This window comes from Bubalus bubalis, chromosome 13, assembly GCF_019923935.1.
Source record: "Bubalus bubalis isolate 160015118507 breed Murrah chromosome 13, NDDB_SH_1, whole genome shotgun sequence".
Taxonomy (NCBI): domain Eukaryota; kingdom Metazoa; phylum Chordata; class Mammalia; order Artiodactyla; family Bovidae; genus Bubalus; species Bubalus bubalis.
This window is the reverse complement of record NC_059169.1, coordinates 69,897,167-70,140,959: the sequence shown is the minus strand read 5'-3', so window position 1 is coordinate 70,140,959 and position 243,793 is coordinate 69,897,167. Positions and strand designations below refer to the sequence as shown.

The following is a 243,793-nucleotide window of genomic DNA, read 5'->3' as shown; positions in this document are numbered from 1 at the left end:
ATATAGGGAGGGGAGACTTACTGGGACCACCTGCTGACCTTCCATCAGTTGAGGCCCCTCTGAATTCTCCCCTGGGATTCAGTGAGACTCTGCTTATCTTACAACAACTGTCTCCCTCCTTTTCACTGGAGATGACAAGTACATTTCTATATCCTTGCAACAAATCAGTCCTAAGAAAGCAATGAAGAGCGGAAAATGACATATTATTTGTCCCATCACCTCTTGTCAAATGAAGGGGTCCCTGAGGTCTTGGGCTTCCAGGGCCCTTCTTGGTAGCCGCTGTCTCTTTCTGGTGTGCGACACTCCAGCCTAGCTCCTACTCATTTACGCAATATGAGTGACTGTCAGGCCCTGGGATTCGGCCACACACAAAACAGAAAAAGACCCCATGCCCTGGAGCTGAGATTCCAGTGTGGGGAGACAGACAGTAAAGAAACAGAGAACATAGCTGGCAGAGATAAACATTATAAAAATAATTAAAATGTGTGTGTGAGAGAGATTTTATAAAGGGTGGCTGAGCAAAGACCTAAGTGAAGAGAGCGAGTGAGCCATGAGAACGTAGCAGGAAAGGGAATCTGAGCGATTTGCTGGGAAGCTAAGAGGTGGGCGGTAGGAGCAGGATGTGGGATCAAGGGATGAGAACATGTCCAGTAGCCAAGGAGTGGGCTTCCCAGGCGGCACTAGTGGTAAAGAGCCTGCCTGCCAAAGCAGGAGATGTAAGAGATGCAGGTTCCATCCCTGGGTCGGGAAGATCCCCTGGAGGAGGAAATGGCAACCCATTCCAGTATTCTTGCCTGGAGAATCCCATGGACAGAAGAACATGGCGGGCTACAGTCCACAGGGTCGCAAAGAGCTGGACATGACTGAAGTGACATAGCACACGCATCTCATGATTCAGGGATGCAGGAGAGAAAGGGATGAAATCTGGAGGCCACCCGACCCAGCGATCGAACCCGGGTCTCCCGCTTTGTAGACAGATGCTTTACCATCTGAACCACCAGGGAAGTCCCCCTACAGAGCTGGGACCCTACAGATGGAAGCAGGTTGAGGATGTGATGGACAGCTGAATTCATACGACTGTGTCCAGCATTCTCAGTGGACTTCGAGCTGAGTGATGGGCCACAGGGGTTCAGGAGGTTTGAGGAGAAAGAGAAAGATGATGAATGAATTTCAGAAAACAAACCACCAGGGCAGTGCTTCTGAACATCTGATGCAGAAATGAATCACCTGGGGACATTGTTGAAGTGCTGCTGCTGCTGCTAAGTCGCTTCGGTTGTGTCCGACTCTGTGCGACCCCATAGATGACAGCCCACCAGGCTCCCCCGTCCCTGGGATTCTCCAGGCAAGAACACTAGAGTGGGTTGCCATTTCCTTCTCCAATGCATGAAACTGAAAAGTGAAAGTGAAGTCACTCAGTCGTGTCCGACTCCCAGCGACCCCATGGACTGCAGCCTACCAGGCTCCTCCGTCCGTGGGATTTTCCAGGCAAGAGTACTGGAGTGGGGTGCCATTGCCTTCTCCTGTTAAAGTGCAGATCATCCTAATTCAGGAGGTCTGGGTGGGGCCTGAGCTTCTGCATGTGTAAAAGTGACATCTGTGCCGTTGGTCCAGGAAGGGAAATAGATTGGACTTGTGGGCAGTGTGATGGGACCTTTAGGGTCTGTGGCCAGCAATTAAAGTGAGAACACTCACCCCAGCTAGTGTTCTTTTCTGGCTGCTTGGGTACAAGGATAGAGCAGGGGATAGCTGAGCGTTAGTGGTATTTATGAGGAAGTGTTCTTAAAAAATATGCCATTTACCCTAAGCTGAGTCAGGAAGGATGTGAAAAACTAAGCTCTGATGGGGATGAAAAAATGATAAGGCCAGTGTCAGGGGCCTTGATGATGTCAGAGAATTGCTGGGATGGGAGCATTAGAACCAATAAGCGAGAAGGAGAGGAAGAGGTGCTCAAGAAGGGGGGCTTCAAATCGAGACTTACATTTGACGACAAGGTCCACCAGGGTGGAAAGTTATAGACCACTCAAGGTGAGGAGGTCAGGAACATAGAGGCCAAAGCTCCCTAAATAGTGACGGAAGGGGTTGGTGAAGATGAAGATGGTGAGTTCAGTACTCAAGTTCTTAAGGAACAAGGAGGCTGAACGTGAAGGCAACTGGAGGGCGCCAGGGGTTTAGTCTGGTGGCATGGACTCTGAAGGAACTTGTGCCAGCAGCTGGCCAGGGACACAAGACAGACATAGTTCCCTCTCCTAAGTGTGATGAGAACCATGAAGGGTTTTAGACCAGTTTGTTGTTGTTTGGTGGCCAACTTGTGTTTGACTCTTTGTGACCCCATAGGCTGCAGTGTACCAGGCTTTCTGTCCTTCACTATCTCCCAGAGTTTGCTCAAACTCGTGTCCATCGAATCAGTGATGCCATCCAACTCTCTCATCCTCTGTTGCCCCCTTCTCCTCCTGCTCTCAATCTTTCCCAGCATCAAGGTCTTTTCCATTGAGTCAGCTCTTCACATCAGGCAGCCAAAGTACTGGAGTTTCAACTGCTATATAGACCAAATGTTTGTGTCCCACCTAGATTCATATGTGGAAGTCCTAACCCTTAATGTGGCAGTATTCAGGGCTGGGGCCCTCAGAAGGTGATGAGGCTTCACCCTCATGAATGGGATTGTTGTTGTTGTTTAGTTGCCAAGTCGTGTCTGACTTTTTGTGATCCCATGGACTGTAGCCCGCCAGATTCCTCTGTCCATGAGATTTCCCAGGCAAGAATACTGGAACAGGTCGCCATTCCATTCTCCATGGGATCTTCCTGACCCAGGTATTGAACCCAAATTTCCTGCAATGGCAGGCAGGTTCTTTACCACTGAGTCACCTGAAACATCCTGAATGGGATTGGAGCCCTTATAAAAGAGCTCCCTTGGCCTTTTCACACATGAGGGTAAGAGAAAAGACAGAGGGTAAGAGAAAAGGGAGTGGGCCTTTACTAGACACAGAATCTGTGCCTAGGCACCTTGTTCTTGAATTTCTCAGTCTTGAGAACTGTCAGAAATAATTTTTTTGTTTATAAGTGACCCAGTCTATGGTATTTTGTTACAGTGGCCTGACCAGGCTAACAGAGCAAAGAAAGTGACATGCTCCAAATGAGATTTTGCATAGCTCAGTTTTTAAAGAATCCACCTGCAATGCAGGAGACCCCAGTTCGAGTCCTGGGTTGGGAAGATCCACTGGAGAAGGGATAGGCTACCCACTCCAGTATTCTTGGGTTTTCCTTGTGGCTCAGCTGGTAAAGAATCTGCCCACAATGTGGGAGACCTGGGTTCAATCCCTGGGTTGTGGGAAGATCCCCTGGAGAATGGAAAGGCTACACACACTCCAGTATTCTGGCCTGGAGAATTCCATGGACAGTATACTCCATGGGGTCTCAAAGAGTCGGACACGACTGAGTGATTTTCACACAAAGACTTCTCGGACTGCTATACAGAGAAAGGACTGGAAGGAGGTTCCGTTTGTCAAAGAGTGGACTCCAGGAGCTTCAGCTTCACCAAAAACTTGTGAAAATGCACATTCTTGGGCCCCTGAATCAGAAACTCTAGGGTTGGGAACCCTGCAACCTGAGTTTTAATGTAAACTCTCCCAGTGATTAGATGTCAGTTGAAATCAGACTAAAGAACACAGTGATTTGATTAGGGCAGTGGAGAGAGAGAGGATGGAGCCATATTTTGGTAGAGGAAGGACCAGGACAGAGTATGGGATGTGTGTGTGAGGGGGCAGGTTTCTGGGAGAAGGCAAAGCATAGATGGAGTCTTATGCAGAAGAAAGGCAAGGGTGGAGAAGCCAATTTGCCAGTAAGATCAAAAGTTCAGGTCTGTCCGTAGTACAGGGTAAATGTGTTCTGGAGAAGTTCTGGTGGGAAGTGAAGTTATGGGTAAAAACCACAGCAGTTCTCAGCAGGAAGTTGGAGATGCCTTCATGCAGGATTGCTGCACAGGGCCCCATGGGACGGGAGTCATGTGACGTGTCATCCGTGGCTCTCTAACAGTCTGACCGCTGCTGCTGCAGCTGCTTAGTTGCTTCAGTCGTGTCCAACTCTTTGCAACTCCATGGACTGCAACCCGCCAGGCTCTTCTGTCCATGGGGGTCCTCCAGGCAAGAATACTGGGGTGGGTTGCCATGCCCTCCTCCAGGGGATCTTTCTGACCCAGGGATCAAACTGGGGTCTCCTGCATTGCAAGCAGATTCTTTACCACTGAGCCACCAGGGAAGCTCCAACGGTCTGGCTAAGTGTCAGTATTTTACACTCGTAGTTGGTGGCCTGATAGAGCACTGAGTTTGGAATCCAGAGGAGTTAGGTCCCTGGGTTCTAGTCGCTTTTCAGCAAGTTACCTCACCTCTGTGAGCTCCAGCCTCTACCTCCCTTCAATCGACATTTTGGTATCTATATGTCAAGATTCCAAGGCACCAGGATTGTTCTGAAGACTTTCTGCTCTTCTGTTATGACCTTCAAGCACCTTCTAAGTGTCTTTGCTCTCCATGACACCCAATCACTTTTACTTAGATATTGTTGGTGGCGTGTTTGAACAAGAGCCTGGGGAGGGCCTCCGAGGCAGGTTGGCCTCCCTGAGTCCACTAACCTACAGAATAAATGCATAGCAAAGAATGGGGGGCAGGCAGGCTGTCTTGGCCCAGGAGTCTGTTTTCCAGGGGTTCACTGAGATGCAGTTCATCTTGCACACAGATAGCATTAGGCTTGTGAACTCTGCTGTGGGCAGAAGAGACACTAAAGTTGTTTGGAGGCTGCGGCAGTTGATGATGCCAGTTTGTGACATGAGAGTCTAGCAGAGTTAGAAAGGAGCCTGTGTTCCTTGCTTTACAAACACAAAAAGCCAGGGCTTTGTCCACAGGACCACACTGGGACTGGTGAGTGTAACAGAGAGAAACAGAATTCCAGCCTCCCAGCTGCTCCTCTCTTCACTCTTATACTTTTTAAAAAAATATTTGTTTATTTATTTGACTGTATTGGGTCTTGGTTGCATCACTCGGGATCTTCCTTGCTTCATGCTAGATCTTTCTTTGCAGCCCACAGACTCTCTATTTACGGTGCATGGGCTTAGTTGCTCCCAAGGCACGTGGGACGTGGGATCTTAGTTCCACAACCAGGGATTGAACCTCCGTCCCCTGCACTGTAAGACCGATTCTTAACCACCGAACCACCAGGGAAGTCCCACTCCTATACTCTTAAAGAACTGACACAAGACCAGACAACAAAAAGTCCAGAAAGAACTGACATCTTTTGCATGAGCATGGCCTTCATTAAAGAGTGTTTCCTGAATATGGGCTTGGTGTCAGTTCTCCCATGACACTGCTCTGCTGGATCACAATGGTCCTGTAGGCAGATACCATCAAGGTTCAGGGCTCCGTGGTGTGCGTGCTTTGGGCTCCCAACTGTTGGCAGGATGGATGGGTGGGTAGGTGAACAAACAACTGCCCGCAGGAGCTGGAGAATATCACCTGGACAGACTCGGAGTACAAATTCAGTGTCAAGGAACATCATGTTACACTGGTTATTTTTTCTGGCGCGGGAGACTATGTCTCGGAGGAAAAACCCTGCTGTTGCCCAGCAGTGTAGACATCAGCCATCAATTACATGCAGTCACTACTGCTGTTTTTTAATGTGTCCTGACTCCTTCAGTGGAGGCAATAAACAGTTAAAACATTTGCTCTTACACTGTCCTGAACACTCGTTTGGAGTGGCTATGAAAATCAACCATCTGAGGAGAAGAGAAGGAAAAGGAATTAACCTCCAATGACTTCACTTTCAGAATGAGTCAGGGCAGCTTAAAAAAATAAAAAATAAAAAAATCACCACTGGATGCAAAGAGAGGCAGAGACACAGGGCTGCAGAAGCAACAGCAAGTTCCAAGGAGAAAAGGACAGTGTTAATAAAGGCTGTTTTGGTTCTCTTGTCCCTGGGATCTTTTGGTGGGCTCATGATTAGGTCTGCAAGTCACCTGACTCCCTTTGGAGAACTGAACACTTGGCGCTTCTTGGGCCACAAAGATGTTTTGCTGCTTTTGGAGTCGGGAAGAGATGGGTTCTAGTCCGCTGGCTGCGTGACTTTCGGCCAGTTACTTAACCTCTCTGAGCCTTAGTTGTGAGAAAGGTTTGTCCAGAGTAAGTGATATAGCACACGGGGCTTCAGTGCGTGCTCATCGAAGGGCTGGAAAGTGAGGGGGTTCCGGTTCCCGGAGTTACTGCGAGCAAACTGCGCGGGTAAGGAGGGGGACAGCTGGGGGCGCGCCCTCCGCGAGGCCTCAGAGCCGCCTTGCTTCGCTCGAGGGGCGAGTCCAGGCTCGAGCTCTGAAGACAGCGCGCCCCCTAGAGGCCGTCTTCCGGAACAGATTTCTTCCTACACAGGGGGGAATAGAAACCTTAGAGGCACCCCTGGCCAAAGGCACAGGGTGAAGAGGGGCCGCCCAAAGCTATCAAAACCTTTTTCTGTGTTTTCCGAAGGCTTCGTGCGGATTCTGTCGACTGTACCAGGCTGCATCCCCAGGCTGCCGAGCTGACCACAGTCGGGTAAACTGAAAGAAATACTTGGTTTTTTCAAGCAGGAGAGGCTCAAGTAATATTTACCCAGCATTCACTCTGTTCCAGTGTGGGAACTGGGTGCTCTTCACTTAACCTTATCTTGTTTAAACTTCTCAGCAGCCCTGCGAGGGAAGGTTTATCCTCTGTTTTTCGGGTGAGGTAATTGAAGCACCTTAAAAGAAGGTATTTGCACAGTTGAAACATGCCAAAATTGAGATTTGTGTTAATCTGCTTGTTGTTGTTGAGTTGCTCAGTCATGTCCAACTCTTTATGAAACCATGGACAGTAGTAGCCTACCAGGCTTCTCTGTCCATGGAATTCCCCAGACAAGAATACTGGAGTGGGTTGCCATTTCCTCCTCCAGGGGATCTTCCCAGGGATCGAACGTGTCTCCTGCCTTGGCAGGTGGATTCTTTACCACTGAGCCACCAGGGAGGCCATTTGTTAAGACTCCTATAACAAAAAACCCCAGACTGGGTGGTTTAAACAACAGAATTTATCATCTCACAATTCTGGAGGACAGAAGTCTGAAATAAGATGGAGCTGGTTCTTCCTGAGAGGGCCCTGAGGGAGGGATCTTTTCCAGGCCTTTCTCTTTGGCTTGTAGATGACTGTCTTCACTCAGTATGCATGTCTGTCCCCCAATTTCCTCTTTTTTAAAAACACCAGTCATATTGGATTAGTAGTAGTTGCAGTGTTAGTCTATCAATCATGTCTGACTCTTTGGAACCCCATGGCCTGTAGCCTGCCAGGCTCCTCTGTCCATGGAATTCTCCAGGCAAGAATACTGGAGTGGGTTTTCATTTCATTCTCCAGAGGATCTTCCTGACCCAGGGATCAAACCTGGGTCTTTTGCATTGCAGGCAGATTCTTCACCATCTGAGCTACTGGGGAAGCCATATCCAGCAAAACTGTCCTTCAAAAAAGATAAAAGAATATATGGCAATATAAACAAAAACAAGAAAACAAACATAAGAAATCTTAGATGTGAAAAATATATCAATAATAGTTGAAAAGAACATATCAGGTGGATGAATAACAGAATGGATAGGGCTGCAGAACAGATTAGCAACTTGGAAGACGAGGTGAAGGAAATCTTTCAGAAGGAAGGAGGAAAGAGATATAAAATATAAACTATTTTAAATTTTATTTTACAAAGAGATATAAAATATTTTTTAAAAGCTAGGTTATTTGGAAGATGGAAGTAGACGTATTGAATACTATCATGTGACTGATAAGAGTCCTAGAAAGAGAGGAAAAAGAAAATGAAGAGGAAGAAGTGTTCGAGGAGAAATTGAGATAATTTTTTGTAACTTATAAATGATGAAAGATTGAAAGAGTAATAGAGGAGAAATAATGAAAAAATTCCACACCAGGATATTTTACAGTAAAATTAAGAATTTCAAAGCAGCAGAGAAAATTCTAAAGTACGGCAGAGGGAAAGAGAATATCTCAAAAAGAGAAGTCAGATGGCATCAAATTCTTCAATAGCAACAACTGATTAAGAAAATAGTGGAGGGAATTCCCTGGTAGTCCAGTGGTGAGGACTCTGCGCTTCCACTGCAGGGGGCATGGTTTCAATCCCTGGTCAGGGAAAAATCCCACATGCCAAAAAAAAAAAAAAGAGAGAAAAAAAAATAGTGGAGTGGTATTTTCAAAATATTGAGGGGACAGAAATTAGAACCAGCCTCTTTCCTTTGTCCAATCTGCCACCAAAAGCAGTGCATAATTAAAAAATATTCTCAGGCATTGAAGTCCCCAGAAAATTTATCACACAAAGACTACACTGGAAACTGTTTTGGACAAAGAGCTTAAAATAAGTGGGGAGAAAATCTTGTAGGTGCTGCAAGAGATACGAGTAAAATTTGTTTGACTTAAAAGAATAACTGCTGCTGCTGCTGCTAAGTCGCTTCAGTCGTGTCCGATTCTGTGTGACCCCAGAGACAGCAGCCCACCAGGCTCCACCGTCCCTGGGATTCTCCAGGCAAGAACGCTGGAGTGGGTTTGCCATTACCTTCTCCAATGCATGAAAGTGAAAAGTGAAAGTGAAGTCACTCAGTCGTGTCTGACTCTTCGTGACCCCATGGACTGCAGCCTACCAGGCTCCTCCATCCATGGGATTTTCCAGGCAAGAGTACTGGAGTGGGTTGCCATTGCCTTCTCCGAAAAAAAGAATATATATTTCTCATAAACTGGCATTAAAGTGTAGGTAGTAACACTATGTAGATTTCCCAGGTGTGCTAGTGGTAAAGAACCCTCCTGCCAATGTATCAGTGTAACCTGCAGGAGACACAAGTTCGGTCCCTGGGTGGGGAAGATCCCCTGGAGAAGGAAATGGCAACTCAATCCAATATTCTTGCCTGGGAAATCCCATGGACAGAGGAGCCTGGTGGGCTACAGTCCACAAGGTCACAAAAGAGTCCAACACGACTGAAGCAAATTAGCACACACACAGAGTAAGGTAATGTAGGTCTGGGGTTAGAAATGAAGAGAGATGAGTGTATAGTAAAGCCTTACTCTTATTAGGGGTGTGAAAGTGTTAGTCGCTCAGTTGTGTCCAACTCTTTGCATTCCCATGGACTGTAGCCTGCTAGGATCCTCTGTCCATGGGATTCTGTAGGCAAGAATTCTGGAATGGGTTGCCATTCCCTTTTCCAGGGGATTTCCCTGATCCAGAGATGGATCCTGGGTCTCCTACATGGCAGGCAGATTCTCTACCATCTGAGTCACCGGGGGGAATATATACTTATTAAAGAAAGGGTTAACAGGAAGTACAGAAAAAGTGAGTCAGACTGAAATAAAATACTAAGATCACAGAAACAGGTCCAAATATATAAATAATTACAGCAAATATACATGAACTAAATTAATCAGTTTAAGAAAAAGACTGACTGACCATTCGATTTTTTAAAAAATCCAAGTATGTGCTGTTAACAAGAGATGAACCTAAAGCATAAGGAAAATGCAAAGGCTGTATGTAAATGAATGCAAAAGGATATACCAGCAAAATACTAATCAAAATAAAGATGGTTTATCTACAGGAATGTCTAACTCACTTTGATTTTCATAAAGGTCTGGAAGTTAGAACAGTATTTCCAAGTTAACTCTATGACTAGCATGCAGGTTGGCTTGCTTAGGAATTAGTGTGCCAATTTGGTTGGAAGCTCCACTGATTGAAACAAAGGAATCCAGGGACTGAAAGACCAATGAGTTAAAGCGCAGTTAACTTAAGTCACAGTTGTTCAGTCGTGTCTGACTCTTTGCAATTCCAAAGACTGTGGCCCACCAGGCTCCTCTATGAAATTCTCCAGGCAGGAATACTGGAGTGGGTTGCTATTTCCTTCTCCAGGGAATCTTTGGGACCAAGGGATTGATTCTGGGTCACCTGCATTGCAGGTAGATTCTTTACCATCTGAGCCATTTAGTAGATGGGAAAAGGAAAAAAGGAAGGGCATAAGTTGCTGGGATTCTCTTAGAGATGCAGGGATAGCAAGTCACTTGGGAAGAGGTGACATCCAAAAGCCACGAAACCACAACCCTGAGAAAATAAGTATTAATCAGGGGGTACAACAGGAATAAGGCCCAAAATCCAAGTGGAAGAGAACAGGCAAATGGAATCTTCACTGCTCATGGATCAAAACGTAATGTTTCAGGTATGTGCTTCTCGGCAAATATTCCTACCATCTGCTTTTGAAATGACGGAGCTGGTTTAAAAATGATATATGCCAGGCACTTCAAGGGCCCCACATTCTGTAGGCAAAAGTGAAGACAGAGTTAACAGAGCACATTTCTGTTTCACCTGACTGCATGGAAGACTACGTTTTTCCTTTAAAGGTGTGGCTGGGACTTCTGTGGTGGTCCAGTGGCTAAGTCCGCCAGTGCAGCGTTCCTGGGTTCCATCCCTGGCCGGAGAGAAGTCTGCCAGTAGAGGAACATCAAACTGTCATGGTATGAATTTGCAAAATCCGACAGCTTTAATGATATGGCCTTGGTCTTGAAATCCAGTGCACAGTAATTTTATGGTAAAGAAAAGGACATGAGAAAAGAAAGGGCAATATGTTTTTCAAATTTCTTCCCTCTTCTATGACTGAGCAAATGTTCTTTAGAAAAATCTGATGTATTCTCATGCTTAGAAATTTTGCTATAGGGATAGCCACTGCTACTGTTTACATGAGACATTCCTTTTCTGATATCTAAACTCTGAAGTATTTACTGTGCTTAGATAAATCACATATTTTTCCTTGTGAGTACAGCCTGTTCAGGTTTATACATACCACTGGGTAATTCCCCAAGCACTGTTCCCAGCTTATTGCATGATGTTGGATGCATTTGTGGAAACTGATGTGAAAGTTCTTTGCTCTTCAAAATACTTGCTAAGCAGGCCAGTTAAAAGCATGCCTTTGAATCTGAAACTGAATTTGGCTTTGGTCAGTGGAGGCTCCAGGAAAACTGATTAAAACAGAAGAGAAACTGGCTTGTTTTTCTAGAATGTGAATGGGGAGACCCAAGACTGAGGATGGGAAACATGGCATAATGATGGCAGAATCTTAAAAAGGAGAGACATGGATGAAGGCAGCTGAAGAATCCAGAAACCTTTGTGGTTTCTGGCCCTCCTGAAGCTTTGATTCAAGAAATATCCTAATATCTTTCTGTAATCTTCTGCCATGCTCTAAAAAGTCTACGACATCTAAACAGCCCATAATATTAGGGAAAAGTTACTCAACTGTGAACAGAGCCCAGAAGATGGTACAAAATATTTCTTCACTGTTCTCATCACATTGCTGTTCAGTCCTGCTCCATGACAAGGCCCAGAGCGCATCCGCTTTGCGAAAGCATTGAATGAATGCTTTCATGAGTGGACCCCTGCCAGCTCTCTCAAAGGAGAGCTCTGTGGTTGCTCCCCTTGCTAAGTCAGGTAAAAGATACCACCACTGATACAGTCTCTCCGATTCTAATGAGGATACTGGATCTCAGAGTGGCAGAAGTAATGGAAGCACTTAATCATCCAAGACAAACAGGATGCCTCTACTGTTAGGGGTGGGCTTCCCAGGTGACTCAGTGGTAAAGTACCTGCCTGCCAACACAGTAGACGCAGGAGACGCGGGTTTGATCTCTGGGTCAGGAAGATCTTCTGGAGTTGGAAATGGCAACCCACTCCAGTATTCTTGCCTGGAGAATTCCATGGACATAGGAGAGTGGAGGGTTATAGTCCATGGGGGTCACAGTTGGACATGACTGACTGAGCAACTGAGCACACAGCAGCACCGCTTTCCAGAATTAACACAGATTTTAATATGACGAATCCTTACATAATCTCTGGAGATTCCGCATCTCCTATTTTCTTGCTTTCAGTTTAACTTGTCTGGAGACTCAGCAATAGTCTGAGTGAATCAGAATCACAGAGTTTTAGAAAGCATCTAGTTTGGTCTCTAACCCAGGAGGAGCCATATTTATGAGGTCTCTGGGATAATCCTCTAGCCTCTGTATTAATTATATTTTCTTATTTCTGTATTCCTGATGCTTTCCTGGAGCCTTACTGTCAGAGGAGGGACTGCTTCACCCACGGTTAGTTAATTCCTGGAGACAGCAAACAACTCACCCCAGGAGTCTGCCTTTGATTTGCAAGCCAACCAATCCAGAGCCCCACTTTCCCAACTGGTTCTTACATTCATGTCAATCAATATTCCCTTGTTCTACTCACCCCAGGGCCAGGTACCAGACAGCTGGGACAGCCCCTATACCCTAGAGCCTGCTGAAATTCTTCACACTAGCCAATCCCCGATGGCTCAGTGGGTAAAGAATCCACCTGCAATGCAAGAGACACAGGAGATGCAGGTTCGATCCTGGGTCAGGAAGATTCTCTGGAGAAGGTAATTGGCAACCCACTCCAGTACTCTTGCCTGGAGAATCCCATGGACAGAGGAGCCTGGAGAGTCACACAGAGTTGGACACGACTGAGCGACTGAGCACACACAGCACACAATCCTGAGTGTGCTTACCCTGCCTTGCCCATGGGAACCACATGGGCTGATGCCCACACCTCCCCATGCTCCTTCTGCCTACCTGTGGGTCCCTGTGTGGCATGGCGTGCCCTCTCCTCTTCGGAACCGTAACAAACTATCTTTTTTCACTGGCAGTAGTCCCCTGCTCACCATACCTGAATAAGGACAAAACTTACATTTTAAAAACACCAGTTAAAACAATTTCAGGGACAAGAAGTTCATTTCTTTGCAAGGCAGCAGTTTCAATAGTCACCTAAATAGGCAAGTTCTTTTCCATCTTAAATGGAAATCTGCTTCCTTCTACCTTCTAATAACTCTGCCTGCAGGACAATAGAAAACAAATCTACCCATAATTAAAGAGATGAACCATCAGATATCTGAAACACATCTATGATTGTCTGCTGAAATACATGTGTGAGAGTCACAGATGTGACTCTGTAGATTTTGGGGGGCTTTATTTCTAGTCTCCTTCAAATGACTAGTATTGCACAAGTCATTTTGGTTTCAATAGCTCAGTGGATTAGAGTCTTCCAGCATTTCCAACATCCTCAATGACCATTCATTCATGGATGCATGGATTAATTAAGCAGCTGCTCAGCAGTCCGGTGGCCTTCACTGGCTTCTCCCTGTCCTTGATTTCAAGTGCAGTGTCTGCTGGAACTGGTCTACTCCGCGTGTGGCTCCCCGCTCACTTATTTCCATGGGCCTGGGGACCTGGTCTATAGTGGTGCCAGGCATGGCATCAACTAAACTTTCTGCATCTTTTAAGATGAATTGTCACGAAACACATTATATCCTGTACTTGAGTTGTGATTTTACTGTAGCCTTTTAGATTTTTTTCAGTGTGAATGTAAAATCCCCTGTTCTCTAGTGCAGAGCTTCCTCCAGAGTCACTTTTCTCTTCTCTTATTTAAAATTATTTTTTTCCCCAAATAATGTTAATTGTAAAAAAAAAAAAATTGTCAGATAAATTTGCAGTGAAAGACTTAGTTCCCTGTAATCTTATTCCCATTTTGGTGTATAGTATATATTTTTTCCTATGCATAAGCCTTTGGGGTTTTGTTTTTTGGCCATGCCACACTTGAGTAATGTATTTTTGTTCCTTGACAGGATTGAACCCCAGGCCCCAGCAGTGCAAGAGCGAGGTCCCACCTACTGGACTGTGGATCATATTATACATACAACTGTAATTCATTCATAAATATGATACAAGAAATGATTCATTCATAAGTATGGCTCTATGGGAAAAATTTTACTAGTATATCTTGGGTATTGTAGAGCCATACTTATGAATGAATTACAATTAGCAGAGTTCCTTGAGGGCACAGAATATTGCCTTTGAGTATTTATGAAACACAACACATAAATGATTCAATTTGAATGACTACATTGTAATGATTCCTATGGACTTACAGATTATGCATTTCAGCCAATACTGGGACAGTTTTTCCTTCAAATTTCTATAGAAATCTTGGATGGTATGTGATTCATTTATATTGCTAATTGTATCTAACATTGCTGTTTATATTGATTATTTCAATAATTTGGTCCTGGTTTTTTTAAAAGAACAAGTTGAAGGATATTCATATCCTGCTGCTGCTGGCTGCTAAGTCGCTTCAGTCATGTCCGACTCTGTGCGACCCCATAGACAGCAGCCCATCAGGCTCCCCCGTCCCTGGGATTCTCCAGGCAAGAACACTGGAGTGGGTTGCCATTTCCTTCTCCAATGCATGAAACTGAAAAGTGAAAGTGAAGTTGCTCAGTCGTGTCCGACTCTTAGCAACCCCATGGACTGCAGCCTACCAGGCTCCTCCGTCCATGGGATTTTCCAGGCAAGAGTACTGGAGTGGGGTGCCATTGCCTTCTCCTATTCATATCCTATTGGATGATAATTGATTGATTCTATTATATTTCCACTCATTCATGAGAACAGCCCATTTAGCTCCAAAGTATTTCTCTATCAGATTGCATAAATATTGCAAATTAATATGTGGTAATTACATTCCACTTATGAGTACTATGCCTCCCTTATGGCTCAGCTGGTAAAGAATCTGCCTGCAATGCGGGAGACCTGGGTTTGATCCCTGGGTTGGGAAGATCCCCTGGAGAAGGGAAAGGCTACCCACTCCAGTATTCTGGCCTGGAAAATTCCATGGACTGTATAGTCTGCTGCTGCTGCTGCTGCGTCACTTCAGTCGAGTCCGACTCTTCGCGACGCCCTGGACCGCAGCCCACCAGGCTCCTCCATCCATGAGATTCTCCAGGGGTTGCAAAGAGTGGGACATGACTGAGCGACTTTCACTTTCACTATGAGTACTATGTACAGGAAAGTTCCCACAGTTTTGACTATAAATTTTCTTCTCACAGTATCTAGTGTTTTTACATCATCAAAAGAAATTATTGATTTAATGTAGCTTATCAAGAATAGTCTAAGATTTCACTTGCATTTTCAGCTATGCTTTTGCTGGTCCATACCTAGACTTACGTTAAGTAAATATGCAGTTAAAAGAAAAAATAAAGATGTGAGCAACACTATCATACATGTTTCTGATTTTGTTAATGATTTTTAAAAGCCTTAAATTATATTTTGTATCATTCTTAAATGATAATAGCTTGTAATCCAAGTGGAAAATATATTCAAATAATCTTAACCAGTGAGCTGACAGCAGTTAAAAGCCAGTATCTTCTTCTGGTTTTTAATAATGTAAACTTATTATTTATGAGATGTTCATTGTTTCACATATATGCCATTACAAGTCCCTTGCAATGTTTAAATCACTGAAAAAATAACATGGATAATAAATCACTAATTTGCAATGTGAGTATAAAAAGCTACATCAGTGTGAACAAGTGGATTTCTGTGAAAAACAGAATCAAGACAATGGACAGTTTCTTCAGCCAGGAACAAATGCAGGTTTTTTTTGTGTGTTAAAATACAAGGATGTTTTATGTCCCATCTATATCTATATTTAGCTATCACCGAATACTTGTGCTATAAGTATATACCATACTAATGTCCTATTGTCTTCAAGAAAGCCTTTAATTTTCTTCTAGCTGAATGTAGGTTTTTAAATACACTTTATTTTTTGGAACAGTTTAGATTCACAGAAAGATTGAGACAATAGTACAGAGTTCCCATATGTCCCCTCTTCCAATTTCCCCCATTAATAACATCTTACATTTTTATGGTTCATCTATTACAATAAACATAGTGATACATTATTAACTAAAGTCCATGATGTATTTAGATTTCCTTAGTTTTTACTTAATATCCTTTTCTGTTCCTGTTGTGCACATTACATTGACTTGTTTTTTTCCCTTGTTTTTGATGACCATGATAGTGCAGACTACTGCTCAAATATTTTGTAGGATGCCCCTTTAGGAATCTGATGTTTTTCTCAAGGTAAGACTGAGGTTATAGGTAATTTTCCTACGAGAAATTAGATAGCTAGAGGTTAAAAGCACATCTAGACTTCATCAAACTGTTGTCATGGATGTAATTCATATACTGATTTTAGTACTGTTATCTATTCAGTGTGATTAGAGGTAGCAAAGATAGTCTTGAGAAAAGAACACGATCATTAAAAAAAAAGGTTAGCTCTTAAAAAAATAATTTAGAGGTAGTTAACATTATAAAGAACGCAAGCAGTAGTTATATTAAATCTCTTTCTGAAATAACCATGTTCTTTACTAATTAAAATTACAAGGTCAGAAAGGCAAAAATACATAAAGTTAGTTCAATTCTGTGTATTTACAGAGTTAAATCTGGGATTTATGTAAATATGTTACTCAAATATATCTATGTTTTAAAAACAATTGTTCTACTTTTATCTATCAAATAAACAATAAATATTGTGCAGTACTCTCTTGTCTATGTGTCAACAATAGCCTTAAATCCTTAGAAAATTTATAGTAGGCAATCGTTCTCGAAGAATTCTCTCCTGAGCAGTGGTTCTCAATCTTTAGCGTGGATCAGAATCACCTCAAGGGCTTGTTCCAACAGATTCCTGCGTGCGTTCCCAGCAGTTTCCGATTCCATGGGTTTGGGGTGGGGCCTGAGTGTCCACGTCTAACAAGTTGTCAGGTAAGGCTGATGCTGCTGGTCTAAGGGCCCCACTATGAAAACCACTGAGCGCAGTCAACAAGGACGCTGCTTCATTACGTGCAGATGATGATGAGGGTGTTTTGCATGTGTAATTTTAACCAGTTACAGAATCTTACCAATATGGTCTGACTATCCCTTTTATAAATGGGGAATCTGCATCCAGAGAAACTGAGGAAACTGCCTGAAGAGCTAATGGGATCCAGTGGCAAAACTACAATTCAGATCTCCTTTGATTTTTAAGCCATGTTTTTCTGGTACGACATACTGCTCCCCATGTGATAAATGAGTGAAATGCATGCATCCTTGGCCTGGCCTATCTGGAAAGGAGACTATCCCAAAGATATGGACAGTGATTTGTTCAGCTTTGTAGGGTATTATTTGAAGGATAGCAATTCTTCCTGAAAACTAAGCAAAGGCTCAGTCAGGGTCATGGAGAGGATTCACTTATTTCTGAACTTCTGAATAATCAAGGCCAAAGTGAATTTACAGTATAATTAAACAAAACAGGAAGAACATGTATTTAATATAGTACTGAATAGACCTTAATTACTATTATTTTATTATTCCTTACAGAAAAATGCACATTTAAATTAAAATCCTTAAAAGAATAACCTCATTTCCATTTAAATTGAAGGCATCATACTATTCTAAATGTCTGCTGTGTACACGGTCAGCAGTCAACCACCACTTACGCAGGTATTGAAGTAACACAGCATGATGGTCTTCAACAAAATGCTCCAATAATTACTACCACATTTATCTCCTTTCACAAAGGAAATTAATAACAACGGCATACAAACAAAACAAGCAATTAACATTTTTTAAATGGTACATTTTACAGTAAATAAATTGCCAAAACTGAAGTTGCCAATAATATAAATATAAATTTGTCACTTTGTTATACTCTATATAAAAAAGACACTGAGACACAAAATTATTGGACTGCAGACTTAAAACAGTTAATGAGGTCTGAACATCAGAATGACCAAAAAACCCACCCAACTCTGTCTCTATCAATACAAATATTTTACACTAAGAAAGACTCCCTTTTAAATATCTATATACATATTTCCACCTAATACTGTTAATTAAACCCACAGTTATACTTATTTAAATAAGAGTTAAATAAACCACCCCAAATGCTGATTTCATATCACAAAACCTAAGTATTTTAAATCACAACTTCAGGGTGGTATAGTGTATACACTGGTTCCTTAGACAATATTAACAAGCATATTTTTAAGAATATATTTTCATTTATATGTCAGGTAAAGCTTTATTAAATGATAAACACTTTTAACAGTGCAGAAATACAAGTTTCAAAAACAAATACATTCAGAAGATCTGCTGTTCAAATAATATCTTTTCAAACCCAGGTGGAGGAGTGTGATAAAATTCACTGAACTGGCAATCCAAAATTGCACTGTCATCAACTGGAGACAGAAAAAGAGAGACAACAGATCAGAAGCAAACACCTAAAGTTGAATGAGTAATACTTATTAACTGTTTCCATAATGCCTAAAATTAACACGCAAGAAGAAGAAACACATCTGCTATCCAGGTTACAAAACATGATCCTACTGGTTAAAAACAGCCACAGTGAAGAATAAAATCTGTCAAGAACACTGAACGGAAATACATCAAAATATTATGATGATTATTTCTGCTGCTGCTACTGCTAAGTCGCTTCAGTCGTGTCCAACTCTGTGTGACCCCCATGCTGCTGCTGCTAAGTCGATTCAGTCGCGTCCGACTCTGTGCGACCCCAAAGACGGCAGCCCACCAGGCTCCCCCGGCCCTGGGATTCTCCAGGCAAGAATACTGGAGTGGGTTGCCATTTCTTTCTCCAATGCATGAAAGTGAAAAGTGAAAGTGAAGTCGCTCTGTCGTGCCCAACTCTTAGCAACCCCATGGACTGCAGCCTTCCAGGCTCCTCCATCCATGGGATTTTCCAGGCAAGAGTACTGGAGTGGGGTGCCAGTGCCTTCTCCTGCGACCCCCACAGACGGCAGCCAATCAGGCTCCCCCGTCCCTGGGATTCTCCAGGCAAGAACACTGGAGTGGGTTGCCATTTCCTTCTCCAATGCATGAAAGTGAAAAGTGAAAGTGAAGTCGCTTCAGTCGTGTCCGACTCTTCGCAACCCCATGGACTGCAGCCTTCCAGGCTCCTCTATCCATGGGATTTTCCAGGCAAGAGTACTGGAGTGGGGTGCCAGTGCCTTCTCCGATGATTACTTCTAGATGATATAAATATAGGTAATTTGAGTTTTTCCTTACTTACCTACCTGTATTTTCTCAATTTTATACATTAAGATAATTTACTTCTTAAAAAATATTTTATTAAAAAAGGATAGATTCACAAAGAGTAGCAAAAACAATACAAAAATTCCTGGGTAACCTTCGTCCAGCTTCCCCCAGTGGTAACATCTCACACAACTACAGTACAATGTCCAAACCAGGAAACTAACACTGATACAATACTGTTAATTAGCCTGCAGGCCTTATTCAGCTTCTATATGTTTTTTTGTTTTCCTTTTTTTTTTTTAAGCAGTACTTATCCAAGAGTGCATATATCTCCACAAAGGCTTATACATGAATATTCACAGCAGCTTTATTTGTAATGGCCAAAAACTAGAAACAACCTAAATATCCAACAATAGGTGAAGGAAAAAATCAATTGTGATGTATCCACACAATGAACTAACTACTTGGTAATAAAAATCAATGAATTCTTGGTACATGTTACAACATGGATGAGTCTTAATTACACTGAGTAAAAGAAGCCAGATTAAAAAAATACAAATTGTATGATTTATACAATACTCTAAAAACATAAGATAATCTGCAGTGACAGAAAGCAGACAGTGACTACAAGGGGATGGGGTGGGGAGAGGGGAGCTGAATGCATGGCAAGGGGGCAGGAGGAAACTTAGGGGTGACGAATACGTTCATTATCTTGACTATAGTGATGATGTGGGTTTCACTTTATAGCTACTTGTTAAGTTGCGTATATATGTTTAATGCACATTACTAAATAATTTATATTTCATTATCAATGCAGGAAAAAAGTTAAGCACTAGATGTGACATTCATGAAATCACTAGTAATTTTTAACAGAGGTGGTTTCAGTGAAGTGGTGTAAGGCAGCCACAGTAGTTGACGATACAATATAAACAGAGACAAAAGCTATTTTATAGGAAATGCAGGCATATAGAGAAGGGTAAACCCAGGCCTGGTGAGGGGTACAAGTTTAAAGGACGGTATTTTGGAATGAGGATGATTTAGAATGTTTACAGGCATTGAAGAACGAGGTTGATGACATGAGATACAGACAAAATAACTGACAATAAAGTCCCAGAATTGGGAAGTTTGAAATCTAGACTGAGTTTTTTAAACATGAAAGGCACCACTTCCTCTAAAATGGTATGGGAAGGAGACAAGATGGGAAGAGAAAACCTTTAAGAGGTGGGGGAGGGAAGCTGGAGTTCACCATGATGGACTGTTTCTCTATAAAGTGGAAGATGGATCTATAGAAAATGAAAAGGGAATTCAAGAACAATGAAAGTCTAGAAGGTGCAGAGATGTAAAAAACACAGAGAACTTAGATGAAGCTGGAAGTCCTAACTATGAACAAACTTTTCTTCACTGTTACTCAGTTTTGTCTCTCCACAGGTTGAATATAAGGACTGACAGTATGAACAACTGGAAAGAATTAGGATTCGGTATAGGATAGAAGGCAAAGGGTAAGGGAATTTGGGACTTCTCTGATGGCTCAGAGGGTAAAGCGTCTGTCTGCAACGCAGGAGACCCAGGTTCGATCCCTGGGTCAGGAAGATCCCCTGGAGAAAGAAATGGCAACCCACTCCAGTACTATTGCCTGGAAAATCCCATGGACGGAGGACCCTGGTAGGCTACAGTCCATGGGGTCGCAAAGAGTTGGACACGACTGAGCGACTTCACTCACTCACTCAAGGGAATTTGAATTTTATTTTTATCTTTGAAAGTATCTGGCTATCAATTTCAATTTATAAAATATATTACTACATAAACTTCACTGCATTAAAAATAATGCCAAATCAAAGAAACAATTTAGAATAAAAATCTCGTTTGCTATCTTCATTTGTGTAACTCAGTCTAAAATTTTACTGATATTTATTTCTCAGACTAAACTGTTTCAAATATTAAGCTACATTTCCATTTATTTAAGTAAATAAAGACATTACTTTTAGGGTTATCAATTATTGCAAGCAAACTAACATACCAAGTTTAAAAATTCACCTTTCATGCAAAGATATGCAAAGATAAAGAAGGTAGAAGGACTGAAAAGTAGTATTTAGGAAAAAAGAAGATAAAGGAAAACTTTAAAGCACAGGCTTTGGTTGTTTTATCAAATTATTAAATATTTATATTTGCTACTGTATACTTTTCTGCCACTCTGAACAAAGTCTGTTACTTTTCTGGTAAGTTACTATAAAAAAGTTACAATTAGTTTTTGTTATGGCTCAAATCCTTAATTATTTAAAGTAATTTAAATGAGAAAATGGTTTGCAATCCACTAATACCACAGGCAGAAAAATCATACACTTGTTGATTTAAAGTTGATAACATGAAAAATGAAGAAGAGAGTGATAAAGGCACTGTACTTATGTACGTTTCCTATAGAGACACACCTTATTTTTTAGGGATACATATAAAATATTTTAGAATAAAATGGTATAATGTCTGGCATTTGCCTCAAAACAATATAAGGAGGGGAGGTGAAGAACAGGACTGACTGTAGGGAGGAGATGAAACCTGTCTGGCTATTAGCTGACAATTGTTTGAAGTTAAGTAATGGAGTAATGAAGACTCTTGAGAGTCCCTTGGTCTGCAAGGAGATCCAACCAGTCCATTCTGAAGGAGATCAGCCCTGCGATTTCTTTGGAAGGAATGATGCTAAAGCTGAAACTCCAGTACTTTGGCCACCTGATGCGAAGAGTTGACTCACTGGAAAAGACTCTGATGCTGGGAGGGATTGGGGACAGGAGGAGAAGGGGACCACAGAGGATGAGATGGCTGGATGGCATCACTGACTTGATGGACGTGAGTCTGAGTGAACTCCGGGAGTTGGGGATGGACAGGGAGGCCTGGCGTGCTGCGATTCATGGGGTCGCAAAGAGTCGGACACGATTGAGCGACTGAACTGAACTGAGCCATGTATGTGTAAGTATAGTTTCTGTACAAGTACACCTCCAAGAACAGGGTTACTTAGAGATGACTCTGTACTCAGTTACTTTTATTACAGAAAATTCCAAACATGTGGAAGTAACCAGAATAGAATAATGAACCCTCATGTATCCATTACTTAACTTCAAACAATTGTCAGCTAATAGCCAGACAGGTTTCATCTCCTCCCTACAGTCAGTCCTCTGTTCTTCACCTCCCCTCCTTATATTGTTTTGAGGCAAATGCCAGACATTATACCATTTTATTCTGAAATATTTTATATGTATCCCTAAAAAATAAGGTGTCTCTTTTTATAGGAAACGTCCCTAAGTATAGTGCCTTTATCACTTTCTTCTTCATTTTTTACTTCTTTTGAAAGTAGACGAGTTTTAACATTTAGGCGATTTTGTAAAGGTAACCAATGTTCAATCTACATGGAATTCCCATCTCTACTTTCAAAATATTCTTTACAATTACATTTTCTGTTTATCTAACCCTTTCTAACAACTGGCAGGAATACCTTTTTGAAAATTCTGTAAAGTTTTTGAAACTTTCTGGAATATAAGACTATATGATCTAAAAGAGAATATGGCTATTGCATATTTAAGAATAATCATTGTATTTAGCAAGTTTATTTTTTTAATACAAAGGAAATAAAAACTTTCCTTAGTCCTGCAAAGAGGGATTGTGATAACCTACTGAGTATACTCCATATACAAAGGTCCTTATTAATTTGTCCAGCTTTCTGAATGATAGTTACAAAGTTAAATGCCAAGCAAAAGTTAACATACATTTAATAATGTTTAGAAATATTTTCACTTACCATAAACAACTGGATACACTGTCCCTCGTATACCTGATGCTGGACAATGCATGTTTTTTCCATTCAAATATACATTTAATTCTACATGGTCATATGTAATACCCTAGGAAGCAAAGTAAATATTAAAAAGAGGGAAAATACATATGTTGCATAAAAACCTGAACAGTCAGAAAGCACTAACTGGGGAGCATGGAAACAAAAAACTAAGCAAAAGATCACAACAGATTTTTTTTTCCATAACAGATTTTATTAAGGGTTTACAATCTGGTAGAAATCTATTTGAATTGAGCTAGAAAAAAAAAGTAGTGGTGATTATGTGGGGGGAGGGGAAAGTAAAATCCCATGAGTCCACATTCGAGGGGTCAAACTAAATCCTAGTATTTTATTCAGATAATCTGGGTTTTATATTTTGAATATTAAGATGATATAAGTACTATATACTGTAAACACAGAGACCTTTTAAACTCATATAGAAAACACTGCTTTATGTAGAATTTGATAACAAAGGGGGGAAACAGTGAAGTTTTCACCATTAGGAATTATTACCCATCATTGTTTTCAGTTGTGATGAACTGTCTTTATACAATTTATTTTCAAAAAGAAATAATGTATTTCTCTATCTCTTTACCTTGGTTTCAAATACGTGAAATGTATTACTAAGGTAAGGTGGGTATTTACAACTGCATATAACTGATAATTAGTATCAAGTGGAAAACAGAAAAACAACAGCTCAAAAGACTTTAAAAAGACAGCAAAATAAAAATATATTACTTTGTATATTATTAATGGTACAAAATTACAATTATTATTATTGACATTCTGGAAAACAACCTGTATTATGTACCAAACCCTAGACACTTCATATTTACTCATTTAATCCTAGGTATTTTTATTATCTCCACTTTACAGATGAGGCAGCTAAAGCATGTTGCTAAGTTGCTTCAGTCATATCCAACTCTGTGCAACCCCATAGACGGCAGCCCACCAGGCTCCCCCGTCCTTGGGATTCTCCAGGCAAGAACACTGGAGTGGGTTGCCATTTCCTTCTCCAATGCATGAAAGTGAAAAGTGAAAGTGAAGTTGCTCAGTCGTGTCCGACTCTTCACGACCCCATGGACTGCAGCCTACCAGGCTCCTCCGTCTATGGGATTTTCCAGGCAAGAGTACTGGAGTGGGGTGCCATTGCCTTCTCCGAGCTAAAGCATAGGAGAGGTTAAATAACTTATTTAAGGTTGCACAGTTAGGAAGTGGCAGAGCTGGAATTTAAACTGACGCAGTATGGCTTTGGAAAACTTATTCTTAATTGCCACGCAATTCAAAGCTTGTAAGACTTTTACACTTTTAAAACTCTTTAAAACTCTGTACAGTATTTACTAGCTGAAGACAGAGAGCTTTCCTTTCAAGAATGACAGCAGAGACCTTTCAATGGAGAAATCATCATAGATTAAGAAGCAACCACTTGAAGGATTTCTGACTGTGGATAAATTATATGAACCTAAAAGCTTTTAGATAGAAAAAGACCTTACAGATGATCTAGTCTTAAATCCTTCACTTTCCAGTTAAGACAGCAAAGGCCCAGATAAGTCAACAGGTTAAGTACTATAAAAGATTCTCCTCAAATCTTAGCAAAGCCAGGGTTAGACTAAACACTGAGAAAGATAAACAAAACTGCTTTTGCTTTATTTCAGTGTATGTATTTAAATATAAATACGTAAATAATACTTTAAATACTTTAAATACCTTAAATAATACTTTAAATACTTTAAATAATAAAGTGATCACCAGGATTCGATTTTTAGTGAAGAAACGTGTTTTCATTGTAAAAACCTGATTACATAAAAAGCAGCATGTAACCCTCTTTACTGGAAATCCAGCAGCTCAGACTAACAGGTTATCATCTGGGCACCTTCCCCACCTGGTGGCAGCATAACCTATTGCAAGTTCTCAACCCCACCCTCCAGCGTCAATACGCCACGAGCGAGTGACTGAGTGAAGCTCTGCCGTGTGCGACCCTTTGTGACCCCAAATGGACTATACAGTCCATGGAATTCTCCAGGCCAGAACACTGGAGTGGGTAGCCTTTCCCTTCTCCAGGGGACAATACCCAATACCCAGTATCAAAGATTCCCTGGAGAAGAAGATCGCAACCTGCTCCTATCTTCTTGCCTGGAAAATCCCATGGACAGAGGAACCTGGCGGGCTATAGTCCATGGGGTCGCAAAGAGTTGGACACGACTGAGCGACTAGACGAAAGCAACTAGACAATACCAAAGAAAGACGTTAGGAAGGATGTGAGAAACCACACCGCGGGATCTTAGTTCTCTGACCAGGGCTGAACCAGTGCCCCTTGCAGTGGAAGCACAGAGTTCTAACCACGGGACTGCCAGGGAATTCCTTTAATCTGCCCTTTTATCTGTTCTAGATGTTAGGTTTGATTCTCTCATAATGATACCAAAAACCCGATGTGTTCTAAGGATTTATCAATATTTCCAGGTTTGGTGAACAGACTCTGAAATTAGACTGTAATCCTGGGGTCACTCTGAATAAGCAATTACTTAACTTCTGGTCTGTAAAATGATAATAATAGTACCACCTATTTCACCTTCTCTGAAATTAAACTGAAAACTGCAATTTTAAAATGTAATCTGTACTTTTCAAAACTATATACAAAAGGTAAAACTAAGCATAAGCTGTCTCAGGTGTGCCTCCTTGGTGCTGCAGTAGGCCCTGCTGATCCTGTGTGGTTATTACAGAAACATCATCATTTGGTTGGATGTTGAAAGCTTATTTTTCTTGATTTTTCCTCAGAGAATGGTTTATGACTGAAATTCTACTCTCATATGAGAATGTTTTTACTGTCATAATTCATTCCAGCTTTCCTATGCTATTGTCAGCAATTTGGTGAAATTTGTTTGCAAGTGTTTGAACTAGGAAGATACAGCCATTAGCGTGGGATACTGCTTTACTTTTCAGGATTCTGCTCATCTTTCATCTTTTTGAACCCTCCTTTTATCAGAATGGGCATAAAAACTCAAAGTCTAATTTAATAACGCTGACAGACTAAAAATGACATTCTTAAGTCTGTCGATATGAAGTACCAATCATCTTAAGGAACGAGATAGGAAAGAAAGAATAACACACAGTACAAGTCAGTACATCAACAAAGAAAAACTTTTGTTACTGATTATCCTTTCTTCTTTTTTTGGTCTCACCATGCGGTACATGGGATCTCAGTTCCCTGACCAAGGATGGAACCCGGGGCCTCTGCAGCGGAAGCACAGAGTCCTAACCACCGGGGAGTTACCCAGATTATCCTTTATGTTTGAATTTCATTTTTTAGTATAAGCAGGCTGACAGCATCAACTTGACTTCAAGATTCTCTTTCATGAAATAACCCCTTGAATAGGGTGTTCCACATTACGGACATCTGGCAATGATCTATATACACAGAACCAACTATTTAAAAGGAAGAACGAGGAAAAGCAGATTTTAAAAATGGTTTATGTCTTTGGTTTCCTTGTTTTCTTTAGTTAATTTGGGGGGGAGAGAAACCACTTTATAATTTACCTATTTAAAAACTGTTCTTCACAAATTTTTTTTTTAACTGAAGAGAAGAAAGATCAGACCATAGTCAAAAGCTTTCATTTCCTCATTATTTTTCACCTTCTTCCAAATAGTGTATACTTCTTTAATTCAGTAACCTGGATTTACCTTGTCTGTTATCTAAGTATTAGAAACTCTCATTCTTTAGATTCCTTTCAACTTGGTACAATAGTAAGGAACCCAAGGCTCTGTGTATAAGGACACTCTTGCTAAAGGAGACCCAAGAACTCAGTTCTCAACAGCTAATGGCCTGAATTCAATGTATAAGGTTCTTGGAAAACACTGTGAGAAGAAGTATCTGAAAAAGACAGAAAGGGATCTCTGTATTACATTTTCAATAGGATGGCTTTGGCAAAGACTTGAATATATCGAGTTGGGAATAAAAACCGAGAAGCCTTCATACTATGTAACTACTTCTATCCCCTGCTTTACAAAAAAAAACTTTTCCACAATCAAGCCTTAGGATTTTGAGCCAGTTCTTGAAAGAGTTCTGAAAGTGAAGGAAGTTTAACCAGGTTAAGTTTAACAAGGACCAACACTCCTGATAAAAATGCGGTAATTCTTTAACAGAAGTTCCTAACAAATTAAGTAATAAATGTCTTCTCTAAGAGATCTCCAGCTGCAAAAATACCTAATCTTTTCTAACGTAAGGGTCAGCGTTCTTTTAAAATTGTGGGCCAAGGTTTCTTTTATGTGAGAGTGGCAGGAGATGTTGACTGGCAGCCAACCAGTCATAAACTCTCCTAAATGGAAATAAGGGTTGGTGGTGATTTTCCTGGCCACTGCAGCTCTAGAAAGAAGGCAGTTACGTAAGACAGCAGCATCGACATCAAGGGCTCTCTTTGGAAAATGAACTACCTCATGAGATCCAATCCCCGTGCTCTGGAATTTGGACCACAAACTCCCAGGCAAAACTCGAAATACTAAAAGCAGTTCAGGTTGAATACTTCACGGTGGAAAACAAGTCCACGAGGAAACTCACCACCACGTCTCCCTCCTGTGGAAGACTGTTTGCTGGCAGCCTGTTTTTCTCCTCGTTGTTGTGGTATAGGGCTCCATCATTTCTCATCACCAGACTGTGTACATCTCGGCCAAGGGGGATCTGATTCAAGTTAACTTTCTGAGTTGCAACACCAATACCCCAGATTCCTGAAAAATATAATAATTTAAATGCTCCCCAAATCTGAAGAATACAAATAAGAAAGTTTTTGTTTTAAAAGAGAGTGTCAATTGTTTATAAAGAAAGTGGCATATTATCACTAAATTATTTTTTGTTAATCTTAACAAAAAAATTTTTTAAAGTAGTTTGCAAATGATGTACTACATCTCTGCAGATGTAGTACAGCCTGGGAGATAAGAGTGGGCCCTGGAGTTGTACCGCCTGGTTTAAATCCTGCTTGTGCTATGTCATCTTGGGCAAGTTACACAAGCTCTCTCTGTTTCCTCACCTGTGAACTATGGAGTCTAACAGTACTTGCCTCTTAAAGTTATCAGAAGATAGAGCAAGATCATCTAAGTAAAATAACTGAACACTGTATTTTTTTTTTAATGGATAAGTATAGCACAGAGGAAATATTTTTTAAAAAGATGCTAGCTATTGTCATTATTATTATTATTATTCCCCCAAAATATTACTAAAAAGCCACACATTGAATTTAAATAGCCTCGGCTTCTATTTCAAGCACCACCTCTGAGAAGCAGGAAATTAATTCTTTAGTTTTTGCATCTGTAATACGTGACCAATAATGTATGACCTGGTCAGTACTATGGAGAGGAGAAAATTAATGATAAAATGTAAAATCATTTTCTTATCCAATACCTTAAATCCATGAGTTTAAAACCGTTTGGTCTAAGTTGACTTTTAAAGAGACCAGCTCTCTTCTTTTCAGTCTAACAGAATATGTAGAGCTCCTGATTATATCTCAAACTGTTTCCTTCTCAGTTTTTATCAAAATCAGGGGAAATTCTAAAGAATGCTTGAAGACCATGTTGTCAATCAATTTTCCTGGATTGAGTGAGGCCATCAGAAAGCTGCATGTCTGGACTTCACTGTCTTGGCCTCCTAAATAATTTGATTATATAATTTATCCTCCAAGGTGAGACAAGAGTGCCAGCAGGGGATGATACTAATTTCACGTGACAACAGCTCTAGACAGGGTTACAGCGTCCTCTTCCTCCTGAGGAACTGTGCACGGTGACACCCTGTGGCACGCTGCCTGTAGCTTTCCTTGAGGGATCAAAGCCTCAAACTCCAACAACACACTATTCTAGAAATATCTTTGAGGACAGAATCCTTTACAGAAAATCCACAAAGAAATCTGTAGTGCATTTAAGGCTCAAGGAAATATTCACTTCTCTTGAGAAAAGGTATGTTATACTTGAGAAAATTACGGTAACCAGAGATATTTTGCAGCCAGTGAGTTAACTTACAAAAGAATGGAATGGAGGACAGATTTATATTTATTTTACACACTTAAGAAAAATTAGTATTTACAACAATTTAAAAAAACAAGTCCCAGAGGGATATTTTATGTCTTTCACGTAAGAGCAGAATTAATTTACTCCACTCTAGTTTCCCTGTTCTGAACCTGTATTACTCATGCCACATTTTACTACAGGTTTCTTTCTAATAAAGCCTTGAAAAAATTTCCCCACACTCAAAACTGCCACAAGTTAACTAATAATAACTATTATAATACTCATGTAGAACTGCCATACAAGTCAAGAAACTTTATAATTAAAATTTTTTAATTTTAATTGAAGCATAGTTGATTTACAGTATTGTGTTAGTTTCAGGTGTACATATTCAAAAAATTTTAAAGAGACTTTAGACTTCTACCAAAATTCTAAATCTGCCAATTGCTTCAGAAGACACTGAATCAGGGAATCTTAACAAGAGTTAAGAGAAAAACTTAGGATCATAAGATTAATTTTATCCTAAGATAAAACAGCAAGAGTCTACACCTTACACACTTGACCAAATGAAATGGTTCGTCTAGCTCCTGCTAATTAACCATATTAGTAATAATGCTTGTGTGTTAAATGGAACCAGTACATACTGCTGTTAAAACACTTTCATGCATACAGTTAGGAGCTGTATGCATGAAAGCAGGAAGGGCGGCTCCTGTAATCCATTTTATAGATGAGAAAACTGAACTTAATATAACTAAATTAACTAATGAAACCAGGATCTCACAAGAAGATGTGAGTGAAAATGGTCTTTAAGTAAGAGTTGTTTTTTTTTTTAATTATCTCATTAATCTTTTCCATATATTGAAGATTCCTCCTCACATTCAGAGTATTAACAGTCAAGTACCATTATACCAACCTGTGGATTGGATTTTGAATTCGAAGTAGCTTTTGTTTTGATGTAAAGGTGCACTGGCTAAACAACCTCCCGTTCCACATATTCGTCTTCCATTTTTTACAATGACAACGTCAGTTCCTAAACAAAAAATACAGACACTGTGTAAAGTTTTGTATTCTCTTACCCAACAATCAAGGTTAAGTTTTAAAAGATATTTATTGATTTACTGTTTACTTATTTGGCTGTGTTGAGTCTTGGCTGTGGCGCAACAGATCTTCATTGCATCATGTGGGATGTTTCACTGCAGCCCACAGACTCTCTAGTTGCAGCCCACGGGCTTAGTTGCTCCATGGCATGTGGGATCTTAGTTCCCTGACCAGGGATGGAACCTGTGTCCCCTGCGTTGCAGGGTGGGCTCCTAACCACTGGACTACTAAGGAAGTCCCTCAAGGTTAATTTCTATTTCACTTTTAACTCTTAGTCTCCAAAAAATAGGAAGGCTATATATACTTTGAAATATGAAATAATGATAAATTATTTAAAATATTTAATTCACTTTCTTCTGGGAGAACATTTATATTTAATATTAATTTGTGGCTATAAATTTTAATTAGTTTCAAATAAACAGTAATTTTGAATTATACTGAATTTTTTTTATATACATACTGAATATTTTAAACACTTTTAAGGTAGAAATAGACTTTATTTTTGTTTTTGGCTGTGCTGTGCGGCTTGTAGGATCTCAGTTCCCTGAACCCTGGGTCCACCTCAGTGAAAGCCCACAGTCCTAACCACTAGGCCACCAGGGAACTCCCTGAAGTAGACTTTCTTCCATTTTAGCCAGTGAATCAATTTGATGACTGCATAAATCTCTTGATTTAAAAAAAAACAGAAACACTTAAAAGAAGCTGGGAAATTAGTACAATTTTCAGTTCAATCCAAACAAAACAACCTGGTAAAAGCTGAATGAATGTATGTACAAGGTCTTATGCAAGTGCATTGGTCAATTAAGAACTGAAGAGTAATGAACCATGGAAAGAAACATACATCTATGTTTTCGAAATAGCTGACATGGAAAAATGCCCAATTTTAGGATCTTAAAAATATCTGTAAAATAGCTGCTGTTAATCACATTGAAAAGATGTAAACAAGGTTTCAACATCATTAAATGCGTTTTATTCTCATGGAAAATCTTAGTTTAGTTCAAATAACATTTGATAGATGAGAGTGAGAAAAACAATCTCTTGATCATGTGACTCCAATACCAATTCTTTTCCAAACACTGATTTAGGAAAGCATATCAGAGAACATGAAGAAATTTAACAAAATGCTTATCTGTAAGAAATATCCCATAACTATCCCGTGACAGACTCCCAAGATCTGTAATCAGTATAACTTTTCTGCTAATAAGTTTACAAACCAAGCAGATCTGGCTAGGGGAACTATAGGGAACTCCTCTTTCCAGAGTGGGTAAAATAAAACTAGAAAATAGTAACAAATGTACTAACAGAGAGGCAGGTCTCTCAACTCACTGTTGAATTGATACTTGAACAAAAATTTATTTGGGACAAATACACATGAGAAATACCACATTTTCAAGACTTTACCACAATTCTAAATGGGCTGATTAAAGACACTCTTATAGAAGGTAAAACAAAGATCCTTTGTATTGCACTAAGTGCGTGCCCAGTCCCAGGGACTGCAGCCCATCAGATTCCTCTGTCCATATAATTTTCTAGACAAGAATAATGGAATGAATGGGTGGCTACTTCCACCTCCAGGGGATCTTCCCGACACAGGGATTGAACCTGCTTGTCCTGGGTTTCCTGCATTGTAATTGGATTCTTTACCCATTGAGCCATCGGGGAAGCCCACAAAATCCTATTATATGATTATTAAAAATTCATTAGCATCCTCTTTTTTTTCCTAATTACAAAATGCTAAACTGCAAATTCTGGGACAGTGTCTTTATACATAATTTACATCTAGCTGCCTCACAGATCTCCAGCAGTTGCTGGTGAGCAACCAGGGCCCAGCTCCTCCTTAATAGCAAAGACCATGGAGTGCTTGGCATCCAGCAGATGCTGGACAAATAACTGATACGGAAATGAATGAATATGCTCTGCTAAGTACTTGTCGTGGACATGTAGCATCTGTTTTCTCTTTCCCAACGAACTTCTCTCTGGAGATCAAAACAGTTCCAAGGAAGCTGACTCAATCTCTGGCTTCAGGGGTACAGCTTTGACCTGGGTTAAGTCAATCAGTGCATTCCACATTTCTTGGCCACAGTGACTGAGTGAAAAATGGTTATGTGACCTAAGCCACTATCATCAGAGATAGTCTCAAGTCTTTTGCAGAGAGAAAAAAGGGATAAAGATTTTCTTGCTTTTGCTGGATTTGCATGAGGAAGCCGATAGTACAGGGAGAGGCTGCAAGTTGTCATGGACGCCAGCCTTCACGAATAAGCAACAGCTGATGGGGGAAAGAGATAAAAGGAGTCCAGTCCTTGGCAGCACTGAGTCTTTTCTGAAGCTAGTGCTGCGTTTTACTTTTTAAATTTACACAAACCAATGAATTTCCTTCATTTTTCAACAATTTTTGAGTTGTAGGTTTTACTGCTTGTAACTGAAAGCACCCTAAGTGAAAAAACACTTCAAGAATTATGAAAATACATGGTATTTTTTAAACCCAGCAATACGCTATGGTTCTTACATGTAACTCTGAGTTGAACCCAAACAACCAAATCTGAATATGCTATTATGTTCTTACTTCAATATCATTTCTTATCTCCAAGGCATTCTGCTAGGTACTGAGATGTTTTATACATAAAGATGGATATATTCAGAGAACATTCTACAGTGCTTGTGAATCATTAGGGAATTATTTCAAGCCTATTCTATTTCTCTTTTTTAAGTACAAAGATATCCTATATTTGGATCTGTGTGATTTGTACAGTTTTATTATCAAGATTGTTTAGAGAGTCAGGGAAAATTTGAGTACAGTCAGAAAATATACAAACATAGCCAAAGAGTATTTTTTAAAAAGCATTAGACATTTCTAAATGAATAACATCCCTTTCAAGGAAGCTACCTTGGAAGACATTCATTTCTAAAAAGTATTAGTCACTCAGTCGTGTCCAACTCTTTGTAACCCCACAGGCTGTACCCCACAATGCTCCTCTGTCCATAGGATTCTCGGGGCCAGAATACTGGAGTGGACTGCCATTCCCTTCTCCAGGGGATCTTCCTGACCCAGGGATCAAACACGGGTCTCCCACACTGCAGGCAGATTCTTTATCACCCAAGCCACCAGGGAAGTTCTATATTTCTAAAAAACCAAATCACAATTAAATATGGAGGTTGTGGTAAAAAAGAAGATATTTATAAAAACTACATCACAGAAAATCCCAAGAGGAATTTCAAATCACTTTAGGTGATGTAGCATTACCAATATAAATGACAACTTTGAAAGAGACAACACTTATTCGCATATGAAACGCAGAGACTTAAAAAAAAAAAAAGGCAATCATGTTAACCTTTCACATATCCAAATACATGCATATTCACTCAGTGGGCTTCTCATATTTCAACTTAAGATCAATTCATGCTTGAAACCTATTCTTAACTTGATAAGCCTCTCCTCTTATTTGTTTTCTAAAATCAGGCTTTTTCTGTGATTGAAGAATTTGAAGTTTTTGGAAGACAGGTTAAGAAAAAGTTTCCATGCAGGAAGAAAATCAGGGGATAATATTACTCTACTGAAAGATGCGGGGCAGCTTTGGAAAAAGGAGAACATAGTGGAACAAGTACCAGTGACCAGCTCTCCGTGGAGAAGAGACCAGAGAAAACAAATACTTAAAAGAGTAATTTGTTCAGTCGTGTCCGACTCTTTCCGACCCCATGAACTGCCGCCCACCAGGCTCCTCTAACCACGGGATTCTCCAGGCAAGAATACTGGAGTGGGTTGCCATTTCCTTCTCCAAGGGATCTTCCCGACCCAGGGATGGAACCCGGGTCTCCTGCATTGTAGGCAGATTCTTTACCAACTGAGCCACCAGGGAAGTCATACTTTAAAGAGTAGATTGTAGTAATTCAGGAGTTTGGCAGTAGAGACAGAAAGAACTAAAGCTGATAATAACCTCCCGAAAGAAACTATGTGTGATTTTTCTTTACTGTGTTCCCAGCATATAAAACCGGAGAAGGCAATGGCACCCCACTCCGGTACTCTTGCCTGGAGAATCCCATGGACGGAGGAGCCTGGTAGGCTGCAGTCCATGGGGTCGCTAAGAGTCGGACAGGACTGAGTGACTTCACTTTCACTTTTCACTTTCATGCATTGGAGAAGGAAACAGCAACCCACTCCAGTGTTCTTGCCTGGAGAATCCCAGGGACGGGGGAGCCTGGTGGGCTGCCGTCTATGGGGTCGCACAGAGTCGGACATGACTGAAGCACCTTAGCAGCAGCAGCAGCAGCATATAAAACAATGCCTGCCATCTGACAGTCACTCAATAAATATCAGTTGAGTGAATGAATACATGAAATGGAAACATTTCCTGAGGGAAATCACAGAATTTGGACCTCTGTCTATAAGTGATGATGAATAAGAAATAATTCAAGGAGATATACGTACACCTACATACGTATTTATGTACTGGGGTTCTATATTACACTTGGGGATCTAAGAATGAAAAGTAAAAACCCACATACAAAGTGGTAAACGATTATCACATTTGTTATTCAGTACATGCTATAGAAAGTGAAAAAAAGAAAAATATCATGAGCAGAGTATTTTCAGAGTATAAAGAATCTGGGCCGGAGAGGGTTTTGCTACAAATATTTAAGAATTCCCTTTGTTATTTCAGTGCACTGTCCTTTAGTCAAAGAGAGATATGGGAAAAACTAAAAGTGAAGATGTATATTTAGAAGAGAATAATTCGGCAAAAAGACAGTACTCTGAAATAATTACAGTGGGAAATGTCACCTCCTAGAACCACACTCCAGGAGCATGGAACTACATGGGACAAGTCTAAAAAAGAAATAATAAGGTGGCGAGAGGCTATAGAGGGGAGGAGGAGAATGTTATAGGAGGAGAAGCTATAGGCTCATTTGAAATTGAAGGGAAAAACCATAGATGGGAAGAAGCAACACGCTATTTCTGCAATAGCCTGACCTGCTAGGAAGAAGCCAGCCAGGTGAAATTACACCACCTCTAAGCATGACTCAGGAGGAGCCGCACAGGGGAGGTTTTTGTTGAAATGACATGTCCTGAGCTAAGCTGTGACTTTAGGCTTTTGCAACTTGCCTTGTCTTGACTTTAGGAGGTGACAGCAAACAACCGATAATTGACGGGCGAATAGAAAGCTGTCAGGGCAGAGGAAGGAGCGAGGACAGCTAAGTGTTCTCAACATGTGCGTATTTGACTGAAGCTCGACGGCGGGATAGGAGAACCGAGTCGCCCCCGCGCCCCTCGCCGGGGACGTCTGACGAGTCTCGGGAGGAGGCGCCCCAGAGGAGATTCCTGTGGGAACGGGAAGGTCCAGACGCCCGTATCTCCCCAAGACAGGAGCGGACCGGGCTGCTTGAACACACCAGGCCAAGGTGCGGTCGGCCAGAGTGCGGAGGAGATCCGCGACGCCGACCCGGGTCTTCGGCAGCGTCGCAGGGCGAGGGGCAGGGGACGACGCCCGGAGCCCGCAGGGGCCCGGCCGCGTGCGGGGCTCCTCGAGACGCCCCCGGCTGCCCCCCACCCGCCGCGCCCGACCCGGGGTGGGCCGTTGGGTCTGGGGAAGGGAGGGCCCTTACCCATGTGCTGCGTGTCCAGCTGCACGGCCGGCATCTCCTTCAGAGGGATGTGGCCCGTCCCGCCATCTCTGCAGCACCGCAGGCAGCAAAACACCGAGGCGGCCATATCTCGGGGACCTCCGGCGCCGCCGCCGCTGCCTGCAGCTCCTGGGCTGAGGCGACACCGCCCCCGACCCCTCCGCTCCGCCTCCCGCCCGCGCCCGAGCGCCGGAGTAGGTGCGGCGGGGGTGGGGGAGGTGTGTGCGCAGCGCGGAGGCGGGTACCGCGACGCCCCAGGCCGGGAGGGCGCAGCGCAGGTTGACGAGAAGCCTGCCTGGGCGGAAGATACGGAAGACCAGCGTGCGGGGCGGGGCGGGGCGGAGCTGGGGAGGGCGGGGCTATGGCGAGGAGGGCGTGGCTAGGGGCGTGGCGTGGCGTGGCGAAGTGGGTGGTGGCCTGGCGGACTACAGGGGGACGGCGCGCGCGGTCGCGTAGGAGGATTTTTTTCCTTTGCAAAGCCCAGCTTGTGTGCCCTGATAACTGAGGGATGCGTGAGCTTGGCCGGCTTCACTGTACGCTAAGGGGTCCTGGGGTGCTGTATCTTTAAAACTGTGCTCCCCTCACCTTAAACATTATCTTTAGTGATGAGCTGACAGAGGCAAATCTGGCTGGAACGGGAGCCGATTTAGAAGAGCCCCAAGCTTGTCCCCGCGCACCCAGGACTGAGAAAACTATGCCTCCACCCGAGAGCCTCTGACGCGCCCCCCACCCCCACCCTCCTTACCGTGACTGGTTTCTGAAGAGTGTTCTCAAATCCTAAACAGATGCACAGGGCCCAGGATTAATGGCTGATAATGATTGCATTGTGAATATACAACCTGCGCTCTGAGTCGTTGGTCCTGCTGCATTTTAAGTACAGAGATGAGCTTTTCGTCGTGACCTTCGGGTGCCGCGCGGTCGCAGTCGCGCAGGAGGCTACTCTGGGAGGGACCCCTTGGGCAGGGTGGGAGGGCGATCCTTGACCTGCCTCTTCCAAGCTCATCCTCCTCGTGGGCATGGAGTTCTGATGAGTGTGATGGGAACCTGGAGGTAGTGGGAAGAATGCGGGGCCTCCGAGGGAAGTACTCAATTTCTACCGCTTGTTCTTTCCTGTTTCCACACAGGAATCTCCCTTGGTGATTACCCGTCATCTTCGTGCTTACGTAGATCACCCGCCCCGATCTATTTTCCATCTTCAGATCCCACTTAGCGTCTGGAGATGGTGTGGGATGACTATCTAGAATTAACCTGAAATTAATCTGGCTCAAACCTCTGTTCCCAAACAAGGTTTCCTTCCTGAAGGCTTCCCTAGGCTTCAAGTCCTGGAAACTCCGACGCAGAATACCCTCTTACAATGTAATGGGTTCCTCTAGACAACATTTTGGTGACCCGAGTACAAATATCCTTAATGGAGAAAATTTTCAGGGGCCTGTGTCTCTGATGTTTATACAAATGGTGTTTTCATTATAATACTTATGAAGGGCATTGCAACCCACTCCAGTATTCTTGCCTGGAGAATCCCATGGACAGAGGAGCCTGGAGGGCCAGAGTCCACACAGTCGCAAAGAGTCAGACACGACTGAAGCAACTGAGCACTTTGTACTTGGAGATTTATTATGGTAGGATTAATAATCAAGATGATGATTGAACCCCTCACTGCCTATAAACTATTTTCTTGGTAGTCATTTTACACGTGAAATTTTCTTTTACTGAAAACTTTGACCAATATTCTGAGAAGTGTTAGTATTCTAGTTTTTTTCCATTGGGAAGGAGTGGGGAGTTGAAAAGAATGTTGCAGAGACAAAAATTTTCTGTCTGTGTGTGAGACAGGCACTCTTTCACATGTATATCTAATTGAATTATTGAAACCTTTGAGAGTGAATATTGCCTCTACTTTCCAGATGAAGCAATAGGCTTGGAGGAGTTAAATAATTTGGGTAGACACAGATGACTAGGAAATAAACAAGGTGGGATTCAAAGCCCATCAGTTTGACTCCTAAGCCTGTATTTGCTCCACCAGATCATGCTGCTTCAAATTCTGAAGTTCTGACTCTTGCAATTAAGGCTACAATCCTCTTAAATGTGCTCTCAGTTCAAAAGGCAGGTGTGTACTTTATTTTTGTATGTTTCATTAATCTCTGAATTGGCCATAAGCAGCCATAACTCATGTGTTTAGACAATAAAATAAAATTAGTTGTTATAAGGTAAAATATTCAGAAATATTATTAAAAGTAGTGCGTGCGTGCATGTGTGCTCAGTCATCTCCAACTCTTTGCGATGCTGTGGACTGTAGTTCACCAGGCTCCTCTGTCCATGGGATCCTCCAGGCAAGAATACTGGAGCGGGTAGCCATGCCCTCCTCCAGGGGATCTTCCCAGCCCAGGGCATGGAACCCATGTCTCCTGTGTCTCTAGCATTGCAGGCCAATTCCGTACCGCTGAACCACCGGGGAAGCCCTATTAAAAGTAGTACATATACTGAATATATAATGAACATTCAGGCCATTCAAGGTAGTCACATCTTCAGTGAAAAGCCAGACTCTTATACAGCTGTGAATCAGCCTTTACTGTAGAGGCAGAATTGCCCTAGTCTTTCCTGGCAAGAAAAGTCATTTGCTGGGGCACTGCCCAGTGTACTTTGCTCCCATTGTAGCTACTCAAGTGTACTCAGCGGTAGGAAGCAAGCAAAACCGGTTAGCTCCTGAGACAGACTTTCCTGTCTTCGGAGATGAATGCCATCCATGAGCTCACAGACCTTATTCCTTCTTATATCTGGGATTGTATTATTCTTTCATTATTACTTTCAAAGAAATTGGCCTTTCTTTTGGAAAAGCACACTGTTAAGAGCGATTTTGACAGTCTTTCGCAGCTATCACTTCACATAACCATCACAAATAAAGTCTACAAAAGGTTTCCCAGTAGTTAGTTAGAAGGTCGTTTATCTAAATCAAAAGCAATAACAGAGAATGACTACTTGAAAAAAATTACAAAAACAACAAGTCTGTCTGTTTCAGCGACACATGCCAGGAGCTCAATAAGTGATAGGATGATAATGTAAAGCATGTGTTTCTGAGTTGAGGTCAACATCGTGCTCAGGATTTTCTTTAATGGTTTTCATGCCAGCCAGACATCTCCTGTGAGTCAACTTTACTCCTTGTACTGGGTCATACAAAATGGTTTCTCTCTTAAAAACTCATTTATCAGTGTATGAAGCCACACTTTTTTTTTCTTGGAGTAATCCAAGCCCCATTGGTGATCTTTTAAAATTCAAAAACACTACAAAAAAAAAAAAAAAAAAAACAAACCTCAGACTTCTAAAAGCTAAAAATGTTTCTGGAGCCTTCATCTATTCATTATTATAATTTTGAGTGATAGTAACTGACATTTATGTGGTGTTTACTATTGCCAGGCAATGTTCTAAGTACTGTTAATAAACTAAATTAATCCTTGTAATAACCCCATGAGGTCAAACTGTCCTCCAACTTTAAAGATGAGAAAGCTGAGGCAAAGAAAAGATAAGAAATGTGCCCAGAGTCACATAGTCAAAAAAGGAAGTTAGATTCAAATGCAGGCAAATCTGGTCTGTGTTCTTAACCACTATGCAAACTGCCTCCCTAGGGTGTCACATTTAAGAGTCAATACCCCGTTTTCATTTACTTTCTTCTCTTCCTTACCTCAGAAGTTGATGTTTAAATTTACGTGGCATTAGTTGCACTCATCCAGTCTGGGTTTGCTGAATTATAAGGTGTATTACCTACATCCAACAACCAAAAACAAGACAAATAACACGGAGAACCTTTCACTTCCAACACACGGACACTAGTCATCTTGCAGCTTTGCTGTCAGCAGCACCACTGAATGTTTTCCAGCAGGGTCCTTCACAGGATGTCTCTAAATGGCCCAAAGAAAAGGATATTTAGTACTTTAAATTTCTAAGACACTTAAGCCAGGATGCAGATGGGAAATATAGAGATCTGACATAGGAAGGGAAAATAAAATGGGGTAAAATAAAGGTATTTCATAAAAGTACAGGAAAATAAGAATAATAGGGGATAAAGCAGAACAATTTTTAATATTAAAAAGGAAGGAAAAAAAAAAACCAATAGCATGTGCTGTATAAATAAGATGCCAGGGAATAAAAAAAAATGTGATTTACCAAAATCTTTCAACCTGGATTCCCTGGTGGCTCAAATGGTAAAGAACCTGCCTGCGATGCAGGAGACCAGGGTTCAATCCCTGGATTGGGAAGATCCCCTGGAGAAGGGAATGGCAACTCACTCCAGTATTCTTGCCTGGAGAATCCCATGGATAGAGAAGCCTGGCGGGCTACAGTCCATGGGGTCACTATGAATTAGACATGACTGAGCAATTAACCCTTTTACTTTTTTTTCAACCTAGAAGATGTGTACCTTAATCCCCTTCTCTTCTGTGGAAGTGCCTATTTAAGTCTGCCTTTTTTAAACAACTGAATTGTTGTTTATTCATTATTGATTTGTAAGAGTTTTTAAATATATTCTGGATAAAAGTCTTCTGTCAGATATAAGATATTATGAGTATCTTGAAAGCAAGCAGGACCCTTGTGGGGCCCTCCTGCGCACAAAAGCCTTTCTGTGTCCCCTGTTTTCTTATTTGCAGGAAAAGGGCTTCTGTCTCCTAGACCTTCCTGAATACCAAAGAGCAGATTCAAACAGTTGCTAATCAGGGAAGTAAGGGGATGTAGAAACAAAGGAGGAACAATCGGAAAATTATAGTGCAAGACCCTGGTGCCTCAAGAGGCATAGGTAACAGTATCTTTGAGTTCTACTCGAACCAAAACCCCCACCCAGTGGAGGTTGGCAACTTCAGGGAGAGTACCAGATTACTAGAGCACCACCCTGTTACCTCATCACCAACCAATCAGAAGAAAGCCTCATACCCAGCAGCCCTCACCCCAAGTTTTGCCCATGTAAGCTTTTCCCCCCAAACCAGGGGAGTCTGGGGGGTTATGAGCACGAGCCACGTGTTTTTCTTGCATAGCCCTGCAATAACACTTTCTCTGCTCCAAACTCTGACATTTTGGGTTTGTTTGGCCTCACTGTGAACTGGGCACACAACTTGTGAACTTGCATCAGTAACATCTTCCAGTCTGTGGCTTTTTTTCTTTTTTCGCTTTGTTAGTGGTGTCTTTTGATGAAGTTCTTTATTATAATTCGATCCAATTTATCAATTTTTTCCTTTTCGGTGAGTGTCTTTTGTATCTGTTCAAGAAATCTCTCAGCATTGACGGCCACATTCATTGATTTATGGACTCTTTCACTGGGATTTTTGGCTAATAAGCTTTGTTGATAAACACTGGAATGAATTACCTGAAGGAGCCAGTGTTACATTTTAGGTTAGCTATAAATCCTGCTTTGATTGCTGATCAAAGTAGCTTAGTATGTTATTTGCTGCGTACACAATAACATTGCAAAAGGATATACTTTTTCTATGAAATGATTTTTAAGGGTTCCACCATTTGGTAATCCCTATGTATCTATTGTCAATAATTTTTTAAATGACATTTCTTTTTCTATATATAGGCAGTAAAACTTCATAATCACATAGGTTACTTTCATATGCTTATAATATAGTGAAGTAAAGTGAAGTGTTAGTCAGTCTGTTGTGTCTAACTCTTTGGGACTCCATGGACTGTAGCTTCCCAGGCCCCTCTGTTCATGGGATTCTCCAGGCAAGAATACTGGAGTGGGTTGCTGTTTCTTTCTTCAGGGATCTTCCCAACCCAGGGATCAAACCCAGGTCTCCTGCATTGAAGGCAGATGCTTTACCATCTGAGCTACTAGAGAAGCCCCTTATAATAATATATTAATATATTATATAATATAGTCAATATATTATTATGTAATATATGTATATTATGTAATATACATATATCACATAATATATGTAATAATTGTATTTATTATATAATTACACACATAATTGTATTATATATGTAATATATGTAATAATTATGTGATAGATGTATATTATGTACATGTATACATATTTTATGTGTATATTATTATACATACATTCTGTAATTATGTACATATTATTATGTAATAATAATATATTGACTTAATATATTGACTATATTGCCTATAATATATTTACTATAATTCATCACACAGGTGATTTTTGACATCTCTTACTACCTTAATGGTTTATATCAAAACTGTATCATTGCTTAATGAAATAAGCAATGATAAAGAAATAAATTCTTCTCCAACATTATGTGGCTCAAACAATCACATTTTGTGATTGTGCCATTCTATAAAGGACAACAAGACTTTTGTCCTTTTAATTAGAAGATTTATTCTAATCCCAATCAGAGTATGATGGCTTTATAACAACATTCCTTTAAATAGTAGAAATATTATATAATTTGCTAACTTTATCAATATTTCCTATAAAATGTATATGATGGTTTTTTTGCTTCACTAGAAAGGCATATTGGCACAATGGGTACTTTATTTGTGAGCAAAGTTAGGAACACAACTTCAAATAATCAACTGAATATTACCATATCTTTTATATATTAGCCATTTTGAAATAATAGCCAACTAAGATTTTTCATATATGAATATATTTACTATACATATGCATATATGTTGTTCATCTAAGAAATTCACATGAATATAAAAAACGTAAACTATCCTGGCTAATGCAACTGGATGTGAGTTAATACTAATCACGAAGACACCAATGTTTCTCATCTGTTCTTAAGCCACATAACATCACTGTAAAAATTATGATCTGCATTTATAAGATCTGGAAATGGAGGTTCAGAAAGATTAAGTAACTTAAGCAAAAGCATAACTAGTAAGTGCTAGAACCAGATATTAGGACTATTTGCTTCTAAAGCAGGTGTTCTTCCAGTGTTATCTTTCAGCATTTGAGGGTATATAGAGATTATATTCGGAGAAGGCAATGGCACCCCACTCCAGTACTCTTGCCTGGAAAATCCCATGGACGGAGGAGCCTGGTAGGCTGCAGTCCATGGGGTCACGTAGAGTCAGACGCGACTGAGCGACGTCACTTTCACTTTTCACTTTCACGCATTGGAGAAGGAAATGGCAACCCACTCCAGTGTTCTTGCCTGGAGAATCCCAGGGACGGGAAGCCTGGTGGGCTGCCATCTATGGGGTCGCACAGAGTTGAACACAACTGAAGCGACTTAGCAGCAGCAGCAGAGATTATATTGGGCTTTCCAGGTGGCACTAGTGGTAAAGAACCCACCTGCCAATGCAGGAGATATAAAGAAACACAGGTTTGATCCCTGAGCCAGGAAGATCTCTGGAGAAGGAAATGGCAGCCCACTCCAGTATTCTTGCTTGGGAAATCTCATGGACAGAGGAGCCTGGTGGGCTACAGTCCTTAGGGTTGCACAGAGCTGGACACAACTATAGTGACTTAGCATGCATGTGAACTGCATGCAGGACTTCCCTGGTGGTCCAGTGGTTAAGAATCTGTCTGTGAATGTGGGGGACATAGTTCGATCCCTGGTCTGGGAAGATTCCACATGCCAAGGGGCAAGTAGACAGTGTGCCACAACTACTAAGCCCAAGCCCTAGAGCCTGAGCCCTGCAGCAAGGGAAGCCACTGCAGTGAGAAGCCCAAGCACCTCAACTAGAGGGCACTCTCAGCAACTAGAGAAAAGCCTGTGGGCAGCAATGAAGATCCAGCACAGCCAAAAATACATAAATGGATGAATAAAGATTTAAAAAGTGAAGAAGACCTAAAGATCCTCTTGATGAAAATGAAAGAGGAGAGTGAAAAAGTTGGCTTAAAACTTAACATTGAGAAAACTAAGATCATGGCATCTGTCCCATCACTTCATGGCAAATACATAGGGAAACAGTGGAAATGACAGACTTTAATTTTTTGGGCTCCAAAATCACTGCAGATGGTGACTACAGCCATGAAATGAAAAGACGCTTGCTCCTTGGAAGGAAAGTTATGACCAACCTAGACAGCATATTGAAAAGCAGAGATATTACTTTGCTAACAAAGGTCCATCTAGTCCAAGTTATGGTTTTTCCAGTAGTCATGTATGGATGTGAGAGTTGGACTAGGAACAAAGCTGAGCACTGAAGACTTGATGCTTTTGAACTGTGGTGTTGGAGAAGACTCTTGAGAGTCCCTTGGACTGCAAGGAGATCCAACCAGTCCATGTTAAAGGAATTCAGTCCTGAATATTCATTGGAAGGACTGATGCTGAAGCTGAAATTCCAATACTTTGGCTACCTGACGCGAAGAACTGACTGAACTGAAAAGACCATGATGCTGGGAAAGATTGAAGGCAGGAGAAGGGGACGACAGAGGATGAGATGGCTGGATGGCATCACCAATTCAATGGACATGAGTTTGAGTGAACTCCGGGAGTTGGTGATGGACAGGGAGGCCTGGTGTGCTGCAGTCCCTGGGGTAGAAGTCAGACATGACTCAGTGACTGAACTGAACTGAAAGAACCCAGGTATAGTAAAATATTAATGGTAGAATCCAGGTGGTAATTACCAGTATTCACTATAAAATTCTCTCAACTTTGCTGTAAATTTGTGAATTTTCATAATAAAATGTTTGGGGGAAAAAAATCTATAAATTTAATGCCATCCTAGTTCAGCAGGAAATGCAAAAGAAGCCACTGTTATGATTAGACCTGTATTCTGATTTCCGGGCTCAATAGCCTTTTAGACTGAATCTAATTTCCTGGATTCTGATCTCTCGGGGGTTTTATTACTTAAAACTAGTTACCTGTATTTTGATTTTCTGTTTTATCTATTTGTTTATTCGTTTTCAAATGCTTATCTTCACCTTCTGTGAACCAGGCCCTGTTAGGTAGAGGATACAGTTTTGTCCCTGTTTCCCTGAATCCTCCATCCATGGCTTATTTTCAGTAAACAGTATCTTCGATCTCTTAATTCTATCAGAAATGCTAGTTCCTTCATCTCTGGCTGAGGCTAAAACTGACAGGACCATATTATCCATTGAGTACTATAAGACTCCACTCCTAGAGCCTAGGAGGTTTCTGTTTTTGTTTTTGGTGGGGGGAGGGGGGAGGGCCGGGTGATGGTGGTGGTGGTGTCATATCTCCAATTTACGAAAAAGAAACTGCAAAATCTTCCACATTCCCTAGAATGCAGAAACAATTCCTAGTCCCCTTGATTCTCCCTTTTTCAGCTTTAGATCCCAAAGGACTAACAGCCAGCATTTCTGGTCCCAGTGGCAAATCCAGCTCTAAAGCAGATGCTGTGGGGGAGTAAGATACTCCAACAGAGAGATGGACCCTTAAACTATCATCACCTTATGCCATTGGATTCCGTGTTCATTGGGCTACCTTCTAATTCCCATGTAGGCCCGCGGAGAGAATGCACTATTTGAGTTTTTCTGATGCTTGTGACAGCGATTTCTCAATCAAACCAGAAAAGCAACCAACTCTTGATGAAGAGCTGTTGCATCCCAGGTCTGGAACTCAGGGAGAAAATACACCAATCATGCCGCCACCACCATCATCACCATCATTTTGGTTGCTTGTGGCCATGAATTTCTCAGTGTAAATTTAAATCAGTAATGCTTGCATGTGCGCTAAGTCACTTTAGTCATGTCTTACTCTTTGCAACCCTATGGACTCTAGCCCATCAGGCTTCTCTGTCTGTGGGATTCTCCTGGCAAGAATACTGGAGTGGGTTGCCCTGCCCTTCTCCAGGGATATTTCCCACCCAGGAATTGAACTTGAATCTCTTATGTCTCCTGCATTGGCAGGCAGGTTCTTCACCACTAGCACCACCTGGGAACCCCCTAAATCATCCCCTAAACCAGTGACTAAAAACAGGGGATGGGGAATGTTCTTACACTCTTTGTCCTTCAGAGCCTTAGTTTTGAACTGTTTTAGCTGATTTAGCCCTCATAAAGCCTTGTTCTTTTTCTCAACTTCCAGTTCTAATCACTACTGTTCTCTTACTGATGACTACTTGTCCTCTGACCTCATGCAAGGCCCATCTTATCAGCTGAGATCTTAGCTCCTGTTTCTCCACTTTTAGCTGTGTTATTTCAGGGTCCCCTTGGGAAAGGTCCAGCCAACCTAGGCCCCTGGATCACATGGATGCTCCTGCGGCCTGTACGCACTGCACACCTGGAGCTGGGGCCTACCTGGGCAGCTTTTTGCACATAAAATCCCAGGATTATAAAGATTTCCACCTAGTACATATCAACAAATAAAGAATATTGGTTTTAAGGACTTTGTTGTGACAAGGTAAACAATAGAACCATGACTTATAAACCAATATCTAGTGAAAACTAAGAGTATTATGAAATATTTTATTTTTATTGGTTGGTAATTACACCTGGATAGTTTACAAAATTATCATAACATTCTTAATTTTATGCTTCCTCTAGGAAATCCTTCCCTATTTTAAATAAAGAGTATTCTATCTATTGAATGCATTGGTACTTCTATCCTGTTATACAATTACAACACTGTAAATAAACAGAAAGAGCTATGTGGTTTGACTATTTCAGTCAGAGAGAATTAGCTCCCTAAGAAGAACAGTGTTATTATCCTTTTCTCTTTAGAATCAAAAGGAGTCTGATGATAGCTCTTTGAAAGGACGACGCTGAGAAGACCAAGTCTTCTCAAGTCTTCACGTCCCTGTTGAGCTGTCTTACTCTGGATGACTGTGAACAGACTGGGATGTATGTCTCTGCTAGGGACCCCAAAGGGCTCACTGCATAGGACCTACTCCAGCTTGGCTTTATATTTTCTGCATTTTTCTTCTGTTTTTGTTCAGAAAAGCTATGGGGTTAAAAACAATGTGTGTGTGTGTGTGTGTGTGATAGAGAGAGAGAGAGAGAGAAACCATTTCAGTTACCATGTGTTTTAGTATTTAATATTATTCAAATATAGTCATCTAACATTATGATCTTGTTCAGTCACCCAGTCATGTCCGACTCTTTGCAACCCCATGGACTGCAGCGTGCCAGGCTTCCCTGTTCCTCACCATCTCCTGGAGTTTGCCCAAGTTCATGTTCATTGCATTGGTGATATATATACTTCTATACAGCCTAACAGCATGCAGTTGGAGACTATTTAGCACGTCTGATGTGAAGGGCACTGGGCAATCTTAAATCTTCTGTTCAACAAAGCAGGGTATAAATCAACCAACTAACAAACTATGTGCCATGTGCTCAGTTGGGCCTGACTCTCTGTGACTCCATCGACTGTAGCCCACCAGGATCCTCTGTCCGTGGGATTACTCAGGCAAGGAACACAGGAGTGGGATGCCATTTCCTCCACCAGGGGATCTTCTTATCTAACTCGTGTTTCCTATGTCTCCTGCACTGTAGAAGATTCTTTACCATCCGCCTACCATTGGGGGAGCCATCGGGGAAGCCCCAGAAACTATACAGAGATACAGTACGTACAATACAGTGAGGACTACTCAAGTCCTAACTTCGCTTGATATTCCAGGTAAAGGTCAAACTGGTACTTTAATAATTCATGAAGAATTATTATATAAAGGATTATTATTAAAATAACAACTAGAACTCATTTATAACTGTATAAAGGAGACTCTGTTTCTGATAAATATCTATTATTCATGATTTATTACATAAATAGTATTATTATTTAATATGTAATATGTTAATCGTTCTTTAGGATAACTATTTTATGTTAACACTATATGAGAAGATGCTATCTTAACCTCTCTATGGGATGTGTGAAATCCTAACATACCTGTGGAAATTCAGCATTTTCATTTATCACCAGGCATAAGACATTGCTCCAACACCTCCTCCTCTCCAGCCTCATCTTCATTCCCACTGTCACCTCCTGTGAACTAGGACAGAGGACAGAGATATAAATATGACATAACTGGTCAGCTTTTACTACCACACACCACCTGACCCAGGTCCTGAGAGTGACATTTGTATATTTGTCATACATACTTTCACTCAGTTTAAGTACATAACAAAGCTTAATGCTCTCTGTTCAAATTTGCTACAGGTACATTCTTAACATTTCAGGCATGCATAAAAATAGAGGTGTTGTGTTTGTTTTTTTTTCTGATTAAATCAAATAGGGAGGTGGCTGTTGTTTTTGGCCACAGTTCTCACATTTGCTGAGAATTAGGCGAGGATTTTTAGGGGTGGGGGAATCCTGTGTAAGGGCTTCCTGTGAAGCCATTAGCTGAAAACCTTCGGTTTAAACCACAATGTCCAGGGCTGGCCTCTAGCTGCTGTCTCAGGGCTGCCTGGCCTCCTGCCTGTCCCCACCCCTTGCACCTCTGCTCCACCATTAATAGCTGTTTGTTGGTGGGGGAGAGACTTTCACTTCTACATTATGTTCTTCTGCACTGTCTGCATTTTCACATATTTACTCTATGTGTATGAGAACACTGAAGTTCTTCTTTCCTTGCCTGCTTTTTTACAAAGCCACGCATTACTTACATTAAATTAGAAATGTGAGATGTTCACCCTGATGCAGCCTGCCCGTGGCTACCCACACTCATCCCTTCTCTCTGCTTCCCACCTCATTCTCTCTCCCTACTCACCTTTTTCTTCTCTGCTCTCATGAGTTTCCAGTGTCGCCTTTCTTCGTTTGCACAGATTTTTTTTCTCCACTGTACCCTTTGTGGGAACTGTCTTAGACACTCCTCACAGGTCCTCATTTGTAATTACATTCTCCTTTGGTTGCCATGATGGCTGACCTATAGGCCATAGCTTGGAAACACTTGTCCAGAGTGACTCCTGCATGGAGTGGCATATTTCTCGACTTCTTTTACTTTTTATCCTCATATGATTTGAGAACAATTATTAAAAACGTGTTCTTCCTCTTCCTTCAAGTCCTTTTCCCTCTTGGCTAGTATAGCAGGTTTTGTTACCGGCAGAACTTTCTCTCAAGTGAAAGGCGACAGAGAGTTAACTAAAAGACACAGTGAGCTCCTGGGTGTGTCCAGAGTCTGATTTGGTTTGAGAAGAGGAACAGAAAGAATTTTTGTGTTTTAGAAATAGAGGAGGCCTCTTGGCCTAGTTTGAAAAACACAGATAAAATTCTGTTTTTAAAAAATCCAACAAAGTCTAGTTGGGAAGCTAAGCTAGCATCTTGTTACTAATGCATCAGAGGTCTTGGTCACATATTTTTAATGCACTTGTTACTTATTAATTTAATATCTGAATGCATAGATCTCCTCCTGGCCCCTGTTAACCTTAATCGTGAGTTTTCTGTGCAGTCCCTCTGGCGCCCACCCTAGAGAGCTCGCTATCGGGACAGCGTCCAGATAACCTGGGGCTTCAGCGAAGCACCGACCGATTGGCCTGGTCGCTCCTGTGCAGGCCGTGGTTTCTGCGCACACAGAAAATGATGGGGTGAGTCATAGTCCTCCTTTCCAACAAAAGGGCATTGTACTATGCTGTTTGGTTCAGGCTCTGGCGTGCCACTTGTGGTTGCAAACGTATGGGGCAGGAGGCTGGCTGCAGCTGCATTCTAATGGGCTGCTTCGGGTGTGCCCCGATACACCGTGAGATACTTTAAGGCTGCGAGGCTTTGATTTACCTTCGATACTCAGCGCTAAGTGCACTTGTGTTTAGCTCGGGGCAGCGCTAAGCCAGTTTGGCTTGGTTGGAAAGCTGCAAAAGAGGGGAAGGGCTGAAGTTTGCGCTGTTCTGGGGGAAGCGGGAGAGGCCCCCTGATGAGGCCGGCAGGGGGCGCAGTTGCACCAGTAGCTAGAACGCCCCACTTGTTTACTTGAGCGTTACTTTTTTGGTGAATCCGGAGGCATGAGACCCTAGAAATTTAAACTTAAACCTGCACGTAAGTATTAGAATATGAACTATTGAACAGAACAAACTCGCATTATATTTAGTCCAAAAGGCACAAGAATAGTCAGGAGTTCAGTTCAGTTCAGTCGCTCAGTCGTGTCTGACTCTTTGCGACCCCATGAATCGCAGCACGCCAGGCCTCCCTGTCCATCACCAACTCCCAGAGTTCACTCAAACTCACGTCCATCGAGTCAGCGATGCCATCCAGGCGTCTCATCCTCTGTCGTCCCCTTCTCCTGCCCCAATCCCTCCCAGCATCAGAGTCTTTTCCAATGAGTCAACTCTTTGCATGAGGTGGCCAAAGTACTGGAGTTTCAGCTTTAGCATCATTCCTTCCAAAGAAATCCCAGGGCTGATCTCCTTCAGAATGGACTGGTTGGATCTCCTTGCAGTCCAAGGGACTCTCAAGAGTCTTCTCCAACACCATCGTTCAAAAGCATCAATTCTTCGGTGCTCAGCTTTCTTCACAGTCCAACTCTCACATCCATACATGACCACTGGAAAAACCATAGCCTTGACTAGATGGACCTTGGTTGGCAAAGTAATGTCTCTGCTTTTGAATATGCTATCTACGTTGGTCATAACTTTCCTTCCAAGGAGTTAGCGTCTTCTAATTTCATGGCTGCAATCACCATCTGCAGTGATTTTGGAGCCCCCAAAAATAAAGTCTGACACTGTTTCCACTGTTTCCCCATCTATTTCCCATGAAGTGATGGGACCGGATGCCATGATCTTCATTTTCTGAATGTTGAGTTTTAAGCCAACTTTTTCACTCTCCTCTTTCACTTTCATCAAGAGGCTCTTTAGTTCCTCTTCACTTTCTGCCATAAGGGTGGTGTCATCTGGAATTGTGTCCAGAGTTAGCTTACTGAAATACTGAGTCAGGACACCTCCCAGAGTCAGATCTAAAGAGGAAAATTACCTGGTCAGCCTTCCAGGAAATTTGAATAATTTTGCATTTGGACGCTTCTTACACTCACTTGACAAACTAGTTCTTCTGATTTAGCCACCTCATTTGTCAGAAGAGAAGCCAACGTTTACGAATCCAGTCCCCTAGTCTCCTCAAGAGGATGTAGCTACAGAAAAATTATATAGAACTTTTCTGGGTTTTAGCCATGCTTTGAAAAACACCCCAAAAGAGGGCCATTTGGAAAACTGCACTTACAATCCTGCTCTCTCTCATATATACATACACACACACACACACATACATATGTACCTGTATAAAATATAACATTTATACACAAAAATATATTCATATAGTATATATTTTATGGGGCTTCCCAGGTGTCTCAGTGGTAAAGAATCTGCCTGCCAATGCAGATGTGTGTTCCATCCCTGGGTCAGGAAGATCCCCTGGAGTAGGAAATGGCAACCCATTCCATTGGAAACTTCCATGAACAGAGGAGCCTGGAGGGTTACAGTCCATGGGGTTGCAAAGAGTCGGACACGACTGAGCTACTGAGCACACAGTATATATTTTATATATGATAAATATATATTAAAAATCTATCCATCTTGCCTGCAATGCAGGAGACCTGGGTTCGATCCCCTGGAGGAGGACAGGGTAACCCACTCCAGTGTTCTTTCCTGGGACATCCCCTGGACAGAGGAGCCTAGCAGGCTACAGTTCATGGGGTCACAAAGAGTCAGACGTGACTGAGTGACTAAGCACAGCACAGCACAGCACATCTACCTATCTATCTATTTTTCAGGCCCTTTATAGAGGCAGCATAGCCTAGTGACCTCAGCATACAGGGTCACTGGGTTTGAATTCTTGGTTCTGTCACTTATTAGCTGTGTGACCTTGTGCAAGTTACTTAACCTCTCTGTGACTTAATTTTCTCACCTATAAATGAGGTTAATAATAGTAAATGTTTCATTAGTTTGAGGATTAAATAGGTTAATTTTGTAAAGCTCTTAGGATCATACTTGGTACATTAAAAAGTACTATAATAATTGTTAAATAAAATTCATAAAATTTTGAAAACATTATCTTAATCATGAATGTAGATCACATTTCATAGATACTTTTTAAAAGGTTTGAAGTTGGCCTTTAATAATATCTTTTTTAGGGGAAATCTATCATGAACCTGTCCACCAGATCGAGTCTGAAGCTTTACATTATGATTCCAGGTGAGGCTCTGGTTTCCAGGGTGCAGAAAAGTCATCTGACCATCTTTTTTTTCTCATTTTGGAAAACTAAAAAACAACCCCAGGAATTCCCTGGTGGTTCAGTGGTTAGGACTTCGGGCTTCCACTGTCAGGGGCGCATGTTCCATCCCTGGTCAGGTAAACTAAGATTCCACATGACGTGTGCCGCGGCTAAAAAAGCAAACAAACAACAAAAAACCCCAAAACAGAAATCCCAAATTCAAATGCCCAAATCTTCGGAGAATCATGTGCTTGGAGCACTTTAAATGTAACTGCCCCCTTGTAGTCTGCTGTTTCGGAGGAACCACAACTTTCTTTCTGGAGCTAATTCTTCATCAGCTTCCTCCCTTGTTCCTGAGTGCCTCCATCTGAGCCAGCCACTGTTGTATTCGGCTTGTCTGTGGGGGCTGCAGGGAGTGGCTGGCAAGAAAGATGATCAAGGATAGTCTGTCCAGGCCACGTGGGACATCTGGACTCCAGGGTCAGCCAGTAGAAGTAGGGGGGTCCCTGCCCCGTGAGAGGCCACGAGGATCCAGCTGAAAACCAAGTTGGGGCAGTCAGGCCCAGCTCTCAGGGGCTGTCGCTGGACAGATCAAAGCAGCTCCAAGAGTGCAGAAGGGGCAGCTCCCCCTACTTGGGTAGAAGGATAGCAAGAAAACAGTTCAGTTCAGTTGCTCAGTCGTGTCTGACTCTTTGTGACCCCACGGACTGCAGCATGCCAGGTTTTCCTGTCCATCACCAACTCCCAGAGCTTGCTCAAACTCATGTCCATCAAGTCGGTGATGACATCCAACCATCTCATCCTCTGTCACCCTTTCTCCTGCCTTCAATCTTCCCCAGCATCACGGTCTTATCCAATGAATCAGTTTTTCGCATCAGGTGACCAAAGTATTGGAGTTTCAGCTTCAGCATCAGTCCTTCCAGTGAATATTCAGGACTGATTTCCTTTAGGACGGACTGCTTGGATCTCCTTGCAGTCCAAGGGACTCTCAAGAGTCTTCTCCAACACCACAGTTCAAAAGCATCAATTCTTTAGTGCTCAGCTTTCTTTATAGCCTGACTCTCACATCCATATATGACTACTGGAAAAACTGTAGCTTGGACTAGATGGACCTTTGTTGGCAAAGTAATGTCTCTGCTTTTTAATATACTGTCGAGAATGGTCATAACTTTCCTTCCAAGGAGCAAGCATCTTTTAATTTCATGGCTGCAGTCACCATCTGCAGTGATTTTGGAACCTCAAAAAATAAAGTCTGTCACTGTTTCCATTGTTTCCCCATCTGTTTGCCAGGAAGTGATAGGACTGGATGCCATGATCTTAGTTTTCTGAATGCTGAGTTTTAAGCCAGCTTTTTCACTCTCCTCTTTCACCTTCAACAAGAGGCTCTTTAATTCCTCGTTTTCTGCCATAAGGGTGGTATCATCTGCATATCTGAGGTTATTGATATTTCTCCCAGCAGTCTTGATTCCAGCTTGTGCTTCATCCAGCCTGGCATTTTGCATGATGTACTGTGCATATAAGTTAAATAAGCAGGGTGACAATATACAGCCTTGACGTACTCCTTTCCCGATTTGGAACCAGTCTGTTGTTCCATGTCCAGTTCTAACTGTTGCTTCCTGACCTGCATACAGGTTTCTCAGGAGGCAGATAAGGTGGTCTGGTATTTCCATCTCTTTAAAAATTTGCCACAGTTTGTTGTGATCCACACAGTGAAAGGCTTTGGCGTAGTCAATAAAGCAGGAAAACATGGAAGAAATGTCCTAGGGTCTCACCTGAGGAGAGGACTGAGTGGAGGTCTTCAGGAAGAGAAAAGGGTCCCTGAAAGGCCTTGGCTATGAGGGGGCAGGGCTGAGAGGCTGTCTGCGAAGAAGAAAGGCTGGTTTCTAGTTGGGTGGAGGGCTCAGATAACCAATAATCAGGGAGATCTGCTGAGGCAGAAGAAGATGCCAGTAGGAAAGTCCCTGAGGAGCATGAAGGAACCCTTAAATTCCCCACAGATATCTCTTCACATGTTACCTGGAGGCCACCACTGGGAGGCTTTGAAAGAAGATATTGGGTCACCCCACACAAGCACTTGCCAAGCCAGGTGACCCATTGAGAGAAGCTGCTAATTGCAATAGAGGCAAAATGTTATCTGTGCTAAGTTTAAAACAATTTTCCAGGGGGAAATAAGGACAGGCCAATGCAGCCAAAAAGAGTTGGTTGTTGGCTTTGCAGAAAGTTACGACTGACAAAGAGGGTTGCCAGGTGTCCTGTGCTGAACCAGACAGTGTGGTATTTTAGTTTCTGGTGTATTAAAATGCAGCAAATAGTTTTTTTTTTTTTAATCACTATTATTTCAGATGTACTTTTTGTTATATTTTGATTGATTTTTTAATCAGCAGATGTTTGTAATTTCACCTTTTATTTACTCTTTTTGCTAAATGTTAAATGGACAGCACTACTTAAAGGAGAATTATGAGCCGTTTGAGATATGAGGAATTCTTCTAGGGATCTGTGTGCAAGTAAATCGTTCCAACACTAATGCTAAGTATTCTGTTAAATAAATATCTGTCCCTTGGGAGGGGAGGGTACACTCTACAAAACAATTTTTTTTTCCCTCAGTCTCTGTGGGGGTGGATATTTTTGCAATCCTAGGAAACGCTTATCTTTAAGGCAATAGAAGAGCTAACATTTACTGAGGGTTTACCATGTGCTGTGTGAGCCATCAAGGTCCTCTATTCTTTCTCACAATAATCCCAACAGAGAGATGCTCTAATTATCCTCATACTACAGAAGAGGAAACAGGCTCAGGAAGAATAAGTATTGAGACCAAAAACCTAGATGTTATCCTCAATTCCTCTTTCCTCTCCCAGACCCTCATTATTAACAAGTTCTGCCATATGTAACACCAAAATATATCTAAAAATCTGACCTTTTTTTCACCCTAACTCAAGTCCTCATTATCTTTCTTGCTTGGATGTTGCATTAGCCTCTAACTGCCCCCAGGTCACTCTTACCCCTGATATAATCTTTCTTCCACACTACAGCCAGCATGGTCTTTTTAATTAATTAATTTTATTTTTATTTTTTGGCCACACCCCATGGCATTCGGGATCTTAGTTCTCCAGCTCCCCAACCAGGGATCTAACCCATGCCCTCTGCATTGGAAGCTCGAAATCTTAAGCATTGGACCGCCAGGGAAGTCCTAGAGTAATTTTTTAAAACTGTAAGTCAGACCACATACTCTCCAATGACTTTCCTTCACATTTAAGATAAAGTGGAGGACTTACAAGGCCCTACATGATCTGGTTCCTGGTTGCCATGAGCAAAGCCTTCATTCATTTAACAAAGAATTATTGAGGGCTTCCCTGGTTGCTCAACAGTAAGGAATCAGCCTGCAGTGCAGGAGCCACAAGAGACATGGGTTCGATCCCTGAGTCAGGAAGATCACCTGTAGAGGGGCATAGCAAACCACTCCAGTATTCTTGCCTGGAGAATCCCTTGGACAGAGGAGTCTAGCGGGTTACAGTCCATAGTGTCACAAAGAGTCAGACATGACTGAAGAGACTTAGCACGCACTACATATGTGCCAGGCACTATTCTAAATGCTGGGCGAATTGTTTCTGTCCAGAGCTTGCAATAATCAAGGAAATATGTAGGACGATATGCATTATCTTGTAATAACCTATAATGGAGCATAATCTGCAAAAATACCGAAACACTATGCTGTACACCTGAAGCTAACACAATATTGTAACTCAACCAAACTTCAATTAAAAAAAAAAAAGAAATATGTAGGCTAGCAGATAGTGGATAGAAAAACAGAAGGACTAAAACAAGCTAGTAACAGTGTACAATGTACAGGTCTGAAATTGGGGTACTGATCGAAGTTTGTCTGTTTTTTCCAAAGAAAATGCATTAAAGCAATGCTTTTGCTGGGACTTCCCTGGTGGCTCAGTGGCTAAGACTCGGAGCTCCCGCCTGGGTTTGATCCTTGGTCTGGGAACAAGATCCCACATGCCACAACTCTGACCTGGTGCAGGCAAAAAATAAATATATACGTGTATATTTTAAAAGGCAGTGCTTTGGAATTAAAAATGAAAAAAAAAATTTTTTTTAAAGGAAAAAAGAAAGGGAAACTGCAGACAATCTGGTGGTGAAAGCAAAGGGTGCAACTTTAAGTTGTCTTTTCTGGGAGAGCAACTGGTTTAGAAGACTAAACTATGCATATGTAAAGCAAAGATTTTGAACCATTTTCTGGGTTACACTTACATCTTTAGTTTCAGAAAGGATGACTTGAAGCAGCCACATTTGTGATGTAAAACTTATTCTTCAGTGTTATTTTCCATTTGCAAATCGGTTGAATCCACTTGAGTCAAACTGCTTTGGTAGATGTCATTGCTGCTTTTGGACGTGTTCTCTCAAATTAGGTTACAGAAACAAGAGCTGAATTATACACACAGCTGCAGAAATAGATTTCTACTTGCAAATGTAAGATGAAAAATAGGAAACTTGAGAGAGCTCCTTTAATGTTGAAACCAACCGACCAACTTTCTGGGTAAAGTTCTGTTTCTTAACACATTCAGAAATCTGTGGGTTGGTGTCCACATGGCCTGAGGAGGCAGGCAGTCCCCTTTTGGAGCATAAGCTGGGGTCGCACAGATAGGTGTTTGAGTCCAGTTCTGCTCTTCCTAGTTGGGTGACCCCGGTCAAGTCATTTAACCCTGTTACTTTCCTCATCTGCAAAAACCCCTGTGCCCAGAGCTCCCTCATGGGGTGGCTGTGAAGATTAATTGAGATGACTGAGTGATTTGCTTGATAAATGGAAGTCATTGTAAACTGTTAGCAGACTCCTTCTTGCTTTCATGCACTTGTGTTTTTGTTCTTGCTCTGTTCACAGGCAGCATGAACATGGAATTTATCATCCACACTGGGGCCCTTTTGACTATAAAAGCGGACACCAAACCTGAGAGAACTCTGGGCTCTTAGGAGTAGGTTGGGACTCTCCCAGGTCACCCTCCCGAAGACTGAGAAGCCTGTGGGAGGGGGGGGTGGCTGCCACCACCAGTGCCTGCTGGAGGGACAGAGAAGAAGGGGATGAGGTAGGCGATATTAGTTGCCCAGTCATGTCCAACTCTTTATCACCCCACGTCCTGTAGCCTTCTGGGCTCCTCTGTCCAAGGTATTCTCCAGGCAAGAATACTGGAGTGGGTTGCCATTTCCTTCTCCAGGGGATCTTCCCAACCCAGGGATCAAACCCGGGTCTTCTGCACTGCAGGCAGATTCTTTACCTGCTGAGCAACCAGGGAAACCTGGTTGGTAGGCAAGGACAGGCCTTGTCTGGATTGGTGTGCTGGTTAGGAACTAATAGTCAGTTCGAAAGATTAAGAACAGAAGAAGCCCCGTTTCCCTCCTCTCCTGCCACTTTATAATTTTGGCAACGAACCTCCCTCTGTTGTGCCCAGATTGGGCTGGAGATTAAGCCAGCATGTGCAAGATAGCATCAGACCACAGAGGCAGGGTGAGGACCTCCAGCATGGTTATGAGTAAGCCTTTTCTAGTGAGCTGAACCATGGGGATTTATGCCACTGTGTTTATTTCTCTATGTTACTTGCCAGTACAGTGATACCCAAAACTGCCGGAATTTAAGGGTAACTGACTTTACTTTCAGCTCCTGCTCCCATCCTCCACCAACATGGACCTGAATCCAAATCTCTTGACATTCTGTATATTTAAATGAGAGTCTGGGACGGTTTCTGTGACCGGCAAGGTCAGGAAACATTGCTCTTGCCTTGAGAAAAGCCATTTAAACTTTCTGGCTTTGACTTGGTTGTGCCATAAGATATTAAGAAATGCCTTTTGTCATCTCATGTTTGGGCCTCAGCTATCAAAGGAGGGATGAATCTGAGGAGGCTCTGATGGAGCTAAGACAATCAGGGTGAGACTTCCAATACAGACACATCTCCAGGACAGGGTTTAGGGTTCTGTGGTCTGTCTGCTTCTGGCCCTGCCCTCACTGGGATCTTTTTCAATGCAACTTAGGAGGAAGTGAGCACTATGCATGCTGTGTGTGCTAAGTCACTTCAGTGGTCTCTGATTCTGTGTGACCCTACGGACTGTAGCCTGCCAGGCTCCTTCATCCATGGAATTTTCCAGGCTAGAAGACTGAAATGGGTTGCCATGCCCTCCTCCAAGGGATCTTCCCAACCCAGGAATCAAACCCATGTCTCTTATATCTCCTGAATTGGCAGGTTCTTTACCACTAGCGCCACCTGGGAAGCCCCAGTGAGCCCTATATTTATTATTAAATATTATTAAATTTATTATTAAAAAGCAGTGATTCTGTGTCCCTATACTCTATTTAGTTATTGCTCTTTGTCTTCTTTCCCCATCCTGCTTCCAGAAAGAATCGTTCATACCTCCTGTGTGCACTTCCTTAATTCTCATTCACTCCCGAGTACGGTGGGGTGAAGCCTGGCCTGGGTGATCTGCTCTGTGTGGCCCTGAGCAGGTCAGTGAACCACTCCAGCCTCGGTTTCTCCACTGCACCTTCTACACGAGGTAAGGCACTTTACTCTCTTCCTACCCACCTCTGCCCCACGTCCAGAGGTGAACCTTCTTTTCCTGAGAGCATTAGAAACCTAATTGTAAGATTTGATGGTTATTTTTCAGAGCTCAACTTACTTTTCTTGTCAAGAGTTATTAGTATACTCAGTTCTTGAGATTCTTTTTTTTTCTTCCATTTATGTTCCTTTTCCTGGTTTTTGCCTCCTGGTTATTTTTCCTTTCATAAACTCAACAGTTAGGTGTATTAATGGAATTATGCAGCCATCAGAAGGTATCTATAAAACTGTGGAAAGATGATAAAATGATTACCTGAACATCTTAAGTATCAATAGAAAGAGTGCAATGCAAAATACTACAACTTAAAAATAGGTAAGGTGGGACTTCCTGGTGATCCAGTGGTTAAGAATGCACCTGTCAATGCAGGGGACATGGGTTTGATCCCTGGTCTGGAAAGATCCCATATGCCTTGAGGCAACTAAACTTGTCTGAGCCTGCACTCTAGAGCATTATAGGAAGAGACAGAGATGTCTAGATTCATATCTGCAATAATAAAGATGACAACAATGATGATAAACGCTAACTGAACACATCTGGGCACTGTGCTTCACCATACTAGCCAAGTGCTTCCCAGGCATGGCCTTAATTTACACTCAAATGACTTTATGAAATAGGGACTGTGATTACCTCTGTCTTACATATGAGGAAATTGAAGACCAAGAATAAGTGATTTGTTAAATGTGCCACTGCTGGTGATTAGAAGATTCTGGATTCCAGGCCAGGCAAGGCCTCTCAAGTGTCTCAGCTCTCACCCCTCATCATAACCCCTTCCTGGGGAAAGGAGGAAGACAGATTGGAAAGTTTCATCCCCCAACTAGCAGTTGACAGCATGTATTTCTATGATTGACATGTTATATTTAAAAATATGCATCCTTGTATATTGTGATACAACTTAAAAAAATTTTGTTTTTAAAAATGTTGGCTATGCTGGGTCTTCGTTGCTGCGAGGGCTTTTCTCTAGTTGTGGTGAGCAAGGACTACTCTCTGGTTGCGGTGCTCGGGTTCTCATTGTGGTGGCTTTTCTTGTGAAGGAACCCCCACTCTGCAATGCAGAGTAACGCTTGCTTGCTGCAACTAAGAGAAAGCCCATGTGCCCCAATGAAGACCCCGTGCAGCCAAAAATAAGTAAATTTGATTTAAAAAAAAAAGAGGGATCTGACATTGGCCTGGAAAATCTTGGAGACCTAACCTTGAAGGATGAGGACAAGGAGGAGGAATGTGGGGCCCAGCAAGGGGCATTTGTTAGGGAGACAAGGAACTGGGGGAGCAGGAACTGTGAATCTGGAAGAACAGGAGGAACCTTGAGCAACACAAGGGCTAACTCAAACGCTTGCAGAGAGGAGGATTGTGGGAGAGGAAAAAGGGCCACATCTCCCTAAAGTGTATATAAACTTAAGAAGATGAGACTGAGGGTTATCGGTTTGTGATCTCTGCTTGGCAGGGAACGTGAGAGTCATTAGGTGATAGCTGAAGTCTGGAGAGTGTCCTGAACCTGAATGTTCAAAGGATTCTAGAACTTACATTCTGGATACAAAAGGACAACCCAGCAGGAGTTGGAAAAAGAAAAACTGGGTGTGAACATGATGTTACTAAAGGCCAGGGAAAGAGGGCTTTTTAAGGAAGAGTCAAGTGAGAACTGCCAAGAGACCAAAGCAAATGAGAAGTGAAAAAACTGTCCATTGAATTTCACAACCCAGAGGTCAGTGACCTTCCCCAAATGCCCACCCTGGGCTCATACCGTTTGACAAGTCTCATGCGTCTTCTGGACAGTCTGTCTTTTGCCGTGACTGGGAGGAGTGTGGGCTGCTTTAGATCCAGCGCAAGCTCCTGGAGACCTGGCCATATTCTAGTCACACCAGGATAGTGTTGTAAACAACAAGACCATTATAAGATAAATATATGTATATATTTTTAAAATAATTTTATTTATTTATTTTTGGCCGTGCTGGGTCTTCGTTGCTGCGTGCGCTTCTCTCTAGTTGTGGTGCACGGGCTTCTCGTTACGGTGGCTTCTCTTGCTGCAGAGCACAGGCTCTAGAGCATGTGGGCTTCAGCAGCTGTGGCTCCCGGGCTCCAGAGCACAGGCTCAGTAGTTGTGGCACACGGGCTTAGTTGCTCCACGGCATGTGGGATCTTTCCGGTTCAGGGCTCGAGCCCCTGTCTCCTGCATTGACAGGTGGATTCTTTACCACTGAGCCACTAGGGAAACCAATAAGATAAATACATTTTTGACAAGGCATTTATTACTACATGCTTTGATATCAGAGAGACTTAACTGGACTCATTAAAAAAACAGAAGCATGTATTTCTCATGCAGTGCTGTATAGGTAGGTACCTGATAAATTTAGATCTTCAGAGCCAAAGTTCTGTGAGATGTACTACTGCCTTTACTTGAGATAAAGAAAGTGTGTTGGAACTACAGAAATCTACCAGTTATTTAAAATTATAATATAAAGCTATTGTACCCTTATTTGTGGAAGACATATTCTAAAAATATCTCATAGAACAGGGTGAGAGTAGTTTCCTAAATTGAAATTATAAAATTTCTTATTATAACTGACATTTTCAAGAGAAAACTAGAGCACATGATGATTAATGAACTCAACACAAAAATTCCAAACTGAACAGTTTCTGCAAATCAAGTTCTCTTAAAAACTGCAAATATTTACCTGAATGAATCATTTCTTAAGGCCCCCATAAAATAACTCTTTATCAAGAAAAAAATTCTACATGTATAGGAATTAAATTTATAAAAAATTAACATAATTGAATGTAATCATTGTTAAAATATCAAAATAGAGCATTATGCTTCAAAGTAATGATTTTTAAAGCTCTAATGTGGAATACTCTAAAGTGTAATTAATATTTACAATATACTAACATTAGTCATACAATATAGTTAAGGTCATTATAGTAAGATAAATTATATAGAATTGATATATAAATATATATATATACACATATAATTTCCCCTCAGAGGACTTTAGGAGGATATTTGTCATGGTTAATTCTTCTTCCATTTTATTTACAAATTGAGAACTTTAATAAGCAATATATTTGAAATTAAATGGTTCAATGGGATTTAACCTAGGCACACATGTTGTACTTGCCTTTTTTTTTTTTAACATATGTTGTACTTTTATATACATTGTTATTGGTGTTTAGTCACTCAGTTGTACCCAACTGCATTTTTAGAAAATCTATAATTTTCAATAACCTCAAAAGTATTAAAATAAAGGAAACTTCTTCTACCTTAGGTCTTGGCTCCTGTTATCAGATGGGTCTTCCTACAATTCTGTTTTCATCTTGTTAGTGCCATATACTATTATCCAGCGGCTTCCCGTTTCCTACAGAATGAAGTTCAACTCTGACATCAGAAGATTCCACAATTTGGCCTCAGAATTTTTTTTTCCCCCAAACTAAGCCATGCCCCTCACTGACTTAGTATCAGTGAAGTTCATTCCCACCCTGAAGTGTTCCTTACCTCTAATGCTCTTCCTCTTTCTCGTCTTCAAATCCTGTGATCTTTAAAGGTTCTGTTGGACTCCCACCTCCCCTCTGAAATCTTTATGATGCTTCCAGGCCTTCCTCTGATCTTGTTTTCACCACTTACATCGGCTCCTAAGCAGCCACTATTACTAGACTAGTTCATGCTTTTGAGAGTTGTGTCTTCAACCAATGGGAAATTCCTCATTTACTGCCTTTGCTGCCCAGCACAGTCCTGAGTATAAAATTATAAAGTGAAAGTTGCTCACTTTCTGACTCTTTACAACCCCATGGACTATACAGTCCATGGAATTCTCTAGGCCAGAATACTGGAGTGGGTAGCCTTTCCTTTCTCCAGGGTCTTCCCGACCAGAGATCAAACCCAGGTCTCCCGCATTGCAGGCAGGTTTTTTACTAGCTGAGCCACCAGGGAAGCCGAAGAATATTGGAGTGGGTAGCCTATCCCATCTCCAGTGGATCTTCCCGACCCAGGAATCAAACTGGGGTCTCCTGCATTGCAACAGATTCTTGACCAATTGAGCTACCAGGGAAGCCCATAAACGTTAATATCATCTTAATTACCTCTGACATTTTACTTTATTCTTATAAATTATCTTTCCATCTAAAGAAATGGCACAACTAAAAGCTAAGTTTACTGTTGCTTAAGTATCTCTCATTCTCTCCCAAAGCTAACTGGTCTTGGTGTTTGCTGCATTTAATGCACCATCTTCACTGTTCAATTGAAATACATGGAGCCTGGAATTCTCTTCCAACCAAGGACTAATTCCTTTAATTTCACCCAAGTCTTAGGTAAGTTTCTGTCTCTGGTGATAAATGTATGTTTACAGGTAGATTTTTTTTTCCTTTTAATGGAATGTTTTGGATGTTCCAACAATTTCACTGAAATTGTAAAGCTTTAAAAAACACTGCAGTCTTCCTTTCATTAAGTGATATTTTTTTTTCTTTTTCTTCTCCTTTTCCTAAGCACAAGGAAGAAGATACAGCAGTAGAAGGATCTGTGCCTTTAAAAGACCATCCTGGACTGGGTGTAAAAAAGCAGAAATTATGGTGCCAGCTTCCTCAAAGAGTCGGACATGACTGAGCAACTAACGCTTTACTTTCCTCTACTGTAAAGGTAGTTTACCTCTGTTTAAGATTGCTGTGCTTGACGCTCACAAATCCAAAGTAACTGTTATTCAAAACTGGCATGGTTTTCTTCTTCCATATGGCAGTAGCAGCTGTTTATTAAGCACCTCTTATATGTCAGATACCATGCTGGTTGCTTTGTACATTATCTAATTTTCCCAATCAAGTGAAACGTGACCCCCATTTTACAGAAGAGAAAACTGAGGCTTAGAGATGCTTAGTAATTTGAACAACTTGTATATAGCAGAGCTCGAGTATGGATGCACAACTGATTCCAAAGTCACTGCTCTTTTTGCTACACCTTGCAATGTCAGCGCCTTGTATTGCCAGGAATGCTTGCTGGGGAATGTTGGGGCTTGCATTCATGACTTCGGTGGCTGTTGGGAAGGGAAGGATAGAATAGTAATGAAATGTTCCAGTATATCCAAGGAGGCTCACCAGCGCCCCTCTCCTGCACATAACTGCTCCAGTCTTAACTATTAGATGTTCCCAACTCTTGACAGTTTACACTTCGGTGTACATCAAATTTGGTGCTGTCCCTTTTGTTATCTAACATCTGATCACATGTCTTGAAAGGTGTAAGGAATGCTGGTGAATTTTAACTTCGCCAAGGCTCAGGACAAAAGCAACAGCATGAAATAAATCACAGAAAATAAGACTATTTATATATTTCAAATATATAACATTAGAAACTCTAGGGACTTCTCTGGTGGTCCAGCGGTTAAGAATCCACGTGCCAATGCAGGAGACATGGGTTTGAGCCCTGGTCTGGGAAGACCTCACGTGCTGCAGGGCACCTAGTCCCATGCACCACAACTACCGAGCCCGTGTGCCTACAGCCCCAGCTCCACAACAAGATAAGCCACCGCAGGCCTGCACACCGCAACTAGAGAGTAGCTCCCACTCAATTGCAACGAGAGAAAGCCCATACAGCAACGAAAATCCAAAAAGTAAATATAAATAAAAATACTAAAAAAAAAAAAAAAGGCAGAAAGGAATTCTACCTGTAAAAATACCTTTTCTTCATGAAAGATCAACCTACATAAGACTCTATCTTACTGCTATGCTAACATAAGAATTCCAATCTTAAGCTTAGTCTATTTATTGGAAGAACAGTCAATAGAAGGAAATTCCAGTGTGACAAGCATTCTGACAATCCCTTAGTGCTATCTCCAGTGGGATCTAGTTACATTATGCTCTTCCAGGAAAGATGGTGCTGTGTATGTAGGTTTTAATCCAACAGTAATTCTCTTTTTCTAGTAGTATTATATGTAGTGATTGCCTGATTGTCTATTTTACAAAATTAGGGCCATGGGAGGGAAAATAGGTTATTCTTCCTTCCCTGTTTTTCTACACTTGAGAGTTTAATACACAACGCTTTCATAGTAGTTAGTTTTTAAGACAATCTAAGCATTTCTACACAGATTTAACCAATGTGTTCATTTAGTTGGCCAGAAGTTTATTTATTAATATCTACCACTAACCAGAGAGATTACCTCACAGGTCAGTTGGTAAAGAATCTGCTTGCAATGCAGGAGACCCAGGTTCGATTCCTGGGTGGGAAAGATCCCCTGGAGAAGGAAATGGCATATTCTTGCCTGGAGAATCCCAAGGACAGAGGAGCTTGGTGGGCTACAGTCTATGGGGTCGCAAGAGTCAGAGATGACTTAACGACTAAATCACCACCACCAACCAGATACACATGAGTATCATATAATTACATAAGGATAACTTCTGATTTATGAGTTAATAACTTTTCACTCTTATCATTTTAATATTAGGGTAATTGAAAATGTTTATACAAACAGGGGTTTTTAAAATAACACTTATTTAGTAGGAGACTGGGATGCAGTTTTCGTACTGACAGTTACCTTGCTATAGAAAGACTGTGTACCTGGAATATGACTTCAGAGACTCAGTTCTGTCTGTTTTTTGTCTTGGAATTATCACTTCTTCTGCTTCCTCATCTATAGGTTGCAGATCACAATAGCCATTCCACAGTGTTCTTATGAAGACAAAATGCCATAAATACAGGAACTCTTTGAGAAATGGAGTATTTCCTGCCATATCAATAAGCAAGGATGTCACAGTTATCAGTGATTCCAGCCATCCAGGGCAACCAGGAAGGAAAATAATACTTGCTGCAGGGCAGCCATTGGGCTGCAGCTGTTCCCTATGGTGAGCACTGAGAAAAAACAGGATATGGCCCCAGATAGCTGAGATGCATATGAAAAGAATGATTTCAGTGAGCCCAGACGCTTGCATCTTTTGGTACGTAGAGAACACTAAATTCCTTGGTTTTCTTTAATTCACAACAATTCTTCTGATGTTCAGACTATCTGCTCCTTGTTGCAAATTTCTATAACTTGACCTCCCTACCCTCCCCCACCCCCAGCAGTTCTTTCAGGGTCACTTGAGATGCTGTCTCCCAGGCTTGAAGTCCTAAAAATTCCCACTGAATAAATCATATTTCTCAACTTTCAGATTGTGACTATATTTGACGGCAACATATTCTTCAAAGGCAAAATTGGGTTTAACAGATACACACAAAACTGGGTTTTATGGGACCTAAGCATGGTCAGAACTGGACATCTTAGAAGGGAGTGGGGAGGAGCTTTTTATAGCGATTGAGCTAAGTAAGCAGTGTTAGTTACTGGGCCCAAGCACCCACCCTTTTCTCCAGGAATTCTACTTCCAAAGCACAGACTTCCTGTGCACAGACAAACTCAACCCCAGGGGATATTCTGTGATTTTTTTTTTGTCCTTGCTTCACATCCCTCAAGGCTGCAAGTTTGGAAGAAGCCATTCTTTCACATTTGTAATCTTGTAATTGCTCGTTTTTAAGTGCTTAACGCCTTTGCTATTAGACAATGTCCCTATACAGGGGGCTGGACGTCAGAATACTGAGTCAGGCTAGCGGCTAATTGTATTTAAGTTCTTTCTCTCCAAAGGAAGGGACAGTGGTGTTTTCCCTAAAAAGAAACCTTGAATTGGGTCCCTCGTGTTCAGCCTAAAGCCTGCAAAGAAATAGATGGGGAGGACGGGGGCGGCAATAGTTAAGTATTTTGACTGTGCTCTGGCTGGAGCCCTTGGCTACAGCCTTGGCGTTGGTCTCAGCGCAAGTGCCCGTCCCACCCACCCCGGGTTGTGGGGTGCAGGCGGACAGCCGTCTCAGTCTCCCCCAAGCCGCTGAGGCGAGCTTCTGGTCGTGAGAGATGCAGATGAAGCGGTGTGAAGGGTTGGGCTTTTTTTTTTGTTCCTAAAAATGCAACGAACAAAAAAAAAAGTACAACAATCCAAACCCAACCATCTCGTTGTGCGCCGGCTTCCTTCCCAGGCGGCTCCACCGGGGACCACGCCGCCTGCCGTCGCCCGCGCTCGGCCCGGGCCCAGCCCGCGGGTCCGCGCGATCCGCGTCCCCGGCCCGGCGCCCTGGGCACGGCGCCCCGCGGGCGCGCGGATCCCTGATGAAGAGAGAGGAGCGCGCCGCCGGGAGCCCGCCCCTCGGCCCCGCGCGCCGCGCGCTGCGCGCGGAGGCGGTTACAGGCGGCGGTTGGAGATACCGGAAGGGCTCCCGCCTGCCCTCACCCGCGGCCTCCCTCCCCGGGGGAAAGGCGAGCCGGGGAAGGCGGAACAAAGGCGCGGCTCGGCGGGGGAGGCGGACCGAAGTGCCGGGGGAAGGAGGGAGTCGGGGCGGGGCCCGTCGGCGCCGCGAGTCCATTTTGCAGCCGTTCCCGCCTCGTAAAACGCGCGGTACCCGCGGCCGGAGGACTGGCCGCTGCGCGGCTCCCGGCGGCTCCCCTCCACCGGCCCCGGAGGTCCGAGATAAGTACGCGCTGGCCGGCTTCTCCTGGGGAAGCGGGGTGGGGTCTTGCCCTGGCTGGGCGGGCACCTGCGTGCGTGGGGGCTGGCGGAGAGCCTGGTCTCCGCGGAGAGCAGCCGGGCCCGGTTACCGGAGGTGGGGGGAACGGCGTGCGGGTGGGCGGCCGGTCCAGTGTGGCCGGACTCCAGGAAACCTGCTCCGCTACCAGGCGCTCCTGGCTTCACCGCAGGCTCCTCGGGATCGCCTACAAAAGAAGAGGCGACCGTGAACCAGAGTCGGAGCGCGCGACCACCACCCTCTGGCACTGAGTGGGGAGGCTGCCTGGTGCCGGGGGAGGGCGCCCTAGCCGTGAAGCTCCTTAGCACAAAAGATCGCCAGGTTCTCCCAGGCTCATGGCTTTTTCACCAGGTCCTTGCCGGCTGGCTTTATTTGTGGGGGGATGATTGAAAAAAAAAGTAAGGGTCAAGACTAAGGATCCTGTGCAGATAAATGCATAACACTCTTCTTTCTTTGTTCTTTCTTTGCAGTAGCCTCGTTTTGATTACCAGTCACGACCTGAAGAAAAAACAAACCAAAACCTGATTGCTTTGCCTTGGGAAACAGTAACCCTGACCAATATTCCTGGCTTGCAGTGACAGAGGTAAACTACAATACTTTTCCCTACACTAAGCAAAAAAGCACCCAATGTCTTCAGGCCCAGAACCTTTCAAAATCGAACTCTGTTGAGTGTATGTGTTCCCATCCTAATAAATGGTCTTTGTTCTTTTCATATTTTGTCAAAACCCAGAAAAATAGATTAAATACTTAGACATTCTTTATATGACAGTTATTTGAAACATAATCCAAAGATTTGTATTGCAAAGGAAAAGAGGCTACAACCACTTTTGCTTTTAAATAGGTTTCCATTTCCTGTGTCACTGCTTGGGTTTGTACGACAGGGCTTGAGTTTTCTGACCCTAGAGACCTTTATATAATAGGTATTTTAAAAGCAGAATTTCTTTTACATAGCCAGTCCCTCTGGTAGAACTTGATGGAGTTGTTGATTAACTGGTTATACTTCTGTCTTGAACAGTAAGAAGATATATTTCTTCATACTCTCCTGTCTTTCCCTAAAAATACTGTCTTTTTTTTTTTTTTGCACCAGCTGACATACTAAGCCTCTCTGGCAAGTCTTTCTGTAACACCAGGTTATTTTTATTCTCTACATGTATTGGTTACCTGGCCCTACTTCTGCCACAGCTGTTCAGCTATGCCCACAGCTATGCCCATCTCCATCAACGGTGCTTTGCACCTATTATGCTATGTAACACTTTGCCCTCCCTTAAAATTATAGTTCAAAAGAGTCCAACTGTCTTAGGACTTCTTGGTTAATACACTCATGCTCTAACAACACTAAATGTGTGTGTAGTTTTAGTTTTTACAGTATCTATACACACACGTTAATTAAATCACCTTACACTGATGTAGGTCAATAGTTTACAAGATTGGCACACATTACTTAATCTTTCCAAGAACATGAGGTAGGTATTGTAAAAATCCTGATTCCATGAAGGGGAGAACTAGTGCTTGGAAAACTAGGTAGTTGCAGTTTCAGTGCTCTTTACTCTTCTTCACTGGAGAATCTGTTACAACCTACTTTGTAAAAATTATAGCATTTTAGAAGGGATTTAGAGAACTCATGATTAGATGTCTCCATTTAATGAGTGAGGATCCTGAATTCTTGACCCACTTTTCGGATAGTGCTAAGGTCTCATAATTGGGCAACTCAGGTCCTATGCCTTGCTTGCTGTGTACAGTTGCAGGGTGGGGTGGGGCTCTGTTTTCACTTGTGAAGTTAGGTGTTTAGCTAAATGACTGCCAAGATGTTTTTAAGCCCAGTATTTGTTTTATTCTTACCCCATAACTTTTAGCACCATATACTATATATTGGTGATATGCAGACACATATTAACTGCCATAAACTGTTTTATACTTTAAACTTAGGTAGGCATGGTAAAGTATGCCTTTTCCTTCTTTTTGGTTTTTTTTTTTAACTAAGTTCTATAAAAGTATGGTTCTGTTGTAAGGTCAGGAACTACTTGGAGAGGTAGAGCACCATCATACATCATTGGTCAGAGTGCAGAAAGTGGTGTACTCTTTTCTAGAGGGAAACTTGGTGGTTTTTTCAGGAGCCTTGAGAATGTTTCTACTCTTTGACTCACCTGACAATACACTTAAAGGAACCATCTAAGGAAATAATTAGAGTGTTGGACTAAGACTTTGCTACATTGTTCATTAAAATGTTATAATCCCCCAAAATAAACAGTAGGAAATAGCATATCCATAAGATAGATGATCATCTTTTAAAAGAATAGGGGAACAATAGGGGAAATGCAAGTAATAAAATAAGTGGAAAAAGTGGACACAGAGTTGTGTTATGCTTCCAGTTCTGTTAAAATATGCTGTGCATACACACACAAGATTGGAAGAAATAGGCCAAAATAATGTTAGAAGAAATACACCAAAATAATAATAATGGTTATTTCTTGGCAATATGACCATGGGTAATTTTTTTCCTATATTTCCTGAATTTTCTGTAATCACAAATTACAATTTTAGAAAAACGAAATCCACTTGTATGGATAACGTCTCCAACATTAGTATGGTGTCAGCTTTCTATGTCCTTTTGTAAGGCATTTATCACACCTTGTATGATAATACCTCTGTAAATGTGCTATATTTTGGAATTTAGGGCAGGAACTGCTTTTTTACTTAATATTTCATCTTTTAAAACAGCATTAGATCGTTGGAATATCCATTTTTGTATTCATGAAGGACACTGCTACTGTCATTACCTTGCCTTGAAACTCGTAGGTACTAGAGGAATAGCACCCCTAACAGTTAACCAAAAACAGGTGTCCTTTGACATAGAGAATAGTTACACTCCAGTTAAGCCCTTGAGGGAATCCAAGCAGATTCCCTTAATGTGGATGCTTTCTAATTCATTTGCATTATAGATGTAGATACATTTCTAAGGAAAAGTGGAACTGAAAATTTTTGCCAGTAGTTTAAATCATTGTCTTTCCTGTGGAATAAGCACAAGTGTATCCTATTTGGCAATAGCCTGGCCAACCCTTTAAAATTCCCAGAGGAGCTCTTTCTTTGTTTCCCTGAACATGTACATATACTGAATAGGAGGGCGGAGTGTCAGCAAAGTGGATAGAATATAGCCAACCTGGAAATTGCTTAAAGTTTAGCATAATCAGCTTTCTTTTTGAAATATTTTCTAGATGAGTTTTACTTAGAATAAAATGTGTATGTAATTCTACACGGAACGAAGGGAACTTGGTTCAGACCAATTTTATTGGTAGGTAGTACTGATTAGTTAGCCACAAAATAACCTTTTTCTCTTGGCGCAGTATTACACACTATGTGATTTCACTTACCAGATCTAGCTTGCTGTGTACCGAGTTGACAGTACTTTTCTGAAAGCTGGCATTAACCTCAAATGCAGGGCTAGATGATGAAAACTTTTAGTAGATACCAATCAGTTGGGGATAATAATTTAGGCTAGTGATTGCCAAGTTTATTGTTGCGAAAGAAGATTTGTTCTAAAATTTTTTCACCTTCATTTAAACCTCTTTACATTTATTTGGGAGAAAAGAAACCAGACACATCTGGTTCATAAAACCTTTGTTGGTAGTTCCAATTTAAGTTAATTTTAACTCTTAACAGGTAAAGATAAATAATCTGAATCTGGTTGGTACCAGACTAGGAGAATAATTTAGGCCATATGTTATGTTTCCTTGAAATTCAGACCCTCATTTTATTCTAATTGATTTCATCTGGGTGGCAGAGACTGGGATTCCATACCATTAGATGGCCTCATAGATTTCTAAATAGTTGTTCATAAATAGGATAGTGATACCTGATCTAGCTCATAGTCCTAGAACTATTCATTTAATGCTACTGATTAACAGGATTACAGAATAATATCTTGGGTGACTATCAGGTAAGAGAGAGAAGGTGTGAGATAAGGAGGGAATAAGAGGAAATAAAAAAGATTATGTTCCTTGAAGTAGAATGGGGAAGATGAGATAAAAGAATAAACAAAGGAGTCAAGGAAAAAGAGTGGCATAGAAAAGAGAATGAAGGAAAGGAAAATAATTTTTTCCAAATTTGTCTGGACTATGAAGGTAATGACCTAGTTTTTGGGTTTTGAGATGTCATCTTAGTCCAAAAACTTGAGAACATTGTGAGTAGGCAGGGCTTCTAAGCTGCTAGACCTTCTGTACTAGGTTTATTTTGCCCTAATCAGGAATCCTATTAGAAATACTGTGGGGGAAATTTTACTTATTATTACTTACTTACTTATATTGCCACTTGTTCTAGGACAGTGCCAGAAAAGGTATGTCTTATATAGACACAAAGGTAAATTATATGGTGTTTGCAAGGGCCATGTAACAATTAGATAAGCTATTTTAGATACTATACTTGGTATATTAATTTTCATATTCCTTTTTTAAGTTATCAGAAATTTTGTTTTTTTCTTAATCTCACATTATCCTGTTTGGATCATGTTTTGGCACAGTCTCTAAAAGCCAGAATGAAGTGTTAATAACATACTAATAAAGAGTACTTTAAAAAAAAAAAACTTGGTAAATAGTTTTCATATATTAGATAACTTTCAAAACAGTTTTTCAATGAGGTTTTATACAGTTTAACATGTGTAAGTGGTTTGTCCAGGGTCATAGATTGAGAGCAAAATGAGTATGTCAGTCTACTCACAGGCCTGGATCCAGAGATTTCCAGTAAGATACTTTTTATTTTATAAAAGATAAAAAAATATTATAGCAGATTAAGCTCTTTATGAGGCTTATCATAGCTAGTATTTCTAAAGTTTTACCTTCTTAGCACAATATGATTTTCTTATAACTGGTCTTACTGTTCGAGTTTTTTTTCCAACTTTTGTGAAAATTTTCAAATATACTGAAAATTAAAAGTACACTACAATAGATATCCTTACATCCTCTACCTAGATTCAATTATTGTTAATACATCTTTAGTAAGTTTCAGGAAACCATTTAGTGGATCTCATACTAAATTATCAGTATACTATTTGAAAATAAAATTAACTAGTGGGATTAGAGGACATAAGTTTTTAAAAGGTGAGCTCTTTTATTCTATACTTTGTTCCAAAATAAGGTTGGTTGATGACTGGCTGTTTAGTAGAGTTCACATAATTTAGTTTTGTCTGTGAAGTGAGTTTCAATATTTTCTATCTAGTTACTTGTTAGGTATTTAGATACTGCTTTGAAATCTCTGAATTCAAAGATCAAAGCAGGATGGAAATCAGGTTTAAATTTCTAAGATACAAGGTATAATCTTTTTATTCTCTAATGGGATTTGGGGAAAAAATCATGGCTATTATTTTGAACTTTATATTGTTGTCAACTAATGAAGTGCCAAGATTTAATAGGAAAGGTTCTTTTAATTAAAAGGTTTTATTAAAATTACCTTTTAAGAGTGAATAAAATGAACACCTCTTCATTTATAATCATTGTGAGTTGAGCATATAAAAACAAAAAGGCTTCCAGGAGGGAGAAGTCAACTTTAATTGTGTTTTATGACTCCTTTCCTTTGTGTCCGACTGTACGACCTCATGGACTGTAGCTGTCAGGCTCCTCTGTCCATGGGATTCTCCAGGCAAGAGTGCTGGAGTAGGTACCCATTCCCTTCTCCAGGGTATCTTGCCGACCCAGGGATCGAACCTGGGTTTCCTACATTGCAGGCAGATTCTTGACTGTCTGAGCCATCAGGGAAGCCTGTAACTGTTAGCTTTTCTATCTTTTAAAGTATTCTGGTTGGTGTATTAAAGACTCTTGTTGCTATTAATATATACCTACTCAAGGTAGTATTGATCAAACAGTTTTTATAGTCTTCCTTGAGTGGATATTTTGAAAGTTTGCTTAAAAATAAATCTGTGGTGGTGTTATACAACTGCATTTGTCAAAACTCATAGAAGTATGTACCAAAAGGAGTTTTATTCTCCATAAATTAAAAAATATATTTTAAAGTATAAATACAGTAGACAAATGAAGTTGAAAACCAGAGGAGGTGGTAGGTAACTAGTTATATACTCAGCTACTTTCTTTGTTGGTATAGAACTTGGGAGATTTTTAGGAATTCCTTGGCAGTGTGATGGTTAGGACTCTGCGATTTCCTTACTACAGGCCCAGGTTCAATTCCTAGTCAGGGAACTAAGATCCCACAAGCTGTGTGGAGCAGCCAAAATAAACAACTTGGGAAGTTTTTAATTCAAAAGAAGAAATGAATCTTGGAAAACTTGTTTGCCTTTATATACTTAGTTTGAGATTGGTTAAGTTGAAATTTTATGACTGGTGAACAAAAATTTTGTTCACATAATAAAAGTTTCTTAACATTTATATTTGTCCCCCCAAAAAAGGGATGTATATTTTAGTTTTGTCAAAGAAGTAAGCTCAGGTGATTTATTTAGATTTTTATGTGTTAGCACACTTTTAAGAAAAGAATCTATAAGTTCCTTTACTGTGAAGCATACCCTTCTCTTAGGCTAAAAACCTTATTGTTTTCCTTTAAAACTTTAAAGGCAACAAACTTGCCATGCTTTCTTGGGTTGTTAGGCTAATATATCTCAGTTTCCTCTAAAAGTTAGCTAGGGAATTGCTCACAGAGTTTTGACATAAGGTTTTGAGTATAAAGCTAAGAAAATAAAATTGTTTTAATGTGGATTAAAATGAAAATCTTTAAATTATGAACTAAAATTTATAAGTTGTATCACTAAAAGTGGAACAACAGGTTCTACTATGGTTTTGATGCAATTTTTTTAGAAAAGGGACTTTCCAAATAACATTTTTCTCTGGTTCATTTTAAGAGCTATAAATTGATTATGGCTTTGGGGTGACTATTATTTCTAAATTTTCCTGTGTGTGACATTTTCCTTTTTTCTTTTTGATCATACTTGGTTGCCTTAAAATTCTTCTTGGCCGCTATTGCAGTATCCTCAGTTTTCTTCAAAGTTTCTTTGTCTTGGGTCCCCATTTCTCCTTCTCATGACAAAACTTGGTATCCTTTGTTCTTCCTTTTAATTATTTAACGTGCTTAGATAGGATTCTCTGGAAATATTAATGTGGCAAGGAAGAGTAAATTAGGTTTACTTTATTGAATGCTGCCACTGCTACTTTCCTGTTTCTACTGCTTACTCCAAAATATACTAGGTGAAACATGTTAGAGAGCAGGGGAGGTGACAGAACCAGAACTAGTGGTGGAGGGTCATGAAAAGTTTTCTTTCTTTGCTCTAAAGAGAGTGTTTTATAACTGCTTGATAACCTTTCAGCACACTGACCTCAGTCTCTGAAGCCATTCTCTTTCCAGTGCTTTTCGAAGATTATTTGATTTGTCATGTCACAAAAGATTTTTCAGAAAAATAAGCTCATCACCATTTTTGCCATATAACACTACATTTTGACAGAATACTCTACTTTAGTTCTACATTGTTGTTTAGTTGCTAAGTCGTGTCTGACCCCATGGACTGTAGCCCACCAGGCACCTCTATCCATTGGATTTCACAGGCAAGAATACTGGAGTGGGTTGCCATTTCCTTCTCCAGGGGATCTTCCCGACCGAGATCAAACCATTGAGCCACCAAGGAAGCCCCAGTCCCACATATATATGTATTATACATATATCTCTCACAACCTAAGACCATAAACCAATTAGTCCTGCAAGTTCAGCTTATCTTTTAAGTCTTCTACATTGTAGGTCCAATTGTGATTCTTAAAATTACTGTCATAAGTGTTTACTTACTTTTGGTTATAAGATGACATAGAGATTCAGATCAGATCAGATCAGCCGCTCAGTCGTGTCCAACTCTTTGTGACCCCATGAATCGCAGCACGCCAGGCCTCCCTGTCTATCACCAACTCCCGGAGTTCACTCAGACTCATGTCCATCGAGTCAGTGATGCCATCCAGCCATCTCATCCTCTGTCGTCCCCTTCTTCTCCTGCCCCCAATCCCTCCCAGCATCAGAGTCTTTTCCAATGAGTCAACTCTTTGCATGAGGTGGCCAAAGTACTGGAGTTTCAGCTTTAGCATCATTCCTTCCAAAGAAATCCCAGGGCTGATCTCCTTCAGAATGGACTGGTTGGCTCTCCTTGCAGTCCAAGGGACTCTCAAAAGTCTTCTCCAACATCACATTCAAAAGCATCAATTCTTCAGCGCTCAGCCTTCTTCACAGTCCAACTCTCACATCCATACATGACCACAGGAAAAACCATAGCCTTGACTAGATGAACCTTTGTTGGCAAAGTAATGTCTCTGCTTTTGAATATGCTCTCTAGGTTGGTCATAACTTTCCTTCCAAGGAGTAAGCGTCTTTTAATTTCATGGCTGCAGTCACCATCTGCAGTGATTTTGGAGCCCAGAAAAATAAAGTCTGACACTGTTTCCACTGTTTCCCCATGTATTTCCCATGAAGTGATGGGACTAGATGCCATGATCTTAGTTTTCTGAATGTTGAGCTTTAAGCCAACTTTTTCACTCTCCACTTTCACCTTCATCAAGAGGGCTTTTAGTTCCTCTTCACTTTCTGCCATAGGGGTGGTGTCATCTGCATATCTGAGGTTATTGATATTTCTCCCAGCAGTCTTGATTCCAGCTTGTGTTTCTTCCAGTCCAGCGTTTCTCATGATGTACTCTGCATATAAGTTAAATAAACAGGGTGACAATATACAGCATTGACGTACTCCTTTTCCAATCTGGAACCAGTCTGTTGTTCCATGTCCAGTTCTAACTGTTGCTTCCTGACCTGCATACAGATTTCTCAAGAGGCAGGTCAGGTGGTCTGGTATTCCCATGTCTTTCAGAATTTTCCACAGTTTATTGTGATCCACACAGTCAAAGGCTTTGGCATAGTCAATAAAGCAGAAATAGATGTTTTTCTGGAACTCTCTTGCTTTTTCCATGATCCAGTGGATGTTGGCAATTTGATCTCTGGTTCCTCGATATAGAGATTAGTAGACCCTATTTTATTTATTTATTATTTATAAATTTTATATTACTTTGGTGGTAATGTGATAAATACTGAAGGATATATTTATCTTAGTGAACTGAATGGGGACATATTTAGTGCTATTTTTGTTTCTAAAACTTGAGGGATAAAAGTTTTAAAATATACATTTTAAAAGAATAAACTTGAATTGAGAATTAGTATTCTCTAGTTCAGAGGTCTCAAATATTTTGGTCTCAGGACCCCTTTACACTTGAAAGCTGAAGCTCCCAAGAGCTTTTATTTACATGTGTATTTGAAATTAAAACTGAGAAAAAAATTTAAGGTAATTCATTTAAAATGACAATAAACCTATCACATGTTAACATAAATAATTTGTGAAAAATAACTTTTCAGAACAACTGGGAGAAGGGTGGCCTTGGTTTACATATTTAGAGATCTCTGTCAAGAATCGCCATTTAGTAGACAACAACAGGAATCTTTTCTGTATCTCTGCATTACATCTATTACAATCAGTTATTTTGGTTGAAATATACAAAGAAAATCCAATTTGGCTTGGCACAGATACGTAGTTGGTGAAAGGAGGAATATTTTAATGCCCTTTTCGGAAAACTAGCACTCTTCTTTGATACTATACCAAAATTCAACAAGTGGTAGTTTGTTAAAAGTTAGTTGAAGTATGAAATCTGAAATCATATTTTTTTAACATATTGGTCTTTTGATCTTTTACCCAGGCATGACCTGTAACATGCATTGGTGATTTGAACCAGTTAATTCACTGTGTAATGTAGATCTCCAATGCACGCACGCACGCTAAGTCAATTCAGTCGTGTCTGACTCTGTGCAACCCTATGGACAGCAGCCCACCAGGCTCCTCCATCCACAGGATTCTCTAGGCAAGAACAGTGGAGTGGGTTGCCATTTCCTTCTCCAGTAGATCTCCAAACAGTGACATATTTCATTATACAGAGATCTCTGTCGTAAAACAATACGCATGTTAATATTACCACTTGTTTCATTGGAAAAGTCTTTAATTAATGGTAAGCTGTCAAGCTCTTAAGTGGCAACTATGTTTGCCAAATCCAGTTTTCACTTAAAAATTCAACTTTTTATCATTGGCAAGAAACTGTCATTTGTTTCCCTTGAAGTGATGGGCTCATTTTGTTTGTTTTCAGAAAAATGTCTGCCAGATAACCTAAGTCTCCACACCCACAGTTTGTCATTCATTGTTTCAACTATAAAAATGGCGTTTCCTGAAAAAAGCAGCTGATTAGCTTGTGGCTAAATTACCTAATTGCTTTTGCTCCAGACAGTATCTGCTGGTACGCAATAGAAATACTTTGTGGTTACTTCATATTTTGTTACATGAAAGATTTAAAAAGACATGTACACAAGGATTAAGATTTAGTACAATGAATAATTTTTACCGTTTCTTCAAGAACATTCTAAACTGAAACTGGCTGCCCTCACCTTTGCCCCAGCTGTGGGTATGTAGTGGTGAAGAATACATTAGGAATCCAGTTTGGGGCTACCTGTGGTCTTGTTTGGTTCTTGCTAAGGCCGCAGCTGTGTCTGCTTACCATTGCTTTTTTAACAGCGCAGTGTCAACACTGTGCCAAAGGTAAATAGCATCTCAGTATTACTATGAAAATAGTATTGTCCTCACAGGTGCCCTGGAAGAGCCTTAGGGTCGCCCAGGTTTCTCCCCACTGCACCTTGAGAACTGATTGCTCCAGACAGTGCAGACAGCTTTGATTACTGTCCCAGTGGTTTTAAAAAATATCCATTTAGTTCTCTAGGGAAGAATGTATTGCAGCTCTCTCATTTTATGTTTTTACCCCTGATTTTAATAATTGTAATCTTGCCTTTGAAATAGGAAAATGTGCCAGTTTTTAATAAAAGTCTCTGTGAGAGAACATGCTTGGATTTATATCTCTGCTTCTTTCTTTAAATAGCATACCATTTTATAATTGTGGGCCCAGACTAAAGAGCTCATTCTGCTCAGACACTGAGTGGCTTTGTTTCTGACAGCTAGTAGTCAGCTCTGTTTTAAAACAAGCATTTGGGCCCTGCTGGCTCAACTTGCAGTTGTCCCAGTCCTCGCCCTGTCTCAGCCAATGCCTGTTGTTGGAAAGCCCACACAAAGGCCTTGTGTGCAGGGAGCCCCACTGATAAGGAGTGTGTTCTTGTCCCAGCAGATGAAATCTGCTTTGGTGTGCATTCCCGTCCCAAATTTCTCTTATTTTCTTTGCTTGACCAGTTATTTCTGTGACAAGAGCATTTTTTAATGGCTGTGAAGATAGTTTCTTCTAATTATTTCATAGTCCAAATGCAGGGGATTCCCAGCGTAAAATAAAATGTTTCTCTCTCTCTGGTAGGAGATGTGATGGAGCTGCTTGAAGAAGACCTCACATGCCCAATCTGTTGCAGTCTGTTTGATGATCCCCGAGTTTTGCCTTGCTCACACAACTTTTGCAAAAAGTGCTTAGAAGGGATCTTAGAGGGGAATGTGCGGAATTCCCTGTGGAGATCCTCTCCATTTAAGTGCCCCACGTGCCGGAAGGAAACTTCAGCGACAGGAGTCAACAGCCTGCAGGTTAATTACTCCCTGAAGGGTATTGTGGAAAAGTATAACAAGATTAAGGTCTCTCCCAAAATGCCAGTGTGCAAAGGACACTTGGGACAGCCTCTCAACATTTTCTGCCTGACTGACATGCAGCTGATCTGTGGCATCTGTGCGACTCGGGGTGAGCACACCAAGCACGTCTTCTGTTCTATTGAAGATGCCTATGCTCAGGAAAGGGACGCCTTTGAGTCCCTCTTCCAGAGCTTTGAGACCTGGCGTAGGGGAGATGCCCTTTCTCGCTTGGATACCTTGGAAACTAGCAAAAGGAAGTCTCTACAGTTGCTGACTAAAGATTCGGATAAAGTGAAGGAGTTTTTTGAGAAGTTACAATACACGTTAGATCAGAAGAAGAATGAAATCCTGTCTGACTTTGAGACCATGAAACTTGCAGTGATGCAGGCCTATGACCCAGAGATCAACAAACTCAACACCATCTTGCAGGAACAGCGAATGGCTTTTAACATTGCTGAGGCTTTCAAAGATGTGTCAGAACCCATCATATTTCTGCAGCAGATGCAGGAGTTCAGGGAGAAAATAAAAGTCATCAAGGAAACTCCTTTGCCTCCCTCAAATTTGCCCTCAAGCCCTTTGATGAAGAACTTTGATACCAGTCAGTGGGAAGACATAAAACTAGTGGACGTGGATAAACTTTCCTTGCCTCAAGATACTGGCACGTTCATTAGCAAGATTCCCTGGAGACTTTATCCTTTATTTGTGGTGGTCATTCTGCTTGGCCTTCTCATTTTCTTCAGTCCCACCATGTTCCTAGAATGGTCTCTATTTGATGAAATCGCAACTTGGAAAGATAATCTTTCAAACTTTAGTTCCTACCTGACTAGATCAGCTGATTTTGTAGAACAATCAGTTTTTTACTGGGAACAGTTGACAGATGGGCTTTTCATTTTCAGTGAAAGATTGAAGAGTTTTACTTTGGTGGTGCTGAACAATGTGGCAGAATTTGTGTGCAAATATAAACTATTATAAAATCTGTTTGAAGTACAGTTCTGTGTCTTTTGTTAGAAATTTGTTAGAATAGAGTGGTAGTTCGGATTTGGTTAAAATTCCAGTCAGATATCGCCCTCTAAAAATATTCTTTTCAAAAATAATGTCTTACACATGTTGAAATTAGGTAGCATAAAGATAAAAGTGAAATTTAATAGTTTAGTCTCCAGCCCGCCTTCCTTTTTAAGGTGCTTTTGAAATTAGCATCCTATCCCCAGTATTGGTTATGTTTGTGCTATGAAAGGAGGGGGTAAGAGAGTACATGATTTAATACTGTATTGATGAGGTAGTGTAATAATGATTGTTTTTAAGCATGTAATAAAGACTACTCTTGTAAAACAACTGTTTTTTGTTTTTTTGAGAGTGAACATTCTTTAAAAAAGGAATAAGATAAGATGGATTGAATTTGCAGCTTTTTCTGCAGACGGTTGATTTCCTTTTTCAATACAATGTAAATCTCATGTAAACAAAAACTGGCATTTTCTTATGCTAAGCTGACATTTTTAGGAGGGTGGAGATTTATTTCAGTTTGCCTTTTATCTGCTTTTAAGTTTTGTAAATTTATCACCAAAGGAATTTGGTGGTAAACTACAGAAGTGTTAGTGACTGTGTAAGCCAAGGCATGGGTTAAAAAGAACACATGGTAAAAGCAGGATGTGGGAAGGCCTTCTTTTTACTGGCAACTAAGTGTTGTTCCAAAATATAATGGCAACTGTACAACCAACCAGTCCACTTGTTTAAAGAACTTTAGTGAGACTCACTTGACAGTAGATGAAGCAGTGTATCAGCTATTACAAAGTACAAAGTAATCAGCTCAACACTAGTACTATCCAGTCTGCTCACATGAGATAAAGATGCCCTATCTCCCACAGAAGAAAAATACGTAATTTTTTTCACCTTGTTTAGGCTTCAGATGAAAACAGGAAGTGACTTAGAACCTCTTTCAGTCAAACTTATTTCTGTCAAGGGGCAAGACATTCCTTGACAGCCCAGAGGGTGTTCACCCCAGTACATTCATTTGGTTAAGAGGAGGTAATACAAGCAGGGATGGGAAAAAAAGGTGGCAACTAAATTTCAGGTACAGAAGAATCTTTGCAGTTACGAGAAGAGGAGTCACCTTCAGCTACTGGTTGAGGTAATGACTGCCTCATCCCCAACGGTCAATCTAGGATTTAGCCACTAAATTTCTACAGGGGTCGTAAGAAATTAAGATGTTTCTCTAGAAAGTGTCTCTGTCATGAGGACTCAAGAGTAGATATGTGGTGTGGAGAGGCTGAATGGTTTTCTGGTTCCAGAATATATTTTAATACATATTTACAAGAGGTTTTTATGAAGGATTTTTATTTTTAGATGGGATACTGTAACTGTCCCCTGTTCTCAGGCCTATTGGCAGTTTCCTTGAACTATCCAGTTTCTCATCTGTTGCTTTTTCACTTTGTATACTGCAGGTTCCCAAGCAACTCTCAAATTTGTAAACACGGCTATGGACACACTATTTGCTTTAACAGTAGTTACCTGGAAATTTAGGTCTCTGTTTCTGTTATTTTCCCTTCCCCTGGATTTCTTAATCATATATAACTAACATTGTGGTTAAGGTTGATTTACAGGTTCCTAAGACTGTGTCTGATGGTTTGTGGCCTTCACTTGGAAGCAAGAGAAGAATGAGTGGTCAGGAACTGGTCACTTTGAACGTGGGAGGGAAGGTATTCACCACACGGTCTTCCACCTTACAGCAATTTCCTGGCTCTCGGTTGATGAGAATGTTAGATGGCAGAGACAAAGAATTCAAGATGGTTGATGGCCAGATTTTTGTGGACAGAGATGGTGTTTTATTTAGTTTCATCTTAGATTTTTTGAGAACTCGGCAACTTCTACTACCCACTGACTTTTCAGACCATCTTAGACTTCAGAGAGAGGCTCTATTCTATGAAGTCAATCCTCTGGTGGACCTCTTAAGCCAAGAACACATGTTACAGCCAAGACCTGCTCTTGTGGAGGTACATTTACTAAGCCGAAATACTCAGGCTTTCTTCAGGGTGTTTGGCTCTTGCAGCAAAACAATTGAGATGCTAACTGGGAGGATTACAGTGTTTATAGAACAACCTTCTGCACCAGCCTCAAGTAGTAACTCTTTCCCTCAGATGACCTTACTTCCACTGCCTCCACAAAGACCATCTTACCATGACCTGGTTTTCCAGTGCGGCTCTGACAGCACTACTGATAACCAAACAAGAATCAGGTATTTTGTACTTTGAAGCCTCTGTTCTATACCAGTTCCTAATGTTTCCCCTCAAAACTGAAATTTTCTCATGCCTGAATTTTCTTAGAAAAAATGATGACTGAAAATAATTTTTTTTGGAGTGGGGGAGGGAATCAGTAGAGTTGGGTGGAATGACCAGATAATTATTGTCCAGATTGGGGTACTTTTCAGAGTGAAAGAAAGAATTGTTATTACATGGGACAACAGGAATAAATCAAAGTAGTTCAGGGAAAACTGGGTCTATGGTCATTCAAGTTGTAGGAGGAAATAATTTTCATAGATTATGTTCCACCCCCATGGAATGAGATGCCTTTTTCTACCCTAAGGGTTTCTTTTGGTTGCTGGCATATAGTAAAGGCTCAACAGTTTGTCCTGATTTCCTTACACTCGATGTATATTTGTTCTTTCAGCCATTCTGATTTGGCTACTAATTTTTCTCCATTCCACTTTATTTCTTAAACACCATTAAGGCAGATATATCCCATGGCAAATCTGGTCTCCTGTTACATCGTTGGCACTCTTGCACAACTCAAAATATTGGGATAGGCTGTCAGTATATTAAGGATAGTTGCTTCTGAGTCAGTTATTCACTTTCTCCCCCTGTTATTCTTGGCTGGACCCTCAGGCTGATTTTCACTCTACTGTCACGGACACTTCTTTTCCCCCTTAAAAATGTCTTAATGTGGTCCCACTATTATTTTACTAACTGTGAAAGCTGGCTTTAATTTTCATGAGGGGAAAAAAGTCTGTATATGTTCTTTACTGATAGTATTTAAATAAAATACACTTTTTTGGGGGTAAAGGTAGATATTTTGGGATATTAACTTTTGCAGTAGACACCAGGAATGAACGTTTACCTCTCTCACAACATACCCCGTGGTCCTGCATACCAGCTTAAAAACTCTGGGCAGTATGACAGTTCTTAAGTTTTCACACTTTATAATCTTTCATGAAATGTCATTTTGGGGAAAGGGATCCAGTTAAATTAACATGCTGATTGTGGAGAAAACCTAAGACCCTATCTTCACCTCAAAATGTTTTAAGATAGCTCTGTGCACAATTGGTAGGACACTAAAATAAGCAGAAGGGGAATTACCAGTTTTTAATTTAAAAATTTGTGTGATTAAGATCTTTGAGGATCCCTTTCTAAAAAGTTAAAAACATAAGGAAAAATGGTATAATTGATTTCAAGAAGAAACATGCAAGGTAAAAAGATATCCTGGAAATACTAAATGATCTTTAAAAACTACACATTTGGAGAAAATGTAATCTTGAAATGTAATCTTTTTGTAATCTTGAAAAACAGAAACTCAAGTTGGGATATTTGTGTGTGTAGAGTGACAGTAGCTCCCCTTCTCGTTTACTGTGTGTGTTTTACAAATCAGATTTTTTTCATCTTAATAAGAGAATGGCATTATACTTAAATTCCAAAATAGATAACTCTAAAACTAGAAGCGATTTTTAAAATTAGATTTTTAAATGCATCACCATATTTGGTTATTTTTTCAGTGTTTGAAGTTTAGAATTTTTTCAGCTGATAAGTAGTTTGTGATTTTTTTTTTTCTATAACTCCAATTTCAAAGTAGAGGTAGATAACCCAAGATTGAAGGCAGGAGGGGAGGGGGACAACAGAGGATGAGATGGTTAAATGGCATTACTGACTCGCACATGAGTTTGAGCAAGCTCCAGCCATTGGTGATGGACGGGGACGCCTGGCTGCAGTGCTGCAGTCCATGGGGTCGCAGAGTTGGACACAACTGATTGAACTGAACTGAACCAAACCGAGATAACCCAAATCCGGTGACATTATTGGGAGTTTACGTCATCGGATGAAAATTCTTGGTCTTAAGAGGCCCACCTTAGGTATATCCCACTTAGCTGGCAATCATTTTTATTTCCTGCTCACTCCTTGGTCTGAATCTGTCCATTCAGAGGTTTTTTTTTTGAAGGTGAAAAGTGGAGAAGTAAGCCTGAATGGCTCCTCAGAGTCTGATATATCATCCAGCTGTTCAGTTATGTTCTACTAATATGATTTATCACTTTGAGGTCTTGGTAACCTAGCAAGTTGCTCAGTTATTATCTCTTAAGTTCACAGTACTAAAAATATTTGGCATGCATCTTGCAGAGGGCCATTCATGATACCACATTATCAAGCTCAAGTTATGGTCACAGGACTCTAGAGTCTTTGGTAGCATATTCTATCTGTCTTTTCCTTTTTAAACTAGCTCAAATGGAGGCGCGTAGTTGCCTTTTAAGTTTTTAAAAGAAGTTTTGATTTTCCATTTCCCATTGGTTTTTCTTCTCTTTTTCTTGTGCCTTGAAATCTTCCATTTCTCAATTTGGCATCTTAGGGAATCTGGTATTTAGGCCCAGTGATTTCTTGCAAGTACATTCCACTTGGCTCAGTGATAAACCCGCCTACCAATTCAGGGGACGTGAGTTCGATCCCTGGGTCAGGAGGATCCCCTGGAGAAGGAAATGGCAACCCACTCCCGTATTCTTGTTTGGAAAATCCCATGGTCTGAGGAGCCTGGAGGGCTACAGTCCATGGGGTTGCAAAAGAGTTGGGCACAACTTAGAAACTGAACAACAATACTACTTGCATCTTAATTTTGTCAGATGTTCTGTAACATTTTTTTCTTTGACAAATGTTTCTAGGCTCTACAATCAAGATCTGGGGCTTGTGGGTAGATGAAATCATTTACTAATGTTAAAAATTTGCTGTATTAAACATAAACATTTTTTGGGTATGTACTTTGTAGTTTCATAATTCTTACATTTTATTATTGAATTCTTTTCTTTGTCTAGAACGAGTTTCTAAATGTGAGCTACAGTAACCAGTCTATCAATCATAATTAAAAGGAGGCTAGCGGTGTCCCCAAGGCTCTTTTTATCCCATAAAACCACAGACAGTTTAGATGGCAGCCTGGAACTAATTTAAGTTAGCCTTTTTTTTCCCCCACATTTCATAAACAAATGGTGGGAGGACAGTTCAGTCGCTCAGTCGTGTCCTACTCTTTGTGAACCCATGGACTGCAGCATGCCAGGCTTCCCTGTCCATCACCAACTCCCGGAGCTTATTCAGACTCATGTCATGTGGGAGGACACAAAGACATAAAAAACATCCTGGATGGTAGATAAGGGGCAATATAGCTGTATCTTTGTGGATATGTTATGTTGACATTATTAAAGCAACGTATTATTATGTTGACATTATTAAAGAAATCTTCCTGGTGGCTTAGATACTTAAAGAATCTGCCTGCAGTGCACGAGACCCAGTTTGATTCCTGGGTTGGGGCGATCCCCTGGAGGAGGGCATGGCAACCCACTCCAGAATTCGTGCCTGGAGAATCCCCATGGACAGAGGAGCCTGGCAGGCTATAGTCCATGGGGTCACAATGAGTCAGACATGACTGAGCAACTAAGCACAGCACAATCTGAAAAGTTAAGGTATATATTTTTTCTTGATTTATGTGTATTGATTTTATTGAATTTTCTAGGAAATAGGAAGTTTTGTCACTGACTCTAGAGTCCTTTTAGATCCTTTGTTTTGCTCTTCAACTATGGATAGTTATTGAGAAAAATTGACAATAAAATCTTGACATTTAATATCTGCAAAACCTCACCTGAAAAAATGCTTTCGATAACAGAAAGTCACAGGAGAAAATTTGTAATGTCAGTGCTGATAATGAGTAAAATTAAATCTAGGGGGAAACTGTAAAAGGATCAAGTGTTCATCAAAATGATTGAATCAATTAATTAAATTAAAACAGTATTTAGCAAGTCAAAAAGAAAAATTGGAAATAGTTAAATTATATAACAATCAAAAGCTAATTTAATTGTTTGATGAAATTGTTTGCTCCAGGAAATAATTGCTTAGTGAGACTTCATCAGTGTTAGCTATATTCCTAAATGTGGAATTAAAATGACTTTGGAGATTACAGTAGGGTCTCTGTTTTCAGTAGCCTGAAATTACTGGCTCAGATTTATAAATGAAGTCTTTAAAAAAACCTGATAAAAGTGGTATTATGCCTTTATTTGAAGTTATAAATCAAACATATATTTAGTTTTGCTAGTTATTAAAGGGATATTTCATAACTGAACATTTTTGTGTGTCCTAGGTATGTCTCCATAAAACCTGATAACCGAAAACTGGCCAACGGAACTAATGTTCTTGGCTTACTGATTGACACTTTACTGATGGAAGGCTTCCATCTGGTCGGCACCAGAACAGTATCCTCTGAAGACAGAACTGAATGCTATAGTTTCGAAAGGATAAAAAAGCCTGACGCTCTTGCCATGAACAAAACACTGAAATCAGAGACTACCCTCATACCAGAGCAATAGCCATCTTCCTGTTTGGAAATTCCATATATAGGGAACATATGTTAGTCAAATATGTGCTCAGTCTATCTTTCTGGCCTTCCACCATGCCATCTTTGGGCAAGCGTACCTTAATGCTCAAGCCACACTGACTACTTGCTGCTCTCTAACAACATGGTGCAGTTGGTGCTTTGGTGTATGTTCTTTCTACCGTCAGTGCCTCTTTTCCCTTTCTCTTCTTCATGAACACATAAAGCATTCAAGAAGGGGCTATTGAGGGACTTCCCTGGTGGTCCAGTGGTTAAGAATTCGCCTGCCAATGCAGGGGACATGGGTTTGATCCCTGGTTCCAGAAGATCCCATATGTCATAGAGCAACTAAGCCCATGCAGCACAACTACAGAGCCTGCGTTCCACAATGGGAAGCCTGTACACCACAAGTAGAGAGTAGCCCACACTCACTGCAACTAGAGAAAGCCCATGTGCACCAATGAAGACCCAATAGCCAAAAAAAAAAAAAAAAAAAAATGGGGCTATGTAATTAGACTGCTTGATGTCTTCCCCCCTCCCAAATATCTGGGTTTACTGAGGGGATGAGGGTCTGCAGGGGAGCCCCAGGTGCCTGTGGGGAAGGCCTGCTATCAGCCTGGAGGGCACCAGCCCAGCAGGCAGTTGAAGATAGGATCTTCAAAACCTGGGTCTACTTGAAAGAGTGGCTCTTAGCTCCACTGTGCCTAAAGCCTTTGGGTCTAAACATGGCTGTGTAGCAGGGGTGGTTGCCAAAGGGCTTGCCTTCATGTTCTGCATGACCCCCCCAAGGTCAGTGTCTTTCCACATTCTCACACTTCAGGCAAGGCTGATGCCAGTCCTTCCCCAGGGAGGTCACCCACTCACCAAAGTATACCTCCATGTCACACTTGGGGCACATGGGCATGGAGGCGCTGAGTCTGGGGCAGATGGCTGGGTGGGAACAGACCAGAACGCTGGACTAGACTGCTTGATGTCTAATCCCAACTAGGTCACTTACTAGCTACATGGCTTGGGCAAGTCACTCTCTGTGCCTCAGCTTTTTTTTATCTATCAAATGAGGATGATAAATAAATATCCTTGGTTTTAGAAAAGGGATAGGAACCAGAGATCAAATTGCCAACATCTGCTAGATCATAGAAAAAGCAAGAGAATTCCAGAAAAACATTGATTTCTGTTATGCCAAAGCCTTTGACTGTGTGGATCACAATAAACTGTGGAAAATTCTGAAAGAGATGGGAATACCAGACCACCTGACCTGCCTCTTGAGAAAACTATATGCAGGTCAGGAAGCAACAGTTAGAACTGGACATGGAACAACAGACTGGTTCCAAATAGGAAAAGGAGTACATCAAGGCTGTATACTGTCACCCTGCTTATTTAACTTATATGCAGATTACATCATAAGAAATGCTGGGCTGGAAGAAACACAAGCTGGAATCAAGATTGCTGGGAGAAATATCAATAGCCTCAGATATGCAGATGACACCACCATTATGGCACAAAGTGAAGAGGAACTCAAAAGCCTCTTGATGAAAGTGAAAGAGAAGAGTGAAAAGGTTGGCTTAGAGCTCAACATTCAGAAAACGAAGATCATGTCATCTGGTCCCATCACTTCATGGGAAATAGATGGGGAAAGAGCAGAAACAGTGTCAGACTTTATTTTTTAGGGCTCCTAAATCACTGCAGATGGTGATTGCAGCCATGAAATTAAAAGATGCTTACTCCTTGGAAGGAAAATTATGACCAACTTATATAGCATATTCAAAAGCAGAGACATTACTTTGCCAACAAAGGTCCGTCTAGTCAAGGCTATGGTTTTTCCAGTGGTCATGTATGGATGTGAGAGTTGGACTGTGAAGAAAGCTGAGCACCGAAGAATTGATGCTTTTAAAGTGTGGTGTTGGAGAAGACTCTTGAGAGTCCCTTGGACTGCAAGGAGATCCAACCAGTCCATTCTGAAGGAGATCAGCCCTGGGATTTCTTTGGAAGGAATGATGCTAAAGCTGAAACTCCAGTATTTTGGCCACCTCATGTGAAGAGTTGACTCATTGGAAAAGACTCTGATGCTGGGAGGGATTAAGGGCAGGAGGAAAAGGGGACGACAGAGGATGAGATGGCTGGATGGCATCACCGACTCGATGGACGTGAGTTTGAGTGAACTCCGGGAGTTGGCGATGGACAGGGAGGCCTGGAGTGCTGCGATTCATGGGGTCGCAAAGAGTTGGACATGACTGAGCGACTGAACTGAACTGAATTGAACTCATAGGATAATATATCTCCCTTATAGGATATGTGAAAATTAAAAGAGATAATGTAAAATACTCAGCACATTACCTGGCACATGGAAGTCACTCTATAACTATCAGTGATGATAATGATGGAAGATGGGTGACCCACTTTCAATTGCACCTCTTCTTGGAGGCCTGTTTTCCTCTTTTCCTAGGCGTAGAAAGCAGCCCTTTTCTCTGTATAGACTTACATGCCATCATAAAAACAAATTTTTCTCACTTGAATGTGAGCTTGATCCACTCAGTTTTAATTCTATTATGTGTAAAAGCATTGTGCTAAACACTTGGTGCTAAACAAAGAAATACCTTTGTTAACAATTATCACCTACTCTGGTGGAAAGCTTTTGAATATAACTTCTATTAATACTAACATTCAGTGTTCATATATTACTTTGATTTAATGAATCCTTTTGTAGGAATCCTCATATATATATGTCATTTAAAATATTAGGATAAACATCTAGAAAGGAAGTCATTAAATGAAAGAGAATAAAGAGAGGGGATTGGTTCAAGATGGCAGGGTAGAAGAATGTGCACTTATCTCCTACTATGAGAGCGCTAAAATTGTAACTAGCTGTTGAACAGCCATCAACAGGAGGACACTGGAACCCACCAAAAAACATAGCCCCCATCCAAAGACAAAGGAGAAGCCACAATGAGACAGGAGGGATGCAATCAAAATCAAATCAAATCCCATAATCCTCTGAGTGGGCAACTCACAAAGTGGGTAACAATAATACTAAATAAGCTCTCCCACTGTTGTGAAGGTTCTGAACCCTACATCAGGCTTCCCAGCCTGGGGATCCAGCAAAATGCCTAGGAATCCCCACGGAATCTGACTTTGCAGGCCAGCAGGATTTGGTCACAAGATTTCCACAGGACTGTGGAAACAGAGACTCCACTCTTGGAGGACACAAACAAAATCTTGCATGCACCAGGGCCCATGGAGAAAGGAGCAGTGACCCCACAGGAGACCGAGCAGACCTACCTGCTAGTGTTGGAGGGTCTCCTGTGGAGGTGTGGGTTGGCAGTGGCTCACCACAGGGACTGGGGCACTGGCAGCAGCAGTCCTTGGAAGTGCTGCCCCTGGCCTGAGCCCTCTTGGAGGTCACCATTAACTCTACAATAGAGCCTGTAGACTCCAGGGCTGGGTCTCCTCAGACTAAACAACTAATAGGGAGGGAGCACAGACCCAGCAGACAATCAGATTACAGTTTTACTGAGCACACCCTGCCCACCAGAGCAAGACCTAGTTTTTCCCACTGTTAGTCCCTCCCATCAGGAAGCTTACACAAGCCTGTTAGCCTAATCCTCTGGAGGTCAGACAAAAGAAGTAGGAAGAACTATAATCCTGCAGCCAGCCAGAACAAAAATCACAGAGGGTTATCACAGAGGGTTAATCAAAATGAAAAGGCAGAGGGTTATGTCCCAGATGAAGACACAAGATAAAACCCCAGAAAAACAACTAAATGAAGTAGAGATAAGACAACCTTCCAGAAAAAGAATTCAGAATGATGATGGTGAAGATGATCCAGGATCTCAAAAATAGAATGGAGAAGATGCAAGAATGTTTACCAAAGACCTGCTGCTGCTAAGTCGCTTCAGTTGTGTCCGACTCTGTGCGACCCCATAGATGGCAGCCCACCAGGCTCCCCCGTCCATGGGATTCTCCAGGCAAGAACACTGGAGTGGGTTGCCATTTCCTTCTCCATTACCAAAGACCTAGAGAAACTTTTTTAGTTCGTAGAGGAACTAAAAAACAAATGGAGATGAACAATATACTAGAAGGAATCAAGAGCAGAATAACTGAGGCAGCACAACAGACAAGAGACCTGGAAGACAGAATGGTGGAAATCACTGCTGCAAAATAGAATATAGAAAAAAGAATGAAAAAAAACTGAAGACAGTCTAACAGTCCTCTGGGACCACATAAAATGTACCAACGTTCATACTGTAGGGGTCCCAGAAATAGAAGAGAGAGAGAATATTTGAAGAAATAATAGCTGAAAATGTCCCTAACATGGGAAAGGAAATAGTCAACCAAGTCCAGGAAGCACAGAGAGTCCTAGGCAGGATAAACCCAAAGAGAAACACACCGAGACACATAATAATCAAACTGAAAACAATTAAAGACAAAGATAAAATATTAAAAGCAACAAAGGAAAAATGATAATATACAACGGAAGTCCCATAAGGTTATAAGCTGATTTCTTGAAAGAAACTCTACAAGACAGAAAGAAATGGCATGATATATTTAAAGTGATGAAAAGGAAGAACCTACAACCAAGAATACTTTACCCATCAAGATTCTTATTCAGATTTGATGGAGAAATCAAAAGCTTTCCAGACAAGCAAAAGTTAAGAAAATTCAGCACCACCAAACCAGCTTTACAACAAATGCTAAAGGAACTTCTGTAGGCAGGAAACACAAGAGAAGGAAAAGACCTACAAAAAATAAACAGAACAATTAAGAAAATGGTAATAAAATCATCCATATATATAATTACCTTAGTGTAAATGGAATAAATGTACCAACCAAAAGACATAGACTGGCTGGGTGGATGAAAACAGGTGCATGTATGCACCTTCAGTTATCACATCACTCTACTTGGTGCTGCTAAGTCTCTTCAGTTGTATCCGACTCTGTGCGACCCCATAGACGGCAGCCCATCAGGCTCTCCATCCCTGGGATTCTCCAGGCAAGAACACTGGAGTGGGTTGCCATTTCCTTCTCCAATGCATGAAAGTGAAAAGTGAAAGCGAAGTCGCTCAGTCGTGTCCAACTCCTAGCGACCCCATGGACTGCAGCCTACCAGGCCCTTCCGTCCATGGGATTTTCCAGGCAAGAGTACTGGAGTGGGTCACTCGCTCTACTTACTCGCTAAATTGTTTGTTAATTATTTTATATTGTTAGGTTAATCATGCTTCCATTATGGCTTCCAATTGCAATTATTTTAATTTTTTGTCTGGTTATTGATTGAAAACTGATAAACATCTTTTACTATTGTGATTATGTAACTATTACTCATCTTAATACCACTGTATCATGATTGGTCAACAGGAAATAGTAGAATTCTATCTCACTAAAACTACCATTTAACAGAAAAACCTGTAATCATTTTTTTAAATCCAGATGCACATTAGAATTATCTTGGAATTAAAAAAAAAATACAAATGCCCAAGTATTGTTTTTTTTCCCCCAAAGCTCTAGATGTGATTCTAATGAGCAGCCGTGTTTAAAAACAACTAGACTATATGATCTTTTATCTAGTTTGTTTCACCTTTTCTATTTCAGTGCTCCCATATAATTTAGTTTATGTTTTCTAACTTCTCCATCTCTTATTCTTTCTCAAGCCTTTATCAAGTATAGTAGAAAAGCTCTTTTGTATATATATATAAAATATACATACATTATACAATATATATATAATATACATATTTTAGAAAACTTATGAAATTTTGCCTGGCTAAAAAGTTTATGACATTTTGGTTCCAATTGTTTGAATAAGTATGAATAGAATGCTAGGTTCCTAATTTATATTCACTCAAAGGTTAGAGAGTTCCATTTATTGTGGCATCTAGTACTACTGCTAAAAGCCTAGAAAGCTTACTATGTTAGTGCTTTAAGAAATTTTTTTGAATGAGGCTTGAAACTTCTAATTCAATTCTGAGAATATAGAGAAATACTATGTTGTATAAAACACCCAGGAAATTAACATGTGATACAGTATTATTAACTAAAGTACAGATTTTGTTTAAATTTTACAATTTTATGCTAATGTTCATTATTTGTTTTCATTCCTTATTCAAGATTCCACATTGTATTTAGTTGCATTGAGCAGCTTCAGTTGCATGCAACAAATTCTCTTTTCATTTTTATTCTGTTACACATATTTTCTAATTTTCCTTGTTATGGCTTCTTAGATACACTCATCCTTTAAAAGTGGACATTTATTTTCCAAACACATGGAGTTATCAAAGTATCTTTGATATTAATTACTCATTTTGCTATTAATTTCTCATTTAAATGCTTTCTTCTCTGCAATCACCTTCTGTGTTTTTTCAGTTTTTTAACTTTATTGAGGCTTTCAATGGCTAAGTCAAAGATCTCTCTTGGTAATTGTTACATTACACTTGAAAATATGGAGGTTACTTTCAAATATCTTTTGATATAGATTTCGAACATAATTCTGCAGTGGTAAGAGAACAGACTCTGTATGATTTCAATACTTTCAGACCATTAAATTTTGTTACCTTGTTTTATGTCCCTGAATATGTTCCAGTGTCTCCTGGTTTATAGTCTATGGGAACTTGAATAGAATTTGTATCCTGCTGTTGTGTGAAAATTGTATAAATCTTAATTATGTTGAATTGGTTCATAGTATTTCTCAGGTCTACTATATTCTTCTACTTTTCTGTCTGTTCATTCTATTAATTTTTGAGAGTTTGATACTGAAGCTCCAACTAAAAATCTTAATTATCTACTTAAAAGAATAATTATAACATATAGTGGAACTATATGTAACTGTGGAAAATTCTTAAAGAGATGGGACACCAGATCACTTTACCTGCCTCCTGAGAAATCTTCATGCAGGTCAAGAAGCAACAGTTAGAACTGGACATGGAACAACAGAGGCAGTTCCAAATCGGGAAAGGAGTACGTCAAGGCTGTATACTGTCACCCTGCTTATTTAACTTATATGCAGAGTACATCATGTGAAATGCCAGTCTGGATGAAGCACAAGCTGGAATCAAGACTGCTGGGAGAAATATCGATAACCTCAGATACACAGATGACACCACTCTTATGGCAGAAAGCAAAGAACTAAAGAGCCTCTTGATGAAAGTGAAAGAGGAGAGTGAAAAAGCTGGCTTAAACCTCAACATTCAGAAAACTGAAATCATGGCATGCAGTCCTATCACTTCATGGCAAATAGAGGGAAACAATGGAAACAGTAACAGACTTTTTCACTCAGATGGTGACTGCAGCCATGAAATTAAAAGATGCTTGCTCCTTGGAAGAAAAGCTATGACCAACCTAGACAGCATATTAAAAAGCAGAGACATTACTTTACCAACAAAGGTCCATCTAGTCCAAGCTATGGTTTTTCCAGTAGTCATGTTGTGAGAGTTGGACTATAAAGAAAGCTGAGCACCGAAGAACTGATGCTTTTGAACTGTGGTGTTGGAGAAGACTCTTGAGAGTCCCTTGGACTGCAAGGAGATCCAACCAGTCCATGCTAAAGGAATTCAGTCCTGAATATTTATTGGAATGACTGATGCTGAAGCTGAAACTCCAATACTTTGGCCACCTGATGCGAAGAACTAACTCATTGGAATAGACCCTGATGCTGGGAAAGATTGAAGGCAGAAGGAGATGGGGACGACAGAGGGTGAGATAGTTGGATGGCATCACCGACTCAATGGACATGAGCTTGAGCAAGCTCTGGGAGTTGGTGAAGGACAGGGAAGTCTGGCGTGCTGCAGTTCATGGGGTTGCAGAGAGTAGGACACGACTGAGCAACTGAACTGAACTGATATGTAACTTGTTCTTTTTCCAAGTCTCCTGTAAATGTGTCATACTTTCATAATTTAAACACTAAAAAAAACCCCAAAAAACTAAAAAATAGAGCACCAAGTACTTTGCACATAAAAGGATTAAAAAATGTTGAGTGGAAGCAGTTGAGCACCATTTTAAAAAGTACAAACTCATTCATTCAAAAACATCTGTTAGACATTTGCTGGACACTAAGTTTTCAGATTTAAAACAAGGGTAAAACAAAAATCCTTATTCTTAATGAACTTACATTCAAGTGAGAAACTGTATCATCATAACAGCAAAAATTAGAAATAAACTCAGAGTTCATCAATAGAGAATGGATAAATTATGGGCCACAGTGAAATACTGTGCAGCCTTTAAAATGAATGAGACAGCAATTTATAAACTAAGAAGGAAGGATTATCAAACATTTATAAGTTGAAAATCAAGGCGTAAGACAATGTATAAAGTGAAAAAATATATTTCTACTTTATGTACAGTATGTAGTTTCCATTTGTAGAAAAATATACATACATACATACATACATATATATATCTTCAGGAATTTTCAGCAAAGATATGGTCACCTGTGGAGAAACAACTAAGTGAATGTGGTTTAAATGTAGGAGGAAGACTTACTTTTCACCAGACCAGGTAGGTCTTTCTTAAAAAGGGAAGAAAAGCCATGCCTGAAAGATTATGTGTAGATACCAGGGTTAGGGGACTGCTTTGGCATAGGATGGCCTATTATCTCATACTGATCCAAATTTTACCCTACCATCTTTCCTGTGAAATCCTTACACTTAGCAAAGGAATTACATTCCAGAAATTTCTAGTAATTATTTATAGATCTGTGTACTAAGCTATAGGGAAGAAAGATCTTTTCAAAAGTCTCCTAGTAGTACCTCAAGAGGTTATGTATAAGGGAAGAGAGAAAAATACTTCAAGACGAGTAACGTTAAAGTTAGCAACTGAAAATAATGAGCCAAGTAAGAAAAAAAAAAGCCTTATGAATGAGTGTTTTGTTTTTGGTAGCACTCTTTTCTTTACCGCAGAAAAGTCAACTTAGTTGTTTTAGTTTGCCATCTTAGTTTTGGGGATATATCTGGTCTGGTTTTCTCACTAGCATCATATTCTAGAGTACAATATTTCCATTCTGCTAAGTTTTGGGGAGTGTGTGATTTAACTAGCTGAGTAAAGTTGGCATGGTTATATATGTAACACTGTTTAATTCTCTATAGTGTTTTGCTGAGAGGATTATTAAAGACTGATAACTGGTTAAAAGAATAGTGAAGCAAAAATACTGTGACTACAGATTGGCAAAGAATAAGACAGGAAATGTTTAAATTGCTATTAATGTGTTCTTAGTCATTAAACTTATAGAAAGTAGCTTGAGATGAGAAATAAAATGTTCTTTTTAGCTGAAACTCCAATACTTTGGCCACCTCATGTGAAGAGTTGACTCACTGGAAAAGACTCTGATGCTGGGAGGGATTGGGGGCAGGAGGAGAAGGGGACAACAGAGGATGAGATGGCTGGATGGCATCACTGACTTGATGTACGTGAGTCTGAGTGAACTCCGGGAGTTGGTGATGGACAGGGAGGCCTGGCGTGCTGCAATTCATGGGGTTGCAAAGTGTCGGACATGACTGAGCTACTGAACTGAACTGAATAGAAACATTACCCATGGAAACATGTAATATACATATATTTAATTAATTCAGTCAGAAAATATTTATTGACATTGTATGCTAAATACTCTTCCAGACACTGAGGATACTGCAAGGAGCAAAACAAGGTCTTCCCTTCTAGAGCTTACTACAATACAAGTCATAACATTGACGATGGGTTTAAATTAACTTAGGCTTTTAATTAAATAGTTCCTCAAAAGACAGGGGTTCACAATCTGGAGGTTTTTAGAATGAGATAAATTATCAAAATTTAAAAATTATATATTATTGACTTGGAAAAGTGTACTTTCAGAGTGGATTGAGTTTCTTATTTTAGTAAATATTTTAAAGATGATATCTGGAGCCACGTCTGTCAAGATTATCTCAGTGAGTCTCTTGTCTTCACTCCAACAAAGAGTGGGGCATGATGAGTAAGATATCAACATGCACAAAAAACTGGGTCTTGTTTTAGAAAGGGGGGCAGGCACATGGTTGGAAGCAAACAGGGATGTGTTAGATGCACCACAGACAAATTCAAACTCTTGCCTGATTTAGGGGAAATAGAAGACTTTAACATATTCATATGGGTATCACTTAACTTCTTGACTGAACTGATCAAAAGAAAATCATAAGAAATTATAAGAAAATAATGGCAGAAGTTTGTGTTGGTCAACCAAACTGAAAACTCTGGTGATCAAATCACAGACTCGTAATCGTCCATCTCAGATACATAGGGAAGAATCATCACCAAGCATGGTTTGTCCATCTAGTTGGGCTTCCCTTATTCTCCCACTTACGTTTGTTTCAGCCTCTTTCTATCACCTAAACTTTCGTTTCTGATAAGGCACTAAGGATTTTAGCTTATTCTTGAATCTCAACAATGTAAACTTTTAAGTGGCTGGAAGTTCTTCCTAAAAAGGATTTTCTGAAAAGGAGCTCTAGTGTTGATTTTATTCTTAAATTTAACATACAAGTCATAATTGCAAAGAATTCTGAGTTATGTTAAAGTCAAACTTAATTTGAGCTGCTTCCCTAATAGCTCAGTTGGTAAAGAATCCACCTACAATGCAGGAGACCCTGGTTCGATTCCTGGGTTGGGAAGATCCACTGGAGAAGGGGTAAGCTACCCACTCCAGTATTCTTGGGCTTCCCTTGTGGCTCAGTTGGTAAAGAATCTGCCTGCAATGTGGGAGACTTGGGTTTAATCCCTGGGTTGGGAAGATCCCTTGGAGAAGGGAAAGGCCACCCACTCTAGTATTCTGGCCTGGAGAATTCTATGGACTGTAAAGTCCATGGCATCGCAAAGAGCTGGACATGACTGAGTGACTTTCACTTCAAAATATACCTGAAATCAGGAGTCTGAAGTAATATAAATGGTCAAGGGAAAGCAGTTTGAGAAATATATGACTTAGGGAATTGTAAGCTGTTTCTAATTTGTCTTATATGCTGTTTATATCTAACAAATGTCAGCTCAGTTATATATATCTTTGTATTGGTTCTCTATCATGAACAACAGAAATGGTCACATTACCAGAGACCTTGGTGAAATAATAAAAGACTTGCTAAGACTTTTAAATATCCCATATTCTACTGTTATTTTTCTTCTGTGTTGGGGAAGTTGACTCTGTAACAGCACATTGAGCAATGCAGAAGGCAGTAAGAGGAAATTTTTAAAAGGAAATTTGGGAAATTTTATTACCTTCCTGGAGCTATTGAACCCATGGAAAACACCAGTGTAACATCAAACTTAGTGTTTTAAGCAAAAGTTTAAGAAGTAAAGAGATGAGATGAAAATATATTACTATAAATTACTTAATTTCTGGAATATCAACAACATCATAAAAACATAATTGCTCACCAGCTTTGTCCCAGAACTACACTTTTTGAATTGTTAGGTCTTCTATTGGATTTATTAGAGATAAAAAGTTTTGTACAAATTTCACCAAAAGACTCATCATCTCAAAATTATTAAGCTTAGAAAATGCCTTAATATTTATCTAAGCAATGAGGTCAATCCAACCCCCCAAATATTTTAATAGATAAAAAGCTAACCCCTTACATGGTGAATGGGAAATGAGTATTAAGCATGGCACACAATAAATAAGCAACAAAATACAGCAGAATAAATAGGACTTAACTCCCCAAACTGAAATATGCCTAAGACTTAATCACCGAGTTTTCTGTACCTTCAGGTTTCACACCAACACCTCAAATCCAGAAATCATTGTTTTAAAGTGGCTTTTTTTTATTCTGTCAGTTGAGTAAAACACACCAACTACCAAGTGTTTGTATTTCATGTTACTTTTCTCATTTCACACTCTGGTAAGAATTTGAATATCTTTGGGTTCCCAAGTTGGAAGCCAAATAGGAGAGGTTTATCTTACCCTTCTTGTAAAAACGCCCCAAGAAAGTCTGGTTGCAATGTCTGCGGTTCCATGAGTTCTTTTAAGATGAGGACTGGGATTGTGCTTCATACTGGTCTTTATATTCCCCCACAGTGCCAAACAGTGGAGGTGAATATTCAGTGGAGGTGATGAACAGATTCAGGGGATTAGATCCAGTGAACAGAGTCCCTGAAGAACGATGGACAGAGGTTTGTAATACTGTACAGGAGGCAGCTAACAAAAGTCCATGGGGTTGCAAAGACTCATACATGACTTGGCAACTGAACAACAGTGATAGACATCTAACACTCTTACTGAACTCAAGTGAAAAATTTGGAACACTATAGTCTCAGTAAACATCCACTTGGAAAAACAAGAATTACAGTAGATTCAAAGACAAGTGATATTTTACATGAAGAGTCTGAATGAGCTGATTCAAGTTAAAGACTACAGAAAGAAACCCATGGTATTTGTCTATGAGTTTATATGGGTAACCACACAAAAATCGAGATGTATATAGATACATATAGATGTATATAGAAATACTAAGTAGTTGAAGGTTATGCAAAATTATACATTTAAAATAGCCAAGCCAAACTAGGATATACCATAATATGCTAATGAAAGTGTAATGCTACAAGAATGCTTAGTAATTAAATAAATATTAAAGGAATACAAGTTCAGAATGAATGTTACATGACTACAGTCAATATTAAATCTTGACTTACCTCCATAATTTAGAAGTCATGAAAAGATAGTAGAAGTCATCAGACCTGGCACGTAAGTCAGATGTAACTAGGATGGAAACATAGAAACAAATGTTCCCAGTTCTGGATAACTTGACTTGAAGACATAGGTTCACTGAATTTGGATTAATCAAACGGTTCAAAGATTTAGGTAAAAGGGTCTAAAAGATTCTAGTATATTCATAAGATATATTACTGAGTTTTTAAAAGGCTATTTTGGAAGCACATGTTAATACTTTAGGTTTCCTTACATATCATTAAAGTAGAATATATTAGAAATTTAAAATGTAGAGTTATATGTTTCTGTCTCATGATGGGCATGTAATTACTAGAGAAACCAATCAAGATACTTTGACTTTCTAAATAGGAATCCTATAAAGCAAGGTCTAACTTCTAGAAAACCAGATTACTACTTTCAATTAATTAAAAAAATTTTTTTGCTTGGTCACTTTTTAAATTTCTGGGTACAATTTAAGCAGTATTGAATCTCTATTTGATTTTTTTTGGCTAACGCTTTTCTTCAGAAGCAAACCCAATTTAGGGTGAAAGGAGAAAATGTTTTTGACCTCTTAGCTTAATCTCCTCTTAACTGTTTTTCTCCATCAAAAACAAGTATTTAAATATGGAATCTCAATTATCTAAACCTATTTTGACCATCTTCTGGAATTTCTTGTTATATCTCTTCTGAAATGCCACAGTTGCTGTCTTGGAAAACTCATCTTCCTGGTTTTCAAATTTCTGTTTATTATTACAATTCTTCAGCCAGAATGCCAGGCCTTTGTGCTGCACTGTTTCTTGAAATTGGAGACCAGCACATTTCCCACAATTTAATTACATGCTTTTCCATTTGAGAAATTAAAGTTATGTCAATTTTACAGTTTTAACTGACTGAATTGTTTAGACTTGAAGCTCTCCATTTCATTCCTTCAGTTTAACAGTGGGAAAGATTTTGTTTAGTGAATAGAAGCAAAGGGAAGGTTCAAGAATATGAACACATTTTAGTTATTGACTTTCATAACTGATACAAGTGTAGGAATTTTCCTAAAGGCAGAAGCTTGAGATATAACACTCGAAGAAAAAAAAGGTTTTAATTCCATTTTGGAAATGTTTATTTAAGACTACATACCCAAATATTTTTTTTTACATAAATGTAGGTGTTTATGTACTTCTTTTTAAAAGAAAGGGATATATTGTCTTTAATAAAGATCTTTAGTTAGCTTGTCTACCCGTATCAGCTTTGAATGGGTAACTGACACTGCCTCTCCAGTCAGACTTTTACACAGAATTCCAGTTCTGTATATTCAGTGACTTTTAATCAAAGCAATTCCAAAAGAATGCCTGGATATCATTTTAAATTCAATATTACAAAAATGGGACTCAACATCTTTCCTTCTCAAATTAGTTTTTCTTAACTCTCTTCTTTCAGTGATACTATCATTGTCTTCCAGGACAGGAAATGTTACTTTTGACACCCACTTTTATTCAACTCATTATGATGTTGTGCAATTTTTTTCTTTTGAAATATCTTAAATTTATTCTCTTATCTCCATTTCCATTGTCAGTATTCTGTTCAGGTTTTCTTCACTCCTAGATCACCACAGTAGTCACATGCCCAGTTTTGTTGCCAACAGACTTTCTTAGAATCCTTCTGTATACGGTATAGCTGGATTTAATTTCCAAAAATTCCATTATTTTATGTTTTTATTATTTTGGTTTCAAGAGGCCATAACATCTCCCTATTCCTTGCTCTATCAAGACTAAAGTCCCCTAATTTGCCTAATATCTAGACAAAGGCCCAATGACTTAGTTCTAACCTAGTTATCTAAATTCATGTGACCTTTGCCTTGGGTCTTAAGGCAAAGGGCCCAAGTTACTTTTGGGGGAATACTGCATCCTATTTTGGCTTAGGATCTTACCCACAAACCAGAAAAGTCCAGTACTTGACAACTCAAAGCATCTTAATTTTCAAGCGTACAGGCCACAAATTACAAAATGAAGACATTTTTTACTGAGTCAGCAGAGACATCTGTCTAATGCCCCTGCAATTCCCTAGTTACTTACAGTTTTGAACTGAGGAGATCATCACATGTGGCATTTATTGCCTTTTACTAGAACGAGCTGTTGTCTGGCACTTTGCTCTGTATGGACAATGTCTGTTTTCTGCTTCTGGTCTCAGTCCTTTCTCCACTTGGTCTAGGTACACAAGATACGATTTTTTTTTTTTTTTGATGGGGGCAGTGGTGATGTCAAAATAAGTGCCTAGAAAACAGGTCATAAAGCAAATCAGTATAGAGGGGAAACTGCTTCACCATGGGAATCATTATTTAATTGCTGGTTGAATTCCTGACTGCTGGCTAAATATGTCTGGTAAATATGTCAACCTCCCTCAAAGCCAAATCAAACCCAAAAGCAACATTAGACTTTTCAAAAAATGTAATTTATATATAGGTTTTGGAAATCAGACAAAAATGTCCTATAGATTTTATATAAAAGCTCTAAGGGTACATAAAAATAAATCCTTATCACATTATAACTTAAATGTCCTAGCAGAAAACAAACAAGTTCCATATTTGATCCACAATTTTTTCTTTTATTTCTGAAAGCTTTTTTCAAGTGACTTGGATAGTCTTTTATAAAATTGTCCAAGAAAGTTTGTAAGAAAACCCATTTCAGTCAATAAGGTAGCTCTAGTAAGCAGAGGGATTCAGAAGCATACCATTAACTCTAATCACTTTAAAGCATTGTAGCAGATGTTCAATAGTTATTTTTGTGATTATAGTAATGCTGGCTCTCGGAATTCTTTTTTCTGAGAAGTATCTTTTAATGTAAGGACTTCTCATTCTACTTGCATCTCCCGTCTCCTCAGGCTGTGCATGTGTGCTTAGTGGCTCAGTTTTGTGTCCTACTCTTTTAAGGCCCCACGGGACTGTAGCCCGCCAGGCCTCTCTGTCCATGGGATTTCCCAGGCAAGACTACTGGAGTGGGTTGCCATTTCTGTCTCCAGGGGGTCTTCCTGACCCAAGGATCAAACTCGCATCTCATGCATTACAGGAGGATTCTTTACTGCTGAGCCACTGGGAGAGCCTCATCTCCTCAGTGAAGTGAAAGCTGCTCAGTCGTGTCTGACTCTTTGCAACCCCATGGACTAGTCCCTGGAATTCTCCAGGCCAGAATACTGGAGTGGGTAGCTGTTCCCTTCTTCAGGGGATCTTCCCAACCCAGGGATGGAACCAGGTCTCCTGCATTGCAGGCAGATTCTTAACCAGCTGAGCCACCAGGGAAGTCCATCTCCTCAGAGAGACAACAAATAAAAGCCAATAGGATACAGTTAAATTATACTTTCTTGGAAAGTTTTAGATGATCAGCTAGATCACTAATAGCCTCAAAATTTCATAGGCTTTCCAACTATTCATTCCCCCATGCATAGGTTTCTGGCTTTAAAATTTTAAAAGGAAATTTCTTCAAGGTAGTTAATTAATGCTTGAATGTTAATAGGCAGCATAGAACAGAGGAGCTCTGATATGTGAAACAATTCAAGATGGAGAACTTCTAAATTACCAGGTAAGAGCCTTGGCATTTTTATATTTATGTAGCTGGTATTCAGCCTTTCCAGAACATATTGTCTCCAAATTACTACTGATTTTCAGCAATCAATTGGCATTTATCAAGCATCTTGCAGAGTATATAATGGAAAATAAACTAGATGGACCTTCCCATGATCAGATTTCATTAGAATCACTTCTTAGGCATTTTAACTGGGTTAGGATGTTACCTGGGAGAGGTGCCAAATAAACTAATCTGTGCTAATGTGTTTAAAAAAAAAAAAAAAAAGCCTCTGCTCATAAAGAAGGATGTATTAATTGTTCTAGGGCAGGTAAGGAGCACAAAAGAGAGAAACAGTATTTCTGTATGAGGAGAAAAGTGAACTGGGAAAATTTCATGCAGGGGCTAGATACCCTAAAAATATTTAGATAGCTAAAGATGAGGGAAAGCACATCCTAAGAGTAAATAATTTGAGCTAAGGGTGGATGAAAATTAGAGGTTTGGAAAAGGAGTAATGTTTTTATTTGGCTTAACAACAGTACTACAGTATTAACTCATAATCATTTCTGTAGTGGTAAGGTCAATCTCAACTGGGCAAAAAGTATCCCTGACAGTAGGCTTTTGGCCATGCAACCCCTTCCTCTCAAGATTTCTCACTTGACTTGCTGAGTTAAAGGCCTAGACTGCCCAATGTTTCAGGTAATCTGATTTAACTTAAGCCTAGGCTTCCTTCTAATATTTCTTACAACTCATGTTTTATTTTCCTTCAGATCACCACATTTTGATTTTTCAAGAGACTGCAGGCAATCTGAATACTCTCATTTTCTTCAATTAGAAATTAGGGCACATTATGCAGAGGAAGGAAAACAATCTCAAACATGTACACTTATTTCCCTACCATCTCCCCAAGACCAATCTGTTTTAAAACTGCAACTACTCTTCCATACCTGATCATGACTTTCTTCATGTTTTCTGTACTAAGTCTCCAATTCTTTCATTTCATTGAGTTAATCCTATTTTTCAATAGATAGGAACTTATTTTCCACCTCCTCTAAGAAGTCTTTTCCGTTGTCTAGATCCACATTTTCTTTGAGGTTCTACTGTGCATTTCAAGTTCGTAAGCCAGACTTTACACTCCACTCTTCTCTAGTTGTTTCTTGTAAGTCAGTACTATATTACCAGCTAGGCTAAAAGTTCTTTGCAGACAGTGACCATCTTTTTTAGACTATTGTGAAGTACTGGGCATAGAATAGGTCTTTAATAATAAAAGATCATCTCACTTGAAAAATGTAAACAGAAAACTTTTAAGGCATTTTAAGAATTATTTTAATAGCTTTTTGATGGGATGAAATTATATTCACTCTTATTTATAGACCTCACGGAGAAGGCAATGGCAGACCACTCCAGTACTCTTGCCTCCAAAATCCCATGGACGGAGGAGCCTGGTGGGCTGCAGTCCATGGGGTCGCTATGAGTTGAGCACAACTGAGTGACTTCATTTTCACTTTTTACTTTCCTGCACTGGAGAAGGAAATGGCAACCCATGCCAGTGTTCTTGCCTGGAGAATCCCAAGGACGGGGGAGCCTGGTGGGCTGCTGTCTATGGGGTTGCAGAGTCGGACACGACTGAAGCGACTTAACAACAGCAGCAGCATAGACCTCAAATTATCACCATGTCAGATTTTTACACTATTCAAAAATAGATCTGCATATGGATAAAACTGTCCTGCTCTACTTTGATAAGGTATATAACATACATAAACATGTTGTGTACATAACCATGATCAAAACCAGTCGCCATTCTTGGGATTTCCCTGGTGGTCCAGTGCTTTTGACTCTGTGCTTCCACTGCAGGCGGCAGGGGTTCGATCCATGGGTTCCCTGATTGGGGAAATAAGATCCTTCATGCCACACAGCCCAGAACAAAACAAAACATAGCAGCCATTCTTGATAATCCAATCCCTTCTGATACAATTTCTTGCAATAGGAGAGATTTACAAGTATTAATACTTGGTTGTGGCCTTGCTTACAGCCAATAGATTAAATCGAAAGGTTTGAAATTTGAATCCTTTAGACTGTACACATTTCAAGTGTGTTGTCAAATTACGAATACTATATAATTTTGTTTAGTTTGAAATAAAGTGAAATTTTGCTTAAAGGGAACTGGAATTCTTCAAATTGAATCCACCTGAATTTGTCTCTTGCACTCTACTTCAAGAAAAAAGTCAACTTTAAGAAAAATTATAACCAAACACCCTTTGGACATTATCGCTTAAAACACATTAAATACTACTCTTGAAACTTCTATACCTATTATAATATTTTATATGACTTGATCCTTACATAAAATTTAACATTCAGCATATTGCTTAAATCAAAATATACTGAAATTTTATAATTTTTATTACTGCTTTACAAAATATTCAAACAAGGTTTAAGGTCATTGTAAATGCCAGTTGACTAAATATCCAGTACTTTCATATTGTCCCATTAATTCAATTAAATGCTGTATCTGATAAACATTAAAATTTTTTCTTATTTTTCAAAAATAAGAATGAGTGTGTGCCTCTCCTTATCCAAGTTTCCATGGAGCTGTATTTCTTTCTGTTGGCTATGTTTCATATAGTCAAGGATACAAAGCATGGGGAAAAAAATCTAAAATTTTTCCTAGAATGGAAAAGGTAAATATATAATATCCAAAATTCTAAGGTGATAACTGAGGTTTCCACCTAAGTCTGCAAGATTAATGAGTAACATGTCAGTGTACAGAATTATTTATAAAATAAATACACTGTAGACTGACTCTGTCCTAGGATTATAAAAATTTAGGACAAGACAGACCTTTTACTTAAAATTTACAGTGAGAAAAAAAAAATTTACAGTGAGACTTGAAGAGAGCAATTTACTTAAGGTCACACAACTTAAAGCCAAGCCAATTTTTAAGTATTTGACTATGACCACATTTAACTTCTCTAGGATAGGACAGTTTAAGCTTCTGTTTACATTGTCATTCCCCTGGCAGAATAACCAAGCGATACTAAACACTTCTTCAGGACAACATTCACAAATAGGAACTTTATTATACTAAATTATAACTTTTTGTTCTGCTTCATTTCATGATCTTCTAAATCAGTGGGAAAACTTATGTTTCTCCTACATGCTTAATTATCATCTAAATCAAATTCATTTTGATGACACTGAAGAGACTAGTATCAGAGGCAAATGCCTCTGAACAAAATAACTTGTTGAATGAATAAATAGCACTACATACATTACTGAATGAGATTCAAGTGATGGAAGTTTCATTGTTTGAGACTTAAAAATGAGGACAAAATGAGAGAAAATAACTTACAGATTCTCATGTCTAGAATCATCAAATTAATCTAATGGACATTTTCACCCCTAATTTATTTCTTGATTTTCTACATTATTCTTAATTCTTATAGGAATCCTAATCCTGAATTATTTCTTTTTAGAAAGACCTAGATTATTGCAGTTTCTTTTCCTTAGGAGCCAGTAACAGAACCAAACACATAGTCTAAGAAGATTTACTCTAGAAAAATTTTGTTTCTAGAAGTTTCATATTTTCAACTATGAGAAATTAAATACAAAACTACTGAATATTAAAAGTAAACATTTTGAAAACAGAGGTTGTAAAGTTGTAAGACTGTTGATAACAGAATTCTAAAAATTTTGACTTACCATGTTAAACAAATCAGATTGATTCAATATTAATTTAAATGTTTATGGGAAATCTACTCCATGTCAGGTATGTTTTCAGTTTAATTTTAAAGTTCTTATATGCATAAGGAAATTGTTACTTGAAATACATCAGATATCACAAATAATAAAATTACACATTTCTACACATGAACAAATGAAAACTACAAAAATTTAAATAGCAGTTTCATATAAAAAGGTTATCATACTAAGACAGGAAATGAAACAAGATGAAAAGTAAACTTTGCCAAAATAAGGAATTTTCATACTAGATTGAAGACAAGGTTATATGCTGATTTCATCATTCCCATGCTTCCTTCCGCAGGTCTCTGGATAAATTCCATTGAGCAGTTATCTATTTAAAGGTAACACAGGTCTCTGGATAAATTCCATTGAGCAGTTATCTATTTAAAGGTAACTAACGGTTGCCATGTGTTGTATTTAGAATCTTGATGTCAAAATCCTAAACTAATGCAACAGTATCTTAGGCTTTTTCCTTATTTAAAAATGAGAGTATTATTGGCAGTGAGCAATTAATTTTAGAAAGCATCTTAAAAATAAAACAATCTCAGAGTGCAGACCTATCAGGAATATTATCAACGAACAGGTCTGTTAATTATAAAACACCCAAGTATTTGGTAGGTCATGCCTAGTTTGGAAGGCATTTTAACCATGAAGAGTGAGAGACCATCATGCAAAATCAATCTGAGAGCAAGCAGAGTATTATAAGGCTAGAACTTCAGTTAATTTGGGAATGTATTTGGGTCCTCCAAATGAAAGTAGAGTCCAGAAGTCAGATGATTTCCCAATTCACAGTCAAGCAGCTGAATGCCATGAATTTAGGCAGGCAGCATTTAGAGGCTGGGTACTGTGTGTTCAGGAAGCTGGTTAAAGTTAGAGTCTGGGAGATCAGCAAGAAAAGAACACGAAGACAGTGCTAGGAAAAAAGGTCACACCCTATGACCTCAGTGGCAAAGATGAAAGTGAAAACTGTTTCTTGATGAGAAACAGAGACAGTCATAAATAGTTGTTCTGGTTGAATTCTTACATAGAAGCTAATATAACTTCACTGGTGTAAGCAAAGTTGATTTGGATTTGGCTGTCTTAAGCAATGGAGCGTAGGGTCAGTCAGGTGAATGATAAAGTGGGGAAAATAGCCATCAAATAATTTTCATACTTTTAAAACTACTTAATATTTTATAAAACCCCAAATCTTGAAATGGAAACAGAGCTAACTGTAATTCCTGACCTCCATAATGCTTTCTTGTAACACTTCAGGAAGAACATCTCAGAAGCCACTTCAACCTATCACACACAGTTTTCCTAAGACTTACATCAGGTATACTGTCAAAGTTTGTTACCTAGAAGACAAAACACACTCTGTGAAATTCTTTATGCCTTAACTAATGCATCATCTCAGTAAGAGATAAAGAGCCTTCACAGACTTACTTTATGTATAAAACTTATTAGCTGGGAAGAACTATTTCATGTTTCTCATTTCTCTTTCCCTGTGGTCCTTCAATGAAACTGTGATACTGGTGATCTGGAAATAGATTTGATCTAATTGATCTTAGGAAAATTCTACTGAAAGGATCTAACTTCTGGCTATCTAACAAGCCAGTTGTTTTTAGTAGTCATCCTAATATTGGTATCAATGCATTATTGTTATCAATGCACTCAACAGTTATTAAGGGAATTAACATGATATTGAGTGCTCCATGAGATTATGGGCTCACTAAATGGGCTAAGATAGTCTGGGCTCAAGCTATTAGGCTTATAGGCTAATCATAGAGAAATAAGGAAAATAATCACAATATGATGTAACATAAGCAATAATGAAATGACTATAGGGATGACAACAGAAAAGGGAGTTAATTTTGTGTGTATGTGAAGAGGGTGGGAGCAGGTTGCCCTTCTGAGACAATACCCCAGAGTATTTCTGAAGGCTCAGTGAGAACCTGTGATACTGCCTAGAATTGCTCTATAGGACAGGATGAAGCTAATGATGATAAAGCCAGACAGAAGCCCTTTAAATTGACATGAAATACAAAGAAAATGGTATGTTTCACAGCTTAGGGTAATCTGCAAAATAAGTTTACAACTTGAATGTATAATTTTTCTGCAGCCTTCTAGTTACAAAAGTTCTATTTTCTCTTAGATTTTGATTAGCTTCTAAAGAGACACATGAAGTGAGATAACAATGCTCTTTGATGCTAGGATGCCTTAAAAGCAGTACAACCAAATACGACCTATAGATTTGCAGACTTGCTCTGGACAGTTAGGTGGGGCAGTTTTCTCAGGGCTGGACACTGCTATTAAGGGCTGACACACAAAAACCCAGGTCCAGTGTTACCAGAACACCTCTCTCAGAGAATGTGTCTTGCAGTGTGATAGTAGCAGCATCATGGAGTACTTCAGAAGTTCCTTTGTGCTTAGTATAGTACTTCCACATACAAATCTATCTTAACATTCTTCAGAAAGTTTAACTGTCATTTTGAGCCTTTTAGGGCTTAATTTCCACTTTGTCTCCTCTATCTCTTGTTAACTATAGGACAGAAGTTGTAGTTCATTAAGTATGAGCTCTGCAATCAAACTGAGCTTCAATTCTGACTCCCCCTTTAACTAGTTATGTGACAGTAGGCAATCTATTTGGAGAAGGCAGTGGCACCCCACTCCAGTACTCATGCTTGGCAAATCCCATGGACAGAGGAGCCTGGTAGGCTGCAGTCCATGGGGTTGCTAGGAGTTGTATACAACTGAGCGACTTCACTTTCCCTTTTCACTTTCATGCATTGGAGAAGGAAATGGCAATCCACTACAGTGTTCTTGCCTGGAGAACCTCACGGACGGCGGGGCCTGGTGGGCTGCCGTCTATGGGGTCGCACAGAGTCGGACATGACTGAAGCGACTTAGCAGCAGCACGCAATCTATTTGCCTGTGACTCAGTTTCCTTACAACGTGGGAGAAACAATATATCTCCTCCATTAGGTGGTTTATGAGAATTGAAAGGATTTTTAAAAGTTTCTGGCAAAGGATAAAAACAATGTGTAATTTCTGTCACTCTTAGCACCTAAAGCTTGAATGGTTTCCATATGCAGTTAAAAAGAAATCGTATCTACAACCCAAGGGGTAGATATTTCAATGTTTTGATTTGATTTGGATTACTTTTACCGAAATAATCACTCAAAATAAAAATTTACTGGCCTATTTCCCAGAGGGACAAATAAACATTAACAAGTGTGCAAAGGCTGATGTTCCTTATTGTATTAACTCTCTATGAAGAATCTCTATAAATTTGGAAGCAAACCATAGTAGTCTGAAAGCTAATTGAATTGTAAAAACTAAGAAGCCAGCATTAAAAGATGTTGTAAAAATCATCTCAGCCAATTCATAGCACTATTTACTCAAGCCTCAACTATGATGTGGGCTCAAAAGATTAGCAACTATACTACAGAATTGTTTCCTGTATGTTTGATGACAGATGACAACTCAATCCAGTGCCAATTTCAGAGACTGATCTTCCTTGGGAACACTCCACCTAATAACTGAGCACCTACTGTGTCTGGTAAGGTAATAAAATCTCCAGTTGAAGGTACATATAAAGAATTCCAAAAGCAGTGATTCTAAGCCCAAGTTGTGGCTCTGCAGTCTTATGAAAAATCCAAGCACCCTAGGAAATAGACATCAAAGAATGTCCCATTGACACTGAGTTAACTGCCCTCTCAAAACTGTGATTTAAGAATTTCTCTAGAATTGGCCCCTTCTTGTTTATCCAACGTCTTCAACTTTATTCTCCTTTGAAGTTTTAAGAGGAAAATGAAAACTTAATGATCCAGTTCTATATTGGATTTATTCAACAGCCTTGATAAAGTATTCCTTCTTGAAAACAAATGCCAACTTGTTTTTAGTATTTAAAATTTATGTTCCAACTTTAGTAGCTCATTAACATTTTCATAGTTTTAAGACAAGTGAGACATATTTCTCTAAACCTTGATCTTCAACTTTTCTTATATACTCAGTTAAGATAATGGTTTTCAGTAAAAACTGTCCTAAAAAGAATCCAGAAATTTCCCTAGTGTCCTTTAGTCAGATAGTTAGCACATGTGCTCTTAAAGGCAAGTTTGTTCAAGCTGATGTACTGATTTTCTTCATCTCAAACGTTATGTTTAAATCCTACTCCTCCCTCCAATTTCATCCCTCTTGGGGTCTCTGGTAAAGCAGTCCATTTCCATAATGTACACTTCAACAGTTGGCAGAAAATCCTTACTTAAGAGTTTACATTTGCACCCCCTTGAAACTTCATCTCCTCAGTTTTGCCCTTCTGTATTTTGCAATACAGAATAAAAAGGTCTCAATATTGTTCTTTTTCAAGCAAGCTTCTCAATACCTTCAAGAACCCCTTAGGACATTTGCTATCTCTGCATAAGGCCTACACAAGCCACACGCACCAAGACTTTCAATCAACAGTGGTTTGGGGGAACAAGTGTTTATTAGCATACAGCAATAAATTATAAGCCTAAATAAATGAAGAATTTTCATGCTAGTTTTGAAACTTGTTGGACTTTTACCTAAATTCCAAATCATCTAATTTGGTTACCCCCAAAAACGTTTGCAATTCCCTTTATTACTGTCTTAAAAGAATTTAATATCTTAAGAGAGAAGTAAACTCATCACAAATGTTTTCTGAAGAGTGTAACTGTGGAAATTTAGTCATCAATTTTAAAAAATCCAAATCCCTTGAGTTTTATAACTAAATACACCTAAAGAGTTATATTTTAAAAACTGGCCTGAGGGCTTATGATGAACTTGAGCATTTTTGGGTGCTTTCCCTTTTTTCAAGGATACAATGCCAACTGAAGTGGTGACAAAACTAGCACAACAGAGGGTCTAACGTGACACCTGCACCACAGGTGAGTTCTGGAGCAAACAGCCCTCCTCTCAGGCAGATTTTAAACTCCCAAGTTTCTTTAATTGACTAGCTAAATTGTCATATTCTAAACTACTTTTAAGAGTTTTAAATTATAAAATACTGAAATGTGAGAAAAACAGACTGAGACAATTTTTGCTCTCTCAACGGGTTGCTGTAACAGGTCATACATTATGAATTTGTGTGTCATGTTTACATTCTGATAACCATAGTCATGTTTCAATCCAAATTTCTTAGTGTTTTGTGAATATCGAATGTGAATATCATAATTTTAGAACACCAGCTCAGCTTTTTGATAAATTTGATGTAATTATTGGGGTACAAACAGCACAGGATTTAATTACTATACTGGTCTTAGATTTTCTTCAGCAAATCTTGAACAGTACAATTTTTAGTAATTATTTCTCTCTCCCAATTAAAATCCTTCAATGACCTCCCCTGTCTCAGAAAGGCTCTCAAACAATGGAAAGGTACTGGGGATGACAGGCAGGTGTGGAAGAGGAAGCCAGATGGCAAACAAGATGCATTTTTCCTCAAGTATCTTGAGGAAGTTCAAAAACTTAAGCATTTTTACAGTAAAATATTATGGAAGAGATGATAAGATTGGTGGTTTTTACCTATATAGTTGACTCTTGATCAACAAAGGGGTTAGGGAAGCTAACCCACCTTGTAGCTGAAAATCCACGTACGTGCTTGTGTGCTAAGCCACTTGTCGTGTCCGACGTAGCCCACCAAGCTCCTCTCAGTCCATGGGATTTTCCAGGCAAGAATACTGGAGTGTTGCCATGCCCTTCTCCAGACCACCTTCCTGACTCAGGGATCAAACCCACGTCTCTTACGTCTCCTGCACTGGCAGGCAGGTTCTTTACCACTAGTGCCACCTGCATAACTTTAGTCAGCCTCTACACCCACGGTTCTGCATCCTCAGATTCAAACAACTGTAGATCGTGTAATACTATAGCATGTATTTATTGAGAAAAATAAAGACTCCCATAGTTCAAACCCACATTGTTTGGGGGTCAACTGTATTTTAGATAAACGTCAAGAAAAACCTTCTGAGCCAGCAGCATATCTCGTCTCTCTTCTAGAGGGTGATGTTCTTTCCAGCTCCTGGCATAGTTACAAATTAGGAAATAAATTTGCTAATCCAACTATACATTTAGAAGGAAATAACATACTGTTAATAATAGTAATTCTCACTGGATGATAGAAATATACTTTTTAAACAGAATTTTTTGCCTTTTTTGAGGTTTCTATGCCTATACATTAGTTCTATGGTGGGAAAAAGCTAAAAACTTTTTAAAAAAGAAAATCCTTTTAAGATCAGAAAGTCAGTTTCGCTGTGCTATTAAATCTCTATAAACCAGATTTGTTTTTCTTTAGTTTATTAATATAGTTCCAAAATTAAAATAGACAGCCACTCCTTTTCTTATACTTACCTTTTCAGGTTTTGGGGGCTGGAAGACTGGAGAAATGACAGCAAAGCTTTTCAAGAAACAGAGTAGACTGCTCCCCCGAGGCAGATTTAAAACTTATTTGATTTTTGAAATTACCTGTAGTTCTTCCCCAAATAGTTAATTCTTCATTTTCACTTCTCAAGTTCCTGAACCCATAAGAACTTAGGTTTTCCATTTATGGACTTCCAAAGCAGATGATTAAGTGGTAAGGCTGCTTCAAGTATTTTGATTTTTCAAGAATCTTTTCCCAACACCACTCCCCAAATCATACATGTTTATTTATAATATAAAAAAATAAGATTTACCTCACACCATAATACACCAGTAGTAACGTTTTAGCATATGTATTCTTCTAATGATTCATACTATGTGGTAACGTTTTTCACATAACGAGGAAGTTTCTAGCTCATTAAATACTCATTACATTATTTTAAATAGCTGCACAGTATTCCACTCAGCATATTAATCAGTTTATTACTGGACACTTTAAAAACTCTTCCAATCCTCTAATATTATAAACAATACTACATAAACACATGGACTTCTTAAATCGCTCTATCAACAGCGCTTACCATATTAGCAAAGTGAAATAGAGAATCCATACTTTTAAGAATTAATCCTTTTAGTGTGCTAAAATCCTAGAAATATGACTAGTCCACACTGTATGTGGTATATATGTTTTCATATAACTGAGAAAAAAATCAGCTGTATCATTTGTCAGCATAAAATTCATATTTGAACTTTGGGTGTTCTGAAATTCTGGATGTCTTAGTCTACCTGCTTTTTGTTTTGTTTCTCAAGTTTAAATTTTTTTCATTTTGTTTCTTAAGTTTAAATATTTTTCTTCATATTGTCAATACGTTTATAAAAGATATATATACATGAATAAATGAGGTGAAATTAATGATAGAAATGCTGTATTTCTTTGTTAAGTGAGAGAAAAAGGTTAAGAGCTACAGGGATAAATTTTTTGTAACATGGGAAGGAGGGATAATGCCAAACTATTAAACTCATGGAACATTCAACATAGTGCATTTAAAAACTGTACAGGAATAAATTGGGGAAGAATTGGGGTGGTGAAACAGCATAAATAAGGGCACTGAAATTAGAGACAGAAAAACAGATGGAGCAGGACTAGTTTGCTTGAAAAAAATGGAAAAACTTCAAGGTTAGGGCAAGATCATGAGGTACAATAAGTCTGAATTTTATCATATATGCAAAAGCTGTGCATTAGGAAGATTAAATTAGTTGGACATACCATAGGGGATGAACACTTTCAGGCAAGTTAAGTCCTTAGCTAAAATGCTAACAGAGTTGGAATAAGTGAGAAAAATGGTGGCAATTACTAGAATGGAGGAATCAATTTTGGTTCGTTTGAGTAAATTACAAATATGTCATTTACTCATTTAGCTAGCTTTGACTAGGCTAAACTGAGCGAGTAAAAACAATTTCAGAGCCATCAAAACACAATTCATAAAAACCTTATCATCACACGTATACCTATTAACCAACCATTTAAACATTTTACATTCTAAATGGTCTCACATGGAGGTTCTGAATCAGATCTTAAAAAAAATACTCTTATCTACAAAGGTCAAATAGGCTGAGGCTCACATAACCCTCAAGGTAGTTTTAAAGAAGGAAGGAAAATATGTTAAGCTAAGAGCTTAAACAGCCGTAAAATTTGGCTCCTAGAAACTTTAATTTATGAGCTATTATTCTCTCTTGTATAGTTGATCACAGCCATCCAAACCTTCTTGCTGCTCTTTTTAGTAAGCACCAAAAACGTTTCAGCCTCAAGGTCTCTGTAGGTGTTATTTCATCTGCTTGAAAGGCTCTTCTCCCAGAAACCTAGAGGTTTGCTCCTTTAGTTTTTAGGTCTTCATTCAAATGTTATCTTTGTGAGGAATTTTCTGACCACACTATTGAAAAACACATCTGCCTGCCTGCCTTCCAAACCTGTTTAACCCATTCCTCCCACTCCCCTTGCTTTATTTTTCTTCATAGAACTTACCACCACCTGACATACCACATATTAGCGCCTATCAGTTTTTTGTGTATTCTATCACCCATGCCTCACTCCCAAAATTGTAAGCTCTATAAGGGCTGGAATTTATCTGCTTTGTTCAGTGCTGATCCTCAGTGCCTGTAATAAAATTTGTAGTCCTCTCTATATAAATGCTTCAAATCTATTTAATGCTCTTTGTTAAACATAAGACAGAAAAGACATTTATGGAAATACAATATAAAAATCTGCATAGACTATGTGAAAATCTACAAATTATCTTAAGAAATGATGTACCTACACTTTCTGTACTTCTAACTATGGGGCAACGCTTTGTTGTTTCACGCTAAAATGGCATTTAAGTGATCACATGGAAACTTTAAAAAAAAAAAAAAAAAAGAAAACAAACAAACAAAAATATCCCATAGTTTACTAGCATATGTATTAAAGTCCAAAGGAAAAAAAAAGTTTTAGTGGTGCTGTAAGAATTAATATCTCTGAAAATATTACTTTCATAAATATAAGCATTTCTAAAGATTATAAAATAATGAGATGTGGAAATAAGAAAACTTTGGAGTGATTTTAAAATTTCTACTACTTCCTAAAGATTAATTAATGCTAAGCGGTTAAACTATAAAATGATATACAGAATAACTTTAATAACAAGTTAATTAAATTGAAGAACATTTAGTGTCTCAAAATCTAATCCTATAGCATAAACAAGATTCTCTAGACAGTTTACATTTTTGCAAAACATGAATGTAATCATAAGAATATAGTAATATAATTCTTATTAAGTAATAATATAGTCTTATAATAAGAATATAGTAAGTATCAGATTATTGAAGTTAAACAGAATTAAGGGGAACCTATACTCATCAATATGCTAATATAAATGTATTATTCATGTATTTTTATATGAATCCCATGTATTAATAATCAAGAAACAGACCCATATAGAAGTTATAAATGTTGAATTTAGTTTCAGTATAATACAAACAAAAACTCATCAACTAATTTATCACACTGCACAGTAATTTTAACATAGCAAGTTTAAACTTATTTATTTTGCCAACATTTTTTTCACTGCAAATAGCCTAAAAAAAAAAAAAAGATATCAGAAATCTCTGGGATACATTTTATAAATAAGCCAGGTAAGAACATAAATTCTTAAATTCTACTGGAGAAATTAATTCTCCATTAAAGGAGCTCAAACAAAAATAAGAAATCCCTGATAAGAGGTAAGAAAATAAAAATGTTTAGCTGGAAATGTACTGATGATGGTCTTCCAGACATGCAAGTGTTTGGGTTGGCCAAAAAAGTTCCTTCGGTTTCAAAGTAAAACGACTCATCTTTCATTTCTCCAAGAACTTTACTGAACAATGTATTCCTCATTTTGTTCCACTACCTTCTGCCATTTTTCAGGCAACTTCATAATTTCATCTTCCCCAATTTTTTTTATCTTTTTCAGCAAAGATCTGTTCCAGGTGTCTTTCATAGCCTTTCAGGGAACTGAAATTTTATTAAGAGAATTTTGTAAAAACTTTAAATGGAAAACAAAAAGGTGCAATGTCTGGTGAATACAGCAGATAAATCAAAACCTTCCAGCCAAATTGCAACAGTTTTTGCCTGGTCATCAAAGAAACATGCAGTCTTGCAGTATCCTCATGAAAAATTACGCATTTTCTGTTGACTAATTCTGGACATTTTTCGTTGAGTGCTGCTTTCGGTTGGTTTAACTAGCAACAGTACTTTGAATTAACTGTTTGGTTTTCTGGAAGGAGCTCGTAATAGAGGACTCCTATCCAATCCCACCATATACACATCACCTCTGGATGAAGACTGGCCTTTGGTGTGGTTGGTGATGGTTCATTTCACTTGTCCCATGATCTCTTACATTCCACATTATTGTATGGTATTCACTTTTTAATCACTCATCACAATTTGTTTTAAAAACAAACAGTTTTCGTTATGTTTCAGTAGAGAATTGCACATGTCGAAATACAGTCAAGCAGATTTTTCTCTCAACTTATGTGGAACTCAAACATCAAAACGATTAACATAATCAAGCTGGTGCTAATGATTTTCAACGCTTGATTTGGATATTTTCAGGATGTTGGCTATCTCCTGCATGGTAGAACACTGATTGTTCACAATTTGATCACTATCAACTTTAACTGGTCTACCTGAACGTGGAGCATCATCCAGTGAGAAAATCTACAGCATGACACTTCACAAACTTTTAACACATTTAATCAGTCTCAGCACTTTCTCCACACACTGCACAAACCTTTGTGTTTCAGCTGCATTTTTACCTTTTTTGAAATAAGCACAATATGCTGAAAATGTTGTTTTCTTCCATCTTCAGTATTAAAATAGCTACACAAAAATGTGCCAATTTTCGTTGTTTCTTTTCAAATGCACTCTGATATGACAATTGTATACAATACAATCTAAGGAAGTTGTTTCAAATGAAGTTTAAAGACAAGTGCTACTAGAAGCAGCTTATAGAAAAAACCAAACGAACTTTCTGGCCAACCCAATAATTGGTCTAAATATTACTTACTAGAGCCAAATCTAATCTCAAAAGATTAGAATATTAATTTTTCTCCTTTTTGCTAATACTCAATGAGAAACAACACTTAGCATAAAACTTTTTCCATGAATAAGGGCTAGTAATATCCACCTGCAAAAGGAAAAAAAAATGATTTAGAATGTCAACTTCTAAATAAATAAAAACACTTAGAGGTCAAAGTTTATTAAAGTGTAATCCTTTTAATCCAGTTATGACTAACCAAGGATACCACTAATGATACTTGGTGGTTTAAAAACACTTTTAATTCTAACAATTAAAAGGACACATGACTAATTGAAGAAAATCTTTAAATATGACATTTAGTCTATGATCAAATTTTCAATTCTATGTTACATATATGTGATCTTAAGATACCTGAATTTGAACACAGTATGTGAAATGAATTGTTCACCTACTAAAATATCCCTCTGGCTATCTCCTGAATACTTGCCTGTAGTCCTCTGAGTTAGCCCCAAACTCAATCCATAATCCAAGTAACAGATTTAAGATGCTCAATACTGGAATTATTTGGCATCAACTTAAACTTGAATGAAAAAGATTAGAATTTTCTTCCAAAGAAGACGGAAAAAATGAAATCTTAATATACACACATATATAACTATTTCTTCTCTGCAAAATAAATGGCCATATTAAGACTAACATGAAAGGGTATAACTTTCATTTTACCATTTGCTCTTTGTATTTCAAAATTACACAAAGATGGAAGTATATTAACCCTTATAAATAAGACTTTAAGTCCTGTTGAGTTACCTAAATGAGTGTTTCATTAGGTATCGACAGGCTATTTCCTGTTCTCTATTAAGAGACTGGAAAGGAGCTGCATACTGCTATAATAAATTTCAATGCAACAGTTTTTCTATACTTTCTTACTCTCCCAATATTTCAATTTTTTCTTTAATCCATTCTCAGGATTCAAGTTTTTATTTAGCCCCAAATGATCCTTTTTCACATCTTGAGCACCTAGATATAAAGGTTTACTTAGTAAAAGTAAAATGCATTTAGAAGGCAGATTAGACAAAATACAATTTTCTAAACTCTGACTTCAAATACATTAAGGAAAATAAAATCAAAATAGAAATCTAATTCCAGGGTTGTTCTGTAAAACACAGAACAACTCTGAAACTCATTCAATAAATATTTCTAAGTATCTACATATTAGTTCCTGAAATATTTTTAATGGAACCAAAAATTATATATTTGTAACAGTCATTCATGAAATGGCTGAGATGAAATAAAGGAAACAGGTTAAAAGCTTGATGAATGATTTTTAAAAGCCCTAAGGCAGCATTACTTCCATGTAAAAGCTGGCATTTGATTCTAGCCAATATAGTGTATTACTTCTTTATTCTGGGGGAAAATTTTGCTGAGAAACAGTGAGACTTTTCTTAAAAATGAGAACTCTCTTATAATAAGTAATTTTCTTTACCTTGAAATTGTAATTTAAACAGAAGATGCTCAAACACAATTCCTTAAGTTACATCTGAAATACTTTAAGGGTTTCCAAAATAGACAATTAAAATTGAAATGATTTTCTAAGAACTGCTTGTATTTTATAGATTTTCTGCTGGGTTACAATTTAAAGGAGTGAGATATTTCTTGTAGAAAATAAGACCAGGAGTATGGTACCTACACAAACACACTCTTCTTATCCTGAACATCAATTTTTAGTTTAATGACTTATTAAACATCAACAAATAAGGAACAAGGTAAAGAAAACATTTTCCTTCAAATTTTAATTAAAATTTTGATTGTTTGCATCTATAAAATTAGTAACTATAATAATTTTTGTAGGTCTTATGCTAAAGTTAAATACTAGATATTAAAAAGGCCAAACAAGGCCTTCATGTTTTTTATTTTACTTACAAACAAGAATCTGTGGCTAAGGATAAACAAAATTTTTTAGTAAAAACAAGAAAAAACCAATATGACAGTATAAAGTCAGAAGACACAGGTTTAATATCTTAATCTGCAAGTGTAGCAGATTACTTGAGTTTCCATTTCTTGAGCTATCCAACAAATATACTGGTCATTTGTAAGGTCTTTCCTACCTTTAAAGTTATGATTAAGTGCATCTTTGAAACATAGGATTTCAGGAATTTAATTCACATATTTGGATACTTTCCCCTTTCCCTTATAACAGAATATTTATTACTAAAAATTATCCTCTAAGTTCTGTTCAAAAATGTATATTTTACAATATATATTTATCCGTGAGATAAGCAAATGTCTTAATTTAAGTACAGAAAGGGAAAAGTAGTATTTCTGTTCTGAAGTAAAAATATTTAAATATAAAAATATTTAAACTGAATATAAATATACATTAAAACAAATTTATTTGATGCTGTATGAGCTTTCAATAAACTCTTGATGGCATTCAACACAATTATTAAATTACAAAACACTTTTAATACACATCTAAAAGTTAGTACTAACTTATTTTTATTCAATCATATAAAATATAACAAGAATATAATACTGAAAATTAATTATCAATAAAGCTGAAAATACATTGGTAATATTAATATACGCTGAAATATGACTGTAGAGTATGGCCAACCTTACTTCAGCAGCACAGTTAATACTGGAGATAATTTTAGAATCTTAACACCAATATTTACGTGCTGCTAAGGCACTGCTGACATTGCTATCATAAAAGCTATGAATAAAAAGAAATATATTTTCTTCAGAAGATCAGATCCTTGTATTTTTGAGGCAGCACAATATGGCCTGCACCTTTTCAAAATCCACAAACCATTATGTGCTGCTACTTTACTCCAAGGTTTTGTTTTTTTTAAACACATGAGCACCTAAAGATATGAAAAAATGTTTCTTTCAGAAAAAGAGGATAAATACATTGAAAAAGCCATGTTTAAAGATTCTAATATTAACATAGCAGATATAAATAGTTATTTCTTGGATGCTTTTGAGCAGCATAATAAAACTTATTCCTACACTGAATATTTAAGGAAAGCCTAATATGTGCGAAGCACACTGCTGTAAGTTAGGAACACAAAGATGTATAATTGAGAAACAGAAAATCATTTTTTTTTCCTGTGTCAACTTACTAAGTCAATACAGTTAAACAGTCAGATTTTTGAATGCATTAAAATATATGAAGTTTTATTTTTCTTTTATAAACAGAAAGCGAATTCATAAAATTTGGTCTTTACCTTTGTAAAAGCATTATTTTACAAACAGCATTTAACTCCTTGCAGTACACCTCTCAAACGACATCTTCATCAAGTAGGTAAGATTTCATGTCAAAGGAAAAATAAGAAATGACACACAAAAGCTAAGCTTCAATAAACTTAAGCTAGTCAAATGCAAACATACTTTTAAAGAGAAAAAAGGAGATCATGTGAAATATTTTAGTAATAAATACAGTAAAAATATATAGGAGGCCTAAAACTTTCTTTCAATTTGTTTTAAAAAACCCAAATATTATTTTACCTTGAATATTTATCTATTAGTTATCCTGTTAGAGTTGGATAACACTTTATATAGGAAGTAACTTTAATAAATGAAGTCTTGGAAAAACGCGTTCATTTTGTATCCAGAGATGAGAAATAAAACAGGAAACCTGTGGTTGTTGATTTTCCTATTCTCTGGTTCTCACTCTTCACCAGATAAGGAAGTATACTCCTAAACAGTTTCCACATACATATGAAATTACTTCTCTCAGAAAGATATCATAAAACTACCACCACTCTGGCTCAAGGTCTGGCAACTTCTTTTACTCCAGTTTTCTAATCACTAAAATGTCTATGCTAAAGCCATACTACATCTATTCTGGACAGGTGATATGCACTTGAAATGTGCCCCTCCCTAATAATATCTAATTGTATATACAAAGCATAACCATCACATATTTCACATTTTTTGTGAATCTTTTCCCATTAAAAGTATATGTAGCTAATTTCTTCTTTCTGGCCTGCACATGGCTTATGAGATCTTAGTTCAGGGAGTGAACCTGGGGCCTCAGTAGTGAGAGCAGAGTCCTAACCCCTAGACTGCCAGGGAATTCCCCTAAAACTATGTATTTGAAACTAAGCCAGGTGTGCCAAACTTGAAAAACGTAAGTGTGAATACTGCAAAATGTAAACAATATTACAAACCTTTTAAAAAACTTCAGTTAGAATGTCTTCACTTACCATTTTTAAAAATTACTTTTAAATATAAATTCTACCATTTTACTTCTGTGGCATTAAGTACATTCACTTTGTTGTGCAACCATCACACCATCCATCTCCAGAACCTTTTCATCCAGAACCAATTGAAACTGTACCCACTGAACACTGCTCACTTCTCTTTACCTCAGCCCCTGGAAACTACCACTGCTTTTTGTCTCTCTGAATTTGCCTATTCTAGGTACTCTGTATAAAAGGAATCATACAGTATTTGTCCTTTAGCGTCTGACTTACTTAACAAGGTTCATCCATATTGCATATGTCCTTTATAAGGACTTTATGTCCTTCTTATGGCTGAGTAGATTCCGTTGGGTAAATGCTACAGTTTATTTATCCACTAATCTGGGAAATAGATGGGGAAACAATGGAAACAGTGTCAGACTTTATTTTTTTGGGCTCCAAAATCACTGCAGATGGTGATTGCAGCCATGAAATTTAGACACTTACTCCTTGGAAGGAAAGTTATGACCAACCTAGACAGCATATTCAAAAGCAGAGACATTACTTTGCCAACATAAGTCTATCTAGTCAAGGCTATGGTTTTTCCAGTGGTCATGTATGGATGTGAGAGTTGGACTGTGAAGAAAGCTGAGCGCCGAAGAATTGATGCTTTTGAACTGTGGTGTTGGAGAAGGCTTTTTAGAGTCCCTTGGACTGCAAGGAGATCCAACCAGTCCATTTTGAAGGAGATCAGCCCTGGGATTTCTTTGGAGGGAATGATGCTAAAGCTGAAACTCCAGTATTTTGGCCACCTCATGCAAAGAGTTGACTCACTGGAAAAGACTCTGATGCTGGGAGGGATTGGGGGCAGGAGGAGAAGGGGACGACAGACAATGAGATGGCTGGATGGCATCACTGACTCGATGGACGTGAATTCGAGTGAACTGAGGGAGTTGGTGATGGACGTGAATTTGAGTGAACTGTGGGAGTTGGTGATGGACAGGGAGGCCTGGCGTGCTGCAATTCATGGGGTCACAAAGAGTCGGACATGACTGAGTGACTGAACTGAATCTATGGATATTTGCTCTATCTTCTGGTTATTACGATAAATGCTGCTATGAACATGGTATATAAATATCTATTTGAGTTCTGATTTCAATTCTGTTGGGTGTATACCCCATTATATATTACTGGATCATATAGCAATTCTTATTTTTTAAGGACCTGCCATACTGTCTTCCATAGTGCTGTACCATTTTACACTTCCATCAGCACTGTACAAAAGTTCCAATTTCTCTACATCTTTGCCAACACATATCATGTCTCTTCAAGTCTGTTGCTCATTTTTTAACTGGGGTTTTTGTTTATCTTTTTGGTTGCAGAAGCTCTTGATATATTCTGGATATTTAACCCTTATCAGACACATGACTTGCAAATATTTTCTATTTTGTCAGTTGCCTTTTCACTCTATAGACAGTATCTTTTAACACACAGAAGTTCTAAATTTTGATGAAAGCCCAATTTAGCTTTTGCACAAGACCTGTGTTTTTGGTGTCACATCTAAGAAATACAGGTCCAATGTCATGAAGCTTTCCCCCTGTTTTCTTCTAAGAGTTTTATTGTTTTAGTTCTAACATTTAGTCTTTGACCCATTTTAAGTTAATTTTTGTATATGATGTGAGGTATCTAATTTTTCTTTTGGGTATCCAGTTTTGCTAAAACCATTTGTTAAAAAGACTGCCCTTTTCCCATTTAGAGGTCTCAGCAAATTTGTTGAAAATCACCTGAACATATATGTACAAGGGGTCTGGGGCCTCTAGTTTACTTTTAGGGGTTTCTCTAGTTTATTCCAATTGGTCTATATGTCTGACTTTACAGCAGTACCATACTCTTGGTTACCATAGCTTTATATTAAGTTTTGAAATCAGGAACTCTGAGAGCGTCAACATTGTTCTTTTTTTCCAAGATTCTTTTGGCTATTCCCCTTCTGCAAAGAATGTCATTGAGATTTTGATACACATGGCACTGAATCTGTAGATCACTTTGGGTAGCATTTCATCTTAACAAAATTAAGACTCTCAATATATGAACATGGGATATCTTTTCATTTATTTGTATCTTTTAAATTTCTTTTAGCAATGTTATATAAATCTCAGTACACAAGTCTTTCATCAATGGGGTTAATTTTATTCCTAAGCATTTTATTCTTTTTGATGTTACTGTAAATGGAACTGTTTTCTTAATTTCCTTTCTGGATTATTCATTGTTAGTGCATAGCAATGCAACTGATTTTTGAATGCTGATTTTGCTTATTACAACAGGTTTGTGTGTGTGTGTTTGTGTGTTAGGATCAAGGTTTTTCCACATATATCATGTCATCTGTGAACAGAAATAATTTTACTTACTAAATTCTTTATACCTAAAATTGGTTCACAGCTATCTGGTAATCTTGGTTCTTTCGTTCTTCTAGAAAAACATCAGACAGGTGTCTCGTCTCTCCCTTCAAACCTCCAACATCTCCCTTTCATCCTCACTTTCATTCAGAAAACAGGAACTATCAGAAGAGAATTTCTACCAATTTCCACCACAGCAATACACATATATGTGCCTGTGCCCATGTAACTCTTTCTTGTTTATATTATGGATGAACAATCACTGTTCATACGACCAATCCTGCCCCTTTCATAGATTTTATCCTCTATTGATAACTTAAAGATATTCCTGTAGCACTTTCCCTTACATCCTTAATTTTTTTCTCTATTGGATCATTCCTATCAGCAAACCAACTCTGCAATTTCTCTCAATTTCACCTCTTAAAATTATTACTTTTCTGTGAAAATACTGCAATTTTATCACTGATGTTTTAATAAACACAAAGATCTTTTCCTATCTATTTTTAATTCTGAGATAATTAAAAACCACAGCTTTCTATTTGAAAGCCTGAAAAACTTAAAATATTAGAAAACATTTCTTTCCACATTTTCCACATTTTCCACATTTTCCACAGAAAAATATGGAAATCCTTTATTTAAACATATTAATAAAGTGAAAGATTCCAGTGAAGCAATTCCAGCAGGGGAAGGTACATCTCTCTTTACTTGTGTTCAACAGCAACAATAATCTCTTAGGCGGATAAGCTCTGATTTTTTCCTTTCCATTTATAATAATTGCCAAGGTTTTTTTTTGGGTTCTATTGTCACATGTTAGGGACATTCAGATGCTAATACGTGTCATGGAAATATTTATATTACTTTGTTGTTTATATACATTCTTTATGTGTCACTAAAATACTTTAGATTTTTCAAATAGTTCTACTTTTAATCTGGCATTAACACAATTTATAATAGTAATTACTTCAAGTATGCTTCAGATTATGCATATAAACCTCTAAGGAGCTGGTGTTACTTAGCCCCTGGTGCACAGACTGACTCTCCTGCTCAGGACAGTGGAATACTACACAGGTGGCATAATATATAGATTATACCTGGAGAAGATAAAATTCACAGACAACAGATTAAAATTTGCTTTTCTTGTTTTTTTGGATACAAATGCTTAAAAACAAAGATTTTATTAACTAGATAAGATACATTTAAAGTTCAGTGTTGAGAACAGGTTTGAAATGAAGCAATATTTAGACATTGCTTCAATATAATCCAGAAAGCCTGTTCTATAATCCAAAGAAAACTCAGTTTAAGTGAATATAAAGTTGTACTGTTGCCACCTTTTTCCGATGAAATTAATGATTACCTAGAAACTGTGTATGAAGTGGATTTCAATCTAAATAATTTACTCCAAAAAAGTCAGGAGATATATGTATTTATACAAGAACTATATATATGTAAGTATACATATATACATATAGTGCATGTACGCTAAGTCGCTTCAGTCATGTCTGACTCTCTGCAACCCTATGGACTGTAGCCCTGCAGGCTCCTCTGTCCATGGAATTCTCCAGATAAGAATCCTGGGGTGGGTTGCCATGCTCTCCTCCAGATCTTCCTGACCCAGGGATTGAACTCGTGTCTCTCATGTCTCCTGCACTGGCAGGCAGGTTCTTTACCACTAGCACTACCTGGGAAGCCCCATATATATAGTATTCTCAAAATATTATCATTTTATCATTATACTAACAATAGTATCTTTATATACTTATATATCTTTAGTTTTTTAAATAGTTTTTAATTTTTGATTGACTTCTCTCTACTCCCTAGATATGAATTATAAATATACCATGTCAGCCAAAGAATGCAATATAAAAAGTTTGATGAGAACACAAATAAATATGCTGTTTATCTTAACTTGCTTTCATTACTCTTTTACATTCAAATTATGAATATTTACCCATTACTATCCTTTTTTTATCCTCTGTCAATCTATTCAGTTGGTCAGTAAAACTAACTGGCTCTTTCTTTGAGATTATAGTTCATCAATTTCTTTGCCATTCATAATTTCACACCTTAAAATGAGGTCAAGGTACAAGATATCTACAACTGTATTTCAGCCTGACTTCCTGTCTTTGGTTACCTAACACAACTTCTTAAAACTCATACATTCAAGAATATATCTGTGGTTTCCCAAGTGGAGTGTGTACTTTTCTGCCTGCTGCTAAAGTCGTGTCCAACTCTGTGCAACCCCATGGACGCAGCCTACCAGGCTTCTCCGTCCATGGGATTCTCCAGGCAAGAACACTGGAGTGGGTTGCCATTTCCTTCTCCAATGCATGAAAGTGGAAAGTGAAAGTCAAGTCACTCAGTCGCGTCCAACTCTTAGTGATCCCATGGACTGCAGCCTACCAGGCTCCTCCATCCATGGGATTTTCCAGGAAACAGTACTGGAGTGGGGTGCCATTGCCTTCTCCCACTTTTCTACCCAGTGTCAATGTATAACCAGGCCCTCTCCAGCGTTTCCTATTTTTCGCCAATGAAAACACTCCACAATTCAAGTTAAAACATTTCTTTTAAGAGCCGTGACAACCAAATGCTTTATGTGGATATTTTTGAAATAACCAGAAATTTTAAGCTAGGTATCATTATAGTAAGAAGTTATTAATAATTTTGTTAGTGTGTTCTAAGTATGGAGCCTATATACTTAGGGGAAAGGGGTCCCTATAAGTAGAGAAGCGTACCAACTATTTGAGTAGACAAAAGACCAATCAAGCCTGATGCTACTGTGGTCACCAGTTGAGTAGAAAGTGGAAAACACACAATTACTCATCATTTGAGTAGTGACTATCCTCTCCCACTATGTGAAGGCTCCCGGAAGAACTGAGACGCTTGTAATAAATTATTTTCCAGTTCTTTCCCCCGCTAAGGAGAACATTCCTACCTGCTCTTTGAATCTTCATCAAACCTACTAATGGAAGCTAAAATACTTATTAAACTCCCTTCCATTTATTCCTACTTTTAAGGACAACTTAAGTCTCTCTTCTCTAGTGGATTCTTCAGCCTCTCTGAAGAACTGAACTATCCATTTATAATAAGTTTTAAATCCAGACAATTATTCCCAGGACTGAATACTGTGCTGAGCAGATAATTGGTTTCATTATTTCATACTTATCCTCCTTGCAAATTAAGACTAGCTACGTGGCAATGCTTGCTGGTACAAACCATGCCATTCCTCCACTCCTATATCCCAGTCCATTGGAAACATCATAGTGCCTACATCCTCACCAAGCAGTTACGAAAGGAACTCTGATGACTAAACTTAGAACCAAAAAAAATGTAAAAAATTCAGGAAACAGAACCATTCAGTTCTTGTCCTTTAATCTTTACACAATACTTCTCAGTTCCAAGTCTGGTTGTTTGTATTCTGGCCTGCAGGCTCTTAAGTATCTCTACTGGCTTTTGAGGTATCAACTTTTCATTCTTATGATCTTCTAAGAAAAAAAAGTCATTTTGAAAGGTGAGGTAAAATAAATGTCTCGCTTAAGTCAATCTGAAAATGAATCTGAGTAAATGGGAATATTTACATAACTTAAATTAGCTTTCTTTTAATATTAGATAACAGACAACAAGAATTTCAAAAGAACAAAAATTATGCATTTTAACATAAGTTAATGATTTTTTTCCCCTCACGTCTCATATTTTGTTTTCATTAATATTTTTGCTTAGGTACATTTACTTTCTATCTAACACTGCTCTAAATTCAATTCATACAGTTTTTACATAAAGCATTATTGTATTTAACAAAGATATTAAAAGTGCTAAACATATCTCCTAAACTCTTAAATCATCCTGCAGTATTAGTCACTGGTCAATTTCTACATTTCTAACTTTATCAATGAAATAAGCAATTTCATTGATAAAGTTAGAAGTAATTTACTGAGGCAGCAACTAAATAGAACGGTCAATTTGGAGCCAGAAGACCCAAGTTGGAACTCTGGCTCTGTCCCTTATAAGTCAAGATCTTGGATAAAATATTTCAGTACACAAAGCCTCAGTTTCCTCTTTGTAAAACGGACCTATTAATGGCTACTTCATGAACCTGGTGTTAAGACTCTAAAATCTTAAACTTTAATGAGCACATCGAGAAGTGAACAAGTATTCAACAAAAACCTGCTGAATCCAAATTTACAGTAGGATTTGAAACACACTTCTGGCCGACTTAGGGATTCAGTGGCCTACAATTCAACATGAACCAACAGTACTGATGACAAAGAGAAAGTGGAATCAGGATACATTAGTTAAGTATCTTATTCATAAGACACATACTGTATTTTGTACCTCAAACCACACTGAGTATACTGGGTTCAGTTCTATAGACAGTATTTTTAAAGAAATACTGCCAAAATGTGGCAGATCCAAAGTGAAATATTCAGGATACTAATGGTCTAGAATTCATATTGTGAGAACCAGTCTAAGGACATGGGAATGTTTAGCTCAAAATACAAAAACTATTTTTAGAAGACAAATCAGGGCCCAAAATTAAGTTATATGCTAAACTGAAACCTGCTCCCTTACGAGACTTTTATTTTCTATTATCACAGAGTTATTACAGATATAAATACAATTTATAACACTAAGGAAGAAGTCTATTTATTATGTTCTAATTCTAATATTCTGAGGGCTAAAGTAAGATGAATACAGATCAATTTAAAAACTGACTTATAAAAAAATTCACTGCATTTTACTAACCTGTCTTATTAAGGATTTGGAGGACAAACTGCCAATTTTAAGTTCTGACTATAGGGCACCAAATTCCAGAGGCATAAGAAACAACTTGCAGAACCAAATTAAGGAAAATAAAACTGAAAGCAATTTTAATAAACTTATCGGAAGTAACAGGAAGAGTACAACTGACAATCTAGGCAAAAAGTCAGGTGTGATTGCAGACAACTGGATATATGATTATGTCAATCTGCATTCAACTTATTCCTATTTTTACAGAGAGGTAATTTTGTAGACTCAAATTTCAGACAAATAGGCAAATGGTAAAACTGCAGAGAACAGTCTGGGATGTTACCTACTATATTTATGCTTAGAACTTGAAATCCCTATTATACTAATATTTTAGCTATTATACTAATAGAGTTCATTAGATTTGTATACTTATTTCTTACTTAAATCAAGGCTTGCGCTATTAAATTCTGCCTTGCCTTCATTTCCTAAGAAAACATCCAAAGTCAGTTCATAAATAGTATGTTTTCTATTATTCTTCTTTGAGTCATCCATCTTGAGCTAAGAAGTTGTTCAGGGTGGGAGAACAATGTATTTACTCCCTTTCTATAGTTTTGGCGTTAAAATTCAAATTTTAGCTATAATTCTAGTGAGATAAAAACTGAGAAGTTGTTCAGGGTGGGAGAACAATGTATTTACTCCCTTTCTATAGTTTTGGCGTTAAAATTCAAATTTTAGCTATAATTCTAGTGAGATAAAAAACAAAGCATTGCCTTAATCATTAAAGCTCAAATTTAACCCATTCTCTTAAACATATATATGTCAAATAAACAAAATTTGAGAACAGGAACACTTGGCATTTGGTTAAGCACTGTCTGCTTCTCACAAAGTTATTTGAACAATGACTGGAAAATGGCTGTTACATATCATGAACTATCTCTGTTCACAAATTATAAAACAATATATATAGCTTTAAAAGTTTAGATTTGATGTTTACTAAGTATCAGTTGATGATATTAAGTTTGCAAATCTTTCTTCACCACCAAATGCTGACAGTACCTAGCACCCTATAACATTTTCTGCTTCAGATTATAATATCCTTTACTAATCCAAGTGCCAAAAGAGCAATTTGTTTTTTTCCTCTTTTGGCACACATCTCCCAGAAATATTCACATTGCAAAATTATTCAAGATAATTAAAATTTCCTCATGAGTGGTATTTGTTGTTGTTTAGTTGCTAAGTTGTGTTCGACTCTTTTGTGACCCCATGGACTGTAGTCTGCCAGGCTACTCTGTCCATGGGATTTCTTCAGGCAAGATTACTGGAGTGGGTTGCCATTTCCTACTCCAGGAGATCTTCCTAATTTACGAAGTCAAGGTCAAAATTTTTTGTGGTAGATTAAAGAGACAGAAGCAATAATATTAACTGCTGACAATGAACCTAAAGATGCTATTTTATTTTGCACCAAATGATATATTATTTTAAATTCACAAAACAGAAATATATAAAAATCAAAAACATAGCTCAAGAAAGGAAAAAAGTAGGAAGAAGTGTGACTATTTCTGAATATTTTATGTTAAGCAACAGAAGTTTAAGAGTTTAAAATTGAAAACCAAACTTGAAAAATATTTAATCTCTACTCAACTTGTAGAAATGAATCCAAAACACTATCATTTTTTACAGTATCAAACATATGAAACAATAATATTCCATAACTTCTGGAACATCTATGTTCCACAAGTAAATAGTTAAAAACATATCTTAAAGAAACAATGGCATTAAAATAAACTTGAGAGAGAGAAGGAATACACACACCACCATGAAGAATCAATGACCACTGTCACTATGGGCCTATTTTTCTGGGTATAGTTTAATTGGAAACATCACTATTTTAGTATCTAAGACTAAAGGGAACTCCAGGCATATTACCTACAAGAAACAAGAGAAAGCATTCCAACTATGAAATATAGCAAATGACCTGTGTTTAGAGGCTGGAGAGTATCCAAGAAAAGCTGCTTGCTTAGAAATTAATAAAACAGATGAAATGAGCTTAAGAATGTGACATCATCAGTACTTACAAATCTACTGGAAATTAAATGCTATCTATTGCCTTTTGAAAAGTGTACTGCCCTCCACTCTACAGTAAGAGTGCAATACCAATTGAAAAGATTTCTTTTCCTAAGAGTTAAGTTGAAGAAAAAGCTGAGCTGGCTTCCAAGGGACCAATTATGAAACCCAAGCCTGGATTATATAGGATTCTTTGGGGATTTGCAAAGGTTTCCATTCTAGTTTTCCAGAAACAAAAATATAAAAGGAAAAAATTAGAAAAAGAAGTGATCTATGGCATTTGGCTACTACTCTTCAAACTGGCTTATTATTATATTTTCAATATTTAATTCATTCCCACCCTAAAAACTACTTACTGAGTTCAATGGCTGATCTATGATAAAAAGTCACTCCTTGACACATACACGTTATTTACTGGGTCATTAATGCAATGATACGAGGTAATGTAAGAAAAGCATCTGAAGCACTAGTTTTCATTTAAATAGGGCCATCCCTCAATATCAAGAACAAAAACAGGAGCACTTGAATTTTTTGTTTACAAATGTAAAATTAACTGAAGGAATACATGATAACTAACCTTTTTGGTAACTGATTTCAGTGTCTCAAATTTAAGGAAGTAAGTATATTGGGCATTTATCATAACCTTGTTTTCGACAGTTTTTCTAGGGATATGATATTAATTTTAGCTAATCTATTAGAATTATTCCCTTAGCATTTGTAAGTTTCCCAAAAGTAAAATGAATCAAGGTAAAAATGTTTCTTATTCTAAGAAGGAGGTGCGCATGTGTATATATAAAAGGAAGGAAAAGGGATTGCCTTCCTGTTTTTCCCACCTCTTGAAGTTCAACAGCTAAATTTTAAGCACGTCACAAGAAGTCAGAAGTATAATCTAGTGAAATGTAAGATAAATGAAAATAACTCTCAGGTGGAGAGGACATTCCAATTTCTAAAACCACAAAATAACTGTTAGTAAACCTGAATAATGATGACAGTAAGTAGACTACTACTTATTTGTAAGTTCCTTTGAAGGAAAAGGGTTTAAAATTATGATTCTCAGATATAGAGATGAGAGGGCCGAGCTGTAAAATCCTTTCCAAGACAGAAAACTTACCCAAGGCAATGGCATTATTTGTGCTCTAAAATGGAGAAAGTTGTATCAAACTTCAACATGTCGGGGGCCAGAAAAAGTTAGAAAGTTGTCATTCTAGGATAGTAGGAAAAAATTCAGAAATAAACCAAAGCATAATGACAAACAGTAACTTTTTTATAGCAATGGTAGGAGGGCTGTCAGTTAATACTTACAAGGTAAGAACTGCAGGGCTAAGTAGGGGGCTTGTTATATTATGGTCTTCATTTTATTGTTAATAACCTAGGAAAAAAAAACCAAGAAAGCCTCAAAAAACTTTGATCACATTATATAAGTTAGAAAATTTTCAGCAAGTTGACAATCATCGTTTTTCAGTCCTTATGTATCACAGGACAAATACAGGTTAGAAATACCTAGCAGCATTTATATATTAATATTTTGTTTCAGAGTACTATCACTAATTTTTAAAATTCATTTCTCTATTACTATTACCCTCTTGAAGTTTAAAAGTTGAATCTGTAAATGTAACTAAAACTCATACTTTAATGTCTAACTTGGAATACACTGAGGCTTCTGGAGGACATCATATAATTGCAGATATTTTAAGATAAATTCAGTACCATACCTCCACACTTAACAATCTCTTTTTCTCACACACATACACATGAAAAGTACAAATCCATATATTACCCAATTCCAAGAATTCTACTGTAATACACTATAAATACTAAGCTTAAGTTGGAGCTTAAGATGCATGAAGAAATTTCTGAAAACAGTATGCTATGATCTATGGTCAAAACCAAAGAAAACACAGTCATGAAATTGCTTGAATTAAAGAGTAAATGAAAGAGTAGTGATAAAAAAAGAGAAACTGTTTCCATGGTCGTCCTTTACTTATAAGAGTAGGAAGATTAAATGCCAGCAGGCAAAGAAAGGAAACAGTAGAGCTCATCTTTAAAAATAAAAGAATTTTAAAATATCCTAGCAGCTTAAGTTGGTTAGAATGTTTGATTTCTGTGGGCCATGGTTATAAGTTGTAGTTTATACACCAACTAACTGTTAAACACTTAAAAGACACAGAATACAATAAACCCAAATCCATGTTCTTAATGCAGTATTCCAACTGTACATCTTACTATAGAGTATCTTCACCAAACATGACTGTACATATTAAAAACTTATCTGAAAAATAAATACTTCAAATCCACAAAAAAGTCAGCAGAATAGTAAAATGAATCCCCATATCCCACCCTTGGCCTTCCAATGAAGCTGTATTGAATTCTAATATTTGGTCACGCGTACTTTGCTTTTATTTTTTTTAATAAAAGACTTTACATATAGCTGAGTCCCTTTTGTACCATACCTTGGATTCCATTCCCTAAGACATAATCATAATCCTGAATTTGGTATTTAATTCCTATGCATCCTTTTACACTATTACTACAAATTCAAGTATTAGAAGACATTCATCTGTGGTGATCCACATGGCTCTCATTTTAATAGCTGGATAACAAACATTTTTCATCACATGACTATGTCACAATTTGCCATTCTCTGTTGCTTAACATTTACATTGCTTTCAATTTTTTTATATTAAAAGTAGTAAAAATAAATAAGCCTTTACTACAAATGTCTGAGTTTATATAAAACATGTAGGAATGCAAGTGTTGAGCTAAAGCCTATGTATATTTTCATCCTTTAGCAGGGTGTTGCCAAATGCTCCCACAAGCAGCATATGAAAGGTTCCCTTTCTGAATTTTCTCCAATACATATTTAGAAGTACATTTAAGATAAACAGCTACTACCTACATGGAAATTTAAAAAATTCAAGTGATCAATTCCTTCTGTTTTCATCAAGTACAGGTTAAATACAAGTATACTAAATATACCAACAAACAAACTTAAAATTTGGCCCAAGGTACTTGAACAAAAATTAAGTTTTCATGATATGAAAGAAAAATCTAACAATGGAAGAAATACCAAGACTTAATTTAGAGCTACTGTGTAAGAAATGATAAGATTCATAATTAGTTTTTGAGCTTAGAGGGGGAAAAAAAAAAAGCAGATAATGTAAATGGCTCATTGGTGTGAAGAATCCTCCCCTAAATAATTTTGGGCAGTGTTCTCACATGTGATACTTTTGAAAACAAAACAAAAAAACCCCCTGACAAAACATCTCTCTTAGCACTTGAAAAAAACACAGATCCCTAAGTCCAGCTCCACAGATTCTGGTTCAACACATCTGGAAAAATGCTTTATTCTAGGTTATTCTGGTATAGGTAGTCCACAGACACTTTATACAGTAATTAGTAGTAATAACAAGATGTTTCCAATATAAAGCATTATGTAACTCACTTTTTTGGTTAAGGATAGGTAATAGTAATTAATATGTTATCTGTTAAATTACATCAACATATTAATGCAACACTGTAGTATTAGGGGGAAAAAAACCCAAAAATCAACCAACCAAACAAAAAGATACCCCATGATTATCTTTTCAAAAGAATGAATGCTATGTAAATGCTGGACTTTAAGAACTGGGTCACTAGGCTTATATGCTAAAACCTTCATTTATAAGTTTTCCAAGAATGTTACAAGTGAAATCTGAACTTTAATAGAAATCCAATATTCACTTCCCTTTAGCTACAACCTACTGGAATTTGGAAACAAAAGAGAAAAATATATAGATAGCATTTAGATTATGCACATTTGCAAATTCAAATAATTAAAAGTAAAAATAACTTTTCTATACTACTTGAAATTACAGTCTTATTTCCAAAAGATTGAGAATTATCTTAACTTTCCAAATACTAATTTCAGATATAAGACATTATTTTACTAATACAAACCAGTGAAGATTTATGGGCTTCCACCTGTAGCCCACTTTGTCTGTATACACAGTGCCCAAGCAGTACAGTTTGTTGTTCTTTTTAGTTACAGTGAGATCAAAAAAAATTTGGCCTTGTTTAGACTGGGCTATAAAATATAGGCATTATGGGCTTAGAATATGGTCCCAAAGTGAAATAAACACTCCTATGACACCACAGTCAACTTTTCTTTCCTCAGTGTATTACCTAACTTGGGTCATCAACAACCATTAATAATTTATTCTAGCCTACCAGCTTAAAAGTGAAAAGCATGAAACATACCATAAATACTTTCAGAATTAAGACAGTTTTCCATTCAAACACATGTAATTAACTGAATAAAATAAAATAAAATAAAACCAGAGTAAACAGTAAAATAAAATGTCTTGAGAACTATAAGCCTTTAACTGTTCTCTTTAAGTTGTTTTGGGAAGAAAATACCTTTTTGTCAAAGAATGTATTCATTTTACTATATATGGGTTACACTGATAGTTGGGCCCTTCCCACCTGGTCTGTAAAAGCTGGTGGGTGCAGGTTCCATTGGCCACCATTATTACATATCGATGCTATTCTGTACAACAGCTGACAAGCAGCAGCAATCTCCCAGTCCCTGCTCCAAACTGTGAAGAGCAAGAACAAGGGCTGTTGGTGATACTTATTCACTGTTGCTGCTACTGAAGCAGCAAGCTGAGAAAAGCACATGCAACTTTAGCACACAGAAGGAAAAATTGGTTCAGCTCAACCTATCTAGCAGGTCTGCCTGTATCACTACATGATAATATCAGTAAGAAGGAATTTTTTCTTTAAAAAGTGGGATGGAGAGAGAATTAAAGACAAAATTGGTGTTTTGATTAGAAAGGGAACCTGTCATGTATCTACATGCATCATTAATTTTTTTCCTTAATGACACTTCAGTTCCTAGTTTAGATTTAACTGCTTAATTATCAAAATTCTCAGAAGAGTGTGAACAAGGTTCAGGGTGAATTCATAAAGAATATCTCCCCTACCTGTTATTCTAGAATATAAGAAAGTATCTAAACTTTAATCAAGAGATGAAATTATATTATGCCTATAAAGAGCTCCTCCAGTCTCCCAGGTTCCACATATCTAATCAGCATCATATGTTTGACATCAGATACTATTAGCAAGTAAGATTTTACCCCAAAAGTTTTTAAAAAAAACTCCAATTATTAAAAAAAAACTTTCCACATGTAATTAACCTTTGAATGTGTAATACAAAGCTAAAAACTTAGTAAGTACGTAATATCAATTGATGACTAACAGAAATATTTGTTCTGTCAAATTATCTTTAAACTTAAATGTGATTCTATTTATGGACTCATAATTTTAAATTAAAAAAAATTTTATTCTTTAACATCTTAAGTATTTCTGATTCTGAAAAATACTTAAGTCAGAAAAATTAGGACATTTGTAAATTTTTTAGATACAAGAATTGACTGGTAAGTTTAAATAGCTAGTCAAAAAGGCTAGGTGTGAGATTAAAATAAAAGTATAAGATAAAGTAATAGTTACAATTTGGATATTTTATTAAAAACCTCAATCTTAATTTTTATCAAAATAGAAAAAGTAATTTTTCCACTTAGCAGCAGCTCAATAACAATATTAATAAAAATTTTAAAAAAATTCTGAGGATCACAGGATAACAAAATTATTAAATGTATTTGTTTAGTATGAAAGCTTTCAATAAAAAAGAATAACAGCAAATATTAACAATTTTTAAAAATTAAGACATTTAGAAACTAATAAATTAAAAAAACTATTACCCAATCAGTCTTAGTAACTACATTTGAATCAGGCTGCATTTTTCTCTTCCAAGTGACTCTAACCATGAAAATAGGAAAGTAAAACTAAGCCAAATCACATATGTTAATGAAATATAAAAAGTGGTTTGTGGTGCTGAGAACTGAAATTTTACTTCAAAATGCTATTAAAAAAAAAAATTTAAGTCCAGACATTAATTAAACAGTGCTTTTTGAAAATACTCATCAGAAAATACAATTCTGATGCATTAGGTCTGTATTAAGAAAACAAACAGACTAAGGATCTATTTACTAGTCAAAAAAGAAAACATACACACACGTACAAAAACTACTTCAAATAAACATTAAAAATTTTTTCATTAAGAAATTCTATCTACTCTTTAATGAATCCTTGGCAACATGGTAGACCTCAAAGAAAATGGTTACAGCTGACAAACTTTTTAAAATATAAGCTGTCCTTATATACCAGCATTGTACACATCAGTAACAAATGATGAATAATTTCAAGTCCCTTCATATGTAGATACGTTAAATTGCCTCTATTCTAGTTTATCCAAATATTCTTTTCCCCTAAGGATAACTCTTTCAATAAAACTAGAACACTGACAGTGTAACTGTATTTTATGAAAAGCTAAGAATTTGCCTTAAAAAAAACGTTATTTAATCCTGAAAATGCATTTAACCAAAACTATAAATATTTCACAAATAAGACAAATCACTGAAAAAATATAACAGGATAAATCCTTTTCATCATATCTTGTTATAAAGAACTACATGTTAAGGCTTAGTTAGATAACCAGGTTTGTAAATTTAAAACAGCCAAAATTCTTACAAAATGTCCTTTCAGGGGTAGTTAAGGGATAGCCAATCACATACAGCAGTAAAAGCCCTTATTAACCTGTCTCCTAAAATAACACACACTACTAATTATGTTAAAGTTTCTTACTCTGAAGAACTGACCAAATAAAACGGTTAATATCTGCACAATTCTTTTAGATATTCTTAACTAAGCTAAAAATTTGGAAGTTTATAAGCTATATAGATGGGACAGTTTTCTAATTTTAAATACTTGTATCCAAAGAGTAAGTTTTGACAATTTCAGAGATCACAAATCATAAATTCTCTAAATTAGGAATAACTGTGTGGATTTACATCTTTTTCACAATATAAATTCAAAAGCTGTCTCTCTTCCCCCATTTAAGGCTGTGTATAAAGATATCTGGATTGAAAGTGATAAGCTGAACTTGGATTTTTTTTCCCCTCTTAGATAATTATATTTTTTCACTCTTCCCCAGAAATTGTATTTTTTACTTTTCATTTTAATATTCTCTCACCTAGAATACACTGGTTAAGATAAAGGGGAAAAAACTGTAGTCATTTTCATTCTATCCAAATTAAGCTGCTTTTTAAAAAATCACATTCTCAAAGTAAAGGTACAAAGACTTTCTGCATCTTGCATTTATCTCAAGCAACCACTTTACAGTACAATGACACCAATATCTGAACTTCACTTTTATATCAAACTGATTTCTATCAAATTTTAACATTTTACTTAAAGATAACTGTTAACAGATTCACATTCCTGGATTATCAAATGAAACAAATATCTGATTTTTTATTTTGATATGTATCTCAATGTTCAAACATTTTAAAACACACATCTGATAATATACTTAAAACATTTTTTTAAAAACACATTTTAAAGATAAAAACAGTTGTAGGACCATATGATAAATACACTTCACTCTTAAAACTAAATTACACTTTTCTTACTTTGTAATTTCCTGTGTCTTAAATACATAAAGCAAGCATTTTTTAGGTGAAAAAATTAAAAAAAGAATTAGTGTGTGTTTTTTTTAGTAAACCTCATTTTATTTAGCAAATAGAATTTTAAAAAACATTATGGCTAATAATTTTTCATGTAATACTTTACTACTCAAAAATTAACCAAAGAATACACTGTAATACTGTTCAATGAGTTATCACTACACCAGATTACAATTCAGAAGACAGCCAAAATTTTATTAGCTAAGTATCTGAAAATTTCAGTTAAAACTATAAAATAAATCTTCTTTCAAAGCAAATAAACATGCTAGAAAAGTATAAATCATTTTATCTGTGATAAAGTATTTTGGAGGTAAAGACAACAAGTCACTGGAAGTTTTGGAATCCTACAGTTTATTTTTAAACCGTTTGCAACTTTTGATATGAACAATTTAGGTATTTTACTCAGAGTCCTATGAGTAAGAGGCTAGTTTCTGCTTAGGAAAGTGGGTTTTTCAGTTTCAACCAAATTGCCACTTTTGCTTAGGACAGTACTTGGAATACTTCAAATCTCTTAAAATATTTTCATTATCTGATTTTGCAGCTCCATCTACTACTATACCTGTCAAAGAGCAAAGCAAAGCACCAAATTCCATTTAATTTAAATCTACCATTTTATAATATGAAAAATCCACTATTTAAGTCTTTTACATAAAACAATGTCATAATAACCTTAAGAAGAAAAAAGAAAAAATATATATACATTCATTTTTAGAATAAGTAAATTCACTTGGAGTTGGACTAAAGACCAAATGATAAGAACATTAATTATATATACATTAAAAAAACCTGAAGTTTTAATAAATCAAGAGCACTCAACTGTGGCCACTTCACTGGATGATTTCTATTAATAAATCTTTATTGATTTTAGCTTAGCAAAAAGTTCTAGCTTTACAAACTGTCTAGCTCAATTATATTGGATATAAAATTGTATGCTTTTAAAATTCATTAGTATACCTTAATCTCCTATTATGTTCCAATGCATTATATGTTCAATCAAAGAGGTTAGCTTGTTCTCCAGAACTGGCTCTCTCCTAAAGGTCAAAACCTGCAATAAAAATGTCATGTATTATAGCATGAAGACACTCAACAGATTTCCGCCTCCTGCAGTTTCACAGTTGATCCCTGAACACAGAGGTAAGATCTTCAAAACAACCCCAATTTTGCCTATGTTCAAAGAAACCCTAACTTGACAATAACGTTTTAAAAATAGAAATATCTTGATTAGAAACACCTGTGATATGCTTTATCATCCGAAGCCTCTTCAAACAAATCAGATTAATATGTTTCTGCTTTCATTTCTCTTTAGGGCATTCATTTTGAAAGCAGTGTAGATGAGTGTATTTATGTAGGTAGTTGTTAGAGGACTGGTCAAGAAGACTCCATAAAGAAAATAGAAATACAGTTTGTCTATGCTTCTTAAACTCATAAAATCCACACAGTTTAAAAAGTTTTCAAGGGATAGAGACAAATTTTTAACTACTTTTCTTCCCAAATTATGTTTTAATGACAGAAATTACCACTATTTTTAACTTTAGTCTTTTGTCAAGCCTGAGTGAATAATAACACTGCTATTTCCAAATGTTTTAAGATGTTACAATCTAACAGAAGAAAATTCAGAATTTACTTTTAAGACAAATTAAAATATTTGTAAGTAATAAATGGATGAATGTTGAGCTACTGTTTTGTTTAATGTGTCCAAGTAGAGGTGGTGTAACTATATGTATGTAAGGGTGTTTTCATTTGTTTTACCTGAATCTTAATAACTTAGTGATGATCAACTGCATACAAATATCAGTTAATTACCAAAGGCTTATAATACATATATGTGAACCACAACACTGAGTTTTCCATTTTTATTTAAAATAAAACAATCCTTTAATCCTCTGAAGCCAAATATCTGATTGTTTAATGACAAAAGACACACATATATAACTCGCAAACACTAATCCTGAAACCATGACATTTAAAAATACTAGAATAATTTCTACATAGTGTTCCTCAAAAGATACAGTTTTCTATACGTGAGTATATAGAAAATGAAGCTATCTTAATTTTAAAAATCACAGGATAATAGAAGAAGCCAATATGTATTCCATGCCAAATGTTAAGATTTTAAATAGTAGGGAAAGAAAAAATACTAAATAATAAAGTACAAAGAGGTTCAGACAGAAGACAAATATTAAACCAAACGTTTATGATAAAAAAGATGCTAAAAAATCTTGAAATACTAAAATTCAAATCTATTACAAAACACAGCTTTTTACACTTTGAACCCGCAACAAGTCTTTCCAGTACAAAGACTCTTTAGTGAAATGGGACAGGATTAAACCAAAGTGTATTTAATGTCTCAGAATTTGATAAAAAATATTGACTAAAATTCACATATCTATTTAATATCAATTCTAATACTTTAAACTTATCCTTCTAAAAGAAAAATGCTTTAAAGTATCTTTAATACAGGCAAAGAAAAAAAAAGGCAAGAGAAAATCATTTCCCTACCAGAAAGCAGTATTCTTAGGAAGGTTCTAGAGTCATTTGTTCATGCAATTAATAAGAAAAATCCATAAACACATATTAGTATTGTGATACTCTACAACTGGTTTACTTCTGTTAATATTAATAATGATTTTAAAGTTCTAGTACTGTCACTTGTAAAAAATGCAAAAGTGGCTTAATCTCATTTTGACACTTATTTGAAAGAAAAGTGGTAGTTTATTACTGATTTCCTTTGGTCTTAAGGGATTTGGGGCTACCAAATCTCAGAAAGTCATAGTCTGAATTCTAACAACATGCCAAAATTGTTGCCTGGCACATAGTGTTTCTAAGTTTGCTGAATTAAAACAAAGTAAAACTACATGTATAGTAATACTCTGACAATTCTTTCTAAGATGGTGTTTTCTAGTTATAATCAGACACATAATCTGTTTCTTCTAAAAAAGGGTTAAAGAGAAATCAGTGACGATTACTCAAGCTTCATTTAACAAAAGGAAAAAAAAAGGACAGTCAATTTTAGGCCAGTATTTTAGAGTAAGACAAATTTTTTATAGAATAAAATTTCAAAATCGTGTGTAAGTTTATACTGATATTTTTAACTGGAGAAAGCTTATGTATCATGTAGAAGAAATATCTAATATAGTCACTGGGCATTCTTTTTCTTTTTGTAAACCAAATCAACTGACTAGTATTTCTGATTGAAGTTATTTTGTGACATTCTGAACAGTTACTACATATTGCTTTACATAAAGATAAAAATATGTATGTCTCCACAAAACCAAAAACAAACAAAAACGCAGTACACAAAGCATGATGAAAGAAGGGCTCCAGAATATGAAAGCTATTTTGAAATTTTCATCCTTAGCTCTAGATGAACATTAAAAGTGATTATTAATTTGATTAGGAAAAAAGCTGTGTTACACACAAACACCTGAGGCTACATTTTGTAAATGTACAACTAAGACAACTTATCAGCATTAACACAAAGTCTAAAACTGGACTTTTATAAAACAGAATGAAGGGCAAACAAATGAAGATCAATGCTACCAGGAAGACTGATACCTTGCCTTCTCTAGTTCCCTCTGCCCCAAAACATGCAAACATAGCTTTAAAAAGAGCAGAGTGACAGTATCAACACTCTTCCTCACCATTGTTTTCCTGTGGTATTGTAAGACTTTTCTAGTCTTTACAGTAAAAAATAAATTAGAACTGTCCATTTTTGCAGAGAAATATAGTTAATATACTTAATATACATCTGTTGGAACTACTATCTACATGCCCACAAGCCTAAAACCAAAATCTTCCTCTTACTAGCACCACGTAAATGGGAAAATATTGTGAATGCTGTGGATTTTATTTAGGTGCTAGTGTGTTCTCAAGCTTCAGTGTAGTATTTACAATAAAGGAATCTCTTCACTTCTTTTCAAGATGTATTAAATGTAACAATCCCGCACCTATCACCTCCTAAAACAAACAAAAAACCCCATAAACCAAAACATTAAAAAGTATGGTTAAATTTAACCAGCCTGGTGTAATTTATAAAGTCTTTCCCCACCCCACCCTCAAAACTCTACAAGTCACATAATAATTTGAATAAAAATTAAAGCTCAAAACCTAAAACAGCAAAACCTACTGACTCTGGTATTTTAGGTAAAATTACATTAAAAATAGAAATAGAGTTTCATACAATTTCATTAAAGCAAATTTTAGAGAGGATAATTAGCATCTCTTATGAAATTTTCAACAGATGATTCAAAATAAACAGCTCTGAAAAAAAGTAATTAACATAGGTTGTGTCGTTCTAATCCGTGTTGAAGGCACTATAAAATAGTATGATTTATAAACTCAGCTATTCCACTTATTAACATAAATTATATTTATAGATCTACAGAGATTTATAAAAAAAAGTCCTAGGATCTTTTCATCTGAATATTTTCTAACAATGTATATTCGACCTAATGTGAGAATACAAACTCTTAAGTTTCAAAATTTCAATTACTATTCATAAAAAGTATAAATTTCTATTAAAAAATCTTTCAAAGCCCATCTATGGCTATCTTGTTTATCAGTGAGTTTACCGATTTTCTTTGTAAACCACACCCGCCTTTTATCAAGATACAATTAAACGGAATGACAAGCTTTGTAATAAATAGAAATACATTGACGGTTGTCTCAAGCAACATCAAACAAAAATCAACTGAAAATCAAATACAACACATCCACAGTGTTGTATGCCATACATTTCTTCATAATGAATTTATGAATGAAATCATACACACTGCACCTGTGCTACTTACCTGTTGTATTGTCTAAATTAAGCAACATATATTTCTTGTAAATAAGGTTTTAAGTCCATTGCAATGGCTAAATTAGCAAAACCTATATATTTAAAATTATCTGTGAAACGTTTAAAAAATGTATTCAATTTCTGTGGGAAATGTGGAAAAGCTAGTTCTTAACATTAAGAAAATTAAAGTTTCTTTTCATGGAAATAAAAGAAACAATTCTTCCGTAATCTGCATCTGACAAATGCATGTAGCTTAAGATGAAAATTTTCTGTCAGAGGAACAAAAAAAACACCCAAACTCAGTTTTTAACCAATAGAGAACAGGGGCAAATATATAAAAGTCTTGTAATCTCAGCCAGCAGAATTACAATTTTGCGAAAATTGTCTTCTCCAGGTTTTACTTTTAATATACATTTAAAAATCACTCGAAAATCCTTTATGGACGAAAAAAATACTACACACCAGCTTTTGAATTCCTCGTCTTAACGTTTCATTACGTGGTTTTCTAAAAGTGTAATTTTTTGGAAAGTCAAGAATTATAATCTAGTGTTCAACATTCAAACCCCCCAGTCCCGCTTCCTTCCAGCCAATCAGTGGGTAACAAGTTCGGTGTTTTGGGAGCTCCGTTAGACACCATTTGAAAAACATCACATTGCGCTCTCCTATTCTCTTCGGGGAAAGATTCTAAGTGAGGGCGGGTCCCCCAATCTTTACAGAAATAAGAACTCAATCAATCGTTACATCAATTCCAGGGGCGGGGTGGGGGAGGTAAACTTTAGGCAGGCAGTCCTAAGAAGTGTGTGACTGAAAGCGTTATTCCTCTTTTTCGAACAATTGAATAGCTGCTGCAAAAATCAACTCCTGCATATTCGCAACCCAGAGTCGCGCGCCCCATACGCAATACATCACACCAGCAAAGGGTTAATCTAGGGTGCCTTCAGCGCAGGAAAGGATTTAAGATCCAGTACATTTTTAATGAGGAATTTTACAAAGGCCATTATCCACCTATAAAGTATTAAAGTTAAAGCCGTCACTGGCTCAAATCATTCAAGTGCAGTCGAGCAAAAATTGGTAGAAACTACGAGGAGGAAAAAAAAATCACTAAAGGGAAAGGCAAATAACAGCCCTTTCCCCTCCGCCTCGAAGTCAAGAGCGCTCCCAAGAAAAGGTGGGGATTGCAAAATTACCGTTAAGTTCTCCGGGGAAAGACTTTTCGGGAGGAAAACATCAACAGTTTCAAAGATTGCCTTTTTCCCCTTGCGACATGTTTCAAAGGCTGGAGAAGGAAAAAGTCTTCTAAGAAAAGTGCGGCTGGGAGAAGGAAATCGCAAGGTCGAAGCCCCATCTTTCATCTCACCCAAGAACACTCCCCCCGCCCCCCCCCCACCCCAAGAAAGGACGACACCGTGAGAGTAAACGACCAAAATCCCGATCAAAAAGCGAAAGTCCAGCATCTTTCCTAGGAGCCCGCTAAAACCTCAAAAGCCTGCCCCCGCCCCATCTTGCCCAAATTGGAAAAGCCAGACCCGGGTCAGTGCTACCCCTGCCGGGACCCAGGGGCGCGGAGCCGGAGGGCGGCGTGGACAGATTCACATCGCGAGGGCATCTCCCGCTTTGGCGTCAGAGACGACAATACACACGGTTGGGTCCCGCGGGGAGGACTGTCCGCGTGTCGGACCGGAGGCACCCGCTACGCCGGGTCCTCAATTTTCCCCCGACCTCAAGTTTCTTGTCACGGGAAGACGGCCGCCGCGGGCCGGGGAAACTGCGATAAAAGACGGCTCGGTTCGCCCACGGCGGGGGAAGGGGCGCCCGTCCCCCTCCTCCTGTCAAGGAGCCGCGGCCGGCCGAGCCCCAGCGCGCCGCGGCCCCGGCCCCGGGCGGGGGGTCCCGCTGACAGATCCGCTGGGCGGCGGCCGCTGAGCCGCAGCGCGTCCGCGTCCCGCTCAAACTGCAGCTCCCCTCCCCCCACGCCCGCGACTCTCCGCGCTCCCGCCACATCCCGCCCGCCGCCGCCCACTCAGACAACCCAATTACCCCTCAACCCTATCTCCTTGCACTTTTTTTTTTTTTTGCGATTAAGATGAAGGGGACCCATTGCCCCACTCCCTGCACCCCCCACCGCCTGCCGGTCCCACCACTGCCACCTCCCGAGTCCCGCTCTGCTACTTCTACAGGCTCTTACCCGCTGCGCCAACCCTGACGAGGCTCCGCCAAGTGCCCTTTGCTCTAAGTAAATTTTTGGGATTTTTTTAGTGATTTTTCGGCCGAGTCTTAAAGGCGCTGTAGTCTCGGACAGGTTAGTCCGTCTCTCCCGCTAGATTGATGAGATCAGGCATCACTCGAAAATGGCGCCGAAAGCGCTGAGGCTCCTCATTCAAATTCGTTAGAGCCAACCCCGCCGCCCCGGGGCATGCCGGGAACGCGGGCTGCTTCCACAGCTGTCAATACCGCCTCCTAACCCCCACTACGCTAGCTTTCCCGACACTTCTGCTCATGCGCAAACTCCTACTCCTACCCCCTCGCCTTGAACATGCGCAGAATCCTCGCGTGGTCGCCGATCTCCCTTCGCCTCCTCAGCCGCGGTAGTCCTACCTCTTTTCCTGCGCGTGCGTGCAGCTCCTGTGCTCAGCCGCGGGGCTGGAGGGGCCGTGGGGACTATGGGCCCGAGGGTCCATGGGTGACATTATCAGTCGGTAGGCATTTATTCTACTGTTCGACGAAAACAAACAGGGGTACAGCTTAGGTGAAAAGAGAAACAGCTTATTGCCTGTGTCTAAACTCCTAACAACGGAATGTGTCTGGGAGCGTGTGTATGGATACACGTGTACTTTAGAGCAGCCCCGCCTGTTTGCAGAGCTCTTGCTGTAAGTCAACGCTTTACGGGAGCTATCGCACTTAAGCCTCAAAACAACTTTGTGAGGTAGGTACTGTTGTTATTCTCCGTTTGCAGACCAGGAAACCAAGGCCCAAAGAGTTTAAGTTCCCTAAGGTAGCACAGGTAGCAAGCACGTGAACGAGTCCGCATCTGTCAGATTCTGGATGCCGGGTCATTCTCTACCTTGCTGTGCAACTTTTGATTGAATCTAGTCTCACTGTCTTCTCGTTCGTAAACATTCTGCCGGGGTTTGGAAAGGTGAATGGGTTATGGCAGTTTTGGGGATCACTTAGTGGGATTTTTTTTTTTTTTTAAGGTTGGTAAGGGAGCTTAATCTAGCAAAGATGGGTTTCTATTGTGCCACGCATTGGTAAAGTAATAACAACTAGATACATTGTATTGACTACTCTGGGCAGTCATGGTGCTAACTAAACGCTTTACGGAATGATCATGTTTATTGCCCACAACAGCTCTGTGAAGTAGGCATTATCTTTATTTTACACAAGAGGATACGTGAGATTCAGATTAAGAAACTCTCCCCAAAGTCTTAAAACTACTAAACAGAAGCACAAGACCTAGGCAGATCTATCCCATGTCAAAAAAACTGGGCACTGTAGTAGGACGGTAAAAGATGATAAGCTGTCAATATTGAATGCCTTCTTTAAAAACCTTTTAACTATTCATTTGCTTGAGAGAATTATTTCACCTGTTGCCAGGCTAGTTAAGATAAAAAAAAAAAGACTCCCTTTGATCTTAAATGATTACATTTTAAGATTATTTTAAAACTGGTTGCTTTTTTCCTGATCCCAAGTTATTATGAATTCTCTAAAGAATCCAACAGTTAAAAATCTGGGGCATTGTTACACCTTTTCCTAGTTTTTATTGTAAAACAACTTGTGATGAATCATAAATGTTTTGAGTATGCAAAGACATACATCATTGTGAGAGTTAAAATTAGACGAGTGTGAAAATGCCTCAAGTACTAAGAAGGAAGGAAATGGGAGAAGGTAGCATGGTTTGCGTTACTGAGGTACAATCAGAAGAGAAATGGATTTTAATAATTTAATAATTTGACATCATCAAGTAGTATCATGGCTGCATAGTATGTGACTTACATGTCTATGGTACTTTTTGTGCACTGGTTAAGTGAATGAACTCTGGAACCAAACTGCTTGGGTTGGAGTTCATCTGTTATTTACTAGCTTTGTGACCCTACAAGAGTTACTTTTTTCTCAGTTTGATCTTTTGTAAAAGGATTAATGCTAATACTTCATCCAGTTGTTTTAAGGATGTGAATGAGCTAATATATTAAAGGTATTTGAACAGTGCATGGTATATTAGTAAATGTTAGCTATTGTTGTGGGTCAGTCATTAACACTAATCTTTGAAGATGGTTTCTTTAGAGGTGTTTCAAAGACCAGATTACAGTTAGGGCCATTAGGAAATTAGCATTTGTGTTTAAGAGCCTCTTAAAATGATAAATCAGCCAGGCAAATTATTTTTGCCAAATGGAGTGATAATTTCTGTCAGATGAATAAAGATGTTAATTTGTTTTGCCATTTCATAAGAGTAACCTATGAAAATGGAATAGTTTTACTGCTCTAATTATTAAAGGGAGAAAAGGGGAAAAATCAGGCCACTCTATAAAAACCATCCAAATTTATATCATCTAGAGATAAACACATATTGTTTGTAATTTAACAATATACCTGTGGAGAGAATCAGCTAGCTGCAGTCTGGATACGTGGTATATTTGGGGGAACTTATTTGCAAGACTGTACTAGAACATCATGAATTGGTAAAATTTTTATCCAGTCCATCCACTTTTAAGATTTATTCTGTCAGGAGAATTCTAAAGTGCTGATATTAATAAATAATAACATTTATTGAGTACCTACTAGGTACTGTATGTCAGCTAAGCATGTATATCCATTTTCTCCTCGAATCTTCATAATAACTCATGAGGTAGGTGTAATTATTGTCTCCATTTTGCACAGACTAAAGTTTATATAGAGGTCACTTTTAGAAGAATTAAGTCCTGTTTGTTTCAGATCCTATTTAACAAAAAAGGATTTTAAAATCCTTCATTAAAGTTTCTTGATGCACTAACATGGGAGAAAACAAAGTCAAGTAACTTGGTTTTTATGCCTGAACAAAAAAAACCAAACTGGGGGAAAAAAAAAATGGTTTTGAAAATGAATAATTTTATGTTTGACCACAAGGGGGTGCAAATTCCCGAACTGAACTTGAAAGCAAAGAAAAAAAGAGCACTTTTACTTCAGATCTTCAGATTCACAGGTAAAAAACTAGTTAAGAACACCTTCCTTGAACTTTAATACTTGATGAGAAGAATGGACTCAATTATTTAGGGACTCAATTGGGGCAGAAGTTTGCAGCTTTCTTTCATCTTCAATACAGGGAAGGATTAGCCACCCTACGCCCACCCCTTTCCACCCACCTAGTTTGTTTCTCTGCATACTCTTCTTGACTTGTCATAAAACTGAAGTCATAATTTAAAATTTGAGGTTTTACTTTGGAAACTGCCATGCAATCACCAGCAAATGAATGGTAAATATGGGTAGTGTGGAGAGCAGAGGTCTTGTAATTTCGATGCTTTTTTTTTTCCCCTCCTGCTGTTTCTTTAAGCCTAAACTGCAACTGATGGAATGTTGGCTTCAACATATTAGCTTATTTAGATAAACTGTGAAAGTTACAGGTCTGTTCATCTTTTAAGGAAGAATGAAGCCTCTTAAAACACTGTGAACAGTAACCTGAAAACTCAGTATACTCTGGTGGTGTTTTAAAAACAATTTGCATAGATGCAAATTGCACAGATGTAAAAGCTACATAAATAGCTTTTATTTTCCTGTTGGTCTTGTTTTTCTGAGGTGGACTTAATTTTTTAAAAAAACTTTTTTTTACTTGGAAATGATTTCAAATTTACAAAAAGTTGCAAAAATAGAAATAGTTCAGAGAACACTGGTATCATTTACTTCTCTTTTGCAAATTCTCTGTCTCTCTCCAAATATATATGTTTCTTTATATGCAATTTTTTTCTGAACCATTTGAGGTTAAGTTACATACATCTTGGCCCTTGATCCCTAAATACTTGTATTTCCTATCAACTTCATAAATTTACATTGAAAAAATACTTCAATCTACCATTGATACAGGCGTTTTGTAGGTTGGTCCTTGTAGCACTTCCCCCTTCAATATAGGAGCCAATCTGGGGTCAGGTACTACATTTAGTGGGTCTTGATTCTAGCTTCTTTTACTGGAACACTCTCACAGCCTTTCTTTATCTTTTATGATTTTGACATTCTTAAAGAATATAGTTTCTCTCTCCACCCTCCTTTTAGAGAGAACATTCCTTATTTTGTTTTTGTCTGATGCATCCTCATTAAGTTAAATTGAGGTTTTGCATTCTTAATTAGACTATGGCACAGGTGATATTGTGTCCTTCTGAGTACTACTTCTGGAAGCATGTGATAGCCATATGTCCCTCACTGATGATGTTCATTTTGATTATCTGGTCTTCATGTGGCTAGAATTTTCCAATGTTTGGTTAACTGGGTTTTTTTTTTTCTTCCTGGCAAATAAGCAATCTGTGGGGAAATACTTGAAGATACATCTTACTCATCAAAGTTCCCATTTAAATTTAGGATATGTTACTACCAATATAGTTTTACAATGATGGTTGTAACATGATTCAACAAATCTGTTAAGTCCTTTGATATTGACCAGTCAGTCCACAGCATTCTACTGCAAACAGAGGGCCCTTTCTTCTCCTTTGTTTATTTATTATCTGCAATTAACTTATGAATTCCTGTGTTTTTCCACTTCTGTATTTCGTTTCCTTGTGTTCTATCTATATTTGTATGTGTATATTTTGTACATTTTTTTCTGAACCATTTCAAGGTAAGTCACACACATCATGACCTTTCACCTCTATTTTAAAGTCTGTATTTGATTAGTTTTGGTGTTTGAATTGTCCTAGATTCAGCTAGTGGGAGCACCTTTATTCTGGGTCCTATGCCTTTGTGGCAGAGAAGGCAATGGCACCCCACTCCAGTACTCCTGCCTAGAGAATCCCATGGACAGAGGAGCCTGGTAGGCTGCAATCCATGGGGTCGCACACGACTGAGCGACTTCACTTTCACTTTTCACTTTCATGCATTGGAGAAGGAAATGGCAACCCACTCCAGTGTTCTTGCCTGGAGAATCCCAGGGACGGGGGAGCCTGGTGGGCTGCCGTCTCTGGGGTCGCACAGAGTCGGACACAACTGAAGTGACTTAGCAGCAGCATGCCTTTGTGGTGTGCCTACATCATTTTCTGGGAATACTTACTTGCTTTCCGGTATAGTAAGATGTTTCAAATCTAGCTCCTGCCATAACCCTGGAGTTAGCTTTTTCTCTAAATAACCCTGTTTCCTCTTAGTGAAGATGGTCTTAGAGACCAAGGTTAGGTTCATTGCTGCTTCTTGGACCTTTTAGGAGACAGAGTTAGGAAATATATATGTGTATATGCACATTAAAATATGCATATACTAATATATGTATCTGTTAATAACATGGGTTTAATTTTAAATTTATTATAACTATAATTGAGAAGATATAGCAATTTATAAAGTTCTGAATAAAGTCAAATCACAATTCACATGCAATTTTCATGTTCCCTTAATAAATGTCTATAAATATAATTTTATAAGGTCACAATGTGAAATAGTTTTGTCTTTTTCCACTTAACATGTAAGAAGCATCTGAGTTACTATATTAGTTTTACAGTCTCATTCTGAATTTCTCTGCTACATTATCATTTAGTAGATTCTACCATTCCTTACCGGAGAAGGCAATGGCACCCCACTCCAGTACTCTTGCCTGGAAAATCCCATGGATGGAGGAGCCTGGAAGGCTGCAGTCCATGGGGTCGCTCGAGTCGGACACGACTGAGCGACTTCACTTTCACTTTTCACTTTCATGCATTGGAGAAGGAAATGGCAACCCACTCCAGTTTTCTTGCCTGGAGAATCCCAGGGACGGGGGAGCCTGGTGGGCTGCCGTCTCTGGGGTCGCACAGAGTCGGACACAACTGAAGCGACTTAGCAGCAGCAGCAGCAGCAGCACCATTCCTTACATGTCACTTTTATATTGATGCAACTGAAAAATCTGAAACCAATTGGTAATATCAGATTTATATTTTAGAAATTCACTTTAACAAGGGTACTGGAGAACAGATTAGAAAGTGCAAGAGCAGTGATAGAAAGTCCTACAAAGGCTATGGTATCAGTAGTATCCAGGCAAGAGATAAAAAGTACTTGAAGCACAGATTAGAAATGATGGTGAAATGAAGTATAAACAAAACTGGATTTACTTCTCCAGTTTTAATGTGTAACTATTTACAGTTAACTGTTTAGCCTCTATTCTGTGTTATGTAGGGCTTTCCTGGTGGCTCAGTCAGGAAAGAATCCACCTGTAGCGCAGGAGACCCGGATTTGACCCTGGGTCATGAAGATGCCCTGGAGAAGGGAATGGCCACCCACTCCAGTGTTCTTGCCTGGAGAATTCCATGAATAGAGGAGCCTGGTGGTCAATAGTCCATGGGGTCACAAAGAGTCAGACACGACTGAGCGACTTAACACTGTGTTATGTATTGTTTAAGGTCCTGAGCATCTAGGGGTGAGAAAAACAGCCACAGTTCCTCTCTCTGTGGTGTAGTCTACTAAGAGAAAAGAGGGTTACGTTAATAATCATACAAATTACCATTGTGATAAGTACAGGATGCCATGAAAAATATAGGATGCTATGAAAGCATACACAATGGGGACTTAACACTGGAGATTTAAATAAGGCCTTTCTAAGTGGGTGGGGTGGGGGGGTGGGCTTCCCTGGTGGCTCAGATGGTTAAGAATCTGCCTGCAATGCAGGAGACTGGGGTTTGATCCCTGGGTCAGGAAGATCCCCTGGAGAAGGGAATGGCAACCCACTCCAGTATTCTTGCCTGGAGAATCCCATGGACAGAGAAGCCTGGTAGGCTACAGTCCATGGGGTTGCAAAGAGTCAGACACAACTGAGCAACTAACACTTTCAAAGGAGGGACAGTTAAACTGAGACTTAGGAATTAGGTAGGCCAAAAAAATGGAAAAAAAGGAGCATATGTTAATGTCCTGTGCCAAAAGGACCAGTAAATTCAGTGCCCATATGGTAAAGCAGAGTAAGCTAGGATGGAGAAAGTTGAAGCTAAGACTGGAGAGGTTTAGGAGCCTTTGTATATGGAGAAGAGAGAGAAGGAAGCATGGTGGTAGGGCTTCTTGGTTTCTGGTGTACCATTTCCTGAGATAGGGAAAAACAGAACAGGTTTGATGGATTTTGACATGTGAAATGTTGATTTTTATATGCCTCTGGGTTAAGTACAATCCTCTCATCCTCTGGAGAGAGAACTGGATATTAGGATTGGTGTTTTGATTTGGAAGTCTGGAACTTTAGGGGAAGTTCTGGTGTGCGCTCTTATCTGTAGATTTACTAGTATTTTATCTATTTACTACAACTTGACTAATTGTAGTTGTAGATGGTAGTTTAAACTGTGGGATTGAACGAGATCACCGCAGGAGGTATGTAGAATGATAGAAAGGTTCAACACAGAATCTTGGAGAACATTGTTAGCTACACAAAAAATGTATATACACAGGAAAAATTTTGCTATAAATGGTAAAGACACATGACAAATCAAAAAATATTTTTTAACATATAAAGCAGATAAAGTGTTAATAAGAGGTCTAAAGAAAAACAGAACAGTTAACAAATACACAGCGAAAGAAGAAAAACAAATACAGGTTTTTCTTGTTTTTCTTTTTTAAATAAGTTCTTGGAGAGGTTTTGTTTATTAATCCAGCTTTAACTACTTAAGGAAAGCAGAAGTTATAGAAGTTATAAAATTCTAAAAGCTAAATATTTAAGAGACCTTTAAAAGCCTCCTTGAAAGTGATTGCTGGTAAAATTTACAAAGACTAACCAGAGCTTCAAGTTAAATTAAAAGTCAAGGAAGAACTAAGTTTTTTAATTCATAAGTTTGATAAGAATTTAAATGACCTCTGAATATTCTTTTCAGTGCACAAAAGCCATTTAAAAAACCCCTCATATTGATGGTATGAGTGAGGAAGGGCTGGTGGCAATGTAAGTTAAAGCAGGCCTTTTGAAAAGTAATTTAGCAATAATAAAAAGGGTGATAGAAATATTCATCTTCCTGCCAGAAATTCGAATTTCAGGAATCTAGATGAAATAAATCTGAACTATGGGAAAAGATCTATACAGGAAGATGCCGAGAATATTAAATATAGTACTAAGTAGCAGAAAGGGAGGATTGGGTTGGAATGTCCAATAGTAGTAAGATTATTAAGTAAATTGTGGGGAAATGACTGGATTTACTATTAGCGTCATCACAAAATGATGCATACCAACTGGAAAACTGTTTATAAGTGCAAGATGTAGAGGTGTAATTAGGATGATTAGAACTACATTTAAAAAATACATAGAGGGGAAATACAAGAAAAAACTTTCAACCCATATCAAGGTTTTCTGATCAAAGTTAAAAATATACACGTTAAAATGCCAGTCTAAAATTTGGCATTTTGATACTATCAAACAATCCTTCTCTGGAACATGGATATTCTATGAGCTAGTCCAGTGATTCTTAAACGTTCAGAATATGTTTATAATTGCAGGGTCCCCCCTCTCTGGAATTGTGTGCATGTGTGAACTGTTTGCATGTAATTTTATTAGAGTTAGATGATGGTTGATGGAGTTCCTGAAGAAAAGCAGAGTAAAATGGTTCATTTATATGGTTGGCAGGATACTGGTTCTCCAAAAGAAGTCCACATCTTAATCCCTAGAATCTGTGAATATGTTGTTATGTGGCAAGGGGTATTCAAGTTGCAGACAGAATTAAGGTTGCTACTCACATGACCTAAAAATAGATTATCCTGAATTATCTGAGTAGACCCAATATAATTCCACAGTTTTTCTAGATATGGAAGAGGGAAGCAGAATAGTCAGTGTCAGAGTGGTAAGATGGGAGAGACTCAACTAGCCATTGCTGGCTTTGAAGATAGAAGCAGGCCACAAGTCAAGGGATGAAGGCAACCTCTAGAAGCTGGAAAAGCCAAGAAAACAGATTCTTCCTTAGAGGCTCCAGAGAGGCTCCTAATTTCTTCCTTAGAGGCTCTATCTACACCTTGATTTTAGCCCACTGAGACCCATTTGGGACTTCTGACTTCTAAAACTGTAAAAATAATACATTTCTGTTGTTTTAAGCCACTAAATTTATGGTAATTGTTAAAGCAGCAAATACGAAAATATTGAATGCTATATGTAAACAGTGACTTTGCGTGTGTTATGTGGCTGTGGTAGTGAATATGCACACGTGGAGATGGAGTTCCTGGTTCTGAGAATTTCGTGACAGCCTAGACCGTGTCCTTGTTCTGTGTCTGCAGCACAGTTCTGCTTACTCACTCAGTTGTGTCCAACTCTGCAAACCCATGGACGGTGGCCCGCCAGGCTCCTCTGTCCGTGGATTTTTTTCAGGCAGGAATACTGGAGTGGGTTGCTATTTCCAACTCCAGGGGATCTTCCTGACCCAGGGATCAAACCCAGGTCTCTTGTGTGTCCTAATAAAGATTAATGGGAATGAATGGTACTTAGCACCAATTATTCTGCCACCTGAACAAATTTGAGAATTACCTTTTTTTTTACTCTCTTATGTTCTGTGTGATCTTCTAATCTGTGAGTTAAAATGGTAAGAATATAAAATATTAAATATTTGTTCTATATTGATTGTAAAAGCTGTATTTTAAATTTATTTTTATTTTTTAACCTTTTATTTTGTATTGGGATATAGCCAATTAACAGTGCTGTGATAGTTCAGGTGAACAGTGAAGGGATACACGATCAGCCATACACGATCCATCCTTCCCCAAACTCCCCTCCCATCTAGGCTGCCATAAACATAGGAGAGTTGAGTAGAGTTCCCTGTGCTATACAGTGGGTTGTCGTTGGTTATCCATTTTAAATATAGTAGTGTGCACATGTCCATCCTGAAGTCTGTTTTCTAATGGAAATAAATTGATGTTTTTTGAGTAACTCTTATGGACAAAGTGTTCTAAGACTGCTTTGTGCTTGATGATTATCATATATTTAAAATGTGCTAAAAATAGCTATGCTTAGGAATTTTTCCCTAAAACATGTTAGGAATATTATAACTAGTAAACTAGAAGAATTATAATAAGGCAAAAAGAATAAGGTTTATTGTATAGCACATGGAACTGGGCTCCATGTCATGTGGCAGCCTGGATGGGGTGCGGGGGAGAATGGATAAATGTATCTGTATGGCTGAGTCCTTTCACTCTTGACTTAAAACTGTCACAGTATTGTTAACTGGCTACACTTCAGTACAAAATAAAAAGTTCATAAAAAAGAAAAGAGAATAAGGCTTAACAATAATGGCTACTTTGAAAATGTTTCTTATCTGTGTCATATATCTATCCATGGCTATTTAGTTTCTACTATTAGCTTTTAATTTTTCAAATTTAATATTTACCTGGAAATTTTAAATTAAGCCCCCAATCAGATGAGTGTATATATATTTGTATATATACATACATTGATAAAAATATTGTATATATTGGTAAAAATACCAAATCTAGGTAATTTTCTGTACTTTTTTGTTTAACGAATTCATTGAAAGTACTGTTTGTCTTTTTTTTAGGTCTGTGAAGTGTCAGACCTCAAAATGGACAACAGCTGTTTCATTAGATATAGCATCTAGTTCTCCAGTCATAAACCTGTACAACATTCACTGAAATTTGTTGGTAATGTGATGAGTTCTTCCCACATATTCACCCATTTACATTCCCTTTTTAAAATGCAAGTATGTTTTTTATTTCAGATATTGATAATATTTTTGTTCTGTGAAGTAACTTTGATAGTCTTTCCTTGTAACTAAATTGATTAAACAGTGATACAGTCCTCCTCAGAAGGTACTTAAATGGTTCATAAGTATATGCTTTAGTTAATTAGGTATCAGTTTATAAGTACTTTATTATACATAAATATTTGGGGATGACCCTTTAAAAGTCATCAAAGGCAAAAAAAAAAAAAGTTTCTTTTTAGAGTATATCCATGTTAGTTATATGGGAGAAAATTTACACATGGATCAGGATATGTACTTCTGTTTGGGGAAATTTGCTTTGCATGGTTTTGAGCCCTAGTTTCTGAAAGTGGCTTAGGACAGATGCATACATATTTTCAACTCTGATTCTGTTAGGATTTTTCCCTACATGAGAAATTGTTTTGCTTCTGTATTCTTGGCCGCAGATTGTAGGACTGAATTAAAATTCATTCAAGAAAATTAGAGATACCAAGGGAACATTTCATGCAAAGATGGGCTTGATAAAGGAATGGCATGTCCATACAGAAGTGGTATGGATCTAACAGAAGCAGAAGATATTAAGAAGAGGTGGCAAGAATGCACGGAAGAACTGTACAAAAATGATCTTCATGACTCAGATAATCACGATGGTGTGATCACTCACCTAGAGCCAGACATCCTGGAATGTGAAGTCAAGTGGGCCTTAGAAAGCATCACTACGAACAAAGCTAGTGGAGGTGATGGAATCCCAGTTGAGCTATTTCAAATCCTGAAAGACGATGCTGTGAAAGTGCTGGACTCAATATGCCAGCAAATTTGGAAAACTCAGCAGTGGCCACAGGACTGGAAAAGGTCAGTTTTCATTCCATTCCCAAAGAAAGGCAATGCCAAAGAATGCTCAAACTACCGCACAGTTGCACTCATCTCACACGCTAGTAAAGTAATGCTTAAAATTCTCCAAGCCAGGCTTCAGCAATACATGAACTGTGAACTTCCAGATGTTCAAGCTGGTTTTAGAAAAGGCAGAGGAACCAGAGATCAAATTGCCAACATCCACTGGATCATTGAAAAAGCAAGAGAATTCCATAAAAACATCTATTTCTGCTTTATTGACTATTCAAAGCCTTTGACTGTGTGGATCACAATAAACTGTGGAAAATTCTGAAAGAGATGGGAATACCAGACCACCTGACCTGCCCCTTGAGAAACCTATATGCAGGTCAGAAAGCAACAGTTAGAACTGGACAAGGAACAACAGACTGGTTCCAAATAGGAAAAGGAGTATGTCAAGGCTGTATATTGTCACCCTGCTTATTTAACTTATATGCAGAGTACATCATGAGAAACGCTGGGCTGGAAGAAGCACAAGCTGGAATCAAGATTGCCAGGAGAAATATCAATAACCTCAGATATGCAGATGACACCACCCTTATGGCAGAAAGTGAAGAGGAACTCAAAAGCCTCTTGATGAAAGTGAAAGTGGAGAGTGAAAAAGTTGGCTTAAAGCTCAACATTCAGAAAACGAAGATCATGGCATCTGGTCCCATCACTTCATGGGAAATAGAGGGGGAAACAGTGGAAACAGGGTCAGACTATTTTTTGGGGCTCCAAAATCACTGCAGATGGTGACTGAAGCCATGAAATTAAAAGACGCTTACTCCTTGGAAGGACAGTTCTAACCAACCTAGATAGCACATTCCAAAGCAGAGACATTACTTTTCTAACAGAGGTCTGTCTAGTCAAGGCTATGGTTTTTCCAGTGGTCATGTACGGATATGAGAGTTGGACTGTGAAGAAAGCTGAGCGCCGAAGAATTGATGCTTTTGAACTGTGGTGTTGGAGAAGACTCTTGAGAGTCCCTTGGACTGCAAGGAGATCCAACCAGTCCATTCTAAAGGAGATCAGTCCTGGGTGTTCATAGGAAGGAATGATGCTAAAGCTGAAACTCCAGTACTTTGGCCACCTCCTGTGAAGAGTTGACTCATTGGACAAGACCCTGATGCTGGGAGGGATTGGGCGCAGGAGGAGAAGGGGACGACAGAGGATGAGATGGCTGGATGGCATCACCAACTCAATGGACATGAGTTTGAGTAAACTCTGGGAGTTGGTGATGGACAGGGAGGCCTGGCGTGCTGCGATTCATGGGGTCGCAAAGAGTCGGACACGGCTGAGTGACTGAACTGACTGACAGTTATTAATGGTAATATTTATTAAAGAAGTATGAATTACCCTGCTCCCAACCCATTACAATAAGGATACTTGGAAAGGGATAAACCCATTTGTTTCAGTTATCTACCTTCTAAATAATTAGTGTGAAAGTGTTGACCTCAGATGATATATTAAATATAGTGTTCTGAAATATTGTTTTAAAATAATTTAAATTTTCATAGTAAAGGAAAGTTAGCCTATTCATGTTTGGAATCATAGACTTTTATTAGTTAAAGCACACCTATTTGTAATTGCCCCCTGGAGCTGCTGAGAACAAATTCACTCCCATCTATATGTGATAACCCCTTAAGTATGACCATTAGTATTTTCAACCATGAGGACAACTGAACCTCTACTCTCCAAACATCCTTAGTTTCTTTAGTGGCTTATGATTTTAAACATTTCATACTCTTCGTTCCCTTTTCTGGTTATTCTCCAGTTTAACAGAGCCCATCTTAAAAAGTGACACCCCAAATGGTAGATCTTGTACCATATATGGCCTGAAATATACAGGGGTCGGTAAACTTTTTGTCTAGCCATTAAAATGTGTGTATTTGAGGAACAGTTTAAATAATACAAAGGACTGGTAAATAATAAAAATGGGTATATTCTTGACTCTGTGTCAAAGGAAAATTGAAGGGATTTAATAAATAAACTTCACATTGAGTGAAGTGGTAAAGAAACTGCAGGAGACACAGGAGATGTGGGTTTAATCCCTGGATCAGGAAGATTGCCTGGAGGAGGAAACAGCAACCTATTTCAGTATTTTTGTCTGGAAAATCCCATGGACAGAGGAACCTGGTGGGCTACAGTCCATGGGGTCGCAAAGAGTCAGACACGACTGAGTAGGCACACACGATAAGTAAACTTTACGATGAGTAAAAAACATTTCATGGCTTTCTCAGAGGCTTTCTTGACTTGGGAAGAACCTTTTCCTAGAAGCTGAGGGGGACAAGAATCTATTGATATTCATTTCTTACTCATTTCTAGTAAACAGAAGTCAAATTAGAACTCTCTGAGCTCTAGGAGATATGACTGAGGCCATGTGACCAGTTCGGCTTCATGCTACATTTCTATTATTAATATGTAAAAAATTATTTCTTATAGAAGAAATATATAGGGAAATAAGGCGAATAAAATGCCTCACGTTCTCTTTTGGCAAAGAAATGCTTACGTGTTTTAAACAAATTAACTTTTTAAGGCAGCTCTGAAGAAGTAATTTATTTTAAATAGGTGAACAGTTTATGGCTCTTATGGGAACACTTTTTCCTTACTTTTCTTCATCATAGGATTAGGCCCTATGTTTTTAATTTAAGTCCTTTAATTTTTGCTGTTAACATTTAATTTACTTGATGACCCCATACTGTTAACTTTTGACCCAGTGAACTTGGATGGTATATACAGACCACATAGCTAATTTTAAAGAAACCCTTAAAGAAAAATAATGTTTGAAGTGAAACAGAAGATTAAATTCATGTCAGTGTTCCATGTAGAGAAGTAGCACACATATACTTAACCAAAGAACTTTTTTCCCCTTTTGGAAGATGTATTTTTATAAACACGGGGTTTTTACAATTAGATGTTTATGCTGTTGGCAAAACAACCCCAAACTGGTGTGACTTAACTGCAGTACTTCTAATAAACTGCAAAACCACTGATAGAGTATAGTAGATAGGAAACCTTTTCCTGACAAGAAATTCTTATAGCATGTAGCTAAATCTAACGGTCCTTTCATCTATTTCTACTTATACTCAGTTTCCTTTCCTATTATATAAAATTGAGATTCCTAAAGTTTAATCCTTATACGTGAAAAATGTTAGCACATATCAGTTTCAGTTCAGTCACTCAGTTGTGTCTGACTCTTTGTGACCCCATGAATCGCAGCACGCCAGGCCTCCCCGTCCATCACCAACTCCTGGAGCTTGCTCAAACTCATGTCCATCGAGTTGGTGATGCCATCCAGCCATCTCACCTTCTGTCGTCCCCTTTTCCTCCTGCCTTTAATCTTTCCCAGCATCAGGGTCTTTTCCAATGAGCCAGTTCTTCATATCAGGTGGCCAAAGAATTGGAGCTTTAGCTTCAGCATCAGTCCATCCAATGAATATTCAGGACTGATTGCCTTTAGGATGGACTGCTTGGATCTCCTTGCAGTCCAAGGGACTCTCAAGAGTCTTATCCAACACCACAGTTCGAAAGCATCAATTCTTTGGTGCTCAGTTTTCTTTATAGTCCAACTCTCACATCCATACATGACTACTGGAAAAACCATAGCTTTGACTAGATGGACCTTTGTTGGCAAAGTAATGTCTCTCCTTTTCAATATTGCTGTCTAGGTTGGTCATAGCTTTTCTTCCAAGGAGCAAGTGTCTTTTAATTTCATGGCTGCAGTCACCATCTGCAGTGATTTTGGAGCCCCCCCAAAATAAAGTCTGTCACTGTTCCCACTGTTTCCCCATCTATTTGCCATGAAGTGATGGGACTGGATGCCATGATCTTAGTTTTCTGAATGTTGAGTTTTAAGCCTGCTTTTTCAATCTCCTCTTTCATTTTCATCAAGAGGCTTTTTAGTTCTTCTTTGCTTTAGTTGTTAATTATAATAAAGTTCAAAGCTTCTTCTAAATTACTTGATGTAAAGATACTTTATGTATAACTTTTATTTGCCCTTAAAACTGGATCTGGGAACTTACTTTTGAATATTTCCTCCCTAATTATAAAATAGTATATGAGTCCTGTCATTTATTGAACTGTGTAAAATGCAGCTTAATCATTACTATAGATAACTTCAAATATGTCACATTTACTTTATTCAAAAATGAACAGAGAGTTAAGCAATACCTGCTGTGTGCTAACTACCATTAGGTACAGGGGTATTAACAAGGCTTTCTGAAGTAGTGCAAGCTATATATGTTTCTATATAAACATTCATAGAGCTTCCCTGATGGCTCAGTGGTAAAGAATCTGCCTGCCAATATAGGAGACCTGGGTTTCATTCCTGGGTTGGGAAGATCCCCTGGAGAAGGAGATTGCAACCTACTCCAGTGTTCTTGCCTGGGAAATCCCATGGACGGAGAAGCCTGGTGGGCTACAGTCCATGGGGTCACAAAGAGTTGGATATGGCTTGCTGCTGCTACTGCTGCTAAGTCGCTTCAGTCATGTCCGACTCTGTGCGACCTCATAGACGGCAGCCCACCAGGATAAGGATATGGCTTAGTGACTAACAACATAAAACCTTCATGGTTTGCTACTAAGATAACATGATTGTTGTTCCATAGTGTAAATATTAGAGGGAGTGTTAGAAAATGTGCTTTTATTTTATTTTTTAAATAAATGGAAGTATTTTTGTATAGTTTTATAGCCATGGAGGGAAATAATGAGATTTTGTGCTGGGATGTTATGCCTGGAATAGAGATAAGAGTCTTGAACGACTCCCTAGTCCCCAGCTTGGTTGTACAGTACAGTTTTACTGGAATAGAGACAAATGGAGGAAGAATGGGGCTTCTATGTATGTGTATATATGTAAAAGTGTGAAATGGAAAACTAGGAAAGGGGAGGGAGATGAGAAACTCAGTGAAGACATACTGAATATGGAAGATTAAATGCCAGTGGGGTATCCACTTAGAGAAGTTCACTAGGGAGCTCGGCATCTGTGTGTCTGAGGCTGAGGAGAAAGGCCTGGCTGAAGGCAGATATCATTAAATAGGTGATAGTTAAAATCAGGGGATGCCATTGCTCACAGAGATGGAATATATGGAGAGGAAATGAGAACCAGCATTATAAATGGACAAATTAAGAGGAGGAAGATAAAGAACCAATAAAAAATAGCAGAGGAAGGGAAGGGAGCACCAACTGAGCTGTGCTTGTGAAGCCGATGGGCGAGAAGATTCAGAAGGAAAGAAGTCAGGAGGGTCAGACAGTAAACACGAGTGGAATAAACTGAAAACCAGGACAGCAGTTTTGTCATTAGTATTGTTTGCCAGAACGTTTGCAGTGCACATTCAGTGTGCTGATGGTAGCAGAATTCTGCTTGTGTTGAGTTTAAAAGTATATTAAAATTGAGAGAGGTTATATTAAATTTGTATTATTCCAAGTCTCCTCAGCTTGCGCTCTCTCTTTTTTTTTTGGTCACGCCATGCAGCTTGAGGAATCTTAGTTCCCTGAGCAGCGATCAAACCCAGGGATCCAGCAGTGAAAGCTCTGAGTCTTAACCACTGGACTGCCAGGGAATTTCCAAAACTTTTCATCTCATTCAAAATAGAATTAAAGAATGGTAGTTGTAGGGAGGAAGTTAAAAGATGGAGGAGATTCTACAGTGAAAAGAGTTTAACATATTTATAAAATGTGAGGAAGAGACAGCAGAGAGGAGAGATTAAAAAGAGAAGGGATTAAAAAAAATAGGAGGGATAAAGGTAAAGCAAGACCTTAAGAGATGAGGAAATATTCAATACTGATACGGGATCAAGGGTGTAAGTAGAGGAACTGAGCTGGAAAAGAAAAGGAAGAATACTTCTTCCTCTGAGATTAGAGAGGAGGCAAAGATGGTTACATGTGTAACTTAAATTGTGGGACTGAAATGGAGATTCATGGCTGATACTTTTGATTTTTTTTTTCTGATAAAGGATACATAAAAGATAAATGCATAGGTGAGTTTGAGTAAAAATATAATACATGCTGTAAAGAATGGGAGAGGGAGCAAGGTTATAAGCAGGAGAGATTGATGAGCCTGGGAATCTAGGCTGGATAGGAAATGATGTGAAGGTACGTGAAAGATTGTGGTTTGAAGGAAAATGGAATAGTTGAGAATTGAGGTTATAATAAGGTAAAAAGCAGGTGTTAAGGGAGTACATGTAGTGAATAAATTTTCACACCTGTTTTTTGTTCATATGTATTTCTGAGCAAAAGGTATTCAACTATAATATACTTTAATGACTGAATACGTATTCTTTTATAGAATATTAGGTTGTAAAATAAGCAGTTTCTTATTTGGGAGTCTTTATCGATTCCTGCCAATTTTTCTCTACTGCTAAAAGGAACAATAAAATAATTAAATTTTTGACTTATTTCCTTAGGATGCAATCTTAGAATTGGATTTTCTGGTAGGTCTTCATAATGAGCCTTTTTATTTTTGGGCTTCCCTGGTGGCTCAGATGGTAAAGAATCTGCCTGCAATACAGGAGACCAGGGTTCGATCCCTGAATTGGGAAGATCCCCTGGAGATGGGAATGACTATCTACTCCAGTATTCTTGCTTGGAGAATTTCATGGACTGAGGAGCCTGGTGGGCTACAGTCCATGGGGTCGCAAAGAGTCAGACGTGACTGAGCGACTAACACTTTTTCTATCTTTATTTTAGGCCTATTTCTAACAGGCTTGTTTATGTGCATTCTTACTCTGTCCTGGACTGGAAATGCTGCGGGTTCTGATTGATGCAGGCACACTGACAGCCAAAGTGGGAACCGGTGAGTAAAAGCTCTCCTTCACGGGGATAGTGACGGGTGCTTTAAAAACCTGGAATCAAGTATACTTTTTATGAGTACAATAAGAAATGATTCATGAGCTGAATAACAGGATATAGTGGTCAATTTAGAAATACATATTCAAATTAAATAAAAATGTGTGTGAATAACTTACATTTGTTGACAGCATCCAATTTTAGGAAAGGTTTTAAAAAATCATGAATAATATCAAAGTCACTGCTCCTCAGACTTTTCCACAAAAGTTTGGTTAATAGCAGAGAAGAGTGAATACCTGCCCCAAAATCTGGGTCCCAAGATAGAATTTTCTTTTTTTTTTTTTTTTTAATTTTCTTTAGTTTTGCACTTTGTCTTAAATTTAAAATGAAAGTGCATTATATACCATAATAGTCCTATGGTTAATATAAATATAATGCTTATAATTTTTTTCAAAATCTCTGAGTAAAATTGATATTTTAGAAGATGATCCAAGTTTATTCAGCTTTTAAAACCCTGGAATACTTAAAGTTCCAATTGCCCAAAGCTGGACTTATACAGGCAAGGTTCTAGGCTATTTCATGGTTGTACAATACATTCGTTTTCAGTTCTTTCTCCTACAGTTTAGCCAAGGCTATTTATAGTAGTATATGGCAGGGAATCGATTAATTAATGTTTACCCACATTGAAACTGAGAGTGTTACAGAAACTGAAAATTCACAGAGTGAAATTTCAACAGACTACACTACAAGAAATGTTAAAAGTCCTTCAGACAGAAGAGAAATGATACCAGGTGAAAATACAGATTTACACAAAGGGATGATGAGCACTGGAAGAGGTAACTACGTAAGATTTTTTTCTATTTACTTCTCTTTTAAGATAATCAACTGTTTTTAAAAAAATAATACATTATGGGGGTTACAACATGCACAAGTAAAACATATGAAAACAATAATAGCATAAAGTCCAGGAAGGGAAAAATAAGAGGATGATATTTGCTGTACATATAGTAGTGTAATATCACTTGGAAGTAGACTGATAAGTTATATATACAGACTCTAAACCCTAAAACAACCAGTAGAATAATAAAACAACATTAGATAGTAAGCCAACAAATGAGAAAAAATGGAACCATAAAAAATTCAATCTGAAAAAAGGCAGAAAAAGGAAAAAAGGAACAATAAACAAATGGAACATAGGGTAAATAGAACAAACAGAAAACAGCAAGATGATAGACTTAAATCTAAGCATATCAATCATCACATTAAATGTAAGTGATTAAAAATCCTCATTAAAAGGCAAAGATGATCAGATTGGATAAAAGCAAAACACTTTATATACAAAACAGTGTTAAGAATGAAAGGATGGAAAATACCATGCTGATGCTGACATTAGTCAAAAGAAAACTGGTGTGGCCAGATTAACATAGCAAAAGAAGTAAGATTTCAAAGTGAAAAATATTACAAGAGATAATGAGTGTCATTTCATGATAATAAATGGGCCAGTTAATCAGGAATACATAACAATCCTAAATGTTTATTCCCTAAATAACAGTCGGTTCACAATATATGAAGCAAAAACTGATAGAACTGCAAGGAGAAAAAGAAAAATCTACGATTATAGTCAGAGATTTCAGTATGCCTCTTTTAATAATTGCTTGAAAAAGTTGAAGCCTAACAAGGATGTAATAAACTTAAATAACGCTATCCAGCAATATTACCTAATTGATTTCCTAGAACATTCCACTTAAAATAGCAGAATACACATTCCCTTTCAAGTATACATGAAATGTTTACCCAGAGTGAGCATATTCTAGGCCAGGGGTCAGCAAACTATCGGCCATACTGCCAAATCTAGCTTGGTTTTATATTGCCCTGTGAACTAAGAATGGTTTTCATATTTTGAAAGGTTTCTTGGAAAAACAAAAAAATTTTGACAGAGTTTTTGGCCTGCAAAGGTTAGAATATTTACTTCCTGACCCTTTACAGAATGAGTTTTCTGATCTCTGTTTTAGGTCATAAAATATGTCCCAGTATATTTCAAAGGAGCCAAATCATGCAAAGTATATTATGGCCACAAAGGAATTAAATAAGAAATCAGTAACAGAAAGCTAACTGGAAAACCCCTAGTATTTTGAAACAAATATAATCCATTGATTAAAGGACTCAAAAGTGAAATCAGAAAGTGTTTTGAACTGAAGGAGAATAAAAATACATTATCGAATTCTGAATAAATGAAATGCCTGTATTAGAATATACCAAAAAAAGAAACCCTCAAAGCAATGACCTCAACTTAAGAAGAGCAAATTAAACACAAAGAAGCAAAAAAAAAAAAAAAAAAAAAAAATCACGAAATACATTAGATTGAAGTGGAAGTCAATGAAATGGAAAACAAAAATCAATTGAGAATATCTGTGTGATGAAAGCTTGGTTCGTTGAGGTCAGTAAAACTGATAAACCTTTAGCCAGACTGGTCGGGGAAAAAAAAAAAAAGATAAGAGACATATCAGGAAGATTGGTAATCGGGAATAAGAGAGGTGACATCATTACAAATTCTACAGGTACTTAAAGGATAATAAGGGAATATTATGAACAACTTTAGGCAAACAACAATAGCAATTTAGATGAAATGGCCAAAGTCCTTGAAAGATTACAAATTACCAAGCTTACTCAAGAAGAAATAGATACAATAGAAGAAATAGATAACCTGAATTGTAATTTTTCTGTTGAATTATTAGTTTAAAATATTCCTACAGGGACTTCCCTGGTGGTCCAGTGGTAGAATCTACCTTGCAATGCAGAGGACAGAGGTCCAGTCCCTAGTTGGGGAAGTAAGATCCCACATGCCTCAGAACAACTAAGCCCACACCACAACTACTGAACCTGATGCAGCCAAATAAATAAATAATTTATATATTGGAGAAGGAAATGGCAACCCACTCCAGTACTCTTGCCTAGAAAATTCCATGGATGGAGGAGCCTGGGGGCTATAGTCCACGGAGTCGCAAAGAGTCGGACATGACTGAGCGACTTCACTTTACTCACTTTTCACTTTATATATATGCATTCCTACAAAGAAAACTGGTGCATAGGGCTTCACTGACAAATCCTTCCAAAACATTTAGGAAAAGAAAAATAATACCAGTTACACATAAACTCTTACAGAAAAGTGAAGAGGAGAGAATACTTCCAAACTTGTTCTTGGAGGCCAGCATTACCCTGATGCTCAAACACTATGAAGACATAACAAGAAAACTCAGGCCAGTCTTCCTCATAAACATAAACTGAAAAATCCTAAACAAAATTTCATCAAATAAAATCCAACCATATATAAGAAGGATAGTATTATTATTGGGTTTATCTCAAGAATGTAGGATTGGTTTTAACATTCAAAAATCAATGAGTATAATTCACCATTTTAAACTAAAAAAGAAAAACTGATCATCTTAATAGATGCAGAAAAAACGTGTGACAAAACCCAGTATTCATTCCTGATTTTAAAAAACTCAGCAAACTTGGAATGCAAGGATATTTCTTCAGTCAGATAAAAGGTATCTACACAAAACCTAAAATAACCTTATATCTACTGACGAAAGATGGCATGCTTTCTCCCTGAGATCAGGAACAATACAAGGACTTCTGCCCTTACCACTTTTACTCAGTATTGGAAGTTCTGACCAGTACAATCAGGAAGGAAAAAAAAAAATTCAGATTGGAAAAGAGGAAATAAAACTGATATAATCATCCATCTAGGAGGATTCCCAGGTGGCTCAGTGGTAAAGAATCTGCCTGCAATGCAGGAGATGCGGGTTTGATCCTTCAGTTGGGAAGATCTGGAGAAGGGAATGGCAACCCTCTCCAGTATTCTTGCCTGGGAAATCCCATGGCCAGAGGAGCGTGACAGGCTGTAGTCCATGGGGTCACAAAGAGTCGGACTGAGCAACTAAACAACAATAAATCATGCATCTCTTCCACTTGGTGGAACTGATGAAGAGCTACTAGGATAACTTGAGTTCAGCAAGACAGTGGGATATAAAATCAATATATAATAATCATTTATATTTCCACATTCTAGCACCAAACAATTGAAAATGGAAATGTAAAAAATACACAGCATTTACAGTAGCATAAAAAATAAGTTCTTATGAATAAATCTGAAAAAAAGCATGAAAGTCCTAAAAACTGAAAAGAGCAAATAGCGCTAAGAAGAATTAAAGATGACTTAAGTAACTGGAGAGATTTACCTGACTCATGGGTTTATATTAATATGTCTGTTCTCAAATTGATCTAAAGGTTCAATACAATTCAAATCAAAATTCTAGTGGGCTTAAAAGTTAAGCTGATTCTAAAATTAATTCATATAGAAATGCAAAAGATCTAGGATAGCCAAACAATTTTTATTTGTTTATGTATTGTTTTTAGATAACTTTTGGAGGCAAAGTAGATTATTAGTTAAGAAAAGTAGCATTGGAATCAAACAGATGTGGACTTAAATCCTAGCTCTGCCTACTTACTATCTACAGATAATACAGGGAAACAAAGTCTTTTAATTTTATTCATTAAGTTTATTATTCTCACTCACTAAGGGGTCTGCTTAAAGGGAGAGAATGTTTAGTAAAGGGCATCTTTGACCTGAAGGAAAGAGTTCCAAAGCTGGGTTACTTCTTTTGAAATTGCTACCTCATCATACACAGCCATTAGATGTTGTTTATTGCATTCCCTTTTTAGCCCATAGGGTTTCAATCTGTTTTTTATATAATAATGATTTTCACATGTACATCAACAGGCCCAATAGGTTATCAAGAAAGCTTGAGTCCTCTGTCTTCTAGTGATATCCTGCTTAGATCTGACATTAGTTTCATTTTTTCCTTCAAGCTATTTTTTCCAAATTTCTTGGCTATTGTTGGTGATAACACATATTTTGGAACCTTCAAACCTGCAATCTTAGGTTATGTCTTTCTTTACTTCCCATAGGTAAACAGTTGCTACACTTGTTAGTTCTTCTAGTACTTCTCTACATTGGTACTTAATACGTTCCTTTGCATTTTGAAAATTGCCCATTTAATCCAAGCTCTTAATTGTCATTTATATTGTAGCCTCTTGTATTGCAGCCTCTTGTAGTCTCCCTAGCCCCCCATCCCATCTTATCCTCTTCCCCACTAGCTTACATAAAACACAGAATACTTTCCATCAAACAGTCTGTAAAGAAGTATTGCTGGATGAAGAAAGAAAACCTGTTTAAGTATCAGTAGCAAAAAGGAATTTACATGGAGTCTCCTTTCAGCGATTCTACCTGAAAGGAGGAGAGCAGAACCTTCAGGAATTGAATCACAACTCAGACAAACACCAAGTGGGAGATGTTTCTGGCAAGAGACTGATAATATATGATAGTAACCACTGGAAAGATAAAAGGAGCCATAAAATTGAACTTCCCACTAGCCATTCTTTCCCTTTTTGCTCTCTGCACACTTCAGCTGGGAATCTTTATGTAGGTAGTAGTTATTTGACTTGTGTTATTCTGGTTGTAATAAAGTTATATCTAAGAGGCTAAGAGAGCTGACCAACTGAGAAGGGAAAGCAGTTTGTTCTGACCATAATGACAAAAGGAGTTCAAGGCGCACCAAACATCTTTCTCCCATTTAGAAACATCCTAGTATTTAAGCACATAAATACTTGGGCTTCCCAGGTGGTGCAGATGGTAAAGTGTGTGCCAGCAATGCGGGAGACCTGGGTTCAATCCCTGGGTCGGGAAGATCCCCTGGAGAAGAAAATGGCAACCCACTCCAGTATTCTTGCCTGGAAAATTCCATGGACGGAGGAGCCTAGTAGGCTACAGTCCATGAGGTCACAGAGTCGGACATGACTGAGCAACTTCACTTTCTTTAAGCACATAGGTGGCTCAGATGGTAAAGAATCTGCCTGCAGTGCTGGAGACTGAGTTTGATCCCTGGGTTGGGGAGATCCCCTGGAGAAGGGCATGGCAACCCATTCCAGTATACTTACATGGAAAATTTCATGGACAGAGGAGCCTGGCCAGCTATAATCCATGGAGTTGCAAAGAGTCGGATATGACTGAGTGACTAAATACTTTTTACTTGAGTATTTCAGACCCAGTATTTAATTTCTCTCTACTCTCATATTTGTGTTCTCTGTTCCCATCATGTCTGTGAGATGACCTGCCTGGTCCTGCTCTGTAGCAGTTTTGTATAGTGTTGCATCTCTAGTGCCTTGAACAGTGCCTAGCATATAACATACAGGAAGCACTTAGTAAATATGGTATTTGATGAGTAAATGAATGGTTATTTTTTCTCTCTGGGAATCCAAACCCATCAGCACTTTCAAAACATCTATGTAAGATTTTCTGATTCCACTAAACTTCTGTCCATTATCCATCTAGTTTTAAGTTACTTCATTTTCCACATCCCCATAGCAATTATTTGTAGCTTGTACTTGATTAGTATATTCTTATTATGTTACTTTTCACATATTCCTGTATCTATTCTATGTATGTTGTATTTTCAACTAGAAGATAATGCCTCAAGTGTCAAATACCATATGTGCAATTCAGCAGGGCCTTGTGTGCTACAGAAAGGTAGACCCTCAAGAGACAGGCAGGCTGCCTCCTTGTGAGACATATTCTCTGGGTCTGTGTGATCTGCCTTGAAAGGAAGTTTAGATACATAGGTTCTGTTTTTGTTTTTGTTTTTCTCTCATATATTGTGTGACTTTGAGTCAATTCATTCCTTCAGTGTTTGGTTTAAGAACAAGGTCAGGAGTGGTTTCCTAAAGAAAAACATTTTAGACTTACAGCAGCATTTATATGTTGGTAACATTTCTCCAGAAATATTTAAGGTAATACACAAACTGGTCAATTTTAATCTTTTTCTTGGAATTTCCATAGAAAAGTTCAGGTAGCAGACACACTGAAATAGTGTTACATAGAAAATACTAACTATAGAAAGAACCATAGTTTCTTCATAGGGAAGTCAGAGATAATATCCTGAATTTTTGTACTACTTAAACAACTCCTTAGTTGTCTCACAACAGAATTAATGTAGGGAAACACATTCAAGGAGTTACTGAAGATCAGAATAAGATGGTGCAAACTGTAAAAATGCTTTCTGTAATGGGTTTTCAAGTATTTAAAGAGTCATTCACTCTCTGGTCTCCTCCTCCATCCACACTGTCTTCTGGCAACAATAAAGTGCAACCTGTGCATGAAAGCAGTTTCTAACAATGCAAAATCAACAGCAGTTTCCCGGTCATCTCCATTCCCTCCTCCATGAAAATGAACAACATTTAGGTTATTCCACGTGTTTTTTTCCATGCCCCCCAAAACAGTTAGGTTGCCAAAGAAAACTGATCAGGTAATGAATTACTGTTTGCCTTCATGTAATTGGTCTAAGTACAATACACATAAAATCAGACATTAATGTGGTAATATGAGAGGAAGAAAAATATCAAACCATAGGATTGAGTTTTAGTTTTACTGACATTTATATATCATACTTCCTGTTTATGATTTCAGAACTGCAGCCAGGCAGTGCTTCTGTGAAAAACTAACTGGGAACAGTTTTGAGGATTAAAATGGCAACTTACTCAAAAAAAAAAAAAACAAAAAAAAACACACACTAAATTTACTATTTATAGAATTACTATCTGTGTTGTGTAAAAAAAGCTGAATATCTTCAGACATCATTAATTCATAATTAAAAGGGAACTTGATGGCTTTGTGCCTTTAAAACAAACAGCCCAGTTGTAAGTCTTAGTCCTGAATTTGAGTAGGTGATGGGATAACGAAACCAAGCCAACCTCCTTCTATATCTCATACATATATATGTCTTGATACATATAGATGTATAAAAAAGGTAATTCTTGCAAACATTTGCTTTTTTCCCTCATTTTGAGATTTCAGTTGACTGTTGTTATGCATTAATTAACAATTAGTTCTGCCTGAAGGAGGGACCTGCCTCTTGAGAAACCTGTATGCAGGTCAGGAAGCAACAGTTAGAACTGGACATGGAACAATAGACTGGTTCCACATAGGAAAAGGAGTACATCAAAGCTGTATATTGTCACCCTGCTTATTTAACTTCTATGCAGAGTACATCATGAGAAATGCTGGCTGGATGAAGCACAAGCTGGAATCAAGATTGCTGGGAGAAATATCAATAACCTCAGATATGCAGATGACACCACCCTTATGGCAGAAAGTGAAGAAAAACTAAAGAGCCTCTTGATGAAACTGAAAGAGGAGAGTGAAAAAGTTGACTTAATACTCAATATTCAGAAAACTAAGATCATGGCATCTGGTCCCATCACTTCATGGCAAACAGATGGGGAAACAGTGGAAACAGTGACAGACTTTATTTTTTGGGGATCCAAAATCACTGCAGATAGTGACTGCAGCCATGAAATTAAAAGACGCTTGCTCCTTGGAAGGAAAGTTATGACCAACCTAGATAGCATATTCAAAAGCAGAGACATTACTTTGCCAACCAAGGCCTGTCTAGTCAAGGCTATGGTTTTTCCAGTGGTCATGTATGGATGTGAGAGTTGGACTGTGAAGAAAGCTGAGCGCTGAAGAATTGATGCTTTTGAACTGTGGTGTTGGAGAAGACTCTTGAGAGTCCCTTGGACAGCAAGGAGGTCCAACCAGTCCATCCTAAAGGAAATCAGTCCTGAATATTCTTTGGAAGGACTGATATTGAAGCTGAAACTTCAATACTTTGGCCACCTGATGGGAAGTACTGACTCATTGGAAAAGACCCTGATGCTAGGAAAGATTGAAGGCCGGAGGAGAAGGGGATGACAGAGGATGAGATGGTTGGATGGCATCACTGACATGAGTTTGAGTAAACTCCAGGAGTTGGTGATGGACAGGGAGGCCTGGCATACTGCAGTCTATGGGGTCGCAAAGAGTTGGACACGACTGAGCGACTGAACTGAACTGAAGGAGGGAAAGGGTAGAGATGAATCTAATTCTTAAGTAAAAGGCCTTTTCTTCCACTACTAACTTATTCTATTTGAAGCATAATTATATGAGTTAATTTAATTTTGGTGATGACTTTAGAATTTGTGTGTGTATGTATATATGTGGAGTGAGCACCCAAGTGGGCAGTGACTGTTAACTAGTATCAAAATCCATGCTCTCACTTCTGGGCCATACACACAAGTCTGTCTCCAGCCTCCCTTGCAGTTAGCTGTGGACATGTGACTTAAGTTACAGCCAATAGAATGAGAATGGAAGTTAACGTGTACTACTTGGAGTGTGTGTGTGTGTGTGTGTGTGTGTGTGTGCGCGCGTGCTTGCACACGCATGTGTGCTTTAGTCATGGTCCAACTCTTTGCAACCCCATGTACTGTAGCCTTCCAGGCTCCTTGTCCATGGAATTTTCCAGGCAAGAATACTAGAGTGGGTTGCCACCTCCTACTCCAGGGGATCTTCCCGACCCAGGGATTGAACGCACGTCTCCTGTATCTCCTCCACTGGCAGGCAGATTCTTTACCACTGGTGTCACCTGGGAAGCCTCTCCCCTAAAAAACTCACTTTCCTACAGGCTGAAAGAGAAAAGACCCTTAGGGTGACCTTGGAACTTTGATTCTGAAAGCGACGGTACGGAAAGACCTTGAAAAGTAATTACTGTAGTGCTTGTTTATTTTAGCAAGAAATGTCCTTGAGCCATGACATATTTTGGTGTTGATCTGTTTTGGCAATTAGCCTTCCTTAATTAATTCAATATACAAAACTTATATTTGCAGTGTCCATGTGTGATGTACAACTCCTGCGGGCAACGTTTACACCCACAATGTATGTCAGTGCCATTTCCTGAAGCACAATTAAGAGGCTACAGTATGTATACATATGGATATGTATAAACGTCCTCCCCAGACATTGTGTAACACTGTAGCTCTGCCAAACTAACTCCAGCTTCTCTCTCGGGTTTTATTTTGTAGGCGCATTAATTTGTGTAAAGACACTTCCCTTTTGTGTTTGTGGTAATAAATTAAGGTGGAATGGATCATCCAGTAAGAATCTTAAGGGGAAAATGTGTATTTAGGAACCAAAGCAGGTCTTTTTCTTAGAGTTGTTCAACTGTAGCTAACTACAGACTTTCTTATAACCTGTTACCCTCTGGCATGCATTAGGCCAAAAGAGTGTGTTAGGAGCCTTCTTCCCCTCTGCTTGCCAAGCTTACTGTTAACGAATTATAAAAACTTTTCTGGGCTTCATTTTCCTTATCTGTAAGATGACAGCTGGATTATAAGACCCCAAAGATCCCTTCACAAAAATTCTACTATCTATAACTACAATGTCCATAGCTATTGGTAGAAATAATTGTTAATGTCAGTATTCTTTCAGATTCCAAATTGATACTATATAGGTGCTTAAAAGTAACTTGAAATTATAAAAAAGATTGTTTAACTTGTGGCAATTCACAATCCAAGAGGTACAACAAAGGTTCTACTCTTTTCCCAAACAAAAACTATTAAATTGAAAAGATTTTTAACTCACTCAGGATATTTTTTAGAGTAATTATAAAGCACTTTGTCACCTCTCTGATTCCTTTACTCTGTGGGTGAAGTATCAAAGCAGTGCAGAATTTGACATTTATTGAAATAATATATACCATATTATAAAAAAATAGCAACCCTAAATAGCAGATTGTGCAGTTGTTTGCTGAATTTAGCAGCTAAAAATTTAAGTTTTACTTCTAATTGTATACTTACATTCTAATGTTTCGACATAACAATTAATGCTTTAACAAGTTCAGGATCATGGCCAATCACCCAAGTCACAGTTAACTTTTGCCAGAGTTAACTAAGTCATATGTGACTTAGTGCTAAATCATGTTTTTGCTATAGCTGACAAAAATGAATCTTTACCTGTTTGTCTGCTGGTAGGGATTTTAATCTCATGGATCTAAGTTTTCGTTAAAACTAAAAATATACATTATCCAGACTTGATGCAGGCACAGAATTGGCTTTAATTCACATTCTTTTGCTTTGGGAGAGCTGCAGAAATACGGCCTTCACTCAGGGGTGATGCTGTTTTAGAAAGGAGAAAGGACAGGCTGTAGATCATTGTCTAAAGTGGAGTTTTTATGTTAAGAGAAAGCCATGTATAGGCTGGAGTAGATGAGAAGGAATCACAGTAACTTTTTTTTCTGCAAAAGGAACAAGACAGAGTGAGAGCCGGCCATACTCTTTTGAGTACCAGTAAAGTATGGATTTTAAATATCTTTAGATAATTGCAGAAATTAGGAAAACAATTTTTAAAACGAAGGCATACATAAATAAATTTTGGTATATCCATATGTTGGAATGTCGTGCAGATGTTAAAAACATGTTTTCAAAAAATTAAATAACATGGGGAAATGATCATTATAAACTATAGATTCTTTATTGCTATCAAACAGGAATCAATCTTATTCTTTCCAACCTCTGTATTCTTCATGCTATTTCCTCCCCCATCCCCTGTATAAATAGGAGCATAACAGAAGAAAGGTTTTAAGGACAGATGCATAGACAATGAATTTTAAAGCCAAAAGTGATTTTAGCCATCATTTAGTAAAAATTCATCATTTTGCAAAGGAAACTGACACCAGAAAATTAAACATCTTACCAAAGATCTCAGTATCAGCATTGCTTCTTGCTAAAACCTGGGTTTCCTTGCTCCCTAGATTTGGCACATTTTAAAGGTGGTTCAGTGGTAAAGAATCCACCTGCTGATGCAGGAGACGTGGGTTTGATCCCTGAGTTGGGAAGATTCCCCTGGAGAAGGAAATGGCAGCCCACTCCAGTATTCTTGCCTAGAAAATTCCATGGACAGAGAAACCTTGCAGGCTACAGTCCATGGGGTCACAAAGAGTCAGACACAGCTAAGTGACTGAGCACATACACACACCTTCTACTGCAATACGCTACAACTGAGGTAGAGTCAGACTAGATACTTTTGGCAAGGGAGTGTGTAGGGTACAAGGGAATGAGTCATAAAATATCTAAAATATTTTAAATAAGATGAATCATAAACAAGAGTCATAAAATATCTGTAGAGATCCATTTCTTAATAATTCTAAATCTTCAATTTTTTAACTTAGTACTGCTTTAAAAATTTTGGGGGGTAGAAACTCAGATCACTTCTTTGTCTTACAGGAATAATACTGAGTAACAGAAGTGACTAGATTACAACTTACGACCTTTACTTATTTGTTCATTTGCTTTTGCCTGTCTCTTCCACTAGGATATATCTTCCAGGAAGGCAGGCCTGTATCTTTTTGCTCCCTCCTAGCAACTGTTTGACATATAAAAGATGTTCAGTAAGTATTGAACATCTTTAATTAGTCAAGTGAATTAATAAATGGTAGTACTAAAAAGCAGTACTCCTTATTTACTTTGATTTCTTCTGGAGGTTTTTCCAAATTTTGTGATTCCTTCACCACTGTAAATTAATTTTAGAATTGGGTGAATGTGCCCCATTTATAGCTCTGCATTTCAGTCTAATACCTTTGAACTGTTTTATAATACTAATTTTGCTACTCTTAAACTCTTGTGCCAAATTTGCTAGATTTGAGAATGACCATGATCTGTAATTTTATTTAGGTTTTTATCCACAGATGCATGTGTACACTTATACCATGAATTAGTGGTGTACATGCAGGAGACCCAGGTTCAATCCCTGGGTCAGGAAGATCCCCTGGAGAAGGAAATGGCAACCCACTCCAGTGTTCTTGCCTGGAGAATCCCATAGACAGAGGAGCCTGGTAGGCTACAGTCAATAGGGTCGCAAAGAGTCGGACATGACCGAGCAACTTGTCAATGTCAATGTCAATGTCAAATGTGAGACTGAACTGATGAGTCTGAAGGCAACACTGCTGGGAGAACATATTTGGAAATAGGAAAAAAGAAATGGTAATACCTTGAAAAATAGAAGCATTAGGCTGAAAAAAGTAAATATTTAAACTCCTATCTCAAATTGTGTAAATTTTAAACCTGATGAAAAGAAGTAAATAATATTTTGAAGAGTGGATTTTTCCTTAAAGGTAAGATATTAAAAACAAAGCAAAACAAAAACACTGAGCCTAAATTTAAATATTAATCTCAATTTTAAAAGGTAGGCCTCATACATTTTTCCCTCAGGCTTATTTTCAATATACATGTATGTAGAGAATTAAGAGATTTTTTTTTTTTAACAGCAAAATTTTTATAGATGAAGAAGCCTAAAAATGTTGGCCATGTAGTCTAAGATCATTTCTAAGAATTGATCTTAATTTAAGATATAATCTGAAATGCTAAAATATATTTATGCATAAAAAGTTCACAGCAACATTATTTATAAGTAAGGAAAATAGTGTAAGTGACCACCTAACGAAACCCTACTCCACATAAGGATCTTTATGCAGCCATTGAAAATTTTAAGAGTTTTAAATGACTTGAGGAAGCATTTCTGATAAATTGTTATGAAAAAAGTCAGTGACTGAGGAAAAAAGTTTAAACTTCATATGCTTAAAAAACTTCATGGAAATATGTCAACTGTAAGTCAGTTACCTTTAAATAAAGGAATTATTGGTTATTTTATCTATATTTTCCTAAAATAAAGAAAAATATTTTTTCTTTAAACATAATTTCAAATTTTTCTTTACTTGTACTACTTTTATAATCAGAAAAAGAAACCTATTACTTGGCATAGATAATGTGTTTATGTCCCAGTGATATGTTTTCAGTATCATCACATGAATATAAATATTGTTGCCAGAAGAAAAGTTTGATATTACTTAAATCCAAATAATGGAGTTTCCAAAACAAACACTGATACATATCCTATAACTTGTAAAATTATAGTGGTTTAGTATAATTTACTAGTTATTTCAACATAGCAGGCTCTCAGTATGTTTGCTGATGACATGGTTAGAGAAGGGACGCCTCAATTACTTTACCAGGGTCCCTGAATCTGTCAGTTAGCAACTCTCCCACCAAGAGATTAGTGATAAAGTCTAGTGTCAAAAAGCTGTCCATAACATCTCCCTTAGTTTGTGTGGTGCGCTTTTGCAAAGTATTATTTTGTACTTCAAAAAGAACAGCCTCTTAAGTGCTAATTTTTTACAGACACAAAGGGAGAAAAATTGGTTCTTACCTTGTTTATACTGGCTAGCTATGAGTTTCAAGTAAGATTCTGTGATCTGACACCACCAGTAAAAAAGGTTTCTTGTGGAAATAACTGGCGACAATACCTACCTTGTAGGGTTGTTATGGTTTAGAAATCATGTATGTAAATGCCCAGTATAGTACACGGCACACAGGCATTCAGTAAACAGTGGCTATTATAATAATACAATATGTAATATTACTATGATTTCTTATGTGACATTACTGTATATAGGGTGAATTGAAAAAACATGAAGTGCAGTCTACTTAAAAACATTCTAGACTTTCAGATAAAGATGGGGGAGTGAAGGCAGATCACAAAATCTTCCTCCCCAAATACTTGACAAAACAGTTTGTGCAAAAGAAAGAACAATAAAAACTCCTTTAAAAGCATTACCAGAAGTAGCAAGAAAAAGAAAATGTCTGCTACCTAAGCCAATGAAGGCCAAAGTAATACTGTCATTTCAAAACAAATAAATTTGGAACAGCAAGAAATGAAATAAGCATGGTTGGAAATCAGAATCACCAAAAACAGACTGGCAGCTGGAGCACATCCCCTAGTCAGTTCATCAAGATGATGGTGCCTCCTCTCCTCTCTCCTACATCTCCCACATTTCCCTGCTCCTCACTTCAAACTCTGCTTTTATTGATAAACAGACGCTCTCACAAGAGAAACTCATCTTTCCCACACTGTACCTATCGACCTGTCTTCATCTGTACTCAAATAAACTCTCTCTTCTGTAAAGGGTTAGCGAGCCCTGCTCTTAACTAAGGCAAGCCCCTCCACTAGTGTCCTGAAGCCCACCCATTCTTACACAGTCAAGGATTGTGTCCCATGACTATCCCCTCCATTTTCTGCATCCTCAGTTTCTCTCTCTCTATTGGATTATTCCAATCAGTACTTCCCTGGTGGCTCCGCGGTAAAGAATCCACCTGCAGTGCTGGAGACAGGTTCGATCCTTGTCAGGAAGATGCCCTGGAGAAGAAAATGGCAACGCACTCCAGTATTCCTGCCTGGGAAATCCCATGGACAGAGGAGCCTGGCGGGTTCAAGAGTCAGACACAATTTAGCAGCTAAACCACCACTTCCAAACATACTATACTACTTCCCCTTCTAAAAATACTATCACCCTAGATCTCATATCCCCCTCTGCTTTCATGGTGAGTAGGAGCCCATTTTTTTCTGCTGTGTTTTATAGTAGACTTTTAAAACGTTGTTTGTACTTGCAGTTTCCACTTCCTCACTGTATATCATCTCTTCAATCCATTCCAATTAGATTATTGTGTCCATAGCTCCACCTAAACTGTTCTTGTTGAGATCACCAATTAACTTCTTGCCAGATCATGTTCTTCTTCCCAAATGTTTGGGACTCCCAGGCATGCATATTCCTCACCCCTCTTTTTTTCTTTATCAATTTTCATTCCCTGCCCCTCCCTGAGTCATCTTATTCAGTTTTTCTGGTTTTAAAATGTTGTTTGTCTGTGTTTTTAGGACTCCTTAAATTTGTATTCTATCCTTAATACCTTTGTTGAGCTCCAAACTCATATCCAATTCCCTTCCCAGGAACTCCACTCATATATCTAATAAGGACCTCAAAATTAATTCATTCAAAACAAACATGTTAGAGGTAGAGAATGGGCTTGTGGACACGGGGTGGGGAAGGAGAGGGTGGGATGAATTGAGAGTAGCCTTGACATATATACACTACCCTGTGTAGAATAGGTAGCTTGTGGGAAATATCAGCTTGGTGCTCTGTGATGAGGGGTGCGTGGGGGTGGAGGGTATGGGGGTGGGGGTGGGAGGGAGGCTCAAGAGGGAGGGGATGTATGTATACTTACAGCTGATTTATGTTGTTATACAGCAGAAACCAACATAACATTGTAAAGCAATTATCCTCCAATCAAAAACTGAAGAAATTCAAAAGCAAAGGAATACAAAGATTAATGAATGAGAGATCTGAATAGTCTGGCTAAAGGAAATAGACTTGGGAAAAATGATAAATTTTGCATTTGTTTGTATTTAAATAGTAAATTGGCAATAACATACCCAAACATTGATTTTCTTTTTCCTCTCAGTTTACTTCTCCCTGAGTTTTCCCCATGTCAATAAATGGCATTATTTTCATCCAGTTGCTCAAGACAGAAACCTAGAGGTCATCCTGAATTTCTCTCTGTTCCAGTTATTAGACTGTTAACTTTTAGCAATAAACCCTTCCCTACTCTGCTTTGTGCTGCTGTGGCTGGGCCTCTGCAAGCTACATTTTTACTTTTTTCAGCTGAATTCTTGCTATAGTCTATAAGAGGCATTAGATAAAAGACTAAAAGTAAGAAGACAGAAAAAGAACTTGCTCCTCCTCGTTGGCTTTCCATACCTGCCGGCATTGCCCACTGTAGACCTTCACCCTGACAGCAGCAGTTAGCTCCAAATTTCAATGATTTTCCACTCTCCTGGAAGCAGCATCAGCGTACCCTCTCAGAGCTACTAGTAAGTGGGCAACACCTACCCCAGGCCAGGGTTCCAGCTCTGTGAGTCCCTGCTTCTGGTTCCTGTGCATTCGTGCTCGAGCTAAGTCGCTTTAGTCGTGGCTGACTCTGTGCGACCCTATGGACTGTTCCCCCTACAGCCTCTTCTGTCCATGGGGATTCTCCAGGCAAGAATACTGGATTGAGTTTCCATGTCCTTCTCCAGGGGCTCTTCCCGACCTAGGGATCAAATCCGCATCTCTAACGTCTCTTGTGTTGACAGGTAGGTTCTTTACCTTAGCACCAACTGGGAAGCTGGGTTCTAGTAACTTCAGGTCTTTCTCGGTTAATCCAGGACTAGATGACTTCCTGAAGTTATTACTCTCTTATCTTAGTGCTCCCCTTTTCCTTTTTCTGTTAGACAACACTTGATCAATTTTTTATGCTCAATTTACTGTTGATGAAATACTTAGCAAAAGGCCAGAGTGCCTCCTCTAAAGCAGTGGTCCCCAACCTTTTTGGCGTCAGGGACCAGTTTTGTGGAAGATGATTTTTCCACAGACCAGGGGTGAGGGGTGGTTTGGGGATGATTCAAGTTTATTACATTTACTGTGCACTTTATTTCTATTATTACTACATCAACTCCACCTCAGATCATCAGGCATTAGATCCCAGACGTTTGGGATCCCTGCTCTAAAGCACATATGGTCCCCCTCTCCTTGTCACAGAACAAAATTCAGCCTCCTCTCTCAGGCCTCCAGCCTCTTCTGTGACGTAGTGTGATTCTCTGATCTCATCTCTCACCAGTTTCTGATTTCTCATCTGGCTCTTATCATTCTGTCTTGAACACACTGCGTTTCCACCATGGGGCCTTTGCACTTGCTGTTCTCTGCCTCTGCATTGCCCAGGTCTTTGCCTAGCTCACTGCCTTGCTTCATTCACGTTTATTCTCAAGTGTCATCTCAGAGAGACCTGCTCTCAGTGCATTATCTAAAATGCATGATTCCTGCCCACAACCCTCCCTTTCCTTACTTGGGTTTCTTATTATGATCATTACCTGATTTTGTTATATTTATTTCTCCCTTCCCTATTCTCAAGTAAAAGCTCCATTGCTTCATACTAAGGAAGGGATGTGATCTCATTTACCACTGGTGCTGGCACTCAATACATTCCAGTTGACAAATGAATTTAATAGTGAATTGCAGTGAAAATGCAGAAGAAAAGTGGACCAAGGTAATTGCAAAGAAGATAGTATGCAACTGAGACAAAGACAACACAATATAGCTGGATTCCACTCCCTGAGTACATAATGCAACAAATGAATCAGAAAAACCACTTAAAGATTAACAGAAGAGAATTTCCACAAAATTATGAAAGAACTGAATATGCAGAATAACATATTCAAAGAAAAAGGGACATAAACATTCGCTATCAAGATATATACTGGTTAAGCTATTAACAATGAAGAATGAAGGAAGAACTTCAGACCTCTAGGCTAGAAAACTAAGTAACATATAAGAGGGAGGAAATCATGCTGGCCTTAGACTTCCTCTAAGCAAAATTCAAAGCAAAAATGTTTGCAGTTTTAAGGCAAAGCCAGCAAGACCCCAAACTATGATATCTAAATAAGTGTCATTCGGAAATTGACTGAGAAAGGCAAATATAGCATCCATGAATCCCTGGTAGGAAAAAGAACAAAACTACTTATTGAAGAGCAGATAAGTGATGAATCAAAATTAGTAAGTAGGAATTAAGAATTGAGGTGTGTTGTGACCACTGGATTTTAAAATAGAGGTCATGACCAAATGACCAAAGGAAGTTAAAGTTACAAAACAGAAACATTAAAACCTTCACTTAAAATAATGACCAAAATAATACATTTTTTCACAGCAGTCAACTTGTGTCTCTAAATTGAAAACATACAGATAAAAAAATCTCCAAACTCTTAATTTTTTAAACTGGATATTTTAGGAAATAAGATCTCTTGTTGCAAAGAAACATATTTTCTGGAAGTTCAGCAATTCCTTCAGTTTATCATAGTACTACCATATTCAAATAATTTTAAATATAATATTTAAAATATTTTAAAAGTGTACACATTCTCATCTTAAATAAGATTATCTATTTGTATAAGTGCATAGAAATATGCCTGCCATGATGATCACTTAATACTGATGGTAAAGTCTGGGATCTGAAGAGATTTAAAAATCTTCCTGTAACTTTCTGTATTGTTTGAGTTATTTATAAATGAACATGTATTGTTTTTATGAAACCAATAGAAACACTATCCTTAAAATACTATTACATACAACACTGCAAATACACTTAATACTACTGAACTGTACATTTTTAAATTGTTAAGGTGGTAAATTTTACGTTATGTGTTTTTTTAACTATTTTTTTTTACCACAATTGAAAATAAAAAATATTGTTATAAAAGTTATGATATAAAATTGGTCCAGCCATTATGGCTTTCCAGATGGATTTTGACTATCCAAAGTTCTCCCCAAATAAACTTTTCCACCAAACATTACTCCTCAAGTTATACCTGTATTTGCTTATATCTTATCTGATTTAGTTTTAGAAACAGAGATCATTCACTGGCAGATGTTGTTATATATATGCAAAATAAAAAGATGCATGTAAAAAGTAACTGTTGTATGACTATTAAATATCTTAGTGTTATAAGAATGTAAATATGTGTCATTTGATTTATGTATTTGGGAAGAAATCTTTTAATGATTTTTTTCTGATGGTTAAAATATATGCTCATTTTAGAAAATGCAAAAAAAATGGTAAAAATTACTATAATTACATAATATACTTTGGTATATTTTCCCTCCAACCCTTGAGGAGAAATAGTTTTATAACCTAAAAGATTTATCTGTACATTAAATTAAACATTAGCATTTCTCTGTGGTATTCAGTATTTTTAGTGGTTACAAAAATTCCATTAGATTGATGTACCTTGGTTTATCACTCCTTTACTATTGAATATTCAGATGGTCTCCTATCTATAGATACTGTCATAAGCATATATAAATCTTTGATTTCATATGATTTTTTGTTTTTTCAGGATTGGTTCCTGTAAGTGAAGCTACTGTATCAAAGATTTGGACATTTTTGACTCCAGAAAGGTAATATAGTAATAGATGTGTGTGTAAATTACATTCTTAGTAACAGTTATTAGCACTTATTTTCAGTCTCTGCCAATCTGATGGAAAGACTCTTTCTGTGATTTAGATAAAGTTGCATTTTGCTCATACACTCATATTAATAACTTTACCATTTTAGGGACTTAGAGTTTTTTATAGAGCTTTGCCAAGATATTGAAGAAAATATATTTTGTTATTGGCTTTGGCAGCATTTAAGATAAATTATATTTGAACACATAGAAAGGTGAGGAAAAAGGAACATAAAAAAGGATCCAAATTATTTTACTTAATAAAAAGTAAGATTGAATTTAATTTTTTTTTTTTTTAGAAACAGGAAAGTTTTATTATCATTTAAGAAGCTTAATAAATATTGTTGATTTTCCATTATAGAAATGGAGAATACTGCTTCTTTTTACATTTCCATTAAATATATATGCAATTAATTATTTCTTGGGCATAAAGGAAGTTCAACACAGTACAAGAAAGGAGAAATTGTACAGGCCATATTCTGACCACAAAACAATGCTCTGTGATGACCTAGATGGCTGGGATTGGAGGTAGGGGTAGAGTGGAGGGAGGTCCAAGAGGGAAGAGACACATGTAGTCTTCAATTCTTAATGTAGTAGTAGAGCAATATTACTATCAACCAGCAACATCTTGTATTATGTTGTAAAATAAAAACTTGTATTTTATTTATGGAAATCATATTGAATTTATTGCTTGAGGTGCCATTTTTACTACAGAACTTTTCAGAATGCTTCGAAATACTTAGTCTATAAGGTTAAGAAAAACATTCTCTGGATAACTACTTTGAAATAATTTCCACAACCCTGCCTTCATTCAAGAGGCCTAGAAACAGACTGGCTCACTTCCAACTTCCTTACTTGTTATCTTTGCTATGAAGTCATTCTATAGATAGGTTAATAAGCATTCTGGCATACAGCAAAATTGCATCTGTAAAACTATATGGCACAGTTTGGCTGGGGTTGGTCCTCCTTCGGAACTGCATTACGTAATTTTAAAGTGTTTACTTAAGCTCCTTTGGGCTGCCTCCATGGTAGCTATGAAGTCACTGAGAATTAGGAACAGTTTGGGGCCTGATAACAAAGTCTATTAGTTTAATGTGAACACTGTCAATTTTTTTTTTTATCATTGCCATATAAGGAAGTTTAAAAACAAAGATATTGATTCATTTTATTTTTTAAAAGTGCTTGCTACTTCAAAAATTATGAAATATAACACAAAGCAATCATAAATGTACATTTGCTCATTACCTAAATGTGCTTATTTTAAAATCTGTACATCATGAATTCACAGTGTGATTTTGACCCAATAGAACTATAAATAATTATGCAAAATTACCTAAATGTATAGAGCACACCCTTTAGGAGAGTATGAATTATTAAAACAGCCTAAGCACTATTCCTTCTCTAAGTCATAAAGGAAGTTTTTATGAGAACATCAAAGGTATATAAACTGTAATAATATCAGCTTTGGGAGAATTTTAAAAGATACCAGGTTATAAGAAAAGACTATTTTATCTTGATCAAATAGAGAAAGGTATTTTCAGTTCCTTAGAGAACTCTTAAGCTCCTTTACCAACCAAATAACAGTATGTCATGCAGTTCAGGCAGTAGGCATTGTAAAAGTGAAAGAAGAGCTATTCACATTTTGTATGGTCATAATCAAGTTTTCTGTCACTTCAAGGAAACATGCAGATTCTTATACCTAAAATCTCAACCATCACTTTAGAATTATACTGAGTTTTATGAAGCAACAAGCCCAAGTAAAAAAGATCTTGATATCTAAAAACATATAACCCTTTTTAAGAACTGTCATTCTGTCTTAATTATATAACATGAATTTATTATAAAATTACTTAATGGAATAATCTCCATAGCATTTTACTTTTAAACTTTGAGAAGTCACTGATGGTCTTGCCAGTAAGCCAGTAATGTCCAAAGTCAGGGACAGTTTAAGGAGACAGTGGAAAACTTTTAGGACCTGATCATCTCTTTGAAAAGTGCAGCCACTGGGAGTGTTCTACCTAGCTTTGCAGAGACAGGAGTCTGTATATGGAGGCCTGACCTGGAGGGGAGGGGAATGGTCATGGAGGAGAAAAAGGGGGGAAGATTATGAGATTGCCCACTTAGACTGGCTCTCAGTTAGCTTTGCTGTAATGATGAAATACTTGGATTTTTATATTCCATTCTAATATCAAAAAAGGATATTTATTTGGTATGTTTGAACAGTTTTTATATACAACGTATTGTTTAAATCTGTTTATCTGAAGTTAAAATGTGTGGTGGTTTTAAACACATGGCAAATTCTTTGACGCTCTTCCCAGTAAAAGGCAGAGTCTAATTCTCCTTCTAGAATCTGTATGGCTTAAGTGCTACACCTCAGATGAACAGAATGTGATGGATAGGACTTCTAGGATTAGGTTCTACAGCTTCACTTGGCTCTGTCTTGGGACCCTTGGAGCCCAGAGCCATGCTGTGAGGAAGCCCAGACCACAGGGAGTGGCCATGTGCAGGTGTTCTGGCTGAAAGCCCTAGCTAAGATCCTAGCCATCTGTGAGCAGGGATTGCTAGATGGGAAAGTGAACACGCCTTCAGATGATGCAAGCCTTTAGCCTATGAGCTGCCCCAGCTGACTCCCTGTGGACTAGAAACAAGCTGTCTTACAGAGCCCTACCCGTACCTGCATATTCATGAGCAAGTGTTGTTTTTAAACCATTACGTTCTGGGGGTGGTTTGTTTTGTATCTGAGTTCCTGCTTCCATTAAATCTCTAGCTCAGGTTAGCTGTGACAACTGGGAAACCTTCCCCCTCACTTTTTGTTGTTTCCCTAGCCAGACTGAGATCTTAAGCACTTCTGGGTACTAACTGTGTATGATTAAGTGTGGTTTTGAAGGGCCATGAGAAACGAATACCACCCTTATGGGAATTCATTCTAGCTCATGTCCCTTTCCTTGAAGGTCTAGTGGTTGAGCAGGGCAAAAACAAAGCTGGATTCCATCTATCTCTCCTTTTCTTCTTCTCTAGCTATCCACAGTTTTTAAAAAGAGAGGAAAGCAAGATTTTATCCTCTCCTGCCCTCATGTCCCTTCTGAATTCAAATCTTTGGGAAGGTGCTTTTTCGCTGAAAGGGTACACAGCCTTTTCAGTGGATTTTCAGCCACAGCTTTTCATTCCTTTTCAAGGAAGCAAAACAAGAGTTCCTCCTCCTGCACCAGAGGCCCATTTCTCCTCCCAGTCCACAGCCCAAACCAGAATGGGGATCCCTTGATCTGTCAGTCACTTTCCCATTCCACCAACTCTTTGAAATTAGCTTTCTTGAACGCCTCTCCTATCCCCACTGCCACTAGGTATACAGCAGTGGTCCTAGTTGACTCTTAGATCACAGGCTATTTTGTTTTCCATTTTCCTGTCTCCAGGACCCCAACTGGTGTAATTTTTTTCAAGGACCTGTATTCTTTTCATACCTGACCATGCATCTCCATTAAAAAAAAACAAAATCTTTTTATGGTTTTCCCTTTTCTGTAGGTTTAAATCCTGAGGCCCAATCATTTACACACAGAGTAAACACTTGAGATTGTATGCTGAATTGTAGTTGAGGTCTGTAGGTGCTTTTTACTCTGGAGAGAGACCAGATTGCTTTCCCTAGGTTCTCAAAAGGGTATGCTGCTGCTGCTGCTGCTAAGTCGCTTTAGTCGTGTCCAACTCTGTGCGACCCCATAGATGGCAGCCACAAGGCTCCCCCATCCCTGGGATTCTCCAGGCAAGAACACTGGAGTGGGTTGCCATTTCCTTCTCCAATGCATGAAAGTGAAAAGTGAAAGTGAAGTCACTCAGTCTTGTCCGACTCTTAGCGACCCCATGGACTGTCGCCCACCAGGCTCCTCCGTCCATGAGATTTTCCAGGCAAGAGTGCTGGAGTGGGGTGCCATTGCCTTCTCCATCAAAAGGGTATGCGTGCCCCCAAAAGCTAAAAACTTGTAGGTCTCAAGCTACATTCCAAACTCCCCAGCGTGGACTACAAAGTCCTGTGTGACCTGGCCTTTCGTCCAGCCTCCCTTCTCTCCCTTTTCACAGCCCACCCATTCTTACTTGGCTGTAGTTGTTCACTACAGGCCTTTGTACCTGCTACTTCGCTTGTTCAGCTTGGGAAAACTCTTTCCTTAGCTGGTCTAACTTCTGCCCATCCAGGAAACTGTCTTCTTTCTTTTAAGAAGCACCTCGGGTCAGCTACCTACAGAAAGCTATTCAGGCCAAGCAAGCTGGGTGTGAATTCCTGCCTTCCTGAAGCCAGGCTAGCAACTGCTCTTTCTCTTAGTGTCTACCTCTTGGATTTCCAAACTGGGGTGGAGGTGGGAAGAAAATAAAACCGTGAAGTAAAACCTGTAAAACAAGCAGTGACTAATAAAATTGTTTGTGCAGCACTTACACTGAACAATCATCCCAGGCTGTAGTATACACTTTTGTAGTGCTTTCTTAGGAGGGAGCGATTGGGTAGCAAACATGTAATTTATATTTGCCCCAGAGTTTTGATGATAAATACAACAGACACCTTCCTGTTAAGAGAATTTCCTACAGGAATTTTCAGCATCATCCCATTTTCTTTTATCTTATGCCCAGCCACAAATGGTGTATTTAACAAATACTGCAATTAATAAACAGTTCTGATATTCTGCCATCTACTAGGATTGCTGGGTCATTTATCTGAATTGTTTCTCCTTGGTTCACGCAACATCACCGCCCCCAAAAAAGGTCAAACACATCGTGAAGTGTCCTTAAAATTCTCCATTTACCCAGGAAGACGCTCCTACTTTTTGAGATACACTGTGTACTTGTGAGGTCTGCTTTCTCTCACAGCACAGGCTTTTTAAAGTCAACCCTTTTACTCGTTCAGAAAAAGTAAAGCCTTAATTGCTGCCTCGAAACAAGAGCTCTTTTCCCTCCTCGGGTGGACGGATCTGAGCGAAGTATATTTCCCTGCTACTAACGCATCAACTTATAAATAGCGCTTACCGCGCTGAGTCACCAAAACCCGGAGTTTCCCCAAATAGCTTTATAACGACTGCTGGAATCGAGTCCTACGGAACGGTGACAAACGCCTGTCACACACCCGCAAGACTGGACGCTAGGCTTGCGCCGCTGAGCGGGGTCCCCAAACACCTGGCTGTCTGAGAACGCGGGCACGGCAGCCTATGTCCCAGCCTGGAGTTCAGAGTCGGACCTCAGGAGCGCGCCGGGCGCTCTCGGGACGCGGCCAAGACTTGGCCTTGACCGTCCGGGGCCGTCCCCGCCCCCTCCGGAGCTGGGAGCCGCAGGGGGCCGGCACCAGCCTCCGCGCGGTGCCGCCCGCCCGCTCACACAATGGGGCGCGTCGGGGGAGGGCGGCCTCAGCCACCGCTCTGGGCCCGGGCCCGGGGCTCCGGGTAGCTGGGGACGCAGCCAGGAGCTGGGGCGGCAACGAAAACCCCCTCCGCCCGTCTCCCGCCCGCCCACTCCCACACTTCGAAATGGCTGCAGCCGCCGCTTCGGGGGCTGGGAGGGCGGGGAACGGAAGTGCCACCCCCTGCAGTCAGGGGATGGTGACGTCACCCCTACTGTCAGCCTGTAGCGGGGGCGTCTGCCCATCACGTGACCCCCCCATCCCAGCCGAACCCCGCGCGCGCGAGCGCGCGCTCCCTCCCCCACCCGCTTCTCCCCAGCTTTCGCCCTCCCCGCTCCAGCGCGGCTGTCAACAGCGCCAGCTCCGCCCCCTCCCCCGCGCCCAGTGTAACCGCCACGGCGGCGCGGCGGGCGCTCGCGCTCGGGTCCGGGCGCCCCGGAGGAAAGCGTTGCCTTCTGTCCTCACCTCGCCCCCCCTCCCCTCAATCGCCGGCGCGGCGGGTCGCGTGGGCACCGGAGCCAGGGGTGTGCGGTGGCGTGCGGCGACAGCGCTTCTCCGCTCAGCCCTCCCACGGCAGCTGCGCGGGACGAGGTGGGGACGCTAGGTCCGAGCTCCGAGGGGGCGAGCTGGGCTCAGCAGCCCCCTGGTCTTGGCGCGTCGTCCCTGGGGGTTCGGTATCCCAGGCAGGAGCTGCAGCAGGGAGCCCGCCGTCAACCGCTCGCTCGCTCGCCCGCCCGCGCCCCCGCGGCGCTCCCGCCTCCACTCCTCGCCGCCTGGGCGGCGCAAGCTAGTCCTGGCTTCGTCTCCGGCCGCGGCGCGGCCACCGGCTGTACGACTGGGGGGCCAGGCGCTGACCGTCTCCGGAGCCCCTCGGCCACCCCGCCGTGCACTGCTGGGCTTCCAGATTGGGTGGCTGTCACTGCTGCGCCTCGCTCTAATTTTTTCCCCCTTTATTCCCTTCTAAAAGTAGAGGCTTGGGGGAGGAAAGAGAAAACCCAGTGTAGAAAGGGGCGGTGCGGACTGACCTGTCAACGGCGGAGGAGGAAGACCCCCCGATCCGGGCGAGCTCTCGAGCCCGCGCAGGGACCGGAGCCCTGGGTTCGCCGGAGAGGCGGCGGCGGCGGCGGCGGCGGCAATGCCTCAGCCAGGTGTCCCCCCTCGGCCGGGCCCGCGCTGCCGCGCCCGCCCCCTCCCCCGGGCGCCGCGCTCCCCGCCCCATCGCCAGGGATCAGGGAACCCCCCAGCTCGATTTTTTTGTGCAGTTTCAGCAAAGCTCCGAGGAAGTTGGTCCTTTTGTTCCACTATTTATAGATTGCGTCAACATTGCGAAAAGGAGAAGGCGGAGCGGTGGCCCCTCCCCCCTCCCCTCCTCCAGCCGGCTCCTGGGAGAGAAAAGCCCCAGCACACGACCTAAGTACACAGCGCGCCAGCCGCCCGCCCGCCCCCCGGCCTCCCGCTCGCCGCCTCCCCCTCCTCCCTGCCCGGGCCAGAGCGCTGCCAACCCCGTCACGTGCCCGCCCGGGAAAACCAGCTCCCCGGGGCTCCGCGCCGCCCACCAGGCTCCGTGGCGGCGGCCGCCTAGCTCAGCTGTGCGCCTGGCTCGTGGGCTCCAGCCAGTGACCCAGGCGTCGCGCACAGCGTGGGCACCCGCACCCTAGTCACCCGGGGAAACCCGGGGTCCGCGACTCTCGAGAGTGCTCGCCAGCCATCGGCGCTTCCGCCCTCCGCAAACCTCCCCGCCACCACCACCCCGCCCGATCTCTGGAGCGCCACCGCCCTGGTCGCCGAGTGTGCGCGCGTTCGGGCCTCGCTGCGAGCCGGGGGCCTGACTGGGCCCTCGCGCGGCCGCTTCCCCAGACGAGGGGGTGCCAGTCCCCCTTTCCCTTTTTCTGCCCCGCACGATCGGTTGCGGGCGGGGGACCGAGGGACGCCGGGGTGGCTGGCGGCCGCCCGAAGGCTGGCGGGCGGAGCGCGGGAAGTACGGTGCGGCCGTTCCGAGGCGCGGAGACGCCCTGCCTCCTCCGCAGGTGCAGCGGGGCGTCGCGCGAGCTCAACTTAACTGCCTCCCGGACATCTGCGGACCGAGGAGTTTTGCAGACCTGAGCCGCCGTGGGGGTACTGGAGTTTCTGAGGAGTTACTGGAAGTTAAATCTGTGACAAAAAACATTCGAACTTTCTTCTCAGACCTGATGACGAAGTGATAGGCCCCGCCATACGCCCCGAAATGAAACTGAGCTCCCTTGCTGGCCTAAAGCGTCTGTTCCTGAGCTCGATGTAAACAAGGAGGGCGGCCAATACTAGAGGAAGGCCTTATTTAAAAAAAAAAAAAACAAGTGCAAGTAGCTGGTTTGAGTGTAATTTACCTTCGCAGCTTCCGGTCATTTCCCTTAGTGATTTATTTAGATCTTAGTTTAACTTTACAGAGTCGGAATAAAAATAATTTAGCCCTTCAGATCACGGGTGGAGAAAAGTTCGAACTGAGCTGGGACGAGTGCAGGAAACGCGTCGGACCTTTCCGGGCAGCTGGACAGTGTGGTAAACAGTCTGCAAGAGTTATTTTCTAAGGAGTTTGGAGAGACTGTTCCCTCGCACTCACCCTCGTTCGGGCTCAAGTGCAGGCCGCCGGGGGAGGAGGGCGGGACTCTGCCCCGGCCGTTGCCCGGGAGCGGCACTTCCCGGCCCTGCGCTGGGCGCGTGCAAACCTAGGAGAGCTTTCGCATGGGCCACTCGGGGCAGCAACAAGTTTGCCTCTATTTGAGAAATCTTTCCAGGTTTGGCTTTTTTTTTTTTTTTTTTTTAAGGGGGAGACCTTAGGCCATGAGTTCATCAGTTTAGGATACATGCGCTTTGCTCACCATAAAGAGAGGCGAGATAAAGTGAAGCGAGCCTGTGCAGTGGTTGCTGGGTTTTTCCAAAGCGCAGAGCTGAGTGGACGAGCAGCAAATGGGACTGGGCGTTAGTGCCCCCTCACACCTGATGTTACTCAGAGCTTGGGGTGGGAGCCGGATCCCGGCTCTCGAACCTTCTCTCTCGGTTTCCTTCCAATTTAGTGAAAGGCTCCGGCCGCCCCTCTTCCGGCCTTTCTACCCTGCCTATTCGTCTGTATCTGCAAGACACAGTCCTCCTAAGCAGGCGAATTCGTTTCCGCGCCAACTTTGTTGCTTCAGTATCTACAAATCACGTTTCTTTACACGAAGAAAACAAGCCAGGGCCTCCTGGCCCTTTTCGCCCATGCAAGGGACACGGGTACCCAGGCCTCAGCCTGAGCCTCCCCCTCTCCCCGCCCAGCCTGGGACGGAACCGCGGTGTCCCCATCACTTTTGTCAGGACACGAGTTTTCCATCCCCATTTTGTTCTTCCGCAGTCGTCCCAGCTGCGGAGAGAAGGGAGCGAAAGCAAAACGAAAGCACCCGGGGCGCATCAGTCGCGGCGGCTTCCCTGAGCACGGCCGTGGGAGGTCAAGGTCTGGGGTCGGGAGGCAAGGGTGGGCGCGGGGGCTGCGTGGAAACTGGGTGGCGGGTGGTCCCCGCAGGGTCCCCGGGAGCTGCCCGGAGCTCCATCGCTCCTCCTCCCCCTGGGAAAGGCGTCCGCGTGTGAGAATATACCAGCCCCGAAGGGAAAGTTTGGCCTGGGTCTTGGGTTGAAATTCGAGACTGATTGGGACCGTGCGGAGGGGACCCAGAGGCCCAGGAGTGTGGCGCGGGGGCGAGCTTTGGCCCCTGGCGATTGATCCGGGGGAGAGGCTGGGGCGGGCAAGGGCGCGCGGAGGCCTCCGGGGACCGGAGGCCCACGGAATTGTCGCTCCATTCAGATTGGATAGGCAGCTTGCTTACCCGCAAAACCCAGAGTTCTTCGCCGTATAAAGACTTGAGGAAACTTTGATGACAACCTCCGCCCCCGCCCCCCTCCCTCTCGGTAGTCACTGCGGGGACAAAGGCGGCCTGAGCAGATTTGGACAAGGCGCGGCCTCTGTGGGCGGCCTTCGCGGCCTCAGACTTCTTCAGTTAAGAAGAGGATGAGTATCTTTACGAAGTGAAGTTAACCACCCCCCCCCACCACCCCTCACGGGTGACAGCCAGAGTCTGATCTGCTAAAAGGCGTCCCGTTCCCCCCACCTTCCCTTGCAATGAACCAACACGGGGAGAGTGGCCTGCAAGATGCTCACCCTGTCACTCGGGTACACTTATGTAGCCAAAAGCGCGAAAAGCCCCACCTTGCCCTAATAAACAACTAACTTCATTCTTGCCTGGCACCTTTTTTGTCGCAATAGCTGTGGGTTTTGGCAAGTGTTAAAAATACCATTTGATCCTAAATGAGTCAAACGTGGAAACAGTTTTCTGTGCGAGTAGTTTGAGTCTGTGCTTTCTCTCATTGGCACCTAATACACTGCGCAGCCCACAGCCGTGACACCTCAACCCGTGCAGGGGCGCTTTCGCGCCGCACCTTTTCACTCCTTAAATAAGTAGACTTGGAATTGTGTGCTTGTGTGCATTGTTTAGGTCCTGCATCGCTGGTTTTTCATTTCACCAAAGGACTCAAAAACGGCTATACTTTTAAAAGATGCAAAATTGAATTATTATAAGCGAACCTCGGGAAGGCAGTCTTAATTTCCTGCTGATGTTATGCCGGTAATAGTCAGTAGTCAATCCCAGACTAATTATGTTCGTTTTTATTCCTTTCCTGTTCACCACAACTGCAAATACCAGAAAGTTCTGTGAAAAACATGGCCCACTACACCCAAATTTCTTTATACAATAATGAGAGGAAACTCGCAGGTGAAATAGACCCGTAGGCTATTTCTTTGGGAAGGAGTCTTCTATTTCTTAAAAAAAAAAAAAAAAAAAAAAACCCAACTCAGCAAAAGCTATTTTTTGACTCAACAGGGTGATTAAAATGCCTGCTTTCACCATGCTCGCCCTTTGGTTTCATATGTGGCCACTGTTCGCACTTTCTTGCAAGTTTCCCCCCTTGTAACTTATTTCTGTGAAACAGAGATTCCATCAGGTTATCTTGCTAAACTGGGCGTCTATAGATGAAATTGATCTTTTATCCTCCACCTCACTTAAAAAGTACACACACGGCTTTGAAAGCCCGTAGTTGTGTTTACTTCGCACCACCCCCACCCCCCTTTTTTTAAAATTAAATCTCCGCATTCGCAAATGATGCTTTGCCTGGGGTAGAATATCTAAAACGTTACCCGCCCGGGCAGTCCCTTGAGGCATCGAAACCCCAACCTTGCGCAGGCCACTGGAACCCGCACCAGAAACCTCGATTTGGAGTCCAGTTTGGAAACAAATCCGTGCTTTTCGCGGTGAAATGGGAACTTGCCCAAGCGATGCATCTGGCTTTAGATTTTATGGGGAATATGATCTGGAAAAGGGAACGCCTGTTTCAGGCGCGGCAACGTGCCCCGCGCAGATCTCCCGGGGCTTCCTCCTGCTCAAGAGCCCGCGGGGCCTCGACCCGCAGGGCCTCAGCCAACCTCTGGGCGCCCAGGTTTGCATGAGCCCCACACCCTGGCTTTCTCCCTTTCCGGCTTCGCCTGGGGTCGCTCTCCGCGGCTGAAGAAGCTGTTAGACCCGAGGAGAAAGTTAAGAGACTGAAGATCAGATGTCCTTAAAGGGGTTGGGGAAAGGGAGAGGCTCTTCGCCGTTGGTGCCGAGAAACTCGGATACCCCGCGCTTGCCGCGAGGCGAAGAAGACTGTCCTGGGGGAGCATCAGTGTTCCCGAGATTTTGCCAAAGTTTGGAGAGCCCGGAGGTAGCGTGTCCCCCACCCCCGCCCGCCACCGTGTTGTTTCACAATCCCCTCCGGGCTGCCTTAGGCGAGGGCCCGCGCGGGTGGGGCGGGGTGGGGTGAGGTGGGGAGGATGGGTTTCCTCCGTTTCCGCCCCCTCCGGAGCGGAAACGTCGAAGGGGTTAAAATGGCGCGGCGGAATGCGCGCGAGGAGAGGTGCCAGTGTTCGGCCCCGACGGGCGGGAGAAATGGGGTGAGGGTGTGGGATCCCCGGAAAGGGCCGGGAAAGCGGGGACCAAGGGGAGGTGTGAGGCCAGAGTGTCTGCCATTGGGGGTGGGTTTCAAGGCAGTTGCCGGTCGTAGTGGGGACCTGAGCGGCAGTAGGGAAGCTAAGCAATGGTTAGTGCCCGTCTTGGCCCGCCCTGGGGCAGGGTTATGTCAGGAAAGCGTCCTGGCACCGAGCTCCAGCCCGAGGAGACGATACTCCCCCTCGCGCGCACTCCGCGAGCGGGGCCGGGCGGGCGCGGAGGGGCGGGCGGTGCGCCGCGCGAGCCCAGGGCGCTGAGGTCGGCAAGTCGCCTTCGGAGCTGGCGGCGGCGCTTCTCCAGTCTACGTGGAAAAAAAAAAATAAAACTAAAGAAGCACCCCTCCTCCGCAAGCGGCCCTTTAGCCCTGGAAACGAAGATAGAAAGGGACTCAGGAACCGGAGAAGCTCAGTATAGTACTTCCCAAAGTTTCCAGGTTTGTCCAGCGACAGGGAATCCTGAGAGCTCTCCAAGAGCTGAGCCCATTTCCCCTTCCAGAACAAAACTAGAGGAGCGTTCCTCCGGAGGAAGGCTGCAGTTCAGGCCCCGCGGGGAAGCCGAGCAGCCCCCGCCGGCTGACTTCGGGCTCGCTTCTTCCTAGGGCAGCGGGGAGCGCCCTTTCTGAGCCGCCCCGGGCGGCAGGCGCGCGGCTCGGGGCGCGCTCGGCGCTGGGCCCAGCTGCGGGCTCGGACGTAACGGCAGGAAACTTATCGTCCCGTTTTCAGTCTCCCAGTCAAAACATTTGGCTAAATCTCGAAATAACTTTTTTGATAGTCCGGAAAAGAAGCACGACAAATAGACTCACCATCGAGCCTTGCGTCAGCGAACCATTTCCCCTGGAGTACAGTGAGATTGGTTTTTTCATTAGTTGCAGGAACTGAATTTTTGATGATTTACCTGCCTGCTCAGGCTCCTGGGTGTATTCTCCTCCCCTTCTTTCCCACTTCATCTGGTTGTCAACTCGGTTCTCTCTCTTTTTTAAAGCTCCTGATACTCAACTTCATCATATCCTTTGTAACACACGAAGCCTCTAGTCTAACTCAGCCTCTGTCAATGGTCAGCATAAGCCACAGTGTTTGCGTCGTCCTTACAAAACGAGTCATGTTTTCGGTTCCTTTGATCCACAGAGACGGAAAAGTGTTGGTTTGCATGTTTCCCTCGCCACCCCCCATTGCTTTCAGTGACGGCGCTCTCTTCCTAGTTACAAGTTCCCTCTCCTGCCAAACATAATAAAGATTTCTTTATTTTTACACGGACCTAAAGAGTTAGGAGAAATTCGGTGAGTGCTGACTCACCTTTACTCCCCCCTCCCCCACAGGATTAGCACTAAACGATGTAATCAGTTAAACCAACAGACTTTAATATCATTAAACATGGATCTCTCCATTAACCTTGGCAATAATGTCACTTCGAAGAAGGAAGTAATAAAAACGAAATTCTTGCGAATAAAATAAAATTATGGTAGCTGTCCACTTGAGGTCTTGGATGCAGAAGAAAGGGTTTGGTCTTTTTGAAAAGAGCACCTATTGATCAACAATTATTACTATGAAATAAAATTTGTAAAGCCAGTTCTACCAGGGTGTCTGCGCATAGTAGGTACTCAATGAGTATTTCGTCTTCTTTTCTTCTCCACATCCTTGGAAATTTTGGCAGGAGATACAGACTTCCCAGTGGCTAAGGAAATTATGCTCAAACTTCGCTTCTGGTTCATGAAATCTCCACTCACTCAAAAAAAAAAAAAAAAAAAAAAAAGCCCTCACAAAATTTACCCAGGGAACTTTAACAGCTTATTAAAACTTAATGGAAATAGCTAGACAAAATAAAAAGTATAGTGATTACATACGTATAAATCCGAAACATTAAATTATTTCGAACTTTCTCAGTGGCCGTAATAGGCAAACCATTACCATTCGATTTCGTTTACCGATTTCTACAGTAAAAACGAAAATTGTGGGCTCCTGCTCATTTCTCGTGTTTCTGCTAGAGCAGCCTTCACCCACACACTAATCTATCTAGACCTCATATTTTTCATAGCGCAAATTTTACCGGACGCTGCTCGACTATCCACTTTTAAGACTTGTGCGCTCTCTCTCTTTTTAATTTAAAAAAATAAAATGAGAAAATAGAGAAGAAGGCTGTAGCACTCACGGACGAAGGAAACCCACCTGCCCGCACGTCCCTCCCTGGTGTCGGACTCTCGGGAGGAGAGTCGCCGGGAGCGGCTGGCGTTGGGGATCTCGCCCGGTCATCTGGTCCGGGCATATTTCCTTTGGGGCCCATTCGCCCGGAGTAAACAGTCACATCGTAGTGAGTTTCCTAGCAAGTTTGCACTGCTCTTTAAACAACAGAGAATTCCCGCACGTTAGTCTCCGCTTTCAAGCTCCTCTTTCAAATTGTTAAGTATTTTTAAAAAGTGTCCCGAGCAGCCCTTTGGCCCTTTCTCCTACATGACGACGAGGCGGGTCACGACGGGTGACCTTGGTGTCTGCGGCAGGTCTCAGCCTCCTGGATCCGGGCTGCCCCGTCGGCGGAGCCGGAGAACCTGGGCGCCGAATTGGTCCGTGGCTCCCGCCGAGGTGAGCGCGTGGGCACAGCGTGCGCTTCTCCAGCGCTGCGCCCAAGTTCAACGCGCCGCGCGGGAGGAAAACTTGGGGCACCAGTCTCCTCTTCTGACAAGCGCTAGGGGCGATCTGTGGAGAGACCTAGGGGCGCGGTCGTGCTTCGGGACCAGGTCTTTACTTTTGAGATCTATATATCTCGTTCTAGAAAAATACCCTGTACGGAAGCCCACCATACAAATACCTCCCCTACTTGCCCTCCAGTGGTCTGCAAGCCCCTCCCCTGCACCGGGGTTCCCGCTCGTGCAAAGCCCAGGGCGAGCCGCCGAGGTCACGTTAAGTTCAGAGCCACGGATCCAGGTCAGATCGGATAAAAAAGATTTGTAGTCCGGCCCGGAGCTGCTGTCTGGGGCTCAGCCCCGCACCTACTCAAAATCCTTCCCAGAACGTAGCAGTTGATGGTTACTGGACTTCGCGCAAACTGGACGCCGCGCCTGAAGGGCCGGCGGGGTCACTGGCTGGCCTTTGCTGGGGTGGACAGGTCCTTACTGTTGCAAACCGAGACGTGAATGGAGCCCTCATGCTCCACCACCCCCGCGGCCCGGAATAACTCCAGGGCTCTCTGGTTTGGAGGGTCATGGGGTCGGGCGGGCCAGGGCTCTCTGGACCCTCGGGGTCCCGGCCGGGCCTCGCACTGAGGGGCGCGGGGCAGCGGGGACGGCGTCGCGCGCGGAGCCGGGGTCATAGAGCAGCGGCGGCCGAGGGCAGCCCACGCGGGCTCCGGCGCCACGGCAAAGTCGGAGGCGCTTCCTAGCTCGGCCTGGAGTGAGAGGCGCGCAGGGGGAACCGCTTCTCGAGCTTCGAGGCGCAGGCCAGTCTGGAGGGGAGGGGAAAGAGGGGCGGAGAGGCGCTCTCTGTTCCTACGGGTCCGGAGGGTCAGCGGAGGCGCTCTGGGTGAGGGTCGCAGGAGCGTCAGAGTTTGCAGCGGCCACGCCGGGCCTGGCCCGAGCGACCCCGAGGCGCTCCCAGCCCGAGCGACGCGGCAGCCTCTGCTTTCGGGGTGCGGGCCGCAGTCTGGCCGCAGGTCGTCCAGTCGCGGCCGACCTGGTTCTCAGGGAGGCCCCTGCAGATGGCCTAACGGCAGGGAACCCCCAGGCCCCGGCCTAGACGCGGAGAATTCACAGGGGGTATTTCCAGGCCCCAGTGGCCTCTGGGCAGGGGTTAGTTTAGAGTCAGGTTTCTGCTTCCACCAAAAAAGAATGACACAAGTTTCCCAGATCTGATGTGAACTCCAGGCCGACTGCTTTCTTAGGATCCTCTAGGTATGTTTGCCTGTAGAAGTGAATTTGAGCTGTTCCTCTTTAACCTTACGTGAGCTGGCCACAGGCCTGTTCACGCTTGGCCCCCTGTTAGGTCTGTGCCTCCTTCTTGGGGCCTTGTGTGTCCCACACGCTGCTGGGCCTGCTGGGGAGGTCCGGCACTGGCACTGTGCGGGGAGGTGGGCTTCTCTGCCAGACGTCTGATGCGAGTGAGAGGCCTACCTGGAAGACAGCAGGGAGGCAGGGCGAGGAGGGGGAGGGCCTGAGCTGTGTGTGGAGGGCTGGGGGTGGTAAGGGCAGCCTCCTCCCTGAGAAAAAGAGGCCTGTGGAGCTTTGCTACTTGGACTAGGAAGACAAGGTGGATATGCCCAGTCTAAAGGTGGGTGGGGCAAGGCCCCAGCTCCCAGAGACCAAACCAGGATGGCAAATCTCTGTTTTCCTGCTGTTTCTTGTATTTTAATCCCTTCCCATCTGTTTTCTGTTTACTCTTTAGTCAAGTGTTTCTGAAAATCTTGCCAAAAGGATGTCATTCGTTTAAACAGATAGTTATTGAGAGCCTACTATATGCCTGGAGCAGGAATGGGATAATGAATAGGACAGTTCCTGTCCTCACAGGGCTTACCATCCAATTTTCTCTATATAGAGAAAAAGACAGGCAATTAAAATATGCTGTGAAAAGGAACACGTGGGCGCATATATGATGAAGGGAGCAGGACAATTTAGGGCTGTTTGTAAGAAATTCAGAAAAAAGAAATGGCAACCCACTCCAGTATTCTTGCCTGGAAAATCCCATGGACAGAGGAGCCTGACAGGCTTCACTGTTCATTGGGTCACAAAAGAGTCTAACACAACTGAGTGACTGAACAACAGCAACAAGAAATTCAACATTTCTGGAACATAGAGAGAAGAGGACTGGGTGGGTGATTACCCTGGACCCAAGAGAGGAGTTTAAAGGGAGAGAGCAGTGCGTCATGGGGCCATCCTGGTGGTGGCACAGGAAATGATGCTGAGGAGGCCTTGGTGCTGCTTTAGATCAGATGCCCTCTACATTTCCCTTCTGGTATTAAGATTTGAAAGATTCACTTCTATTTTATTAAGGGGACTGGTATTCTGTGCTATCATCTGCTGAGGCAAGTGAAAGTGCAACTGTTAATTGCTGGGTTGCGGCCAAGTCTTTGTGGTCCCATGGACCATAGCCTGCCAGGCTCCTCAGTCCATGGGATTCTACAGGCAAGAATACTGGAGTGTGTTGCCATTTCCTCCTCCAGGGGATCTTCCCCACTCAGGGATTGAACCTGGGTCTCTTGCATTGCAGGCAGATTCTTTACCATCTGAGCCTTCAGGGAAGCCCAATATAAGTGCATATATAGATAAATAAAACATATCTATGCCTATTCTGCTGCATAGTTAATATTTCAGACCTTGAAAAGAAAAAGCCCCTAAAACTAAAATTTTTTAAAAATTATTTTTGATCATGCCTTGAGGCTTGTGAGATCTTAGTTACCCGACCAAAGATTGAACCTGGGCCTTTGAGTTTTAACCACTGGACCTCCAGGGAATTCCCCTTAAAAACTGATTTTAAGAGAACTCATCTAATATAAAATTTTGTGACAATATTGCAGTTAGAAAATTTATATTTGAGGTGAACCCTAAAATAGTGAGGAAGACACTGTTCTAACCACATGAATTTTCAATCCAATGGAAGATACAGAGAAATAAATACAAGCTGTTCTGCATCTCTGATATATAAAGGGCAGCAGACAGGGCAGGCTTTGAACTCTCAGAAACCAGATCATGGAGTGGGGCAGTTAGCTCGGAGTAGTTCAGAGAAGTCCCATGGAGAAATTTGGATAATATTCATAGGAAGAGAAAGCTTTCATGGATTGACATGGTCCTTTTCCTCTCAGAAAATGTTGGAGCCTTCCTGACATTTGGGAGTCTCAGGACTGCTTGAAGCTAATGACTCTGCTGTAGAGGGACAAAGGAAAAGTCTTGCAACTAACTAGAGTTTAAGAAATGTTACATTAATGTCCCCGTGCTTAATTATGAAAATACCTAGATGTTGTACCTTTAATTGGAGCTACTGAATCCTTTCATAGCATTTTGGCAGGGGCAGGTTCAGTTCAGTTCAGTTGCTCAGTCGTGTCCGACTCTTTGCAACCCCATAGACTGCAGCCCGCCAGACCTCCCTGTCCATCACCAACTCCCAGAGTTTACCCAAACTCATGTCCATTGAGTCGGTGATGCCATCCAACCATCTCATCCTCTGTCGTCACCTTCTCCTGCTCTCAATCTTTCCCAGCATCATGGTCTTTTTGAGTGCCTGCTGTGTTTCATAGGCACGTCACGTACATTGCCTTTTCTAACCCACATAACAACTCCATGAAGTAGGTGTTTATATTTCCATTATATAGATTAGGAAACTGAGGCCTAGTGAGTTTATTATGCAAGGTCACTTGGCAAGTAAGTTGCAGAGCTAACTGACTTCAAGTCTGTGTTCTGTTTACTCTTCTCATGAGGTCTTTTTCCAACCCGGAGGGTGATGAGCCTTGAAAAGAAAATCATATTAAGAGAATTCACATCTGAGGGCTTTCAATCCCTGTGGAAAAAAATAGGGTTGGGTGAACTTATAGTATCTAAGGAGATCACAATATGTAGGAATGTTTCATACAGATTGAATTCACACATGTGATTAATTTGTTTTTACCATCTTTGTTTGCTAGAAAAATTTCAGAATAGAGATGCTGATGTATTAATTTTGTTTTATTATACAGAGAAACACATATGTATAGTCTTCTATCTTGTATTTAAATGGAAACTCTCTTTTTGTTTCCCAGTTAGTAGTCTCTAGGTCACTCTCCCTGGGTTGATGTGCCCAACACTCTCCTAGACATATTTACTCCTTCAGACAAGCCTGCTCTTTGCCCCTGTGTATAGTGTGCCTGCACAAAAAAACAGAGGCTCAGAAAATTTAAATAATTTGTTCAGGATTACACAGCTAGTGAATGGCAGAGCTCCAGTTCAAACACAACAATAAAGAGTATGTATTTTCACTAAAACACACTGCATTTTTGACTGTGCAAATACTAAAAATTGTGAGTACTTGCTAGTCATTTTATCCCTCCTTGGCCTATGTCCTCAACTAAAACAGCTGGATAACTATTCTTATCCTGTTTACTTCATGGAGTACTCTTAAAACTCAAAAGCACTGTAAGAATTTTTTTTTTCTTAAAGCTAATCCTAATTGTTTAACTTAATTGACTCTCACAAGAGAAAAATATAAACTCTAATAGCAAGTTTATTATTAATAATCTATTGATGGGGAAAAAAAAAGCTTCTAGCCTAATAGGATCAGAATCTGATGAATTATTGCTGTTCTTTGTTTTATTAATTACTGTTAATGCCAAACATTTATTGGACATAGACAATTGCCTTGAGCCTGTAGACACAGAAACTGCGGCAAGTTACTTTTCAGAAAGGGGCTTCAAATCTAGTGGGTGAAAGAGAATATATAAGCAGTAGATTATGAAAATGTGCTAAAAGAGAGGCCCAAGGTCTCTTGAGATCTAACAATATTCTGCACTTCCCTCACCAAGGCTAGAACCTTTGTCTCCCCAAAGTGTTTGTCAATCTAGAAGACACCTGGGCCGCTAATTGAAAAGTGAAAGTGAAAGTGTTAGTCGCTCAGTCATGTGCTACTCCGCGACTCCATGCACTGTAGCCCACCAGGCTCCTCTGTCCATGGAATTCTCTAGGCAAGAATACTGAAATGGCTCATTAAAAACATAAAATCCCACTCACTTTTGTAGAGTCAGATTTTCTGGAAGTGGGGCCTGATGCTTCATTTTAAACAAATTCTCCAATAGCTCTTATTCTAGTTCTAGACCAGAATTTGGAGAAAATAACTAGACCACTTGATTACAGTCAAAGTGCCCTAAAGGAAAATAGTCCCCCAGTGCCTAACTGGGATGTGGTTATACCTTACCATCAAAAGTTAAGAATTCAAACCCACGTAGGGAATTCAGTGTGCTAAAGCATAGGAAAGTTTGACAGGAAATTTTCAAAACAGATGATGATGATGACGTACGATTATAACACATTATATTGGGGAACATTCTGGCTGATAGTTTTACCCGTGAGTTCATTTAAAATTTGTGAGTGGATGCCACTCAACTCCATCTAGTTGATTAAATAAGAGTAGAGTAGAGAGTTCCAAATGCTCTTTTATTTTTTTTCAGGTCAAGGAATCTTTTTATTCCAATGAAACTTTAATTGGGAGGCTGACGTATAAAGAACTGCTGTGGTTGAAGAAAAGGATGGGTGAGGAAGAGGTGGGTTCTCTGAAAACCGCAAGTGCAGCTGCGAATTCAGCAGCTTGTGAGGGACATAAGCCAAGGACTGGGCTTGTGTTCCAACCCTGGCACTGTGTGGGCACATAAGTGCACAGTGTTTGATGACTCCTATGGACTAAATCTATCCTCTCTGTCATATTCCTATGTTGAAACCTAACCCCACACCAGTGTATGGGTATTTTGGAGATGGGGTCTTTAGGAGATGATATTATGAGGGTGGAGCCCTCATGAATGGGGTTAGTGCCCTTGTAAAAGAGACCCCAGAGAGTTTCCTTGCTCCTTCCACCAGGCAAAGCTACAGTCAGAAGACTTCTGTCTATGAGCCAAAAAGCTGACCTACACCAGACACTGACTCTGCTGGCACCAAGACCTTGGACTTCCCAGTCTCCAAAACAGTGAGAAATACATTTCTTGTGTTTATAATTACCCAGCATTTGGTATTCTGCTATATCCGTCCCAAATGGACTAAGACAATGACTGAGCGAATAAATGAGTAAAATGTCATCATTTCTGTTTCAAAATGTAATTGAGAAATGCAAATCTTGCCAATTTTTTTTTTTTTTAATCAGTAAAGACTAAAGTAAATAATCCATGTAGTGGCTCATTTTCATCTGCAAATTCTTTTGGCCACGAAATGGTCCTGCTTGCCTTCTTTGAACATGAATTTATGAAGCATTTGGTTTTTACAGTCTAATTTCCTCTAGGACTGTTTCCACTTGACTTAGTCATGAAAAGAACCCAGGTGAAGTCAGGAAACCTGGCAGAATGCAGGCTGCTTTGTATACGAGGGTGGCAGTTGCATAGGACAGAAAGGAAGCAAGGAAACCGTTTCTCTGTAAGAATCTCACATGATTAAGTTTAAAAATAAAATTTGTTTTTTATCTGATGATGAAAATAATATATTTTCACTGTAAAAAGTTTGGAAAATACAGTAAAGCACAAAGAAGGAAATAAAAAATCACTTTTCCCTGTCATTACCCAGAGATAATGCTATTATTGGTATCTATCATTCTAAGCGTATCTTTATACAGTAGTCTTTAAAATTTTTTTTTAATTAATTAATTTATTTTTGACCATGCCGGGTCTTTGTTGCTGTGTGGGCTTTTCTCTAGTTGTGGTGCACAGTCTTCTCATTGCAGTGGCTTCTCTTATTGTTGAGCAGGGGCTCTAGGGTGCTGGGCTGCAGTAGTTGGGGCCCGTGGGCTCAGTAGTTGGGGCTCATGGGCTCTAGAGAACAGGTTTAGTAGTTGTGACGTACGGACTTGACTGCTCCACAGCATGTGGGGTCTTCTTGGACCAGGATTCAAACCCATGTCTCCTCCATTGCCAGCTGGACCCTTTACCACTGAGCCACCAGGGAAGCCCTATACAGTAGTCTTTTTTTCTTAAATTAGGATCACATCCTAATGTGTCTTAAACTTGCTTTTATCATTAAATAATGTACCTGAATATTTCGTATGTCATTAAGTATTCTTCTATAACATCATTTTAAAATTTCTACATTATAATCTATGGAAGAAAGTATCACATTTTGTCAAACTAATTTTTAATTGTTGAACATTTGGATTGTTTTCCATTTTTTCACTAGTCTGAAGAGTGTGACACTGAGTATCCTTTAATCTTTGTGTGTCTGTGTCTCAGTATTTAAGGAATGCATATTTTATAAGGCTTTTGACCCCCCGGAATGGTTGGACTCCTGCTAACAATGGATGCAAGTTCTTGCTACTCACCCTATAATGACAGTCTGGCTATTTATGGTCTGTACTAGTTATTTGATAGTGAGCACACCACTCTCCTAGCTTTGGGAAGAAAGGGAGGGTATTAAAGCCCTGGATGTAGTATAGATATTTTTCAGATATTTACAGTTAAAAATCTATCTCAATATTTTGCTTTTTCTTAAAATGCAGCATTGTCTGAGGAAGGCTGATTAGCTGGCTCTGGCTGCTGCCTCATGCCTGCAGGGTGTTCTGAGTGTTTTCATCTTGATTTCAGAGCTTCATGCTTGGGCCTAAATGAGACATTACCCCAGAAGAACTTCTTCCGCCATGACCACCGCCACTTCTGAACTGAGTCTGTCTTTGGCTGTGAATTTGCTTTGGGGACTTCTCTAGAAGTTAAATTTGTTTGTGTGGAGGTTGAAACTAGTCATTTGACCACATGTGTGATATGAGTCACATTAGAATAAAGATCTAGGAGGGTGGTAAATTGTTCTGCCTAAATTGCATCAATAATGGCAGTGGATATTATCACTTACAGCTACACAAACAATACAAACAATATCTTTCCCAGTCCTCTCAGTTCAGTCTGGGTTTGACTTTTTTTTTAATGATCTGTACACAAAAGTGGTGTGTGTGTGTGTGTGTGTGTGTGTGTGTGTTGGAAAATTTGAACAAGATTTCCATATGTAGTTGTGGTATACTGCTATAACCAAGTGTTAACTCAATATACACACACTACCCATTTAGGGAAAGTACACTAACTTTCTTTTTTTTGCTTGCAAAACTGAAAGATTGGCAGAACCTTTAACTTGTAACTTGGCAGTATTGCAATTTACAGGCAAGAAAGGCAAGCTCAATTGGGTGAAAATTGTTTGAGAAAAAATTTTTTCAGTCTTAGACAGTGAACATCATGTAGCCGAGTGTGCGCACTTGGGCGTTTTCTGCTTGATTTTTAACCACATCCATTGGCATGCCAGAGGTAGTTAAAGCTTCCCAGTGGAGGCATGTGAGGTGCAGGGGAAGGTGTGAGGATTTATGACTGTCCTGTCCATGCAGGTAATGTTAAAAGTACTGTTGGTTTACTTGTTTTGAAATATCAATTGGGGAAATATGAAATGTGACTTTATCTGAGCTTCATAAATCCACCTTAATCGTGAATTATGTAAACACAGACCTGGGGATTGGGAGGTCAAAATTAGACATTTTTCAGGCCTGAGCTTTCTCTGTGGGTTCTTGGAACCTTTGTGGTTCCCGAGACGCGGCAGGAACCTGACGGCTCTGAGAACAGACTTTCTCTGCTGAATGCTGGGGCCTTTGAAATCATCTTCAGAATGAGAGGAGTCATGAAGTCATGAAAAGCTCTTTCCTTTTTAAAATGTTCAGACAGTAGCACAAACATCTGGGAATTTATTTAAATACTCTGGTTCCCTGAATTACCCATTTCCTTAACATATACTTTACTTATTTTTGCAAGGGGGATAAATTTCCACTTTGTGTTTTTCCCGGTTCCACCGTGTTAGACTCCTCATTTTAACATTTAGTTTGCTTCATACTTAAGAGTACAAAGGAGGTTCTATCACTCGAGCTATGATTTGGGGGGTAAGGGGGGTAGGATGTTGTCAGGTGTGTGAAGCAAAGTGATTTTTGTGTGGTCAAGTTTCATTACATTACAGTTTCATTTCTTATAAATCAAATAAAGAGATGGCCAAAAAGAGTGTATCTTTTTTTCCCCCATTTTTAAACACCAACAAATTATCAATTGACACCAGACAAAAATGAAAAAAAAATAGGTAAATACAAAATAGAATTGATTATAAATCTTAGAAATGAAAAGTACTGTCATTGAAATAAAAAAGTAATTGCTTCAGTTATCTGTTATACTGGAGTGTATCTTTTGAAAAATAATTAAACAACAATATTCTACTCAATCCTTGAATTAAGCAAAACTGCCACTCTCTTTCTCCTTTTTAGAACTTAATTCCTCTTTCCAATTTCAGAAGTCATGAGACTTCTCTTTCTTTCTCTTTCCCTCACCCTGCAATGTCTCAAGTGGTGAAAATGTATGAGTAGTTGAGGGACATGGGGAGTAGTGGTCAGAATTCTCAGGAAGCTAGAATAAAAGAAACCAGCTTGATTTCTGCACTTGGAAAATAGTTTATGTCTATTTATGGATATGAGATCTGGACAGATGTAAAAGTCGGGACATACTTAAATATTTCAGCGTGTAATATTAGATGATGAGACAGTGCAGTGAATATAGCTTCCTGGTTTGTCGGTGTGGTTTGGTCTCTTTTTCTGTTTTACTTGTCATATTCGTAGTAGGTTAAGTCAGTGTGGTTTTAAATGTTCAGGACGGGGCTATTTTAAACTAATAGGACTTTGTTATCGTATGTGGTTTGCCAGTTTATGATCAATTAAAATCTGAGAAAAAACATGGGTTCTCTCGAGCAGCATGATGATACTAATAGGATTTAAGCTAGTTGATTTATTTAGTAGCCATTTTAGCACATCACAGCTATTACTGTGAACTTCAATGGATTATAAGCAACAGTTGCTATTGTGCAGCATCAGACATGGAAATGTGGGGACTGGGCTTAATATATACAAATTTAGTTGGTATAAGCTGGCAGTTGCCTATTATAATATCCTGTTGCCAGTTGAAATACTATTCATTTGCCTTTATCTCATAAAAGGAGGTTGAAGGACATATTTTTAAAAATTCTAGCTACATGAACTGGTTAGTTTATTTTTTTAAAGTTAAATAATAATTAATTGTGATTTGTGGGTCATTTCTTTTCCCCCATTGTTTTAGTATCTGTTTGCTTAAATAAATAAAGGAATATTTTGGCTATTTCCTCCTTTACACTAAATTGAGGAGTATTGTGAAGTGAGACTGTGACTGACTATGGAAAGGTATATATTTGTACTCTATTATCTGGGTTTTCTTCTCAGTGTCTCTTTCTGGTTCAGATGGAATTATCCATTTTATATCTAGGTCTGGTGAAATAGAAACTGAGGGAGAGAGCCCTTCTAGGCCCCCATTTTCTGAAATGTCATGTTGCCTGATGTGAATGAATACACAGTCATACTCTTGTACCCTGTGACTGTCAGTGAATATAGGCACAGATCCCAACTAGGAGAAAAAGATAGGCCTAAGGCCCTCGAAGTATGAGGATGTGTTGCAACAAGTCCCAGAAGTAGTAGTTCATCACTGAGATCCAGAATTACTCATTTTGTGTTGTGATACACAGAACCAAAGCAAGGTTTTCACTAGCTGGGGTGAAAGTGCCCAAACCTATCTGGTTAATGAGAGGGCTGATAGTTTTGGATGTTTTTGTTTGTTTTGTTGTGTGTGTATGTGTAGAGGGTGTTTGGTGAGAGCCAGGCAGTGTGAGAACAGTTCCGGGGGTCTGATCCCTTTGGGAACAACCCCAAGTTTCTCATCTGAACCTGGTAATTTTTGACTCTCATTTAGCACAGTACTCGGCTCCTAACGAGTGGCTTGTTTCCTCGCTGTGGTATAATCTGATGCCTCTGCCATGTGGTTGCCTCTTCCCTGTCTCTACCCCCTGCCCCCAAATTTGGCCTTTCCTCTTGAGATCTGGGTCACAACCTTTGTGGAAGGGTGGAAAAAAGTAGAATTGGCAGTTATCCCAGTGATCTGGATTCTAATTAATTAAAGTCTACTTTTTTTTGGTAGGGGGGAATAGTGCCTGCAGGCATTTTGTGGGAATGATGCATTTCTTAATGACTAACTCTATCTCTAACTTTTTTGGACCCAAGGGGGAAATATAAAAAATAATTAGCTACAAGGGGCACAACTGAAAGTATGAGATTTACACTCAAGCCAAGAACTTTATTTGCATATCAAATAAACGACAGAGTCATGCTTGATGTCTCAGAATCTCTAGTTATCATAATCAGTAAAGAAAGTGAAACCAGATGTTTTCATTTAAGCTTTGAATTGTCTTACTATTAAAATAAAAATCAAGTTTCCTTTAAGTATTCTTCTAGGTCCGATCTAATCTTTTTTTTTTTTTTTTTCCTAGATAGAATTCTCAGAAAGGCCAATGGCATTTTGAGAGTGGAACCTGGAGTTTTGCTGGATTTAACAGTTCTCCCTGAAGCTATGTACAAATTTTGTTCATTTGCCCTTTTGCTGTATATTTCTTAAAGTGCTATTTTTGTTGTGGTTTTAGTGATTCTCATCCAAAAACATAGCAGTCTCATGTCATGGAAAAACACTGGACTGGGAGAATCAATTTTTGTCTCAGTCCTTCCATTAAATGAAAAGATTTGAGCTTTTGGAAAACCACTTTAACTCTTTGGACCTCAGCTACGCTAGCTGCATGTTGGTCAGCTGCGTAAGGTCTCTTCTTTTGTCTAATATTTTATGTCTTTATTAGAACAAGCACATTATAGCAAGCTACAAGGATGCTTATCTGTAGAAATTTGACATCTCAAGCTTCAGAATAGCACTGCTTTAGCTTTTAAAGTGAGTGTCAGTGTTGGCAGAGTATATACATCTTAGCATTAGAAAGGCAAATACCATTAACTTATTGAACTGACAGTTTGAAAAAAATTTTAATGTATTAAGAATAACATTTACTTTTTTCTGTTATGCTGTGTTCATTGCAGAACATTTATGAAATTCATAAAAATGAAAAAAAGAATCTTAATATCACTACTCAGAACTAACCAATAATATTTTGATATATTTTCATTCCTTTTGGCTCTTTATATTTCTCTTACATTCTATGCCATATATGATTTATTTTTACAAAGTTTGTAAAGTATTTTTACATTGTTTATGCTGTTTTGTGTTTTTTTTCACTTGAGAAAACATTGTGAGTTGCTTCCCATGTCCTTATTCTGAAACATAATTTTTGAAATCTGTTTATTTTCATGTTTGAACTATAAAACAGATATTTGCCAGATATAAAGATTTAAGCAATAACTAGTTTCATAAAGCAGAAAATTAAACTCTCTTCACACACTGCCAACTCACTTTGTCTCCATCATATTCCCTGGAGGTAACTATATTTAAAGCTTGGGGTATATTCTTATGGTCATTAAAAAATGTAAGTATATAAATGTATGTGTATGTGAGTTTTTTCTTAATAAGGTCATTTTACTCAAGCCACTTTACACTTTGTGAGTTTTCTGGCAGCATCACGGGTGCATGGTTTCTTTATTTTTTTCTTCCAGTTTTATTGAAGTATAATTGACACACAGCACTGTATAAGTTTAAGGTATACAGCCTAATGATTTGACTTACATGCATTGTGAAATGATCTTCGCAGTAAGTTTAGTGAATAGCTATCATCTCATATAGATGCAAAAGTAAAGGAATAGGAAAGATTTCCTTGTGATATGAGAACTCTTAGGATTTACTCTATTAATCACTTTTGTATGTAACATAAGCAGTGTTGATTATCATGTTGGATACTACATCCCTAGTGTATATTTATGACTAGAGTTTGTGCCCTTGGATCACTTTCATCCAGTCTCTCCTCCCCTTATGCTCGCCTCTGGTAACCACAAATCTGGTCTCTTTTTTTCTGTGAGTTTGTTTGTTTTTGGAATATAATTGATCTCCAACACTATGCTAATTCCTATATGCAACATAGTGATTCAATATTTCTATACATTTCAAAATGGTCAACAGGGTGGATATTTTCTAGAGTATGTATAGCCAGAATTACCCTACCACAGTGACTTCACAGTGATTCCATCCATGGGGTTAACCAATTTTATTTAATCAGTCTCCTATTGATGGACATTGTGGTTGATTTTAAATTATTTTATGTTGCTTTTAAAAGTGTTGCATAAATATCTAATACCCAAATTTTGGGGTCATCTTTGATTATTTCCCTAGAATGAATTCCTAGATGTAAAATGACTGGGTCAAATGTGATTTTTGGCACTTATTGACAGTTTTCCTACAGAAAGGTCATTTTGATTTGTGTTAGTCACTCAGTGTATCCGACTCTTTGCCACCCCATGGACTGTAGCTTGCCAGGCTCCTCTAATCATGGGATTCTTTAGGCAAGAGTACTAGAGTGGGTTCCATTCCCTTCTCCAGGGACTCTTCCCAACCCAGAGATTGAACCTGGGTCTCCCACATTGCAGGCAGATTCTTTAATGTCTGAGCCACCAGGAAGGCCCTGTGATTTTTGGCACTTATTGACAGTTTTCCTACAGAAAGATCATTTTGGTTTATATTCCTGAAAACCATATATGAGAAGCTTTGTCCATTTCCAATTCAGAACTTGTCAAAATTTAAAGCAAATATTTCATCATCACTATGCCATTTTTTACCTCAATTTTAGTTCAGGACATTCTTTTCAAAGTATAAGAAAAAAAGGGACTTCCCTGGCGGTCCAGCTGTTGAGACTCTGTGCTTCCAGTGCAGGGGGTGCTGGTTCGATCCCTGGTCGGGGGACTAAGATCCCACATGCCTTGTGGTGCAGCCAAATAAAATAAATAAAAAGTGTCGGTTAACAAAAAGTATAGGGAAAAAAAAAGTAAATCAAAATCTCTGGTGTCTTGATCATCTTTGATTCTTCTGTTGAGACTTTGTAGAAGACACTTGGGAATTTTAAGTTTTACTATGCTATATTTCTATTTTTATTTAGTATGAAGGACTCATAGATTAATAATTTATATATTTCTTCTTTTAAATTTTGAAATTGGCTGGCTTAGATTTCCTCTTCTATTAAAATATAAAGTCCTTTGGAAATGAAACCTGTTAAAGGACATTGTCATTCATATTCTAGAACTAGATTCTGGTTTGATTGAGCTTCTAAAAATCTTTGTCAGTAGAAGGGAAAGAGAGTCCAAGACTGGAGGACAGGGCACGTTATCCTAGAGGAAGGGTCATTGTTGGAGGGCCAGGGGACCAATGGAGAGCTGGTGTAATGAATAGCAATTTAAATACATTGAAGTTAAAAATTACCAAGATCCAAAGCCTTTTAAAAATATTAACAGTAAAGGTAACCATATTTTATTTGCATTGAACAACACACGTTAGCACTTAGGTTTTAGCAAGCTGTAACCATTAGTTGCAAACCACAATTTCATTCAGTCTTTAAAGAAATGTATTACATTTTAGTTGAATATTTTCCTGGTCTTTAGATTTTGTGACTGGAGATACACTGGAGTTATTGCTATGCCTTTTTCCTAGAAAAGAGAGCTCCCAAATGGGCAATGTTTTGAAACACAGCCAACAACATTTTAATATAGCACTCTTCCATGGGGGTTCTGTTTATGACAATGGAATGCAGTAACTAGTCACAAAGGAATTGAGGTCATGGTGTAATGGGGAGCAGGTTCAACCCTAAGCCAGGATACTTGTGTTTGACTCCTGGCCCTGGAGGAATTAAATAACCCGCATAACTCTGGACGGGTAACGTAGCTCATGACAGGATGTGCTGTGCTGGGCTGTGCTTAGGTGCTCAGTTGTGTACAACTGTTTTCCACCCAATGCAGTGTGCCTGCCAGGCACCTCTGTCCATGGGGATTCTTCAGTCAAGAATACTGGAGTGGGTAGCTGTTCCCTTCTCCAGGGGATCTTCCCAACCCAGGGATCGAATCCAGGTCTCCCGCATCGCAGGCGGTTTCTTTACCGTCTGAGCCACCAGTGAAGCCCAAGAAGACTGGAGTGGGTAGCCTATCCCTTCTCCAGGGGATCTTCCAACCCACGAATTGAACCAGGGTCTCCTGCATTGCAGGCAGATTCTTTACCATCTGAGCTACCAGGGAAGCCCCCATAACAGGATAGGCAACTAATAAATAACTGTGAATGAGCAATTCATTTTAGGGTCCTAACACTCCATGGTATCTTCACTAATTTCAGTGGTCAAAATACAAGTGGGAAAAAAGAACCCCTAACCACCAAGTTCAGTTTCGCCCATACAGACAGGCCTTTTCTTCTTCTTTGCCTGAGTTTCTCCACTGTAGTAAAATATTGGTACCAGTGAGATATAGCTTAGAATCTGTGACTTTATTTCTTCATTCATTTATTCAGCAAAGATTTCTTGACTCTATGTGTCAGGTCCTGTGCTACTCCCTTAAACTCACAGCGGTGGGAGTCAGGGGGTTCTGACCGGAAGGCACACATTAAAGGAGCCCACCCTACTTCGGGCACCCCTGGGCTCTGCATGCCTTGCAGATGCGCTGGCCTCTTGAGAACTTCATCGCTGGCTTCCCCGCGGGAGGTATGAACTCATCTTTGCAGTTATTGCTGTTTGATCCTTCTTCAGTATGCTGAGATTGGAAGCGGGGAGGGGGAAAAAGCCAAATTTGCATATTAAAAGTATCTCTGCCTCAAAGATTTTGAATTCCTGAATTTCATTGTCGAACTAATATCTTTAGTCACTTATTTTACAGATGGCAACAATTTGTTTTTGAGGAGTAGCTCAATACCTTCTCAACCAGTGACCGACCAACGTGTCCACACAACAGGATGGTAAATTAAAGACACATTCCAAAAACACTTTCACATACACAATTCACTGATGGATGCAGGAGCGTGCATACAACTATTAAAGTGCCCTGCCTTACTGATTCTTGAGAACAGAATTGGACTTACAGTTGGGGAATACAAATGGAACCACGTTTATTTTGGGAAAAATTACACCTTAAGAAAAAAACAGTTCTGAGGCAGAAATGTGGTATCTGAGAAACAAGAACGTGCAGAACACCACACTTTGTCAAAACTGGCATGATAGAAGCAGCATCTTGACAAAGTGTACATAATCTGTATTTCACTTTATTTTTTAAAAATAATTTTATTTATTTTTATTTCTGGCTGTTCTGGGTCTTTGTTGCTGAGAGGGCTTTTCTCTAGTTGTGGAGAGCGGGGGCTACTCTCTAGCTGCAGTGAGTGAGCTTCTCATTGCAGTGGGTTTTCTTATTGCTGAGGACGGGGCTCTAGGCACACAGGCTCCAGGAGTTGCAGTGCGTGGGCTGCATAGTTGCGGCTCCCAGACTCTAGAGTACAGGCTCAGTGGTTGTGGTGCACAGATTTAGTTGCTCCACGGCACGTGGGATCTTCCTGGATCAGGGCTCAAACCCATGTCCCCTGCACTGGCAGGCAGACTCTACCACTGAGCCATCAGGGAAGCTCCTTATTTCACTTTATCGAGGCCATGAAGTAAGGCAGGTTTCATTTTCAATTTTCCAAAAACTGCTTTTCTTTTTTTAAGTATCCTGTCATAATCAAGAATAAAAAGGTTAACTTTGTATACTTGAATGCATTTACTGTATTCTTTTTTAATAAAAATTGAGAAAAAGACTTGTAAAGAGAACTCTCGGGGTACTAAGTATGGCACGTTCTCTGAGGCACTCCCAGGGTGCTCTAAGAAACAGTTTCACATTTTCTGCCATCTGGGACTTAGATCAAAATTGCAAGGCACATCGACCACCTTAGGACAAGGAATGATCATGTCAGGCATCAATCATGCTATCTGTCTTGATGAAAGATTGGGATAGCGTCAAACCATGCATTTCAGTGTGTGATTTAACATTTGCATTCAGCATTTGCTAGCTGATGAGTTACTGGAGATTGGCATTCTTTTGGACAGCCGATATTATTTAGCTGTTTAACTGCAGTCTAGCATGGTGTGGAAGGGTGCCTCCGACAGCATGTTTTCCAAGTGTTGGACAAGACTGACATTCAAAAAACTTGCAACATGAATGAAAAGTTATCCAATGCTAGTCTTGAAAATGCAGTGACTCTATAAGAAATTGTGGAACATTTATGTTTATTTAAGAAATATTGGTGGAAAATTTAGAATGACTAAGACATTTCTAAGACTATCTTGGCTTTAGGAATTACATTTCAGTATCTTTCTCCAGTTTTCTGTCTGTCACCCCTTCTGACCATCCCCACACCTTGTTTTACAATCCTCAGACTCACTCCTCAGTCCACTTTAATGGACTCAACTTTTCAGATTTCATTTTTATTTCTTATTTACTTTTTAATTAATTTTTTATTGAAGTACTGTTTATTTACAATGTTGTTTAGTTTTTGCTGTGCAGCGAAGTGAATCAGTTATACATACATATATATATATATACACACACATATATATATATCTCAATTCTTTTTTAGATTCTTTTCCCATATAGATCATTATAGATAGAGCACTGAATAGAATTCCTTGGGTTATATAGTAGGTTCTTATTAATTAACTTTTATATATTTGTTGCTGTTCAGTCATTCAGTCGTGTCTGACTGTGACCACATGGACTGTGGCACACCAGGCTTCCCTGTCCTTTATTATCTCCTGGAATTTGCTTAAACTCATGTCCATTGAGTCGATGATGCCATCCAACCATCTCATCCTCTCTTGCCCCCTTCTCCTTCTGTCTTCAATCTTTTATATATAGTAGTGCGTAACTCTGGAGAAGGCAATGGCACCCCACTCCAGTACTCTTGCCTGGAAAATCCCATGGACGGAGGAGCCTGGTAGGCTGCAGTTCATGGGGTCGCTAAGAGTCGGACACGACTGAGTGACTTCACTTTCACTTTTCACTTTCATGCATTGAAGAAGGAAATGGCAACCCACTCCAGTGTTCTTGCCTGGAGAATCCCAGGGACCGCGGAGCCTGGTGGGCTGCGGTCTATGGGGTCGCACAGAGTCGGACACGACTGACACGACTTAGCAGCAGCAGCAGCAGTGCGTAACTCAGCTGGTAAAGAATCCAACTGCAATGCAGGAGACCCCAGTTTGATTCCTGGGTCAGGAAGATCCCCTGGAAGAGGGCATGGCAACCCACTCCAGTATTCTTGCCTGGAGAATCCCCATGGACAGAGGAGCCTGGTGGGCTACAGTCCTTGGGGTTGCAAAGAGTCCGACATGACTGAGCGACTAAGCACAGCACACACAGTGTGTATATGTTATCAGATTTCACTTTCTCTTTTCTAGGAATTTATTGTATAAATTATAGCAGGAAGAGAATACAGATGAAAGAAGAAATTAATCAAAAGTTTGACAAAATAGGACTATATGAGGGTTAAAGGAGCCAGGATTATTTTTGCTTAGAAGAGAGAAACTTGTGGGTGGCTGAATAAAACTTTTCGGGCATATGAAGGGTTATTGTATGGAAACTGGTGACCAGCTGTTCTCTTTGCTGCTAAGAGGAGAACAAAAGGAAAAGGTCTCTAACTTCAGCAGAGGGGGGCTAGGTTGAACACAGGGAAGCATTTCCCTAAAGTGAGGTTTGCTAAGCATTGGAATGGATTACCGTGAAATCTCGTTCTGGAGATGTTTGCAAATAAGTCAGAAACTGATGTGGGAGGAATGGTTTAAAGAGGTGAAGTCTTGCCTAGGGCCCTGGAGAATCAACCAGATGATCTGCCCCTTGCTGGTCCCTACACCAAGCCAGCTGGACCTCAGTCTGACAAGGTATGGAAGAGTGCCAGGTTAGCTCTTGCCTTCTACTGTTTTAGCGGATGCTGAGCCAGTGTTCACACTGCCACAGGCTTGGTTTTCTTGGTATCTAATTATTACTTGGTGGGAAGTAGTGATTGGGCCAGGAGTGGAAGGAGGTAAAGAATGCTGCCTTGTCACAGGCAAAAATATACATAAGCCCCCTTCAAAGAATTCTGAGTGAATAAGGGAAAAGTCTATGAAGTGTGAGGGACCCTTGTAACTTCTTTTTTTCTTTCCTTCCTTTCTTCTTTCTTTCTTTGCCTCAAATACTATTTTTTCCTCAGCAATATAATTTGTGTGTTCATTAAAACTGCTTCTTTCTTAAAATTTTTGAAATACAGAAATATGTGTGTGTGTCCAAAGAAGCATTCCATGTAGTTCTTGTTAATAAACTTATTAGAATTTTAGATTTTTAGGCTTGCTTGAAATCTTGGAGTGGCTATCTCATTTAAAACTGTGGAAGAGTTTTTCTAAGCTTATTAATAATCCCTAAATTGCGTTGCCATGACAGTAGTAAATACTACACATATTACCATAAGAATTTAAGTAAAATCACATTAGCCAAAATAACTCAGTGTGCTATTTTTAACCAAACTGCTAGTATGATACTTTTACTGAATTGTTCTATTTTTAAAAATTTATCATTTAGACACAACTTAAGAGATTTGACAATATTTACTCAGTTTTAAGTACTAAAATTTTGCATACTGGCTAATAAAATATTCTTGGTTGCTTCAAACACAGTTATTGCTATAGAATTACAATAAGAGATTGAATCAATACTAATAACTGATTACGACCACACACACGTGCACACATTCACAATCAAATGTAAACTGAACACTTCAGATGAAAGATTATACTACTGCATTTTTAGCCTAGAGATTTCTCTCTTTCAACGGTTTTAAGAAGTTTTGAGATTAAAACTGTGTTTTAAAATTTCCTTCTGACATCATTTTACAAAAATGTCTTTAAAGAAAACGAAAGTAACATTTTACCGTGCAGCATCAGACTAATGAACATGGACTATTCTTTCTCTTTTAGTCATTGCCTTTAATGCCCCATTCACAAAGATTCATAAAGAAGCAACTGCAGTGAGGACATGCTTTGGCAGGCAAGGCGGGACTTGTGCTCAATTTCCCACCCCACTGCCTAGCTTGGAACTGTTAATATAAAGTCCAGAAACCTGAACTCTTACCTTTCTCTTCCCCGATAGGGGTAACCAGACCTATTCATATTAACATGGTCAGCATCCAAAAAAATTTAATCGGTCAGCCTAATAGTTTTAGGGCTTGCTGAATTTTCTTTGTTCTTGCAAGATATTTAGGTCTATGCTGCTGCTAAGTCACTTCAGTCGTGTCCGACTCTGTGCAACCCCATAGATGGCAGCCCAACAGGCTCCCCCGTCCCTGGGAGTCTCCAGGCAAGAACACTGGAGTGGGATGCCATTTCCTTCTCCAATGCATGAAAGTGAAAAGTGAAAGTGAAGTCGCACAGTCGTGTCTGACTCTTAGCAACCCCATGGACTGCAGCCCACCAGGCTCCTCTGTCCATGGGATTTTCCAGGCAAGAGTACTGGAGTGGGGTGCCATCGCCTTCTTCGATTTAGGTCTATAAAACCTAATTTATTCAGGAACACCAGCAGGCTGCTTAAAGTTGGATTTTTTCATCTAAAGAATATAACAAATGAGGAAGTAAGGGCAAGAAGTAAGAGAAAGCTTGATGCCTCCGGCCCAGGTAACTTAGTTAAGTCAGCAAGTCTTTCAGCTTTGCTAACAGCGACAGCCAGAAGCTTGGGTTTGGTCAGTAGCCCGTATGTGCCCTCTCTCTAATTGGAAAGGTCATATGTTACAGAATACTTTTTCAGTTCTTCAAAACTTGCTGGTGGGTTATCCTGATTTCTTGATACAGTTTTTGAGCAGAGCTAGACTGTTAGATACATCTTCTGGGTTCATGGTAGCATTTGACACATGTGCACACATATACTTATTCTTAAGTCTTCTATGTGGTCAAGAAAGCTTGCTGTTCAGAACTCAAAGTTGGCCCAGAACACCAGACTATAGTACTTGCTTTGTTTGTTTTGTTTGAACTAAACGTCTTCAAGTTTCATTTTCAATTTTTATCGTAAAAACTGTGAAGGCAAGGTATTTGCTTACTGTTGGGATTTGATTCCATCTTAAAGACCTGGAGCAGAAGTTTTATACAGGATTCAGAAAGCTGGTGTTTTATGGTGCATGTGTAGTACAAGGTATAAAAATGCAAAGTAACCCAGTAAGAGTAAAAAGCAACATAACAATAACAAAAAAATCCCAAGTTGAATACTTAGAACACCTCACAAGAGAAGCCCAGACTTTTAAGTAACTGCAATATGCATATAACATGAGATATCTGTGAACGTTGGTCCCTAACAGTTAATAGATCTGACTGGCTCATATGTTCCTGTCCTTTTATTCATGTGGCCTGCTATTCATATATTCAGATGCAGCAGATTCATGGGAGAATTTCTAGCAGGAGTTCTGGTATATTATTCTGTGTTATGGTTTCTCTATCTGTTTTTATGATGCACATCCTGTTGATTCTGCTCAGGAAGGTAAAAAGGAATTATTTTGGAATATGGCTGCATTGTTGATATACATCGATACTTTCTCTAAGATACTGAAAAGGCAGGTAAAGGCAAGAATATTTTAGCTTTTTAATTAAGATATACATTTCCTACCTGCCCAGCCTAAACACTGTTTTGGAGGATTAAAGGGAAGGGGAGGGTTCATGAGAGATCACTTTTAAAGGAAAAAAGTGATATATCAAGTTAAAAAGCAGTATTATAAACTGCTAAAGGACCATGGTTTCAACACGAATAACATGCAAGTTATATAAAAGCCCTGTGTATGATATGTTTATTGTTACTAGTTTTTAGGCTTTATAGTCTCTGGGGACTTTGCTGGCCTGGATTTCTAGTTTAGTAGAGTACATTCAGCTGCATCGTGCATTTGAGTTCTATGGACCCCTTGTGCTTCATCCCTATTTACCTCATCCTTGTGGGCAAGCATCTGCTTTTTCATCTTACTTCTTAGGACTGCAGCTGGATTCTGGAATTCTGTGGCTGTCTGGTATTTTCTTCTGCATATTAATATGATTAAATTGTACCAATGGTTCTCTTTTGATCCTTTCAAAATGAATATACTCCTAATATTTTTAGATTGTAAAAATAAGGTAGCTTTGTTAGAAAATATTCAAACCGTATAGGAAAGTATGGAGGTTAACAACAAAAAAGACCTCGAGATAATGCTGGTAGTATGGTAACACATTCGTGATCATCCTTACAGATGTTTCTCAATATACTTATGTTCACATATAAATATGTACTTTTACATGCCCTTTTACATAAATGAAATAATACCAAAAAACTGCTTTGTAATCTTTTCCTATACTAATAACTACAGATCTCATCATTATTTTACTGGATGTCTTATGTATATAATGTGTATAGAATGCTGCCTGGGGGCCTGAATAGGCCCTTAACCAATAGATGTTGAATGGATGAACAATAATTTATTTAACTAATCTCCTGTTTTTTAATTTTAATTTTTATTATTATTATTTTGGCCATGCCACTCAGCACATGAAATCTTAAGTTTTTCCCAGCTAGGGACTGAACCCATGCCCCCTGCATTGAAAGTACAAAGTCTTAACCACTGGATCGCCAGAGCAGTGCTAACCAATCTCCTATTAATAGACATGGTTTATTTCCAATTTTTCACTATAGTAAATTACACTGCAATGAATATCCTTTTGTATTGTCTTTGTTCCCATGTACAATGATCTGTTTAAAGAAACTTCTTAGAAGCGGGTCAAATTGCTTAGAATTGCTGGGTCAAAAGATGGAAATATTTTACAGTTTGATAGTGATAAACTTGCTGAGTCACTAAATTTATGCTCAAGTTGTTCAAGTTGGTGATGGACAGGGAGGCCTGGCGTGCTGCGATTCATGGGGTCACAAAGAGTCGGACACGACTGAGCGACTGAACTGAACTGAACTGATACCATCATCAATAGTACACAAAGGTATCTGTTTTCACACATTCTCCCCATGCTCTTATCGTCAGTCTTTTAAAATTTGCCGTCTTGATAGAAAAATTGCCCTACTGGATTTATTTGCACGGCTTACATCACAAGCAAAACTGAATATGAATATGTCTTTGCATAATTATTGGCCATTATTCATTGTGTGTTCTTTGTCCAGTGGTTTTTCTTGAAAGAGAGAGACCTGTTTTATTCTGCTGAAGTCATCTAATTTTATAATCCTAAACTGTATCCCAAACAGGTGACAAAATACTTTCTTTAGTCAGGTATACTGGTAAGTGAACATATAGACCCATAGTCCTCATTTGTCAGAGATAGCAAAGAAGAGAATTTGGAGATTTTACCTCTTAATGTAGTGTCTTTTTGTCTGAGTTTTAAGAATTTATTAAAGAGACAGCAGTCATCTGGAGCAAAGATTATGTTGTTTAATATCTGGGTTCCAAAAAAGTGGGGAAAAATCAGTTTCTTATTTATGCATATTAAAATAACACTTTATTTCCAACTGCTGAAAAAATGTTTACTTTTCTTCTGTTTGTTTTTTTCAGCTTTATCATCAGGGTTCTGTAGTGTGTGTGTGTGTGTGTGTGTGTGTGTGTGTGTATTTAATTAGAGAAAAACTCCCTCCTAATTTCATACATAGTGTTGAGACAATCACTTTTTGAGTGAGGCTATTTTTTTTTCAGACTGAAGTTGCTGCTGAATTCCCAATATGAATAAATCACAAGGGTTTTAGTACCCTTCCACAGAGTGATAATAAAGTGCTTGTTTTTAAAAACAGTAGGTAGGTTATGTCCAGTGGGGTTAGTTTAAATTCTTAATTTTCCAGACCAACATGCCAGAAAAGGAAGCTCGGTTTCTTGGTAATAATAAAGTGAACTCACTTCCAGCAGAGAGATTTTGCGGCTTGGGACGTGGCCCTGTACTTCCGCCTTCTTCAGCTCCCTTTCCCACTTGGCGCACCTTGCTCAGCCCTCTCGCCTTTCCCACTTGGCGCACCTTGCTCAGCCCTCTCGCCTTTCCCACTTGGCGCACCTTGCTCAGCCCTCTCGCCTTTTCCACTTGGCGCACCTTGCTCAGCCCTCTCGCCTTTTCCACTTGGCGCACCTTGCTCAGCCCTCTCGCCTTTTCCACTTGGCGCACCTTGCTCAGCCCTCTCGCTTTTCCCACTTGGCGCACCTTGCTCAGCCCTCTCGCCTTTTCCGCTTGGCGCACCTTGCTCAGCCCTCTCGCCTTGCTTGGAAAAGCATCCTCATCAGTGAGTACTTGTGGGTTTAGGCTGATAAGGATTAAAGGAAAGAGTGCTTTGTTTCAGTTCAAATAACTGCATTAGTCACAGGGATACTTAATCCATTACACATAGTAGAATCCTCCAGCAAACTGCTTTTGTTCATCAGAGTATTTTGCACTTAGTTAAGAGGAAAAAAATGAACAAGTGAATGCAAACTATGGAGGAACTGTCCAGTTAACAGAGTTGCAATTTTCCTGATTCTAAATTGTATAAGCGTTTGCTGTTGTTCAGTTGCTAAGTGGTGTTCCGACTCTTTGGGACCCCATGAACTGCAGCACGCCAGGCTTCTCTGTCCTTCACTATCTTCCAGAGTTTGCTCAAAATCGTGTCCATTGAGTCAGTTTTAAATTTTAAATATATTTTTTAAATTGTCATTAAAATGTACATAACATACAATTTACTGTTTTAACTATTTTAAGCGCGTTAAGTCAGTGGCATTAAATACATTCACATTGTTGTGTGGTTCTCACCACCATCCATCTCCAGAACTCTTTTCATCTTGTAAAATTGAAACCCTGTACCCACTAAACAAAAACTTCCCATTCTCCCTTTCCCCTGACCCCTGGCAACCACCATTCTATTTCATGGAGACTTTTTGAGGGATATTATATCTCTTTCTTTTAAAAAGAGGGTAGAAATCCATCTTTTCAGGAATGGTTTTAGGTGCATTCCTGCCTAGACACACAGTTGGACAGTCTTAAACTTTATACATCTTCCTGAAATGCATTTGGGTCATTTCTACAGAAAACTTAAAAAAAAAAACTTCATCTTGCATCTCTTATCCCACTAACTTTTTGAAGCCATAAGAATATCTTATTAAGGATTATGCAAAATAACCTCCTACAAATCCTGATATTATTACACCGCCCAAAAAACTTCAAAGCATCAGGAAAGTTTCTTTTTTTTTTTTTTAACTAAACCAGATTCAGCTGGCTACCCCACTTGGCTACAGAGTACTAAAGAAGAGACTGAACTTGATCCTGCAGCCCTTGCATACACAACACTCCCATTGACTCTAGAGAAGACTTAAGTGCATGAAAGGATTCCAGGATCAAAAGGTTAGCTCTACGGGGAGCTGTGTCTGCCTCCAGCAATCCATTTTTTTTTCCTATTGACAGTGAAAACGTTTTATAGTACTTTTTCAAAGTTTTTCAAACTTTTACAAAAACAGGCTGCTTGTGAAAAAAGTGAAAAGGCATCTAATTGAACTATATCCAGAGGAGATCATGGCTGAGACCAACAGGGAGGAAAACATTTCTAAATCATAGTGATATTGGCCAAATCATTTGTATTTGAAAAGTTAAGTGCTGGAGGCACTGGCTGAGGGGGGTTTTCATTATGAGACCTGGTTGGGCTGTGAAGCAGACTATGAGATAAACTAAAGCACAAAATTTGTGAGTTTTTATCCTTGTCTGCTAATGACTTAACACTGGCAGTCTAGATTTTAGGACATCTGTGAAACAGGGAAAAAATACATGCTACACCTAAATACTATAAATGTGCAGATGCTTAACTAATATTTAATTCATTTCTGGGAAGATAAATGCCTTAAAACACTTCAAAAAGAGAAACTTCCTTAAGGAGAGTAATTAACACGGAAAAGTAATAATAACATTTTTGAGGAAAATGAGATATGGTTCCATGTATGAATTTTCTACATTTATTGGAACTCTTTAGAATGTGTAAAAAGTCATTCATTTATCAAACATTTTTTGGTGCATTTACTATGTGCCAAATATTAATCTAATAGTTTTCCTAAATTTCAATTGAACAAGTATACAAAGAAATGGATTTACATTTAATAAAACAGGATGGATAGCTGGGGATACACGTGTGTGTCTCAAATATTTTGCATTTTCAAATCACTCTTTGTTAGTGAATTTACCTCAAGAATTTTCTCCAGCTTCACCTGGAATGTACAGATCTTGATTGGAAAGTAGCTTCTGTGATCTTCCTCCTAGGAGTAACTATTAGAATGTTTATCCTAATACATGTACCAGGACAGAGAATGCTACCTTGAACTGACTTGAAAAGCATGTTTTATATTCAGAAAACCGATGTAACATCATTAAAGTTTTGATCTTAAGCATCCTGCATCGTATAAGCAATGGCAAGGCTTGGTGAGGAGCTTGTCTGAACAGTTCTCTGGCGTTTTCACATAATTGAGCTTGACAGTTTTCTGCCATTGCACAGGATAACGGCAGTTGATGGTGTTCATGTTTTTACTTAAGGGCCATTGAATTGTATTAGAAACTTTATACTACTCTCTTGTAATCCTGTAAGTCAGTTTTGAGTCGCATGATTGAAAGTGAAGAATAATAAACCACAAAACAAAAATTACTCATGCAGTTAAAGCTTTCTCTGTGTAGTTTTAGAAACAACCAGTCTACAGAGAATAAGGCTTATGAAAGAAATGAAAATACATGCTCATCCTTACCCACTCCTTGTTGTCTAGGCCTGTTCAGATCTGGTGAAAACATTAAGCCACTTACTCTAAGTGGTATTGGATAGCTAATTTATTCAGCTTCTGGCAGGTTGATGCTTATAGAGACAGGATTTAAAATTTGAGAGGATGGGGGAAGGTGCTAGCAAACTCTTCTAGGTAGCACATGCCCAAAGACCCACAGAAATCCAGTGCTTTTTAAAATTTCCAATCACTTTAAGTTTTCTTAGGAATTTTTACATGTTTCCTGGGTTGGGTTCTTAAAAATTTATTTTTATTGGAGTATAGTTAATTTACAGTGTTATATTCCTACTGTATAGCAAAGTGAATCAGTTATACATATACATAATACCACTCTTTTTTAGATTCTTTTCTCATATAGGTCATTACAGAGGATAGAGTAGAGTTACCTGTAAGAATTGGGGCTTCCCAGGTCTGCCAATGCAGGAGACATAAGAGACTCGGGTTTGATCCTTGGATGGGGGAGATCCCCTGGAGGAGGGCATGGCAACCCACTCTAGTATTCTTGCCTGGAGAATCATATGGACAGAGGAGTCTGGCAGACTACAGTTCATAGGGGCGCAAAGAGTTGGACACGGCTGAAGTGACTTAGCATGCACATATGTACCTGTAAGAATCATCACTTCTGCTCAGACCTCCCTGACATACCACCCTCCCTGAATCAGTTCCTCCTCTGTGCCAAAATTATAACTAGTTAGAACATGGATCATAATCAATACTGTTTCATTGTAGTTTCTTTTCATGAGTGATTGCCTCCTTGGAGAGCAGTGTATTGTATCCACTTTTTTATTCCTACAATCTCACACGATAGCTGGCACATTAGTAATTTAACAAATGTTTACTGTTTAAACAAATTCAGTGCTACAGCATGATTTTTAATAGCTACCTAGTATTATATATCCTATCATGGGCTATGTACTTATGCAGTGGTTAAGTTGACTTGCTGAAATAGATCTAGAAAAGACCGAGGGCAGTGACTGATTGACAAACGGTTCTTGAGTGCACTCAGAAAATCAAAGAGGAATGAGAGGGAGCAGGCCCCCAAATTTCTCTTCCAGCCAGTTAACACTAAGCTCTAAAAATGCCCCATTAGTTAACACTAAGCTCTAAAAATGCCCCATCCCAGGGCATTATTTCCAAGAAGAACCCTGCTAAAACTCAAAGATGTCCCTTTGTAGTGTTAGCACACTATTTGAGGTGATTTTGTCTGACCAACTAAGCAGTTATCTATGAAACTAAGAAAGAAAGAAAGGTCCGGGAGGAGTAGGATGATAGATATCTAGGTGTTAATAGAAAAGAAGTTGGAGGAATAAAGGTCCTGAGAATATAATAACGTTTGTGGAAGGGAGGCCAGGGGTAAGCACAAAGCACGGAAATTTGGCAGCTTGATTTAGCATATGCGTCCTAGATGTGGGGGCTTTGTTGGGGTGGAGGATGATAGAAACAATGGAGTAAATCTGATAAGGAGGTTAAAGATCCCTGAAGACAAATGCAACCTATTTTACAACCTGAATTGATGTTTGGTGTTTTTGTTTGTTTTTTAATTTTTCCAGAAAAGAAAATCTTTTTTTCTAATTGAGGTTGCTTTACAATGCGTTAGTTTCTTGCTGTACAACGAAGTGAATCAGCTATATGTATATATATGCGTTCTCTTTTTTGAATTTCCTTCCCATTTAGGTCATCACAGAACATTATGTAGAGGTCCCTGTGCTATACAGTAGGTTCTCATTAGTTATCAACTTTATAGATAATTGGGCTTCCCTGAGAGCTCAGTTGGTCAAGAATTTTCCTGCAATGCAAGAGACCCCCGTTCGATTCCTGGGTCAGTTGGGAAGATCTGCTGGAGAAGGGATATGCCACCCACTCCAGAATTCTTGGGCTTCCTTTGTGGCTCAGCTGGTAAAGAATCTGCCTGCAATGTGGGAGACCTGGGTTCGATCCCTGGGTTGGGAAAATCCCTTGGAGAAGGAAAAGGTTACCCGCTGCAGTATTCTAGTCTGGAGAATTCCATGGACTGTACAGTCCGTGAGTTGCAGAGTCAGATACAACTGAGTGACTTTCACTTATTTACTTATAGATGTGGCTTAAAGCTCAACATTCAGAAAACTAAGATCATGGCATCTGGTCCCATCACTTCATGGGAAATAGATGGGGAAACAGTGGAAACAGTGTCAGACTTTATTTTTTTGGGCTCCAAAATCACTGCAGATGGTGATTGCAGCCATGAAATTAGAAGACACTTACTCCCTAGAAGGAAAGTTATGACCAACCTAGACAGCATATTAAAAAGCAGAGACATTACTTTGCCGACAAAGGTCTGTCTAGTCAAGGCTATGGTTTTTCCAGTAGTCATGTATGGATGTGAGAGTTGGACTATAAAGAAAGATGAGTGCCGAAGAATTGATGCTTTTGAAGTGTGGTGTTGGATAAGACTCTTGAAAGTCCCTTGGACTGAAAGGAGATCCAACCAGTCCATCCTAAAGGAGATCAGTCCTGGGTGTTCACTGGATGGTCTGATGTTGAAGCTGAAACTCCAGTACTTTGGCCACCTGATGCAAAATTTGAAAAGACCCCGATGCTGGGAAAGATTGAGGGCAGGAGGAGAAGGGGACGACAGAGGATGAGATGGTTGGATGGCATCACCTACTCAATGGACATGAGTTTGCATAGGCTCCAGGAGTTGGTGTTGGACAGGGAGGCCTGGCGTGCTGCAGCTCATGGGGTCGCAAAGAGTCAGACATGACTGAGCAACTGAACTGAATAGTGTATATATGTCAATCCCAATATCCCCATTCATCCCATCCCCACTTGGCAGGGATTGGCTATGACTCACTGTGGGGGCAAGGACATTGATAGCTGAACATCAGGAAGACATTATTAATGTTATTACTATTATTTTTTGTTTCTTTTTCTGTTGCTCTTTTTACTATTATTCTTTCAATTTTTAAAGTTTGTTTTTTATGCTTTTATTTTTGTTTTTCTTTGTTTTTTAAAAAATCTCTTTTTAAACTCTATTTTCCATTTTTACTATACGTTTTTGGAATTTGGTCTTTACAGTAGCTCTTCATGGGAGATTAGAAGACCTTTGCCTGTGTGTGGGAAAAGGCTTCATCTCAAGTCTTTACTCTGCTTGATTGAGGTTGCTTGGGTTGGGGTGCTGGCTCAAGGAGAAGTTCTGAAGCCAAGTCCAGACTCAGGGGAAGGCATTCCATCATTTAATGATTTCTGCCACAGGTCCAAGGGGAACAAGCGGTCAGTCATTGCAGCCATAGATTCTGCTGCATTTTTGAGAATTAAGTAGATCAGCAGTGACAGTGACAACCCAGTCCAGTCCTGAAAAGAGTGAGAAGAGCTTGGGAGATCTCGTTAATGAATCTACAAGAGTTTATGACTCTACAGGAGCACGGAATGCCCTAACTAAGTATCCTCCTTGCATATTTGTATAAACCTGGAAAATTGCTTCTTGAAGAGAAAAGGAAGTGATATTCTTAGACTTGGATCAGCATTTCCAGCACATTTATTGATGGGCTAGCTCTTCAGTGTTTACATGGCAACGGGATGAGCTATTATTAGTGCTGCTCACATCATGGGGTATCAGAATGTATTTTGCTGTGGTAGACCAGCTATACAGATTGTTTTTTGATTTTTTTTTTTTTTTTCTGGAAAAGTTGAGTGCATTGATTTATTGGAATTACTGTTGACATTTTAGCTGTGATTCTTAATTTTTTCTCAAATGTCAGACTGTAAATTCTCATATTCTTGAGAGAAGATTTTTGAAGACAACAGAGCACTAAATGACATTTTAGTGCAACGATTTTTTCTTGAATGTTTGCTGTGTTTCTGACACTGTGTGCTGAATACTGTGGTGGATACCACAGAAATGAAGAGAATACCTCAAGGAACTTATAATTTATTGAGAGACAAGGCATCTTTTATTTTTTTTTTGTAATGTGTCTATTCAAAATTTTTGCCCACTTTTTCAAAAGATGGGTTGTTTTATTTTTATTATTTAAAAGCATTGAGGTATAATTGACAAACAACATTATGTTAGTTTCAGGTGTACAACATAATGATTATATATTTGTATTTATTTTGTATTTATTGCAAATGATCATCACAGTAATTCTCGTCAACATCTGTCACCATTGTGCTCAGTCATTTTTCAGTCATGTCCGACTCTTTACAACCCCATGGATGGTAGCCTATCAGGCTCCTCTGTCCATGAGATTTTTCCCAGTAGGAGTACTGGAGTGAGTTGCCATGCTCTCTTCTGGGGATCTTCCAGACCCAGGGATCGAACCTGCATCTCCTGCACTGCAGGCGAATTCTTTACTGCTGAGCCATCAAGGAAGCCCCTCTGTCACCATATGTAGTTACAAAATTGCCTTTTCTTATATTGAAAACTTTTATGTTCTTTGCAGCTTTCAAATACGTGACACAGTGTTATTCATTATAGTCTCAATGCTATTTATTATATTCTAATGACATTTATTTTATAACTGCAAGTTTGTATTTTTTATCCTCCTTATCTATTTCATTCACTCCACCATCCTCCACCTCTGGCAACCACTAATTTGTTCTCTAAATCTGTAAGCTCGTTTTGTTTGTTTGTTTTTTTCTGTTTTCCTTAGATTCCACATTTGCGTAAGACCATTTGGTATTAGAGACAAGGCATCCTTGAATCAGGGAAATAATAAGATAGTATATGATACATATGGGGAAGCCCAGGTTGGCTCAGTGGTAAAGAATCTGCCTGCCAATGCAGGAGATGCAGATTTGATCCTTGGGTTAGGAAGATCCCCTGGAGAAGGAAATAGCAACCCACTCCAGTATTCTTGCCTGGGAAATCCCATGGACAGAGGAGAGTGGCAGCTTACAGTCCAAGGAGTGGCAAAAGAGTTGGACATGACTGAGCAACTAAACAACAACAACATATAATACATATATTCCTAAAGATTTAGTAGTTTAGAGAAAGGAACAGTGGGATTATTTAAATAGCTAATATACCTATAGTCTGTTCCTCTCATTTAGTGACTCAAGCCCTATGAGAGAGGGGATGAGAAGAATGGAAGAAGGCTTGCTCATCTCTTACTTCTTTGCTCATGCAGTGTTGCTCTTGTGAGTCAATGTCTATGGAAATTTGGGGAGTGACAGGAAAATCATTTTCAGAAATGCAGATGAAGGTAGTGATGGTGGAATATTAACCAACAGTAGCTCTTTCTTTCTGTCCACCAGCCCAGAGAACCGAGTACACATATATGCTCTTCTAGGTACTGCAGATCATTCCTGGATGCACAGGTCTGTCTAAGGTCACAGGGACTTACTTTAATTTCTGTTTTTTCCAGTTCAGCAGCTGTTTCAGGCAGGGAGAGACAAGAGCCACATATGGCTTCCCCCTTACTTCCTCCCTTCTCTCACCTCCCTGCCCCATTCTTTATTGTTTCACTGATTTCTTTTTCTCTCTTCCTCCTAGTGGTTGTATCTACTTTTCCCTAGATTCCTAGTTTCTCTTTCACAACTCTTCATGGCTCTCTACATGCCATTTTCTCTGTCTAAGCTGGAAGCAACATTTAGAATCGGACATGGAACAATGGACTTCCATAAAGTTTGAAAGTGAAAGTGAAGTCGCTCAGTCGTGTCCGACTCTTTGCGGTCCCATGGACTGTAGCCCAACAACCTCCTCTGTCCATCGGACTTTCCAGGCATGAATACTGGAGTGGGTTGCCATTTCCTTCTCCAGGGGATCGTCCCGACCCAGGGATCGAACCCGGGTCTCCTGCATTGCAGGCAGACGCTTTACCCTCTGAGCTACCAGGGAAGTGCCCCGGTTCCATAAAGTTTAATTGAGAGCAATGAAGTCACCTGTCCTATACAAGACATTCTGAGCTTCATGCTAGATAAATGGTGCATTGCTATATCTTACACATTCATTCATTCACTGAATAAAAAGATAAGCAGAAGCCAGATCTCATTAGGCCTTATAGGTCATAATGAAGGATTTAGTTTTCTTTCATTTCTTTTTAGATTCCACATATGAGGGATGTCATTCAATATTTCTCCTCTATCTGACTTACGTCACTCAGTATGACAATCTCTAGGTCCATCCATGTTGCTACAAATGTATTTCATTCTTTTTAATGGCAGAGTAATGCTCCATTGCATATATGTACCACATCTTCTTTATCCACTCCTCTGTGATGGACACTTAGGTTGCTTCCATATCTTGGCTGTTGTAAATAGTGCTGCAGTGAACATTGGGGTGCATGTATCTTTTTGGATCATTTTTTTTTTTTTCCTGGATATATGCCCAGAGTGGGATTACAGGGTCATATGGTAGCTCTATTTTTAGTTTTTAAAGGAACCTCCATACTGTTCTCCAAACTAACAAAAGGGTTTAGTTTTGATTCTAAGAACTGTGGGAGACTTGGAGACTGACAGAGTCTGATTTGGTATTTAAAAGTTATGGCTGCAGTATGAGAATCGATGAAAGGGCAGGATGAGGAGAAGCTCCTCTAAGAAGCTATTACAGAATTCCAGGCTAAAGATAATGGTAGCTTAGACTAGGCTATTGGAGTAGAAATGGAGAGAAGTGGACCAATTCTTGCCAAAATGTGTCTTTGCAGGCCCAATCCTATTTCTCACACTGGTGTAGCCTTTATTTATGGCTAGAGGGTAGCTTCAGCATTCATGTTCTTAGGTTAGTGTCTGAGCAGCTAGCTGATTTAAAACCATAGAAGCTGGACAGCACTGGATTGGATGTAATTCTGACTTACTAGCCATTCATGCCTATTGTAGGGGCCTGATGCTGCTCAGAATGTGTGACAACTTGATTATTACATTCCTCTGGGTTAAAATATATTTTTTAATGAGAAAGAGATGCTGGGAACTTCCCTAGCAGTTCAGTGATTAAGACTCTGCGTTTCCATTACAAGGGGCTCAGGTTCATCCCTACTGCGCGATGGTGGCCAAAAAAGTAAAAATACAAGTAAATTTTTTTAAAAAATTGAAAAGATTTTGGAACTGATAGTTTAATAAATTGCAAAATTCTTCTCACATCCATTTCATACTTTATTCGCATTGTCGTGTGAGGTGTTTCTTCCAATCAGTCTATTAAAATGAGAGTTTTAATATTTGGAGCATGGGGATACCAGTGTGGCCTTGGAAAATGCCAAAAAGCACTAGACATGACAGGAGTCATTTTCACACATAATTACTAAGGGCTGGGTGCATGCAAGATAAGAAAAAAGGTGTTGCCTCTGCTTCCAAGAAAGTTGAGGAGAGAAAGTAGCAAAGTTACTGGATATCTTTTAAGTGCTGGCCTTTTCCAACCTCCACCATTCAACCTGGGTGGGTGCTATTTTTACCCCTGTTTTATGACAAGCAAAGAGGCACCGTCTCTGTCTCACTGAGACAGCCGGTCACACTGCTGTTCTGTGCAGAGCCATGAGCTAAGCCCAGAGCCCATGGTCTCCCCACGCTGTAGGTACCACTTCACAAGATGTCAGATGCTGGACTTCCCTAGTGGTCCAGTGGTTGAGAATCTGCCTGCTGCTGCAGGACACACAGGTTTGATCCCTGGCCTGGGAGGATCCCACATGACACAGGGCAACTAAGCTCATGTGCCACAACTACTGAAGCTCGCACACTGCAGTGAAGAGTAGCCCCCATTTGTCACAACTAAAGAAAGACTGGGCAGTGTCAAAGACCCAGTGCAGCCAAAAATAAACAAAAAATTAAGAGAAGAAGATGTCAGATATCATTTGTTTGAATACTCCCCCAGCTGCTTCACAGCTACAAGATCTTGGAGAAAATGTTCTAATCTCTCTGAGCCTCAGTTTCCTTATCTAAAAAAATATGGATAACAGTATTTCCTCAAAAGGGTATGCATAAAGCATGTATATGTGTTTCTGGTTGACAGTAGACAGGAACTACATTTTGTGTTCCCTTTCTTTTGTGAACCAGCCTTATGGGAAGAGGAAGTGTGATGTGATTCTGTTGTAGAGTCCTAAGCAAGCATGGCAAGTTGTTTTCTTTTTTTCAATTTCACAACTGTCAGAAAAGCTTGCATTAGGCGTTTGGGTTATGGGGGTTAGGAGAAGTCTGCAAGACTGTGGGATTTGCGTGCAGAATATCTGTGGGAAGAGAGGCATTCCCAAGCTCCGTAGGCCATGGCACCAAATTCAGGTAGCAACAGGAGGGGAGGGAGGCATTGTTTATATAAGACACATAAATGAAGCCCTCAAGTCCTGTGGGGTCAGTTTTGTGTGTCATTGGGAGCTGAAATTAATGGATATTTCCCTTTGAAGAATCAGCTCTTCAGACAATATCAAATGGAATAAAGGGACTTGACACTTTTTGTGAGGGATCATGCTTGTTTTTTCCAATCTGATGGAAACCAATTTGCCTCCCCTGAAACTAGACATGTAAGCTTTGATAAGCTGACAAGAGGGGGAAATAGACAACAACCACAAACTTTCAGTCTGTAGCAGACTCTCTGTCTCTCTCTCTATATATATTTATACATATATATATATGTATATATATACACATTTGTAAGCAATTTAATGAATTGTTTATTTTTGGCTGCACTGGGTCTTCATAGCTACGCACGGGCTTTCTCTAGTTGCTGCGAGCAGGGGCTGGTCTTCACTGGGGTGTACCTACCAGTGCCTGGGCTTCTCATTTCGGTGGCTTCTCTTGTGGCTCCCAGGCTCTAGAGCAGGGGCTCAGTAGTTGTGGCATGCAGGCTTAGATGTTCCACAGCATGTGGGATCTTCCTGGACCAGGGATTGAACCCATGTTTTCTGTGTTGGTAGGTGGATTATTAACCTCTGGACCACCAGGTAAGTCCTCTAGCAGACTCTTAAAAATAATGTGTGAGACAATAGTCCTGCTAAGGTTTCTACAAAGTGATCCTTACATGCATGTGAAGAAGATAAGAAACTACCACTCTGGGAGAAAAAAAGGCCAAAAAGGTAATCTTAATTATTGAACTGTACCATATTGGCCTGAAGTTTTTTAAAAGTGGAGTGTGGAGGCAACATTTCGGGAGGATTCTCAATCTCACTGGATGACTATGCTTCCATTATTGACCAGAGATGCATTAATATGTTTTTATTTTATAATTTTTAAAATATAAATTTATTTATTTTAATTGGAGGCTAATTACTTTACAATATTGTATTGGTTTTGCCATACATCAACATGAATCCGCCACGGGTGTACATGTGTTCCCCATCCTGAACCCCTCTCCCACCTCCCTCCCCATCCCATCCCTCTGGGTCATCCCAGTGCACCAGCCCCAAGCATTCTGTATCATGCATCGAACCTGGACTGGCGTTTCGTTTCACATATGATATTATACATGTTTCAATGCCATTCTCCCAAATCATCCCACCCTCGCCCTCTCCCACAGAGTCCAAAAGACTGTTCTATACATCTGTGTCTCTTTTGCTGTCTCACATACAGGGTTATCGTTACCATCTTTCTATATTCCATATATATGCGTTAGTATACTGTATTGGTGTTTTTCTTTCTGGCTTACTTCACTCTGTATAATAGGCTCCAGTTTCATCCACCTCATTAGAACTGATTCAGCTGTATTCTTTTTAATAGCTGAGTAATACTCCATTGTGTCAATACGTTTTTAGAGAGTGATACAATTAATACCACCATGAGAAGTTGTTAGAGCTTAAAATTGGTCAGGAGTTCATCATACAATGTGTGATTGTCATTATCATTCACATTTGGCTCTGTTAGGTTTTTGTTCCAACTCTGTGTGTATTATAAACATAAAAGGTTTCAAAGACAACACATTGCAAAATTTTGAGTGAAGAATTCAGTGAATTTTATGCAAATACTTTCTCTGATTGTCCAAGTGACATGTGTCAGAATGTCTCAGAAGACGATAGTTCTTCAGAATATTGTTCTGATTCAGATGATGTGACTATTAGACCAACAAAAAGATAAAAAACCCCAGTGATGGATTCTGATACAGAAGTGAAAGTGAAATGCATGTGCTGGAGAATGCTTCCTTGCTTCTACAGAAGAGTGGATGGAAGACGACATTTCAGAAAGGTTAGAAGGCTTTAGAGGTGTGTCAGGTGTACAAGTACTATTGAATGGAATAACCCACAAAGTGTTAGAGAAATAACATAATTAATTTTTGACTGACCAAAATAAAAATTGCCAACCACAGGCATTACTTTTTGCCAACATTTCTCTGGTCAATGATGAGTTAAAATCACTGAAGCATGGACGATTGCTGGACCTTTACTCTTCTTTCCTTACTTGTCATCTACTTTGAACCAAGTCTTACAGGTGTATAGAGACACCCAGAGGCTTTGTTAGACTCATCAATGTCCTATCTTTGGATTGGTTCTCTTCCAACTCTGTTTTTCTACAATACGGTCTATTTCATACCAGCGGCCAGGCTCCAGCAATCAAATAATGAAAGCTCTGTAAAAGCTGCTACCAGTGTGTCCACAGGATTATGTGTGTTTCTAAGTTTTGCCAAAGCAAGATTAAAAAAAAAAGTATTTATTTATTTCTTTTTGGCTGTGCTGGGTCTTCGTTGCTGCTTGGGCTACCCTCTGGTTGTGGTGTGTGGGCTTCTTGTTTCAGTGGCATCTCCTGTTGCAGAGAATGGGCTCTAAGGCATGAGAGCTTCAGTATTTGTGACACGTTGGTTCAGTATTGCAGCTCCCGGGCTCTAGAGTATAGCCTCAGTAGTTGTAATGCACAGGCTTAGTTGCTCTGTGGCATGTGAGACCTTCCCGGACCAGGGATTGAGCCCACGTCTCCTGCTTGTATCGACAGGCAGATTCTCTACCACTGAACCACCTCGGAAGCCTGCAAAGCAAGATGTTTTAAATGCAGTTACTCAAGATCACCTTCTCTTTCCACTCTGACTTCTTCTCTGTCACCATTTGTCAGCTGCCATCTGAGTGACGGATGTATTTTGGATCTGGCTAAGAGGAAGTTGAATTGGGAATCCAAGTATTGATCATTTAGTGGGATAGTTTTATGTAGTTTGCAGTCCCTTTTATAACCAACTAGGTGAGGAACTAGATGGGACTTCCCTGGTGGCTCAGGGAAAGCATCTGCCTACAATGCAGGAGACCCAGGTTCGATCCCTGGGTCAGGAAGATCCTCTAGAGAAGGAAATGGCAACCCATTCCAGTACTCTTGCCTGGAAAATCCCATGGGTGGAGGAGCCTGATAAGCTACAGTCCATGGGGTCACAAAGAGTTAGTCACAACTGAGTGACCTCACTTTATTTTACTTTAGGTGAGGAAAGGCTTCTATGAATACTCCTACCACCTTGGATGCTCACCAGCATGGATGGAGAGCAAGGTGGGCACCAGAGGTCCTAAGGCTATGAGCCAGTCCTCCGGCAGTCATCACAGGACATACAGGGGGACGTGGAGGGAAAAGAAGGTTGGAAGCAAGGTTTGAGTTCAGTTGCAGAAAATTCTTACCTTCAGCAGACATAAAGTTGTGAGAAGAAGATTGATGCTCTCTTGTCTGGAAAATAGTTGATTATGTTGAGTATCCAATTATAAACTCACTGTGTGTATGAATAGTGTGGAATAGATTTTGTTAGAACACTTGTGCTTGTAGGGCGCAGGCTGTAGGCAGTACAGCAAGAATGTCTGTGGGAGAAGGTGCGTGTTTCCAGCATCCTATTCTGGGTCTCATCTTCTTGTATCTATTGTATCTTGTCCCAACAAAACTTGGTGGTTTCTGTGGGGAAAGATGCACAAAACTGCCACCAAAGCAAGAGAAACGCTCTGAGAAACTAGTGTTCAGGTGACAAAACTCTCACACACATTCATCGCACACATCTCACATACAAGCCACCGTACGTGGCATAAGAGGAACTCAATTTTTCTGTTACATAACTCAATGCAATGTAGAAACATTAGAATTGTTCTTGTGTCTGTCTTAATTTCAGATTAGTTTTGTATTTTTTGCCAGTATTATTGTTCATACAAAAATTCAGATGTGACCAGAAAGATGTATGTGTCTTGAAAGCCAAAAGTGGAGATTGAAAGAAATTATTTGTGGTACTTGTCATTGTTTAAAAAAATTGTAGGGACTTCCCTGGTGGGATGACTGGTGGTTGGCACTTTGCCTTCTAGCACAGGGGGTGTGGGTTGGATCCCTGGTTGGGGAGTTAAGATTCCATTTGCCTTGTGGCCAAAAAAATAAAACATAAAACAGAAGCAATATTGTAACAAATTCAATACAGACTTAAAAATGGTCCATGTGGAAAAAAAAAAGCTTAAAAAATTGTAACATGTGTAATTACTCATTCTCCATAATTCATTTTTGTATTGAATCTTGTATTTTATTTTCCTTAAAGAGGGTGTCAACTTAAAAAATGCACAATGTGAGAGTTAAGTTTTATTTGGGGCAAAAGAAGGACTGCAGCCTCGCAGACAGCACCTCAGATGGCTCTGAGAAACTGTTCCAAAGAGGCAGGGGAGACGGTCAGTATATATGTGATTTTGGTGAAGGGGGAGCCCATGAAATCAGGCACATTTTTTTTTTTTCAGAAGGTTTCTGCTAGTCATGAGGGAGCAGTCATCACCATGAAGGATTTTAGTGTTTTTCTAGGAGGAGGCACAAGAACTGGGCTCATAAAATCAGCTCCGGAAAATATCGAACTATCTGAAGACCTGTCCTGCCAGTCCCTCCTCCCCCTTCCCTGAGGACAGAATGCCTCGTTTCTTCTCTGCACCCTGAACTCCTTGCAGGGGGTGTTGCGGATCTGCAGCGGCAGCAGCATGGTTTAACCCTTGTTGAGGTGCATGGCAAGTGCCAGTTTGGAGTTGACAGGGGTCGCAACGTTTGTATGAGCTTTAGGCCCTGTAGAGCCTGGATCCGCTCTGCTCCATACCTTCACTCCTGTGTGTGTGTGTTCAGTGGGATCTGGGAGTACACGTGTGTGTGGGGGCGGGGGGGTGGCTCCATGCTGAAATAGAAGGAGAAACCTTGATTCTACCACCTACAAGCTTGTGGCTTCAGCAAGTTTCTTAGCCTCTCTGAACTTCAGTTTCCTCAGCTGTAACGTTTGGATGATCCTTCTTCACAAGATTGTTGTAAGACTTCAAAGAATACTTAACAGTGTGGGGCATGTGATCAGCACTCAATATATCTCATTTCCCCTTTTTCCCTCTCTCTCTCTGGAATGGTTCATGGGTTTATCTGAGGTCAGGGACTCAGGGGAGGAAATATTTTGTCTTTTCAAAATGAATTTTGATATAAGGATATTAAAAAGAGTTCTGGGGTTTCCCCTGTGATTCCTGTCTTTAACAAGCCTGAGACAAAATGAATCACAATGATATTTTCTCTGAGTATAAGCAAAGAATGAAGTGCTTTCATCAGTTGTGAAGAGTATTGGGCTGAAAGTTCCAATTCAGTGTGTCTGCCACACACACACACACACACACCACATGCACGCACACTCACACATTCTTTCTCATATTTGTTTGATATGGCTCAAGGATTAGATGATTCTGAATCACTGAAGTTTTTCTTAAAAACTTCATCTGTCAATCAAAAAATATTGATAAGCAAAGCCCCAAACCATGTGTTAGGTTCTCATGAGATATAGGAATCTGGGAACTGGGATTTGCAGTTTGTGGGGTGTCCTTATGAGCAAATAGCTTTCTTCTGGGGTGTGCCCTGGAACAAACAGCACAACCCTCCTGATAGGTTTGCTTCAGCCACATACATACAGACATGGTCTCTGGGTGGTGGGAGTGGGAAGTGGAAACACAAAGTTTGCTGAATCCTGATTTGCTGTCAGGGTACCAGTCAGCCCGCAGAGCAGACTGACTAATGTCTGTGATGTTGGACCATGAACTGTTTTCTTCAAGGGCAAGATCCAAGAATACCTTTTTTTTTTTTTGCAGTTCCTACCAGGGCTAACATAGTAGCTGTTCATAGTATCTATCAAATCGATTTATAATCTATGTACAGTAGAATTAAAAAGAAAGACTTTTAAAGTGCCCAAAGGGTTTCCCTTTTTGAAAAAAAAAAAAAAAACTGCAGCTTTTGATTAATAAGCATGAATATTATGTCTCTTGGCATGATATTTTTGAAGAAGGGGAATATTTTTCAAATGGGAAATCAAAATTGGTCTACTTCACACATTTTGCTGATAAGCTCTTCCTTCTTGGTGTGAAAGAAACCATCTTTTCTTACATAAGCAAGTCCAGAGTCGTCTGAGAAATTAGCATACTTGTAAAGACCAAAAAATCACAAGTAGACTCTCAGCTGAGTGAAGAGCAGTGTGGACTCTAACCTGCTGGCAGATAGAAAGAAAACTCGTTTTCTGAGATTACCTCTGTCCCCCTGCAACTGCCATACATGACTGATTTCTAATGAAGAGGAATTGTTGGTCAAGTAAGAAAGAGTCTATGTAATATATGTTCTAATGGATTATTCATTTACCCTCTGCATATTAAAGAAAGCTGGGTGTGTATAGCTTATCCAAATTTGTTTGAGACTATCTTGGTTAATTTTCCTGTTTTCTGAACTACTGAGTGAAATAAACTCACTCAGGTCGTCAAAGTCAACCCACTTAATCTGGTTGACATCACGGTGTCTGGGTGAGATCTACCTGGGATCTAGTCTATTTGGCTGCTAAACACACACAGACAGACCCACACAGTTGTTTAAGAATATTTATCCATGTACACCTTGTGGCAAGGGTGTGCTGGGGACTGCGGGCGTGAGCAGACATCACCCTGTCCCTGATCAGAAGATAGGACCATGCAGCCATATCTCTTTTTTGGGTTTTGTAGGAGACCTGGGGCTAATGCTAAGCTTCCAGCAGTGTGTCCAGAGGTGGCTGGGTTTGCTCTGTCAACAGACAAGACATGCAGGTTACCAGAGACAAATGCCCCATTCGTTGTCTTCTGGGCCACTTAAACCTTGATCTATTAATTACTCATATAAAACAACAGAAAAATTTAAAAGAATGATTGTTTCAGACAGCCATATTTTAAATTTTGACTATGGAACAGAAGTTAATTGATAATTTTAAGGCCCTTAATAATAACTACTCTCGATTGCAGCAGTTTTGCTTTGAGCTGAGGTTACTGGGATAAGTTTTAATTCTGGTTGGAAAAGAACATGAAAATAGTACTTACTTTATATTGTCAAATTTTTAGTGCTTGAGTATTTGAAGTCACTGAGCTGTACTCTTTGCATGTTCAGGAATGTTAGTTACTTCAGACTGCAGCATGACTGGCTGCAGCTAGTTGAATAAAATTCCTGCAGTTCATCCGTTCTTCTCCTACCAGCAGGTGTCATTATGGAAATATGAAAATACTGTAAATTCCAAAGTTGTAGGAACTGGCTATAAGAGAGAAAAGGAGCACTTTGGATATTAAAAAACAACGAAGAGAAATCATCTGGTACTAACCAAGGGTGGCATGTTTAATTACTAATTTGGCAGTGTTCTACAATATAATGAAACCGACACAGGATTTCAAGGCACATACATAATTTATTTTAATTAGGTTAAGCAAGCATTTATTAAAACCTACTCTAGTCTCATAGGAGTCTCAAAAGGAAAGTAAGACATAATTCTTATCCTTAAGGAGCTGGCATGATATCTGGGGGAAAAAGGGTATAGTTATGAAATAATAGTGAGAAGAATGAGTCGGTCCTTTTTAACATGTCGATTGAAATGCATAGATAATAAAAGTCGCAGCAAATCCTGCTGGAGCGGCTGTGTAGTATTGTCGATTCTCAGTTCTTCAAAGAATACTGTTTGAAGAATACATATTTAAGTAGAGCGGAGCTTCCAAATTATTTGGTAACTTGATGGCTCATTCCTCATTCTTTCCTTTCTTGCTAACAGCTATCACCCATCTTTCTCCATACATTGAAAGTGATAATTATAATTATTACATATGCATCGGTTAACCAAGGATATAGTAATTGGTTGTAATAGTTTGCTATTATCAACTGATAATAAGACCAAATTTTTCTAAAAGCTAAGGTAGACTCTATAAGTGGGCTTTTTTATCAGGAGACTTATACCAGGAGCCTTGGTAAGAGTATTAATGTCTGGATCAGGAGCAATGCTTCATCTGTTCTATTTTTCCCCTCTAGACTCTGGGTTCTTCCAAGGCATGGGAAATGTGGCATTCCTCTTTGCATTCCTACTACTCTAATTCTGTATCAGTACCTGTTTGTTGAATGGCTAGGTGAATAATAATAATGCCAAAGAATAGGATATTGACAATCCTTCATACATTATGGTGCTAGAATGTATGTTGCTATTAGACTAAGAAATCTCAGATGAGTAATTCAGAAAACTGGATTGAGAAGTTGAGAGTATAGATTCTAAAGTTTTCTCCTTTGGTTCTATTAGTCCACCCAAGGAAATCTGTCTCAAAAATTATTTCTCAAACACCTTTTCACTTTTTTGATACCCATTTTCCCCAAACCTCCCAAAACAATCACAAGAAGAACCAAATAAACATCAAATCTGAACCTCTTCTTGGCCCAGAGGATGCCAAGTTCATGTTCCACTACCCAAAGTTTTTTTGGCATTGGCACATTCAAACTCAGACCCTCATCTTCTTTATTCTAGAAGATGTATAGACAATGGGGATATTTCATTAAAATAGCTATGAACTGTTTAAATAGTATGTGCTACACATTTTACCCACAGTACCCCCAACCCTGACAGGACATCCAGATGAGAACCTGAATTTGGATGGGGTGATATGGGGTGGTCATTTACTTTAGCTTCTCACTGACAGTACATGGCAGAGATAATGAACCCAGGTCAGTCTGACTACAAGGATTCCTCTCTTTCTGCTATGCCAGAAGCTTAATGCAAAGATTCCCTGCCAAAATTGATAGAGAAAGGAAATGAAATAAAATAGCTATTTCCTTCAAAGAGCTGGACACGGCTTGCACAGCACAGCAATTCCTTCAAAAAATTATTTCAGCATATTATAATCTAAATAGAATGTGCTTGATTTTAGACCAGGGGATGTATGCATTGTTGTTTTTTCATAACCTTTCAATAGCTTGTTTCTGTGGTAGTGATCAGTCTTTGGCAAAGCAGGCAGTATGTTCGCTGTACCCATATAGGTCTTTTACTTGGAGGTCATTATTAATTCACCAGCCACTACATAGTGAGGGTGATGTCCTCAGCATCCTTTGGTAGACTGAACTAGCTATCTTTTTTTGTATCACTTACTTAAATCTCTTACTGAAATCTCTAACTATTTACTGGACTTTCCCATCTTGCTTTTTTTCTTTTCTCACCTCCAACTTTGTGTGTAAAGAGGGAAATCATTTTAACTTCTAAACTACTTCTTTCTGTTGGTCCTATCTTTTCTCTTAATGGTACCATCATCTTTCCAGTCCCAGGCTGAAAACTTTGACGTTTTCTTTTTGTTAAACCCTTTGTTTATAAATCAACGAGTCATTTATATTTCCTTTGTGTTGCTTTGTTAAAAGTTCTTTCCCTCGTTTCTATTTCCAATATGAGGTCTGGTACTTTAGACCATGCATGGATGAAACAGCCTCTTGGATCATCTTGTCATCAGTTTCTCCTCTTTTTTTTTTTTAACTCCATGAATGACTGTGAACATTTTAGTTAGACTCATTCAAACACTAGTGCCAAGTCCCAACTCTTTATCAGAGTTGCCATGTCTCCTCCATATTCTGTCTGGTAACCACTCTAACTCTAATCTTGTACATGTCAAATGTTTTGCTCCAGTCATGTGGAAAAATGCAAACTCCTAGTATATCCATTCTCCTTTTGTGCCTGGCTTGTTTGACTTATATAATGTTTTCAAGTTTCATCTATGTTGTAGCATGTGTCAGAATTTCCTTCTTTATAAAGGTTTAGTAATATTCCATTGTATGTATATTGGAGAAGGAAATGGCAACCCACTCCAGTATTCTTGCCTGGAAAATTCCATGGACAGAAGAGCCTGGTGGACTATAGTCTTGGATGGCAAACAGTTGGACATGACTGAGCACATGCGCACAGATTTTATGTATATAACTACATTTTGTTTATCCATTCATTCATCAACGGACAGGACATGTAGATTGTTTTAACATATCCTACTAATTGCAGACAGGTTAATCTTCCTACTCCTTACTTCAGTCATGTTACTCAACTGCTCAGACGTCTTCAATGAATTCCTTCTTACAGACAGAATCAGGTGCAGTTTTCACAGCCTATATCCACTGCTCTCCCCTACCTGGGTCCTGACCTATAGATAGAATATTAGATGTAGAATATTCATCTTCAACACTTATTTATGAAGCAAATATTTTTTGACTGTTTGGTATATGTTGGTCCCTGAGATAAGCGCTGTCAATACAACAGTAAACAAAATAGACCTGGTGTCTCTCCTCATGGAACTGACTTCAGAAAATGATGCAGACGCATCTTTTAAACTAAAATATAGCCCTATACATTCAGTTAGCCAACCTTTTAGTATAAGGTCAAGGCATTTTCTTCGAAAATGGGCCTGCTAATTATTCATATCATCTTTCTTACATAAATCATACTCAAAATGAATTACTTATGATTTCTGGTTTCAGTTTCTTTAAACAGGAGCAAGAACTTGAAGATACTTGTGATGTGATGAGTGCAGGGTCCTTGTGTACTTTTATGCTACTTCTCTGTCATTGCTAGTTGCATCACTCACAGCCAATTTAAGAGCAGATTTTCTTAGAAACTCATCTTTATTGATTATTTAAAGTAACTTGATTTGCTTTTTCAGATGTAACTCTCTACTCATATTTCACCGGCTCATACAATATTTAATTGAATTATATCATCATAGTAAGTACAAATGGCACAACTTCACTACCAAGTGACACTTGGAAAGCCTACCATGCAATTGGTAGGGGAAGAAACCTGCAGGCTTGTGAGAACTAAAGATGCTGTGGTGTCTCCCTGTATGTTTTCCCGAGGACATAGAGCTCTATGTCTTTTGTATGTATAGGACTTTCATGCCTGTTAAATATATAGTCTTTAGGGCAGGTTGGCTAGAAGGACTTTTACTGTATTTATTCTGTTATTATTATTTTTTTGCTCCTCTGTCCATGGGATTTGCCAGGCAAGAGTACTGGAGTGGGTTGCCATTGCCTTCTCCATTATTTTTTTTAATGTGGACCACTTTTAACATCTTCATTGAATTTGTTACACTACTGCTTCTGTTTTATGTTTTGGTTTTCTGACCTCGAGGCATGTGGGGCCTTAGCTCCCCTACCAGGGATCGAACCTGTACCCCTTGCATTGAAAGGAGAGGTCATGACCACTGGACTGCCAGGGAAGTCTCTATTTGTTTATTCTTATACACAATGGTGTGGAGAAGGGAATGGCAATCCACTCCAGTATTCTTGCCTGAAGAATTCCATGGATAGAGCCTGGCAGGCTGTAGTCCATGGGGTTGCAAAAGAGTCGGACACAGCTGAGCAACTAACACACACATAGACAATGGTGTGTGTGTGCTTAAAGAGTATTCGCTCAGTCGTGTCCGACTCTTTGCAACCCCATGGACTGCAGCCCACCAGGCTCCTCTGTCCATGGGATTCTCCAGGCAAGAATACTGGAGGGGATTGCCATTTCCTTCTCCAGGGGATCTTCCCGACGCAGGGATGGAACCCGGGTTTCCCGCATTGTAGGCAGACGCTTTACCGTCTGAGCCACCTTACTAGCTTATAATAAAGTAAGAGCTGAGGAGGGATCTGTCAGAAATTGGTAGAATTTGTGTACAGTAGAACTGCACAGAATTGGTGAATTTCCTTCCGGTTCAGATGCACAAATCCTTCCTGTTCAAATAATAGGAACAGGAAACCTTTGTTGGATGTAAATTTACACAGAGACCCAGCATCCAAGGGTGGAGGGTGACGAAGAGGCAGGGTCTTAGGCTGTCACAACTGGCCACGTTATCTCTGGGCAGAGGAAATTTTTTCATACCGACCATGTTTGCCAGGACCTGTGCTCCTCCACCAAGCGCCCCAGCCCCCTCTGAGGCAGACTCGCTTCATGTGTCTCCCTGCCCTCTGGCTGCCCTGGCCCACCTCAAAGGATGTGCTCATGGCATTCCGCCAGGGTCGCCTCTGCTTACTTCTGGATGTGTGTGTGGAAGGAGTTGTGTGCCGGGGTGGGAGTTAGGGTGCAGATCTGGCGCCTTGCACATGTGTCCCTCAGACATTCCTCAACAGTTCTCACAGTGGACGCTTCGTCCCTACTTCCCAGTCCTTCCCACTCTGATACTGGCTGCTCTGTTTTTATATTCCCTTTGTCTTTTCCATGAAAATCCATATTTAAGGGGTTGGAATCCTCTCATCTCTTATCCCAAAGCTCCTTTTCTCTTTACCTCAAACTCTCTGTTTTAGGCTTTTGGACTGGGCTTACGATGTCTTTTTCCTCTGCTGTAATCGGATGGTAAATAAACTATAGGTTCTAGTTAGACAGCTGGCAGTTCTTTGTTTCTCAGTATTAGCACCATTAAGTTATTCTTCCTCTTTAGATTCAAGGCCAGGGAATAATAATACTGATAAGTTATTTTATGCTGTGCTTGATGGTTTTACCGTGGCTTATTGCTTCATTTAATGAGATAAAT

At 39.4% G+C, this 243,793-nt stretch overlaps 3 protein-coding genes, 6 long non-coding RNA genes and 1 pseudogene across 14 annotated transcripts; 3 read left to right on the top strand and 7 right to left on the bottom strand.

The window, feature by feature from the left end:
* Positions 1-12,305: 12,305 nt before the first annotated feature.
* Positions 12,306-37,696, bottom strand: SPRYD7 (SPRY domain containing 7). 2 transcript variants are annotated; one of them, XM_025262973.2, is made up of 6 exons: positions 35,425-37,696; positions 29,645-29,761; positions 27,299-27,465; positions 22,714-22,816; positions 12,642-12,735; positions 12,306-12,384 (listed from the first exon to the last, which is right to left on the bottom strand). In XM_025262973.2, the coding sequence occupies exons 1-6, from the start codon at positions 35,528-35,530 to the stop codon at positions 12,321-12,323; spliced, it is 651 nt and encodes a 216-aa protein (XP_025118758.1). In that variant the 5' UTR covers positions 35,531-37,696; the 3' UTR covers positions 12,306-12,320. The 2 variants fall into 2 exon arrangements, with proteins under 2 accessions (XP_025118758.1, XP_006063623.1); XM_006063561.3 differs by lacking the exons at positions 12,306-12,384; positions 12,642-12,735 and adding an exon at positions 15,642-18,118 and having other exon boundaries at positions 35,425-36,152.
* Positions 37,697-37,776: 80 nt separating this feature from the next.
* Positions 37,777-48,697, bottom strand: LOC102415044. Of its 2 annotated transcripts, XR_003102772.2 has the most exons (4): positions 48,011-48,697; positions 47,194-47,296; positions 39,116-39,332; positions 37,777-38,717 (listed from the first exon to the last, which is right to left on the bottom strand). It is a non-coding gene; the product is annotated as an uncharacterized LOC102415044 (long non-coding RNA). The 2 variants fall into 2 exon arrangements; XR_006543813.1 differs by having other exon boundaries at positions 37,777-39,332.
* Positions 48,698-50,001: 1,304 nt separating this feature from the next.
* LOC123328831 lies at positions 50,002-60,040 on the bottom strand. Its single transcript, XR_006543815.1, has 3 exons — positions 59,777-60,040; positions 58,099-58,264; positions 50,002-50,182 (listed from the first exon to the last, which is right to left on the bottom strand). It is a non-coding gene; the product is annotated as an uncharacterized LOC123328831 (long non-coding RNA).
* On the top strand, positions 57,833-63,108 carry LOC123328832. Its single transcript, XR_006543816.1, has 3 exons — positions 57,833-57,975; positions 62,214-62,334; positions 62,510-63,108. It is a non-coding gene; the product is annotated as an uncharacterized LOC123328832 (long non-coding RNA).
* LOC123328830 lies at positions 60,178-61,891 on the bottom strand. The gene is made up of 3 exons (XR_006543814.1): positions 61,523-61,891; positions 61,291-61,385; positions 60,178-60,237 (listed from the first exon to the last, which is right to left on the bottom strand). It is a non-coding gene; the product is annotated as an uncharacterized LOC123328830 (long non-coding RNA).
* A 3,242-nt stretch (positions 63,109-66,350) lies between the features above and the next one.
* Positions 66,351-79,490, top strand: TRIM13 (tripartite motif containing 13). 3 transcript variants are annotated; one of them, XM_006063559.3, is made up of 3 exons: positions 66,351-66,488; positions 67,021-67,133; positions 77,899-79,490. In XM_006063559.3, exon 3 carries the CDS (start codon positions 77,907-77,909, stop codon positions 79,128-79,130), a length of 1,224 nt encoding a protein of 407 aa, XP_006063621.2. In that variant the 5' UTR covers positions 66,351-66,488; positions 67,021-67,133; positions 77,899-77,906; the 3' UTR covers positions 79,131-79,490. The 3 variants fall into 3 exon arrangements, with proteins under 3 accessions (XP_006063621.2, XP_025118756.2, XP_025118757.2); XM_025262971.2 differs by having other exon boundaries at positions 66,360-66,499; XM_025262972.2 differs by lacking the exon at positions 66,351-66,488 and adding an exon at positions 66,760-66,901.
* Positions 79,491-79,623: 133 nt separating this feature from the next.
* Positions 79,624-85,919, top strand: KCNRG (potassium channel regulator). The gene is made up of 2 exons (XM_006063560.4): positions 79,624-81,387; positions 85,530-85,919. Exons 1-2 carry the CDS (start codon positions 80,810-80,812, stop codon positions 85,753-85,755), a joined length of 804 nt encoding a protein of 267 aa, XP_006063622.3. The 5' UTR covers positions 79,624-80,809; the 3' UTR covers positions 85,756-85,919.
* Positions 85,920-86,147: 228 nt separating this feature from the next.
* On the bottom strand, positions 86,148-86,941 carry LOC102412503 (annotated as a pseudogene).
* Positions 86,942-93,593: 6,652 nt separating this feature from the next.
* Positions 93,594-144,848, bottom strand: LOC102413401. 2 transcript variants are annotated; one of them, XR_006543810.2, is made up of 10 exons: positions 144,472-144,848; positions 138,461-138,551; positions 131,247-131,313; positions 119,806-119,869; positions 116,606-116,725; positions 103,688-103,811; positions 100,449-100,646; positions 98,370-98,436; positions 97,642-97,830; positions 93,594-94,174 (listed from the first exon to the last, which is right to left on the bottom strand). It is a non-coding gene; the product is annotated as an uncharacterized LOC102413401 (long non-coding RNA). The 2 variants fall into 2 exon arrangements; XR_006543811.2 differs by lacking the exons at positions 93,594-94,174; positions 97,642-97,830; positions 98,370-98,436; positions 100,449-100,646; positions 103,688-103,811 and having other exon boundaries at positions 111,485-119,442.
* Positions 144,849-192,548: 47,700 nt separating this feature from the next.
* LOC123328833 lies at positions 192,549-195,408 on the bottom strand. The gene is made up of 2 exons (XR_006543817.2): positions 194,746-195,408; positions 192,549-194,244 (listed from the first exon to the last, which is right to left on the bottom strand). It is a non-coding gene; the product is annotated as an uncharacterized LOC123328833 (long non-coding RNA).
* Positions 195,409-243,793: the final 48,385 nt, after the last annotated feature.

Coding starts and splice junctions, on each gene's coding strand:
- TRIM13 (XM_006063559.3), top strand. CDS start 77,907: ATGGAGCTGCTTGAAGAAGACCTCACATGCCCAATCTGTTGCAGTCTG.
- KCNRG (XM_006063560.4), top strand. CDS start 80,810: ATGAGTGGTCAGGAACTGGTCACTTTGAACGTGGGAGGGAAGGTATTC. Junction 81,388..85,529: donor GATAACCAAACAAGAATCAG/GTATTTTGTACT, acceptor TGTGTGTCCTAG/GTATGTCTCCATAAAACCTG.
- SPRYD7 (XM_025262973.2), bottom strand. CDS start 35,530: ATGGCCGCCTCGGTGTTTTGCTGCCTGCGGTGCTGCAGAGATGGCGGG. Junction 27,466..29,644: donor ATTCAAAATCCAATCCACAG/GTTGGTATAATG, acceptor TATATTTTTCAG/GAATCTGGGGTATTGGTGTT. Junction 12,736..22,713: donor AGTGTATCCAGTTGTTTATG/GTAAGTGAAAAT, acceptor GTCCTTATTCAG/GTATGGTGAGCAGGGGACTA.